The sequence below is a fragment of the Mobula hypostoma genome, chromosome 1, assembly GCF_963921235.1.
Source record: "Mobula hypostoma chromosome 1, sMobHyp1.1, whole genome shotgun sequence".
Lineage (NCBI taxonomy): Eukaryota > Metazoa > Chordata > Chondrichthyes > Myliobatiformes > Myliobatidae > Mobula > Mobula hypostoma.
The window spans coordinates 109,458,005-109,746,362 of record NC_086097.1 but is presented as its reverse complement, the minus strand read 5'-3'; the positions used below and the strand labels follow the sequence as shown (position 1 = coordinate 109,746,362).

At 43.2% G+C, this 288,358-nt stretch overlaps 1 protein-coding gene across 2 annotated transcripts; it reads left to right on the top strand.

The window, feature by feature from the left end:
- Positions 1 to 78,128: 78,128 nt before the first annotated feature.
- itprid1 (ITPR interacting domain containing 1) lies at positions 78,129 to 241,513 on the top strand. Of its 2 annotated transcripts, XM_063034430.1 has the most exons (18): positions 78,129 to 78,196; positions 87,179 to 87,242; positions 97,183 to 97,353; positions 113,947 to 113,995; positions 118,183 to 118,226; positions 133,359 to 133,412; positions 134,116 to 134,167; positions 140,663 to 140,743; positions 156,111 to 156,313; positions 157,390 to 157,832; positions 165,411 to 165,468; positions 170,324 to 170,394; positions 184,980 to 186,014; positions 214,919 to 215,043; positions 223,035 to 223,146; positions 227,903 to 228,244; positions 230,225 to 230,301; positions 241,154 to 241,513. In XM_063034430.1, the coding sequence occupies exons 3-17, from the start codon at positions 97,269 to 97,271 to the stop codon at positions 230,270 to 230,272; spliced, it is 2,802 nt and encodes a 933-aa protein (XP_062890500.1). In that variant the 5' UTR covers positions 78,129 to 78,196; positions 87,179 to 87,242; positions 97,183 to 97,268; the 3' UTR covers positions 230,273 to 230,301; positions 241,154 to 241,513. The 2 variants fall into 2 exon arrangements, with proteins under 2 accessions (XP_062890500.1, XP_062890420.1); XM_063034350.1 differs by lacking the exon at positions 87,179 to 87,242 and having other exon boundaries at positions 78,138 to 78,196.
- Positions 241,514 to 288,358: the final 46,845 nt, after the last annotated feature.

Below are 288,358 nucleotides of genomic sequence, written 5' to 3'. Positions count from 1 at the left end.
CCTAAATTAGGTGGGATTGTGAATATAGAGGGGGATTAAAGAGCTAGGAATGGATTTGAGCATGTTGGGTAGGTGGACAACAACACAAGAACATGCCAGGTGGAATGTAATGTAGAAAAATATGAGGTCATTCCCTCTGGTACATGTAATATAGAAGCAGTGCATATTATGTACTGTTGATGTCCACAGGGACTTAGATGTCCTTCTATACATGTCACTAATAAACGTTCTTTGACCTGAAACATTATCTCTGCTTTCCTTCCCTAAATGTTGTCTGACCTGCTAGTGCTTCCAGAATTATTTTTAGAAACTGTGGCAGGATCCTTTGCATGACAAGATCCCACTGTAATTTTAATTTGGCACACTGAATGGGCAGTCACAGTGCATTAGCTGATGAGCTATTGCAGGTGGGAAGTCATAAAGTAACTGTGCACAGAAACATGTCCTTTGACTCAGCTGGTCCATATCAACCAAGATTTCCACCCAAGCTAGTCCCATTTGACCATGTTTGTCTCATATCCTTCTAAGCCGTTCCTATCTATGCACCTATCAAAATACCTTCTAGATGTTGTTCATGTGGCTGCCTCAACCCGCCCCCCAGGTAGCTCATCTTGTGTACTGGCCACTCTGGGTGAAAAAGTTACCCCTCGGTTTCCAAATAAATCACTCCCCTGACACCCTAAAGCTACGTCCTGTAGTTGTTGATTCCCCAAGCTTCGTAAAAAAGTCGGTGCATATTCATCCTATACACAAACATTATTTTATACACATTTATAAGACCATCCCTCATTCTTCTACACTTCAGTGAAAAAAGTCCCAACCTGTTCAATCAATCTCCGTCACCCAGTCTCACAAGTCCTGGCAACATCCTTGTAAATTTCCTCTGCAGTCATTCCAGTTTAATAGCATCTTTCCTTTAGCAGGGTGGCCAAAACTGCACACAATAGTACAAGTGCAGTCTCCTCAGCATCTTCTACAATCACAACATAACATCCCAATTCTATACTCTATGTCCTGATCGATGAAGGCCAGCATGCCAAAAGCCTTCTTCACCACCGTTCAGGGAACTATATAATTGTGCTCCCAGGTCCCTCTGCTCTACAGCACTCCCCAGGGTAGATAGAGCTGTAGAAGCAGCTAGCTCCGTCACCGGCACAGCCCTCCCCACTACTGAGGAGATTTACAAAAGGCAGCACCTCAAGAAGGCATCGTCTGCCATTAGCCCTGTACTCTGCCTTCAAGTTTGACCATCCAAAGTGTATCACTTCACACTTTTCTGGCCTGAACTTCATTTGCCACTTCTCAGCCCAGCTCTCCATCCTATCAATGTCCCATTGTCAGACAGCCACATCCACAACACAACCAGCCTATGTCATTTGAAAACTTGCTAGCCTTCCACTTCCTCATCCAACTCAGTTATAAAAATCACAAAGAGGAGGAGCCCTAGAACAGTTGCTTGTGGGACACCACTGTCTCTGACCTCCACTGGGCTAATAACCTAGAATATGCTGTAAGATTTGAGTCATAAGCATAGAGTCAAATATTAGAATGATATGGGTGACCAGCACAGGAGAACAGCCTGCAGCCCCTATGTATCGATGTCGTCCAAGAAATACCAGTCAAGCTAATCCCAATCATATTCTACTGCTTCATGATGACTTCTTGTAGGAAATAAATAAACCCAGATTAAAATCCACCTGGCTGAGTTTCTGAAGCAAGTGAATTACTTTTGCAAAAGTGCATGAAATAAAATACATGAATCTTTTAGCATAAAAGTTTATGCAGCGATTCAGTCTTGGTATGACATTTTTCTGGATCTTTGGAGAGAAATGGTTTGAGATTTCCTGTGCAAAATGCATCACACGGCTTTTTTTTCGTTTTATAGATCTCTGATTTGCATTAATACTACTGTGATTAATTTATACTGGAGAACTCAGGATCACCCCGATGCACTGCAATAAAAAATCTGAACCATGGAAACTGAAGTTACCTCAATCATGAGAAAGTATGCAGAGGCTGGAAAATCCAATGCAACACACACAAGATACTGGAGGAACTGAGCAGGTCAGGCAGCATCTATGGAAATGAGTAGGCAGCTGATGTTTCAGGCTGAGACCCTTCTTCAGGACTGAGAGGGAAGGGGGAGGACACCAGAATAACAATGTGGGGGGTGGGGAAGGAGGCTGGCTGGAAGGTGATAGGTGAAGCCAGGTGGGTGGGAAAGGTCAAGGGCTGGAGACGAAAGAATCTGAGAGGAGAGGAGAGTGAACAATAGGAGAAAGGGAAGGAGGAGGTGGCCCAGGGGGAAATTAAAGTACCCTTCTTCTTATCAGAACTGCTTAGGCAAGGAAATCTGGGGTCCCCTAGAGGGTCCCCTTTTGGCAGCATGACTGTGCTTACAATCATTGGCTAACCTCATGAATTTTCCTTGGTTCTATAATGCCTTGGCTATCAATAACTTATTGCATATGCATATCTGGATGCATTAATCCCATAGTTATAGTTACAGTTTAACATATTTGCTGAAAATATAACAGTTAATTCTGCTGTTTCTGAAACTGATTATGTTCTGGGCAAAGACATAATGAACTAAAAGGAACAAAGGCCAACAATTGAAAGAATGAAAGAAATCATGGTTGGAGTGGTGTAATGCTCTTTGGACGGGTTTGAATCTCAGACTTCACAGTGAAACGGAGAGGAGCGTGCTGTGTAATAGCTTTCCCGATATCCTTTAAAATTTGTTTTATTTTCTGTTAATGAAATGATCATTGAACTCTGCTCCAAAATTTAGTGAAGAACTTCATCTGGTGTTATTGGAATTAAATTGCACCCAATAGTCTAGTGCTGCAGCAAAGTGAAATTGCATTAAAAGCCCTTAATGTTTATAACTAGATTAAAAGGCCCTGAATTTGCAGAGCAGTAAAATAATGGAATCACTTTGGAAAACCATTGTTTTTTTTCTTCTCCCCTGTCTGGCAATCTAATGCTAGTGGCATCTGCATTGCTTAAATAAATTTATAAATTAAAACCAGTCTGTTAATAGAAGCAGTGTGTTCTAATAGCAAGTACTAATGACCCATATGAAAATGAAGCAGGTTTTAATCGTGGAAGGGAATAGCATCTAAATTGCACCGTTTGAGGCCAGAGCTGTGCAATGACAAGCTTGAAGTTGTAAACTGCCTGGCACAGCTTCTGCAGACACCATGTGTGTCATAGAGAGACTCTCTGCATATCACCCCCTCCCCCAGCCCGAGTTCAGATTTCCTCTGCAGCTTTCAGTGTGTTGCACTAAGCCTGCTATGTTCTGCTGCTTTCCTTCCCCTTAATGTTCTGCACCGTTCCCCAAAAGAAACGCAGCCAGGTGACCTATTTCTTGGTCTGTGCCAATACTGTACTGTGACCATTTGCTAGGAGAAGTAGAGTGGATGTTGACCTATCCGCCTTCCTCTCCTGTTGAGAAATAGTGTTTGTGCTCTAGACCCCTTGCTAACAGCCTGACTTTAGAACTTCACCACGTGGACTCAAATATGCATGTGATCATTCAATGTTGTTATAGCAACACACCGAGTGTTAATGTTACACTTACTCAGACCCGATTCCAGGTTGCTTCTCTGTTATACATTTTTATCCCTACTTTCCAGCTTGGCTTACACATTCTATTTCCCTGCTGAGATTAAAGGTAAAACACTCTCTGAATGCTCTTTGGGTTTTATAGCATTCTATTATGTTAGCAACAGTGAAACTCTTTTAAGGCCTGGCACCTATCTATTCATTTGAAATTGAACAATTGAATTCCTTAGCAACACACACAAAATGCTGGAGGAACTCAGCAGGTCAGGCAACATCTATGGAAATGAATAAACAGTCGATGTTTCGGGCTGAGGCCCTTCATCAGGACTGAGAAGGAAGGGAGAAGATGCCAGAATAAAAAGGTGGGGGGAGGGGAAGGAGGTATTCCTTAACTGCTCTAGTACAGTCAGAATTGGGGTGAAATTTCTGTGTCAGTGAATCATTACACTTCAGCAAGGGTTATGAAGGCTGCTCTGCAATATTGTTTTACACGTGTCAGTGGTTTAAGAGTAATTTGATTTTAATTTGATAGTTATTTTTTGTAATTTTGTCAGACAGTGGCACTGCGGAACAGATGCGTTGCAATCCCAGCTATAACTTTGTATATGTGTACGGACTATGTGTGGTAACGCGCATGAGATTGAATGATCATCTATAGTGTGTGCTCTGTGCATGCACTGAAGTTATGGATGGCTGCCCCACTGCTTGCTTGGCTGGTCACATTTGCTCCAATACCTGTAAACTTGAGGTGATGCAGAGCTTTGTACTCAAGCTTGAGTTCTTACCAGTCCTGTTTGCCCATTATATTCTGTGGTAAATAAGGCAAATATAATATTAGCATTCATTTCGAGAGGACTAGAATATAAAAGCAAAATGTAATGCTGATGCATTATAAGGCATTGGTCAGACCACTCTCGGAGTATTTGAGCAGTTTTGGGGTTCTTTTCTAAGAAAGGATGTGCTGGCATTGGAGTGAGTACAGAGGAAATTCACAAAAGTGATCATGAGAATGAAAAGGTTAACATATGAGGAGTGTTTGATGGCTCAGAGGCTATACTCACTGGAGTTTAGAAGAATGAGGGGAAACTCATTGAAATCAACTGAAAGGCCGAGATGGAGTGGAATTTGAGAGGATGTGTCCAGTGGTGGGGGAGTCTAGATCCGTAGGGCACAGCCTCAAAATACAAGGACGTCCCCTTAGAACAGAGATGAGGAGGAATTTCTTTAGCCAGAGGGTGATGAAGCTTTGGAATTCATTGCCACAGACCACTGTGGAGGACAAGTCATTGGGTATATTTAAAGCGGAGTTTGATTGTTTTTTAATTAGTCAGGGCAATGGTTACGTGGAGAAGGTAGGGAATGGGGTTGAGAGGGATAATAGATCAGCCATGATGGAACAGCGGAGCATTTGATGAGCCAAGTGGCCCAACTCTGCTCCTACACCTTGTGGTCTTATTACCCTTCTACAAACACTGGATCCTGAGAAAGCACTGCTCGATTTTAAAATTCTGTTCCTTGCTTTCAAATGTCTCCATGAGTTTTCCCTTCCATCCCGTTGACACTTCCATCCCGTTGACACTTCCATCACCAGACCTGAAGAATTATCTTCACTAACTGCCTGGTCATTGTTAAATTTAAATACTTCAGCATTAGCAGCTGTAGCTTCATTTACCAAGGCCCTAAACTGTGGAATTCCCTCGATAAAATTCCCCTTTCATACTATGAGATACCACTTAATATACCTTTTCGTCCAAATTTGTTGAGATTTCTCCGAACAGCAGAATAGTAGGACAGTGTTAGAGGGAGATTTTACCTTTCCTAATACTGACAGGGTCACCGATAGTGCAAAGGGCTACAGGATGGAATTTGTTAAATGTCTCTAAGAAAGAGCGGTGTGGTAGTGTAGCAGTTAGTGTAATTCTATTACAGTGCAGCGGTGCAAGTTCAAATCCTGCTGCTGTCTGTAAGGAATTTGCACATTCTCCCCACAACTGCATGGGTTTTCGTGGGGAACTCCAGTTTGCTCCCACATTCCAAAGTCGTGCAGGTCATTAGGTTAGTTAGCCACATAGTAGTAATCAGTGGGGTGGGCTCAGTGGGCCAGAAGAGCCTGCTGCCATGCTGTATCTCTACGTAAAGATATGAAAAAGCTCCCTTCATCAACACAGAGAGGGCTGCACTAAAGAGGGTGTAACAGAATACTTCCTCGTAGAGAGCAAGGTAGGTTAAGTGACGGAAGTGTCAGTGGGGTCACTTTCGGACCAGTGACCATCATTCAGCTAGTTTTAAAGTTAGTGCTGTTTAACAGGTTAAAGTCTTAATTTGGGCAAGGCCACTTCTGGAGATATTAGGGTGGAATTTATAGAGGTCGATTGGATGAGACTATTTGCAAGAAATAAAGAAGTTTCTAAAAGTGTTCAAGGACATCACATTACTTTTGGGTGAAAGGCAAGGCTGATAAGGCTGGCAAGGCAGGACAAGCTATCTGTGATGTTTATTCCTTAGAACGTGAAACTCTCTGCCGTCACCGTCTCCATCGCAGCACCATACAGGGGCATGAGCTCCATCCCATTTTGTGAGATCAATGACCAGCCATTTTGATGACATTGAAGGTTAGGTTGTTGTTTGGACACCAAGCCATTAGGCTCTCTATCTCCTTTCTCAAGGAACATAGATACAAACAAGAGGAAAATTATCTCAAATATATGTATCAATAACAATACAAATCGAGATTAAGATAGAGATGATCAAAATCATATGTAGTGTTAAGCTAGTATATAATATATAATAAAAAAGAAAACAGCAATTCTCCTCTTATCAGTTCATAAAGAGGAAAGAAAAAACTTTGAATTTTAAATAAAGAAAAAAAAACCACTACATTATACAAAAAAAAGAAACAAAACAAAACAAAACAAAATTGTTATTATCGGATCTCATAGTTATTTGAGATCTGACAATAACAATATACATATTTTAAAGACACTCTGACAGGTACAATATATGGATGGGGACAAACCTAAGAAAATTGTACCTAGATCACAATGTACAAATGAGCAGTTTATATATATCCCTATGTGGAGCAGCCATTGGTTGTACAAGCTATGGGCTTTCGGCTTCCTGAAGTCTCAAAAGTACAACTAATTTTGTTCCTTCTATTTCACCAGGTCCATCACAAAAGGCCAAATCACCTTGTCACATCTGTACAGACACTTGCCTGAACAGAGTTTTTCACACTTATTTCCTTACATGAGAGAGGAAGGTCATGCATTCCCTCAATGATTGACCAGAGATGAGTCTAGAGAAAGAAAGAGGCTTACTTATGGTTTAGGAAGAAAGAATCAGACAGGACTCTAGAGAGTTACAAGGTAGCCAAGGCGGAGCTGAAGAATGGACAGGAGACCTAGGAGAAGACATGAGAAGGCTTTGGTAAGTAGGATTAAAGAAAACCCCAAGGCATTCTACATGTATGTGAAGAACAGGAGGATGACCACAGTGAGGGTAAGACCAATTTGGGATAGGATTGGAAACATAAGTATGGAGTAGTAGGAGGTAGGGGAGGACCTTAATGAATGCTTTGCTAGCATTACTAGCAAACTAGCGAGAGGGACCTTGATGTTCGTGAGGACAGTGTAAAGCAGACTGATATGCTGGAACATAAAGGAAGAGGATTTCTAGAACTTTTGAAAATCAATAGGATAGATCAGTCCAGGGATTATGGGATACACCTCAGGTTTCTAAGGAACATAAGGGAAGAGATTGCTGCACCTTTAGCAAAGACTTTTGTGCCCTATTTGCCACAGGAGCAGTACCAAATGATTGGATGTTAGCAAACATTATTCCTTTGTTCAAGAAAGGGAGTTGGAATAAGCCTGGGAATTAGACCAATGAGCCTTACTTCAGTGGTGGGATGATTGGAGAGGATTCTTAGAGACAGGATTTACAAGTATTTGGAGAAGTATCGTCTGATTAGGGATTCTCAGCATGGTTTTGTGAGGGGCAGGTCATGCTTCATGAACTTGATTAAATTATTTGACAATGTGACAAAGCAGATTGATGAAGGTAGAGCAGTGGATGTGGTGTATATGGATTCTAGTATGCGCATTTGTTAAGGTTCCTCATTCAAAAAGTCAGGAGGCATGGACCAATGGAAAGTTGGCTGTGTGGATACAAAATCGGCTTGGCCATAGAGGCAGAAAAATGGACGGTTATGTAAGAGGGTCGGGTTTGGTTGATCTTGGAGTAGGTCAAAATGTTGACACAACATCGTGGACCGAAGGACCTGTATGGTACAGTAATGTTCTATGTCCTAATCTATGTACGTGCTGAAAGTATTCCCCCCACTCCTATTCATAGAAACATAGAAACATAGAAAATAGGTGCAGGAGTAGGCCATTCAGCCCTTCGAGCCTGCACTGCCATTTATTATGATCATGGCTGATCCTCCAACTCAGAACCCCGCCCCAGCCTTCCCTCCATACCCGCTGATCCCCGTAGCCACAAGGGCCATATCTAACTCCCTCTTAAATATAGCCAATGAACTGGCCTCAACTGTTTCCTGTGGCAGAGAATTCCACAGATTCACCACTCTCTGTGTGAAGAAGTTTTTCCTAATCTCGGTCCTAAAAGGCTTCCCCTCTATCCTCAAACTGTGGCCCCTCGTTCTGGACTTCCCCAACATCGGGAACAATCTTCCTGCACCTAGTCTGTCCAATCCCTTTAGGATCTTATACGTTTCAATCAGATCCCCCCTCAATCTTCTAAATTCCAACAAGTACAAGCCCAGTTCATCCAGTCTTTCTTCATATGAAAGTCCTGCCATCCCAGGAATCAATCTGGTGAACCTTCTTTGTACTCCCTCTATGGCAAGGATGTCTTTCCTCAGATTAGGGGACCAAAACTGCACACAATACTCCAGGTGTGGTCTCACCAAGGCCTTGTACAACTGCAGTAGTACCTCCCTGCTCCTGTACTCGAATCCTCTCGCTATAAATGCCAGCATACCATTCGCCTTTTTCACCGCCTGCTGTACCTGCATGCCCACTTTCAATGACTGTGTATAATGACACCCAGGTCTCGTTGCACCTCCCCTTTTCCTAATCGGCCACCATTCAGATAATAATCTGTTCTCCTATTTTTGCCACCAAAGTGGATAACTTCACATTTATCCACATTAAATTGCATCTGCCATGAATTTGCCCACTCACCCAACCTATCCAAGTCACTCTGCATCCTCTTAGCATCCTCCTCACAGCTAACACTGCCACCCAGCTTCGTATCATCCGCAAACTTGGAGATGTTGCATTTAATTCCCTCATCCAAGTCATTAATATATATTGTAAACAACTGGGGTCCCAGCACTGAATCTTGCAGTACCCCACTAGTCACCGCCTGCCATTCTGAAAAGGTCCCGTTTATTACAACTCTTTGCTTCCTGTCTGCTAACCAATTCTCCATCCACATCAATACCTTACCCCCAATACCGTGTGCTTTAAGTTTGCACACTAATCTCCTGTGTGGGACCTTGTCAAAAGCCTTTTGAAAATCCAAATATACCACATCCAATGGTTCTCCCCTATCCACTCTACTAGTTACATCCTCAAAAAATTCTATGAGATTCGTCAGACATGATTTTCCTTTCACAAATCCATGCTGACTTTGTCCGATGATTTCACCGCTTTCCAAATGTGCTGTTATCACATCCTTGATAACTGACTCCAGCAGTTTCCCCACCACCGACGTTAGGCTAACCAGTCTATAATTCCCCGGTTTCTCTCTCCCTCCTTTTTTAAAAAGTGGAGTTACATTAGCCACTCTCCAATCCTCAGGAACTAGTCCAGAATCTAACGAGTTTTGAAAAATTATCTCTATTGCATCCACTATTTCTTGGGCTACTTCCTTAAGCACTCTGGGATGCAGACCATCTGGCCCTGGGGATTTATCTGCCTTCAATCCCTTCAATTTACCTAATACCACTTCCCTACTAACATGTATTTCGCTCAGTTCCTCCATCCCACTGGACCCTCTGTCCCCTACTATTTCTGGAAGATTATTTATGTCCTCCTTAGTGAAGACAGAACCAAAGTAATTATTCAATTGGTCTGCCATGTCCTTGCTCCCCATAATCAATTCACCTGTTTCTGTCTGTAGGGGACCTCCATTTGTCTTTACCAGTCTTTTGCTTTTTACATATCTATAAAAGCTTTTACAGTCCGTTTTTATGTTCCCTGCCAGTTTTCTCTCATAATCTTTTTTTCCCTTCCTAATTAAACCGTTTGTCCTCCTCTGCTGAACTCTGAATTTCTCCCAGTCCTCAGGTGAGCCACTTTCTCTGGCTAATTTGTATGCTTCTTCTTTGGAATTGATACTATCTATGTCACTCTCCATCTTAATGAAGAATTCCACCATATTATGGTCACTCTTACCCAAGGGGCCTCTCACGACAAGATTGCTAATTAACCCTTCCTCATTGCTCAAAACCCAGTCCAGAATAGCCTGCTCTCTAGTTGGTTTCTCGACATGTTGGTTCAAAAAACCATCCCGCATACATTCCAAGAAATCCTCTTCCTCAGCACCTTTACCAATTTGGTTCACCCAATCTACATGTAGATTGAAGTCACCCATTATAACTGCTGTTCCTTTATTGCACACATTTCTAATTTCCTGTTTAATACCATCTCCGACCTCACTACTACTGTTAGGTGGCCTGTACACAACTCCCACCAGCGTCTTCTGCCCCTTAGTGTTACGCAGCTCTACCCATATCGATTCCACATCTTCCTGGTTTATGTCCTTCCTTCCTATTGCGTTAATCTCTCTTTTAACCAGCAACGCCACCCCACCTCCCCTTCCTTCATGTCTATCCCTCCTGAATATTGAATATCCCTGAACGTTGAGCTCCCATCCCTGGTCACCCTGGAGCCATGTCTCTGTGATCCCAACTATATCATAATCATTAATAACAATCTGCACTTTCAATTCATCCACCTTATTACGAATGCTCCTTGCATTGACACACAAAGCCTTCAGGCGCTCTTTTACAACTCTCTTAGCCCTTATACAATTATGCTGAAAAGTGGCCCTTTTTAATGCTTGCCCTGGATTTGTCGGCCTGCCACTCTTACTTTATTCCTCCACTTACTTCCCTGTAATATTGTTTCAGAGTTACTCTCACATATTCACCAACTGTCCTCAAGTCTACTGTCCTACTTACCTTGCCGAGGCACAGCGACAACTCGCGGATACCTCCTCTTATTTACCGCTCGATCGTGACCCCACTAAGGAGCACCAGGCCATTGTCTCCCACACTATCAACGACTTTATCCGCTCAGGGGATCTCCCATCCACTGCTACCAACCTTATAGTTCCCACACCCCGCACTTCCCGTTTCTACCTCCTACGCAAGATCCACAAACCTGCCTGTCCTGGCTGACCTATTGTCTCAGCTTGCTCCTGCCCCACCGAACTCGTTTCTGCATACCTCGACACTGTTTTATCACCCCTTGTTCAATCCCTTCCGACCTATGTTCGTGACACTTCTCACGCTCTTAAACTTTTCGATGATTTTAAGTTCCCTGGCCCCCACCGCTTTATTTTCACCATGGATGTCCAGTTCCTATATACTTCCATCCCCCATCAGGAAGGTCTCAAAGCTCTACGCTTCTTTTTGGATTCCAGACCTAATCAGTTCCCCTCTACCACCACTCTGCTCCGTCTAGCAGAATTAGTCCTTACTCTTAATAATTTCTCCTTTTGCTCCTCCCATTTCCTCCAAACTAAAGGTGTAGCTATGGGCACCCGTATGGGTCCTAGCTATGCCTGCCTTTTTGTTGGGTTTGTGGAACAATCTATGTTCCGTGCCTATTCTGGTATCTGTCCCCCACTTTTCCTTCGCTACATCGACGACTGCATTGGCGCTGCTTCCTGCACGCATGCAGAACTCGTTGACTTTATTAACTTTGCCTCCAACTTTCACCCTGCCCTCAAGTTTACCTGGTCCATTTCCGACACCTCCCTCCCCTTTCTAGATCTTTCTGTCTCTGTCTCTGGAGACAGCTTATCCACTGATGTCTACTATAAGCCTACTGACTCTCACAGCTATCTGGACTATTCCTCTTCTCACCCTGTCTCTTGCAAAAACGCCATCCCCTTCTCGCAATTCCTCCGTCTCCACCGCATCTGCTCTCAGGATGAGGCTTTTCATTCTAGGACGAGGGAGATGTCTTCATTTTTTAAAGAAAGGGGCTTCCCTTCCTCCACTATCAACTCTGCTCTTAAACGCATCTCCCCCATTTCACGTACATCTGCTCTCACTCCATCCTCCCACCACCCCACTAGGAATAGGGTTCCCCTGGTCCTCACCTACCACCCCACCAGCCTCCGGGTCCAACATATTATTCTCCGTAACTTCCGCCACCTCCAACGGGATCCCACCACTAAGCATATCTTTCCCTCCCCCCCTCTCTCTGCATTCCGCAGGGATCGCTCCCTACACAACTCCCTTGTCCATTCGTCCCCCCCAACCCTCCCCACTGATCTCCCTCCTGGCACTTACCCGTGTAAGCGGAACAAGTGCTACACATGCCCTTACACTTCCTCCCTTACCACCATTCAGGGCCCCAAACAGTCCTTCCAGGTGAGGCATCACTTCATCTGTGAGTCGACTGGGGTGATATACTGCGTCCGGTTCTCCCGATGTGGCCTTTTATATATTGGTGAGACCCGACGCAGACTGGGAGACCGCTTTGCTGAACATCTACGCTCTGTCCGCCAGAGAAAGCAGGATCTCCCAGTGGCCACACATTTTAATTCCACATCCCATTCCCATTCTGACATGTCTATCCACGGCCTCCTCTACTGTAAAGATGAAGCCACACTCAGGTTGGAGGAACAACACCTTATATTCCGTATGGGTAGCCTCCAACCTGATGGCATGAACATTGACTTCTCTAACTTCCGCTAGGCCCCACCTCCCCCTCGTACCCCATCTGTTACTCTTTTTTTATGCACACATTCTTTCTCTCACTCTCCTTTTTCTCCCTCTGTCCCTCTGAATATACCTCTTGCCCATCCTCTGGGTCACCCCCCCCCCGTCTTTCTTCCCGGACCTCCTGTCCCATGATCCTCTCGTATCCCCTTTTGCCTATCACCTGTCCAGCTCTCGGCTCCATCCCTCCCCCTCCTGTCTTCTCCTATCATTTTGCATCTCCCCCTCCCCCTCCAGCTTTCAAATCCCTTACTCACTCTTCCTTCAGTTAGTCCTGACGAAGGGTCTCGGCCTGAAACGTCGACTGCGCCTCTTCCTACAGATGCTGCCTGGCCTGCTGCGTTCACCAGCAACTTTCATGTGTGTTGCTTGAATTTCCAGCATCTGCAGAATTCCTGTTGTTTACTGTCCTATAGTATCCATTTAACCTCCCAGGTCTTTGGGATGCAGGAGGAGTCCATAAATCCTGTAGCCATGGAGAGAACATGCAAACTCCACACAGACAGTGCCCAAGGTCAGATTGATTTGGGGCTGCTGGAGCTGTGCAGCAGCACGAGGTGCCTGTGTCTCTGAAAATGGCTTTGGGTGTCCTGGCTGCACTACTAAATCTGTGCTCTATTTTGAGGCAAAGTTAAAAATTACCACCACTAATTTAAAAATGTATCGAGCAGATTTATAGCTTGTGGCTATTTGGAAATGCAGCGGTGACTCGCATAACATTAGTAAACAACACCCTAACTTATTTAACAGCTTTAACATGGAAGGCAATTCACAGAGGGAGAAGAAAAAAATCCAATGTGCTAACATACTTCAAATACTTCCTGGCATATTATCCGGCTGGCATTTGAGATAAAATGTCCTCAAAAACCTAACTACAACATTCTTCTGTTGCTTTGATGATTCTATAAATTTGATACAATTTTGACTCATCTTTCCAGAGAATCGGTACAACACAGATGGAGGCCTTTCGGTCCATTGAGAAATGCTGGCTTTTTGGGAGCAGCATTCAAATACTTAATGAGATCCCTTCTGAATAATGGAATCTGTCTTTATCACCTTGCAAGTGGTCAAAGCAGATAATAACAACAATGCTTATGAGGCTTGTAGAGAGACTCATGTTGGAGAGAGGCTTTCTAAAGCACCGGTGAGCCCTCATTGGAATACTCTGAGCAATTTTTTGGCTCTTAATCTAATAAGGATGTGGTGACATTGGAGAGGGTTGAGATAAGGTTCACAAAATGATTCTGGGATTGAAAGTCTTGTCATTTGAGGAGCATTTGATGGCTCTGGGTCTCTAGTCACTGAAATTCAGAAGAATTCGAGATGACCTCATTGAAACATCAAATGTTGAAAGACCTTGATGAATTGGATGTGGAGAGATATTTCCAATGGTAGGGGAGTCTAAGACCAGAGAACACAGCGTCAGAATAGAGGTACATCCCTTTAGAACAGAGAGGAGGAAGAATTTCATTAGCCAGACAGTGATGAGTGTGCGGAATTTTTTGCCACAGGCAGCTGTAGTGGACAAGTCATTGGTATATTTAAGGCAGAGGTTGATACATTCTTGATTAGTCAGGGCATAAAGGGATACAGGGAGAAGGAGGAAGATTAGGTCTGAGAAGGCAATGCGTCAGCCATGATGAAACAGTGGAGCAGACTCTATAGGCCAAATGGCCTAACTCTGCTCCTTAATCTTATGATCTTATGACCTTATGGTCAAATTACATGGAAAAGCTGAACATCTTGGGTTCTTCTACTTAGAACAAAGAAGGCCGAGTTGTGATTTGATTGATCATATGATTCTGTAACTATTTAAAATCATGAAGGATGCAGACAAGCTGGATTTTAAATAAACTGTTTCTTTTGGTTGTGATGTTGAGAACCAATGAACATCAATGCAAAATGATTAGCCTTCAATATAGGTGTGGCATGAAGAAGCAATTAGGGTATGAAATTCATTGCATGAAAGGGTGAACATAAACAGTATAGCATAGGGCCCTTCATGGTTGTATTACTGTGCATTGGCCTGCTCCCTCAATTTTCTCTCTGTTCATAAGATATAGGAGCAAAATTAGGCCATTTGGCCCATCACAACTGCTCCACCACTTTATCATGGCTGATCTATTTTCCCTCTCAGCCCCAATCTCTTGCTTTCTCTCTGTAACCCTTCGTGCCCTGACAAATCAAGAATCTATCAACTTCTGCCTTTAATATACGCAATGACTTAACCTCCACAGCCGCCTGTGGCAACAAATTCCGCAGATTCACCACTCTCTGGCTCAAAAAGTTCCTCCTCACCTCCATGCTAAATCGACATCCCTTTATTTTGAACATGTGTCCTTTCATCTTAGACTCCCCCACAATAGGAAACATCCTTTCCAAATCCACTCTATCCAAGCTTTTCAACATCCGATATTATTCAGTGAGATTACACTCTGTTTCTTCTGAATTTTAGTGAGTACAGGCCCAGAGCCATCAAACACTCCTCATATGAGAAGCCTTTCAATCTCAGAATCATTTTCGTGAACCTCCTTCAAACCCTCTCCTAAGTCTGCACATCCGTCCTTAGAGGCCAAAACTGCTCACAATATTCTAAATGAGGCTTCACCAGTGCTTTATAAAGCCTCAACAATAAATCCTTGCTTTTATATTCTAGTTCTTCTCAAAATGAATGCTAATATTCCATTTGCCTTCCTCACCACTGACTCAACCTGTAAGTTAACCTTTAGGGAATGCTGCACAAGGGCTCCCTTTACACCTCAGATTTTTAAATTTTCTCTCCATTGAGAAAATAGTCTAAGTTTTTATTTCTTCTACCAAAGTCCATGATTAGACATTTTCCAACACTGTATTCCATCTGCCACTTCTTCACCCATTCTCCTTATCAAAGTCCTTCTTTAGCCTCTCTGCTTCTACAGCACTACCTACCTCTCCACTTATCTTCATATCATCTGCACACTTTTCAACAAAGCCATTAATTCCATCATCCAAATCATTGACATACAACGTAAAAAGAAACAGTCCCAACACAGACCTCTGTGGAACACCACTAGTCACCTCTTTGGAGCCAGAAAAGGCTCCCTTTGAACTTTCTCATTATTGTTCACGTTATAGTAGTTCTTTTTGGAACCAAATCTAAAACCTGCCCATCCTTTTCCCAGCTTCGAATCCAGAAGTGACTACAATACTCTGGTTGCAGTTGATTCAGTGTTTCAGAGATTCTGTGTAATCCACTTGGTTTTGTAACCTATGTATAAAATCTTACAAAAAGTCTGACTCACCCCAGATGCAGGAAACATCTAGGATGTCCAAACATCCTGGTAAATTGATATTGTCCCAAAATCAGAGAATTTAACTTATTTCAGGATGTTTTGGGAGCAACAATTTTCCATGATCTCTTTGAAGTCAGCAGAGAAAACTGAAAACACTGGATAACAAAGGTGTTGCTTCCTAAATACTTTTGGGTGTATCTTATTGATTTTGGGCTGCTGCTGATGAAGATCACCAAGTAATTTCCCTGTCATGCACCATTTTTTTTTTAAAAATTGTCGATACTTGTTATTTCAATTCATAATTCAAGTCAGAATAACTGATGCAAAGATTAAGGAAGGCGTTTTTGTTGGTCCACAAATCAAAACAGATCACCAATGACAGGCAATTCGAAGAACTTCTAGTAGGACCAGAGAAAATTTCATGGAAGGCATTCAGGATGTTTTTGAAAATTTTCTTGGCAACTACAGAGCACCAAACTATATGCAGCTGGTTGACACCATGCTTTAAGCATACAAACCCATGAAGAGCAACATGTCATTAAAGATTCATTTTCTGCAGTCCCATTTAGACTTCTTCCCTGCAAATCAGTGATGAGTATGGTGAAAGGTTTCACCAGGACGTTGCGGTCGTGGCGAAACAGTATCAGGTCAACTGGAATCCATCAGTGCTGGCTGATTATTGTTGGACACTTAAGTGAGAAATCTCAGATACTGTGTACAAATGAAAATCATCAGCAAAATATTTTTAGCTTAGTTGTACTATTACAAATTACCATATACAAAAAATATTCCTGAGGAAGCAATACTTTGAAAAAAATTGTTGCCCACTGTAGTTTGTGTAGACTTTGTAGTATCGTGTAACAAGGTGCTGAATGTTCAGTGATTCCACCAGCTGCAGCTCCAGGCATGAGTTGATAAAGTGCAAGGGTTGACTTTGGGATAAAGCAACAAGCATGTTTATGCTGAGTATGGGGCTGGGGTTGTGGTTTCTTCATTCTCCCAAGTAAGGAGGACTCCCGTGGCCATTGTGTGAGAAGAACACTGCAATCTGAGGAAAAGGTGCCTTGCTTGGTCTTTCCTCTTCCCTTGAATATTCTCTATTCTACCCACTTTTCCTCGGTAACAGCTCCTGAATGTGGCTCAGTTGTGAAAGTTCAGTGCCTCTAAAATAAAGGCCTCTTGCTGAATAATCCCCTGTCACATGTATTTTGAAAGCTGTGTAATTCAAGGTACCTGTCTCAATAATACAGTATTTACGTGACAATAGCGGAGCTTATGTAACAGCATTCAGACAAAGGTCTGTTTATAATGAATAAGCCTGTTACATGTAATCATTAATGATATCTAATATTTTTAAATGAGAGGTATTGAGTGAGTTGGCCTATAGTTCTGAGCCCACACCTTGTTGAATAGAGAAGCTAGGTTTAGCTATTTTACATTCTAATGGAACCTTTCTCAGTTAAAACCAACACATCAGTTAGCTTAGTAACCACTTCTTTTCATATCCTAGGATCAGGTACACTGACAGCTTTTAAAAGGTGGTTAAAAGAATAGGGAATATGTCCGCAAGAAAATGAATTTCAAGATTATATATGATGACATGTACATACTTTGATAATAAATTTACCTTGATCTTTGACAGGTGCATGAATATGGATCAAATGTGGGCAACTTGGACAAGCTTTGAGCTTGGATTGGCATCTTGTCATCATAGATCTGTTAGGATGTATCCTGGAGTTAGTGTAGATAGCAGCTATCAATTTCAATAGCAGCCATTCTTCAGATTTGAATGTGGATAGCAGATGGAGTTTGAAACACAGCTCTGAACAATGGGATTCCTGGAGCCGCAGGTTGGGTTCAATTGCAAGCAAAGAAACGCTGCACTTAAACCACAGATGCCTGCATATACTTGAATGTGGCCTAGAGTCAGTGGGAATTAACATTCATTTCAGGTGTCTGGAATGTGGATGTGAAGAGGGAAATGTTTAAAAACTATATGTAAATCAAAGGAAGTATTGTAGATACATTGTAACTATAGAATTGTCCTGTTTTTACCTTTCACCTTTAGCATACAAAAATGTCATGCGATATTGGGTTAGGCAGGCCTCTTCCTCCAAGTGTGTCTTGTGTTTTTGCCAAATAAACATTTCTGTATCCACTTAGCTTCAGTGTCTCTCTGGTGACTTTGTTCATGATACCTGTCCACCTGTCCTTCAGGAGCCCGCTACTTATAAATCAGAGCTCCAACAGTTTTCTCAGCAGCACTCCCATTCTTTTCTGTTTCCCATTTCCCAGTTATTCTCAGATGTTATCGGTACCATCCACAGTGAAGAATGATGGTTAACTCATTTACCATCCTTTTACCTTATTGCTTGAATTTCCCAGATCAATTTTCTGTCTGACCAACGCTCACTTTTCATGTTTGATTTCGATGGAAATGCCTGCTCTTTTTTTTTGTTTCTGCCTGTCTTATCATGTACTCCAACATTTCCTTCCTTATTAATGACTGAATAGTGTGATTTTTAACATATATTCTGTGATCTATTGTATTTATATGATTGTACTGTTTCTGCAGGTGCTTTCAGCAGAGTGCAAGTATCTTTTCATGAATTCAATGAAGCCTAACTTTGAGTGTGTCTGCAGGACAAGACCACTTACGATCAGGCCATAAAAGCTTCCTTTGCCTTTGAGTAACAAGTGGAAGAAAAATATATGCAAACTAAAAACGAAAGAGGTGTGGTTGAAGTACAACATTGTGAATGTGCAACCTTATTACTATAGGTTATGAAAGTAGATACTCTGATATGATGTTGGGGATGACAAAATCGCTGAGCCACTGATAATGAGCAATACCTTTTGCCCATTTTACAAGATTTATTCATAGAGTAAGCTGGACCTGTTTCATGTCCCTGTACAGCTGCTGTCAGAACAATGATGTCATGGTCTGGTCCGTGAAGTCCACATTCCGGTTCATGGTCCGGACCGTGGATTCCGTATTCCTGCTATTTCTTTTTTCCCCTGTTCTGTTGGGCGCCTTAATTGAGACACCTGATTCTGGTTTCGGGCTGGCAACATAAATAGCTCTGGGGTCCAGTGATTCCTTGCTGGACTGTCTTCGTCAGTAACCTTGTCAGAATCCCCCTCAAGTTAACCCGCCGGAGTGCGACTAGAGCCATTGTCCTGTCTTGGGCTGTGTCTGGGACTTGCCTACTTGGAACCTTTTTGTGTCAAGATAAAGAACAGTCTATCATTGTGTGGTTTTGTCTCTCCATGTTCTCTCCTCCGCTGGGTAGGTCCAGCCATTTGCCACTACCCTGAGGGGGAATGGTCTCAGTGTTTTGTGCCCTGTGTCTAAGAAGAGTCCCAGCTCTATGTCCTGTGTCCAAGGAGGAGCCCTGGCTCAGTGTTCTGTGTCCTGTGTCTAAGTCAAGTCTGAGCTTAGTCCAAGTTGAGAGTCAAGTTCCAAGTCCAAATCGAGGGTTAAATCCAAGCCAAGTCCAAGTCCAGTCCAAGCCAAGTCCTAGTTCTAGCCAAGAGCCAAGTCTTGACCCAGGTGCCGAGTCCCTGCCAAGACCCAAGTTCCAAGTCATGATCTGAGTTCCCTGTCAAGTTCAAGTCCCAAGTCCAAGTCCAGGTTTTTCGGTTTGTCACTCTATGTCTACCTTCATGTTATCATTTTGTCCTCGCTCCTTGGCTTCCCTAGCATTCTTAATAAACATATTCCAGTTCCTAGTACTTCAGTGTCTGTGTCTTGTGTTTGAGTCTGCTTCCATCGACCCCGTATGACAAATGAGAATTAGGAGCTGCGTATTCACTTCAAGGTGTACATAGGTTTAATTCACCTACAAATATCTTCATTGACCAAATGATGCAGTGCATCCCAAGAAGTTTGTGTAACAAAGGTGACACCTTTATTTCCACAGATACTCAACCGCAACACTTGAACCTTCTGGAGAAGGTTCTCAGAAAGTTACCAGACCTGTTCAAAATTATAATGGAAATATGGAAGAAAACCAGAAATTGCTAGAAATACCTTACAGGATCAGATGATATTGACCTGAAAATGTTAACCCTATTTATATCTCCACAGATACTTCCAACCTGCAGAATATTGACAACATTTTCTGCTTTCATTGTAAATCCACATCTTCTGGTAAGATGGCAGTGTGTTCGATTGCAGCAGCTTCTACTGGGTCAACGAAAGGTGCTATTGTCCTTTTTAAATGTATTTCTTATGATCATAAGACCCTGCTGCTCTCCAGTGTTGGCTTGGCAGAAGACAAGCTGTATTGTGGTCAGGTGGACTGCAGATTTCTGCAATGTTCATGAACTCAGTGTCTTGGACTATCTTATGTGACTGTATTTTACTGATACCGTATATGCACTTGCTATCTTAAATATACGATATGTACCTTGTGCTGTGTATGAATGTGGATTCTGTGGTTTGTTCCTTGGCCTCAGACTAGCACTGTTTCATTTGGCTGTATTCATGGATATTCATGTAAGGTTGAATGGCAATCAAACTTGAACTTGAACCATAAAACAAATCTGCATCTTAGACAGTCATAAGTTGTTTATATGGACTTCAGACTGACTATCGTTACTAGATTTGGCCATTATATTGAACCTTCTTCACAAGTTGTTAAAGATGGGGTAGTTCTGGTTCTGAGTTGAGGAGAAAGATTAAAGATCAAGGAGGTATAGCATAAAGTCTGTACGCGTGTGATACAGGGGCGCTATGGTAATGTCATGGCTAGTGCGATGCTATTACAGCTCAAGGTGTCAGAGTTCAGAGCTGCGTTCCGCTGTGCTTTTTCAGGCTGGTGGCTCTTCATCAGAGTTGGAAAAGAACTGTCCTGAACTGCAGAATGTATACCATGGCATAGATTATGCCTGAATTATATGCCACATGGCTCCAAGGGTAGTCATAGCTGAAGGGTGGTAGTGGGGACGAGCTCCCACTGCTAAACAAATGCTCTTCATGGCGTGCATCTCAAACAGCCTCTGACAACCAAGTCCAACTCCTGGCATTCCCGTATGGTATAGTTCTTATGCCCGGCAGAGCTGTTCTCACTGATAGGTGAAGGGGCAAAGGCGGGCCACTGGCGCCTCAAAACCAGTTGCTCCAGGCAGATGGGGCTCATTAACCATGGATGGTAGGTCATCTAGGAGAGGGAAAACTGATTTCAAACCTCCACTGCATTGCAGTTATACCTGCTCATGGGAAAGGCTTTGGGAGTAAACCCCGAGGAAAAATCCAAAGTTGGAGTCCAAAAGGCAGCTGACTGCTGTACCCAGCACCGGCACGACAACTCCTGTGATGCTGCTGGCACCAAACTATATTGACTTTCATCGTTCCTTTGGACCTGTCATCAGCATGGAGAGGGGGGTTCCACTGCATGGGCAACAGACGGATCTCCATATCTACTTTGCCCTGGCTTGCGCCCGGGAGAGGCACTCCCAGTGACTACTAGAGGTGCAGTACCCATTGCTGACCACGGCCGACGAAGGCCACACACATATGCCACATTCAAACTTACGATTACTCTTGCAACACTCACTTCTTACCTCTCTGCATGGTCATCATTGCTTTAGCCTCTTTGACTGTGAGAGACAGAGGCCAAAGTGTCCTGTCTAGCATAAACTGAAACCTCAATGATCTATCCTGTCGAGCACTGATAACCTGAGGTCTGTACACTCACAGTTACATAATTTTGTGCTTTAAAAATGATATCTCCTTGGGCTGCATGTCGCTATGACTGAAGCCCAGCACAAATCCCTACCTTTCCCATGACTACATGTTGCAATGCTGGAACATTAGCATGAACACCAGTCCTGTGCTGGTGCTGCCCATTGTGGTGCTGGGAACCTGGAATAAATCTACCTCCTCTGCTGCTGGTGATTTAGGAATTAGGGTGCCACAGCTCTCGTGAAGAGGTGCCCGTGAGGGCTGGTGTTGGGATGCCAAGCACTGAGGTGTGGATCTGACGAGTGCACTGACTTGTTGGATGTGATGGAAATTGTTGACACTCTGCTGTGAAGAATTGGGACAGTGGACCTAGAGTGACCTACACTCTTAGCATCCACTTAATTTCTTCTGTGTATCTATGCTTACTCATGGCATGAAAAGTCACTTACAATCAGCAACTTTATCCAGATTCTCAGTAATTTGTAGCAAAGCTTGATGTTGGTGTAAAGATACCATTTATCTCACGCTTTTTCATTTGGACTCCAGATATGAGTAACTGTTTGCCTTGTGGCCTGGTTCCACTTGAAAGCCAATCTGTTTGGGTCAGCTCCTGTGTGAAGACTGAACAAGGTGTATGAGAGCCACAGAAAGGACAGGTAGGGAGAAACTTCAGAATGGGTTTCAGGGAGAAGGTTTTACATGCAGACAGTTGTAAAATCTGAAACACTCTTTGTCGCGGGGAGGGGGAGAGGGTGCGGTGTGGCGTCCAAGCTTGGGGTCTGTGCTGCTCTCCAGTGTTGGCTTGGTAGAAGACACGCCATATTGTGTTCCTCTACAGACTGCCTCAACATTCATGGACTCAGGGGCTTGGACTGTACTTTTTTCTTGACTGTATTTTACTGATAATCTTGTATGTGCTTCCTGTCTTATCTGTGCTACATGTGCCTTATGCTGTGTGTGACTGCTGTTACTGTGTTTTGCATCTTGGCCTCAGAGTAACGCAGTTTCGTTTGGCTGTATTTATGGATATTCATGTATAGTTGAATGACAATTAAACTGGAACTTGAGGGGTGATGGAGGCAAATACTTCCACAACTTTAGCAAGTACAACAGAAATCTAATTGTTTAGCAGGCTCAGGACTTTGGTGCTGCAGGTCTGACAGATCTTCCAGGTTATTAGACATTAATTAGACTATTAATAACAATACACGTGAGCACGTGGCCAAGTGGTTAAGGCATTGGACTAGCTACCTGAAGGTCGTGAGTTCGAGCCCCAGCCGAGGGAATGTTTTGTGTCCTTGAGCAAGGCACTAAATCACTATTGCTCTGCGACGACACTGGTGCCAAGCTGTATGGGTCCTAGTGCCCTTCCCCTGGACAACATTGGTGTCGTGGAGAGGGGAGACTTGCAGCATGGGCAACTGCTGGTCTTCCATACAACCTTGCCCAGGCCTGCGCCCTGGAGAGTGATGGCTTTCCAGGCGCAGATCCATAGTCTCGCAAGACTAACGGATGCCTTATAATACCAAGACGCATTTTGAATAAAATGTCTTCAGATGTTACAAGGTATTACATTTTCCACTGACACCTGAGAGTTTCAGGAGAGTGTAAGAATCAGGGCCATGGTGAGCTTTGGGGAGCATGGACTTATCACGTGTGAGCCAGTTGCCAAACTATCAGAAATTTAAATTGCTTGATAGTAGATTAGATGGAACATAGAACATTACAACAGTACAGGCCTTTCAGCCCACAATGTTGTGCACACCTTTTAACTATTCCAGTATCAACTTAACCTTTGCCTCCTACATAGCCCTAAATTTTTCGATCATCTATGTGCCTATTTAAGAGTTTCTTAAATGTCCCTAATCTATCTGCCTCTACCGCCACCCCTGGTGGGGTGTTCCATATTGGAGTTCAGCTGGGTTTGGAGGGGCATCTGGGGCATCTTGGCATAGGAGGTTATGCACCAATACTGAGGAATGGAGTTGGTGTAGATAAGTTTTTGATGGCCGACATGGACACAGTGGGCAGAGGGTTTGTTTCTGTGTTGGAATGTTCCCTCTAATATTTTTTACAGCTGCACAGGTAAACCATTTCTCTGAGCAGGAAATTTTACATGACCTGAAAATTGTGCAGCACTTTAAATGTTTTTTTGTAATATGCATATTTAGAATGAAAATAGAAAATCACATACTTTTGATATTAGTTATTAATCAAAGAATATAATGAATTGCGGTACAAAAAAGAACATCTTCCTTGTTTTGTAAACGTCTTCTAGCTGCGCCCAATTCCAGCAGTGCGGCAACAAATGCTATGTGCGCAGGTGCATACCGGGAGGCTTAGAGGGAACATCGTTGTGCTGTATGAGTCCATGGCTCTGACTCTAGATAAAGAGCTACAGTGATCCATTCTGCATAGTGAACAACCAAAGGCCTATTCTCTCTGAAGCTGTTAACTCTAGTGTCACAGGATTGTATGATGCTTACAATTATGTCCTGGGCATTCATGGGGAAGCCTTAGAGTGGATTTCAGATTATGGCCACCACTGCCCACACATGTTAACATTTACAGCATTTACTGTAAGGCCTCCCACCTCCCAACCTCTCCCGACCAATGGCTTGTACATGAAATTTAATTCTGAGAGGATGAATATTATGACTAAGTGAGGGGAATGGACATCAGGGAAATTGGTTCCTTGTTGCTAAGGATTTGCTAATTTGCCCTGCAACACACAAAAGAACCATAATACTTTAAAGATGAAAAGATCTTTAAAGACTAATACTTGAGTCACTGGGAATAATCTGAAGACATATATGTCCAGAAATTAGCTGAGGTCCCATGGCTCTCTGAACGCACATCGAGACTTCACGTGCCTTGAGAATGACCTTTGGGTGAGTTTCATTGCAAAGCAAGCAAAGGGATGAAGGATATGCTGAGCTATTGGGTGCACAGCTGACTCTGGGTAAGGAAAAATATTGGAGTGTGTGTGAAAGTGAGTGTGACAAAGGGGGTGATGGCATGGGAACCAGGTATAGGAACAAAGCTGCTCATGTTTCTGGTGAGGGGAGAGAGTGCAGGGGAATGGGAAGTGATGAAGTGTATGTGGTGGAGGGTGAGAAGCAAGGGAAAGGTGAATAAAGCTGAATCAAAAGGCTGCAACCATCTTACTCTATTGTCTTCAGGAGCTTTTGCACTTCACATTACTTGATCGTGATTACAGGAGGTTTAGAGTACAAAAATAAGCAAAGATTGTACCTGCATTTACTCATTCCATTTGGAGTGTTGCACACTGTTCTGTTCTTAGTACGTAATGACAGCAGGTACTCAGCTTCTACCTGTGACTCCAAGTAGCTGTTTGCATGTGACAGCAGGCACGCCCCAGCACATCATTTCATCAGGTGGGCTAAACCAGGTGAGATGGGGACATGCCTGTACTAGCAGGCAAAGTCAGCTCCAGCGGACTGGGTGGACGAGGTCAGCATTGTGCTCAAATGGCCAGGAAGGCAGGTCTGAAATGTTTTGTGGAGAGTGAAGGGCATGAACAGGGCACAGATGATGTATGCATCATAGTCATTCAGTGCAACCAAGGAGGACTCAGTTTGAGTTCGGTATGATTGAGTTCAGTTTCAAATTTGTAAAGGAGAAGCTAGTATCAGGTGTATCGATATTTCAGTGGAACAGGGGAAATTACAGTGGTATGAGAGAGGAACTGGCCCAAGTCGATTGGAAAAGTAAGTTAAATGGAGGGATGGCAGAGCAGAATTGGATGAAATTCCTACAAGAAATAAGGAAAATGCAGGAAAAATATATTCCAAGAAAAAAGAAAATCATGAATGGAAAAATGGCACAAATGTGGCTAACAAGAGAGGTTAAGGCAAAAAGAGAAGCAAAAGAAACGGCGTACAAGGAAGCAAAAATTAGTGGGAAAAATGAGGACTGGAAGACTTCTAAAAAGAAGGAAACTAAGAAAGTCATTAGGAAAGAAAAGATGAATTATGAAAGGAAGTTGGCGATTAACATAAAAAAGGATACTAAGAGTTTTTTTAAATATATGAAGAGTAAAAGAGTGACAAGAGTAGATATGGAACCAATTGAAAACGATGCTGGAGAAATTATAATGGATAACAAGGAGATGGCAGAGGAACTGAATGAGTATTTTGCATCAGTCTTCACAGTGGAAGACATGAGCAATATACCTGATAGCCAGAGGTATCAGGGAATAGAATTAGGTACAGTCAAGGTTACTAGAGAGAAAGTGCTTGGGAAGCTAAGTGGACTAAGAATAGATAAGTCTTCCGGTCCAGATGAGGTGCACCCAAGGGTTCTGAAGGAGGTGGCTTTGGAGATTGTGGAAGCATTGGAAATGATCTTCCAGGAATCAATAGACTCTGGCATGGTTCTGGAGGACTGGAAGGTCGTAAATGTAGTTCCGTTATTTAAGAAAGGAAGGAGGCAGCAAAAAGAAAATTACAGACCTATTAGTCTGACATCAGTAGTTGGAAAGATATTGGAGTCAATCCTCAAGGATGAGGTTATGAAATACCTCGAGGCGCATGTCAAGATAGGCCGAAGCCAGCATGGTTTCATGAAGGGAAGATCCTGTCTCACCAACCTATTGGAATTTTTTGAGGTAATCTCGAATAAGATTGACAAGGGAGAGGCTGTGGATGTTGTGTATTTGGATTTTCAAAAGGCCTACGATAAGGTGCTGCATATAAGGCTGCTTAATAAGATGAGAGCCCATGGAATTATAGGAAAGATATTGAAATGGGTGGAGCATTGGCTGATAGGCAGAAAGCAAAGGGTGGGAGTAAAGGGATCCTATTCTGATTGGTTGCCAGTTACTAGTGGTGTTCCGCAGGGGTCGATGTTGGGGCCGCTTCTTTTTATGAAGTATATCGATGATTTGGATTATGGATTAAATGGTTTTGTGGCTAAGTTTGCGGATGACACCAAGATAGGTGGAGGAGCAGGAAATGTTGAAGAAACGGAAAGGTTGCAGAGAGACTTAGTCAGTTTAGGAGAGAGGGCAAAGAAATGGCAGATGAGATACAACGTTGACAAATGTACGGTTGTACATTTCGGAAGAAGAAATAATCGGGCAGTTTATTATTTAGATGGGGAGAAAATTCAAAAATCGGAAGTGCGAAGGGACTTGGGGGTCCTCGTGCAGGATACCCTAAAGGTTAACCACCAAGTTGGATCAGCGGTAAGGAAAGCGAATGCTACGTTGGCATTCATTTCAAGAGGAATAGTGTATAAGAGTAAGGAGGTGTTGATGAGGTTCTATGGGGCATTAGTGAGACCTCATTTGGAATACTGTGTGCAGTTTTGGGCCCCCTATCTTCGAAAGGATGTACTGATGTTGGAGAGAGTTCAGAGAAGATTTACGAGGATGATTCCTGGAATGCAGGGGCTAACATATGAGGGGTGTTTGTCGGCTCTTGGATTGTATTCATTAGAGTACAGAAGAATGAGGGGGGATCTCATAGAAACATTTTGAATGTTGAAAGGGTTGGACAGAGTAGATGTGGAAAGGTTGCTTCCCTTGGTGGGTGAGTCCAGGACAAGAGGCCATAGTCTTAGAGTTAGAGGGTACCCAATTAAAACAGAGATGAGGAGAAATTTTTTTTAGCCAGAGGGTCGTGGATTTGTGGAATTCGTTGCCACATACACCTGTGGAGGCCCGATCATTAAGGGTGTTTAAGGAGGAGATTGACAGGTATCTAATTAGTCAGGGTATCAAGGGATATGGGGAAAAAGCCAGAAATTAGAACTATATGGGTGAATAGTTCAGCTCATGGCGGAGCTGCAGAGCAGACTCGATGGGCCGAATGGCCTACTTCTGCTCCTTTGTCTTGTCTTGTGACTCCAGTGGTAACAATTACTCATACCACGATCCCTGACTTCTGAAGTCTGTCAAGAGATGGAACTGCCCTGTGCAATGGCTTTTCTACTTTAAAAACACTTCTGTAAAGTTTCCTTTGTGTAGTTCGAAAAGTAGAACTGCAAAAAATCTAACTGTCATCATCAGATATGATGAACAACCAACCACATAATGAAAAATATAGGTGATTTAGAGAAATGAAGAGATGGTGAGTAAAATTGAATTATACTCACTGGAGTTTAGAGAAATGACAATTGGACATAAGATGTTCTGAGGAACTCCATAAAGTTAATATCAAAATGTTGTTTTCTCTCTCCACCGTGAGCACAAAATCACAGGTTAAGTTGCTGAACAGAAGAAATTTCTTCATATAGAGGGTGCTAATCTCTGGACTTCCCCAGTCATGAGTGTTGAATTCATGGCTGACACTGTAGCCTTTTGGGCACTGAAAAGTAGGTGGCAGTGATCATATTGACTGATGGGACAGTCTGGCTCAGAAGTATGACCTACTCCAACATTTTTTTGTCTTAGTATTCCTATGTTCCTTGTGATTTCTTAAACATACTGCAACCTTAATTGGATGAGAAAGCTTGGTGACAAGATATTGGAGCTTGGTGGGGGTTTTGGTAGCTTTCCACAGACCCAAAAGGGAATCCTTGAACTGCCAGCATCATGGCTCCCCACAATGTCTGCCTGCCAATGAATTGGCAGGATAGCTTGGACAAACTTTCGATGATTCAGGCATATAAATAGGAACCTTGCCCATTGCTTAAGAGAATTTCAACAAGAAGTGAGAGTTTCCTGTAAATTGTATCAGAATTAGGTTTATTATCACTGACTTATGATGTTTTGTGGCAGCAGTACAGTGCATGACATAAAAATTCCAACTGAGATACAATAAGAAATAGCATAAATAAAGAGAGCAAACTAGCGAGATAGTGGACTGTGCAGAAATCTGATAGTGGAGAAGAAGCTGTTCTAAAAGATTGAATGTGCATCTTCAGGCTCCTGTCCCTCCTCACTGATGGTAATAATCAGAAGTGGGCATGCCCTGGGTGGTGAGTGTCACGATATCTGCCAGAAAACACAATAAGTAGCTCCATACCATATCCAGGGTGGTTCTCTCTCCCTGCTACCAAGAGCAATTGCCCAGTTTATTAGGCAACAGGACAGACCATCTTTAACTACCCACAAAGATAACTTAAGACTACATATGGATACACATATGATGCACCTCATAATGTAGTTACAATCATATAACAAAATAAACAGAAGTATCTATCTTAAGTACAGTACTCAAACAATATATACACATTTACACATCCCCATTACTAGAGAAATGAATATTTCACCATGTATGGTGGGAAAAGCACCGTAAAACCAACCAACCCTTTAGGATCCATTATTACAATGAACCAGGGGAAGACAATGAAGGGCATACTCCCAGTATAACAACAGCAGAAAGACAAGGCAATGGTAATGGTTGGGTATGTGTGTGTGTGTGTGTGTGTGTGTGTATGGAGTGCATTTACTGAGCACTCTCTGTCACAGTGAGGCTCCTTAATGATGGATGCTGCCTTCTTGAGGAGCCACCTTTTGAAATGTCCTTGAGGTGGGGAGGCTTCTGCCCCTGCTGGAGCTGGATATAACCCTCTGCAGCCTCTTTTGATCCTGAATTTAGAGGCTCCTACCAATGGATGCAACCAGTCGGAGTGCATCTAATCAGAATGCTCTCCATGGTATATCTGTGGAAATTTGCCAGAGTCCTTGGTGACATACCAAGTATCTCCAAACTCCTAATGAAATATAGTTGCTGCCACGCCTTCTCTGTGATTGCATCAATATGTTGGGTCCAGGATAGATGCATTCAGATGTTGATCTCAGGAGCTTATAGTTGCTCACCCTTTCCTCTGCTGACCCTTCGATGAGGAAAGATGTGTGTTCTCCCAACTTCTCCTTCCTCAAGTCCATAATCAATTCCCTGGTCTTGCTGACCTTGAGTGTAAAGTTGCTGTTGCAACACAACTCATAATACATAAGCACAGAATTAGGCCATTCAGCCCATCATGTCTGATCTGCCATTCCATCATGGCTGATCCCGGATCCCACTCAGCCCCAGACACCTGCCTTCTCACCTTATCCTTGATGCCCTGACCAATCAGGAAACTATCAACTTCCACCTTAAATATACGCATGGATTTAGCCCCCACTGCAGTCTGTGACAAAGCATTCCACAGGTTCACTATTCTCTGGCTAAAAAAATTCCTCCTTACCTCTGTTCTAAAAGGTTGCCACTTAATTTTGAGGCTGTGTCCTTTAGTTCTTGATACCCCCACCAGAGGAAATATCCTCTCCACATCCACCCTATCTAGACCTTTCAAAATTTGGTAGATTTCAATGAGATCCCCACGCATTCTTCTAAATTCCAGTGAGCACAGGCCCAAAGCTGCCAAACGCACCTCATATGTTAACCTCTTCATTCCCAGAATCATCCTTGTAAACCTCCTCTGGACTCACTCCAATGACAATACATCCTTTCTGAGATATGAGGCCCAAAACTGTTGACAATGCTCCAAGTGCGGCCTGACTACTGTCTTATTAAGGCTCAGCATTAACTCCTTGACTTGATATTCTATTCTCCTTGAAATAAATGCCAATATTGCATTTGTTTTCTTTAAGATGGACTCAATCTGTAAATTAATCTTCTGGGAGTCTTGCACAAGGACTCTGTAAGTCCCTCTGCACCTCTGTTGTTTAAACGTTCTCCCATTTAGATAATCATCCGCATTGGTGATCCTTTAACCAAAATGCATTATTGTACATTTTGAAACACTGTATTCCATCTGCCACTTTTTTGCCCATTCTTCCAATTTATCTAAGTCCTGCTGCAGTCGCATTGCTTCCTCAGCACTACCAACCCCACCACCTATCTTCATATCATCCATAAGCTTTGCATCAAAGCCAACAATTCCATGATCTAAATCATCAACAAACAATGCGAAAAGCAGAGATCCCAATACTGACCCCTGAGGAGCACTACTAGACACTGGCAGCCAACCAGAAAAAGCCCCATTTATTTCCACTTGCTGCCTCCTGCCTGTCAGCCATTCCACCATCCATGCCAGTAGCTTTCCTGTAACGTCACAGAATTTGATCTTGTTAAGCAGCTTCAAGTGTGGCACCTTATCAAATGCCTTCTGAAAACCCAAGTAAATGACATCCACTGCCTCTCCTTTGTCCACTCTGTTTGTTACTTCCTTGAAGAACTCTAACAGGTTTGTCAGACAAGATTTCGCTTTACAGAAACCATGCTGACTTTGATTTATTTTATCATTAGTCTCCAAGTACCTCAAAGCCTCATCCTTAATAATAGACTCCAACACTTTCCCAACCACTGAGGTTAGGCTAACTGGCCTATAATTTCCTTTCTTTTTCCTTCCTCCCTTCTTAAAGAGTGGATTGAGGATCCAAACACTAGCATACTCCCATATGCCTCTCGTCGCCATCTAAAAATCTGACAACAAAGTCCAGAAGTTCAAAGTGTATTCATTATCAAAGCACATATACAGCAGCATGTAAAATTCTGAGGTTCATTTTCTCGTGAGCATACTCAATAAGTCCAATAACCATTATAGAATCAATGAAAGGCTGCACCAACATTGAGAACACTGAATGTGCAAATACAAATAAAATAAGTAATAATAATAAATACAAGCAATAAGTATCAAGAATACGAGATGAATTGTCCTTGAAAGTGAGTCCTTAGATTGTGGGAACTTTTCAGTGATAGGACAATGAGATTGAATGAGACTATCCCCTTTGGTTCAAGATCCTGATGGTTCAGGGGTAATAATTGTTCCTGTATTTGGTGGTGTGAGTCCTCAGGCACTTGTACCTTCTTCCTGACGGCAACAGTGAGAAGAGAGCATGTCCTAGGTGGTGGGCGTCCCTGATGATGGATGCTGATTTCCTGCTCTGTATAGATGAGCTCAATAGCAGGGAGGGCTTTATCCATGATGGACTGGGCCATATCCACTTCTTTTTGTAGGATTTTCCATTTAAGAGTATTGGTGTTTCCATACTTGGCTGTGATGCAGCCAATCAATATACTCTCCACCACATATCTATAGAAGTTTGTCGAAGTTTTAAATGTCATGCCGAATGTTTGGAAACTCATAAGAAAGTAGAGGCACTGCCATGCTTTCTTCAAAATTGCACGTACATGCTGGCCTCAGGCCAGGTCCTCTGAAATGATAACACCAGGGAATTTAAAGCTGCTGACCCTCTCCACCTCTGATCGTCCGATTAGAACTGGCTCATGTACCTATGGTCTCCTCTTCATGAGGTCAACAATCAGCTCCCTAGTCTTGCTGACAGTGAGTAAGAGGCTGTTGTTGTGGCACCACTCAGACAGATTCTCAATCTCCCTCCTATGTGCTGATTCATCATCACCTTTGATTTGGTCTATGACAGTGGTCAGACATTGGAGTCATGCTTAGCCACATAGTCATATGTTTAAAGCGAGTAGAGCAGGGGCTAAGCACACAGCCTTGTGGTGCACCTGTGCTGATGGTGATCGTGAAGGAGTTGTTGTCGCCAATTTGAACTGACTGAAGTCTACAAATGAGGAAATCAAGGACCCAATTATGCAAAGGTGTATTGAGGCCAAGGTTTTGAAGCTTATTGATTAGTTTTGAGGGGATGATAGCATTGAATACCAAGCTGTAGTCTATGAAGAGCATCCTGATGTTTGCACCTCTGCTATCCAGATGTTCCAGGGTTGAGTGAAGAGCCAATGAAATGGCATCTGCTGTGCTGTGGGCAAATCAGAGTGGATCCAAGTCACTTCTCAGGCAGGAGTTGAAATGTTCCATCACCAACACCTTAAAATACAAAGACAACAGTGGTGACATCAGGGAATTTATAGATGGGATTTGACCTGTACCTAATCACAAAGTCATGAGTGTAGAAAGTAGATCAGTGGACTCACACGTCCTTGAGGTGTGTTGGTGTTGATTGTCAGCAAGGAGGAGATGTTATTACTGATCCATACAGACTGTGGTCTCCCGCTGAGGAAGTCAAGGATCAAGTTGCGGAGGGAGGTACAGAAGATCCGGTTTTGAAGCTTGTTGATTAGTACTGAGTGGTGATAATGTTGAATGCTGAGGTGCAATCAATGTGCAGCATCCCTACATAGGTATTGCTCCTGTCAGGGGGATCAAGTTCAAGCAGAGGGCCAGTGAGACTGCACTCAGAATCAGAATCAGGTTTATAATCACTGGCGTGTGTCGTGAAATTTGTTAACTTAGCAGCAGCAGTTCAATGCAATACATACAGTAATATAGAAGAAGAAAATAAAACAAAATAATAATAAATAAATAAGTAAATCAATTGCAGTGTACATATATTGAATAGATTAAAAATCGTGCAAAAGCATTGTAGACCTGTTGTGGCAGTAAGCAAATTGGCATGGATCCAGGTCCTTGCTCAGGCAGGATTAATTCTAGCCATGACCACCCTCTCAAAGCACTTCGCCTTGAAGGTGCAAGTGCTACCAGGTCAGAGTCATTGGGGTTATTCACCCTGCCTCAACAATTGTAGTTGTCCAAACCTTAAAGTGGTCCATGAAACAACATGTGAGGTGACACAACCAAATGCATCCTGAGCGACAATATGTCAGATGTGTCCCAGGCAGTACTGTTTATGTTTTAGTTGGCTCCATAAACCTTATTATGCTGCCTTTGTTTGTTTAGTGAAGAATAGTAACAGAGGTGAAAGCAGAAAATGTTGTGAGCATCCAGTGTCCATGGACAGAGAAGCTGTTACTTTTTCAGGTTAACATTGAAAATCACGCTGGATTAATTTAAAAATTATTTTTGGATGTTATAAATCCTTTTCAAAATCTTATCGTAAAACACACAAAATACTGGAGGAACTCAGCTGGTTAGGCAGCATCTATGGAATTGAAGAAACAGTCAACGTTTTGGGCCGAGACCCTTCTCCAGTCCCGAGGAAGCGCTCAGCCCAAATTGTCAATGTTTACTCAATTCCATAGACGCTGCCTAACCTGCTGAGTTCCTCCAGCATTTTGTGTGCTTTAGATTTCCAGCATCTGCAGAATTTCTAGTGTTCAAAATGTTATAATTGTTTTTAATGAAGTGAGCTCCACCATGGCTTTGCCTTCAGTGAAATACTGTCAGGGCATTCCAATGATATGCCCTCGACACCACCTTGCATCAGGGCAAGTCGCTGCTGAAACTTCACCATCTGGCTGTAGGGTCCAGGTGGTACATGCGATTAGCAGGTGACTAAGTAAGTATGGACAGGTGGCACCAGTCAGTGCTCTGAATGTAGCACAAGGAGTGAACACAGAGCTATATCCTCTCACATCAATGGATATTTAAATATATCTCATTAATCTAGATCTAAAATCAACTAGCAGGAATAGTGACCAACAAATCACTGGATTGTTATAAAATCTCACTTGGTTTACCAGTATACTTAAAGGAAGAGAATTTTCTATCTGAACCATGTCTGACCTCACTGAATCCACCAATGTAGTTGACTCTTAACTGCCTGCTCAATTTATTAGCCATGAGGGACAGACAATAAATGCGAGTATTGTCAGTGATGACGATATTCTGCAATTGTCTAAAAACAGCAATAATCAGCTTGCAGGATTATGCATTTTGCCTTTGCTGAGTATTTTCAAAAGCACTCCATTAGCGGAAAGAAATTCCAGTACAAAATGAGCAAGAGGAACAATACTGTCTGGTACACAAAACTATGATTGATTTAGAGATGATATATTGACCAAATCCTGAAAGAATTCCTAAGTGCTCTGAGCACTTGGTTGCTGAAACGAATACTAATAGCAGCAATTTTATATGTCACTAATAAATTGCTTAATGAAAACAGCTGTCAATGTGATTTTTTTGGGCAAATTTATTGATAAGGGAGTTTCACAGGAGGCACTCAGCAAAATGTGCCACCTGTGTTACTGATGCCTGTACAGATATTTTAAATAAAAAGAAGCATAAAAACACTGATTCTCCACAATAGGCTAATGTACGCTACTAATCATAATGATGCTCAATGAACCGATGGGATTAAAAAGAAGGAAAGCTTTCAGTAAGTATGCAGTCTTCATGACTCCTGATAATTTCATTTTCCTTTGTTACAAGTCTCCAGATGATCCTTTGTTTAATAAATATCTCAATACTGAAATGATTTAATGCTAGACAGCATGCTCTAGGCATCTTGCCCTCAAAATTAGATTTCACCCTTGTTTTGGTATGCTAAACTATCATTGCGTTCAGTGCTAATGTCCATTTGGCACACCTGTAAAATAGCAGAGCACAGTGGTGCAAGAAATTCTATGATTTCAATAGATATATCGAGCTGAGCTCCAGAACAACAGAATTCTCCTTTTTCACACTAGCACACACAAACATGCACACTTACAGCACACACAACTCCAGTACAAGCATTATCCGTGTAAGCGGAACAAGTGCGACACATGCCCTTACACTTCCTCCCTTACCACTATTCAGGGCCCCAAACAGTCCTTCCAGGTGAGGCAACACTTCACCTGTGAGTCGACTGGGGTGATATACTGCGTCCAGTGCTCCCGATGTGGCCTTTTATATATTGGCGAGACCTGACGCAGACTGGGAGACCGCTTTGCTGAACATCTACGCTCTGTCCGCCAGAGAAAGCAGGATCTCCCAGTGGCCACGCATTTTAATTCCACATCCCATTCCCATTCTGACATGTCTATCCACCGTCTCCTCTACTGTAAAGATGAAGCCACACTCAGGTTGGAGGAACAACACCTGCCCCACCTCCCTCTCGTACCCCATCTGTTACATATTTTTATACACACATTCTTTCTCTCACTCTCCTTTTTCTCCCTCTGTCCCTCTGAATACACCTGTTGCCCATCCTCTGGGTCACCCCCCCCCTTGTCTTTCTTCCCGGACCTCCTGTCCCATGATCCTCTCGTATCCCTTTTGCCTATCACCTGTCCAGCTCTTGGCTCCATCCCTCCCCCTCCTGTCTTCTCCTATCATTTTGGATCTCCCCCTCCCCCTCCAACTTTCAAATCCCTTACTCACTCTTCCTTCAGTTAGTCCTGATGAAGGGTCTCGGCCTGAAACGTCAACTGTACCTCTTCCTAGAGATGCTGCCTGGCCTGCTGCGTTCACCAGCAATTTTTATGTGTCGCTTGAATTTCCAGCATCTGCAGAATTCCTGTTGTTTCCAGTACAAGCACACTCTTCCCCTGACCGTGCAGCTAGGCACAGCTCAAACTGCATCCTTAGATTTGCCGATAACACAACTATCACTGGCAGAATTACAGATGGTGGCAAGGAGGCATACAGGAGCAAGATAGATCAGCTGGTTGAGCCCTGTTGCAAAAACAACCTTGTATTCAACGTCAGTATCACCAAGAAATTGATTGTGGATTTCAGCAAGGGCAAGTTGAGGGAACACACACCAGTCCTTTTTGAGGGGATCAGCAGCTTCAAGTTCCTGGGTGATAAAATCTCTGCAGATCTATCCTGGGCTCAACATATTGATGAAATTACAAAAAAAGGGCTTGACAAAGGCGAAATTGCATTCGGAGCTTGAGGATACTTAGAACATCACCAAAGACTCTCGCAAATTTCCACAGGTGTACTGTGGAGGCATTCTAACTGGTAGCATTACTGTCTGGTATGGAGGGACCACTGCAAGGGATCAGAAAATGCTGCAGAAAATTATGAACTCAACCAGCTCTGACATGGGCACCAGTATCTCCAGCATTGAGGGCATCTTCAAAAGGCAATGCCTCAAAAATTTGGCATCCATCATTAGGGATCACAATCACCCAAGGCAAGCCCTCTTCTCATTTCTACCATCAAGGAAGAGGTGCAGGAGTCTGAAGGTGCACACTCAATGTTTCAGGCACAGCTTTTACCCCTCTGCCATCAGATTACTGAATGGACAATGAACTCAAGAACGCTACCTTGGTATTTTCCCCCTCTATTTTTGCATTACTTATTCAATTTATTTTTATTTTTATTTATTGTAATTTATCGTTTATTTATTATGTATTGCATTGTATTGCAACATTTGCCAGTGATATTACATCTGATTCTGATTCTGATTCCAACACCACCCTGCACCCTCACCTCACATTCTACTGCCTTCAAAGGTCAAATTTCCAAAAAGATGCAAATGAAATGATTACAATATAAGTAAGAACAGAAGAGAGTCCACAAGGGAGGTGAAACCTCTTGGAAACTAGACCAGGGAACAAAGGGAAGGAGGTGGGAACCAAAGGGAGGTGATGAGCAGGTTGTAAGGGCAAAGTGTGAAAAAAGAGAAGGGGTGAGAGGGTCACCAGAATGAGGGAAAACCAAGGTGGTGGGGGTGAATATGAAAACAGAGTGGAGTGGTCACTAGAAGCTAGAGGAGGCAATATTAATGCCCTCAGGTTGGAGACTACCCAGATGGAATATGAGTTGTTGCTCCTCCACTCTGCTTGTGGCCTCATTGTGGCAGCAGGGGAAGCCGTGGATAGCCATGTCAATGTGGGAATGGAAATGCATAGCCACTGGGAGATGCTGACTTTGCAGTGGATGGAGCAAAGGTGCTCAGTGAAATGATCCCCCAGTCTGCGTGGGCTCTCACTGAAGCAGAGGAAGCAACACTGGAGCACTAGATGTAGTCAATGTTATTCTCCCATCCTCAAAATCTGCCTGTCACCCTCTTCTAATTCCCTACCTCCTCCCTTTTATTCCATGGTCCATTGTGCTTTCTTATCAGATTCTTTCTTCTTCAGCCCTTTGCCTCTTCCATCTATCATCTTCTAGCTTCTCCCTTTCATCTCACATCCCCCACCTACCTTCCCCCTCTCACCTGAACTCACCTGTTTCCTACCAAATTATACTCCTTCTCCCACAGTCTTTTTATCCTGCCTTCTGCCCTCTTCCTTCCCAGTTCTAATGATCTTGGCTTGAAACTTTGACTGTTTCTTTCACTCCATCAGTGCTGCCTGACTTGCTAAGTTCCTGCAACATTTGTGTGTGCTGCTTAAGATTTCGAGCACTAAAAGAATCTCTTGCATCTGCGATGAACCCAAAGCCACTTAAAGAGTTGCTGTGATTTTCACATTCCGGTAAGTTCACTGACATTTGGTGTCATTGCGACCTCTCCTTTGATCTGAGCATTGTTTATGATTTAGTATCACTATTAAAGTATTTTTGCAGCAGCTTACAAGTACCTTTTGCTGTGTCTTTTCAGGGAATTAGAATAAGTTACTCCGTTTCCATCTCCACAGAATGCAGGAATATATAACAAGTGAACCAAGCGGTGTCATTTGAGGGAGGGGACGAGGAGGAGGAAATTTTATTATCAAAAGTAAACTTTATTATTATGCTTTGTGTCACAGGAAGCTCCAACTTCAAATGCTGCAAAACTTGTCTTAAAGAATAGGAAGTAATGATCAAGGCTTGCTCTGTGCATCCATGTTGTGTGTTGGTTGGCTTGGATGAGTACCATGATTGGGATGTTTTGATAACAAGGCTGATGCAGATGTACAGCCTGGTGATCCTTGTGATCCAAGATGCCTTCCTTATCTCGTTCTTTTTGCCTCATATTCCTTCACATCTTGCCTTGGCATTGGAGAGGGTCCAGAGGTGGTTTACAAGAATCATCCTGGGAATGAAAGGGGTAATGTATGAGGGGCATTTGGTGGTTCTGGGCAGGTAATCATTGGAGTTCAGAAGAATGATGGAGGATGTCTTTGAAGCCTATTGAATATCGACAAGCCTAGATAGAGTGGATGTAGAGAGGATGCTTCCTGTAGTGGGAGAGTCTAGGACCAGAGGACACATTCTTAAAATACATGGAAATCCATTTGGAACAGAGATAAGGAGGAATTTTTTTTAGCCAGAGGGTGGTGAATCTATGGAAGTCATTGCCACAGACAGCTGCGGAGGCTGAGTCATCAGGTGATATTTAAAGTGGAGGTCAATAGGTTCTTGATTAGTCAGGGTGTTAATGGTTAAGGGGAGAAGGCAGGAGAATGAGGACAAGAGAGATAATAAATCAAACATGATGGAACAATGAAGCAGAATTAATGGGCTGAATGGCCTAATTCTGCTCCTATGCCCAAGGTTTTATGGTCTTATAACTCAAACATTCCAATACCAGCCTCATCCTTGTGAATCTTATCTGCACCCTCTCCACTTTAATCATGTCCTTTTAAAAGTATGACGAGCAGAACTGCACACAGTACCCGGAGTGTGGCCTAACCAATGATTTGTACAATTGCAACATGACATCCCAACTGTCATACTCAATAACTTAGCTGATGAAGGTAAGCACACCATTTCCAAGTTAAGCTCTATGTGACTTTCATTTGCCCACTGTTGATCTAGATACTGGCGAAGCCTTGGACAAGTTTGTTCACTACCCACCACACCATCTCTTTTACCGTTGTAGAATCAATGAGTCATGGAACAGCACAGCACAGAAACAAGACCTTTGCCTCATCTAGTTAGTGCCAAACTATTAATCTGCCTAGTCCCATCAGACTGCACCTGGATCATAGCACCCCCCCATACCCCTCCCATCAATGTGTCTATTCAAGTACTCTTAAATGTTGAAATAGAACACATGATCGCTGGGCACTGCAGAGAGTGGTACGGACAGCCCAGTGCATCTGTAGATATGAACCTCCCTCCATTGAGGACATTTACAGCAGCAGGTGCATAAAGAAGGCCTGGAAGATCATCAGGGACACCAGTCACCCCAACCATAAACTGTTTCAGCTGCTTCTGCCTGGAAAATGGTACCGCAGCATTAAAACCAGGACAAACAGGCTACAGGACAGCTTCTTTCTACAAGACATTACACTTATAAATTCACGTGTCTGTACATTGTGACAGAGTCATAACACGAAGATTTTTACTCTCTCACATTGTGGGATGGATGTAAGATTTAAATAAATTCAAATACAAATTCAAATAAATTCAAATTCTAATTCAATAGGAGCTTCATCTGCCACGTTCACTGGCAGCTTGTTCCATACTCTCAACACCCTCTGAATGATGTTCCTCCTCATGTTGCCCTTAACTATTTCATCTTTCACTCTTAAACCATGACCCTCTAGTTCTAGTCTCATCCAACTTTAGTGTAAAAAATCTGCTTGCATTTACCGCATCTATCCCCTTCATAATTTTGTGTATCTCTATCAAATCTCTCATTCTCTTACACTCTAGAGCAGAGATGGACAACCTTTTATATTCCCTGCCTCAATTTTTTCACACACAAGTTCAGATGCGCCATACAACTCTTGTACCCCATTCAATTCTTGTAAAAATACGTTAATATAGAACTCATGTGTGGAAAAAAATCACATCTGAACTCATGCGTGAGAAAAGTGATGCATGGAATGTAAAAGGCTGGCCACCTCTCCTCCAGAGAATAAAGTCCTAACCTATTCAGTCTTTCCCTATATCTCAGGTGCTCAACTCCTGGCAACATTCTTGTAAGTTTTCTCTGCACTCTTTCAATCTTATTTACATCTTTTCTGTAGGTAGGTGACCAAAACTGCACACAATACCCCAGAATAGGCCTCACTAACGTCTTATACAAGTTCAACATAACATACCAAGTCCTGCAATCAGTATGTTGATTTACAAAGGCCAATGTGCCAAAAGTTTTCTTTATCATGTGACACCACTTCCAAGGAATTATGGACCTGTATTTCCAGATCTCTCTGTTCTACCACACTCCACAGTGCTCTACCATTTACCACGTAAGTCTTTCCCTGGTTTGTGCTCCGAAAGTGCAACACCTCACACTAGTTTGCATTAAATTCCATCTGCTATTTTTCTGCTCATTTTCCCAGAAGGTCCAGATCCTGCTGCAAGGTTTGATAGCCTTTCTCACTGTCCACTACACCCCCAATCTTTGTTTCATCCACAAAATTGCTGATCCAGTTCACTACATTATCATCCAGATTATTAACATAGAGCAATGGATCCAGCACCAATCACTGTGGCACACCACTAGTCACAGGCCTCCAGTCAGAGAGGCAACCACCTACTACCACTCTCTGACTTCTCCTGAAGCCCAATTCTAATCCAGTTTAATACATCATCCAAGTTTAAACCAAGCGATTTAACCTTCTTGACCAACCTCTCATGCCAGACTCTGTCAAAGGTTAACTGTGTAAGGGATTTCTTCTTTTATGTTACTGCTAATAAAATGGCTTCTTTGAGATGTTAAAAATAAAAATGGCTTCTTTGTTATGTTAACTGCTGAGAAAGTGCTTCTCTCTCGCAGTTTGTTTGGGTTATAATTACTGATAAGGGAATTGTATTCAATTGCTAACCAATAGGGATAGATGTTACTCTTTCCTTTGTGTTTGAAAGCTATTGTTTTTGCGGGCTTTGAGGCAGGAGGCGCGATGGGGACAAAGAGAAGAGACGCGATGCTGTAAACTGGCTGACGGAACAGACCCCGAGCAGGAGTCCAAGGCCCAGGGCCTTCGGCAAGGAGAGGAAACGAAGACAGACTCATGTGGAGCGCCTGGTCGACCACCATGGTTGGTCCCAGGCGGCGGGTCGAGGAGGTCGGAGGGGATTGAATGGTGGAAAGAAGACTCCGTTAATTGAGCTCCAACGGTTGTGCACGAAGCGGTTGAACTTTGATAAACTTGGCACCTTTTACTTTTCCTTTTATATTTTATCTGTATTAATTACATAGTTCCAGTAAGATCTATAAAGTGTAATCATTTAATCACATATGGTGTATTGTGGGTGGGGTACATCACACAACATCCACACAAACTTGATTACCCAGTTTGGCAGGGCCGAAGGCTGTTCCCCCTAGACGAAAGTGAGCTGAGCGAGCCTGAGGCTTACCAGGGGCTACTTCTGTAAATTTTTTAATTAGGCCACCTACATTCTCATCCAAATCAATGACTATATATAATAAAAACAGAGGATGCAGCACCAATCCCTATGGCAATCCATTGGTACAATCTCTAACCTGATAAACAGTCATCTATTACCCATCCTCTGTTTCCTACCATCAGGCCAGTTTTGAATCCATTTGGCTAGCTCATCCTGGATCCCTTATGACCTAAGCTCCTTTCTAAATTCCCTCGAAAATCCTCAAATTTTTGAAGCATGACTTTCTATGCACAAAGATACAATAACTATCCCTCAGCATTCCTTACCTTTCCAAATGAAAACAAACCCTAAGCATCACACACAAAATGCTGGAGGAACTCAGCAGGTCAGGCAGTATCTATGGTAATAAATAACCGGTCACTGTTTTGGGCCGAAACCTTTCATCAGCACTGGAAAGGAAGGGGAAGATGACAGAATAAAAATGTGGTGGGGGAGGGAAGGAAGCCAGCTAGAAGGTGATAGGTGAATCCAAGTGGGTGGGAAAGATAAAGGGCTGGAGAGGAAGGAATCTGAAAAGGGAGGAGAGTGGACCATAGGAGAATGGGAAGGAGGAAGGGAAGTGATAGGCAGCTGAGAAGAGGTAAGTGGGGAATAGAAGAAGAGGGGAGGAGGAGGGAAAAAATTGCTGGAAGGAGAAATCAATATTCATACCATCAGGTTGGAGACTATCCAGAGAGAATATTAGCTGCCCTGCCCTGAGGATGGCTTCATCTTGGCACAGGAGGAGGCCGTGAAATAAACCCTGTCCCTCAGACAGAGAAGGTAGAGAAAGTAGCTGGGGCACTAAATTAGTAGTTTGCATCAGTATTTATCAAGGAACAACATTCTCTGGGATCATAACAAAGGATCTACCATTTGAGATTCAGAATACGCTGAAAAATTAACAGTAGAGAAGCTAGTTGGTTGTATTTCAAGTGGATGAATGATCTGATCTGGATAGGTGTGAGCTCCAGCCTCTCAGGTAGGACATAGAGTATGGAAGAGTAAGATGCAGGAACAGGCCTTTCAGTCCAGAATATCTGCACCCTACATAACTTGCCCTGCACGTCCCTTTGAACTTTCGCCCTCTCATCTTCATTGTATATCCTCAAGTATTTGAAATTTCTATCCTGGGAAAGAAGCTCCTAATCTATTCCTTTCATAATTAAAAACCAAATTCTATCTATTCCTTTCATAATTAAAATCAAAATTCTATCATATCTCCCCTCAGCTTCCATTGCTCCAGTGAAAACACAAGATTGTTTAGCCTCTCCTTGTAGCTCATACCCTCTAACCAGCATCCTGGTAAACCTCTTCTACACCCTTTCGAAAGCCTCTAGATTCTTCTCGTAATGGGCAACCAGAATTGTACACAGCACTCCAAATGGGGCCCAAGCAAAGTTTTATATAGATGAAATATCACATTACTCAGTGCCATAACTGATGAAGACAAGAATACCATATACTTTATACACTGTTTTTCCTTGGGTGGTCATTTTCTAGGAGCTGTGGACTCCTTATCAAAATCCTTGTGAATGTCCAAGGACACTACATTTATTAATTTCTCCACATCCTCTCAACTAGTTACACCCTCAAACTATGTTTACTTTTAATACATTGTTGCTGATTCTGACTGAGTTGCTTACTGAATTCCAAATGTTGTGAGATATAATTATGGATCATAACACTTGCTCCTATATTGATATCAGACAACATGGTGAATGGCAGACAAAAATGGCTAGTCCTGATACACAAAGAAAGAAAGTACTATCTAAAGTTGGAGAATTTGATATTACGTCTTGCAGGCTGCAATGTGCCTGATGTAATTATGCCGTGTTTTCCTTGTGCTTGCATCGGGCCTTGTTGCACCAGATCATAGAACAACTGTGTTGTGGTATATTGAATTTTTGTGAAAATATTAGATGTAAGTCTGAACAATTCTAAGTGACACTTTAACTCTTTGTGAGCCTACAACATTTAAGGTGTCTGTACAAGTTAAACACTGAAGGTTTGTTAAATGTTTGCTAATAGTGGCTGGATTCTTTCTGGTCTCTGGCACAGAGACATGAGAACAAAAGTTTAAGTAGCTTGTCTGTTTCTGTGAGTCTCACTTTGCTTGTGGATAGAACCTCTATTTATTGAGACACCTTTCACTCGGTTCTCGGGACTTTACCTGGACTGAGGAATTGTGATGGTTTGATACCTAAGACAGACGCAGGATGATTGCAAGTGTTGGAATTTGAAGTTCCCCTGACAACAGCAACAATTAAATGCAGACTACGAATTGTGAGCCCTAGAATCTCTATAGAAATCTTTGTAACAGACTATGTAGTATTTAGTGTGGTTTATTTGTGCTTTCTGTTTTATGATAATAAATGAGGCTTAAGTTACTTTGTTGTGCTTGTATGCTTATTACCACATGCCCTGGTCATGTGAATTGGTTTGGATTTTTCAGTCTAATCAGCCCAGCCCATTACAATAGCACAGTTCAGGAACAGATCCTTTGGCCCAGCATATTGTGTTGAGCTAACTAAACTAGTAATTAAATGCCTAATCAGTTCTGGCTGTAAAATGTTCAAAGCATCCCTATCTCTGTACATTCATGTGCCTTTCTAAAAGCCTTTTATATTTGCCTCCAAGTTCATTCAAGGGACCTACCACTCTCTGTGTAAAAATCTTGCCCTGCACATCTTCTTTGAGCTTATCTGTTCTCACCTTAAATGCATGCCCTCTGGTATTAGACCTTATGACCCTGGGAGAAAGATACCAACTGGCTACTGTATCTGTGGCTTTCATAACCTTGTAAACTTCCATCAGGTCTCCGCTTAGCCTCCACCACTCTAGAGAAGACTAACCTAGTTTGTCAAATCTCTCCTCATAACACATACTCTCCAATCCAGGCAATTCCTGGTAAACATCTTCTGCAACTCCCCAAAGCCTCCACATCAATCCTGTAACAGGGCAACCAAAATTTTGAATGCAATGCTCAGATTCAGAATCAGGTTTATTATCACTGGCACGTGTTGTGAAATTTGTTAATTTAGCAGCGGCAGTTCAATGCAATATATGATAATATAGAAAGAAAAAAAGTAAATAAAATTACAGTATACTATGGAGTGTACTCGGATACTATGGAGGCTAGTACCCAAGATGGAGCTGACTAATTTTACCCCCACCACCCCACCAGGCAGAGATGCAGCATGTCAGAATGCTCTCCATGGTATACCTATAGAAGTTTTTGTGTGATTTAAGTGACAACCCAAATCCTTTCAAACTCCTAATGAAATATAGTCACTATCTTGCCTTCTTTATAGCTGCATCAATATGTTGGGCCCAGATTGGACCCGCAGGAGTGAGTGCAGTTGCTATTACTAGTGAGAAGGTCCTTGGGAAAATGAAAGGTCTGAAGGTAGATAACTCACCTGAACCAGATGGACTACACCCCAGGGCTCTGAAAGAGGTAGCTGAAGAGATTGTAGAGGTGTTAGTATTCTTTCAAGAATCAATGGATTCTGGCATAGTTCCGGAGGACTGGAATATTGCAAATGTCACTCCACTCTTCAAGAAGAAAGAGAGCAGAAGAAAAGAGATTATAGGCCAGTTAGCCTTTCTTCAGGAGTTGGGAAGATATTGTCACAGGCAGCTGTGGAGGTCAGGGGATTGGGTGTAGTTAAAGTGGAGGCTGATGGGTTTTTGATTAGTCAGTGTGTGAAAGGTTATGGGGAGAAGGCATGGAAATGCATCAGTCATAATGAAATGATGGAATAAGCTTGATGGACCGAATAGCCTATTTCTGTTCCTCTGTCTTATGATTTTATGATTGTAGTCTTCTGGATGAGCCTACCATAAAGACATTGCTAAAATTCACGAAGATTACATCTACAGCTCTTACTTTATCAAGCATCTTTGTCACCTGTTGAAAACTCAATCAGGTTAGTAAAATGTGAGATGCTTCACACAAAGCCACGTTGACTGTCTCTAAGTAAACTAAGCCATGGTTTTACAATGTTTATAAATCCTATTCCTAAGAATCCAATAACTAACTTTCCCCATACCTGAGACTCATTAATGCAGAGGTTTCCAACTTAGGTTCCACAGTCCCCTTGGTTAATGGTAATGCTCCATGGCTTAAAAAAGGCTGGAAATTGCTGGTCTGTAGTTTCCAAGATTATTTCCTTTCTTGAAAAATAGAACAATATTAACTACTCACCAGTCCTCTTGGATCTCGCTTGTGCCTAGAGAGGACATATGAAGATATTAGCAGTTTCATCTCTTGCCTCTCTCAATGACCTGGAGTATATCCCATCAGGCACAGGGAACCTATTCACCTTAATGTTTATCAAGAGACGCAAAACTACTTTCTTCTTTATCTCAAAATGTCCAAGCATATTAATACACTCTATACTGATCTCACTGTCCTCCACGTTCTCCTCCTTGCTAAATCCCAACACAAAAATATTTATTTAGGACCTCCCCTGCATCCTCTGCCTCCAGGCATGGGTTTTCTCCTTTTTCCTTGAGTGATCCTACCCACTCCCTAGTTATCCTCTTGTCGTTGATGTATGTATAGAATGTTTCGGGATTCTCTTTGATCAAACTTGCTAAGGACTTTTCATGGCTTCTCCTGATTCTCCCAATTCATTTCTTGAGTTAATTTCTAACTTCTTTATAATCCTCTAGGGCTCCATTTGATTTTAGCTTCATAAACCTTACGTATGGTTTCTTTTTCTTCTTGACTAAATTCACCACCTCTCTCAATATCCAAGGTTCCCTTACATTGCTATCCTTGTCCTTCCTACTGGAACATACCTGCTCTGTCCTCTGTACAGTTGGATTTTAAACGCCCTCCATATGTCAGATGTGGACTTGCCCAGAAACAGCTGTTCCTAATTAACTTTCCCTAGTTCCTGCATAATTCTCTTGTAATTTGACCTGTTCCAGCTTAATACTCCCCTGCAAGGTCCATTTTTATCCTTATATATAAATAGCAGTCTTAAAATTTAAGGAGTTGTGGTCACTGCTCTCAAAATGTTCTCCGACGAAAATGTTGGTCACCTGGCCAGGCTCCTCTGCCAACACTGGATCCAGTAAGACCTCTCTTCTTGATGAACTGTTTACAGATTGATTTAAGAACCACACCCCCCCCACCCTGCTGAATCACCTAACAAATTCTGTCTCATCTAAACCTCTTGCACTAACAAGGTCCCAGTCCCAGTCTACATTGGGCAAGTTTATGTCACCTATGACAACAACCTTTTTGTTTTTACATCTTTCCCCAATCTGCTTGCATATCTGTTCCTCAATGTCAGAGTGGTTTTGGGGGCAGGGGGAACGTCTGCACTATTATCCAATCAGAGTGATGGTACCTTTCTTATGTTTGAGTTCTACCCGAATGCACTTAGTGGATGAGCCCTTTATTATGCAACTATGATTTTGTCCATGATTAATCATACAGCTCCACCCTCCTCTTTTACCCCCTTCTCTGTGCTTTCTAAGCCATCAAAACCCTGGGGTATTAAATATCATTCCTGTCCCACTTTCAACAAAACATCTATACAGATCACAATGTCACAGTTCAGAGTTCATTATTCTTATGTTAATACTAGAACATAGAATGGTACAGCACATTACAGGCCCTTCGGCCCACAATGTTGTGCTGACCCTCAAACCCTGCCTCCTATATAAGCCCCTACCTTAAATGCCTCCATATACCTGTCTAGTAGTCTCTTAAACTTCACTAGTGTATCTGCCTCCACCACTGACTCAGGCAGTGCATTCCACACACCAACCACTCTCTGAGTAAAAAACCTTCCTCTAATATCCCCCTTGAACTTTCCACCCCTTACCTTAAAGCCATGTCCTCTTCTATTGAGCAGTGCTGCCCTGGGGAAGAGGCGCTGGCTATCCACTCTATCTATTCCTCTTATTCTCTTGTACACCTCTATCATGTCTCCTCTCATCCTCCTTCTCTCCAAAGAGTAAAGCCCTAGCTCCCTTAATCTCTGATCATAATGCATACTCTCTAAACCAGGCAGCATCCTGGTAAATCTACCCTGTACCCTTTCCAATGCTCCCACATCCTTTCTATAGTGAGGTGACCAGAAATGGACACAGTACTCCAAGTGTGGCCTAACCAGAGTTTTATAGAGCTGCATCATTACCTTGCGACTCTTAAACTCTATCCCTCGACTTATGAAAGCTAACACACCATAAGCTTTCTTAACTACTCTATCTACCTGTGAGGCAACTTTCAGGTATCTGTGGACATGTACCCACAGATCCCTCTGCTCCTCCACACTACCAAGTATCCTGCCATTTACTTTGTACTCTGCCTTGGAGTTTGTCCTTTCAAAGTGTACCACCTCACACTTCTCTGGGTTGAACTCCACCTGCCACTTCTCAGGCCACTTCTGCATCCTATCAATGTCTCTCTGCAATCTTCAACAATCCTCTACACTATCTACAACACCACCAACCTTTGTGTCGTCTGCAAACTTGCCAACCCACCCTTCTACCCCCACATCCAGGTCGTTAATAAAAATCACAAAAAGTAGAGGTCCCAGAATAGATCCTTGTGGGACTCCACTAGCCACAATCCTCCAATCTGAATATATTCCCTCCACCACGACCCTCTGCCTTCTGCAGGCAAGCCAATTCTGAATCCACCTGGCCAAACTTCCCTGGATCCCATTCCTTCTGACTTTCTGAATAAGACTATCATGTGGAACCTTGTCAAATGCCTTACTAAAATCCATATAGATCACATCCACTGCACTACCCTCATCTATATGCCTGGTCACCTCCTCAAAGAACTCTATCAGACTTATTAGTCACGATCTTCCCTTCACAAAGCCATGCTGACTGTCCCTGATCAGACCATGATTCTCTAAATGCCCATAGATCCTATCTCTAAGAATCTTTTCCAACAGCTTTCCCACCACAGACGTAAGGCTTACTGGTCTATAATTACCCAGGCTATAATTATAATTATAATAATCTATAATTACCCCTACTACCCTTTTTGAACAAGTGGACAACATTCGCCTCCCTCCAATCCTCCAGTACCATTCCCGTGGACAATGAGGACTCTTAGTATTAAAATACACACACTTTGACCCATTATGACTATTATCTCACTCCTCCCTCTTCTTACTGGCCCTGACATCTACCTTCCTCTCAAGCCCTCCACTTCTAACCTGGTACTTTGTTTCCCAACCCCCTGCCAAACTAACTTAAACCTTCCCAATAGAACTATCAAATGTCCTGACCAGGATATTGGTTTCCCTCCAGTTCATGCACAGCCTATCCCTCTATTGTCATCTCTGCCCCCCAAAAAAGTGGTGCAATGGTCCAAGGACCTGAAACCATGGCCCCTGCACCAATTTCTTCGCTACATGTTCATCCGTTCTATCTCTATATTCCTGCCCTGATTAACACATGGCACCAGGAATAATCGACATCCTGCTTTTCTGCCTCTTCCCTAACTCCCAAACTTTAGTACTTCTTGCCCCTTTCCATCTATGTTATAGTACCAATGTGCACCATGACCCCTGTCTGCACATCTGCCCTCTTGAGAACATTCTGCAGCTGCTCTGAGACATCATCAACCCTGGCACCCAGATGGCACCACACAGTCCTGGCATCCTGTCCCTCTATTACACCTCCTATCATTTTGCTCTGCTTGACATTCCCCTTCCACGATGAGCCTCAGAGTCCTCTGACCTGAATAGTTTATTTTCCATTTTCATACGTGCAGGGAAGTTTCTTGTGCAACAGCTACAGGACCAAACAGCTCCAGCCAACTCATGTGTTACAACTCAATTTTAGCACCTCCAATTTCTCTGGATTATGGCTGCTTTGCAAATCTCATTGAAAAGCTGAGAGCGCCCTCCACTGCACAGTGTTCTTTTACAGTACTGTACATAATCTGGGTTAAAATTTGCAGCCATCCTCATTATTAGTTGACTGTTCTCAGGTAAGTTTATATTTAGGGAATATGAAGTGTTTAATGTTTCACAAACATTAGTCTGTTGTACCGTAGCTGAAGGTCAGTATCTTAATTACCCTGTAACAGTAGCTCAGATTTCATATGCCCATTAACATGAAAGCTATTTTCATGGCAACTATATGGTTGTTGCTTTTCGTTACTTATAATCATTAAAATATCATTTGCCCTTTATCATTTGGTGATGTACATCTGGTGATGTTAAATTACCTAATGAAATTTAACCTACAAGAATACAAATTGAAAACTCTTTCATCTAGAAATAATTCACTTGCCTTGCAACCTCCAAACATGAATTGCCCTTCAGCTAACAGGAGTTGCTAACACTCATGTGAGAATGACAACGGATTCACTAAAGCCAGTCAACTAACCATACTGAGGACTGTGTTCACAATAGAACCCTCTAGAAGCATGAAAGGAGGGCTGCATCAGCAGCTTCCTTACATTGAAATAGTGCCCTTGATTTTCCCTGGAATAAGTGTTTCAAGTTGCAATTTATTTGTAAAGTTTTACGTCGTGGTTCGGAGTCTACAAGTTGAGGGAACAGGACTGTCAAGTTTGCTGTTTTAGGAGCTGGCAGAGACTTGCATGGGTTGAATGGGTCCTTCTGCTCCTCAGCAACTCTCTGATTCTGTGGAATTCATGTTCAACTCCAAGAATATATATACTCTTTCCAATCCACTTTTCAGTCCAGAAGAAAATGATTTGGTAGACAGTTTTTAGCTTCGTGTCAAGCATGGAACACTCCAGACGTGATCTGTGCCTGGGAGCAGGCAGGGGAACCATGGCTCTGAAATGACATCTTCGGAGTGGGCTCCAAAATCCACAGGAATGATGTTGTGAGCATTTTGATTCATGGGAAGGGGTGAGGTTGACACCTGGCTCAGTACCTGTGATAGAGGTTGTAGATGTTGCAGTGGATGTGGCAAATGGGATGGAGAGGTGGTACCGCACCATGAGTGTCCTGAGTTCCTTTTCCATCCTCAGCTGAGACCAGGGAGGGAGGCTTAAGGGGGTGTGAATTAGTCATGTGAGATGCAAAGACGAGGAAATCTACAGATGCTGGAGTCCTGACAAAGGGTCTCGGCCCGAACATTGACTGTACCTCTTCCTACAGATGCTGCCTGGCTTGCTGCGTTGACCAGCAATTTTTATGTGTGTTGCTGGTCATGTGAGACTATAAGTTTTCACTTAAAACCTGCTCACTTTTTCTGGGACCCTGCCATTGGCCAAAATGTCATGAATTACAATTTTAATTAGTAAATGTTGCAGGGGAAAATAAGAAGCAAGAGAACTGTCCCCTTCAGAATAGCTAATATGTCGCAGGAAAGGAAAGAATGTAAGTGAGTAATTCGGCAGAGCTCGATCGATGGAGCCTATTGGACTTCAGTGGTGTGGCCCATCTACTGCATCATCTCAAAGTTCTAGTATATAATTCAGGATTCAAGTAAATCATCAATCAAAAAATATATTGATTTTCATGACGGTTTCGAGCTGCAGTCTCTGTCAAGATCATGGCTCAGACTAAACTTGTTTTTTAAGTCTGCTCTAGGTTCAGTTTTCGAAGTCCAATGAGGTGGGCGGGTGACGAAGGACATTGCAGTTCAAGACTCTGCTCTGCACTCAAAGGCCAGCCACCAGGAAGCACAAGGGCTGGTTGGTTGGTGTGCCTGGAGTTCAAACCTGGAGTTCCGGGTCAGGGATGATATGGAAGAGTGAATCCCAAAGATCAATCAGTCGTCCAGAAGTTGAAGTCATGGAGTTGGAGGACTGTTCATGCATTGGGTGGGTGGGAGGGAGGAAAGGGGCTTGTTTTGATGTTTTTGCTTTTGTTTTGCTGCTTGTTGTGTTTTGTCTTGAAGAGCTCTTTGTTCTTCTGCAAAGCACTGTGTCTCTGCTATTTTGGTGCCAGGATATGTGGTGACACTTGTGGGCTGCCCCCAGCACATCCTTGGCTGTGTTGATTGTTAACACAAATGACGCATTTCACTGTATGTTTTGATGTATATTTGATAAATAAATCTGAAGCAATATTTATATATCTAATGATAAAAAACAATTAGTGACCAGTCATTCTGATGCACTGTCTAGCAGTTACCTGCTCTCTCTGTCCTACACAGGCCTCCTCCAGCATCTACAACCACTGCAGCAAAGGAGGCTGCAAATTGATCTGATGGACGAGCCAGACCTTATCTAGCCTGAGATAGATTGACTTTAGATGGAATCGTCTCACTATGAGCAGCAGTATTCTGCATTATCTGGCAAACTGACAATGTCAAGGACATCGGTACGAGTCATTAATGTTGACTTTAATTCTGAGGGAGGAAGACTAGTTTGTCCTCCTTGGTCCAACTGTAGCACGTTCTCTCTGGACCATAGTAATACTTATAATTTCCTTTGGGGAAAAAGTTGCTGAAGTATGGTGACACCCAAAGGACTGCTTGAACACTAATATGCAGTGCAACTGTTTGATTTCAGCAAACTAAATTCTCATTCAGAGGTTAGAGCTGCCATGCAAAGATGGCAGATCCATCCACAGATGAGGTTAGTGAACCAGATGGGCACTGACAATAACTTGGTAGATTTTGTAATCGTCATTAATAAAACTCTGTGTTGTTTTGCAGATTTGGGATTAATAATGGAAATTTAAATTCAACTGTCTCCAGAGTCGGATTGAACCCTGGTCTCTAGACTGTTAACTGAGTTACTAGATTGGTAACTTAACCACTGTGTCACCATTGTACCAGTTCTGTGTCTTACTCTGTGTGACAGAGGGAAGTGCATTAAACACATCTTTAAGGTGTCCAGGTGATACAGTATGTCTCTCATTGTTGAATAACTGGAGTAGTGTGCAGACTATGAGATTTGCCCAAGAGATTCTACAGATGCTGGAAATCCAGAGTAACACACACACACATCGTGCTGGAGGATCTCAGCAGGTCAGGCAGCGTCTATGGTGAGGATTGAAATGTTGATGTTTAGTTCCGAAAGTCCTGATGAAGTTTTTGGCCTGAAATGCGGACACTTTATTCCTCTACATAGGTCCTGCCTGAGCTGCTGAGTTCCTTCAGCATCTTATGTGTGCTACTTGTGAGATTTGCACGTTGAGGTTTAGAGTGGAGGTAAATGTGTGATAGTGTGATGGCTACTATTAGTATTTGTTGGGATTTCAGAGTGGTATTTAATGAGATGTGGAGATGTAAGGCATTGGAAGAGTGCAAGGTCTCACTCTGCTGCTTTTCAATCTTGCTTCCACTGAGGTCCTAAGATAAGAGACAATGGAAACCTCCACTTAAGAAGTGTAGGCATGCTTCAGCCAGCTTCAGCTGGCACGAGACAGTCATGAAATTGCACCAGGTGGGACTGTCCTGATGCACCAAGAAACATAGTTAGTACCAGCTGGACTCTGTCATTATTATAATAGTGGAGGAGCTCAAATTCCAACTGCATTGACTCAAAGAGGTAGAGGTTAATGGTATGTCATATCTCTAGCATGTCTTTCCAGACATACCTAATTTCTTTCTCATTACAAAAAATTATGTGCTTGAGTACCATGTGCTGTGATGCCATGTGTTTGAGTGTCATTTCTTTGACCATCAACTTATGACACTTAATTTTTTTGAATACCTTCTCTTAAATATTCAGTGCCGGGGCTTCATTTTCTAGTTCTATTAATGTAATTTCCTTTATCGTGTAATTCGGTGGTCTGTTTGGAAGTGAGTTTTTGCACATTTTTGGACAACAGAGAAATTTATCTCCATTTTCCATCAGTTCTTCTAAGCCCCTTTCTGTAGTACTATATCACCTCTAATGGTATTTAACAGTACTGCAGTAAAAAAGAAAATCATCTCTGGTGAAATCTTCAACCTTACCGGGCAGAATTTCCTATTTATCCTCAGATCAGTTTTTACTACAACACACATCAAAGTTGCTGGTGAACGCAGCAGGCCAGGCAGCATCTCTAGGAAAAGGTACAGTCGACGTTTCAGGCCTGTACCTCTTCCTAGAGATGCTGCCTGGCCTGCTGCGTTCACCAGCAACTTTGAAGTGTGTTGCTTGAATTTCCAGCATCTGCAGAATTCCTGTTGTTTCAGTTTTTACTAGCTCTGTTTCCTATGAAAACATGCGACTAAAAGAAACATCACTCAAACTTTGTCCTCACTAAAATCTCTGAACTCTTTATAACGCCTAGCAAAATTACCCGTCTGGTATTTGCTGCTTTCGTAGTGGAGGTTGAGTCACAGCTGCACCAAAGTTGTTAGCACCAGTATTTTTGCAAGATGCTGCTAACGATTTCAATCACATCTCATGATCTTGTTCGCTGCCTCTTAAAGGAGATCACTCAAATCTATTCTTAAGGAAGAAGGTTATCAACTCGTCTTTCGGCCTGGAAGAGCACATGGACTGGTCTTCTCCAATGAGCAAATATTCTAAGTCTGAACTCATCACCTCACAGAGAGCTTCCAAACAACTTCCTGCTGCAACCCTAGCTGAATTCCTATGGCTCCTCCTGCGCAGCATATGTGGCACCATAGAAAATGTGGGGAAGCCACTTGGCTCATTCTCTCTGTCCTGGTCAAAGAAAGAAGTACCCAGCTTTGCAGTACCAGATTGGCAGAGCTAGAGGTCGTGATTCCTGGATGTTTTTTTCAAAAAGATAAGGAATTCTACTTCTAACCAGAGTCTTTTTCCCGAGTTGAGGATCAAAAGTTAGAGGACATATGTCTGAAATGAAAGGGGAAAGATTTAATAGGGCAATTTTTTTTTATACAGAGGGTAGTGTATGGACACGCTGCTAGAGGAAATGGTTAAGGTCCCCTCCTACTTGTGTTTGCACTTTCTGATAAATATGTGCTTGTAACCCTAAGACTCTGTTCTACAACACTCTTTTAAGTCTTCACTATTTACTCAGCAAATCTTGCCTTGGTTTAACCTCAGAGTGCAACACCTCGTGTTTGTCCAAATTCAATCAAAAGCCAAACAAAATAGCTGAACACATTCCAGAAAAGGTGAATTCCCAAGGATATACCATTACTGAACTCACTCACCAAGGGTGGCACTGTAGCATAATGGTTAGCATGACACTTTATAGTGCCAGCGACTGGGGTTCGATTCCTGCCTGTGTCTGTAAGGAGTTTGTACGTTCTCCCTGTGACTGTAGGTTTCCTCCGGCTGCTCCAGTTTGCTCCCGCATTCCCATGCATGGCCCCAGCACATCCTCGGAGCTTGTTGGTCATTGATGCAAACAATGCATTTCACTGTGAGTGTTTTGATGTTTCTGTGTATATGTGATTATTAAAGCTAATTTATTCTCGCTTATATAAAAATATTGCAAAAAGCTTATAAACTTGACTCAAAACTTATCAAGAAGAGAGTATCCATTTGTTTGGTAAAGCCCATGAGACACAATATCAAGGATAATAAAGGAGATATATATATAGAGAGAGAGAGAGAGAGAGAGTAAGAGACAGGAGAAGGTCTATTGGACAAATAATTAGAAAGAAAGTATACAGCAAGCTGATCTAGGTTATCTCTGGCAATTGGATTGTGCTGGAATAGATCTGAATAATGATAGTATATCATAGAGCCATAAGGCATGGAAACAGGCCCTTCGGCCCGACAAGTCCATGCTGACTGTGTTGCCAGGTGAGGTAGTCACATCTGCCTGCATTTGGACAATAGCCCTCATAACCTCTCCTATCCATGTACTCATAAGACCATAAGACCATAAGACAAAGGAGCAGAAGTCAGTCATTTGGCCCATCGAGTCTGCTCTGCCATTTTATCATGAGCCGATCCATTCTCCCATTTAGTCCCACTCCTCCGCCTTCTCACCATAACCTTTGATGTCCTGGCTACTCAGATACCTATCAATCTCTGCCTTAAATACTGACTTGGCCTCCACTACCGCCTGTGGCGACAAAATCCATAGATTCACCACCCTCTGGCTAAAAAAATTTCTTCGCATTTCTGTTCTGAATGGGCACCCTTCAATCCTTAAGTCATGCCCTCTCATACTAGACTCCTCCATCATGGGAAACAACTTTACCACATCCACTCTGTCCATGCCTTTCAACATTCAAAATGTTTCTATGAGGTCCCCACTTATTCTTCTAAACTCCAAGGAATACAGTCCAAGAGCGGACAAATGTTCCTCATATGTTAACCCTCTCATTCCTGGAATCATTTAGTGAATCTTCTCTGTACCCTCTCCAACGTCAGCACATCCTTTCTTAAATAAGGAGACCAAAACTGCCCACAGTACTCCAAGTGAGATCTCACCAGTGCTTTATACATAGAAAATAGGTGCAGGAGTAGGCCATTCGGCCCTTCGAGCCTGCACCACCATTCAGTATGATCATGGCTGATCATCCAACTCAGAACCCTGTACCAGCCTTCCCTCCATACCCGCTGATCCCTTTAGCCACAAGGGCCATATCTAACTCTCTCTTAAATATAGCCAATGAACTGGCCTCAACTGTTTCCTGTGGCAGAGAATTCCACAGATTCACCACTCTCTGTGTGAAGAAGTTTTTCCTAATCTCGGTCCTAAAAGGCTTCCCCTTTATCCTCAAACTGTGACCCCTCGTTCTAGACTTCCCCAACATCGGGAACAATCTTCCTGCATCTAGCCTGTCCAATCCCTTTAGGATTTTGTACGTTTCAATCAGATCCCCCCTCAATCTTCTGAATTGAAACGAGTATAAGCCTAGTTCATCCAGTCTTTCATCATATGAAAGTCCTGCCATCCCAGGAATCAATCTAGTGAACCTTCTTTGTACTCCCTCTATGGCAAGGATGTCTTTCCTCAGATTAGGGGACCAAAACTGCACTCAATACCCCAGGTGTGGTCTCACCAAGGCCTTGTACAACTGCAGTAGTACCTCCCTACTCCTGTACTCAATCCTCTTGCTATAAATGCCAGCATACCATTTGCCTTTTTCACTGCCTGCTGTACCTGCATGCCCACTTTCAATGACTGGTGTATAATGACACCCAGGTCTCATTGCACCTCCCCTTTTCCTAATCGGCCACCATTCAAATAATAATGTTTTCCTGTTTTTGCCACCAAAGTGAATAACTTCACACTTATCCACATTAAATTGCATCTGCCATGAATTTGCCCACTCACCTAACCTATCCAAGTCACCCTGCATCCTCTTAGCATCCTCCTCACAGCTAACACTGCCGCCCAGCTTCGTGTCATCCGCAAACTTGGAGATGCAGCATTTAATTCCCTCATCCAAGTCATTATTATATATTGTAAACAACTGGGGTCCCAGCACTGAGCCTTGCGGTACCCCACTAGTCACTGCCTGCCATTCTGAAAAGGTCCCGTTTATTCCCACTCTTTGCTTCCTGTCTGCCAACCAATTCTCTATCCACATCAATACCTTATCCCCAATACCATGTGCTTTAAGTTTGCACACTAATCTCCTGTGTGGGACCTTGTCAAAAGCCTTTTGAAAATCCAAATATACCACATCCACCGGTTCTCCCCTATCCACACTACTAGTTACATCCTCAAAAAATTCTATGAGATTCATCAGACATGATTTTCCTTTCACAAATCCATGGGGTGACTTTGTCCGATGATTTCACCGCTTTCCATATGTGCTGTTATCACATCTTTGATAACTGATTTTAGCAGTTTCCCCACCACCGATGTTAGGCTAACCGGTCTATAATTTCCTGGTTTCTCTCTCCCTCCTTTTTCAAAAAGTGGAGTTACATTAGCCACCCTCCAATCCTCAGGAACTAGTCCAGAATCTAAAGAGTTTTGAAAAATTATCACTAATGCATCCACTATTTCTTGGGCTACTTCCTTAAGCACTCTGGGTTGCAGACCATCTGGCCCTAGGAATTTATCTGCCTTTAATCCCTTCAATTTACCTAACATCACTTCCCTACTAACATGTATTTCCCTCAGTTTCTCCATCTCACTGAACCCTCTGTCCCCTACTATTTCCGGAAGATTATTTATGTCCTCCTTAGTGAAGACAGAACTAAAGTAATTATTCAATTGGTCTGCCATGTCCTTGCTCCCCATAATCAATTCACCTGTTTCTGTCTGTAGGGGACCTACATTTGTCTTAACCAATCTTTTTCTTTTCACATATCTATAAAAGCTTTTACAGTCAGTTTTTATGTTCCCTGCCAGTTTTCTCTCATAACCTTTTTTCCCCTTCCTAATTAAGCCCTTTGTCCTCCTCTGCTGAACTCTGAATTTCTCCCAGTCCTCAGGTGAGCCACTTTTTCTGGCTAATTTGTATGCTTCTTCTTTGGAATTGATACTATCCCTAATTTCCCTTGTCAGCCACGGGTGCACTACCTTCCTTGATTTATTCTTTTGCCAAACTGGGATGAACAATTGTTGTAGATCATCCATGCGATCTTTAAATGCTTCCCATTGCATATCCACCGTCAACCCTTTAAGTGTCATTTGCCAGTCTATCTTAGCTAATTCACGTCTCATACCTTTAAAGTTACCCTTCTTTAAGTTCAGAACCTTTGTTTCCGAATTAACTATGTCACTCTCCATCTTAATGAAGAATTCCACCATATTATGGTCACTCTTACCCAAGGGGCCTCTCACGACAAGATTGCTAATTAATCCTTCCTCATTGCTCAATACCCAGTCTAGAATAGCCTGCCCTCTAGTTGGTTCCTCGACATGTTGGTTCAAAAAACTATCCCGCATACATTCCAAGAAATCCTCTTCTTCAGCACCTTTACCAATTTGGTTCACCCAATCTACATGTAGATTGAAGTCACCCATTATAACTGCTGTTCCTTTATTGCACACATTTCTAATTTCCTGTTTAATACCATCCCCAACCTCACTACTACTGTTAGGTGGCCTGTACACAACTGCCACCAGCATTTTCTGCCCCTTAGTGTTATGCAACCATTATAGAGCCTCAACGTCACATCCCTGCTCCTATACTCTATTCCTCTAGAAATGAATGCCAACATTGCATTCGCTTTCTTCACTACCGACTCAGCCTGGAGGTTAACCTTAATCTAGGTACATTTTAAATGCTGCCAATGTGCCTTCCTCAACCACTATTTCTGGCAGTTCATTCCAAAATCGCACAACCCTTTGTGTAAAGAAGTGGTCCTTGATGTCCTTTATAAATCTGTCACCTCTGATCTTAAACTTTTGCCCCTAGTTCTTAGCACCCTCTTTCCTGGGAAATAAGATTATGTGCTTTCACCTTGTCCATAGCCCTCTATCAGATAATCCCTCAATTTCCTATGTTCCAGAGAGTAAAGTCTTGGTCTACACAACCTCATCTTGTAACTCTGCCTCCATGTCCAGACATTTTGGTGAACCTTTTCTGCACCCTTTCTAGATTAAGAACATGTAATAGGGCGTCTTAAATGTACACAATACCACAAGTGAGGCTGCACCAATGTCAGATACGGTACAATGGTAACAGAAATTCCCAACAGTGACATATATTCAGCGTCTTTACTGATGGAAGTCTCCATGCCAAATGCCTTCTTCATCACCCCATCTACCTATGATACTGCTTTCAGGAAACTATGGTTTTGCCCATCTAGGTCCTTCTATTCCATATCACTCTTCAGGGTCCTACAAGTACAAGTCATACCCTGGTTTGATCTCCCAAAATATGATAGCAATTTACTTGGGTTGCAAGTCATTTGCCAACCCTCAGCCCACACATCCAGCTGATTAAGGTCCTCCTACAATTTTTCATAACCTTCTACAAACCACCTATTTAAATATAATCCACAGACTTACAAACATGGGTTGCACATTCACGTCTAAATCATTTGTACATTCAGTGGACACTTTGTTCAGTACACCTATACACCTGTTTTTTAATGCAAATATCTAATCATGTGGCAGAAACTCATTGCATAAAAGTATCCAGATATGTTTAAGAGATTTAGTGGTTGTTCACACTAAACATCAGAATGGAGAAGAAATAAGACCTAAGTGACTTTGACCATGGAATGTTTGTTGGTACCAGAAGGGGTTTTTCGAGAAACTGCTGACCTCCTGTGATTTTCACACGTGTCAATCTCCAGAGGTTTTAGAAAATGGAGCAAAAAACAAAAAAAAAATCCAGTGAGCAACAGGTCAATGGTTCAATGGCTCCATTTAATATCAGAGCAGAAACAGTATATATATACAACCTGAAATTCTTACTCTCCACAGGTCTTCTCTGTGGATTGTCACCTTGTTGCGGTGGAGAGGCTTGTGTGGTCCTGTGATCCCGAGAGCAATGCCGTCTGGAGCTATGCTCCTGGTAGGGTCACCCATGGCAGTAAGGTCGAGGGTGAGATCCCTGACAAAGAACAATCCAACCAAGACCTCAACCGTGGAACAGGCGGACGAAGTTATTTCGAACTCAATGGCTGTGAAGGCAGATGAAGGCTGCAACAAATCCATCAGCTCCAATCGCCATGGTTTCCATGCCATTGGAATCAGTTGGTTGATTTGTGAAGTATCGTGTGCTTCTTGGAGTGCAACATCAAGTACACATTAAACAAATACATGCACAGGCGTCTTCACTCTGTGGGTCACTTCTTCAGAACGAAGACCATCATCCTCGACCTCGAGGGATAGCCACGGCGACAAGACGACTCTCCACAGGATCTATGAAACAGAAGAAAAGCCCCCAAGAATGAATGACAGAGAAATGTTAAAACCCAAAAGCCCCCTCCCCCTCCCACACACAAGCAGCAGTGAAGCATCAACCCTCCCCCACCCACCTCAGCAAAAGCATCAGCCCCACCACCCACCATGCAAGCAATAGCAAAGCCCCCAAAAAGACCATGATCCAGAGTCCATCAAAAACCAGCAGTTCCTCATCCCACAGGCTTTCTCTCTAGGAGAGAGAGGTAGCACCCCTGCCACAGCAAGGGGGGAGACCAACAGCTCACTGTTGATATTACAGTCTGCAGACTCGCTTTATTCTGTGTTTCTCTGACTCAAGAATTGGCATAAACTCACTCTTGAGGGGAGAGAGGGGAGAGAGGGGTGAGAGGAGAGAGAGAGAGAGAGAGAGAGAGAGAGAGATTGAGTGCAGAGGTCTTTGACAGCTGCACACACTGTCTCAATGTTCCAATCTCCCGCAATGCACTGGTCAGTGATACCAGCGATGATTCAGATTGTCCACAGGGCCACACCCCAAAGATGCACATCTTCCAGGCTGCTCCTGGGGATATCAAAAACGCCGCTCAACGAGCTCTCGGAGTGGGAACCCACCATCCTGAAGAACCACAGTTTGTGTGCAGCTGTAGATCACAGACTCCGACAGGACCCCAGACACTGTGAAAAGGAAAGAAGAGACAGTAAAGAGAAGAATGCTTTGTCAATGACAGGAGAATAGCTAGACTGGTTCAAGCTGACAGGAAGGTGACAATAACTCAGATAACCACACCTTACAACGGTGGAGTGCAGAAGAGCACGACATGTCAAACCTTGAAATGGATGGGCAACAGCAGCAGACCATCACAAATATACACTCAGTGGCCACTTTAGTGCAACCTGCCTCTGAGCCAATTAGGATTCCAATCTATTATCTCTTTGATAATAAATGTAGTTTGAATCCTTCAGGATCCCATGCAGTCTAACCTTCCAGACCTGCCTGACATGAGCGACTTGTCAAAGGATTTTCTGTAGACAACATTCACTGCCCTATCCTCATCTACCCTCTTGGCTACATCCTTAAAAGAACTCCAATAGGATTGTCACACGTAACTAAACATGCTTATAGCCATGCTGAGTGTCCTGAATCAGACTCTACAAGTGTTTGTTGATCCAGTTCCTCACAATCCCCCCCAGCTCTCTGCTAGAGCTTCCATCAATTCTTCTCTAGCTTCCTATAAAGCTCAAATGCTGGGGACTTCTTCCTCTCAATGCACTATATAGCCTCCAATACCGACTCCCTGCTAATTTGTATATGTGACCCAAGATATTGCCAGTGATTCCTGTCGCTTCCATTGTTCACTCCACTGTAAAAACTGAAGGAAAATATTCTTTAAAAATCTCACCCATTTCCTTTGGTTCTACACACAGGCAGTCATGCTAATCTTTAGAATGACCTAGTCTCTCCATAGCAACCCTTTATTCTAAAGGTATCTATTCAATCTCTTAGGATTTTTTTTCACTTTGCCTGCCATATCCTTCCAATAGCCTCTTTGCCCTCTTAAGTGCACTTGTACACTTCTTGTGGTCATCAACAAATTCACTAGGTCCAAATTCCTTATGCACGGTGAACTAGGTCCCTATTTTTCTTAACCAGAGCCTCAATATTGCTTGTCAGCTCCTCCTTTACAGAAAGTGATCTATTTTAGAAATAATAAGGCAAACAGGCTCATTATTATAATGGACGTTACCGTGTTTAAAAGCAGCAAACTGGAAGTACTTCAATCAGTAAGAAATTCGATTCATGCAAATTGGAGCTTTATCTTGTAACATACTGACATCTGCTGGTAAATTCAGTAAGGGAACCCAGTTCGGAAGTGTAATAAGAGATTTTAACTGTTGTATATTTATTATTGGCCTTCATAACATGCAGTTTCACTTAAAGTAACTTTAAAACTAAACTGGGAAAGGAATATAAACAATCTTATGTAAGTAGGTTTCTAATTTCCATTTATGCCAATGTACCAGAATTAAGACTTCAGAATCAGAAACATGTTTAATATGCCATGAAATTTGTTGCCTTGTGGCAGCAATACATTTCAATACATAACAATAAAAACTATAAATTACAATTAGAAATATATGTCAAAAAATAATTAAATAAATAATGCGAAAAAGAAACAAAAATAATGCAAAAAATTGAGTTAGTGTTCATGAGTTCATTGTCCATTCAGAAATTTCATGGCAGAGTGGAAGAAGCTGCTACTAAAATGTTGGGAGTGTGTCTTCAGGCTCCTGTACCTCCTCCTCGAGGTTAGCATTGAGAAGGGGGTGATGGGGGAGAATCTTTTTAAAGAATCGCCTTTTGAAGCTGTCCTGGATATTGGGGAGGCCAATGCCTTGATGGAGCTGGCTGAGTTTACAACTTTCTGCAGCATTTTCCAACCCTGGCTAGAGGCCCTCCGTATCAGACAGACATGCAACCAGTGAGAATGCTCTCCACAGTACATCTGTGAAAAATTGTGACAGTCTTTGGTAACATACCCGATTCTCCTCAAACTCCTCATGAAATATAGCTGCTGTCGTGCCTTCTTTGTGATTACATCAACATGTTGGACCCAGGGTAGATCTTCAGAAATGCTGACACCCAGGAACTTGAAACTGCTCACCCTTTTCACTTCTGATCCCTCGATGAAAACTGGTGTGTGTTCCCTTGACTTACCCTTCCTGAAGTTCACAATCAATTCCTTAGTCTTACTGACATTTAGTGCAAAGTTTGTTGCTGTGACACCACTCAACCAGCTGACCTATCTCACTCTTGTACACTTCCTCCTCACTATCTGAAATTCTACCAACAATAGTTATCATCAGCAAATGTATAGATGGCATTCGAGCTGTGCCTAGACACACAGTCATGGGTGTAGTGAGAGTAGAGTAGTGACTAAGCATGCATCTTTGAAGTATGTAGGTATTACTATTGCCCAAGAGATCCAAAGCTGAACTCAGAGCCAGTGAGACTGCATCCACCATAGACCTATTGTGGCAATTGGCAAATTGCAGCAGGTCCAAGTCCTTGCTTAGGCAGGAGTTGATCCTGGCCAAGACTAACCTCTGAAAGCACTTCACGATAGTAGACGTGAGTGCCGCTGGGTGATGATTGTTGAAGCAGCTCGCCCTGCCCTTCTTGTGCACTGGTATGATTGTCGCCCTTTTGAAGCTGGTGGGAAACTCCGACTGCAGCAGTGAGAGATTGAAGATGTCCTTGAATGCTCCCAAAATTTGGTTGGCACAGATTTTCAGAGTCCTCCCAGGAACACCATCAGGAATGTGAGGGTTCACGCTCTTGATAGATGTTCTGATGTCGGCCTCTGCGACAGAGATCACAGGGTCACCCGATGCTTCAAGGATTCACACGGGTGTCATTTTATTCTCCCTTTCAAAGCATGTATAAAAGATGTTGAGCTCATTTGGGAGTGAAGCGTCACAGCCATTCATGATGTTAGGTTTTGCATTGTAGAGGTGATGGCCTGCAAAACTTGTTGGAGCTGATGTGCATCATATTCTGTCTCTGACCTCAACTGGGATTGTTTCTTTGCAATTAAAATAACCTTCTGTTGGTCACACCTGGACTTGTTTATTGTTCTGGGAAAGCCAGTTTATTTCCATTGAACACAAGGAATTCTGCAGATGCTGGAAATTCAAGCAACACACATCAAAGTTGCTGGTGGACGCAGCAGGCCAGGCAGCATCTCTAGGAAGAGGTACAGTCGACGTTTCGGGCCGAGGCCCTTCGTCAGGACTAACTGAAAGAAGAGCTAGTGAAGAGCAAGTTGATTCCATCTTATTTATTCCCCATGGGTAGGAGCCAGCCAGCAGAATGAGTAAGGGGATTTTTTTTAGGATAGCAGGCATTGACAGCAGGAAGTGTTGGCTGCATGCACCTGACACTGCGGGCTCCACTCAAGAATCCCAAGATGTCAAAATGGTGCCTAGCTGCAGTCTCCAGTGAGACTGTGGCTCAGAAGTACTGTAATTGTTTTTTTTTTAGGTTTGTAGGGATGGTTTTGGGGAGAGAGGGAAGTCAGGGGTCAGGTTGGAGTTTAGCGACAGGAATATGTGGAAATTAGAGGTCATGGCTGGATTCTTGTCCTCCACTCCCTGCTCTGTGTTTGAAGGCCAGCAATGTGGATGTGTGGTGAAGGACATCCATGGTCTGATGTCAGGCCAGCAGATCAGTGGCAATGAGGGCTGGTGGCCTCCACAGGTACAATAGTTCAATATAATATCAGAGAATGTACACAATATACAACCTGTAGTTCTTGCTCTTCACAGACATCCACAAAAACAGAAGAGCAAGAATGTCAGTGAAAACATTAGTACCCCAAAGCCTCCTTCCCTGCCTCTCTTGCACACACAGCAGCAAAGCATCGACCCTCCTCCTCCACCACTTATGTAAGCAAAAAAGCATCTGCACCCTCCACCCACCAAGCAAGCAAAAGCAAAGCCCCCAAGAAAGACCATGATCTGCAGTACAGAAAATCCAATCGTTCACCCAACAATTCAACATACCACATGCTCTCTCTCTCCCCCTAATAAAGAGGCAGGGAGGTGTCATACAGTGAGAGGGGAGACCAACAAAAACAACTCACTGATTTACAGTGTTAAAGTCTGCTGATCGCTTTTTTGAGTTCTCCAACTCAAGAATCGGTAGGAAACTCTCCCCCACTAACGAGAGAAAGAGAGAGAACGGTTCGCCAACCACAGAGACCTCTGAAAGCAGATCTGGTGTTCCCGATATTCCGTTTACTCCTGCAACACTTCAGTTGGCAGCACCACAAAGAATCAGCTCATCCACAGGGCTGCAAAGCCTTAGAACCCCAAAGGCGTGCTTGTCTTCTAGGCTGTGCCCTTGGAATATTGAAAAATGGCCAGCCAGTGAGCCCCTGGAGTGGGAATCATTGCTGTCTGAATGCATCTGCAGGTCAAAGTTACTGACAGAACCCATCCACCTTGAAAATGAAAAAGAAGAGAAATTAAAGGTGGGCATTAAACTGTTTCTGCAGATCAGCTTGAAGAAGCTGCTCTCTAGAGCCTTTGTACCAGTGAGTTGTCAGCAGGTACTGGGATCATGCAGGAGGCATGAGGGATGCTGAACCCCTAGGTACTCCAGTCAGCAAGACCAGAGTTCGAGGCCTAGTGTTTGGGGTCCCATCATCAGCAAGTCCAGACTTTGAGGCCTGAAGATCAGGATCCTCATTCGGAGTCCTCATGCGTTGGCAATTCCTGGGGTCGATGCCAAAGACTGACTGAAGCTTCAGGGTTGATTAGAAGTCCCGAAGTTGAGGCCTCATGGTTGAAGTCTGTGAGTCCCTTGGGGAATTCCCTGTGTCTGCGAGACTATAAGTCCACTGGTGCTGGAGGCCTAGAAATGGCCTGTCCTATGTTAGATAACTGTCTGTGTGTAAACGTGGACGAGTGGGTTTTAGGTAGGTCAAGCGCTTGTTTTGCTGTGGTTTCGATACTGCTGTTCTTTTGTTATTGTGTTACCACTTGCCTGTTCTGCAAATGTAATGGGCATGCCATGATGGCGGTGGAATGTGTGGTGACACTTTCAGGCTGCCTCCAGCACATCCTTAGGCTGTGTGGGATGTTAACACAAATAATGCATTTCACCGTATGTTTCAAAGTTCAAAGTACAAATATCATTGAAGTATATATTCAGTATACAACCCTGAGATTCTTCTTCCCAGACTCAGCCACGAAACAAAGAAACACCATGAAACCCATTCAAAGAAAAACATCAAACATCTAACATGCAAAAAGAAGAAGAAATCATGCAAACGGCAAAAAACGAGTGAAAAACGCAGAATATAAAACATCAAACCACAAAGTTATTGAAGCAGTCTGGGAATATAAATGGATTTGAATCTGTATCTGAATCTTGGAACTGAAAGGGGCAGTATGCCTTCAGCTCAGCTTGTCTGTAAGGACAAGAGATAACGATAGATAAAGGACGGTACTGAGTAAGGTAAAACGTGGTTACTTGGGGACACTATAAAAGATTTTTAAAAAAGAGTAAGTAGATGAGGAAGAGGAAACTGTAACAGTTAAAGAGTAAGGAGAATGAAGTAAGGATGAAGGGAACACAGGGTATTTTCTTCTGACAGGTGTTCGGGGACAAGTCGGCAGGATTGAGTGATAAGAACGCTGAATGGAATTATTCTGCCGCTGGAATTAAAGCAGTCAGTAATTGCATACAGCAAATCCTAAACAAAGTTCCAGCTCTAGCTGATAAGCGGCAAGTAATAGTTTTGAGGTATAAGCTGCGAGGCACTGTCTTTTATAACTGGCATAAAAAAAACATGTTCAATGGTAGTGTAAGGGGTTTTTTTTATGTTACTGCTAAGGCTAATAAAATGGCTTCTTTGTTATGTTATAATAAAATGACTTCTCTGTAATGTTAACTGCTGAGTTAACGGTAGCAGCTTGTTTGGGTTATAATTACTGATTAGGAGAATTGTATTCATTTGCTAACCAGTTGGGATAGATGTTATTCTTTCTTGTGTGTCTGTAAGCTATTGCTTTCGCGGGCTTTGGGCAGAAGGCGCAATGGGGACAGAGAGAGGAGACGTGATGCGGTAAGCTGGGCGACAGAATGGACCCTGAGCGGGAGTCCGAGGCCCAGGGTCTTTGGCAAGGAGAGAAAATGAGGACAGACTCGTGTGGAGCGTTTGGTCGACCACCAAGGGTGGTCCCATTCGAGGGTCGGCGGAGATAGGAGGACATCGACCAGAGGAAAGGGAGATCTGGTTCTATAAGCACTCCAACAAATTATTTGTGCACAGAACTGATCGAGTTACTGACTTGGCGCCTTTACTGTATTTGTTTCTACTAACCCATCACCAAGAAATACATATAAAGTGTAATCATTTAATCGCATATGGTGTACTGTCTGTTATTTGGTGTGGTGGGGTACATCACACAGCATCCACACAAACTTGATTACCCAGTTTGGTGGGGCCGAAGGCTGCTCCCTCTGGAAGTAAACGAGCCGAGCGAGCCTGAGGCTTACCAGGAGGCTACAGTCGTTATTCAATAGTATTATTCACATTTGTTCCTCAAGTTGTACCTCCTGGAGATCTTTACTGACTCAAAAAGTTCTATTTTAACTTCATCAGTCCATAGGACTTGATTCCCAAATACATCAGGCTTGTTTAGATGTTCCTTTGAACCCGTTGAATAGAACATTTTGGCCGCAATGAGCAAAGGTATGTTTGGAGAAAAAAGGGTGCAGAACTTCATGAAAAGAACCCCTCTCCAACTGTTAAGCACAGGGATAGATCGATCATGCTTTGGGCTTGTGTTGCAGCCAGAGGCACGGGGAACATTTACTGGTAGAGGGAAGAATGAATTCAATTAAACACCAGCAAATTCTGGAAGCAAACATCACACCGTCTGTAAAAAAGCTGAAGATGAAAAGTGGATGGTTTCTACAACAGGATAATGATCTTAAACACACCTCAAAATCCACAATGGACTACCTCAAGAGGCACAAGCTGAAGGTTTTGCCATGGCCCTCACAGTCCCCTGACCTAAACGTCATAGAGAATCTGTGGATAGACCTCAAAAGAGCAGTGCATGCAAGACAGCCCAAGAATCTCACAGAACTAGAAGCCTTTTGCAAGGCAGAATGGGCGAAAATCCCCCAAACAAGAATTGAAAGACTATTAGCTGGCTACAAAAAGTGTTTACAAGCTGTGATACTTGCCAAAGGGGGTGTTACTAAGTACTGACCATGGAGGGTGCCCAAACTTTTGCTTCGTGCCCTTTTCCTTTTTTGTTATTTTGAAACTATAAAAGATGGAAATAAAAAAGTTTTCTTGTTTAAAATATTAAAGAAATGTGTCATCTTTAACTTTATGCCTTTTGGAAATCAGTTCATCTTTTACTCATTTGGCTATTCACAGTAACAGAAATTTTGACTGGGGTACCAAACTTTTGAATGCCACTGTATATAGCGGCAAACATTTGGTCCATGATGACAGACGAACTAACTCCATCACGTACAGATGGACAGATGGGAGAGGTGATTATTACACTTCCCCTCCCTCCACGCACCCCCCCCCCACATTCATTCGGTTTATTGTCTTAGGGTGGAGAGTTGAGGCCTGAGCTCTCTGAGGCTTCAGCGAGAGAAGGAGAAACGCTGGGAGTAGATTTTTTCCAGTTAATTTATTGTTCCCTTCTTTACAATTGCACAGTTAGGATGGTAGGGATGCCACATAAAATAGTTCAATGTTCCTCTTGAGAGATGTGGGAAGGCAAGGAGACCTCCAGTGCCCTAGATGACTTAATCTGCAAGATGTGCATCCAGCTGCAGCTTCAAATACTCTGCATTAAGGAGATGGAGCTGGAACTGGATGAAGTCTGGATTATTTGAGATGGTGAGGGGATCATAGAGAGGACATATAGAGAGGGAGTTACACCCAAGGTGAGGAGCATAGGAAACTGGGTGACAGTCAGGCGGGTGAAACAGCCAGTGCAGAGTACCTCTGTAGCCGTCCCCCTCAACAACAGGTATATCTCTTTGGATACTGTTGGGAAGGATGACCTAGCAGAGGGAAGTCACAGTGGTCCGGTCTCTGGCACTAAGTTTGGCTCTGTGGCTCAGAAGGGAAGGAAGGAGAATAGGCGATTTATTAGTTAGGGGAACAGGAAGAAGGTTTTGCGGATGAGAACAAGATTCCCTAATGATATGTTGCCTCCTGGGTGGCAGGGTCCAGGATATCTTGGAGTGAGTCCTCAGCATTTTTAAGTGAGAGAGTGAGCAACCAGAGGTCGTAGTCCATATTGGTCCAAATGACAGAGGTAATGTCTGCAAGGAAACGTATCTCAAGGTTGATAACACACGTACTTTGATAATATATGGACTTTGAACTTTGAACTTGAGGTAGGAAGAGAACAAGATTCTGCAAAACAAGTTCAGGGAGTTAGGTACTGAGTTAAAGGATAGGACCTCCAGGGTTGTGATCTCAGGATTGTTACCCATGCCACGTGCTAGTGAGGCCAGAAGTAGGAAGATTATACAGTTTAACATGTGACTAATGAGTTGGTGTAGGAGGGAGGGCATCAGATTTTTGGATCATTGGGCTCTCTTCCAGGGAAGGTGGGACCTGTATAGATGCAATGGTCTGTATCTGAATTGGAGGGGGACTAGTATCCTTGAGGGAAGGTTTGTGAGTGCTGCATGGGGAGAAGGGGGGGTGAGGTTAAATGAGTTGCAGAGCGATGGGAACCAGAGTGCCAGAGCAGATAGATAGTGGAGTGGGGTTGTGGGGAAAGATATTGTTAAGCCTACATACAAAGAAGTCAGGAATCGAAAAGTTAAGCATGGTGGGGCTAATGTTCTGAGCTGTGTATATTTCAATGCAAGAAGTATTGTAGGAAAGGTAGCTGATCTCAGGGCATGGATCAGCATATGGAATTCTGATTTTGGAGCCATTAGTGAGACTTGGTTGCAGGAGGGGCAGAAGTAGCGGGTCAATATTTCAGAGTTCTTTTGCTTTAGTGATAGAGTGGGAGGAATTGAAGGGGAAGGGGTGACGTTACTAGTCAGGGAAAATGTCACAGCAGTGCTCAGTCAGGACAGACTGGAGAACTCATCTAGTGAGGTCCTATGGGCTGAACTGAGGAATATGAAAAGGTATTAATGGGGATATATTATAACCACCCAACAGTCCAGGAAATTTTGAGGAACAAATTTGTAGAGAGATCGTAAACTGTTGCAAGAAACATAATGTTGTTATAGTAGGTGATTTTAACTTACCACGTATTGACTGGGAATCCCGTACTGTAAAAGGACTAGATGGGATAGAGTTTATAAAATGTGTTCAGGAAAGTTTTCTTAATCAGTACATAGAAGTCCCAACAAGAGAGAATGCGATACTTCAGCTGCTGTTCGGGAATGAGACAGGGAAGGTGACAGAAGTTTGTGTAGGGGAACACTTTGCATCTAGTGTTCATAATGCCATTACTTTCAAATAAATATGCAAAAAAGATAGTTCTGGTCCTCAGATTGTGTTTCAAAATTGGAGAAAGGACAATTTTGATGGTATCAGAAAGGATCTGGGACAGGCTGTTTTTTGGCAAAGGTGTACTTCTAAGTGAGAGGCCTTCATAAGTGAAATTTTGAGAGTACAAAACTTGTATGTGCCTGTCAAAATAAAAGTTAAGGATAACAGGTTTAGCAAACTTTGGTTATTGAGAGGTACATAGCAGGTATAGGCAGGTAGGAACAAATGAGATACTTGAGGAGCATAAGAAATGCAAGAGAGCACTTAAGGAAGAAATCAAGAGGGCTAAGAGAAGGCATGAAGTTGCTCTAGCAGACAAGGTGAAGGAAAATCCCAAGGGCTTCTATAGATATGTAAAGAGCAAAAGGATAACAAGGGACTAAATTGATCCTCTGGAAAATCAGAATGATAATCTATGCATGGAGCCAAAGGAGATGGGGAAATCTCGAATGGATCTTTTGCATCTGTATTTACTTGGGAGATGACACACAGTCTATAGAAGTGAGGCAACGCAGTGGCAATGTCTGGGCCCTATATAGATTACAGAGGAGGAGATGTTTGCTGTTTTGAAGCAAATTAGTGTGGTGGATGCCCCAGGGTCTGACAAGATGTTCCCTCGGACTCTGTGGGAGGCAAGTGAAGAAATTGCCCTGGCCCTGGCAGAGATATTTAAATCATCCTTAGCGACAGGTGAGGTACTGGAGAATTGGAGGATAGCTAACGTTGTTCTGAAGTTTAAGAAAAGCTCGAAGAAAAGCCAGAAAACTGTAGGTTGGTGAGCCTGACGTCTGTAGTGGGAAAGTTATTGGAAGGCATTCTAAGGGATGGGAGATATAGGTATTTGGATTGACAAGTACTGATTAAGAATAGTCAGCATAGCTTTATTGTGCATGATAGGACATTCTAAACAATCTTACAGAGTTTTTCAAGGAAGCTACCAGGAAAATTGATGAAGGCAAGGCAGTGGATGTTGTCTACATGGACTTCAGTAAGGCATTTGACAAGGTCCTGCATGGGAGGTTGGTTAAGAAGGTTCAGTTACTTGGCTTTCAAGATGAGTAAATTGTATTGGACATTGACTTTGTGGGAGAAGCCGAAGGGTGGTACAGTAGTAGATGATTGACTCTCTGACTGAAGGCCTGTTACCAGTGGACAGCCACAGGGATGCTGGGTCTATTGTTGTTTGTCCTCTACAGTATATCAATGATCTGGATGATAATGTGGTTAATTGGTTCAGCAAATTTGTGAATGACATGAAGATTGGGCATGTATTGGACAGTGTAGAAGGCTATCAAAGCTTGTAGCGGGATCTGGACCAGCTGGAAAAATGATCTGAAAATGAAGACAAATGTGATGTTTTGCCCTTTTGGGAAGACCAACCAGAGTCAGTGTTAAACAGTGAACAGCAGGTTACTGAGGAGTGCGGTAGAACAAAGGGATCTGGGAATACAGGTCCATAATTCATTGAAAGTGGTGTCACAGGTAGATAGGATCATAAAGAAAACTTCTGGCACATTGATCTTCACAAATCAAAGTGTAACCCACCAGGCTCGCCTGCTCATGTTCATCTAGGCGAACCAGCTTTTGGCCCCGCCAAACAGGGTATTCAAGTTTGGGTGGATGCTGTGTAATGTGCCCCCGTTCTCGAACCCACAATGCAAGATATCAGACAGTACACCAGATACAATCAAATGATAGACTTTATGAATCTTAATCTGAATATAGGGTTAGTATGAAAATAAACAAAACAATGAAAGGGCCCAAAGTTAAAGTCCCAGTATCAGTCGGAGCTCACTCAGCAGGTATTCCTCCACCAATGATCTCTGCCGAAACGTCGCCGACCCTCGGATCCTCGGATTCCAGTATGCACCATCCGGTGGTCTACCAGTGCTCTCCACATGCATCCTCCCTCTTCTCTTCTCCTCGACGAAAGCCCGCAAAAAATCCTGGCTCCCAGACACACAAGAAAGAATAGCATTTCTCCCATTGGGTAGCCACCCGTCATCTCTAGTTATAACCCAAACATTGCTGCTACCATTACCTCATCAATTAACATTACAGAGAAGCCATTACATAAGCCTTAGCAGTTAACCTCACAGAGAAGCCATTACAAAAGCATTGAGCACGGGAGTAGTAACATGTTATTTTCAAGTTGTATAAGACATTGGTGAGGCCTAATTTGGAGTATTGTTTGCATTCTTAGTCACCTACCTACAGGAAAGATGTAAATAAGTTTGAAATAGTTCAGAGAAAATTTACAAGAATGTTGCCAGGGCTGGAAGACCTGAGTTTTAAGGAAATATTCAATAGGTTAGAACTTTATTCCCTGGAATGTAGAACTTGGAGCGGAGATTTAATAGAGGTATACAAAATGATGAGGGGTACCAATAGAGTAAATGCATGCAGGCGTCTTCCACTGAGGTTAGGAAAGACTACATCTAGAGGTCATGCTTTAAGGGTGAAAAATGAAATGTTTAAGGGGAACATGATGGGAGACTTTTTCTCTCAGAGGGTGGTGGGAGTGTTGAATGAGCTGCCAGAGCAGGTGGTAGGTGCGAACTCGGTTTCAATGTTTAAGAGAAGTTTAGATGGGTACCTGGATAGTAGGGGAATGGAGGGCTATGGTCCTGCTTCAGGTCGATGGGACTGGGCAGTTTAAATGTTTCATCACAGACCAGATGGGCGGAAAGGTCTGTTTCTGTGGTATAGTTTTCTATGACTTTATGACTCTAAGTTGATTCCTCCCATGACAACAAACCTGTTGTTTTTAGACCTTTCCCTAACATGCCTCCATATCTGCTTCTCAATGCCCTGGTGGTTATTATGGGGTCTGTTATATAATCCCATAATTCTACCCGGGTATGCTCAGTGGATAATCCCTGCAATGTGTCCCTCAGAGTGCAGCTGGGACAGTACAGTACCCGGTTAATAGTGATACCACCCCTCTCTTTTACCCTCCTCTCTATCTTTTCTGGAACATTGAAACCATGGAATATATTCAGCCTTTCCCTCTCTTAATCAAGTCTCTGTAATAGCCATGCCATCATAATATCATGTCTGATCCATACTCTAAGTTCCTCACCGTTACCCCTAATACTGCTAGCATTAAAATACCCCACACCATAATCCATCCATAAGCAAGGCAATTATATCTTGCTTATTCTTGTTCTTCTTTACAGACGTACTGGTCATGACATCTACCATCATCTCAATCCCTCTACTTTGTGATCTGGTACACTGGTTCCCATTCCTCCTATTCAAGGTACAATCTTCTCCCCGGGTGAGATTTGTGACCTCAAATACAACCCTTGGATTTCAATCACTTAGTCTGAAGAGCATTAGATTGTTGGTGCTGATCTTAGCCATGACTCACAGTTTGTTGCTTACTGATGTGTAATGGAGGCCACCCAAACCCTATAACAAAGACGAGGAGTATCTGTCGATTCTTCCTTCAGCCCAAAGATAGAGCAAAGACAGCCTGCACTGCAATCGTCCTCAAAGTACATGCGTTCAGAGACCACATCATTTCATTTACCAGGAGTGCCTGAAGGGTCTCTGTGGCTCCTATACACAAACAGCATACTCCTATGGTCATTGTTGTTGTGCCCCCATCACTAGCAGCATTCTTCCAGCTGCTTCACCCATCTGGATGGCATCCACTCAGTAAGTAATGACCTTTAGCAGGAAGAGTGTGGTTTAGTGTTTATTGTGAATGTACCTTTAAGGGCAAATATCTTGTCTGCTGCGCTAGATGCTAACATCTGTTACAATTTGCACACACTAACAGAGAATTCCACATTTTGACAATGTCAGCACAGCATTATGCAGGGAAGCCCAACAGTACTGTAAACCTTGCAGCTAAAATCTTCTCTCTTTATACAACTTTCAACTTAACTTTAAGACAACCTAAAAAATAACTGCTTTGGTGCCACTGAAAGATGCAATTTCCAGCTCACAGTTAATGACCTTTGTTAATAACCTTCATCTGGATCTTCCACCTGCCACATTGCCTACTCTACTCCCTGGACTGTGGCGTGGTTGTTGCTAGGTTAGATACCGTGGTTGTGCAGGCTGCAGGTGGCCTTGGAACAGGATCTCAGTAGACGTAGGCAGAGTAGGCAGGCCTGGGGCTAAACAGTCTCACACAGCAGCGGTACAATAGGCTGACAAACAACTGCAAGGAGAGTAGTAAAGTGTCTCTCAGGATCATTAATGCTGTCATCCTGTGAGAGAACAGGCAAATAATACCCCACACAGACAAACTATTTTCCTCAAGCGTAATTTCAAATATTCCATAAATATGTTGAAAGGTGGATTATCAGAGTGCGGTAAGTTTTTACCCTCTTGGTGGAATTGGTTGTTTTTTATATACTCTTTATAATTTAAACTTATACCCTGTGATAAAGCATTCTTTACAAACTTGGCTCCAGTTCTGCAATTTTTTTAATCTTAAAAAAATTAAACTTTGTAGTTTAATTTATCGAAATTACTTTTTTAAGCCTTCTTTGAGTAATCCAGTTTTTTTACTTTGGAAAAATAAAGGTGTTAATTCTTTTTTTGATTTATTTAAAGAAGATAGACTGATGTCTTTTGAACAATTAGTTGATAAATATTCTCTTTCATACTCACACTTTTTATAATACCTTCAACTTAGACATTTCTTACAAAAATATTTAAGTAATTTTCCTTACATATTGGATGCTAACCTGTTAGATACTATTATGAGTATGAACCCTTTGATGAAGGGTTCCACTGGAAGAATTTATAATTTACTATTACAAATGGATAAGCGTCCTTTATTTAAGATTAAACAAGATTGGGAAAAGGAACTCAATTTGACTTTTATGATGGAGGATTGGGCGCAGATTCTGAAGCTGGTTAATTCTTCTTCGATCTGTGCTAGTCATTCACTGATTCAATTTAAAATTGTACATTGATACCATTTGACGAAGGAGAGATTGTCTAAAATATTCCCTCATGTTGATAGTTATTGTGATAGATGTAAAACTGAGGCAACTACACTGACACACATATTTTGGTCTTGTTCTATAGTGGAATAGTTCTGGAAGTCAGTTTTTTCAACAATTTCTAAAGCACTTAGAATTAATTTGCAACCAAACAAATTAACTGTGCTTTTTGGAATAATTCCTCAAAATATCCATGGTATTTCTTTGTCTGACCAACATGTTATTGCATTTGTTATATTGATTGCTAGGAGGGCCATTTTGTTGAAGTGGAAGGATACATCGGCTCCCACTTTTTCACAATGGTTCTCTCAAGTGATGCTATGTCTTAGTTTGGACAAAATTAGAAGTCGAACCTTTGAACCTATGTTTGATTTTGAGAAAAGGTGGGGTTCACTTGCTCGTTATTATCATTTGAGTTAAGTGATAGATTTCCTCCATGATTTAATTGTAAATTTTTGGTACATTTGTTTTTCTTGCTGGCAGTTTGATGTTTATCTTTAGAAGCTTTTTGTGTGAACGCATGGCTCCGGGGTTGAACACCTAAAGGGGTTTTGTTTTCTCATTTTTTCTTGCTTAGTAGGGATTTTTTTTATCACCAAAATCTTTTTCAATCTTTAAAGTAATGTTTTCTTTTCTTGAGACATTGTAAGTGTTGCTTACTTCGATGTACTCATGTTAATTTTGGATAATAATAATAAAAAGATTTGAAAAGAAAGAAAGAAAGAAAGGAAATTAGAAAAAAACAGAATTGTTAAAAGAGGAGTGATGAATTGGTTTGGGATAAAGAAAGGAGGCACAAAAATGGGGTAAGGATATGAAAAGAAGGGGTAAGTAGGTCAGAAATAAAATAGGAAGAATAGGACAGCAGAATAAAATTAGAGTCAGAAACAGCAGGGAGGACAAATAGAGGAAGGAATTTGACGGCCAAAGGCAAAAGGAGTGGTGGAGCAGTAGGATTGAAAAGAGAATGCAGGAGAGTGGAAAACAATGAGGGACATCATGGGGAAACAGGAGGGAGAACAATAAACCAAAAACAGGGCACAAGAGGAAGAGGAATGAAAATAGCAGCAGTGAAAGTTGAAACTATGGAGAGGCTGAAGGCAGAGGATGTTACAGAGGGAAACAGCAGAGGTAAAGAGGCAGGGTGGTAGGCTGGAGGTGGGCAAACAGGAAACAGAAGGAACAAAGGGAGATTAGGAGTGAGGAAACACAGACAAACTGCTGGAGGAACTCAGCAGGCCAGGCAGTATCTGTGGAAAAGAGTACAGTCGATGTTTCAGGCCGAGACCCTTCAACAGGACTGGAGAAAAAAGATGACGTCGGAGTTAAAAGGTGAGGGGAGGGGAAGGAGAAAGACAATGTGATAGGTGAAGCTGGGGGGGGAGGGGTGAAGTACAGAGCTAGGGAGTTGATTGCTAAAAGAGATACAGGGCTGGAGAAGGGAGAGTCTGATAGGAGAGAACAGAAGGCCAGGGAAGAAAAAGAAAGGGGGAGGAGCACCAGAGGAAAGTGATGTGTAGGCAAGGAGATAAGGTGAGAGAGGGAAAAGGGGATGAGGAATGGTGAAGGAGAGGGCGGGCCATTACTGGAAGTTCGAGAAAACGATGTTCATGCCATCAGATTGGAGGCTACACAGACGGAATATAAGGTGTTGCTTATAACATTCTGTTATGTCCTTCGATGGCCTCATCACCACAGTAGAGGAGGCCATGGAAGGACATAACAGAATGGGAAGTGGAATTAAAATGGGTGTCCACTGGGAGATCTTGCTTTTTCTAGCAGATGGAGTGTAGGTGTTCTCCCAATCTACGTAGGTAGTCTCCCAATCTACGTTGGGTCTCACCGATACTACAGGAGGCCACACTGGGAGCACCAGACACAATATATGACCCCAATGGACCCCAACAAGGGAGTTGACAAACTTCATCAACTTTGCCTCCAACTTCTACCCTGCCCTCAAATTTACCTGGTCCATTTCCAACATCTCCCTCCCCTTTCTTGATCTTTCTGTCTCTATCTCTGGAGACAGCTTATCCACCGATGTCTACTATAAATCCACGGACTCTCACAGATGCCTGAATTATACTTATTCCCACACTGTCACTTGTAAAAACGTCATCCCTTTCTCTCAATTCCTCTGTTTCCATTGCATCTGCTCTCAGGATGAGGCTTTTCATTCCAGAGCGAAGGAGATGTCCTCCTTCAAAGAATGGGGCTTCACTTCCTCCACCATCAACGCTGCCCTCAACCGCATCTCTTCTACTTCGCACGTGTCTGTCCTCACTCCATCCTCCCGCCATCCCACCAGGGATATGGTTCCTCTTGTCCTTACCTACCACCCGCTAGCCTCCACATCCAGCACATAATTCTCCGTAACTTCTGCCATCTCCAATGGGATCCCACCACCAAGCACATCTTTCTCTCCCCCCCCCACTTTCTGCTTTCTGCAGGGATCATTTCCTACACGACTACCTTGTCCATTCATCCCTCTCCACTGATCTCCCTCTTGACACTTACCCTGGCAAGTGGAATAAGTGCTACACTTACCCCTTCATCTCCTCCCTCACTACCATTCAGGGCCCCAAACAGTCCTTCCAGATGAGGTGACACTTCACCGGTGAGTCTGTTGGGGTCTTTTACTGCGTTTGGTGCTCATGGTGTGGTCTCCTATATAGCGGAGCATCTATGCTCCGTCGAGAGAGAGAGTGAGGGGGAGGAGGGGAGGGAGAGGGAAGGAAAGAGGAAGAAGGAGGGAGAGGGAGAGAGATACTAGTGTAGGTAGGCATCTTGGTTATCATTGTCAAGGTAGGCCAAAGGCTCCTTTGCCATACTGTTCAACTTTGTAACTGTCAATCTATAAATGAAAGCTCCCGTTGAAAGGAAGGATGAAGTGCTGAAGGTACAGTATATGAATCCTATCAGCATAACTTGATGATGTAAAATGCATTGGAAAAGTTGTCAAACACTTTGCAGCGATGCTCCTTTAAAATGAGTTTTTTGAATTTATCTCCAATCGTGGGCTGGGCTACTGTAATATCCAATAGAATTTGTGAACCCAATCAAGCTCAGGAAAAGCAGGAAGAAGCTCAGTTAATTCTTTCTAAGCCATTCACCAGCTGTGAAAGGTAGTAGGCAATCTTTTGACAGATTTGCTGCCTTACTTTACTGTACCAGGTAAGCTCAATATCACTGCATTGTTTTCAAAAAGCACTGTTGGTTGCAGCAGAGTAACTGCCTTTAGACTAAGAAATCGGATTAGTTTTAAAATTCTACTTTTATGTGTATATTTTTAAAATCCTGTTGGAGGAGGGTGTAATGATTGTTGCCGTGATAAACTGGACTTTGAAAACTTGCACTTGTTCCTCAATCACACTTTATTTACTTGATCACAAGCAGAATGTAACTTGTGCCAATTTATCAAGTAAATGGAACAAACGGCGATGCAGTTGCTGGCTTGCAAAAATTGTTGAAAACAGTAAGCAAATTTAAAAGCTGATGGGTATTTTCATAAGCTACTAATATTTTTCTTTTGATGAGTTTAAAAGGTAGTTTTTAGCTCAAGAAAGGCAACTCAAAATTAAATAAAATGCTGTAAATACTCAGCAGATCAAAGGGCATTTGTGGAGAGAGAAACATTTCAAGTAGCTGCTTCTTTGCAATTTAGTGCTGACTGAAGGTGAAAGGTTATTTATTATATCTGGCAGAATTGTATCTTAAATATTGTTTGATTCTTAACTTTTCCCAATACTAATAGAAACATAGACATAGAAACATAGAAAATAGGTGCAGGAGTAGGCCATTCAGCCCTTCGAGCCTGCACCGCCATTTATTATGATCATGGCTGATCATCCAACTCAGAACCCTGCACCAGCCTTCCCTCCATACCCCCTGATCCCCGTAGCCACAAGGGCCATATCTAACTCCCTCTTAAATATAGCCAATGAACTGGCCTCAGCTGTTTAAGAGGACACAGACCTAAAGGATTAGCTCAGTTTCCCTTTCCTCAGAGACTGCCTAATCTGCTGAGTATTTCCAATATTTTCTGCACATTTCAGATTTCTAGATCTGGAATTTTTAACATTTTTCAAAAATAAATTATAAACGATCAGAGGTCTTATGCAAAACAATGCAGAATGATTCACTATAAAGAATGTGGTATGTTTAGTCATAATTTCCATTCCCTCCATTTAAATTTGCTTCCCTATTTTGGAATATTTACATGTTGCAACTTAATGAGATAATATTTCAAGATATCTCAGAGGTTCTGGTCTCTTGCAAAACATTACACACGAAATGTTTCATGAACTGAGCAGGTCAGGTAACATCTATAGATAAACAGTCGATTTCTCGGGCTGAGATCCTACTTTTGGACACATTGATGACTTGAACAGGAAACTTATCATTCTTGAATCCATATTTCTACATAGTTGCCCACGGGTCTTCAAAGCAATAGAATGGCATAATTCAACATCACATTCTTGGCTAAACAAACAAATAATAGTGATATAATATTTCTATTAATCCCTTAACCAAGTGCAATCTTTTGAAATAAGGAATGTTACAATAGTTTACAATTTGTATCTTAAAGTAGAATTTAACAATTTATTTATAATATTTAACAGACACAAAAATATAGGAGCTAACACACTGGTTTGGATTATTTGACTGGTTTTCATTAAGTGTTACTAGTCATGAGTTAGTTACTGCTGGTTACAGCGCTGGCACTTAGGTCAACAAGAGGACCACAACCTTGTCACAGGGTTTGGAGGCTTGTGTGCCTCAATGACCCAGAGAGCTATGTTGGCTGGAGTCAGGGCCTTGCGCTTTGACTCTTGGTACGGTCACCCATGCCAAACAGGTCAAAGGAGAGAGGTCAGACTAAGAGTGGCTCATTCGGGGGTTCAGATCAGGGCCAACACCTGACTGGTCAAAAAAAAGCAGCTATGAAAACCCTTATTAGTCATTGATGCTAGTTCTACCTGTATGGTCAAACACTCTCATTTTCGATGCAATTTTATTTTCATATCTCGAAGCAAGAGGCATTCAATACACTCATTTTTTCAGGCAATTTAATTTGTACAACGTAGGGAATTCTACCAGACAAGTTGGTCTGTGACTGTAAGAAGGAAATGATTATAGTTGTCAAATTGAAAGGTATAGAATTAACAGGGGAACTAATGCAACAGCAAAAAGAGAGTTCTGTAAAATCTCCGAAGTGATCTTAAAAACCTTCCAACATTTTTGCTGCTCCAGTCCACAACAGGTAGTTTTTTACTTGCCGGATCCTTGATGTATGAACATCTTGTTGGCTTTGGGTCTGCACTCACTGATTTTAGAAGAATGAGGAGGTATCTCATTGAAATCTATCAAATATTGAATAGAGTGGATGTGGAGAGGATGTTTCCTATGATGGGGGAGTCTAAGACCAGAGGACACAGCCTCAGAATAGAGCGATGTCCTTTTAGAACGGTAGACGAGGAGGAAGCCAGGGAGTGGTGAATCTGTGGAATCTATTGCCACAGGCGGCTGTGGCAGCATTAAGGTAGAGGCTGATAGTTTCTTGATTAGTCAAGGCATGAAGGGATATAGGGAGAAGGTGGGAGATTGGAGCTGAGAGGGAAAATGGATCAGCCATGATGAAAAGGCTGAGCAGATGGAGCAAATGGCCTAATTCTGCTCCTATATCTTATGGTCTTATGGTAGTTGTTGGCCTTCAGCTGCAGGGTTTACCAAGCCCTAGAAAGTGAGCAAACAGTTATGAATTTAGACTTCTGGTAGAACTTATGGTGCACAATTTCATTATTTAACTTAGATAACTGATCCTGCTCTCAAGACTTTCTCTCAACTTAACAAAATCAAAATCAAGGTAATACTTTTAGTTGGGTTCTCATGTTAAGGTGGTTAAGGCAGTTCCTAAGAACTTTCTACAGGGGTACAATTGAGAGCATCCTGATTGGCTGCATCACTGCCTGGTATGGGAACTGTACCTCCCTTAATCGCAGGACTGCAGAGAGTGGTGTGGACAGCCCAGCGCATCTGTGGATGTGAACTTCCCACGATTCAGGACATTTACAAAGACAAGTGCATAAAAAGGACCCAAAGGATCATTGGGGGCCCGAGTCACCCCAACCACAAACTGTTCCAGCTACTACAATCCGGGAAATGGTACCATAGCATAAAAGCCAGGACCAACGGGCTCCGGGACAGTTTCTTCCACCAGACCATCGGACTGATTAATTCATGCTGACACAAGTGTATTTCTATGTTGTATTGATTGTACTGTTGTACATACCATTTATTACAAATTACTATAAATTGCACATTGCAGATTTAGCCAGAGATGTAACGTAAAGATTTTTACTCCTCATGTACATGAAGGGTGTAAGTAATAAAGTCAATTCAATTCATACTCCCTCTCTTATAACTCTGTAACCCTCCAGCTTTCAGCCCCTCTTTCACATATTTACCAAAAACAACCTTCATTTGTCCTATGTCTCCTTACAACACTTATCCTAATCCAAGTAAACATCTTACAACATCCTAGTAATTCTATGCTGCACCCTCTCCAAAGCCTTGTTGCAGTTGTATGACATAGTAGTGAAGCCTAATTTGCAGTATTGTGAGCAGCTTTGGTCAGCTGCAGAAAAGATATAAATAAGGTTGAAAGAGTACTAAGAAAATTTACAAAGATGTTGCCAGATGGGAGGGCCTGTGTTATAAGGAAATGTTGAATAGGTTAGGACTTTATTCCTTGGAACATAGAAGATTGATGGGAAATTTGATAGTGGAATACACAATTATGAAGGGTATAGATAGAGTAAATGTATGCAGGCTTTCCCACTGGGGTTGTGTGGGACTACAACTAGAGGTCTTGTGTAAGGGTGAAAGGTGAAAAGTTTAAAGGAAACATGAGGGGAATCTTCTTCACTCAGTGAGTTGTGAGAGTGTAGAAGGAGCTGCAAGTGCAAATGGTGCATCCAAACACGATGTCAATGTTTAAGAGAAGTTTGGATAGATACACGGATGGTAGGGGTATAGAGGGCTGTGGTTCCAGTGCCAGCTGACGGGAGTAAGGCATTTAAATGGTTCAGCACAGGCTGGATGAGCTGACAGGCCTGTTTCTGTGCTGTACTTCCCTATGACTCTATGAGTATATCATTCCTCCAATGGGCATTGAGAGTTGAATTCAATGCACCAGAGTTTTATAAAGCTGCAACTTAACATTTTAACTCTTGGGCTCAATGCCTTGACTTGCCACAAACTCTATGTACACCCTGCCAGCTAGTGTGGTCATTTGCAGGGAGTTATGGATTTGGGCTCCAAGATCCTTCTATAATTGTTTTTCGGTTTTGGTCACCCTGCTGTAGGAAAGATCTTATTAAACAGGAAAGAATGCAGAAAATATATTGCCAGGACTCAAGAGATTGAGTTATGGGGATAGGTTGGACATTGTGCAAATATATCTGTAACCCTGAAGTCTTCATGAATTTATAACTTTTGTAAAATGTAATGTGACAAAATAGAACCTGTCGATCCCAGAGTGCTTCGCTGGTTTGGATGGAGGATTACAAGAAATATATGTATGAGTGTTTTATTGTGTTTATGGCAGGGTTGCTTTGACAACAAAGAAAACAAGTTGTCAAGAGGGGAAGAAGCCTCAAAAGATAAATGGACTGATTAAAGACAAATGTGATGGATACAGATAAGGAAGGAATGCAATTATGGGCTGGAACGACCTCAAGGACATGAAGTTGATGAATTACTGGATTCTGTAAATGTATAAAATGAGTTTGTTTTGAGCTGCAATATTGAAGCTTCCTTCCAATGACTTAACGTATGGAAGTAGACTTCCCCTTGCACGTAATAAATGTGATTAGAGTTTGATCTACTCTGAATTTTTTGTAGTTTGTTGCTGTATATTAGAATACCTCACTGAATGGTACATGCCAACAGGCTTAGGACTTCCTTCCCTGGAGCACAGGAGATTGAGGGGCAATCTTATAGAGGTGTGTAATATCATTACTGGAATTAATAGGGTAAATGCAGTCAATGTTCTTCCCAGGGGTGGAGAATCAAGAACTAGGAGGCATAGGTTAAAGGTGAAAGGGGAAAGATTTAATAGGAACTTGAGAGGTAACATTTTCATATAGAGGGTGGTACTATAGGGAATGAGCAACCAGAAGTGCTGCCTCTATACCTACAACTGTATGGCTATGCATACTGTCGTTCAAACTCTTTGATGACACCACTGTTGTTAGCAGAGTCACGCACGGATGGTGACCAGGAAACGTAGGGGAGCGAGGTGGGTCAGCTGGTTGAGTGCTATTGTAATAACAACGTTGCATTCAAAGTCAGCAAAACCGAAGAACCGATTGTGGACTTTAGGAAGGGAATGTCAAGTGAACACACATCAGTCCTTGTTGAATGGTCTGTGGTGAAAAGTGTGAGTAGCTCAAAGTTCCTGGGTATAAACATCTCACAAGACCTACCTTGGGCCGTAAGGAATCCTTTTGAGATTTGTCGTGTGATCTAAGTTCCTGGCAATCTTCTTACAGATGCATCCAGTCCCATCATGGGTACAGCTCTCCCTACTGTTGAGGACATCTGCAAATGACAATATCCATTACTAAGGAACTCCATCGTATAACCATATAACCATATAACAATTACAGCATGGAAACAGGCTATCTCGGCCCTTCTAGTCCTTGCCGAACTCTTACTCTCACAAATCATCTGGGACAAGCCCTATGCTCATTACTACCAAAAGGCAAGAGGTACAGGAGCTTGAAGAACTACACAGCACCGTGCAACAACAGCTTCTTCTCCAGTGCCATCAGGTTTTAGAACTGATCTGAAAATCCCTAATTCTACTTCAAATAGTACTTCCCTCAACTTGCACTAATGTCTTTATGTTATTTTTGTTTCTGTAAGTGTATGTAATGTACTGTGCTTTGCTGCAAAAAGTCAAATTTCACGTCATTTATATCCTGGTTATGTATCCCCATGACAATAAACTTGAACTTATCTGAATTTAACTAAGTTTGTGACTGCATTTATTGTTGTGCAGTGTGAAGAATTTTTTTTTTGCACCTAGTAACTTTTCCTTTAAATGTCAGTACTGATAGCAGTTTGTTCCTGTTTACCACCCTCCAGCAGGTCCTTTTCACCATTAACAATTATGAAAGCATGAAGCTATGGATTTTGGAAGGAAAAATGAATGGTAATCTAGCTACTTTTAAGTGGAGCATGATGACATAAAATTTCTTCACAAAAATAGTTCGGAGTAGCAAGAGTTAATCTGAAATTGCATAAGTTCCGTGGATTTCAGAGCAAAGAATTGATAAGTGGTTTTGGAAAGCCATTATAAATAATTAGCTATCAAATAAGATTGTGTTTCCTTCTGGTCTTACTAAAAGCACAGCGAGACTTGGAAAACAAGCCCCAGAAATGTGTTTAAGTGATGGCTATTTAATTTTGTGTTGCACTAGAAAAACTGAGATACTTCAAAGTATATGTTTGAAATTAAGGTGTTTAATAGAGGAATTTCATCTTATCTGGAAGCATCTATGCAGTATCTGAGGAACTGTAACAACTTTCATATTGCTACCCAAGTAGGGAGAGTTATCAAGATGAGCAATAATTGCATTGTATTGAACATACTTGCATTTGAAATAATAAAGCTCTGTTCTGGTTTTAAAAGCTTTTTTCATATTTAATTATTCATTGTGTATTCAGAGGCACTAAAAATAGCTTTGTGCAGGGCCAGGTGAAAATAAGTGTTCCTGAATGTAAACCACAAAGAAAAACATTGAGCAAGAAGGGCTTGGAGCAGAAATGTAGCAAACTTGCAGTTGAGCATCCAGTATCTGCTAAAATAAATTTATTTATAGTACATGTGATCCCAATTTTGGCTCGTTTTTGTCTTTGAGTTTCTTGGTTCTCACCTGCCTGAGTCTGTAAGCTGTAATGTTGAGTTTTTTGAATGGAGAAAGTATGAAACAAGCAATATGCACTAGAATTTCACAAGCTGAAACCAAGCCATCTACATTTTGCATGTGTAAATATTTCAATAACATTATTGCTTGGTGTCACATTTCCTTGAGAATGAGGTCATACTAATAAAAGATAAAGTAACACTCCCAGCGAACTATTGAAGATTGGTGTTGTTGAGTGCGACATGGTGACCCTATGGATAGTGTAGGGTTTTTTGTGGCAAGATATGCAAGTAGATTGCCAGGACTTTCTTCTGTGCAGATACTGCTGCTATCCAGGTTGGAGATTACAGTACCCTTTAACCTTTTTCAAATGATTAAAACATTTTCTCAGCCTTTAATTATGTTTGCCTTTAGATTGGACTACTTCTTCTTGGCAGTCCCTCTGTTTCATTCAGATGCAGTTGAATACCTCAGATTATGGAGTCCAGAGTCATAGAAAAGTACAGAGCACAAAAAGGCTCTTCAGCTCATCTGGTCCATGCCGAACCATTTAAGCTGCCTATGCCCGTCAACCTGCACTGGGACCATAGCCCTCCAAACTTCTCTTAAACATTGAAGGCACACTTGTGCTGCCAGTTCGTTCCACTCTCCCATGACCCTTTGAGTGAAGAAGCTTCTCCTCATGTTCCCTTAAATTTTTCATCTTTTATCCTTAATCCATGACCTCTAATAGTAGTCCCACCCAACCCCAGTGGAAAAAGCCTGCTTGCATTTACCCTATCTATACCCTTCTTATGTCTTATGAAGGCCAATGCGCCAAACCTTACTTTAAGATCATATCTACCTGTGACACCACTTTCAATCCCCAAATCCCTTTGTTCTACCACACTCCTCAATGCCCTACCGTTCACTGTATAAGACTTTCCTGGTTGGTCCTATAGAAGTGCAAGATCTTGAACTTGTTGGCGTTAAATTCCATCTGCCAGTTTTCAGCTCATTTTTCCAGCTGGTCCAAATCCCTCTGCAAGCCATGATAGTCTTCTTTGCTGTCCACTACAGCCCCAGTCTTGGTGTCATCAGCAAATCTGCAGATCTAATTAACCACATTTATCATCCAGATCATTGATATAGGTGACAAACAGCAATGGACCCAGCACCAATCCCTGTGGCAGTTGACTAGTCACAGGCCTCCAGCCATTCTTCTTATGGCATTCTCAGTTCTTTTTACATTTCTGTGAGGTTACTTGTTATGTTTTGCGTGCTTTTAAAAGTGCTATATAAATACAAATTTGTGTTTTTTTAATTAATGACATGTATGTAATATCAGTTTTGGATAAACAGCACAGATTCTGAATTTCTTGTGTCTCACCTGCCCACGTCAGTACACTGTAATGTACCTAGTTAGGAAAGAATGCATGCATACATTACAATTATCCATCGGAAGCACAGAGATGTACCTAGAGATATCAGGTTCATTCTTGACGACCTCGGGTGCTGTTAGCGTGGAGTCTGCGCATTGTTCCCCTGACCCAGTCCAGAAGAAGATTCTTGACCCAAGGTATCGACTGTGCCTCACTCTTCCACCCATAGAAGCTGCCTGACCTGCTGAGTTCCTCCAGCAGTTTGTGTGTTGCTCCAGATTCCAGCATCTGCAGTCTCTTTTATCTCCCCTGTGACCATAAGGGTTTACTTCAGCTTCCGCCCCCCTCCCCACATCCCAGAGATGCGGGGGTTGCTCGGTTGATAGGCCACTGTAGGTAGGCCCTGTAGGTGAATACAGAATCCGGGGATGTGGGCAGAAGATGAAAAGGGACTGATGTAGGACTTGTGTAGATGGATGGGTGATGGTTGGTGCAGATGCAGTGTGCTGAAGGCTGTGTTTCCATGCTGAATGTCCATATTCAGGAGTTTAGCTGATGAAGTTGTTACTTCCTGTAAGATGGTGGCATGCCTGGTACTTACTCTTGCAGAAAAGTGGCTCTCTGACAGCATCAATCTTCAGGCCATGCCTCTCAGAGACTTGTGTGGATATTACTTTGTGATTGTACGTGCTATTGTAACTATATGTGCTGTGTCTGACTGTAGATACTGGGTTTTGCACATTGTAACTATACGTGCTGTGTCTGACTGTAGATACTGGGTTTTGCACATTGGCCCGGAAGGATGATGCTTCCTTTAGCTGAATGACCATAAACTTAAATATTTCACCCTTATCTTTTAGGTTCTGCATCCATTTGCATGGAGAAGAGGATATTCACATGTGGTCAAACCATTGCATGACTCAGGTGCATCTCTAGAAATTAATGTTAGCAGGATCAGTTGTCCAGGGGGTCTAATATTATAAATGTGCAAGAAATAAAGTCAGCTGATTCTCCCTATAATTGTCTAGATTGGCCTTTGAACAAACTGAATGGAAGCTGGAGAATGATGGTGGATTATTGTCAGTAAATTGAACACATCCCTCTGCTAACATGCTAGATATTGTGACTTTGATTGACAGAATTTCTCGGGAGGGAAATGATGATGTGCAGTTTTGGACTTGGCAAATGCATTTTTTTGCATTCTTACTAAATCGAATTTCACGGGTCAATTTGCTGTCATGTTGGAAGGATGTTAGGATACCTTTCAGAGGTTACCTCAAGAGCATTTATGTTGTCCTATCCTATGTCATAATTTAACAGAGTGCAATTCTGTTGTTGCAGGGATATAGTGAGAAATAGTCAGTAAAGTTTCACATGAGATTATTAAACAATTGAAGAACACGGTGTGGGAAATTAAACTAATGAAAACACAAAGGCCAATCACGAATGTAGTACTTTTGAAACCTCTAGGAGGAGAAAGGGGTACAGTTATGGGACAGCCCACAGCCAAGGTATAGGCATGAAGGTTTGTAATCCAGTTAGATTTCTGGGTATGACACATTTCCCACTTGATGATAATGCTAGAGCTGATAGTTAACAAGGAGAAAATGTCTTTAGAATGAGGATCTGAACAACAGGCCTACGAAGCTGCTGAAGAAGCATTTCTGACTACCTTTAGCCTAAAGGAAGCCTATCTATGTATTGGATCCTCAGGTAATGAACAGCATGGTGGTGTAGCAGTTAGGCTTACTGCATCAGCCATCCAGGTTCAATTCTCACCGCTGTTTGTACATTCTCTCTGCTACAGCATGGCTTTCCCCCAGATGCTCCGGTTTCACACCACATTACAAAAATGCATGGCTTATTAAGTTGTGGGCACGCTGTGTTGGCACCAGAAGCATGGTGACACCTGCAGGCTGCCCCAGTACATCCCAGCACCATAGTAGCATAGCAGTTAGTGTGATGGTATTACTGCTCGGGGCGTTCTGGAGTTCAGAGTTCAATTCTGGCGCCAATCTAAGGAGTCACTGTACGTCCTCCCCATGAAATGTGAGGGTTTTGCCCAGGTGCTCCAGTTTTCTCCCACAGTCCAAAGATGTACTGGGTAGGCTAATTGTAATTTGTCCCATGATTAGGTTAGGGTTAATTGGGGTTGAGGACTTGCTGGGGTGGCGTGGCTTGAGGGGCTCAAAGGACCCCCTCTGCACTGTATAACAAAATAAATATAACAAATCAACCAATCCTCAGACTATGTTGATCGTTGTTGAAAACAGTTACTAGCTTGTTATGGCGCATTGGTGGAGACGAAAGCTATGGTGGACCCATATATTGATCTATCTATTAAATTTGATGAGACTTGGAGACCATTTATTCAATATTTCCACATGATGCAATTTGACCCTTTCCAAATCTATTTTGTGATTTCAATATATGGGGAGAGGAGCGGAAGCGGCAAAACTATTGGTTCTATCTGAGGTATCAGAATAGCCCTTCCTTTTTCTTTTTCTTTTCCTTAGTTTTCTTTTAGTTTGGGTAGATTAGTTATTTTTTCTAATGGGATATATTTTTTTTCTCTTTTTCTGTATTTTTATGATATTTTTGTATTTTTATGTGCACTTTTTATATATTCTATTGCTAATTTGTGAGATTTTGGGAGGTTTACTAATTATGTGCTACTTGACTGTAAACTTGTATAACATAATTATTATTAATTAATACAATCCCAATCACTCTGTACTTATTTTTTGTAATGTATATGATGTTGAAATTAATAAAAAGATTGAAAAAGAAAAGAAAAGCTATGGTGGAGGAATAGTAATACTTTGCCAACTATTTCAATTATGATTTGGATACACGTGAATAGTACCAATGATAAAATTTGTCATGCTTGGCAAAGTTCTGTAATAAAATAGAAATGGTATATTGCTGCTAGAGTGATGAAAGACTGCAAAGTTGGACACTTCTGCCATGCAGAAGCACTGTGTCAAAACAATTATCCTAATCTCTGCTCTTTTCGGGACCACCATTTGGCAGAGCAGAAACATCAGAATTAGGTTTAATATCACTAGCACGTCATGAAATAGTTGTCTTTGCAGCAGCAGTACAATGCAATATATTACATAATAATAGAACAAAGGTGTGAATTACAGTAAATATATATATAATTCATTTAAATAAGTAGTGTACAAATATAAATAAAAATAAGTGAGGTAGTGCTAATGGGTTTAATATCCATTCAGAAATCGGATGGCAGAGGGGAAGAAGCTGTCCCTGAATTGTTGTGTGTGTGCTTTCAGGTTTCTGTACTTCCATTCTGATGGTAGCAAAGAGAAGCGGGCATGACCTGGGTGGTGGGGGGGCTTAATGATGGATTTCGCCTTTTTGAGCCATTGCCCCTTGAAGATGTCTTGGATACTGTGGAGGCTAGTGCCCATGATGGAGCTGACTAAGTTTACAACACTCTGCAGCTTATTTTGATCATGTGCAGTAGCTACCCCACCTCCCCCACCATAGCAGACAGTGATACAGCCAGTTAAAATGCTCTCCACAGTACGTCTGTAGAAATTTGCGAGTGTCTTTGGTGACATACCAAAACATCTCAAACTCCTAATGAAATATAGCCGCTGTCATGTCTTCTTCGTAGTTGCATCAATATGTTGGGTCCAGAATAGATCTTCAGAGATCTATCACCCAGGAACTTGAAGTTGCTCACTCTTTCCACTTCTGATCCCTCTATGAGGACTGGCGTGTGTTTCCTTGTCTTACTGTTCCTGAAGTCCGCAATCAGTTCTTTGATCTTATCGACGTCGAGTTGTTGCCATTTGATTTATGGATGGATCTGCCAGAGAGGTTAGGGAGAAACATGCTGGGAAAATCACAGCTTTCAACCCTTTGTCCAAGACTATTTTAACTGGTATTATGAATGGACATTCCAATAAAAATGCTGAACTGATTGCTGTGGCACTGGTGCATGCCAAGCTCTGAAGTGGAAAGATGTTGCAGCAAGAAATACATGAGTTTCTGGGCCAAGGCATTTGGACTAGGAATATGGACAATCCAACAGAAGGATAATAACAGTGGGATGCTTGGAAAGCTACTATAGAGACAGAATCTTGGGCAAAAGATAAGAACTGTCCCAAAAATCACAAATTGCAGTATATCTTGATGATGCTCAGGCAAAAGAAGATGATTTAACTCATTAGTGTGGCCAATGTGTTGATCAAATTGTGCAAATTTTAGAAGTAGGTAATAGAGGAAATAGATAGTGTTAATGCAAACAGACATTTTCCAGTGAGGTTGTGTGAGACTTGAACTAAATGCCATGGGTTAAGTATTTAAGGTGAAATATTTAAGGAAACCTTAGAGAAACTTCATCACTCAGAGGGTAGTGCGAATGTGGAACAAGTTGCCTAAGAAGGAGAGGGATGTGGTTTGATTTCAACATTTAAGAGAAGTTTGGATAAGTAGATGGATGGGGAGGGTTTGGAGGGCTAGAGTCTGGTTGATGGGACTAGGAAGAATAACAGCTTGATGGGCCAAAGGACCTGTTTCTGTGCTGTAATGCTCTATCAGTCTGACTCTCTCAAATGATAGAGGAATATCCTCTCTATAGAAGGCAACTATTCCTAAAGAGGCTTAGTCTTGCTCAGGTACGGCAAATGGATTATGTACATAGGCATCCGTTACTCTCATGAGACCATGGATTTGTGCCTTGGAAGTTTTCCAGGGTGCAGGCCTGGGCAAGGTTGTATGGAAGACTGGCAGTTGCCCATGCTGCAAGTCTCCCCTCTCCACGCCACCAATGTTGTCTAAGGGAAGGGCATTAGGACCCATACAGCTTGGCACCAGTGTCGTCGCAGAGCAGTGTGTGATTAAGTGCCTTGCTCAAGGACACACACACTGCCTCAGACAAGGCTCGAACTAGCGACCTTCAAATCACTAGACGAACGCCTTAACCACTTGGCCACACGCCAACAGGATTATGTATAACCTTTTTACAAAAGAGTTATCAACACCTACAAGTCCTCCCCAGATTACAAACTCGTGACTTATAGACATCCCATATATATGAATAAGCCCTTGTGACACTGACAGGATAGATGTGGATGGATTTACCAGCTATTGTGTGCATACAGGTGTCTTCCACTGGGTGGGAATGGGGTATTTCTGTGGGTCTTCTTTCCCTACCCCCACACATGGCCCACAATGGAACTGCAACAATCAAGGGCTGGGTCAAACCACGCAGAGTGGGTAGTACTAAGGAGACACAACTGCTCACTGACAGAGTCAGCGAGGCTGACTAGTGACTGCCTTTCACATGCATGGCCACTTACCCACCACAGACGTTTCTGTGATTCTGAATTTCTGAATTCTGAATCAAAGTAAATTTTATTATCAAAGTAAATATATATCACCATATACAATCCTGAGATTCATTTTCTTGTGGGCATACTCAATAATTCCATAGAATAATGACCATAATAGAATTAACGAAAGACTGAAACAAATCAACCAGTGTGCAAAGGACAACAAACTGTCCGAACGCAAAAAGAGAAAAAAAAAAGCAATAATAATAATAATAAATAAATACATAATGAATATCAAACATATGAGACAAGGAATCCTTGTTCCCCTCATGTTCCCCTTAAAAATTTTCACCCTTAACTGATGACCTCTAGTTGTAGTCCCACTCAGTGTAAAAAGACTGCTTGCATTTACCCTATCTATACCCCTCATCATTTTGTATACCTCTATCAAATCTCCTCTCAACCTTCAAGGAATGAAGTCCTAACCTATTCAGTCTTTCCATATAACGCACGTCCTCCAGACCCAGCAACATTCTTGTAAACACGAGGAATTCTGCAGATGCTGGAAATTCAAGCAACACACATCAAAGTTGCTGGTGAACGCAGCAGGCCAGGCAGCATCTCTAGGAAGAGGTACAGTTGACGTTTCGGGCCAAGACCCTTCATCAGGACTAACTGAAGGAAGAGCTAGTAAGAGATTTGAAAGTGGAAAGGGGGAAGGGGAGATCCAAAATGATAGGAGAAGACAGGAGGGGGAGGGATGGAGCCAAGAGCTGGACAGGTGATAGGCAAAAGGGATATGAGAGGATCATGGGGCAGGAGGCCCAGGGAGAAAGAAAAGGGGGAGGGGGGGAAAAACCCAGAGGATGGGCAAGGGGTATAGTCAGAGGGATAGAGGGAGAAAAAGTAGAGAGAGAGAAGGAATGTGTGTATATAAATAAATATCGGATGGGGTACAAGGGGGAAGTGGGGCATTAGCGGAAGTTAGAGAAGTCAATGTTCATGCCATCAGGTTGGAGGCTACCCAGACGGAATATAAGGTATTGTTCCTCCAACCTGAGTGTGGTTTCATCTTTACAGTAGAGGAGGCCGTGGATAGACATATCAGAATGGGAATGGGATGTGGAATTAAAATGTGTGGCCACTGGGAGATCCTGCTTTCTCTGGCGGACAGAGCATAGGTGTTCAGCAAAATGATCTCCCAGTCTGCGTCGGGTCTTGCCAATATATAGAAGGCCACATCGGGAGCACCGGACGCAGTATATCACACCAGCCGACTCACAGGTGAAGTGTTGCCTCACCTGGAAGGATTGTCTGGGACCTTGAAAGTGGTAAGGGAGGAAGTGTAAGGGCATGTGTAGCACTTGTTCCGCTTACACGGATAACTGCCAGGAGGGAGATCAGTGGGGAGGAATGGGGGGGACGAATGGACAAGGGAGTCACGTAGGGAGCGATCCCTGCGGAAAGCAGAGAGAGGGAGGGGAGGAAGATGTGCTTAGTGGTGGGATCCCGTTGGAGGTGGCGGAAGTTACGGAGAATAATATGTTGGACCCGGAGGCTGGTGGGGTGGTAGGTGAGGACCAGGGGAACCCTATTCCTGGTGGGGTGACGGGAGGATGGAGTGAGAGCAGATGTACGTGAAATGGGGGAGATGCATTTGAGAACAGAGTTGATGGTGGAGGAAGGGAAGCCCCGTTCTTTAAAAAAGGAGGACATCTCCCTCGTCCTGGAATGAAAAGCCTCATCCTGAGAGCAGATGCAATGGAGACGGAGGAATTGAGGGAAGGGGATGGCATTTTTGCAAGCGACAGGGTGAGAAGAGGAATAGTCCAGATAGCTGTGAGGGTCAGTAGGCTTATAGTAGACATCAGTAGATAAGCTGTCTCCAGAGATGGAAACAGAAAGATCTAGAAAGGGGAGGGAGGTGTCGGAAATGGACCAGGTAAGCTTGAGGGCAGGGTGAAAGTTGGAGGCAAAGTTAATGAAGTCAACGAGCTCAGCATGCGTGCAGGAAGCAGCGCCAATGCAGTTGTCAATGTAGCGAAGGAAAAGTGGGGGACAGATGCCAGAATAGGTTTGGAACATAGATTGTTTCATGAAGCCAACAAAAAGACAGGCATAGCTAGGACCCATACGGGTGCCCATAGCTACATCTTTAGTTTGGAGGAAGTGGGAGGAGCAAAAGGAGAAATTATTAAGAGTAAGGACTAATTACACTAGACGGAGCAGAGTGGTGGTAGAGGGGAACTGATTAGGTCTGGAATCCAAAAAGAAGTGGAGAGCTCTGAGACCTTCCTGATGGGGGATGGAAGTATATAGGGACTGGACATCCATGGTAAAAATAAAGCGGTGGGGACCAGGGAACTTAAAATCATTGAAAAGTTTAAGAGCGTGAGAAGTGTCACGAAAGTAGGCAAGAAGGGATTGAACAAGGGGGGATAAAACCGTGTTGAGGTATGCAGAAACGAGTTCGGTGGGGCAAGAGCAAGCTGAGACAATAGGTCGGCCAGGACAGGCAGGTTTGTGGATCTTGGGTAGGAGGTAGAAAAGGGAAGTGCCAGGTGTGGGAACTATAAGGTTGGTAGCAGTGGATGGGAGATCCTCTGAGCGGATAAAGTCGGTGATGGTATGGGAGACAATGGCCTGGTGCTCCTTAGTGGGGTCACGATTGAGGGGCAAATAAGAGGAGGTATCCGCGAGTTGTCGCTGTGCTTCGGCAAGGTAGAGGTCAGTACGCCAGACTACAACAGCACCTCCCTTATTTTCTTTGTACTCTTTCAACCTTATTTACATCCTTCCTGTAGGTAGATGATCAAATCTGTATACAATACTCCAAATTAGGCCTCATTAATGTTGTATACAACTTCAGCATAACATCTCATCTCCTGCACTTAATACATTGATTTATGAAGACCAGTGTTCCAAAACCCTTCTTTATGACCCTGTCAACCTATGATGCCATTTTCAATGATTTATGGACCTGTATTCCCAGATCCCTTTGTTCTACTGCACTCGTCAGTGCCCTACCATTCATTGTATAAGACCCACCCTGGCTGGTCCTACCAAAGTGCAACATCTCGCACTTGGCTGCATTAATTCCATCTGCCATTTTTTAGCCTATTCTTCCAGCTGGTCGAGAGGGTGCAGTCCACTGCAACTCATGATAGTAGTCCTTGCAGTGCACTGCACCCTCAATCTTGATGTCATCCACATACTTGCTGATATAGTTTACCCCATTATCATGCAGATCATTCCTGCAGAAGATAAACAATGATGGAACCAGCACTGATCCCTGCAGCACTCCACTCATCATAGGCTTCCAGTCAAAGAAGCAACCATCTACTACCATTCTCTGTCCTCTCCCACAAGACGAACATCTATTCCAACTTACTACCTCATATTGAATGCCGAATGACAACTTTCTTGAGGAACCTCCCGGGACCTTGCCTAATACATTGCTAAAGTCCATGTAGACTACATCCACTGCCTTGCCTTCATCAACGTTCCTCCTAATTTCATCAAAAAAACTCTATGGGACTGGTTAAACATGAAGCCACACTGACTATCTTTGTCTATATAAATTTTCATATATCTGGTCCCTTAGAATACCTTAGAATAACTTTCTCACTCTTGATGTCAGGCTCACCGGCCTATAATTTCCTGGTTTATTTTCTTAAACACCTGTATCTGGATTAATTGAACAGCTAAATGAATTGCTGATCAACATGTAAAACAGTTGAGACTCTGATATACTCTGTAGGAATGGTTCGCTTAACCGTTATGTGTTGTGTCATATGTTGTAGGTGATCATAGTCTAGTGGCAAATTTTTCTGCAGAAGTGGTTTGCCATTCCCTTCTTTTGGGCAGTGTCTTACAAGACAGGTGACCCCAGCCATTATCAATACTCTACAGAGATTGTCTGCCTGGTATCAGTCTGCTCCCGTGGCTTCTGATCGGGGGACTAAGCAGGTGCTTCACCTTGCCCAAGGGTCTCCCACAGGTTGGCGGAGGTAAGGTCTTACTCCACTTTTGGTAGCGATATATCTCCACCCTGCCACCCAAGAATGGTTAGGTGTTTTAAATTGGATCTAGTTTAATCTCAACAATTGACTACTAACAAAAATGTCATCCTTCCAACAAATAATGAATGCACATAGATTTTCTAAACCATCAGAGGAATGCAAAATAGTGACACCCAAAAAGCAGTTATTTGTAAAGGGGCAAAGGTGCAGGAATATTACTCAGAAAGTGTTGTCAATAATGGGGAAATTATTAATCAAGTGAATATATATTGAGTGTTACAGTGTTAACCCTCTATGTATTCAGAGTCAGAACTCTAAGTAACAAGAAAGAAGAGCCAAATCAACAATAACATCACCAAGATCAAACCAAAATTATTGCTCAATTTCATTTATCCATCCAGGAACAGGTTTAATCATACTTCGTCACAAAGGATTCTGAAACTGCTGGAAATCTTGAGCAACACACACAAAATGCTGGAGGAGTTTAGCAGGTGACGCAGCATCAGTGGAGAGGAATAAACAGTCGATGACCTTTCATCAGGGCTGGAAAGGATGGGGGCAGAAGCTAGCATAAGAAAGTGGGGAGAGAGGAAAGATTACAAGCTGGCAGGTGATAGGTGAGACCAGGTGAGGGGCAAGGTCTTAGTATTTGTACTTCTGCAGAATGAAAACATTTGTATGAGTTACATGCTCTAGGTACTAGAGTCTAGAATATGGACTATGTAGTTGTTCAGTAAAAGCATCAAGTGGTGGAGTATGTAGTGGAAGACAGCAAGAACTTCGTAATTGGTTTAGAGTAGTGATGTTGAACATTTTGTGACATGTGCAATGTACATTGTTAATCATTATCACACCAGTGTCTTTTTTAATGTCTCAGGAGTGCAGTGAATGGACTGATTAAAACTGATTGCTGTAATTTATCATGTGATAGAAGGTACCTGTCATGCAGCAAGAAGATGCTTGATCATGTGTATAAAGGAAGGAGATTTTGCCATTGATGGAGTGAACTCTTTGGACTGGATTTGTATGTAGTGCCAAGGATCATAAACTGGTGTAGTCATAGTGTCAAATCAGTATAATGAATGTGAAAGCATTGTTTTGTTCTCTCTTGAGAAATGTGTTTTTGAATTGATCAAGCATGCTTTGCTTTCAAACTGTAGTCATGACAGAGTTGTATCAAGGGCAACTGAAAGCTAATTCATTTGCTGCTATGAACAGCAGAAAGGACATGAGAAATGTGTTTACGTGAACAGTGTACACTGTTCTTATATAATAAAGTAATCTTCTTGAATATAGTGGTGGAATCAGAACCAGATTGCAATACACCCCCATTTTACAACTAATAGGGACAACTTGCAAAATGGGCTATTGTTAATTGACTCTATAGAGATACTGTTTCTTCCATAAAATACAAAAATGGGTATAATTCATTGACATGATTAATGTGATCAGAAAATAGTTCCAAAACTAGTTTTGACCCCTCTTTTGATCAGATTGACTTATGAGGAATTGAACCATATATATTATGCTTTTCAGCCAGTGGAATCAAAGGCCCGTCTATTACTGGAAGATTGAAAACCATCACCAACCTACACAAGCCTAAAGAAGTGAATTGAATATTGATGAGGAAGGCAAGAATGGTAATGGATCAAAGTACATCAGGAGAGGCAGAGAAACATCCCCTTCTCCATCGTCATGCAACAGGTGGTAAGTGCTGTGGTATAATGGAGTAAATTTAAAAATGAATACATTATAATAACAGGTTACCAATAAGGACATATTAATAACCTACACCAATAATAATGTGGAAATCAGTTAAGCTCCAGCTACTTGGCAGTGTCGTGCATTTGGCACAGCTTTCTGGAATTAACATAGAATTGAATTCTTACACATTCAAAATGAATTATCAAAGATGAGTTGTGTTTAGACAAGATTTTATGGAACTAGAGGAAAGAACTGTATTTGATAAATTTTCCATCAACTTTCCAATTCATTTGTTTAATCCTAAAAATATTCAAATTACCAGATTCATGATCTTTCAAGGTCTCCCTTCCAACTACGAAAACAAATTGAAATATGTAATTACAGGGATATTTAACAGATCACAAAAAAAAACTTACTCTTTTTTTCCTTCACTTTCAAGTACTTTTCACTATCCTAACTGGTGCATTCTGGGTAAATTTCAATGAGCATCACCCAACTTGTTGAAAATTGAGAAGAAGGCTGGTGAATACAGGACTGAAGGTGATATATTTGAATGCACACTGTATACAAAATAAGATAGATGATCTTGTAGCACAATTAGAAATTGGCAGGTATGACACTGAGTATCACAGGGTCATGGATGGAAGAAGATGGGAGCTTAACATCCAAGAATACAAAGTTCGAAGTAAAATTCATTATCAGAGTACATACATGTCATCACATACAACACTGAGATTCTTTTCTGCGGGCCTACTTAAGCAAATCTATAGAACAGTTACTGTAAACAGGATCAGCAGAAAACAAACTGTAAATGCAAAAGTAAATAAATAGCAATAAATAAAGGATATGAAGTAACAGGGTAAAGAGTCCTTAAAATGAGACCATTGATTGTGGAAACACCAGAAGTAGGATGACTGTAGTTATTCTTGTTCAAGAGCCTGATAGTTAAGGGATAGTAAATGTACTTGAACCTGGTAGTGCCAGTCCTGAGGTACTTGTACCTTCTATCTGATGGCAGTAGCGACAAAAGAGCTTTGCCTGGTTGGTGAGGATCTTTGATGATTGATGCTGCTTTCTTACAGCAATGTTTCATGTAGATGTGCTCAATGGTTGGGTGGGTTTTACCCATGATGAATGAATCCACTACCTTTTGTAGGATTTTCCACTCAAAGGCATTGGTGTTCCCATAACAGGCTGTAATGCAGCCTGTCAGCACACTTTCCACCACGTATCTGTAGAAGTTTGGCAAGGTTTTTGAGGCCATGCCAAATCTCCATAGACTCCTGAGGAAGTAGAGGTGCTGCCATACTCTCCTTACAATTATATTTACATGGTGGTCCAGGACAGATCCTCTGAGCGAGTGACACCTGGAATTTAAAGTTACTGACCCTCTCCACCTCTGATCCGCCAATGATTACTGGCTCATGGACCTCTGGCTCCCCTCTCCTGAAGTCTACAATCAGCTCCTTGGTTTTATTGACACTGAGTGAGAGGTTGTTGTTATTACACCACCTAGCCAAATTTTCAGCCTCCCTCCTGTGTGCTGATTCATCACCACCTTTGACACAGCCTACAACAGTAGTGTCATCAGCAACAGTGGTGTATATGGAGTTGAAACTGTACTTGGCCACACAATCATTGGTGTAAAGCAAGTAGAGCAGGGGGCTAAGTACACACATCTGCACTGCTCCTGCGCTGATGGAGATTGTGGAGATGTTTTTGCCAATCCAAACTGACTGGCGTCTACAAGTGAGAAAAGCCAGAATCCAATTGCACAAGGGGATATTGAGGTCTCAATCTTTGAGTTTACTGACTAGTTTTGAGGGGATGATGGTATTAAAAGCTGAGCTGCAATCGAAAAAGAACATCCTGATGTATGCATCTTTGCTGTCCAGATGTTCTAGGGTTGTGTGAAGAGCCAATGAGAAGGCATCTGCTGTAGACCTGTTGCTTCAGTAGGTGAATTGAAGTGGATCCAAGTTGCCATTCAGACATGAGCTGATATGCTTGAACACCAGCCTGAAACTACTTCACCACTGTGGACGTAGGTGCCACTGGGAATACACATCGTAACAAAAGAACAAGCAGATGGGCAGAGGAAGTCAGGTGGCTCTGTTGATAAAAAATGAAATCAAATTTCAACAGACCACCTCAACTGCTGTACTCAATATATTGATAGATGAAGGCCAATGTGCCAAAAGCTTTCTTAATAACCCTGTCTAGCTGTGATACTGCCTTCAGCGTATTACGGGTCCATATTTCCAGATCCCTCAGCCCTACTGCTCACTTTGTAAGCTCTACCTCACACTCATCCGCATTAAATTCCATCTGCAATTTTTCAATCCAAAAATTACTACCCTGAGATTCATTTTCTTGCTGGTATTCATATGAAATACAAAGAAACACGGTAGAATCAATGTAAAAACTACATAGAAACAAAAATGGACAAACAACCAATGCACAAAAGATGACAAACTGTGCAAATACAATAAGATAAAATAGTAATAGTAATAATAATAACTAAATAAGTAATAAATAATACTGAGAACATGATTTGTAGAGTCCTTGAAAGTGTGCCCATAGATTGTGGAATCAATTCAGTGTTGAGGTGAGTGAAGTTGTCCACTCTAGTTGAGGAGTCTGATGGTTGAAGGGTAATAACCTTTCCTGAACGTGGTGGTGTGGAACCTAAGGCTCCTGTATCTCCTTTGCAATGGCAGCAGTGAGAAGAGAGCATGGCCAGGATGGTGGGCGTACTGGAGAAGGATGCTGCTTCCTTACGGCAGAGCTCCTTGTACACGTGTCTCAACGGTGGGGACGGCTTTCCCGTGATGGACTGGGCTGTACGATATCCACTGCTTCTTCCAGGTTTTGCTGTTCATGGGAATTAGTGTTTCCATACCAGGCCATGATGCATCCAGTCAGGATACTCTCCACTGTGCAACTACAGAAATTCATTAAAGTTTTAGATGACATGCTGAATCTGTACAAACTTCTAAGAAAGTAAAGGCACTGCCTTATCTTCCTTGAAATGGCACTTCTGTACTTGTCCAGAACAGATCCTGTGAAATGATAATGCTGAGGAAGTTAGGTTACAGACCCTTTTCACCTCTGATCCCCTGATCAAGACTGGTTCATGGACCTCTGGTTTCCTCCTCCTGTAGTCAATAACCAGCTTCTTGGTTTTACTGACATTGAGTGAGAGGTTGTGGCACCATCTGGCTGAATGGTGTCACAGCAACAACAACATCTAACTCAACGTTGCTCAGCTGAAGAGCTGATTATTGACTACAGGAGGAGGAAACTGTGCCTACCTATTCTAACCCCATTTATACATTAATCCCAGGGGTTCCCAACCTGGAGTCCACAGACAGCTTGCTTAATGATATTGCCTCATGGCATAAAAAAGGCTGGGAACCCCTGCTCTCTGCCTTGCTCATTCAAGTCCCTGTCCAAATACCTTTTCGATATTCTAACCGTTTCTGCCTCTATCACCTCAACCTGCAGCTCATTCAATTAGTCCTAGTTTGAAAATGTACCTTTCAGACTCACTGCCATCCTCCTCCCTATCACTTCAAACCTTTGCCCTCTAGTTGCAGACAGCCATACTATTTGGAAACAAACAGTACCTACCTAGCCCATCTATGCCTCTCATTAATTTACATACAGTACCTCTAACATTGCATCTTACAGCCTCGTCTGATCCAGGCAAAACAAACCCAGTTAGATTAGATTAGATTAGATTAGATTATGAGGACACGCAGTCCTCTCTTATTGTCATTTAGTAACGCATGCATTAAGAAATGATACAATGTTCCTCCAGAATGATATCACAGAGACACAAGACAAACAAGACTGAAAAACTGACAAAGACCACATAATTATAACATATAGTTATAACAGTGCAAAGCAATACTGTGATTTAATAAGAACAGACCATGGGCAAGGTAAAAAAAAGTCTCAAAGTCTCTCGAAAGTCCCATCATCTCATGCAGACGGAGGAGGAAGGTAAACCCTCCCTGCCATGAACTTCCAGCGCCGCAAACTTGCCAATGCACCCAACCACAGCTGACTCTTGAGTCCGTCCAAAAACTTCAAGCCTCCGACCAGCCCTCCGACACCAAGCATTGAGCACCATCTCTGCCGAGCGCTTCGACCCCGGCCCCAGCAACAGGCAATAGGCAAAGCCAAGGATTTGGGGCCTTCCCCTCTGGAGATTCTCGATCGCATAGTAGCAGCGGCAGCGAAGCGGGCATTTCAGAAGTTTCTCCAGGTGTTCCTCTGTGCTTCTCACGTCTGTCTCCATCAAATCAGGATTGCGCATGGCATCCTACTTACAAATACAATATCATTTTGGACCGGCCGCGCGCGCTGCGTCGCACCGCCATCTTCTCCTCTCCTTTTTATCCGCTCTCTGTTGTAATTCAATCTAGGAAGTATTCTGAGAATATAGAACAGTACAGCAGAGGAACAAGCACTTTGCCCATAATATTGTACTGTACTCATTAAATTAATAATTAAATGCCTAACTGAACTAACCCCTTCATATTCCTCTATTTTCTGCACAGCCATTTCCTATCTAAGAGCTCCTTAAGAGTCTATTTTGTATCTGCCTCTACCACCACCCTTGGCAGTGCATTCCAGACACCTACCCTCGCTGTGTTTATAACATAAAATTAAAGATTTGCCCTGCATATCTTTTTTGAACTTTCTTCCCTCACCTTAAATACATGGCCTCTAACATTAGATATTGCAGCCCTGGGAAAAAAGGTGCTACCTGTATACTCCATCTATGTCTCTCCTAATCTTATAAATCTCTGGAAATAATTTGGAAAATGTGTAAACAGACATGTACACCCCCATCCTACTTATAAGCCAATGTGGGCAAAATTCCAGACCACAACACACAGAGCTTGCCACAAAACCAATCAGTGACGAGATGCCCTTCTTACATCACAATTGAGTTTCTATAATGACGTCCAATCAGCTAATTGATAAATATATAAAGGCCAAGCATTCGGAGGTCTCTCCACAAATGAACAGCACTGATGATGCATCTTCATATGGTGATGAAGCGTTTGCAAGTGTACTGCCAGGATTGGAAAACAACTCAACACAACCATTACAAACCTCCGTCAGATCTCACTTCACCCTATGTTGAAGCAGGAAAAACAACTCAAATTTGTCTAACCTCTTCAGAATGCACATGCCCACTAATTCAGGCAGGATCCTGTTAAACCTCTTCTGCACCCTTTCCCATCCTTGTTATAACAAGGTGACCAAAATTCAACGCGGTACTCCAGGTGCAACGCAACTAAAATTTTATAAAGCTGCGACATAACATCAAGTCTGTTGTGAATCTTTTCTGCATCCCCACTAACTTAAGCACAGCTTTCTTACAGCATCATCAGAAGAAGAGCTGGCACTGTTCCATGTATTCCACAGAAAGATCAGTGTAGTTTGGGCCTGTGCAAGTGCAGTGTGCCATTAACCACACCTTTGAACTGGAAAAGCTAAGTGAGTGACGTTAAAGGGGAATTTGTTTTATATGAGGACAAGTTTACACAGGCAAATGACTGTTGAGCTGGAAAACTGATACCAAGTGATCATCAACTGCAAAACAGGGATAAATCATTTAAGAAAACACAATTTATATGAACTAATCAGAAACAATTGTTTGTGCATACTGGTGTATGCCCAAAAGAAGCCAAAAATGCTTATATTTGTGACACTTATGCTCCCTGGCATGTAGACAGTTTCCAGTTCCTTAATCCTAACTAGTTCATTTTTACCTTGGATGTACAATCAGTTCTAGTCCAGCTGCACTGGGGTGGGGTGAGGATGACACATTGGAGTTATGCCTCATTTGCTTAAGCAAATATTCTAAAGTCTATTTCAAACCTGTGAAAACTACGTTATTGTTTTTCCTCTACTTACAATAATAGATGGAACTTTTCCAGGTGTGTACATCCTTTCCGCTATTTCGGATGTGCAGCTGATGGAACAAGTGATGCCACTTTGTTATGTTTGTGAAGACCTCAGCTATGTTCGATAGTTTTTTTTTCCTGAAGGCTTTTTTACCCTTAGGTTTTAGCCTTTTGTGCAAACCACTTCATGAATCCAGCTTCTGAATCATCTCTTTAAACCGTTTCAACCGATTGATCTCTTTCCAGTTCGGTTTAACTCCAAATGTTCCCAGCAAAATATTGAGGGTTTATGTATAGGAATTATATTGTATAATGAAATATTATGGAACTAAATTATTATGTATTCATAGGATGCGAGGTAACATTTCATGGTTAAGTAAAATCAAAATAATAATGCAAATATGAAAATCAAGAACAAAAAGGCAGTTCAGTTGTAAGCAACACACACAAAATGCTGGAGGAACTCAGCAGACTGGGCAGCATCTATGGAAATGGATAGATAGTCGATGCTTCCAACTGAGAGCCTTCTTCAGAGCTGAGAAGGAAGGGGGAAGATACCAGAATAAAAAGATTGGGGGAAGGGGAAGGAGGCTAGCTGGAAGGTGATAGGTGAAGCCAGGTGGGTGGGAAAGGTCAAGCGCTGGAGAAGGAATCCAATAGGAGAGGAGAGTGGACCATAGGAGAAAAGGAAGGAGGAGGGGACCCAGGGGAAAGTGATAGGCAGGTGAAAAGTAGTCAAAGGTCAACGCGTGGAGAAGAGGAAGAGGGGAGGGAAGGAAGGAATTTTTTTTTAACAGAAGGAGAATTTGATATTCATGCCATCAGGATGGCAGCCATCCATACAGAATACAAGATGTTGTGCCTCCACGCTGAGGGTGGCCTCAGTGTGACGCAAGTGGAGGCCATGGTGCAATATGTCAGAATGGGAATAGGAATCAGAATAATTTATTTATTTCAGGCAACATACATCAAAGTTGCTGGTGAACGCAGCAGGCCAGGCAGCATCTATAGGAAGAGGCGCAGTCGACGTTTCAGGCCGAGACCCTTCGTCAGGACTAACTGAAGGAAGAGTGAGTAAGGGATTTGAAAGCTGGAGGGGGAGGGGGAGATGCAAAATGATAGGAGAAGACAGGAGGGGGAGGGATGGAGCCGAGAGCTGGACAGGTGATAGGCAGAAGGGGATACGAGAGGATCATGGGACAGGAGGTCCGGGAAGAAAGACGGGGGGGGGTGACCCAGAGGATGGGCAAGAGGTATATTCAGAGGGACAGAGGGAGAAAAAGGAGAGTGAGAGAAAGAATGTGTGCATTAAAAAGAGTAACAGATGGGGTACGAGGGGGAGGTGGGGCCTAGCGGAAGTTAGAGAAGTCAATGTTCATGCCATCAGGTTGGAGGCTACCCAGACGGAATATAAGGTGTTGTTCCTCCAACCTGAGTGTGGCTTCATCTTTACAGTAGAGGAGGCCGTGGATAGACATGTCAGAATGGGAATAGACATTCTGACATTCTGACATGTCTATCCACGGCCTCCTCTACTGTAAAGATGAAGCCACACTCAGGTTGGAGGAACAACACCTTATATTCCGTCTGGGTAGCCTCCAACCTGATGGCATGAACATTGACTTCTCTAACTTCCGCTAGGCCCCACCTCCCCCTCGTACCCCATCTGTTACTCTTTTTAATGCACACATTCTTTCTCTCACTCTCCTTTTTCTCCCTCTGTCCCTCTGAATATACCTCTTGCCCATCCTCTGGGTCACCCCCCCCCCGTCTTTCTTCCCGGACCTCCTGTCCCATGATCCTCTCGTATCCCCTTCTGCCTATCACCTGTCCAGCTCTCGGCTCCATCCCTCCCCCTCCTGTCTTCTCCTATCATTTTGCATCTCCCCCTCCCCCTCCAGCTTTCAAATCCCTTACTCACTCTTCCTTCAGTTAGTCCTGACGAAGGGTCTCGGCCTGAAACGTCGACTGCGCCTCTTCCTATAGATGCTGCCTGGCCTGCTGCGTTCACCAGCAACTTTGATGTATGTTGCTTGAATTTCCAGCATCTGCAGAATTCCTGTTGTTTGAATTTATTTATTTCATTTACTTGCTAATTTTGCATGCAAAGGCAAAGTTAATCTTTGAAATTTAATGAAAGACGATGTAAGGACTGCTATGATAAAGTTCATCATACAAAGGATGACAAATATATTAAGGATTCTGCCAGAGTCCTGATGAATTCTATTTACAATATCTGTTGAAGGACAGGGCAATGTTAAAGAAGGAGTTCATTCTAATTCATTGGTTAGAACACATTTAGAGTACAGTATTGTATACAGGATGGATATGGTAGCAATGGAGAAACAGCCAGTGAAATTACCGGCTGGTTGACAGAAATTGAGGGCAGTCATTATAAGGAGAGAGGAAATAGGCTGGGTTTATTCTCATTGAAAGGTGGCAGGCTGATGGCAACCTTATAGATATTTTCAAATTATGAAAGGCAAAGATGGGATAGACGGTCAGAAACTTCCCTCAGGACAGAGGACACTAGGACTAAAAGGCACAGACTTAAGGCAAGAGTGGAGAAATTTAAAGCATATCTGAGGGATAAATTTTTCCACACAGAGGGTGAAATGAGAGAGAGTAGTGGAGACAAATGTTATTACATTTAATAGTCCTGAAGCAACTGGAAACATCCACTGTTAATTCATTTCCATAGATGCCATCTGACCTGCTAAGTTCCTCCAGCATTTTGTTGTTACATTAAAAACACATCGGATAAGAAAGCAATAGAGGGCTAAAATAGGTAAGTTAGGTTAGAGTAGATAAGCATGTGGTTTTGTGAAAGACAAAGGTACAAGAAACGTGGTATTGATGTTAAGGATACTACCAGAATGAGCAATTGGAGTGCAAAAAGATTTGTTTGTTTGTTTTATCGACTACACAAAAACATTTGATAAAGTGAAGCACAATAAGTTATTTGAAATATTACAGGAAACTCTAGACCTAGATTCAAAAGACCTCCGCCTAATCAGATATCTGTACTGGGAACAAACTACCGCTGTAAGAATAGATGGAGAAGTGAGTCAAGTTATGAAAATCAAGAGAGGTGTTAGACAAGTGTATGTTTTCTCCCCTGACTTGTTTAATGCGTACAGTGAGACAATATTACAAAGAATAAGACATCTTGGGAATCAAAGTTGGCGGTGAAAACATCAATAATTTAAGATATGCGGATGACACTGTGTTAATTGCAAGTATGGAGGAAGAACTACAAAACTTAATTGATATAGTTGTTGAAGAAAGTTCAAAAATGGGTCTATCTGTCAATTGCAAAAAAGACAGAATGTATGGTGATATCCAAAAAGAAGGAGAACCCTATCTGCAGGCTGAAACTAAATGGGGAAGACATAAAACAAGTACAGGTACAGAACTTTTGCTGCTTAGGAAGCTGGGTGACATCAGATGGCAGATGCGACATGGACATCAAAAGAACAATAGGGATGGCAAAAGACACCTTTACGAGAATAAAGTGTATACTGACCAACACTAAACTAGGCATGACAATCTGCCTCAGAGTACTGAAACGTTACGTTTATCCAGTTATGTTATATGGCTCAAAATGTTGGACAATATCCAGTAACATGAGGAAAAGAATTGAAGCAGCAGAGATGTGGTTTTTGAGGAGGATGCAAAGAATATCATGGACGAAATAAATATCTAATGAGGATGTCATGAACAGAACAAACACAAAAAGAGAAATAATGAATGACATCATGAAAAGGCAACGTAACTTCATTGGACATGTGATTAGGAAAGAGGAGTTAGAATGCACGGTAATTATGGAAAAGGTGGAAGGGAAGAAAGCAAGAGGAAGGCAAAGACAAAAGATGATGGAGACAACAGCCAGAGAACTGGAAATGAATACAAATGAATTGATCCACGACACGAAACCGGAGTGTGTGGGCCATGGCAGTCAAAGCTCAAACTGGGCACAGCACCTGATGATGATGAGATAAGCATCGTGATTGGTGTGGATGAGATGCACAATAAAGTACATTCTATGCTCTGTATTTGTGCTGTACATTTCTATAACCAATTGGCTTACTTAAATTTGTAAATACATAAAAACTCTGTACTGCTTTCCCATTAGACACAGGAGCAGAATAAGGCCACTCAGCCCACTAAGTCTGCCCTGCTAGTCCGTCATGGCTGACTTATTATCCCTCTCAACTCCATTCTCCTGCCTTCTCCCTATAGTCTTTGATGCCTTTACTAATCAAGAACCTATCGCACTCCACTTTAAATATGCCCAATGACATAGCTTCCATTTCTGCCTGGGGCAAAGAATTCTACAGATCCACCATCCTCAGGCTAGGAAAAATTCCTCCTCATCTGTTCTAAAGGATTATCCTTTGATTCTGAAACGGTACCCTTTGGTCTTGGACTCCCCCACCATAGGAACCAAGCTCTCTACTTCCACTCGATGTCGGCCTTTCAATATTCAACAGGTTTCAACGAAATCCCCTCTCATTCTTCTAAACTCAAGCGAGTACAGGCCCACCGGACCATTCAACATTTCACATTCCCAGGATCATTCTTGACCCTCTCTACCATACCAGCACATCCTTTGTTAGATAAGAGGCCCAAAACTGCTCACAATATTCCAAGTGCTTATAATGTTTCAGCATTACGTGCTTTTATATTCTAGTCCTCTTGAAATTTTGCCTTCCTTACCACCAACTCAACCTGCAAGTTAATCTTTATTTCCCCATTTGGAGAAATAGCTAATACTGTGGCCGGCATTTGGGCCATAATGACAGACGAGAAAGCTTGTTAAACACACCAACTGCTTTATTGTGATAAATACTAAAAGGACCAGGCACCATGACCCAGAGAGAGAACCTAACCAGTCTCATACACGTTGTTCCCCACTGCGATGCGCAGCCTCCTCTTCCCTTGCATAGCTGCACAGTCACCGGTGACCGTAGCCAACCGGACCAGTGTCGTTGTCCACCCAGGTGGGGATGGCTGGTCCGTGCTGGGGAGAACACCGGGACAGATGGTAGTGATGGTTGACCCCGTGTCCACCAACATACGGCACCTGATGTTCTTCACCACGCAGGCAGTCCACGTGTAAGCCTTGCTCTTCACCCAAACGGCCCACCCGGAGGGGTTCTGCTGCTCCTGGGCTGTGGCGTGATGCCAGGGCGGGGTAGTCCTGGGCCAAATGCAGACATCCCACCTCTCCCGGGAGTTCCGGGAGTCTCCTGCATTCGATAGCGGCTCCCTGATGCCCGCAAATCGTATACAATATCCCGGAAATCAATTTTTTAGAGAGGGAGAGAGAGGGAAAGAAAGAAAGAAAGAAAATGAATGAATCCTGCTTGATCTCTCTTTGTGCTAAGTAGACCTATCAGTTTTTCTCTGTAGGCGGGTTTTACAGTCGACCTCTCTCTCTCTTCCATAGTCCATCAGTTCAGTTACTGCCGTCCGTAATGACGCTGAAATGATCCGAACAACTGTCGGTGAAGTACCCTGGTGAAGACATTCCCAAGGCTGGCAGTGACAACCGGACTACGCGAGGCTGTCCTATACGGACAGGGCGCGTTGGCGTCTTAAAGGGGGTTAGAGCAGGATTTAAATTGGAGAGAAATTCCAAAGTCATCCGCTAAGACATCTTTGAAAACACGCTCGCAGTAAGCAAATTCTTCGGGATTTTTGTCCTGAAACACTTTCACTTACTGGTACATCGAAGCCCGTGATGGGCTGGGTTTAAGCGCAGCCGTTTTCAGAAGAAAAAACGATTTTAATGAATACCCGGCCCCCACTAAGGTCTTGTCATTAGGACAGCGAACTCTTTACCTGTGCTGCGCACTTTATATGCATTTTGAATTACACTTTATTAAATAATATGGTAATATATTGTTTTATGTGGTGTGCGTGATGTATGTATTGTGGCTACACCGTGGTCCGGACAGAGATTGTTTCGTTTGTGGGCAATCAGCCAGATGACAATAAACTTGAACTTGAAGATACGGAACTTCTAAATCACTCATTTAAAATCCCCCATTTCGATGTAAGAAAATAAGTTCTGATCCCGACTATTGCAGGCAATGTGTGTGTGTGTGACTACTGATGTATATACGATCAGTCGTTAAGTGGCGCACACCTGTAATAAGGATACACCTTATGCTTTTATTTCTTCAAGGGACCACAACATATTAAGGAGGCTAAGCGCAGGGAAGGCTGCTCAAGTATTTCACAGTTTTTTTCAGCAGAAAACCAAAGTCTGACAGAGAAGGTCACTAGAGCTGCGGTGTACTTTACATCTTCCATCGTTGAGCATAAGCTGCCATTCCAGCTGTGTAAGCACACAGGAAAGCTATTCAGGAAAATGTTTTCTGATTCAGAAATAGCTAAAAACTATGCCTGCTCATCAACCAAGGCAGCTGTGAACATGGCACATTAAGACAGAATTCAGAAGTGAGCTGTCTCACAGAACACTTGTGAATCTGATGTCTTGCAAAATTAACAAATTCATTGACACAGACTGCTATGAGGTTGAGGCTTCTGGTTGAGACCTCCCTGAAATGAAGTTGAGATCTCCCTAAAATGAGTTTTTGCAGAGTGGGATGTCTGCAAATGACCTGCCTCACCGCACCGGTAGCAGAGATCGTTTCATGGCCTGTGGCGCTAGTCGGACTTGTCTCACGGGCTCCTCCTCGTCACTTTCCTCCTCAGCCTCGGTGACACAAGCCCGGGCTCGCTGGTGGGGGGCGACGCTGAAACACCTTGAGAGGCTAAAATTGCTTCTGCCCTCCCTCTCCGCCTCGTCCAGTGATGATGGTGACGTCAGGCGAACATGCTGCCGAAGGCGCTTTGGCGTCAGCGCCTTTACAAAGGCGTGGAGGGAAAGTTCTTCCTGGGCCGCGGGAGGGAACTGGGGGTAGCCATGCCGAGCACAGTGGCGGAGATCAGCTGCTAGTGCCCCCAGGCTTCCTCCCATACGGCGCCGTCTGCTCCACAGTTCTTCCCTCATTGCTTCCGACATCGGCCTCTGCTCGAAACGCCGCTCCAGCATCACTACGAGGGCCCGTAGTCACGCAGCTCCGCCGGCGTTAGGTCGAGGAGGGCCCACAGGGCATCTCGTTCCAGTGCCGGGGCACGGTGCACCGCTGTCTCGGTGGTCCACCCGTTGTGCCATGCGCCAGGTGAGGTTCCGCTCTGTCCCCCGGGTTGAGGAGCCTGGGTACACTCACTCCGTCGGGGCTCCCTGGGAAGGCACAATGCTTGGTTCCCAGGGCATCTCGTTCCAGTGCCGGGGCACGGTGCACTGCTGTCTCGGTGGGGCTCCACCCGTTGTGCCATGCGGCAAGATTGACTTCCGCCAGGTGAGACTCCAGGTGGCTGGTACCGTTGTATCTGGGGAGCTTCAGGGTGGACACTGAGGTGCTAATCGTCGAGGCCCTTTGATCCTTCTCTTGCACTGGTGGCGTCTGCCATGGTCCCCATCCTCCTATAGCTATGGTGTCTTGGTGCAGGTCACGATGGAGACGAGTGATGCACTCTGCTCTGTCCCCAGGTTGGGGAGCCTGGATACACTCGCTCCGTCGGGGCTCCCTGGGAAGGCACAATGCTCGGATCCCAGGTCCTCCCTCCGGATCTCGTCTGCTTGAGCCCTGCTCGTGGGTACGGGGGGAGGTAGACTGCTCAGTCCCTCGTCTTATTCCCCAGGTTTAAAACACTGTCCGATGTTGTAGCTCTTCAATCTCCCGCATTCCATTCCTGACACCAATGTGGCGAGCATTTGGTCCAGTATGTCAGACAAGGAAACTCGAACCGTTTTATTGTGATAAACACAGAACAGACGGGCACCATGACTGGGAGAGTGAACCCAACCAGTCTCTCCAGACAGGGGAGATGACCATCACACACCCCGGTTACTGTCAGGGTGACCCACAAATACACAAGCGAATAACTGTATAACCCAAGTTAAAATGTAACAATAAATGAAGTGGAACTTCCCATCATGATCCTACAAAAGCATTTTAACACAAGAGCAATAAACAGTGCTGGTTATTAGAGATGCAGCCCCTCCCCCCAAGAGTGGTACAATACTAATTCAAAACACAATCTGCTGCCCAGCAGATGCTGGAAAACTACTTGATTCTATTTAGTAAGTGGGTTAGTTGAAATGATAAAATTCAGTGTTCTGCTGATCATTCCCAACTTCCCCTGATTCTATCATCACACACCCATCTCTCACCTATTCCTCTTATCTCTTCATACTGGCTATCTGCTCTCTACACTCTCAGTCCTAATGCATCCCTTTTAACCTCCGCAGATGCTGCTTAACCCAATAAACTCTCCTGGCAGTTTGTTGTTGTGACAATGCTGATGCAGTGTGCTGGTTGACTTCCTTGGTTGGTTTTCCTCCTCCTCTGGTGTGTTAGTCATGGAGTCATACAGAGCAGAAAAAGGCTCTCGAGTCCAAGTCATCCAGGCCAACTAAGATTCCCATCCAAGCTAGTCCAATTTGTCCATGTTTGACTCATATGCCTCTAAATCTTTCAGATTCTAACCACCCTCTGGGCGAAAGTTTCGGGGTCCTCAGGTTCCTATTAAATCTCTTCCCTCCCAACTTAAACCTATTGATTGCCAACCATGGGAAAAAGAATGTGCGTATTGACCTCATCTATGCCCCTCGTGATCTTATACACTTTTGTAAGTTCACCCTTCGTTCTCGTACGTTCTGATGAGAAAGTCTCAACTGGCCAATTTTCTTCCATAGCTCAGTCCATCGAGCCCAGGAGGTACTTGCGCTTCCCATAAGCGTACTCTGCATTTAATGGCACCTTTCCTATAGCAGTGTGACTAAAACTGAACAGAATATTCCAAATGCATCCACACCAACATTGTACATCTGCAACATAGTATGTTAAATTCTGTACTCAATACCCTGACTGATAAAGGCCAGCATCTCAGAAGCCTTCTTCATCACCCTGTCTACCTCTGGCACCGACTTCCAGGCAACCATGTCTTTGTACTTCTTTGTACTTCTGTTCCAAAACTTTCCCAGAGCCCTACTGTTCACTCTGAAAGTCCTACCTACCCTCATTTGTCTTGCCTGAAATGCAAACAACACAAATTAAACTCCTCTGTTTGCCTTTCTTGGGCTCACTTACCCAGCTGATCGAGATCCTTCTGCAGATCCTGATAACCATCATCACTGTCTATGACATTACTGACTATTGTGTCATCGGCAAACTTACTAACTGGGTTCTTGGTACTAAGGAAAATGCAAATTCTTTAGCTGCTGTTCTTAAATAGTTGTTGATCCTGTTTTGATGTCATCACCATGCATTGCATCAGTGTAGCTATGTTTCCTACTGTGAGAATTCAGCCATTATAAATCACAGATTTGGACCACTTCACTAGAATGTAGGAAAATGAGGGGAGAGGTCTACAAAATTATGAGGGGTGTAGATAGGTTAAATGCAAGCGGGCTTTTTCCACTGAAGTTGGGTGAGACCAGAACTAGAGGTCACAGATTAAAGGTGAAAAGTGAAATACTTAAGGGTAACTGTATCACTCAGTGGGTAGTGAAAGTGAGGAATAAGCTGCCAGAGAAAGTGGTGGATGCTGGTTCATTTTCAGATTTTAAGAGAAGTTTAAGAGGCATCATTGACGCTGCGAGGGATTGTTCAATGTGGAGAGCCATGATCGCCCAAGTGTGTAAAGCACAAGGCACATGAAGAAGAGAAGTTTGAGTAAGTGAGTGAATGTGAGGGGTATGGAGGGCTATGGTCCAGGTGTGAGTGATGGGACCAGGCTGAACAACGGATTCGATGTGACAAACAGCCTGTTGCTGTGCCCTAGTGCTCTGTGACTCTGTGACTGAGATCCCATCGTTAAACCCTGGAGTGTCTAGACAGATTTGGTTATGGCAAACATGAGAAAGTCTGCAGATTCTGGAAACCCAGAGAAACACACACAAGATGCTGGAGGAACGCAGCGGCTCGGCCAGCATCTATGGAAATGAATTGATAGTCGATGTTTCAGGCCAAGATCCTTCTTCAGGACTGAGAAGGAAGGGAGAAGATGCCACAATAAAAAGATTGGGGGAGGGGAAGGAGGCTGGCTGGAAGATTTTTCCCAATAGCATTCCTTCCTCTCTAGGGTGACAGCAAGTTCGCATACTGCCTTGTGGCTCGACTGAGCAGGCTTCATGTCCTCGTCCTGAAGATTCGCAAGGTTAACCCCAGTGTGAGGACAAGTGGATGGTAACTTGGGCTGAATGAAGCAGGTGCTTGATGATTAGCATAGACTCAGTGGACCATAAGGCTATTTTTTGTGTTGTGTGATTCTGTTGCTCCAGGTAAGATGTCATTATTTCACAAGCTTTATTTTCTCCCCCTTAGACATTTTGTATTTTAATTTTTTTCTAAAGCTCGGTAGTTATGTTTTAATAATGGCCGCTGCTACTTCACAGTCAAATACATGTGGCTGGAGTTCTCCTTATCTCCCTTTGATCGGACTGCTAATAAATTAGGTTGGGGCAATGCTGGAGGAAGCTCTCAAATTATTATTCATGTAGTTAAATGTAGCCATAGAAGACTGGATGAGATCAGAAGAATTGAATTGAACGGTATTTTCAATCTGTACCTATCGTGTGCTCCCATAGGGGACTACAAGCAACAGAGTATTCAAGATTGGCTCAACAGTAATTACACGTGAGTAATCATTTCCTACCACTAAAAATCTCTTTATGCAAAAATACCAGTGAGAACCATCTTCTACTTGTTCTTTCCAAACCTTCCCATGATGATAATGGGGAAGCTGCTCCTGAAACCCCACTGAGGCACAGCTAGAGTCCAGGGTATTAGGGTGGACCATGCTTCATGGCGGCTGGCGGTTCCAAGTGGATCCACACTGCTGTTTGATGTAGCTCAGCTTTCCTGTGTAGAAGGAAATAATGGAACATACAGAAGATCAGGTTCTGGCCCATCTCATATTTGCTCTGTCTCCGGGATTGGGTTAGATTAAGTATAAGTGGTTTCTTTTATCTTTACTTTAGTTATCTTGCATTGAGTTAAATATGCTGTTCAATGGATGCATTTTTATTCTCACTTTTTCTTTCTGAATAATTAAAATGTGCTTCAACTTTTGTTCAACAAATCTAATCAGAAACATTCAGAAATGGTCTTTGAGGAAAAGGCCTTTGACAGCATGCATTACCAACAACGATCGGGTTGTCTGGGGCATAGCATCAGGATCCAGTAACTCAGGATCCATCATTACTCATACACCATTCTTCTTTGTGGGACGGACATAATAACAAGCCCTTGGTAGACCTGGTAAAGGAGAAAAAGTTATGCTAGGGTGGGGTCTAGCACATTTAGCTTAACACTGTTTTCAGCCTGTATAATACAGGGTTACAGAATTGAACATACATGAATTGCTATTTGGTGCCCTCTACTTCCTTTCTATTGTACTGTAATGCTGCCACAAGCAAACGCATTTCATGACTTATGTCAGTGACAATAAACCTGATTCTGATTCTGTGCGCAATAACTGTAAACAAAATATCTTTCTTACACTTCCCAACACAGTACCCATTTCATTATGCATCAAAGTCTGTCCTTTCAACAGAATTCCTATATGACCTCTTTCTCTGCAGAACTAGGAACTGTGCTGTCTTTGATCTTTGCATTTTAAGCATGAGACTGGAATTAGAAGGAAGTGTGATTGGATGAGGAGCACACTGTGTATCGAGGGCTCATCAGTAATAGCATCTCTTCCATCAATGCAGGTGCACTTCAGGAATGCCTAGTGCTACCATCTCTATACTCATGGATGTATGGCTAGGCACAACTCCTTCTATAAATTTGCCAGTGTCAGCACTGCTGCACACAAAATCTCAGAAGGCAACAGGGGTTAGATATATCAGCTGGTTGAGTGGTGTCACGACAACAACCTTGCACTCAGTCAGCAAGATGAGGGAATTGATTGTGGACTTCAGGAAGGAGAAGGTGGGAAAACACACACCCGTCCTCCTTGAGGAGTCAGCGGTGGAAAAAGTGAGCTGTTTCGAGTCCCTAGTTGTCAACATCTCAAAGGATCAACCCTAGGCCCGGAACATTAACGCAGTCATGAAGAAGGCATGCCAGTCTGAGGATAGTTGGTATGTCAGCAAAGACTAGCAAATTTCTACAGATGTATCATGGAGAGCATTCTGACCAGTTGCATCACGGCGAGGGTGTGGATGCAGCAATGTGCGAGGGGATGGAGGGGGTCGTAGACTCTGCTATTACGGGCAGAACTCTCCCCACTGTCAAGGATAGCTTCAAAAGGTGGTGCTCCAAGATGTTCTGCATCCACCATCAGGGATTCTAACCATCCAGGGCATGTCCTCTTCTCATTATTGCCATCGGGGAGGAGGTAGGGGAGGGGAAGGTCCAGACTCAGTGTTTTAAGAAGAACAACTTTCTCTTCACCATCATATTTCTGAATTGTTCGTGAACCCAAGAATACCTCACTCCCTCACTATTCCTCTTTTGGTTTAAGACGGAGCTGATGAAGCTCAGTGCTGACTTGCTGGCAGCAAACACAACCATTAACTACTTTATTGATCACACTTTTTCTCAAACATGATCACTGCAATCAATAGCCTGTAACTTCCTTTTTGGAGTCGAGCTTTTGAACAGTCTGTATCACCTGGCATTTTTGTAGAGTGAACTGAACCCTCGAAGGTGCAGCGTGGTGGGTATGGGCCAAATCAAGGTGGTGAGACCTGGGCCAAGAGTGGGGAATGAGCCAATGCTTGGCCATTGCTGGAGCGGACTTGGAGGCAATTCGAAGCAGTCAAACCGAGACAAAGTAGAGTCGAGATGGCGGGGCCTGGTTTTGAGAGTGAGGAACGACCCACTGTTTGGCCAATTAAAGCACCAGGCCCGACTGGAAAGGTTAGGTACAGGCTGAATCAAGACAACAGGGCCAGCACCAAAAGCATATCAAGGCAGCAGGGCCCACAACTAAGAGTGAGGAATTATCGGAGGTTTAGACAGTTTAAGCACTGGACCTTATTGAAAAGGTCACGTTGTTGGGGCTGGAGGCGAGGGACGGGTTGGTGTTCAGCTCGCTGCTCAGCAAGGTTTACTCATCTCTGCACTGAACTGAGGCTGTGGCCTGCGACTATTGGGCTCTTGGATCGGCCATAATTGTCCTTGTGGCTGTGAACTCACTTTCATGAACATCAGTTCTGAATGTTATTTGCTTGCTTTTTATTATTGGTATGATTTGTTCTTCTTTCTGCACTTTGGGTCTTTGGGTCTTTCTTTTTTTCAATGGATTAAACTGGTTTTCTTTGTTTTGTTGAGCCCTGTAAGGAGATGAATCTCAAGGTTGTATATAGTATAGACACGTTGATAATAAATGTACTTTGAACTTTTTATTTCCTTTTTTATTTATTTGTAACTTATAGTAACTTTCAAGGTTCAAGTTCAAACTAAATTTATTATCAAAAACACGTACATGTCACCATATATGAGATTCATTTTCTTGTGGGCTTTCACAGCAGAACAAAGAAATACAATATAATCAATGAAAAACTACATACAAACACTGACAAACAGCCAATGTGCAAAAGAGTATAAGCTGTGCAAATATAAATTAATAATAAATAAATAATACTGTGGCCATGAGTTGCAGGATGCTTGGAAGTGAGTCCATCGGTCATGGAATCAGTTTGGATATTGATGCTGGTTTAGGAGTGTGATGGCTGAGGAGTAAGAACTGTGGTGTGAGTCCTGAGGCTCCTGTACCTCCTTCCCGATGGCAGCAGCGAGAAGAGAGCTTGTTCTGGATGATGGGTGGGAGTGGGTTAGGTCCATGATTACGGACACAGCTTTCCTGTGGCAGTCACACCTTGTTAATATGCTCAATGATGTGGAGGGCTTCGCCTGCGATGGACTGGACTGTATCCACCACATTTGTAGGATTTTTTTGTTCTTAGGCGTTGGTGTTTCCATACCAGGCTATTATACAATCGGTCAGGACACTCTCCCCTGTAATCTGTAGATGACATGCCTAATCTACGCAAAGTAGGGGCACTGCCTCACATTTATTGGTATTAAGCAAGTAGAGCAGGATGATAAGCACACAGCTTTGTAGTGTACATGCACTGATGATGATTATGGAGGAAAGGCTGTCGTCAATCCATACTGACTGGGGTCTGCAAATGAGGAAGTCAAGGATCCAGTTGCATAAGGAGATATCGAGGCCTAGGTCTTGGAGCTTAGTGAATAGTTTCTAGGAGATGATAGCGTTGAATGCGGAGCTGTAATCTATGAAGAGCATCCTGATAAATGCATCTTCACTTTCCAGATTTCCAGAGCTGAGTCAAGAGGAATGAAATGGCATGTGCTGTTGACCTGTTGTGACTGTAGGCATACTGGAGCAATCCAAGTGCTGCACTCTATTGCTGTCACAAACAGCAAATTTCATGGCATATGTCAGTGATAATGTACCTGATTCTGATTTTAAGCTTATGATATGATTTCTTAATTTTTCCAAATGTCCCCTACTTTATGTGGGAGTTTGCATTCCTAGAAAATGGCCTATGTCATGGCTTTTTATAATGTGAAGCCATGTCATCTGTGTTACGGCAAGAAACTGGAGTCAAAAATAAAATTTATTTATGTTTCCTCACTTGCTTTTTTACCTCTTCTCACATAAATTCCATGAAAATCAATCTTGTGGATCTTTTGAGTGGTGATTCTATAAGGGGTGAACTTCTGTACCCCGAATATCCATAACTCAGTGGCTGCCTGCAAAATGTATTGTGTGTGGTTGTGGTTTTGGGTTTCCTGGTTAGGTGTGGGAGCATTTTGTAAGTATAAAATGTGCTTTTTTTTTACAGATCTCTTGTATATGAAGACAGGCCTCCGAGCCCACAGGAAGAAGGTAATGACAGTAAACCTTAGAATTACCATTGAGGGTGTTTCATTGTTAGTGCTGTTGTTACATAATTTTAATCACATTTGTAAAACACAGTTCTTCATACCAGCCTCCTTTATTGCAAGTCAAATTTGCCTTTCATAGCAAGACTAACATAAAACAGATACTCTCTTGAGATAAAATGTAAGTTTCCTATAGCATTGTATTTGAAGTATCAGGAATGGAGAAAACCAGAAAGTAGGGAAGTCCTCATTGTACTCGTGTACGGTATTGCTAAAATGATCTTTTCCTGTCTTGAGACAGTTATTGGCAAATTATTTGATCCTTGGAAAGAACGCTTCAGACCAAGTCTGGTCTTCCTTCAACATGCAGAATGAATAACAACCAGGAGCAGTAATCACAGACTTACTTGTTCAACTTTTGACTGGAGTTGGAACCAATAAAGACAACTGATTGAAATAAAACACATGCACGACAAGATAAACACAATGCAAGCAAGTGTTCATATAGCAGCCCTGTGGAAACGTAGCTAAAAAGATCCATTTTGAATAGAAAAGAAAAGCTTTTTCACTGCATGAAGGAGGTGCCACAGTAGCATAGCTGTTAGAGCGATGCTATTGCAGCTCAGGGCGTTCCGGAGTTTGGAATTTAACTCCAGCACCATCTGTAAAGAGTTTGTACATTCTTCCCATGACTGCATGGGTTTCCAACAGGTGACCAGTTTCATCCCGCAGTCCAAAGACGTACTGGTTCGTAGGTTAATTGGTCAATGTAAATTGTCCTGTGGTTAGGCTGGTATTAAATGGATGGATAGCTGGTCAGCATGGCTTGTTGAGCCAGAAGGGCCTACTCCATGCTGTATCTCAAAAGAAAGTAAAATAAAATAAAAACTACATAGCAATGCTTCATTTATGAAGCACTACCGATTTGTAATGCAATGCACTATTACTGCATGCATTGGCTAACAATGTGTTTTAGAAGTAGATCATAAATTTGGAGTAACTAGAATCCCTGTCTATAGCTGCATTCTGCCCTTTTTCTCCCAATATCTCAGAGCTCTGTTGTGGGAGTTCAACTGGTCACATGGGTACTTTTAGCAACTCAGTGAATTTTTCAGTTTCAAAACCAAGATCTGCATTCCACCCAGCAAATATAAAAACCTCTGAGCTTGACATTTGTAATATAGTGAATACAGTGACATTGCAAAACAATTGCTTATAGAGTGAAAATGTTTTGTCAGCCAGTTTCTAAAAAAATATCTTGAGATAGATAAGTGAAAGTTTAGTCAAAACAGATGCATTAAGTACCCTGAAGGATGAGAAAGGAAGAGAGTCAGAGCGAGAATTCCATGAGGTAAGGATTCAGCAGCATTAGGTGAAACTATTAAAATCAGGGTTGTGTAGTTGGTCAGGATTGGAAGGAAAGGTTTCTGGGTGCTGTAAGGAATTATAAAGACCATGAAAGTATCTGGAAATGTTCCTCTGAAGCACGTTGGTAAACATTCCCACTTCCCATCTGAGATGTACCCATCATGTACATGCAGAGTCGCTTTCTGAGATTGTCCCATTTCTTTAAGAGTTATGCAATGGAACTTCTGAAAGCAGCACATCTCCTGCTCACTCACAGGAGAAAGGCCATGAACTCCCTTCCCTGTGAGGCCAAGATACTTAAACTGTAGATAAAAATATGAGCTGTAATTTTCTGACATCTATACTCGTGAAATATGTTCTCACAGTGAAAACTGATTGACATACAAGCTCGTACACTGCCTATTTATTCAAAATGCAGTTAAATGTCAGTCATACCTGTGGATCTGGAGTTATCTACAGGTCAGACAGGCTAAGGATGGCAGATTTCTACCCTAATTTTTTTTTAATGAAAATCCAGTCATGTTGTGATTATTTATCTGAGTGCCTTATTTACGTACTTGAATTTAACTTCTCCAGCAGCCATCAGGAGATTTATGTCTCTAGAGCAATTGAACTCTGGCAAGACCAGCATATTAACCATTATGTTATCTGTGCTGATGAGTGTGTACATTTATATTAATCAAGGATGATTACTTCCTGTACCATATCACTATGTTCTCTAGTACAGAGTAAAAACATTTCCTTTTCTTCAAAATTGCTGGTGAACGCAGCAGGCCAAGCAGCATCTCTAGGAAGAGGTACAGTCGACGTTTCAGGCCGAGACCCTTCGTCAGGACTAACTGAAGGAAGAGTGAGTAAGGGATTTGAAAGCTGGAGGGGGAGGGGGAGATGCAAAATGATAGGAGAAGACAGGAGGGGGAGGGATGGAGCCGAGAGTTGGACCGGTGATAGGCAGAAGGGGATACGAGAGGATCATGGGACAGGAGGTCCGGGAAGAAAGACGGGGAGGGGGGGGTGACCCAGAGGATGGGCAAGAGGTATATTCAGAGAGACAGAGGGAGAAAAAGGAGAGTGAGAGAAAGAATGTGTGCATAAAAATGAGTACAGATGGGGTACGAGGGAGAGGTGGGGCCTAGCGGAAGTTAGAGAAGTCAATGTTCATGCCATCAGGTTGGAGGCTACCCAGACGGAATACAAGGCGCTGTTCCTCCAACAGGTGAAGTGATGCCTCACCTGGAAGGACTGTTTGGGGCTCTTGCCCATCCTCTGGGTCACCCCCCCCCCCGTCTTTCTTCCCGGACCTCCTGTCCCATGATCCTCTCGTATCCCCTTTTGCCTATCACCTGTCCAGCTCTCGGCTCTATCCCTCCCTCTCCTGTCTTCTCCTATCATTTTGCATCTCCCCCTCCCCCTCCAGCTTTCAAATCCCTTACTCACTCTTCCTTCAGTTAGTCTTGACGAAGGGTCTCGGCCTGAAACGTTGACTGTACCTCTTCCTAGAGATGCTGCTTGGCCTGCTGCATTCACCAGCAACTTTGATGTGTGTTGCTTGAATTTCCAGCATCTGCAGAATTCCTGTTGTTTTCCTTTTCTTCTGTTTTTTCTCTTTAATTCCATTAAAGCATATAGCTTAATAAGGAAGCAAAAGTACTCAGCAAATGGAGTAGCAATGGATGAAAAGAATGTGAGTAGGGAAGGATGGTGGTCAGCATGTTTTGGTTACTTCAGGCTGAGAAACAATAGAGCCAGGGAGGATAACTAGGAGCACATTACAATGGTCAAGTCCTAAGGTAGCAAAAGGTAGAGCAACAACGAAAGTTAAAACAAGAGGTGAACTTCTGCAGGTGCTGATGCTGTGGAAGAAGAAAAGGGCAGAGCAGAAATGGCACTGATAAATTGTTCTGAACTTTTAAAGTTCAGGACTGTGAAGAGTAGAGGTCTTTTCAGATAATTGCCTGGAAAATGGATGTGGTTGCCAACTGCAGAGCAGAATTTTAAATAATGCTGATGTTAGTCTTGAAGTAAGTTTCTGCTTGCTGATATTAGACAGGCAGATCGACTAATTAAAACTGTTAGGGAGTCAAAAGGGAAATTGCTACGGGTGTTGTCTACATACCATATGTGAAGAAACTGACATTCTACTCTGTGATTATATCAACAAACATTGGCCTGTGGATGAGGAATCTCAGGGCAGGGATTGAGCCCTTGAGGACAACCAGAGGTAATTCTCTAGCAACTTGATCGTTTGGAATGGAATAAGATGAGTGCAGTCCCACACACCCTGCAGTCAATAGACATTGTAGTGTTGTCAAACATGTGCGACGGTCTCAATGGATTTCATTTATGCCTTTGAATTGTTTTTGAATGGGATGAAACCTCAACTAGAGAAATTCGGATGGTTTTCCAGGGAAATTTTGAGGCTGCAGTATGTTCAAAGGCTTTGGAGAGGAATTGGAAGTGGTAAATGGAACAGTTTTTGCAAAGGAAGAAGGATCAGTTCTTGATTTTTCCTGTGAAGGATCATTGTGGCAAATTGGAGCCGACAATGAGTGAGAGTTGCTAAAAGTATTAGCTAGTTCTGTAATCTTAAACCAAAATAAAGCTGCTAGCGCTGAAAATCTGAAATAGAAACTGATCTGGCAGTATCTATGGTGAGTAATGGAAGTAATGTTTCAAAGTACAAAGTTCAAAGTAAACTTATTATCAAAATGCATTATGTCACCATGGACAACCATGAGGTTTGTTTTCTTGCGAGTATACACAGTAAATCCAAGAAATACAATAGAATCAATGAAACGACCACATCCAACAGAGCAAACAAGCAATCAATGTGCAAAATACAACAACCTGTGCAAATACAAAAAGAAAGAAAAAAATGAATAAATAAGCAATAAATATTGACAACATGAGATGATGAATCCTTGAAGGTGAGTCCATTGGTTGTGGGAATTGTTCAGTATTGGGTAAGTGAAGTTGTGTTTTGGATGTCATGTTGAATCTTCAAAAACTTTAAGGAAATAGAGATACTGCCATGCTTTCTTCGTAATTGCACTTACATCCTGGGCCAAGGATGGATCCTCTGAAATGATAACACTAAGGAATTTGCCAACCCTCTCTATCTCTTATCCGCTGATGAGGACAGGCTCATGGACCTTCGGTTTCCTCCTCCTGAACTCAATAGTCAGCTCCTTTGTCTTGCTGACATTGAGTGAGAGGTTGTTGCTGTGCGTCACTCAGCCAGGTTTTCAGTCTTCCTCCTGTATGCTGATTTGTCACCAACTTTGATTCGACCCAACAACAATGGTGTTGACAGCAAACTTAAAGATGGTATTGAAGCTGTGCTTAGCATCACAGTCGTAAGTACAGAGCAGGCAGCTCAGCACACAGCTTTGTGGTGCATCTGTGCTGATGGAAATTGTGGAGGAGATGTTGTTGCCAATCCGAACTGTCTGGGTTCTGCAAGTGAGGAAATCGAGAATCTAATTGCACAAGGAGGTATTGAGGCCAAGTCCTGAAGCTTACTGATTAGTTTTGTGGGAAAGATGGTATTTAATGCTGAGCTGTAATCGATAAAGAACATCCTGATGTTTGCTGGACAACATCTTTGCTGTCCAGATGTTCCAGGGTTGAATGAAGAGCCAATGAGATGGCATCTTCTCTGGCCCTGTTGTGCCTGTGGACAAATTGGAGTGGATCCAAGGGGCTTCTTGGACAGGAATTGATATGTTTCATCACCAACCTCTCAAAGCACTCATCTCAGTGGATCAGTGGATTGACGCAAGTTGTCACATCCTTCTTTGCCACCAGTATAACTGAAGCCTGCTTGAAGCAGGTGGGTACCTCAGACTGCCAAAGTAAGAGGTTAAGGATATCGGTGAACACTCCAGCGAGTTGATCAGCACAGATCTTTACTACTCGGCCAAGTACCCCATCTGGGCCAGTGGCACAATCACGCACTCTGTGCGCCCTCGTGGGTGAGCTGCCAAACAGGTTCAGCAATCACACTCGTGAGTATTCACATTCCAGGCAGTTAGTGTTTCATTGTCGTGGTATTTAACTCTCTTCCTCACTTTCCAGTCTTGTTGAGACTTGACCAAAAACAGAGCAACATCTACATGCTATACTTACCATCATTCTGCTTCCAGGAAAGATGACTACTGTTTAGCCTAATGCTGTTCAGGTGCAATATTCATTTAGCATTAAGCTATTACATCTGAGCTGCTGTATCAGCATTAGCCTGACAGTTCTAGTTAACAGCCCTGTTGGCCTAGCATTATTATGTTATTTTCTGCACAGTTTTCATTAAAGTCAGTGAATTGTTGATCTGGTTCAGTGTCCTCCGCTCTCTTTCTCTCTGCACTTTGGCCTTAACCGAACAACCTGTTAGACCATAAGCGTATCCTCTTGAAGGATGCCCCCACATCGGCCTTGGAGACTAAAATCACAAGGTAATTGGTGGCTGTAGCTACATACAGTATTTTCATAGACTCCCACAGGAGTGTTAAACTGTATGATCTTCTTAATTCTGGCCTCACTAGCACGTGGCATTCTAGCTACATACAGTATATGTGCCTAAGACTTTTGCACAGTACTGTATTATGTTCAATGTTAAATCTAGAAGGCTGAAGCATACTAAGTTAGAAGATGAGATCTTGTTGCTCAAGGAGAGTTGGGTTTTGTTGGAACCCAAAGACAAAATGATCAGGATGAGAGACAGATATAGAAATAAAGAAGTGAGTAGAAGTGCAAAGTAAACACATTTCAGAACTTTAATAATCAGTATAGAAAGGAAACCATGTTTGAGGAAAAATGGAAAGTTTTGGGTGGAAACTATCTTCATCTGAACAGCTGTGGTGGAACAAAGATACTGAAAGAATAAGGACCACGGCCGACTGGAAGATAGAGTCAAGATAATGTAGTGGTTCATGGATTTGTGATAAATATATATTGCCAATCGATCCTCTGAGATGGTGAGTGCTAGAGAAGCACAGCAGAGAAACAGGCCCTTCAGCCGAACCATAAATCTGCCTAGTCCCATCGACCTGCACCCAGACCCTAGCACTCTGTACACCAGCCCTCCATACCCCTCCCATCCATGTACCTATCCAAATTACTCTTCAATATTGAAATCAACCTCGTATCCACCTCTTGAACTGGGAGCCAGATCCACACTCTCACCATCCTGTGAGTGATTAAATTCCCCCTCATGTTTCCCTAAAACATTTCACCTTTCACCCTTAACCCATGACCTCCAGTTGTAGTCTCACCCAAACTCAGTGGAAAATGTCTGCTTTCATTTACCTTATCTACAGTATATCCATCATAATTTTGTATACCTGTATCAAAACATCCCTGAATCTTCAACGTTTTATGGACTGAATTCCTACCCTATGTAACCTTTCCATATATCTCAGGTCCTCAACACCTGGCAACATCCTCATAAACTTTCTCTGTACTCTTTTGATCCTATTTACATATTTCTTGTAGGTAAGTGACCAAAACTGCACACAATACTCCAAATTAGGTCTCAGCAAAGTCTTGAAACATCAACATAGCATCCCATCTCTGGTACTCAGTTCATTGATTTCTGAAGACTGATGCACCAAAAGCTTTCCTTATCATCCTATCTACCCGTGATACCACTTTCCATGAGTTATGTATCTGTATTACCAAATCCTTCTGTTCTACTGCACTCCTCAGTACCCTACTGCTCATGGTGTAAGACCTACCACTATCCAGGAACATTCTAGGAACATTCCACTATCCAGCCTGGCATTCCAACTGTTCTATATATGCAATAAGAAAGAAAGAATGAATAAAAAATGAAAAATATCAACCTACGGCCTACACCTCTCCTCACTAAAGCCTCAATTCCCCACTCTAACACTGGCCCACTCACACAATGACCACTCCACTTAAACCTGACAATTTTTTATTGGTCCTTGCCAAGTAGCTCATTATGCACAATCCAATCCTTGAGAATTGAGGTGTATAATGTGTGCCAACTGCCCCGCTCACTTCTTTTAAGCTCTCTCCCTCTATGCAGTCCAATGTTTCCTTGTGAACTGTAGCACGCAAGATGTGCTGACTGATTGAAAAAGGAAGAGACAGAAATTAACCATTTGAAAATGCCAGCAGGATGAAACAGACCTACGTGGTGAAACTTACACATTCTGTACAAAAGAAGGAAGCATCAACAGTTTGACCACAAATGGAATTTAAAAAGGAATGAAGGTAGGAGCCTGAATCTGATTAAAGTTTGGGCAAGTCTCCTCTGATTGCAACTCTGGTAACATCTGACTCCTCTGGCAAAAATTGGCCAACGAACACTAGGAAAAGAGGTTGAATATGTTTGCAGGAGTGAAGATTTCAAGGTAACACTAATAAGAGATGTCTCTTTGTGTGCGGCTCTGATGGGAATCATCAAATATTCCCATTTAGGACCACTACAGCTGAAATCCACAGTCATAGTCATGGGTACAATGTTTTAAGACTTATAAAAAATATATCAATACTCAAAATCAGCGGATCCTGTACTGCAGACTCAGCTGGCAAGTGCAGTTCCTCTTTAAAAAAATGGAAGCAGAGAAGGCATGCTTGTCTATTGGTACTATTGAAACACAGAAGATTTAGACCCCATTCCTGCCAATCCTTTTGGCAAGTGTACAGTCTCTAGAAGGTAAAACTGAAGACCACAGAGCAAGGTAGAGATATCAAGGAATGCTATGTACTTTGCTTCAAGGAAACATGGCTATCCTCTGCCTTTTTGGACACTGCGCTGCAGCTTGATGACTTCACTATTCTCAACAAAGACAGGACAGCTCAGTTTTTAAAGGCGGAAGAGGTGGAGTATACTTTATGATTAACTCTTCGTGCTGCACAGACATGACAATTCTATCTCGGTCTTGCTCACCTGACCTGGAACATCCAGCAGTCAAATGTCATCCGTTTCATCTATCGAGGGAGTTTTCCACCATCATCTTGATAGCGGTGTACATTCCACCCCGAACTAGCATCAGGCAGGCAGTGGAGGATCTGAGCACCATAATAAGCAGGCACAAAACAGTGTATGCTGATGCACTGTGGGAGATTTCAACCAGATCAACCTGAAGAATTCGCTACATAACTACCACAACATATCACCCATGGAACACCTGACCACTGTTAGCCCAACATCGAGTACATTTACTGTGCCATCCCACACCCACACTTTGCAAAGTCGAGGGAGGAAAAGGAGCACTTGCAGGATTGCTTTGAGTGAGTGGATGCATGCTTAGCCCACTGCTGTTCTTTTTCTACACCAACAGCCGTGTGGCAAGGCACAGCTCAAATGCCATCTATAAATTTTCTGATGACACAATTATTATTGGCAGAAATTTAGCTAGTGGTGGTGAAGCATACATGAGTGAGATAAATCAGCAGGTTGAGTGGTGTCACAACAACAACCTTACACTGAACATCAGTAAGACCAGAATTGATTGTAGACTTCAGGAAGGGGAAGTCAAGGGAACACACATCAGTCCTTGTTAAGGGATCAGGAGTGGAATACTGATCAGTTTCAAGCTCCTGGTGGCAACTTCTCTGAAGATCTATCCTGGGCTCAACACATTGATGTAATTACAAAGAAAGCATGATGTGTCTATATGTCATGAGGAGACTGCATAAAGATGTAAACTCAGCTCCATCATGGGCACTTGCCTCCTCAGCATCGAGGACACCTCCAAAGGGCAATGCCTCGAAGGTGGCATCCATCATTATGGACCCCCATAACCCAGGACATGCCCTTCTCTCGTTGCTACCATCCAGTAGGAGGCAAAGGGTCCTAAAGACATGCACTCAAACTTTCAGGAACAGCTTCTTCCCTCCACCATCCAATTTCTGAATGGACAATGAATCCATGAACAATACTTCACTATTTCTTCCTCTTTTTTGTACTACTTACTTAATTTAACTTTTTTGTATGTACTTAATTTATAGTTTTTTAATTACTATGTTTGCAGCGTACGGCTGCTGCAAAATAACAAATTGTACAATAAATGCCGGTGACTCTGGCATATTCCCATGAACGTGATTATCTCACAGGACAATTCTTCTGCGAATATGAAATGTAATAATAAAAGATACAGTGACGACATTATGTCAGCTCCAATTACTGGGAGGTCCTTGCTGTCTGAGTTTGAATAAACAACCTTGTTTAAAGCTCCTGCATCCTTCTATAGCTAACTTATATAAAAATTATCAAAACTGTAGCAATATCCAAAGTCGACATAAAAATACACAAACACGAGGAATTCTGCAGATGCTGGAAGTTCAAGCAACACACATCAAAGTTGCTGGTGAACGCAGCAGGCCAGGCAGCATCTCTAGGAAGAGGCGCAGTCGACGTTCCAGGCCAAGATGAAGAGATTGAAGTCTACAATCAAGTCCTGACGAAGGGGCTCAGCCCGAAACGTCGACTGTACCTCTTCCTAGAGATGCTGCGGCCTGCTGCGTTCACCAGCAATTTTGATAAAAATACACTAAATGTTTATTTGAAAATAACTTGAGAAAGTTGCTAATATGTCTTAAGCAGATGTACTAGCTCTGTAGGAGAGAGGGTAATGATATTTGATCCTCAGTAACAGGACTTCATCATAGAAATGTTGGTCAGGAAGGAGGCAGCATACCCAGCTGAATGGCTGAGGGCACGAAGACTAGCAAAAGAGAACATGGAGGATTTGAGGATTATGATCAAAAAGAAAGCAAAAAGTATCTCCGAAGAACATCTGGAGGCTGGAGTGTAGAACAGATTTATTGCATTGTATTTAACAGCTCAGCTTGAAGTTCAAAACCCAGCAATGTCATTAGTCTCTAATGCACTTGCGCCATATTTCATTCAAACAGCATTTGTGATGAAATTTTTATGCATGATCTCCCTTCAATCTTAATGATCACTTTCAATTTTTAATTTTAATAAAGGTTCCCAACTATATGGCATTGTCCCAGCAACTCTTCTTTCAAAGTAACTTCCTTTGACTTTTTTATGTTCTGTTTCAAGAGACAGATTTGCAGTCTGAAGAGTAGGTTGGAATAGGACCTTCTAATGAGCAACCAGTCTGGATCAGCTCTGTCCATCTCCTGGGTTCAGTTGAGACAGACAGTACTGGTACTGAATCAGAAGAACAAAATTTAAATGGAAGCTGAAGGTTAAAAACAACCTTTAGCCAGTCTAAAACAAGAGTAACTCTGCAGATGCGAGAACTCTGAGCAACACACAATATGCTGGAGGAACTCAGCAAGCCAGGCAGCATCTATGGAAACAAGTACCGTTGATATTTCCGGCCAACACCCTTTGGCAGGACTGGAGAATAAAAGATGAGGAGTAGATTTAAAAGGTGGGAGGAGGGAAGGGAAAAACACAAGGTGGTAGGTGAAACCAGGAGGGGGAGGGATGAAGTAAAGAGCTGGGAAGTTGATAGGTGAAAGGGCTGAAGAAGGGGGATTCTAATAGGAGAAGACAGAAGGCCATGGAAGAAAGAAAAGAGTGGAGGAGCACCAGAGGGAGGCGATGGACAGGCAAGAAGATGAGGTGAGAGAGGGAAAAGGGGGTGGGGAATGGTGAAGGGGGGGGGAATTATTGTAAGTTCAAGAAATCAATGTTCATTGCATCAGGTTGGAGGCTACCCAGAGGGGATATAAGGTGTTGTTCCTCGAACCTGAGTGTGGCCTCATCATGACAGTAGAGGAGTCCATGGATTGACAAATTTTAACCAGTCGATTCATTCCCACAACTTCCTCAACAAAATTATTGTTGAATAATTCATTTGACATAGTGTTCTGATTCCCACAGTTCTTTTAAACTGGGAGGTAATATTTCAGGCTTGCTCAAGAGGACTGACGGAACATAGAACAGAAAGATCCCCTTCAGCCCGCGATAATGTGCTGAATAAATTAATAATCAAATGTCCAACTAATCACTTCTGCGTCCAATATCCATATCCTTCCATTTCCTGCATATTCATCTGCCTAACCAAGAGCCTCTTGAATGCCTTTATCATATCTGCCTCCACTACCACCCTTGGCGATACATTCCAGGCACCCTCCACGCTGTTTAAAAATAGCTTGCTCCGTACATCTCCTTTGAACTTGCCTGCTTTCACCTCAGATACATGCTCTCTGGTATTAGACATGTCATCCCTGGGAGAAAGTTTGTGGCTACTTTCTCTATCTATGCTTCTCATAATCTTATAAACCTCAGCCTCTGCCGTCATTTGTTCAGCCTCTCCTTATAGCACATGCGCACTCATCCAGGCAGCATCCTGGTAAACTTCCTCAGCACCATCGACAAGCTTCCTATAATGGAGCAACCAGAACTGAATGCACTACTCTAATACAGAATAGTGAGAGTTTTACTAAAGCTGTAATGCAGCTTGCTGACTCCTGAACTCAGTTCCTTGATTAATTAAGGCAAGCATGCCACATGCATTCTTTATCACTTGATCAACTGTGTAGCCATTGTGCAGCTATGGAGTTGGTTCTCAAGATTCCTCTGCACATCAATTCCATTAAGATTCCTGCTATTACCAATGTACTGTCCCTTTACATCTCATCTCCCAAAGTGCAACATCTCAAATTTGGCTGGGTTAAACGCCATCTGCCATTTCTCAGCCAGTACCTACAACTGATCTATATCTTGTTGTATCCATCAGCAATGGCCTACGCTATCCACAACACCACAAATCTTTGTATTGTCTGCACACTTACTAACCCACCAATCTATATTTTCATGCAGTTGATATATACATATCAAAGCAGAGGTCCCAGTATGCATCCCTGCAGAACACTACTAGTCACATACCTCAAACCAGAATAAATCCCATCAACCACTATCCTCTGCCTTCTATGGACAGCTAATTCTGAACCTAAATGGCTAACTCACCATGGATCCCATGCAACTTAATCTTTGGGCTAATCCTCTCATGAGGGACCTTTACAAATGTCTTATTAAAGTCCAGGTAGACAACATCTACTACTCTACTTCCATCGATCAGCTTTGACACCTAATCAAAAAAACTCAAATTAAGATGGTAGGACTCAATTTGTCTCACCATGCTAACTGTTCCTAATGAAGTAATGTTTTCCCAATTGTTCATAGGTCTTATCCCTCATAATCCTCTCCAGTAACTTCCCTCAAATGATGTGAGACTACAGTGATGTCTCTATTTGCTTTCTCAAATAATAGAACAACATTAACTGCTTGCCAGCCCTCTGTGATATTGCCTGTGGCTAGAGAGGACACAAAAGTATTGGTGAAGCTCTAGCAATCTCAACTTTTGCTTCTCTCAGTAACTTTGGATATATACCATCAGACCCTGAAGACTAAACCCACCTTAATGTTCTTCAAGAGAACCAATACTACCTCCTTTATCCCAAAATAGCAAAGTGTATTTGCATGCTTCACATATTTCTCCTTATCCTTTGCTGTATACTCTCCTTGGTAAATATTGATGCATAGTATTCATTTAGGACCTCATCCTCTGCCTCCAAGTGCATCTTCCCATCTTTAGCCTTGAATGTTCCTAACCACTCCTAATTATCCTCCTGCTCTTGATGTACTTTATGTACAGAGTGTATTGGAATTCTCTTTAATCTTACTTGCTAAGGACTCTTCTCCTGTCTTTCTTAATGCTGTTCTTGAGTTCTTTTCTTTCCTTATAATCTTCAATGACTGTGGAAATTGCAGCAAAGTAAAGGGTAAAGTGGTGTGCTGACAGATGAGAGCAGACACTTTGTACAGCTTTTGTACGTGTTGAAGTTCACTGAGACCACAGTCAAGATGATAAGTTGACAGAGACAGTGTGCAGACATAGTGCAGTCACCCAGGCTGAACGTGGCCCCTGAACACTGAACTCCTGTACATCCTTTCTGTTCATGCGTGGCAACCAAGGACACTGAGCATATTAAGATAAAGATCAAGATGCAAACAAAGGTTTCTAGTGAAACACTTATTATTGGGCAGTTATTTTACTAATTCTCAAATATTTTTGGCCTTTATCATGTAGTTTTAATTGGGTAATAACATCTGAAGTATGTATTATGATTGGTATTTAAATATGCAAATGATGGGATTCAGAAGTGCACAAAATTTCTATTGGATTAATATTTGTTTACAACTGGTCAATTTCTGTATTAAAATGTTATTTTTTCTCCTCAAACGTCAGAGCAGTTTGATACATGGTTTTCTTTGATACACAAGTGGAAGTTGTCAGAAGTCCAGTTAATCAGTAACATCTGGGTTCCGTTTGATTTCAACTTCTTAAGCCTTATATACACTTCCTTTATCTTCTTGATTAAGTTTACCACCTCTGCCAACTTTCAATGTTCCCTGATCTTGCCATCCTTGTCCTTTATTCCTAACTAAGCTACAGTAGCTGTCATATACTCTGTAAAAGTGGACTTGAATGAGTCTCCACATGTCAGATGTATACTTGCCCACAAATAGCTGTCCCCAATGAACTCTCCCTAGTTTTTGCCTAAAACTCTCATAACTTGTAATACTCCAACTTGATGCTCTGCCATAGGATTCAAACTTAGTCTTATCTTAAACCTTAAGGGGTTGTGCTCACTGATCCATAACTGTACTCCGACTGAAAGGTCAATCACCAGGCCAGGCTCATTGTCCAGCTCCAGTTCCAGTATGGTCTCTCTTCTTGGTAAACTATCTACATATTCATTTAAAAGACCCTCCTGGATGCACATAACAAATCCTGCTCCATCTAAGCATCTTGTACTAAGGAGGTACCAGTTTAGACTAGGGAAGTAGAAGTCACCCACAACTATAACCCTTCTATTTTTACACCTTTCCCTAATCTGCCTGCATATCTGTCCTTCAGTGTCTTGGTGGCTATAATGGGGTCTGTAGTGTATTCCCATCAGAGTGATTGCACCTATCTTATTTTTTGAGTTCTACCCATATGGAGTCAATGGATGATCCCACTATTATGGACGCTCTCTGACATTGACTTTGATTAAGAGTGATACTCCCCCCTCTTGTTTATCTCCCTCTCCTTCGTTTCTAAAGCTTTGAAACCCTGGAAAAATAAAACATCCATTCCTTTCCTTCTCTCAGTCAAGTCTCTGTAATGGCTACTACATCATAGTTCCATGTCCTGATCCATGCTCTAAGTTCATCCTACTCACAATGCTGCCTGCATTAAAACAAACCTGCTCCAAGCCTTCCATCCAATTGTGTCTATTAGTTTGATCCCCTTTGTTCTGACTGGTCACGATATCTACCTTCTTCTTGATCACTTGATTTTCTGGCATGTTTCTCTTGTTCCCAACGCCCTGCCAAACAACTTTAAACCCTCCGCAAATATTTCACCCAGGATATTGGTTTGCCTCCAGTAACGCTGCAACCCATTCCCTCTTGGACAGATCACCCTGTCCCAGAAGAGGCTCAATGATTCAAGAACCTGAAGCCCTGCTCCCTGAACCAGTTCCTGAGCCTCTCATTCATCAATTCTGACTCTCTATCCCTGCCTTAACTAGCATGTAGCACTGGGAGTAACCCAAAGATCCTCAAGGTCCTACTTTTCAGCCTGCTTCTTAAGATCCTAATGGAAGTACCGCAGACAGAAGTGTGAAATTAATCTGCACACGCTCCCCTTGCCCTGAGGTGATCACGAGACTGGGTAAAATTCTCTTTTGCAGTTTGTCATTTAAACAACTGCTGCTTCTGAGAATAAAATAGGTAAAGACTGATAAACTCTCATCTCTGGCCCATCAGAGATCATGCAGAGGATGAACAGCACAGAAGATGACTTAATGCTGGGAGTAGAAGGTAAGCAGTATTTATTTTTCTTTCTCCTTTGTGTTCCTGTGTTCCCTACCAGCTCAGTTCTAATCCTGTTCTGTTCATTGTTTCAGTGATTCAGGGACAGGAACTGTGAGAAATAACTTGAATTAATTTGCAATAGTCTCATTTCCCACTGACTTTTACAGGCTGGTCCTATGGAGAACTAGGGGGAGGACCATGGTGAAGATAGGACAGAGAGCTCCCAAGACAAAAATAAAAGGAGTTTTTTTTTGAAAATTTTAGTGATACTATGCTCATGTCACTTCAATTTGATGACAAATTAATTAAATGTTTTTGGGAGATGGACCAGCTTCAACTCCAAATGCATCAACTCCATTTGCACATTCAAACTTAGCTTCCTAGAAGAACAACTAACCGTTTATCATTTCCCAGAAAACAAATCCACGTAGGAAAGTGGAGACACTTTGAGGTGTTGATCTGTGCCAAGACTCACTTGTGACAAATCACAGAAGTGTGAGTTTTCCTGGATCAAACCATAACCTAGATTCATCAGCTGGAATATGGGTGTGTGATTAAAAGTTGACTCACTATGGATTGTCTACCAACCAAAATGGAGGAAATGTCACGTAATACTTGCAATGTATTTAAATACAGTCATGTCTGACAATTTGGTGAAATCTATTTCTCGGTTTAATACACTGACAAATATTTCTTTTTAATCTTGCAGCTATGATATATCCAAGTTCAATTCAAAACATGTCTTTCAAAGAGTTTGTGAGGTTAGTTCATTTTTTTATAACTGAATTTAAGATGAAAATGAAATATTGAATGTGGCACAGTATATTGGAGATTCATCATGGGTTATGTTTTATGGAGTGGAGCAACTTCATCCAAATAATTTCTTGATTATGTCTGCTTTCAGAAGATGATTCTGAAAGCCAGTTGTGAAGGATAGAGGTACTTGCTGAACGAGTCCTCTGTCGCCCATGCTTACATCTCTTCTGAAGGATAGAGGTACTTGCTGAACGAGTCCTCTGTCGCCCATGCTTACATCTCTTCTGTAGGATAGAGGTACTTGCTGAACGAGTCCTCTGTCGCCCATGCTTACATCTCTTCTGAAGGATAGAGGTACTTGCTGAACGAGTCCTCTGTCGCCCATGCTTACATCTCTTCTGTAGGATAGAGGTACTTGCTGAACGAGTCCTCTGTCGCCCATGCTTACATCTCTTCTGAAGGATAGAGGTACTTGCTGAACGAGTCCCTCTGTCGCCCATGCTTACATCTCTTCTGAAGGATAGAGGTACTTGCTGAACGAGTCCTCTGTCGCCCATGCTTACATCTCTTCTGAAGGATAGAGGTACTTGCTGAACGAGTCCTCTGTCGCCCATGCTTACATCTCTTCTGTAGGATAGAGGTACTTGCTGAACGAGTCCTCTGTCGCCCATGCTTACATCTCTTCTGTAGGATAGAGGTACTTGCTGAACGAGTCCTCTGTCGCCCATGCTTACATCTCTTCTGTAGGATAGAGGTACTTGCTGAACGAGTCCCTCTGTCGCCCATGCTTACATCTCTTCTGAAGGATAGAGGTACTTGCTGAACGAGTCCTCTGTCGCCCATGCTTACATCTCTTCTGTAGGATAGAGGTACTTGCTGAACGAGTCCCTCTGTCGCCCATGCTTACATCTCTTCTGTAGGATAGAGGTACTTGCTGAACGAGTCCTCTGTCGCCCATGCTTACATCTCTTCTGTAGGATAGAGGTGCTTGCTGAACGAGTCCTCTGTCGCCCATGCTTACATCTCTTCTGTAGGATAGAGGTACTTGCTGAACGAGTCCTCTGTCGCCCATGCTTACATCTCTTCTGTAGGATAGAGGTGCTTGCTGAACGAGTCCTCTGTCGCCCATGCTTACATCTCTTCTGTAGGATAGAGGTACTTGCTGAACGAGTCCTCTGTCGCCCATGCTTACATCTCTTCTGTAGGATAGAGGTACTTGCTGAACGAGTCCCTCTGTCGCCCATGCTTACATCTCTTCTGTCAAAGGGTAGGAGGGAGTTGAGAGTACCAGAGGCAAACTAGGAAACAATGTTGACTTGAAGGTGTACGTTCACAGAGCTTCACAAGTCTGGACAAATATGTTGGGGGCACAATTGCAATATAATTTCTATACCTACTAGGTCCAGGTCCAAAATCAGTGCTACGATATAAATGATGGTAGTGGGCTGGAATGTGCACTGCACAATGTTGGTTCCAGCACTACTGAGCTGGCACAGTGTGGTTTCTGTGCCTACATCAGGACCCTTTGGTTAAGTTGGATGATAAAGCACAGAACATAGAAAAAAACAGAACAAGAACTAGCTCTTTGGTCCACACTGTGGTGTCGAACCAATCAAATTAGAAATCAAATGGCTAACTAAACTGTTCTCCTCTATCTACACAATGCCCATATCCTTCCATATTCCTGATATTCATGTGTCTATATAATCATTCCTTAAAAGTCTCCAATGTTTCTGCTCTGCCACCACCCCAGACAGCACATTCCAGGCACCCGCCACTCTGCATAAAAAAACAAGCTCCTCATACCTCCTTGGGAAAAGATATTGCCTGTCTACTATATCTATGCCTCTCATAAGCTTATAAATATCCATTCGATCCCCCTGAGCCTCCACCACTCCAGAGAAGACAATCCATGTTTGTCCACTTCTTGTTACAGCATATGCCCTTTGAAACCAGGCAACATTCTGGTAAGCTTTTCTGCACCCTCTCCAAAGCCTCACATTCTTCCTGTAATAGGGTGACCAAAACTGTATGCAAAATTTCAGATGCAGCCTAACTAGAGTTTTATAAAGCTGCAGTATAATGTCCTGAATTTTGATCTCAATGCCTCGACTAATAAAGGCAAACATGTCATATGCCTTCCGAACCACCCTATCAATCTGTATAGCCACTTTCAGGAAGTTATCAACTTGGACCGCAAAATCCCTCTGCTCACTTTTGATCTACCAAGATGCAGCACTTCACATTTGGCCAGGTTAAATCATCTGCCATTTCTCTGTCCTCATTTGCAATTAATCTATATCCCCATGTATTCTTTGCCAGTCTTCTACACTATCCACAACATGAACAGTCTTCATGTCATCTGTAAACTTCCTAACCCGCTCATCTACATTTTCATCCAAGTCATTTATATATATCATTAACAGCAGAGGTCCCAGTACAGATCCTTATGAACACCACTAATGACAGACCTCCAGCTAGACTAAGTCCCTTCAACCATTACAGTCTGTCTTCTATGGGCAAGCCAGTTCTGAATCCGAATGGCCAAATCACTATGTATCGCTTGTCAAACGCCTTGCTAAAACCCTGTAAACAACATCCACAGCTCTACCTTCATCAATCACACTCATCACCTCATCAAAAAAAGTCCATCAAATTAGTAGGACAGAACTTGCCCCGCACAAATCTATGCTGGCTCTCCCGAATTAGTTCATGGTTTTACAAATGCTCATAAATCTTATCCCTAAGAATTTTCTCCATTAGCTTCCCTTCTACTGACGTAAGACTCGCCAGTCTTTAGTTCCCAGAATTATCCCTGTTTCCCTTCTTGAATAATGGGACAACATTAGCAACTCACCAGATCTCTGGGACCTCACCTGTGGCTAGCAGAGGGCACAAGTCAAGGCCCCAGTCTCATCTCTTGCCGCTCTCAATAACCTGGAGCATTTCCTATCAAGTCCTGGGTACATCACTTTAATGCTCTTTAAGAGGTTCAACACTACCTCTTCCTTTACCTTGAAATGCCCTAGACTATCAATACGCTCCTTACTGATCTCCTTATCCTCCATGTCCTTCTCCTTGGTAAATACTGATGTACAGCATTCATGAAGGACCTCGCTCACATCCTCCACTTCCAAACAGATGTTCTCCCCTTTATCCTTGAGTCGTCCTACCCTCTCCCTAGTTACCTTCTTGCTCTTGATGTATGTGTAGAATGCCTTGGGATTCTCGTTAATCCTACTTGCCATGGACCTTTCTTGGCCTCTGCTGGCTTTCCTAATTACCTTCTTCAGTTCATTTCTTGCTTCTTTTTTAATCCTCAAGGGCTGTGCCTGATTCTAGCTCTGTATGATGATTGGAGGTAACATCCTTTTACTCTTCAGAAAATTATTTGGCATGTAGCTTCTGTAAACATTATTTAAAGAAAACCTCTCCTTCATTAAGATAAACTTCAGGCTGCCAGCATGGTTTCAACATTCTTTAAAACCTAGTTTTTTTTAGTTATTTTGCATAATCTTTCGCTTATAATGAGATCAACATATCCTCCTCCTTTGAACTATCCCACTCTGTCATGTGCAAAACAACAAAACCCCAGAATATTGAGCTGCCAGTTCTGCCCCTCCTACAAGCAAGTCTCACTAACGGCTACAATGTCATTATTCCAGGTGTTGATCCATGCCTGAGCACATCTGCCTTTCCTACGATACTTCTTACATTGAAATTCATGCTGTTCAGGACTCTAGGTGCACCGTACTCAACCTTATGATTCCTGACTTTGCCTGAGCTCTTACCAACATCTGTCTCCACAACCTCTCTACTATCTGTTCTGCCACTCTGGTTCCCGTCTCCCTGCAACTCTAGTTTAAACCCCACTGTACAGCATTAACAAAGTACACCTCCCTTATCATTGAAAGCCAATCTGATATGTGTAGGTTTGTAGTTGTAATGTGTCAGTAGGCTTGATGTTGGAAGGGTTCATGGTCTCAATCAGTTTTAAATCTTGCAGAGTGGAGCTGATGAAAGGAGTTGTACAAATTGATCGCACAATTCAAGGGAAAGTATGTTTTTTTCAGAAGTCATTGTTGGCAACTAAGGTGTCATTCATGAAGAAGTAAAGATTTTGTTTAGAATAGGAAAACCATTTATTCATTGATTCAGTGTAGATGATACTGCAAAACAGAACGTGAGGATAATTTATACATCATTTGGATTGTCACAGGTGATTATTGGTGTACCACATTGGTGTAAGGATTGTGTTGTGGATAAGGTCACTTGTTTTGCATTGGTGACTGATTTTGTAGATCCCCTATGAAAGTAATTTCTTACTTGGGTGTCCCATATGGCCACTCTCCACATCTTCCACTCAGCTGGGAGAAAGGGGCTATAGTTGCTGAGCAGGGATATCAACTTCCTCTGGCCCTTCTTCAACTTGCTGCTCTCCAGACAAAACCTCATTTCCCAAAAGCCTCTTGGACTCCTTGCAATTCTTTCTCCAGGATTGGCTGCTCTCTTTGATTGGCCAAGTTCTGCAGATCATAATAAAGCTTTCACAACTGCTTTGCAAGTACTGCAAGGTGCCCATGGGCAGATGTACTGGAAACCTACTGTGATCCTCATACGTTAGGATATGTCTCCTTAGCATCCGCATTCAGCTGCAGTATTTGGAGAGCAAGCTGATGTGAGAAGCCATGGAAGTGGAGGGTAGCCTTTCTTCCTCAGGATCTATCCATCAAGTAGTGCCAGCAGCTGTAAACTTCCAGCAGTACTGACTCCTTCAGGATTTATGAACATGATGAATGTCTGGAATTCTCAACCCCAAAAATCTGTGATTGCTACACAATTATGTGCATTCAGGGGGAAAATAGATTTAAGTCCCTATCCCTCTATCTTCCCTATATTCAGGTGCATATCTAAACATCTCTTAAACGTCTCTGATGTATTTGTCTCTACAACCATACAAGGCTGCACATTCCAGATGTCCACTACTCTCTGAGTAATAAACATACCCCCACATCCCCTTTGAACCAAACCCCTCTCACCTTCAATGCATGCCCTCTACCACTAGACATTTCAAGCCTTGGAAAAAGATGCTGCCTGTCTACTCTATCTATGCCTCTCCTAATCTTATGAACATCTATTAGGTCTCCCCTCAGCCTCTGCCAGTCTAGAGAAACCAACCCAAGTTTGTCCAGCCTTCCATGATAGCAGAAAGGTGAAGCTGAGCATCAGATCTGCCATCTTGTGAAATGGCAGAACAGGTTTAAAGGAACTTTAATGAAAACTTCACTTTAAATTATACTAAAAAATCTGGATATAGTGGATGGGGAAAAATAGTTTCCATTGGCAGAAAATCCTTAATAAGAGACACAGACTGAAAACTTACAAAAAGCCAGCAATGAGATGAGGAATCAATTCCATAAGTTGTTAGTCAGAACATGTGTAGAAAGGGTAATAGAATCAAATAATAAGTTTCAAAATTCCTTTAAAGGAAAAAAATGCAAGGTAATGGTCTACATAAGAGCATAAGAAATAGGAGCAGGAGTAGGCCATCTGGCTCGTCGAACCTGCTCCACCATTTAATAAGATCATGGTTGATCTGGCCATGGATTCATCTCCACCTACCTGCCTTTTCCCCATAACCCTTAATTCCCCTACTATGCAAAAATTTATCCAACCTTGTCTTAGATATATTTACTGAGGTAGCCTCCACTGTTTCATTGGGCAGAGAATTCCACAAATTCACCAGGGAAAAGCAGTTCCTCCTCATGTCCATCCTAAATTTACTCCCCTGAACTTTGAGGCTATGTCCCCTAGTTATAGTCTCTATCCAGTGGAAACAACTTTCCTGCCTCTATCTTAGCTATCCCTTTCATAATTGCATATGTTTCTATAAGATCTTCTCTCATTCTTCTGAATTCCAGGTGACTCAATCTCTTCTCATAGTCTAACCCCTCATCTCTGGAATCAACCTGATGAACCTTCTCTGCACTGCCTCCAAAGCCAGTATATCATTCCTTAAGAAAAGAGACCAGAACTGCACGCAGTACTCCAGGCGCCAGTACTCTGTACACTTGCAGTACAACCTCCCTGCCCTTAAATTCAATCACTCTAGCAGTGAAGGACAACATTCAATTTGCCTTCTTGATAGCCGACTGCACCTGCAAACCAACCTTTTGCGATTCATGCACAAGCACTCCTAAGTCCTTCTGTACAGCAGCATGCTGTAATTTTTACCATTTAAATAATTTTTACCATTCTATTTTTCCTTCCAAATTGGATGACCTCTCATTTACCAACATTATACTTCATCTGCCAGACCCTTGCCCACTCTCTTAACCTATCTATATCTCTCTGTAGACGCTATGTACCCTCTGCACAATTTGCTTTTCCACTCAATCTAGACCCGTTCTTTCAAAAGGAACACAGGGATGCTGAATCTTTTTGGACTCTAGAATTCTGTAATCCTTTAAAAAAAATAACTAGTTTGTGTTAACCAATAGTGCCTTCCACTCTGAAAAACATCCACCGACAAGAATGAACAGTCTAGCTTCAATGACCTCCTTGAACATTGGACCCAAAAGGTGAGTTATTCTAAGGCAGCACAGTGCTAAGATAATACAAATTTGGTATCACCAGTCATGAAATGAAATGTAACATCTTTATTGTCATTGCATAGTGCAATTTGTCATGCACCAATACAGCGAAAATGAGTTTGCAACTCTCATACTCATGAAGATTGCCATATAAGTATTTTAAATAGCGGGGAGTTGTGGGGGGGTGATTTTGATCTAAAATATATTAGTTCACTTTAATATAACTGCCGGGGGCTAGGTTAGCCAGCAACAAAGAAACCTATGATTTCAGTGGTGAAGTTCGGTTTACAAATGAGTGGTGAAGGGTGTGCTTTGGGGTCTGGAAACTACCTGCTTTCTTGTTTACTAAGCTGCAGTAGTATAGTCCCAGTCCTCTGAAGGTAGCCATGGAACAGCTCACAGGTTCTAACCTGAAATGGCAATTGTGCTCCTTTCTTAGAGTCTAACACACAACTTTCCAAAGGGGCTCATTTCTCGAAACCGACCAGTGTTCCGGGCCCTCAGTACTAAGGCACCTACAGGCTGAGCTTGGTTGCAAATGATTCAGGCATATCTCTGGAATTCAAAGGCACAGCACGATAACTGTAGAGGATGGAGATGCACTTGCAGCATCTCCCATTTGCTGCTGAATTGCCATCTGGGTGTGGCTCACTATAGAGTTTTGACCTAATATGCTGGTTGTGGGATCTCATTCCCCGTATATTTCAAGCTGCTTCTGCAAGTAGTTCCACCTTTCAGCTTCACCAGAATCAGGTTTAATATCACTGCCATACTGTATGTCGTGAAATTTGTTGTTTTCTGGTAGCAGTACACTGCAATATATAATAAAAATATAAATTACAGTAAGACATATATCTAAAACAAATTAAATTTAAAAAGTAGTGAAAAAAGTGAGCAGAAAAAGTAAAAACAAAACAGTGAAGTATTGTACATTCAGAAATTTGATAGTAGAGGAAGGCAACCAATGTGAGAGGTCATTCATTGGTGACCATAGTATGAGGTTTAAAAAGAGCTTAGTTACTTTTCAGCAGGCAGCAATCAGTACGGGACCAATAAAAAGAAAGGGGGTGTAAACCGAGCGGCCATTGTTGGAGTGGGGTATTGTTAGAGTGTTTCAAATTTCTGGTTCATTAGGATCTCTTCTGGGGAAGGTATGACCCATACAAAAATGACAAGTTACACATCTGAGCAACACACATCAAAGTTGCTGGTGAACGCAGCAGGCCAGGCAGCATCTCTAGGAAGAGGTGCAGTCGACGTTTCAGGCCGAGACCCTTCGTCAGGACTAACTGAAGGAAGAGTTAGTAAGAGATTTGAAAGTTGGAGGGGGAGGGGGAGATCCAAAATGATAGGAGAAGACAGGAGGGGGAGGGATGGAGCCAAGAGCTGGACAGGTGATAGGCAAAAGGGATACCAGAGGATCATGGGACAGGAGGTCCGGGAAGAAAGACAAGGGGGGGGGGAACCCAGAGGGTGGGCAAGGGGTATATTCAGAGGGACAGAGGGAGAAAAAGGAGAGTGAAAGAAAGAATGTGTGTATAAAAATAAGTAACAGATGGGGTATGAGGGAGAGGTGGGGCATTAGCGGAAGTTAGAGAAGTCGATGTTCATGCCATCAGGTTGGAGGCTACCCGGACGGAATATAAGGTGTTGTTCCTCCAACCTGAGTGTGGCTTCACCTTTACAGTTAAGGAGGCCGTGGATAGACATGTCAGAATGGGAATGGGATGTGGAATTAAAATGTGTGGCCACTGGGAGATCCTGCTTTCTCTGGCGGACAGAGCGTAGGTGTTCAGCAAAACAGTCCCCCAGTCTGCGTCGGGTCTCACCAATATATAAAAGGCCACATCGGGAGTACCGGACGCAGTATATCACCCCAGCCAACTCACAAGTGAAGTGTCGCCTCACCTGGAAGGACTGTTTGGGGTCCTGAATGGTGGTAAGGGAGGAAGTGTAAGGGCATGTGTAGCACTTGTTCCGCTTACATGGATAAGTGCCAGGAGGGAGATCAGTGGGGAGGGATTGGGGGGGACGAATGGACAAGTTACACATCTGTGTGGCTAAGTATGCAAGTTTTCTAACGACACCACTGTTGTGGGTTGCATCAAAGGGGGAGGGGGATGAATCAGCGTACAAGAGGGAGATTAAAACTTGGCTGAGTGGTGTAATAACAACAACCTTTCACTCAATGTCAATAAGACCAAGGAACTGATTGTAGACTTCAGGAGAGGGTAACCAGAGGTCCATAAGCCAGTGATAGTCATAGTCATACTTTATTGATACAGGGGGAAATTGGTTTTCGCTACAGTTGCACCATAAATAATAAATAGTAATAGAACCATAAATAGTTAAATAGTAATATGTAAATTATGCCAGTAAATTATGAAATAAGTCCAGGACCAGCCTATTGGCTCAGGGTGTCTGACCCTCCAAGGGAGGAGTTGTAAAGTTTGATGGCCACAGGCAGGAATGACTTCCTATGACACTCTGTGTTGCATCTCGGTGGAATGAGTCTCTGGCTGAATGTACTCCTGTGCCCACCCAGTACATTATGTAGTGGATGGGAGACATTGACCAAGATGGCATGCAACTTAGACAGCATCCTCTTTTCAGACACCACCGTGAGAGAGTCCAGTTCCATCCCCACAACATCACTGGCCTTACGAATGAGTTTGTTGATTCTGTTGGTGTCTGCCACCCTCAGCCTGCTGCCCCAGCACACAACAGCAAACATGATAGCACTGGCCACCACAGACTCGTAAAACATCCTCAGCATCGTCATCAGAGGATCAGAGATGGAGAGGGTCAGTAACTTTAAATTCCTGTCATATAACCATTATTGGTTACAAACACCCATCATATAAATATTATTGTGACAAAAGCACGGCAGTGCCTCTACTTCCTCAGGAGTTTGTGGAGGTTCGGCATTTCATTGAAAACTTTAGCTAACTTAGAAACATAGAAACATAGAAAATAGGTGCAGGAGTAGGCCATTCGGCCCTTCGAGCCTGCACCGCCATTTATTATGATCATGGCTGATCATCCAACTCAGAACCCAGCCTTCCCTCCATACCCCCTGACCCCTGTAGCCACAAGGGCCATATCTAACTTCCTTTTAAACATAGCTAATGAACTGGCCTCAACAGTTTGCTGTGGCAGAGAATTCCACAGATTCACCACTCTCTGTGTGAAGAAGTTTTTCCTAACCTCGGTCCTAAAAGGCTTCCCCTCTATCCTCAAACTGTGACCCCTCGTTCTAGACCTCCCCAACATCGGGAACAATCTTCCTGCATCTAGCCTGTCCAATCCCTTTAGGATCTTATACGTTTCAATCAGATCCCCCCTCAATCTTCTAAATTCCAACGAGTACAAGCCCAGTTCATCCAGTCTTTCTTCATATGAAAGACCTGCCATCCCAGGAATCAATCTGGTGAACCTTCTTTGTACTCCCTCTATGGCAAAGATGTCTTTCCTCAGATTAGGGGACCAAAACTGCACACAATACTCCAGGTGTGGTCTCACCAAGGCCTTGTACAACTGCAGTAGTACCTCCCTGCTCCTGTACTCGAATCCTCTCGCTATAAATGCCAGCATACCGTTCGCCTTTTTCACCGCCTGCTGTACCTGCATGCCCACTTTCAATGACTGGTGTATAATGACACCCAGGTCTCGTTGCACCTCCCCTTTTCCTAATCGGCCACCATTCAGATAATAATCTGTTTTCCTATTTTTGCCACCAAAGTGGATAACTTCACATTTATCCACATTAAATTGCATCTGCCATGAGTTTGCCCACTCACCCAACCTATCCAAGTCACCCTGCATCCTCTTAGCATCCTCCTCACTGCTAACACTGCCACCCAGCTTCGTGTCATCCGCAAACTTGGAGATGCTGCATTTAATTCCCTCATCCAAGTCATTAATATATATTGTAAACAACTGGGGTCCCAGCACTGAGCCTTGCGGTACCCCACTAGTCACCGCCTGCCATTCTGAAAAGGTCCCGTTTATTCCCACTCTTTGCTTCCTGTCTGCTAACCAATTCTCCACCCACACCAATACCTTACCCCCAATACCGTGTGCTTTAAGTTTGCACACTAATCTCCTATGTGGGACCTTGTCAAAAGCCTTTTGAAAATCCAAATATACCACATCCACTGGTTCTCCCCTATCCACTCTACTAGTTACATCCTCAAAAAATTCTATGAGATTCGTCAGACATGATTTTCCTTTCACAAATCCATGCTGACTTTGTCCGATCATTTCACCGCTTTCCAAATGTGCTGTTATCACATCCTTGATAACTGACTCCAGCAGTTTCCCCACCACCGACGTTAGGCTAACCGGCCTATAATTCCCCGGTTTCTCTCTCCCTCCTTTTTTAAAAAGTGGGGTTACATTAGCCACCCTCCAATCCTCAGGAACTAGTCCAGAATCTAACGAGTTTTGAAAAATTATCACTAATGCATCCACTATTTCTTGGGCCACTTCCTTAAGCACTCTGGGATGCAGACCATCTGGCCCTGGGGATTTATCTGCCTTCAATCCCTTCAATTTACCTAACACCACTTCCCTACTAACATGTATTTCGCTCAGTTCCTCCATCTCACTGGACCCTCTGTCCCTTACTATTTCTGGAAGATTATTTATGTCCTCCTTAGTGAAGACAGAACCAAAGTAATTATTCAATTGGTCTGCCATGTCCTTGCTCCCCATAATCAATTCACCTGTTTCTGTTTGCAGGGGACCTGCATTTGTCTTTATCAGTCTTTTCCTTTTTACATATCTATAAAAGCTTTTACAGTCCGTTTTTATGTTCTCTGCCAGTTTTCTCTCATAATCTTTTTTCCCCTTCCTAATTAAGCCCTTTGTCCTCCTCTGCTGAACTCTGAATTTCTCCCAGTCCTCAGGTGAGCCACTTTCTCTGGCTAATTTGTATGCTACTTCTTTGGAATTGATACTATCCCTAATTTCTCTTGTCAGCCACGGGTGCACTACCTTCCTTGATTTATTCTTTTGCCAAACTGGGATGAACAATTGTTGTAGTTCATCCATGCAACCTTTAAATGCCTGCCATTGCATATCCACCGTCAATCCTTGAAGTGTCATTTGCCAGTCTATCTTAGCTAATTCATGTCTCATACCTTCAAAGTTACCCCTCTTTAAGTTCAGAACCTTTGTTTCTGAATTAACTACGTCACTCTCCATGTTAATGAAGAATTCCACCATATTATGGTCACTCTTACCCAAGGGGCCTCTCACGACAAGATCGCTAATTAACCCTTCCTCATTGCTCAAAACCCAGTCCAGAATAGCCTGCTCTCTAGTCGGTTCCTCGACATGTTGGTTCAAAAAACCATCCCGCATACATTCCAAGAAATCCTCTTCCTCAGCACCTTTACCAATTTGGTTCACCCAGTCTACATGTAGATTGAAGTCACCCATTATAACTGCTGTTCCTTTATTGCACACATTTCTAATTTCCTGTTTAATACCATCTCCGACCTCACTACTACTGTTAGGTGGCCTGTACACAACTCCCACCAGCGTCTTCTGCCCCTTAGTGTTACGCAGCTCTACCCATATCGATTCCACATCTTCCCGGCTTATGTCCTTCCTTTCTATTGCGTTAATCTCTTTTTTAACCAGCAACGCCACCCCACCTCCCCTTCCTTCGTGTCTATCCCTCCTGAATATTGAATATCCCTGAACGTTGAGCTCCCATCCCTGGTCACCCTGGAGCCATGTCTCTGTGATCCCAACTATATCATAATCATTAATAACAATCTGCACTTTCAATTCATCCACCTTATTACGAATGCTCCTTCTACAGATACGTGGTGGAAAGTGTGCTGATTGGCTGCATTACAGACTGGTATGGGAACACCAATGCCTTTGAGCAGCAAATCCTTCAAAAGGTCGTGGATTCGGCCACTACGGGTAAAGCCCTCCAACCATTGAGCACATCTACATGTAATGTTTGCCGTAGAAAAGCAGCATCCATCACCAAAGAGCCTCACCACCCAGGCCAGGCTCTTTCTCGCTGCTGCCATCAGGTAGAAGGTACAAGAGCCTCAGGACTCGCACCACCAGGTTCAAGAACAATAACTACCCCTCAGCCATCGGGCTCTTGAACAAAAATGGGGTAGCTACACTCATTTAAGGATTCTATTATATTGTTATTTCATGCTGGTTATTTATTGATGTCTGCATTTCCACAGTTTGTTTACAGTTAACAGTTTCTGATGTTTACAGTTTAGTTACTGTTCTATATACTTGCTAAGTATACCCACAGAAAATGAATCTCAGGGTCATATATGGTGACATGTATGTACTCTGATAATAATGAACATGAACCCAAGGGGGTCCAATATCCTTGCAGGCACACTTGCCAGAGCTGCTGAGGAGGGCTTAAACTAATCTAGTGGAGGGATGGGAATCAGAGTGATGGGACAGTTGGTGTACAAGCAGATTCAGTGAGGGCAGGCAGATGATAGGGAAAAATAGCAGTCAGTGGTATGAGTTGAAGTGTAACACCCCATTCTGCTGCCTTCTCCCCATAACCTTTCATGATCTGGCTTAAGAAGAATCTATCAACCTCCGCCTTAACTATACTCAATAACCTGGCCTCCATAGCCACCTGTGGTAATGAATTCCACAGATTCACCACCATCTGGCTAAAGAAATTCCTCCTCATCTCCATTCTAAATGGATGTTCCTCTATTCTGAGGGAGTGACCTCTGGTCTGAGACTCCTTCACTATAGAGGGCATCCTTTCCACATCCACACTATTGAGGCCTTTCAACATTCCATAGGTATCAATGAGATCCCCCCCTCATTCTTCTAAATTCCAGCGACTATAAATAGGGCCCAGAGCTGTCAAATGCTCCTCATATGATAAACCACTCCAGCAATCAGTTTCGTGAACCTTCTTTGAACCCTCTCCAGTGTCAGCACATCCTTTCTTAGATAATGGGCCCAAAACTGCTCACAATACTCCAAGTGTGGTTTAACCAGTGCCTTACAAATCCTCAGCATTACATCTTTGCTTTTATATTTTAGTCCTCTTGAATTGAATGCTGACATTACATTTGCCTTCCTCACCACCAGCACAACCTGCTAATTAATATTAGAGAATCCCTGCATGAGTTCCTCATGATTTTTAAATTTTCTGCCCATTTACAAAATAGTCCACTTCTTTATTCCTTCTGCCACTTCCCTACGTTATATCTAGCTGCCAATTCTTTGCCCATTTCCCCAACCTGTCTAAGTCTTTCTGCCGTCACTGTAAAAAGAAGTGGTCCCAATATCGACTATTGGGGCACAACTTTAGTCACTGGCAGCCAACTATTAAAGACCTCTATTATCCCATTTTTTTCTTGCTACCAGTCAGCCAATATTCTATCCATTGTAGTACCTTTCCTAGTGACTTATGGTATTCCACAATCTCAGAATTAGGACCGATTCCTTTTACGTTATATGTCAATGATTCGGATGACAGAATCAATGGCGTTGTGGTCAAATGTGCAGATGATATGATGATCGGTAGAGGGGCAGGTTGTGTTTAGGAAGCAGGGAAGCTGTAGAAGGACTTAGACAGATTAGGAGAATGGGCAAAGAAGTGGCAGATGGAATAGAGTGTTGGGAAGTGAGTGGTGATGCACTTTGAAGAAGGAATAAAAGGGGAGACTATTTTCTAAACAGAGAGAAAATTTTAAAAAACTGAGGTGCAAAGGTATTTCCTAAAGGTTAACTTGCAAGTTGAGTCGATGATGAGGAATGCAAATACAATGTTAACATTCATTTTGAGAGGACCAGAATATAAAAACAAGGATGTAATGCTGAGGCTTTATAAAGCACTGGTGAGGCCTCACTTGGAGTAATGTGAATAGTTTTGAGCCCCTTAACTTAGAAAGGATGAGCTGACATTGGAGAGAGTCCAAAAGATGTTCACAAGAGTGATCCCAGGAATGAAAGGTTTAACATATGAGGAGCATTTGATGGCTCTAGACCTCTACTCGCTGGAGTTTTGAAGAATGAGGGGGGTTTTATTGAAACCTTATCAAATGATGAAAGATTTGGATAGAGTAGATGTGGAGAAGATGCTTCCAATAGTTGGGAGTCTAGGACCAGAGGGAACAGGCTCAGAACTGAGGGACACAAATTTAGAACAGAGATGGGGAAAGATTTCTTTGGCCAAAGAGTGGTGAATATCTGGAATTCGTCACCACAGATAGCTGTTCAGCCCAAGTCATTGCGAGTTTGATAGGTTCTTGATTAATCAGGGTGCCTGATGTTACAGGCAGCAGATGAAAGAAGGGTGTTAAGAAGGATAATAAATCAGCTATGATGGAATGGTGGAGCCTACTGGATGGGCCAAGTGACCTAATTCTGCTCCTGGTCTTATGATCTTAAAGACTAAGAAGCTGTTCCTAAAACAGTGAGTGTGTTTTCTGTCTCCTGTACCTCCTCCTTGATGATAGCAATGAGAAGAGGGTATGTCCTGGGTGATGGGGGTCCTTAATAGAAACGTAGATGGATGCTGCCTTTTTGAGGCATTGCTTTTTGAAGATGCCCTCGATGCTGGTGAGCTGGCTGAGTTTACAACTTTCTGCAGGTTCTTCTGCTTCTGTTCTGTGGCCCTTCCATACCAGGTGGTCATGCAACCAGTTAGAATGCTCTCCATGGTGCACTTGTAGAAATTTGGTGATATACCAAGCCTCCTGAAACTCCTAATGAAATATAGCTGTGTCATGCCTTCTTTGCAATTGCATCAATATGTTGGGCCCAGGATAGATCTTCAGAGACGTTGACACCCAGGAGCTTGAAACTGCTCACCTTTTCCACTGCTGATCCCTCGATGAGGACTGTTGTGCGTTCACTCGACTTCCCCTTCCTGAAGTCCACAGTCAGTTCCTTGGTCTTACAGATGTTGAGTGAAAGGTTATTGTTGCGGTCCCAACTAGCTGATCTAGTTCACTCCTGTGCACCTCCTCACCAGGATTTGAAATTCTGCCAACAATAGTTGTGTTACTGGCAAACTTACAGATAGAGTTTGAGCAATGCATAGTCACACAGTCATGGGTGTAGAGAGAGTAGAACAGTGGGCTAAGCACACATTCTCGAGGTGCTCCAGTGTCGATTGCCAGCAAGAAGGAAATGTTATTTGTGACCTGCAATGACTGTTGTCTCCCGATGAGGAAAACAAGAATACAGTTACAGAGGGAGGTACAGATGATCAAGTTTTGGAGCTTGTTGATTCGTACTGAAGGTATGAATGCTGAGCTGTAATCAATAAACAACAGGTATTGCTATTGTCCAGGAGATCCAAATCCAGGTGGAGAGCCAGTGAGATATTGTGGCAACAGGGCAGATTGTAGAAGGTGCAGGTCCTTGCTTGGGCAGGGGCCAGTTCTGGCCAGGACCAATTTTTCAAAGCACTTCATCATCAAATTAGCACCTTATTTTTAATGTGCCTGATACTATCCCAGCATGCCTTTCTGCATTCTTCATTGAACCAGGATGATTCAATTCAAAATATACATGATTAAACTGGCGGAGTGAGAAATATATCAGGCCATGAATTTACAGATTGTGCTGATGATTATGTTGATGATTCAAGGTACTTCATGAATGTCCAAGTTTAAATTTCCAGTTGTTTTCTGAGTCTATCTCATTAAGCGCAATTGCAATGCCACACAACATGTTAGGGATCACTATTAGTATGAAGATGAGACTTGGTCTTCACAAGGGCTGTGCAGAGGTAGCATAATGGTTAGCACAATGCTCTACGATATAGGTGACCCAGGTTCAATTCCCGCCACTGTCTGTAAGTAGTTGGTACATTCTCCCTGTGTCTGTGTGGGTTCCCTCCAGATGCTCCTGTTTTGTCCCACAATCCAGAGATGTACCAGTTTGTAGGTTAGTTGGTCATTGTAAGTTGTCCCGTGATTAGGCTGGGGTTAAATTGGGGGTTGCTGAGTGGCGTGGCTCAAAGGGTCTATTCCGTGCAGTATCTCAATACATGAAAAATATACAATGTAATCATGTACAGAGGCATCTGCCATTTGTGAGGATGGATTCATTGTAAGGATGGTTCACACAGACTCATTGCTCATAAGGCTTCCCTCATTACCTGCTCTTCTTCCAGCTTGGTAGTTATATTCTTCAGGATTTATCCAGTTCAATCAGCGCTGATGCCTACCAAGTCAGTCTTGGTGATAAACATAGGAGATCCCACCCAGAATACATCCTGTGCTCATACTAAATGCTGTTCAGTTTGAAGGAGGACATGTTCCTCAGCAGACTGAGGATGAAGAGGATTTTTTCCTCATGTTTTATCTTTACAAGCTCTGGATTCAATATTGACAAATCGTGAACTGTTCCTTGCATGTGTATAAAACTGTATCAGCACTACCTTTAGTGAATCCAGCTTACGAGTAGGACAGAGTGTATCCAGGAGCTGTGAAGGAGAAATCTGAATCACTGTCTGGAGTGTATGATTCAATGGGTGTTTTTTTCATTTATACGAGGGACTGTTTTCCCAATTGGATACCAAATGTTTTTGAAGATGACTTTGCAAGTCAAATGGGAGAGGGAAGTACTTTGCATATGTGAATTCAGTGTTTAGGTTGGTGCTGGGTGAACTGTCTCAGTTTATCATTCATCTGTTTTTATCTAATGGTTATTAAGCAATAGCATTTTCTAAGGAAAATTAAGTCACCTGCATTGCTGTGAGTCAGAAGACCTGTAGCGACCAGTGCGAGTAATGACAATAGGCCTCTCAAGTCAAGTCAGTCAAATTTGTCATTTAACTACGTATATACATGTCTATGACATATATGACCATATAAAGTATATAGAAATGAGACAATGTTTCTTTGAACCAGGGTGTAAAACACAGTGTACACATAACACACACAACACACAATAACTAATGAAGGTAAGGATAAACTTTATAAACCATAACACCATCAGACTTAGGAGCAGAATTAGGCTATTTGGCCCATCAGGTCTACTCTGCCATTCAATCATGTCTAATCCTTTTTCTCTCCTCCTCAACCTTTCCCCATAACCTTTGATGTCATGGCCAATCAAGAACCTATCAATCTCCGCCTTAAAAGCACACAACAACCTGGCCTCCACAGCAGCCTGTAGTAACAAATTCCACAAATTCACCACCCTCCTGCTAACGAAGTTTCTCTGCATCTCAGTTTTAAATGCATGTCCCTCCATCTTGAGGCTGTGCCCTCTTCTCCTAGACTCCCCCAACATGGGAAACATCCTTTCCATATCTACTGTGTCTAGGCTTTTCAACATTCGAAAGGTTTCAATGAGGTTCCCCCGATCCTTCTAAATTTCAGCGTCAACACCTCCGTTAGCTGGGCTGTGCAGTCTTTCAGAACCAGACCTGGTATATTATCAGGCCCGGGTATTCCTCACCTCAGTTTCAGCCAGACAGAGTGTCTGCTCCTCTAGATGGAGGGGTGCCTTCCTCACCAGCACTTTGTTCTGTGCATCAAACAGGGTGTAAAAGACATTCAGCCTGTCGGGTGGTGAAGCATCCTGGTCACTGACGCACAGGGTAGACTTGTAGTCTGTAATCCTCTGAATTCCCTGCCACATGCGCCTCCTATCCCCTAGTATCACAGAAGTGGCTGTAAATCCTCTGAGAGGGCTCCTGTTCCACCATCCTGATGGAGTGGGAAAGCACAAGTTCTTGCTTCCCTGAGAGCCATCGCATCCCTCAATCTGAAGGCAGCATCACTATCCCTCAGCCATGCACAGACCTCTGCAGTAAGCCGTGGCTTCAGAGTTGCCCTCATCTGGATGTCTTTCATGACGGTAACATCCTCAGTTCACATCCCTTCATAGCTGGTCACAGGGTCCACATATTCCTTGACATTAACATGGTAGCCATAGGTAACAGCCTCCCTGAGTATTCTCCAGTTCGTATCTGGCCGAGTGGTCTCATAACAACCTCGCAATCCATGTCAGCATGACCAAGGAGCTGACTGTAGACTTCCGGAGAGGAAACCAGAGGTCCATGAGCCAGTCCTCATTGAAGGATCAGAGGTGGAGAGGGTCAGCAACTTTAAATTCCTGATAGTCACTATTTCAGAGAACCTGTCCTGGACCCAGCACGTAAGTGAAACTGTGAAGAAAGCACGGCAGCGCCTCTACTTCCTTTGGAGTCTGTAGAGATTTAGCATGACATCTAAAACATCAAGAAACTTCTGTAGTGGAGAGTGTAGTGGCTGTTGCATCACAGCCTGGTATGGAAACACCAATGCCTTTGAATGGAAGATCCTACAAAAGATAGTGGATTTGGCCCAGTACATCACGGGTAAACCCCTCCCAACCATTGGGCACATCTACTTGAAACACTGTCATGGGTAGGCAGCTTTAACATCAGAGATCCTCATTACCCAGGTCATCCTCTCTTCTCACCGCTGCCATCAGCTAGCAGGCACAAGAGCTTGCACCTTCAGGTCTTAAATAACAGCAGATAACTACACTCATTTGCCCCATCATTGATATGTTCCCAGAGCCAATGATCTCACTTTTAAGGATTCTATATCTCAATATCTCATGTTCTCGTTATTTATAGCCATTTAACCATGCAATGCAAATACCCATGTCAGGATGTTTGTTATTGACTATAGGTCAGTGTTTAACACCTTCATTCCTACAGCCCTGATTGAAAAGTTACAGAACCTGGGTCTCCACACCTCCCTCTGCAACTGGATCCTCAACTTCCTAACTGGAAGATCACAATCTGTGCAGATTGGAAATAACATCTCCACCTCACTGATAATCAACACTGGCTTGGCTCACTGCTCTACTTTCTCTACACACGTGACTCTGCGGCTAGGCATAGCTCAAATACCATCTATAAATTTGTTGATGATACAACTATTGTTGGCAGAATTTCAGATAGTGTCGAAAGGGCGTACAGGAGCGAGCTACACCAGTTAGTTGGGTGATGTTGAGGCAATAAACTTGCACTCATTACCAACAAGGCCAAAGAGCTGATTGTGGACTTCAGGACGGGTAAGATGAAGGAACACATACCAATCATCATAGAGGGATCAGAAATGGAGAGAGTGAGCAGTTTCAAGCTCCTGGGTGTCAGTATCTCTGAGGACCTAACCTGGACACAACATATTGATATAGCTATAAAGAAGGCAAGACAGCGGCTATATTTCATTAAGAACTTGAGGAGATTTGGTTTGCTAACAAAAACTTCTACAAATGTACCATGAAGAGCATTTTGACTGGCTGCATATCACTGTCTGGTATGGGGGAGGGGTTGTGGGGCTACTGCACAAGATTGAAGTAATTTGCAGAAACTTGTAAAATTAGTCGGCTCCATCATGGGTACTAACTGCTGTAGTATCCAAGACATCTGTAGGGAGTGGTGCCTTAGAAAGGCGGCGTCCATCATTAAGGATCCCCACCACCCAGGACATGCCCTCTTCTCACTGTTATCATCAGGTAGGAGATACAGAAGCCTGAAGGGACATACTCAGTGATTCAGGAACAGCGGCCATAAAGTTAACAAATTTCATGACATATACTGGTGATATTAAACCTGATTCTGATTCTAATTTTTATTATTTATATTTGCATTTGCGCAGATTGTTGTCTTCTGTTCTCTGGTTGATGTTTCACTGATCCTCATAGAGATTGTTCTATAGGCTTGCTGAGTTTGTCCACAAGAAAATGAATCTCAGGGTTGTTTATAATGACGTATGTATGTTTTTATAATAATATTTATTTTGAACTTTGAACTTTGATTTTTTTTTCAGTTGTCATCGAGTTGTCATCTAGCCTAGCAGAAAAACTGCACCACATAGTACATAGTGAAATCAAGCCAAGGACACTTGAGCCTAAATTGATGAGATCTTCAAAGTGTTTCATCTAGTGGCTGTTGTGTTTGATAAGCTGTCATCTACTGTCTTTTAGGTGGTAGAGTAACCATGTATATCTTAGCTTCAGCTTGTTGCTGGGCCTTCTGTGGTTTTGAATGAGTTTTGCCATCTTATGCCTACGAACCTTGATGAAATTATCAATCCAAGAATGCTTGCATTTCTGATTAATCAACTGATACATCCCTTGGTCATTCTCAGCAAACCATTCCCCACCTTTACTCGTGGAGAACCCATGAGTCTCTTCACAGGTACAAATTATAGCAGATGTCACACAGTCCAGGCATCACATTACAAGTCCAATCAAAGCAGAGTCAGACAGTCCAGACATCGCATCACAGGTCCAATCAAATCAGTCAGACAGTCCAGACATTGCATCACAGATCCAATCAAATCAGTCAGACAGTCCAGACATTGCATCACAGATCCAATCAAATCAGTCAGACAGTCCAGACATTGCATCACATGTCCAATCAAATCAGAGTCAGACAGTCCAGACATTGCATCACAGATCCAATCAAATCAGTCAGACAGTCCAGACATTGCATCACATGTCCAATCAAATCAGAGTCAGATAGTCCAGGCATCGCATCACAGATCCAATCAAATCAGCCAGACAGTCCAGACATTGCATCACATGTCCAATCAAATCAGAGTCACCAGGTACTTGGGAGAGGAAGTTTCATTGAGGGGCCTTGAGCCATTTGAGGTGAATTTTATTGGAATAGCCTTACCATTACCGGTATTGTTTGGGGGGCTAGGCTGATGAACATAACAGAGTGACTAAGGTGGTGGGCAGTGAGCTGCATCCTGACATCCATAAGGCATCCATTGTAGCTTGTGAAGCCTCAGCAGTGACTGAGTCTTCTGCATCATAATCCATGATCCTCAAGCATCTTTACAGTCTTTGGTTGAGGATAAAGCGGGATAGAGAGCCTGCCTTTCTGTGGAATCTTTTTCACCATCTTGTATCTCCTGATTCTTCAGTGGTATTTAATTGCTGATTACAGTAAATAATTAAAAATATCCATTTTATTATTTTGAGAAAACATATCATAAAGAAATAACAAATATAATAAATTAAAACAGGTAGAAAGAAAATTACTTCCCTTAATTGCCAGGATGTGAATACCTATTCAATAAATGCCATTTATTTACCAGGTTTAGCTGATATAAGATCACTAAAATAAAGCCATTTTCAGATCCAAGCCTATGTTCTTGGTCTTTTAAAATAATCTTTCATTTTTTTGTTAGTGTGAGTTTTGAAAGGGAAGATATAAACTTGTGTTTCCTGGATAACTGGACCTCTTAATTACTAACCCAGTAGTATAACATCACTCCACCACAACTTAAACAAGTTAACACTTCTTGATTTCTGACATTGTACAATATACTTTTAACACCCTAATTTGCCTAATTTTCAGTGTTTTTGAATTTCTGAATCGCTGGCACAGTGACCCTGAGGAACTTCTACTTGACCTTGGGTTTGGCAAAGAGGAGCCTGACATCTCAACCAAAATACCAGCTCGTTTCATCAACAGCTGCTCTGTTGCAACTGGAATAAACATAGGAGTCTTTCTGGAAGCTCAGAAGTCACGAATGGAGATGGAAATTCTTGATATATGCAGTAAGGAGATTTCCACATACCCAAGCTTCATGAAATGTCCCTGGAATTACATGAGATTCCACACTGTTAGTTCAAAAGGAACTTGCATTTGATCATGAGAATTTCTTCTCCAAAGTAACACTAGCTATTTTTTTACAATTCAGGGTTTGCTTTTCTTTCTAATTTAAATCACTTCCACTAATTTGAAGTTAGAAAAGTGACAGAAGTACTTTCTGCTTCGTCGAGCACCTCTGCTCCATCCGCCTACCACAATTGGGGCTTCCCAGTGGCCAAACATTTTACTTCCTATTAAGAGATTTTGAAAGGGTAGGGGCAGTGATAAAAGGAAAGAACAAGTATGAGTAAAAAGTAATCACTTGGAATAGTTTGGAAATGTTGACTTTTTATTGCCCTTCATAGATGCTGCCTGACTCAGCATTTTGTGTGTGTCCTCGAGATTTCCAGCATCTGCGGAATTTCTTTTATTTATCGTTTGGAATGTCATCCAACACAAGCACCATTATTGGCAGTAGTAATGTTTTCAATGAAACCTGATGATTTCCCAGTGGCCAGCTATTTAAATTCCAATTCCCATTCCCATTTCGACATGTCAGTCCATAGTCCCCTCTTGTGCCAAGATAAGGTCACACTCAGGGTGGAGAAGCAACACCTTATATTCTGTCTGGGTACTCTCCAACCTGATGGTATGAATATTGATTTCTCCTTCCGGTAAACAGGTTCCCCCACCCTACTCTATTGCCCACTCTGGCCTTTTACTCCTTCTCACCTGCAGGTCCCTTCCTCCTTCCCTTTCTCCATTGGCCGACTCTCCTCTCCTATCAGATTCCTTCTTCTCTAGTCCTGGCTGCTTCTCTCCCACTGGGCCTCACTTGTCACCTTCCAGCTAGCTTCCTTCTAGCCTCCTTCCCCTCCCCACACCTTTTTATCCTGGCATCTCCCCTCTTCCTTCTCAGTCCTGAAGAAGGGTCTTGGCTCGCAACATTGACTGGTTATTCATTTCCGTAGATGCTGCCTGACCTGCCGAGCTCCTTCAGCATATTGTGTGTGTTGTAATGTACTTTTGTCCTTGTTCACAGAAATAACGACCCAAAATGTTTCGTCTGAGCTCAACAATGTGCAAATGCAACCGGTGGACACAAAAACTGAACCTACAGCACTGCTGAGAAGCATTTCACAGAGAAACCCTTCTATAGACATTCAGGATTCTCAAAAACCTGAAGAAAACTGTGGAAATAACGAGAATACTTTGAGCACTTTAGGAAGGGAAAGAAAATATGCTTTCCTCTGTGCTCATACAGTTACTCCTCAAGATGACAGCATCATGTCACAATGGAAAGTAGAACAGAATGAAGATCAGAGAAAGGCACCTGGTTTGTCTCTTGATTTGAAAACAGCCCAAGATTATCCCCTGCCGGAAGCATCTGCTAAAGACAAAGACTTTCAGTTTCAAATGCTCCATGCAAAGAAGCTGAAGCACAGCATGTGTGACCAGTTACCAGAATCCTTTGAAATAGAAGAGGTAAGCAAAGCCAGGCATCATACTTCAGTGTGAATGGCTCTCAGGGTTTGCCAACTGGAGGTTAGATTATTGAAGTATGGAACTTAGGGATGGATGGAGGTGGTGCTGGTGGTTTCTGCAAAGTTGAGAGAGTATAAGAATAATTGAAAGTAACTAAGGGACTTAGCCTGATGGTGGAACCAATCCAGCAATGTGTTGGGAAGACCTAGTTGTTGAGAAAGTGCCCAATAAATGTCATTTCCAGCACAATAGAACCCACAAGGGCTCCACAGAGATCAACAGTATTCCACGCGTCTCCGATGCAGAAGTCATGGGTAAGGTGCCCAGAAGTACAAAATCAAATTTCTGAACTGGAAATATTGTTATCATATTTCACTGGAGAATGTTAGACTGCATTCCAGTGTATTAAATGGCAGTCCAATGATTGAATTACAAGCTAATCCCTTTTCTGAAAATTAAAAAAAAACTTTTGATGTTGGTGAAAAGTACAAATGGTGTGAATATTCAGCAGGCCAGACAGCTTTTGTGGAAAGAGAAACAGTCAATGTTTTGTCTAAACTCGGAAATGTTTCCCTACTCCTTGATGTTTCCCGTTATCTGCATTTTCTGTATCAAATCTTTTGTCGACTCTATCTAGTAAACTGATTAACTTTGTAGCATTTATCCTTCATCAGCTACCTTCTCTTTCCTTACTCTTTGTGTCTCTCCATATTTCACTTTCCTACTGACCTTTGTGAATAGTTAATTTGGATGTTTTACACTCCCTGTGCATAAATTGAAACTATTGGAGCCCAGGACAAATATCTATGATAAGTTATTAGGAACTGTCTGCAAAACTGAATGTTCCTAGTTGATTATCCCACTGTGATTTCTGTCCATTGAACAATGCTCCATCCATGTGGATATACTATCCCAGCCTTAAAAAAAAGTTACTCAAAAATTGATAGGAATCTGGAGATTACAGCCTGAAAGACTAGTCAATGCTGTTCATAATGTTTAGTTAAGGTGAAATTAGTGTGAGTAGCTCTTTATTGATCAACGATAGGATTTTGGCCTGAAACGTTGACTGCATTCTTTTCCTAGATGCTGGCTGGCTTGCTGAGTTCCTCCAGCATTTTGTGCATGTTGCTCAGATTTCTAGCATCTCCAGATTTTCTCTTGTTTAGACCCCTTACTTTGTTTACTTAACTTATTCTGCAGTGAACTTTGAAAGAGTGCCACTAGTCTGTTCACCTTCGTTGTATCCCACCAGGGATTTAGCTCCGATTTGTCCAGTGGTGCTCCCTTAACATCTCTCATATTTTGATGATATTTGTTCGTTTAGGCTCCTTGGATCATTGAATTCTCCCATTTCTGCTGGGCAGAGAAATAGCAGATGGAATTTAAACCATACAAATGTGAGGTGTTGCACCTTGGCTGGGCAAATGCAAGGAGACAGTACACTGTTAGGGGCATGACTCTTAACAGTGTTATTGAGCAGAAAGTTCTTGGGATCCAAGTTCATAGATCCATAGACACAGGATTTTAGGATGGTTAAGAAAGATAATGGAATTCTTGCTTTAACAGTTAAGTTTCCTCTCATTTAATGTTCTCATTAAAGATCTTTTTGTATGGGCACGTTGGAGTACTGTCTCATTAGTTATCCTACCTTTATATGATATTTTCAGCATTCTTCTAAGAAACCACATTTCTGTTGCTTCTAAGTTTCTTTGGAGTTCTGGTGTTATAGTCCATGTTTCGGAAGCATACAGCAAGATTGACCAGATGTAACATTTTAGTAGCCTAAGCCTTGTTGTCATAGAAATGTGTCTGTTGGTAAAAATAGGTTTCATTTTTTTGGAAGTTGGTCTTGGCAATGGCAATTCTTCTTTTTGTTTCTACTTTACTTCTAGCATCCTGTGATATAAAGCTACCAAGGTAACTAAAGCTGGTCTTTTGTTCAGTCTCTTGGTTGCTGATGTACATTTGGTAGTTTTCCAGGGTAGTAATGTTTAATACCGGAGGGCATGCATTGAAGGTGAGGGGGGACGTGAAGGGTAAGTTTTTTACTCAGAGAGTGGTGGATGCCTGGAATGTTCTAATGTTCTGTCTGGTATGGTGGTGGTAGAGGCAAATATACTGGAGGCCTTTCAGAGATGTTTAGATAGGCACCTGGATTATGGGGCAGATGGAGGGATATGGACATGGGGTAGGTTAGAGGGATTTGTTTTTTGGGGGGTTTGATTTACTTTTTAGCTGGTTTGGCTTTTGCTGGGCTGTGCTGTTCTACTGTACCTCCAGAAGTGAAAACAAAATTGGAAACAAACTAGAATCACAAAAGACTGCAAGTGTTGAAAATCTGGAACTGAGTCAGCTAGGCAGCGTGGAGGAACATGAGGGAAAACAGACTGTCGATGTTTCGGGTCGAGGTCCTTCAACAGATCTGGAAAGGAGGAGGGCAGATGGCCAGTGGGAAAAGGTGGAGGGCTGCTAAGAGAGGACAGTGGACCATGAAATAAAGGGAAGGAGTTGAGGAGGGGAACCGACTGCAGGAGGGTGATTGGGAGATGGAGAGAACAAAACAGGGGAAAGATGGGGTGATGGAGGCAGAGGGATAAGGGAAAACGAAGGAAGGTCAGAGATCTGTTGCTACCAGAAGTTAGTGAAATTGACATTTATGCTATCAGTTTGAAGACTACCAAGGCAGAGTATGAGGCACAGAATAGTTGTTAAATGTTTCAGCCATTTCTTTGTTGCCCACCGCAATTTATCCACACAGTGTCTAATATACATTTAACATTTTCTGCTCTTTCTTTGAATAAGTCACGGAATTGTACAGCATAGAAAAATGCCCTATAGCCCACCAGCAATTACTTAGTATCGCCACGTTCGTATATAGGGAGACCTTGTAGTAGCCACCAGAATAACGTCGGAATTTGGGAAGAAATCAGAGCACCATATGGTTATAAACAAAACATATCTGCCTGACACAGACAGCTCCCAACGTTAGGAAGGAACGCAAAGTTTTAAAGCTGCAATCCTGTCATGCTAACTGCTGCTTCACTGTGTTACTACTTGGTTATGGAAACATTAATTTATTTCATTTTGTTAAACAGCTCGTGTATATCTTTCTCTTTCTTTGATAGTTCATTGGTCATTTTTTGTTGCTTCTCGAACTTCTCAAACTGCAGGCTTTCTAATCTTCTTCACAACATCATAGTTTTCATCATAGAAATCATAATTTTCTTCACTGTACAATCGGTGGCCACTTTATTCAGTAGCTACTGTAACTAATGAAGTGATCACTGAATGCTTACTCATGGTCTTCTGCTGCTGTAGCCCATCCACCTCAAGGTTCAATGTGTTGTGCATTTTTCTAAAAATTATTTATTGAGATAGAGTGTAGAGTAGGTCCCCTCGCCCCTTCGAGCCACACTGCCCAACAATCCCCCAATTTAATCTGAGTGAAATCCTGGGATTGGTGATCATGGAACAATGTACAATGACCAATTAATGTACCAACTGATATGTCTTTGGACTGTAGGAGAAAACAGGAGGAAACCCACACAGTCACAGGGAGAACGTACAAATTTCTTTCAGGCAGCAGCGGGAATTGAACCTGGGTCACCTGTACTGTTAAGTATTGTGCTAACCGCTACGCTACCATGCCGCCCATTCAAAGAACATTTAAAGATGCTCTTCTACAAAACATGTGGCTTTTTGAGTTACTGTCAGCTTCCTCTCTCAGCTTGAACTAGCCTGGCCTTTCTCCTCTAACCTCCCTCATTGACAATGCATTTTCTCCCACAGAACTTCTGCTCACTGGGTGTTCTTTTTGTTTATCACATCATTCTCTGTAAACTCTAGAAACTATTGCGTGTGAAAATCTCAGGAGATCAGTTTTTGAAATACTCAAACCACCCCATCTGGCACCAACAATCATTCCATGGTCAAAGTCACTTAAATCACTTTTATCCCCCATTCTGATGTTGGGTCTGAATAATAACTGAACCTTTTGACCATGTCTGTATGTTTTTATGTACGGAGTTGCTGCCACACGATTGGTTGATTATATATTTGCATGAACAAACAGGTGTACAGGTGCACCTCATAAAGTGAGCCGCTGAGTCTATATTAATTGAAGATTCCGAGCATTTCTTTATCCATTGGAAAATTTTGTAAATTAATTTCCCAATTAACTGATGCATTCCTTTAACTTGTACAAAGAGTTTTATTTAACATTAAAACTACTTTTCCAAATAATTTGTTACTCCAGAAGTACGTATTCAAAATTCTGCCCTATTTTGCATGAAAGATAAAAGTTTTTAATGCAGAAAGCATTTGAATCTTTAATTGTTGCCTCATATTTCATGCCCTCCTGACCTGAGACCTGGCTAAACGATGCTTGTCTCTGGGAGCTGAACGTCCAAGGATACACGGTGTATCGGAAGGATAGGAAGGTAGGCAGAGGGAGCGGCGTGGCTTTATTGGTAAGAAATGATATTAAATCATTAGAAAAAGGTGATATAGGATCGGAAGGTGCAGAATCTTTATGGGTTGAGCTAAGAAATAGCAGGGGTAAAAGGACCCTGATGGCAGTTATTTATAGGCCTCCAAACAGCTGAAGGGATATGGACTACAAATTACAACTAGAAATAGAAAAGGCTTGTCAGAAGGGCAGTGTTATGATAATTGTGGGGGATTTTAACATGCGAGTGGATTGGGAAAATCAGGTCAGCACTGGATCTCAAGAGAGAGAATTTGTAGAATGTCTGCGAGATGGCTTTTTAGAACAGCTTGTTGTTGAGCCCACTAGGGGATCGGCTGTACTGGATTGGGTATTGTGTAATGAACCAGAGGTGATTAAAGAGATTGAGGTGAAGGAACCCTTAGGAGACAGTGATCATAACATGATTGAGTTCACTGTGAAATTAAAAAAAGAAAAGCCGAAATCTGATGTGTCGGTATTTCAGTGGAGTAAAGGAAATTACAGTGACATGAGAGAGGAACTGGCCAAAGTTGACTGGAAAGGGAAACTGGCGGGAAAGACAGCAGAGCAGCAGTGGCTGGAGTTTATGCGAGAAATGAGGAAGGTGCAAGACAGGTATATTCCAAAAAAGAAGAAATTTTCGAGTGGAAAAAGGATGCAACCGTGGTTGACAAGAGAAGTCAAAGCCAAAGTTAAAGCAAAGGAGAGGGCATACAAGGAAGCAAAAATTAGTGGGAGGACAGAGGATTGGGAAATTTTTAAAACCTTACAAAAGGAAACCAAGAAGGTCATTAAGAGAGAAAAGATTAACTATGAAAGGAAGCTAGCAAATAATATCAAAGAGGATACTAAAAGCTTTTTCAAGTATATAAAGAGTAAAAGACAGGTGAGAGTAGATATAGGAACGATAGAAAATGATGCTGGAGAAATCGTAATGGGAGATAAGGAGATAGCAGAGGAACTGAACGAGTATTTTGCATCAGTCTTCACTGAGGAAGACATCAACAGTATACTGGACACTCAAGGGTGGCAGGGAAGAGAAGTTTGCGCAGTCACAATTATGACATAGAAAGTACTCAGGAAGCTGAATAGTCTAAAGGTAGATAAATCTCCCGGACCAGGTGGAATGCACCCTCATGTTCTGAAGGTAGTAGCTGTGGAGATTGCGGAGGCATTAGCGATGATCTTTCAAAAGTCGATAGATCCTGGCATGATTCCGGAAGACTGGAAGATTGCAAATGTCACTCCGCTATTTAAGAAGGGGGCAAGGAAGCAAAAAGGAAATGATAGACCTGTTAGCTTGACATCGGTGGTTGGGAAGTTGTTGGAGTCAATTGTCAAGGATGAGGTTACAGAGTACCTGGAGGCATATGACAAGATAGGCAGAACTCAGCATGGATTCCTTAAAGGAAAATCCTGCCTGACAAACCTATTACAATTTTTGAGGAAATTACCAGTAGGCTAGACAAGGGAGATGCAGTGGATTTTGTTTATTTGGATTTTCAGAAGGCCTTTGACAAGGTGCCACACATGAGGCTACTTAACAAGATAAGAGCCCTTGGAATTACGGGAAGTTACATACGTGGATAGAGCGTTGGCTGATTGGCAGGAAACAGAGAGTGGGAATAAAGGGATCCTATTCTGGTTGGCTGCCGGTTACCAGTGGTGTTCCACAGGGATCAGTGTTGGGGCCGCTTCTTTTTACATTGTACATCAATGATTTGGATTATGGAATAGATGGCTTTGTGGCTAAGTTTGCTGACAATACGAAGATAGGTGGAGGGGACGGTAGTGCTGAGGAAACGGAGAGTCTGCAGAGAGACTTAGATAGATTGGAAGAATGGGCAGAGAAGTGGCAAATGAAGTACAATGTTGGAAAGTGTATGGTTATGCACTTTGGCAGAAAAAATAAACGGGCAGACTATTATTTAAACGGGGAAAGAATTCAAAGTTCTGAGATGCAACGGGACTTGGGAGTCCTCGTACAGGATACCCTTAAAGTTAACCTCCAGGTTGAGTCAGTAGTGAAGAAGGCGAATGCAATGTTGACATTCATTTCTAGAGGAATAGAGTGTAGGAGCAGGGATGTGATGTTGAGGCTCTATAAGGCACTGGTGAGACCTCACTTGGAGTACTGTGGGCAGTTTTGGTCTCCTTATTTAAGAAAGGATATGCTGACGTTGGAGAGGGTACAGAGAAGATTCACTAGAATGATTTCAGGAATGAGAGGGTTAACATATGAGGAACGTTTGTCCGCTCTTGGACTGTATTCCTTGGAGTTTAGAAGAATGAGGGGAGACCTCATAGAAACATTTTGAATGTTGAAAGGCATGGACAGAGTGGATGTGGCAAAGTTGTTTCCCATGATGGGGGAGTCTAGTACGAGAGGGCATGACTTAAGGATTGAAGGGCGCCCATTCAGAACAGAAATGCGAAGAAGTTTTTTTAGTCAGAGGGTGGTGAATCTATGGAATTTGTTGCCACGGGCAGCAGTGGAGGCCAAGTCATTGGGTGTATTTAAGGCAGAGATTGATAGGTATTTAAGTAGCCAGGGCATCAAAGGTTATGGTGAGAAGACGGAGGAGTGAGACTAAATAGGAGAATGGATCAGCTCATGATAAAATGGTAGAGCGGACTCGATAGGCCGAATGGCCTACTTCTGCTCCTTTGTCTTATGGTCTTATGGTCTTATGGAAAAGCAAAATAAGTACAGATGCTAGAAATCTAAAATAAAAAGAGAAACTATTAAAAATACTCAACATGTCAGAGAGTATCTGTGGAGAGAGAAGCAGAGTTAACGTTTCATGTATTGATGTTTCCAAACATACTTTTTTCTCTCTCTGCAGATGCTGCCATATCTACTGAATATTTCTAGTAATTTCTGTTTTAACTTATGTTTAACATTTCACCTGAAAAGATTAATCGCTGCTTGGATACTTCCTCAGTACAATATTGGAAAGAGCATTCTGCATGGTTTTTGTAACATTTTGTGATAAACCGACATGGATATAGCCGTTGAAGATCCAAGGGGAATAAACTGACATGGGTATAGTTGTTGAAAATCCAAGGGGATAATCAAACTAAATTAAGTGATTTGTTTTGTGTCTTAGGTGAAGAGTTTTGATGAAGATAGTTCTCCAGGAATTGCTGCTAACAAAAATTGTTCAGGTAAATATATATTTTAATCATAGAATATTGAACATGGGAAGTAAATGTGTCATAGTTACAATGAAGAAACAAATTATCAATAGTTTTCTTAGCAATATATTTAATCTCAGACATTTAATACTTTTCAATTTTTCCATGTGTGGCTGTCAGTACTTATTACCTATCTTTGTAATTAGGTGGTGGGGTGGAGATACTGTATGTCTCTGCCCAAGGTGGTGTAAGGCACTCCTTTCCTCTGCTAGTCTGCAGGTCACCCTTGGGCGAGGTGTAGCACCTGCTTAGCTCCCCACACCCACCCAGATCAGGGTCACGTGAAGCCATCGAAGCAGGTTGGTGGGTGGTCTTGTGAGCAGCTGGTGCATATCACAAGTCCTGGTTATGTGACCACTGACACTAGGCAGACAATCTCTGGAGAGTATTGATAATAGCTGGGGTCACCCATTTTGTAAAGACACTGCCCAGAAGAAGGCAATGGTAAACCACTTCCGTAGAAACATTTGCCAAGAACAGTCATTGTTGTGAGAGCATGATCGTCCATGTCATACGACACGGCACATAATGATGATGTCATATGACATAGCACATAATGATGATGTCATACAACACGGCAAATGATGATGATGACGACTCCTTTGAGCCCTACAGTTGTTCCTTTGAAAAGGTGAAAATGTGCATAACCATTGTCTTTTCATCCCTTCCTTTTGTCATTCTTGCCTACTGACTGCAGAATCAGGTTTATTATCACTGACAGACGTCATGAAATTTGTTGCTTTGTGGCAGCAGCACAATGCAATACATAAAAGTGACTAACTTCATCATCGTTATGTGCTGTGTTGTATGATATGGGTGATCATGGTTTATGACCATGAATATTCTTGTCAAAGTTTTCTACAGAAGTGTTTCACCATTCCCTTCTTCTGGGCAGTGTCTTTACAAGCTGGTTGACCCCAGCCATTATCAATACTCTTCAGAGATTGTCTGCCTGGTGTCAGTGGTCACATAACCAGGACTTGTGATATGCACCAGCTGATCATACGATCATCCACCACCCTGACCCCATGGCTTCACATGACCCTGATCGGAAGGGCGAGGCTAAGCAGGTGCTACACCTTGCCCAGAGGTGTCCTGCAGTCTAGTGGAGGGAAAAAGTACCTTACACCTCCTTTGGTAGAGATATATTTCCACCCCGCCAACCAAAATTAAAATTACTGTAAGTTACAAAATAAATACATCATACAAAAGATGAATAGTGAGGTAGTGTTCATGGACTGATTCACCAAACTCAGAAGGGTAGGAATATGTGAAAGAATCAGTATCCAATAATCTTCCTTTATCAAAATAATTCTTACTCCTCTCCAGGAGTATTGCCCTTTCTTTGGCCTTTACTAAAACGTGTCTATTGCCTTCATCTTAAAAATGTCTCAATAATATGCAAAAAAAGGAAACAACAGAAAATGGAAGTGAGGATAAGATGTAATATAAGGATTCAATATGAACCTATATTAAGACAGGTTACCGCTAAGAATTTTTTAAATTAAAAAAAATCGTAGTCTAAGACAGTTTCAGCCAATATGTGTGATATATGTATCCCTGCAGAGCACTGAAATTACAGAGAGCTGTAGCTATTCATACACATATCACAACAGCATACACATAATCAAGTATATCATAAAGGGATATTTGTTCAAAAAGCGGGTGGCACCTGTATAGCTGCAATATTACCTCTTGGCTCCTAAATTCAATTCCACGATTGATGAAGGCCAATACACCATATGCCTTCTTAACCACAGTGTCAACCTGCACAGCTGCTTTGAGCGTCGTATGGACTCGGACCCCAAGATCCCTCTGATCCTCCACACTGCCAAGAGTCTTACCATTAATACTATATTCTGCCATCATATTTGACCTACCAAAATGAACCACTTCACATTTATCTGTGTTGAACTCCATCTGCCACTTCTCAGCCCAGTTTTGCATCCTATCAATGTCCCATTATAATTTCTGACAGCCCTCCACACTATCCACAACACCTCCAACTTTTGCATCATTAGCAAACTTACTAACCCATCCCTCCCCTTCCTCATCCAGGTTATTTATATAAATCATGAAGAGTAAGAGTCCCAGAACAGATCCCTGAGGCACACCTCTGGTCACCGACCTCCATGCAGAATATGCCTTTCCTTTAGGAAGGCTGATCAGGGGCATAAAGAATCAATGGTGAAAACAGAAATCTACTTGTGGTCCTAATCCTGCTTTACATTGATTGGCTGAGATAAAAACTAGAGTTGTTCTTCTTGGGAGAATTTAGTTTAATTTTCTCCTTAGTGCTGCAAGGTCTCCACAAGTCTTGCTGTTTCCATAAACTGTGAATTCAAGTTAGTTTCCAATCATTCAGCAATAAAATCTAGAAGATGTAAATGAATCAAATTTATCAATATACAGCCAGGAAGAATGAAGGTGGAGAAGTAGAAATAGAAAAGGTTGTATTAGGAATAATATAAAATTAATTTGATAAGTGAAGTTGGCTAATAATGAAGGCAAACAAAACTGTCAATGACAGAATCTGGGACAAGGATACAAAATTATGGAAGAGCTCAGTAGGTCAGGCAGTATATGAGGAGATAAGAAATGCAAGTTGACATTTCAGGTTGCAAATCTGCCTTTGGATCAATGCGGGGGATTGACTCAAGATGTTTATTTGAATCTTTTGCCCACACACATGTTGCTTCACCCACTGGGTTCTTCCTGCATTCTGTTTTTTTTTGGGCTAATAATGAGCATGGTGTAAAGCCAAAACTGACAACCAGCTTCTTAATCCAGTCTAGTGAACCTATCCAGCCCTATCTGTAGATGATGTCCATGTAATTCAATGTGGTTGGTACTTTGGTTATAATATTCATTATTACTTATGAGAAAAATTTGACTATCTTGCAGTGCAGTAATATGTTTCTAATCTAGTCTCTGATATCTCCTTGTATATCTTCAGATTTATCTCATTTCTTAGTTACTCATTTGCATTGCAAATTTAATAGGGGCGGTATTACTGAGAAGCCCAAGGATCATTTGAGTGGTTGCTATGTGTGTGACAATATAGGAACTTAATACGTACTGCCCCTTACACCGCTGGCACTTTGGGCAACAATGAAAGTCCTCCATCGCTGTCTGCCCTCAGCCATCTTCTCCATTGTGCCCCAGTTGTGGTTCAGGGTCCTCATTTCTGCTTCTACCATATGGCGCCAACACACATAAAAGTTGCTGGTGAACGCAGCAGGCCAGGCAGCATCTCTAGGAAGAGGTGCAGTCGACGTTTCAGGCTGAGACCCTTCGTTAGGACTAACTGAAGGAAGAGTGAGTAAGGGATTTGAAAGTTGGAGGGGGAGGGGGAGATCCAAAATGATAGGAGAAGACAGGAGGGGGAGGGATGGAGCCAAGAGCTGGACAGGTCATAGGCAAAAGGGATACGAGAGGATCATGGGACAGGAGGTCCAGGAAGAAAGACAAGAGGGTGGGGTGGGACCCAGAGGATGGGCAAGGGGTATATTCAGAGGGACAGTCCTGACGAAGGGTCTCGGCCTGAAACGTCGACTGTACCTCTTCCTAGAGATGCTGCCTGGCCTGCTGCGTTCACCAGCAACTTTTATGTGTGTTGCTTGAATTTCCAGCATCTGCAGAATTCCTGTTGTTATATGGCGCCAAGTTGTCTTTAGTATCTGGCATTTCCCCCACCCTTCAGGAATACAGTAAAGAAATGTGTTGATGATGGACAATAAACTGGACTGGTCAAAGAACACTGAGGGTGTCTACAAGAAGAGTCAGAGCCGTCTCTATTTCCTGAGGAGACTGAGGTCCGAGATATTTCGGAAGCTGGCACTGTGGGTTGCGTATCATAACAGCTAGGTTCTGAAAATCCACAAGCTCTAGTTACATAAGGCAAGAAAATAATGAATCAGTGGTTCTAATGTTATTAGATGTTATAGTGAAGTGTTTTCTCGTACATTTCCTTTAAATTCTCTCAGTTTGTGAATGGGTGTAAAGCAAGCAAACTTGAAAAGCACAAGTCCTGATGAAGGGGCTGGCCTGCAAAGTCGAACCACACCACCCCAACAATCCTTGACAAATCCAATTAGCCCTAGCCTAATCACAAGACAATTTACAATGACCAACTAGTCTATCCAGTACATCTTTGAACTGTGGGGGGAAACCCACATATTCCACAGGGAGGACACAGAGACTCCTTACAGACCTGCTTTCAATAGCGGCAGCAGAGGACAATTTCCTATTGGATCACTTCCCTGCAAACTATTTAATGAATCCTGCAGGACACTGGTTACCCACAACACTTCCTCTCTCAGAGACAAGCAGTCTCTCACCATTTAAATAAAATGCTTCATTGCTGGCAATGTGGACAATTTTCATGTTTTCCTACATTATGCTCCACCTGGCAGATCTATATCCATTATGGTTTAGTAATAGTTGGTGTGGACTCCAGTTGTACAAAGGACCTGTTTCCTTTCTGAATCTCTCTACAACTGCACAACACTTTATTTCCTGATGTCCTTTCACAGCCCACATTCTTATCATTGTTTTTGTTGAAGGTGTCAGGTGATCTAAGTATCACTAGAGTTTTCCCTTGTACCCTCACAATTGTCACCCTCACTACAAGAAACTGGGTGAAAATTGACCATCATGGTTTTCAAGTTGACAACAGTGACTCCATATACAAAAATAATGTTTCAAGGTACATCTGGGGGAAATGAATGATAGACGATGTTTATGAAGACTCACTTTTATGGTCACAATGTTTTTGGTTGATTACCATGCTATGTTGAATTATGTATGTATCTTTTCCTTGCAGATATAAAGAGAGAAAATAGTTGTCAGTCGGAGAGTAGTGGATTTCTGGAGGAGCCATTCATTCCACCACAGGTAGATAACTCCATGTCACAATAAACCATCTTTCATGTAGAGGGAAGCCTGCATCTGTTACTAACCTTGCCTCTACTACTTCAGTTGAGATCACAAGAAAATAAATAAATATTTTTACCGAAAAAAAAAACACAAGGGAGAAAGCAAGATTTTTCTCACTTGATAATATTGTACATTTTTTTGCTGGAAATTGCTGAGACTTATGGGTTCTTTATTCTGATGCCAATGTTCAGTTCCTCAAGAGTCACAAAACCTTAAAAGCAGTTATGATAAAGTGTTTTTGGTTGATTAATCAGTGCCACTGTGAGCAGTAAATTAACTTGAAGTCAGTGAAAATCAGAGTTGAGATAGATATAAGATTTACCAGCTATATGTACAGTTAAAATCCTAGAAATTCAATTGTTGAGTACAATGTTTATAATAGAATGTTAGAATTGTTTAGCACAGAAATGGCCCCTTCCATTCCACCTTGTTCGTGATTCCTACTCCTACATACACTAATCACATTTGCCTGTATTAGACCCTTATTTCTCTATGCCTTCCCCATCTATGTGCTTGCCCAAATACATTTTAAATGCTGTAATTGCATCTGCCTCCACACACCTGCTCTGTTCCTGATTCCCACCACTTTCTAGAAAACTTGCCTCTCACATCTCCCTTAAATTTCTCCCCTCTGTGTCTCCAGTTCCAGACTCCTCTTTCCAAAGAAATGAGATTTTTACTACCAATAATTTCATAAGTTCATAAATCTCCTGTTCCAGTAAGAATAAACCCTACCTACCACCCTCTCTTTATAGCTGCAGCCATTCACCAGAGCCAATGACCTCGTGAATCTCTGCTGCACTTGCTCTACTGCTACCATATCCTTCCTGTAGTCTGATGACAGAAATATATTCCATACTCCAAATGTGGCCCAGCTTATGTTTTGTACAGCTGCACCATGATATCACAACTCCTATACTCAATGCCTCAAACTATGAAGGCACATGTGCCAGATACCTATCCACCTCTGTAGTCGCTTTTGGGGAATTTACGACTTAAACCCTGAAGTGCCTCTGTGCGTCAATGCCCTTAAGGTACCTGCCAGGTACTGTAAATGCCCTACTCGAATTTGACTTTGCAAAGTGCATTTGCGATTAAGTTCCAACTACCAGCAATCTACCAAAATTTCCAGATGATCCATGCCCCCAGTATCCTTTGTCGTGGTTTCTCGTTTCTTACAAACAACAAGGAGACGTAGAAACTCCTTCAAGAAGTTTTAAACTTTAATTTGCAAATCAAAGCTGAGACAATCAGAAAGCTAGTAGCTGACTGCCCATCGAGGCTTGTACACAGCATTTTTTATAGCAATCTCCTATCTTAGCTACATTATTATATCCAGTCGGCCTGTGATCACATATCATCAATACATCCGCTCTCGACCTTCCACTATTGTTTTACTCCCCAATTTAATTATGTCCTAGCTTACTTTTTAGTCCAGGTGTCCCCTCATCCCTAACCACAGTTATTTCTTAATTGGTCTTGTTTTGACATACTGCCACATAGTTCATTACCCTACTCGCCACCGTTATCTTCCTACTTGGTTTCATTCTAGTTCTCTTCATGAATTAATAGTGATTAGGTCAAAAGTCATGGCTACATAGTGAATACCTTCCACTGAGCTAGTAGCAGTTACATAGTAAATATAGAAAATATAATGTGTGCATTTGAGTGAATACTGAAATACTGTTGAGTAAATATTGTAAGTACTGTAATACATAGAAAATACAATGTATGCGTTTACATTTTCCAATATAATCCGCCCTTTGAGACCCACAGGGTCTCATACAGAGAGAGAGAGGACTGAGAGTCTATGCACAAAAGCTCAAATAAAGCCACGCATTTACTCCCAAATTTGGGTTAAACTATAGTTTCCTGCGCTTAAGACTCAAAGTTTTCTCTCCCTAACTCCCTAGGCCGCTGAGCCAAAACCCATCCCTTCGTATCTGAGACAGGGAAAAAGACTCAGGAGCCTTCACAGCCTAATCCCCACAAATTTCATCTCTCTCCTGTTCGTCTTGCGTGTCTCGTAGACTGTACGAATACATCATCAGTGTCTCCTTCTCCATAGGGCTCAACCCAACAATTTCCAGGAGCATCGGAAACCACTTCATTGCAGCACGCACTACAAGCGACTTGAGGCATGGAAGAAAATAGCACAGAATGACCGCACAGCTTAGCAATACAATACCAATGGTTACTGCAATCTTGGTCAGCCATGCTCCCCATCCTCCTAGTTTACTATCTAACCAGTCAAAGAACTGATGTCCAAACCCTGCATTTTGTTTAACTTCCTTTCTTAAATTTTTCAGTTTATTCATTGCTCTGGTAAACGATCCCTCCGGACTAGTGTTATTCGGTATAAAAGTACAGCACTGTTCCCCAAACATTACACAAACTCCTCCTTTCTCTGCCAATAGCCAGTCTAGTACCTGTCTATTCTGCCACGCCACTCTACTGGTTGCATCTAGCTGCTGCCCCAAGGCCTCTAGTGCATCATCAGTGTAGTTAATGAATCTCTGTTGATTATAATATATATAATTTATCCATTCAACATTTTTACTAACCCCTATTATAGGTGTAAGTGCTTCCCTGCCCGCAGCAATCTCATTTCTTGTCTTAAATTCATTAGGTATACCTCTCGGCTGTTCTATATTGTCGATTTGGATTGCTGGATCAGGTTCATATTTTCTCTTCCTTCGTCGCAGTATCTGCTGCTTCAGAGCGTCAAATTGTACTTCAGGGGATACTACAACTTCTTGAATCAGCATAACTCGTGTACATGTACCTGTCCAACCGAGGGGGAGCGTGGATCTCAGACCTCCCTCCTTCCCACAGAGCCACCAGGTATCTGCTAACGGGATGGTCAGGGCATCCAGTGCACCATCGGGCAGAGGGGTACCTGTCTTGTATCTCTGGCCTGGGGTTACATCCCAAGTCTCAGCACAGTTACCACTGAAATGTCCAACCAAGAGATCACCCGTCCGTGTGAAACATTCATAACTCAAATGCTCCTGCACTTTGAGCTTTTCAAATGTGGATGTCTGGCTTCTTTTATTCATAGCCCACGGTCTGCTGTAATTACAGTTAGAGGCAAGCTTGTTTTGATCATACTGCGAGGAAACCTGGTATAACATACACCAATAAGGGCACATTGGTGTGTTATCAATACATTTCTGATAACAAGGATCTATCCCGCTACAAATTCCCATACTGCAGATCTTGACTATACTTGGACACTGCTGCGCACACTGCCCCCTCCGCTCCTTTCGCCATTGCGTGCAGGTGGAAGAGTTGTATAGCATGGGGACTACATATTGCACTGGACTTGCCCTTCAGCACAGATAACAATTCTGTCTCTTCATCATCCCTGCTGTATAATTTGCCCATTGGTACCACACGTCTGGTACCATGGTACGGAGGTAACCATTGCGCTCCTCTTACTCCTTTCTCTCAGATTTGGTGGGATCCTAACAGTCCCATGCCACATCTGCCAAATTAATGGTCTCCAAATCTGCACAAGAGTATCTGAGTGTATCCTCCCGGGGAACGGGACTGGTCGCCCCCCAAGTCGTCCCCATTATCTGAAAGAGTACTACCATCCATAACCCCATCCTTAGGATCTTCAGGCCTGTCCTCAGGACCAAAAATTTCCCTTATTACTTGGTCAAGTTCCTGCGGTTCAGTGTCAGCTTCTTGTTGCTCTTGTCTGTCCCCTACTGTTTGTTCCTCTTCACCACTTACCTTGGACGACCCACCTGACTGTACCTGCGGGATTGCTCTAGTGCAGTGATTGAGATGATACCAGGTGGAGCGTCCTTCCACTTGAACTGCGGTGGGTGATGCTTTGGTTACTGTAAAGGGCCCTTTCCTTCTGGGTTCGTTCCACTTTCTTCGAAACGCTCGCACGTAGACCTGATCGCCTGGCTTGATAGGTCCTTCCCCTTGATCAATCTCTGGCTCTTTCTGTTTATCCTGTACATAAATAGACTTATGCATCATAGTTAATTGCCGCATGTATTGTTTTAATTCCAATTCCAGTTGTTCTAAACTAGGCCCTTTATATGGTCCTCTCCACTGGGGCACTGGAATGGGCCTTCCAGTTAGCATTTCATGCGGTGTTAGACATGTCATCCGATTAGTCTGCATGCGGTAACTCATTAATACTAATGGTAGTGCATCGACCCAATTAAGTTTAGTATCTACACAGATTTTGTTTAGTTTGGTTTTTAAGGTCCCGTTAATTCTTTCCACCATACCCTGCGACTGAGGGTGATACACACATCCAAATCTTTGCTTTATTCTCAGTGCTCGCAGAACTAACTTGACCACTTTTTGAATGAAAGCTGAACCATTGTCTGAGCTAATTTCTGTCGGTATCCCAAACCTTGAGATCACTTCGTTTGTCAGGAATTTCACCACTGTTCCTGCCCCTTGATCTTTTGAGGATACTACCTCTACCCATCTGCTGAATCTGTCGATTACCATCAACATGTATCTTTTCCCTCTTATTGTTTTTATCATGTCTACATAGTCAATCACTAGGTGTTTAAATGGCCCTTCAGGTACGGGTATATGACCTATTGGGGTTGTAATTCCTTTCCGATTATTATTCTGCACACATACCTCGCACTGTGACAACACATGGTCTACTGAAGCCTGTAAATAAGGCGACCAAAATCCATCCTTTTTATTTTTCTTATTACTTCCCCCCTTGCACAATGATCCATCCCATGTGCTTCTGAGATCAGGATAGTCAGTAAAGGGGTGGGAGCTACCAGTAGGCCATCTTCCGTGGTCCATAGGCCTTCTGGGATTTGCTTGCCCCCCCCCCCTTTGTCTCCACAGAGTTTGTTCTGCCAAAGTTGCCTTTCCCTGTATTTCAATTAGGTCCTCTACTATAGGTTCCGGCTCTGGACTTACCTGGGGTGCGCTGACAACGGATGTACACCCTGACGCTTTCCTGGCTGCTTCATCTGCAGCTTGATTTCCCTTTGTTACTGTATCGTTTCCTTTTTTATGTGCCTGGCATTTTACTATAGCCAGTGCTTTAGGTTTCATCAGCGCTTTTATTAGATCTAAAATCTGCTGACAGTGCTGTATGGGATCTCCATTGCTCTTTTTAAAACCTCTCTGTTTCCACACTGTAGATTACTCCCCAAGCTTGTATGTCCTGCTTCCTTCATTATTTTCCTTAGTGGCGTTACAATTTCAGCATATTCCCCAATCCAATCTGAACTATATCCTGTCAGTCCCAGAAACGTCATCATCTGTCTCACTGGCTGGGGCTTGGGAGCTTTAGTTATAGCCTCAATATGATCCGGCGCTATCGCCTTCGCTCCCTTGGATATCACTCTACCTAGGTATTCTACCTGTTGCTTGCAAAATTGCAGCTTCTTTCTAGATACTTTATGCCCTCCATGCGCCAGTCTCTCTAAAAGGGTTATGGTATCCTATTCACACTGTCCCTCACTTTCGGAGCAAATCAACAAATCATCCACATACTGTATCAATGTACTTTCCAACGATATGCCCTCTAGGTCCGCCTTTAACACTTGATTAAATACGTGTGGTGAATGTTTAAATCCTTAAGGCATTCTAGTGTAGGTATACTGGTTGTTTCTGTATGTAAATGCAAATAGGTACTGACACTGATCTGCCAGGGGAACGCTGAAAAAAGCCGAACACAAATCAATCACCGAAAAATAGTCTGCCTCTGGTGGAACATTAGTCAAGAGCGTGCGTGGGTTGGGAACTACCGCTGGCCAGTCCTCCATTACCTCATTCACCGCTCGCAAGTCATGCACCAGTCTCCATTTAGATTTATACGCTCTAAGGACAGGTAACAGTGGGGTATTACATGGGCTGTCTGTCCTTTTGAGTACTCCTGCCTTCAGTAGCCCCTGTATCGTTGGCGCTATTCCCTCTTCTGCCTCTGGTTTCAGGGGATATTGTGGTCTCCTGGGTGGAACTGCTCCCTTTTTCAGCTTTATTTCTACCGGACTAGCTGTTCTTATTTTCCCTACATCCGTGTCATGTTGTGACCACAGAATAGATGGTAACCTATCCAGCTTATTATCTCTCTGCTGACCTTCCTCCTTACCCAATAACGTCAGGTGTGGTTGGGGAGTTACTTCGACCTCCTTTGCTGTTCCTACCATATCTATATCTACCTCTATTTTAAAGTAGTCGTTGTCTCCCGATACCCACACCCGTGGCATAATTTTCCTCCACACTGCCACGATTCCAGCGTGCTTTACTAAGGGTCCTAGGTCTTTAGACTGATGTCCCTCATTTACCAGCGGCGTTATGTGGGGCTCAGCTTCCGGTATCCTGTACCATTTCTCCAAGAAAGTATTCCACCTGACTTGCAGGGCTGCCCCTTGTCTCCCAATTATTATAGCTTCTCCTCTTAGGTGCTGCCGGTTACCTGCCTCCCTGTACCATCTCTCCTCTAACTCTCTGTTCTGAGTTTTGTCAAAAATCACTGTGCAATGTAACTCGGATTTGGGCGCTACAGTCTGGGGCAATATAGCCTGCACGCCCTTTTTCCATTTTTCCCAGGTTTCCCAGATCTGATCTTCTATGTCTCCTATCCAAAAGACATTAGTTTTCTTAACTTCCCGCACTAGTAATTGAGCATTTACTCTTTCCACACTCAACCCACTTCTGGTACATTCTAATTTTAATTCTAGTTTTAATAGGGCATCTCTGCCTAGCAAATTCACCGGAGTTCCTTTGGACGCTAATATCGGCAAAACTATTCCTTTGCTGCCCATCCTTAATCTCACTGGAGCTGTACATTGTGTCAACTGTGTTTTTCCCGAGAACCCTACAGTCTTAATGAATTTTCCTGAAATGGGAAGGTGAAGGGCAGACTGCGGCTGTACACAAGTATACGTGGCTCCAGTATCTATCATCATTGGTGTCAGCTGCCCTTCTAACACAACCTGAACAATGGGCCCCTCTTGCGCCTCCCTTGTTATCACTGGGCAGTGTCCCTTCCCACCTGGGTTCTCTGGGCACCCCTAATGTCTTGCATAGGGGTTCACGGGTCCATTCGGCCCTGCAGGGTCTGGTCCTTGGCTAGACTGTGGTTCCCCTCTCATTGGTTCCCGCTGGTATGTGACGGCCCATGGCCTAAGTGGGCAGTCCCTTCTTATGTGTCCTGGCTGGTTACATCCCCAGCACCGTCTCTGCATCTCTCTTCCCCCCTGTTTCCTTACTGGTCCTTCCTGCCCATAACCTCTCTGCCCTCCTCCTTGGGATTTCCAGTCCTGTCTGGGCTGCTGTTTAAATTTATCCTGTCCCTGATAGGGCATTTGTGGAAAAGCACCCCCAAAGACGTTTATTATTGGCATGGGGTTTTCTGGGCTCTGTCTTACCGGTCCCTCCATCTAATGGCATTTCATTCATTTCAACGGCTGTGCTTAAATCGGTCACTGCTGGCAGCATCTTCTTGCCTTTTTCTTTTTCCTTCTTTTTAAGTTCTTCAAGCTGCATTTGTATCAGCTTTCTTTGCTTCTTGCTGCTCAGTCAACTTTCGTTTGTCTTTTCGATATTTTTCGACCGTATGGGCTACGTGGTCCCTGAATTCCTGTGGGGTCATTGACATCAGTCCGGCAACTTCCTCAAGTTTAGACTTAACTTGGGAAGGCATCGCATCCAAAAAAGCACTTCGGAACATCCAGGTCATAAACGGGTTGCCTTCCACCTCTTGTTCAATTTCCAGTCTCCACCTTTTCAACTGATTTTCTATGTAGGCTACTGGATTTTCAGTGTCTCCCAGTGGATCCCCTTTCATGGCTTTGGGGTCCATTTTGGGTGGATAGAACTCCCTGAGGGCCCCCCATACCCTCTGCCTCACTGTGTCAAATCTGGCCCCGTCAATCAGTGTGCTGTCCGCATTCTGTATGCCAGCCGCTTCCATCAACTCTTGTATTTTGGAGGTTCCCATCAGCCTTATCAGTAGCGCCTTTAAATCTCCCATAGCCAATATTCGTCCCGTGGTTTCTTCCTCAAAGGCCCTAATCCACTTCCCTGCACCCTCATGTAGGCTGGGCAGGGTGTTTTTCAGCCCTTCCAGGTCCTGGGATCCCCAAGGAATATACTGCACTTGTCCCAATCCTTTTACTAACAACGGCATCATTCTCCCTTTCCTTTCCCACATCTCCTGACTCTCCTCCTCGCCTGACTCCCCAACTGTTTCTGAGCATGTTTTCACTGGCTGCCACATGATTCTTTCCGGGGTTTCCTTTCTCCCTTGGCCTCCTCGTGGAGTTCTTTCTTTCTGCCTTGAGCTTGAGCTTGGGCCCATGCGAAATCCTCAAACTCTCGTTGGAAATTCAGTCTGCGCTGTAATTCCCTAATCTCTCCCTCTGTTTCTAATATCTGCCTCTTCACTCTCTCGTTTTCCCCTTCAAGGCTCCTGTCTCCTATCCTCTGCCTACATTCTCCGGCACCCTCTCTTTCGCTACTTAACTCTTGCTGTCCCGACAAGTTACCTTCTGCTCTGGCCTGTTCAGTTCCGTGCCCATATAACAAAGATTTCTCTTCATCCCTTTTCGCTTTTAATTCCTGTAACCCTTTGATCTCTTCTACTATTTCCCGTTTCTCCTGCTCTATCTTTGCCCTGTCTTCCTCTATTACCTTCCGTAGTTCCTCCCGCTCCTTTTCGTGATTCTTTCTTTACTCCTCGGTATCCCAGACTTTAATTTCTCCATTTAGATCCACTCTTCCTGTTATCATCGAACACTGCTTAAGGGTTTTTCTCTCGTAATAGGGAGGAGGTTTTTCTACGTCTTTTAGGTCTGGGTATAGAGCCGAAGCCGACTCCCTGTTATGCTTTTCCTTTTCCTTATCAGCCTGCTCGTTTCGTTTCTCAGTGTCTTTTTTACTTACTATTAATATACCTCCTGTCTTTCTTAACCTTTCTCCCTCCATCCTAAAGAGTTTTAACACTTCCATTTCTTGTTCCCTTTTTTCCTCTCTTTTCTTAGATTTATCTTTGGGTTTGTGATTTTTAATTAGCGCTTCCATTTCCTCACATAAGCTTACATCAAATGTTCCTTCTCTTGGCCATTTCGTGACCAGTTCTTTAGTTCTTTTTTCCCATTTTTCTGAAATTTCCACGATCTTACCTTGACACACCGGGAATTGAAAGGAAAATCATGTCTGACGAATCTCATAGAATTTTTTGAGGATGTAACTAGTAGAGTGGATAGGGGAGAACCAGTGGATGTGGTATATTTGGATTTTCAAAAGGCTTTTGACAAGGTCCCACATAGGAGATTAGTGTGCAAACTTAAAGCACACGGTATTGGGGGTAAGGTATTGGTGTGGGTGGAGAATTGGTTAGCAGACAGGAAGCAAAGAGTGGGAATAAACGGGACCTTTTCAGAATGGCAGGCGGTGACTAGTGGGGTACCGCAAGGCTCAGTGCTGGGACCCCAGTTGTTTACAATATATATTAATGACTTGGATGAGGGAATTAAATGCAGCATCTCCAAGTTTGCGGATGACACGAAGCTGGGTGGCAGTGTTAGCAGTGAGGAGGATGCTAAGAGGATGCAGGGTGACTTGGATAGGTTGGGTGAGTGGGCAAACTCATGGCAGATGCAATTTAATGTGGATAAATGTGAAGTTATCCACTTTGGTGGCAAAAATAGGAAAACAGATTATTATCTGAATGGTGGCCGATTAGGAAAAGGGGAGGTGCAACGTGACCTGGGTGTCATTATACACCAGTCATTGAAAGTGGGCATGCAGGTACAGCAGGCGGTGAAAAAGGCGAACGGTATGCTGGCATTTATAGCGAGAGGATTCGAGTACAGGAGCAGGGAGGTACTACTGCAGTTGTACAAGGCCTTGGTGAGACCACACCTGGAGTATTGTGTGCAGTTTTGGTCCCCTAATCTGAGGAAAGACATCTTTGCCATAGAGGGAGTACAAAGAAGGTTCACCAGATTGATTCCTGGGATGGCAGGTCTTTCATATGAAGAAAGACTGGATGAACTGGGCTTGTACTCGTTGGAATTTAGAAGATTGAGGGGGGATCTGATTGAAACGTATAAGATCCTAAAGGGATTGGACAGGCTAGATGCGGGAAGATTGTTCCCGATGTTGGGGAGGTCTAGAACGAGGGGTCACAGTTTGAGGATAGAGGGGAAGCCTTTTAGGACCGAGGTTAGGAAAAACTTCTTCACACAGAGAGTGGTGAATCTGTGGAATTCTCTGCCACAGCAAACTGTTGAGGCCAGTTCATTAGCTATGTTTAAAAGGAAGTTAGATATGGCCCTTGTGGCTACAGGGGTCAGGGGGTATGGAGGGAAGGCTGGGTTCTGAGTTGGATGATCAGCCATGATCATAATAAATGGCGGTGCAGGCTCGAAGGGCCGAATGGCCTACTCCTGCACCTATTTTCTATGTTTCTATGTTTCTATGTTGCTCTCTTTTTCCTTTTTCTATTATGGTATTTTTAGAATCTCACTACTTGTCTATTTAATCGCACTATTTTTCTAACTCTATTTCTATGCCTAGCCTTATGGTTTATCTCACCAGCGTCTGAATTCTCTATCAAACTATCTTTGTCTCTTACTACGTTCTGCCCGTGCAGACCCCTACTTAGGGCGGTAGCCACAGAACCTTTTACACCTCGCCTATGCAGACCCTTACACTTCTTAAGGCGGTATTCACGAGGATTTTTAATTCTCCTTCCCTGCCTGTTCAGACCTTCGTTTCGTGCGAAGCGGTATCCACAGGGATTTACCAACACCACGTGGAATTTTCTTACTTAACTTATTACTTTATTCGTACTTACCCCCACTGCAGTGTTCTTGATTAATCCTCTGAGCCTCCTTTTATCCCCGATTCTGCCAGATTCTTTGGATCGGAGAGACCTTTCGGCAGTTGCTTCACACTTCTGAGTCCCCGAGACCCCCCAAAACCAACAGAATTCTTAGTCCGAATTATCGCAAAAAGCGCTCACTTTTTTCTTTGGGTGCACCCTTAATTCTGTTAGCCTCGTGAGGGTCCCCGAGGGACCGGGAAGCGTCCCAATCTGCCGTTCCCTTCCTCGCGGGTCTCTATCCGAATCCTGTTTGTGACGCCAATTTTGTCGTGGTTTCTCGTTTCTTACAAACAACAAGGAGACGTAGAAAATACTTCAAGAAGTTTTAAACTTTAATTTGCAAATCAAAGCTGAGACAATCAGAAAGCTAGTAGCTGACTGCCCATCGAGGCTTGTACACAGCATTTTTTATAGCAATTTCCTATCTTAGCTACATTATCATATCCAGACAGCCTGTGATCACATATCATCAATACATCCGCTCTCGACCTTCCACTATTGTTTTACTCCCCAATTTAATTATGTCCTAGCTTACTTTTTAGACCAGGTGTCCCCTCATCCCTAACCACAGTTATTTCTTAATTGGTCTTGTTTTGACATACTGCCACATATTTCATTACCCTACTCGCCACCGTTATCTTCCCACTTGGTTTCATTCTAGTTCTCTTCATGAATTAATAGTGATTAGGTCAAAAGTCATGGCTACATAGTGAATACCTTCCACTGAGCTAGTAGCAGTTACATAGTAAATATAGAAAATATAATGTGTGCATTTGAGTGAATACTGAAATACTGTCGAGTAAATATTGTAAATACTGTAATACATAGAAAATACAATGTACGCGTTTACATTTCCCAATACCTTCAACCACTTTTTCATTATCTATATTGCCAGATATTTTCTATTTATTTGCAAACTTAGTAATCATTGCACCTCCATTCTCATCCGAGTTATTTACAAACAACAAAAATGTAGGCCCTGATCTTGCAGTACACACCTTGCCACAGGCTTTCATTTAGCGGAATATTCATTCACCACTACTGTCCACTCCTTATCACCAAATCAATTCTGCAAATCAAATCAATTTTGCTAGCACACCTCGGCCTCTTTGTGCCTTAACCTTATGGAGCAGCCTCACATACAGAACCTTGTCAAAAGTCTTACTGAAGTTCACGTAAAGTGCATCAACTATGCTGCTTTCATCAATTTTCTTAGTTACCTCCTCAATACAGATTCAATCAGCTTTATAAGATATGACCTCCCCACACTGACTCCTCTCAAATCAGTTCCTGCCTTTTCAAGTGACTTTAAGTTTTGTCCCTCTGAAGCTGCTCCTCTGATTTCCCTACCATTGGTCTAGAGTTTCCTGACTCATCCTTGCTGCTCTCTTGAATAACAGAACATTACTTATCCTCCAATCTTCTGGTAGCTCACCCATGTCCATTGAAGATGGTCAAAATCCTCTATCTTCCCACTAATCTTTGTTATATTATATATTGCCTCCCTTTTGCTTTGGTGCTGTCTTTGATTTCCCTTGTAACCACAGTTACCTCATCCTCCCTTTAGTATACCACTTCATCTTTGCGATGTATCCTTCCTAACTCGGTCAGATCCTGAGTCACTCTGTTGAAATTCCCCATTCATGCAAACGCAATTGTCGCTGGCCTCATTTTATCTTAACATTTCACAATTTTGCTTCCAAGTCCTTTGTGCACATAACGTGTTCAGAGATGCACGGCATAACACAAATGCAGGATGAACGTAGAAACAAACAATTGTTTGCAAGGCACATCTAATATCACTTCTACAAAAAACCATTTGCACATAGAATGGACTGTCCACTAATGCAAGTGTGTGACTTTTGCAGTGAAATTGTTTCTTTTCCATTGCTATTTAAAGGCATGGCATCTAAAACTTGACAAACTTCTACAGATGTGCAAAAAAACAGTGTATTGACTGGCTGCATCACAGCCTGGTATGCGAACATCAATGCCTTTAAACTGAAAATCCTACAAAAGGTAGTGGATTCAGCCCAGTACATCATGGGTAAAGCCCTCCCAACCATTGAGCACATCTACATGAAATGCTTTCATAGGAAGGCAGCATCCATTATCAGTGATCCCCACCACCCAGGTCATGCTCTCTTCTCACTGCTGCAATCAAGTAGAAGGTACAGGTTCTTCAGGACTCACACCACCTGGTTCAAGAACACTTACTACCTCACAACCATCGGGCTCTTGAATAAAAGTGGATAAGTACACTGACTTACCCATCCTTGAGACATTCCCACAACCAATGATTTCTCTTTAAAGACTCTTTATCTTGTTGTCTCATGTTGTCGCTACTTATTGTTATTTATTTATATTTTCATTTGCATAGTTTGTTGTCTCCTGCACACTGGTTGGTCTTTCATTGATCCTGTTGTAGTTACTGTTCTATAAATTTGCTGAATATACTCAAAGAAAAGTGAATCTCAGGGTTGCATATGGTGGCATATATGTACTTTGATAATAAAATGTAGTTTGATTTACTTTGACTTTTGAAGGAAAACTAGTTAAGTAGTGGCAGCATCTGCAGTCTTATATTGAGAATAGGGTGAAGGTAGGTGACCACGATTACACTTCTGTATTGGTTCCACTATGGGGTCCTAAGATGCACATCCACAAAATCTTGGCTACCAATGGTTATCAATTCCTTGCCCTGATGCAATTACCCGTCTCTCCCACTGTTTCCCCTCTTCTTGTTCCAGCCCATGAGGTTAAATGACCCAACACACAACTGATTTCTTTCCTCAACTTGTTCTGCCTTTTGAAAGAGTAGAGATCCTGCAAGATATTACAAAGTTGCTGTGGCATACTCTCTTGCACACTGCATGTCTAATTTGTCACTTCTGGTACCATTGAACCTTTATGCAAAAATCTGGCCTTGCATGTAACCAAGTTTTATAAGACAAAGATATAGGATATGTCTAGAATTTTTGAATTGCTGTTTAAGACATTAAGTGAAATATGTGAAAGACAGGAAGCTTGCTTTTTCACCCCTTTGTCACTGCCTGTGTAAGAAATACTATAATGGCTTCATTTTAGCAACAGAGATTCAAAGTCAATTATAATAAAACTTACAATTTTCAATCACTGCTCCCAGATTGCTATGCATATATTTTAACCTATTGATTAGGTGAGAGATGTTATTTGGAAATGCCTCCAGAATGCATGACCGTACCCACTTCACCTAAAGGCTACATCTGATCTTGACTTAAAGAAAACAGAAAATAGGGGAGACAGTCAGCAGCTCAGGCATTGCCTGTGAAGAAAAAACTTATAATTACGATATATGACTCTGACCTTGACCTCAGTTATATGTGAATTTTGTATGAATGTTCTGCTGCACTCATGCATTCAGTTAATTCTCCGATATGACACAGCTTTGGACAGTTGGAGCTAAAGACCACTCCTTTTTAACTGGTAGAAAAATCTCCAGATACCTTTGAACTGTGCTTATTAAGTGATCATACTGACACAGTTAGACTGTTGAAAATAATAAAAACTGCAGGTTTTGGATATCAAAAACATAACAAAAAAATGCCAGGCTCAGTTCAATCTGCTGGGGGGGGGGGGGATTCTGTTGTAAGATTTTCACTCTATTATAGTAAAAATAGACACTTGATTTCTCAATTTTCTGTTTGAACATTTTCAGATTCCGAATGCATTCAAAAGTGTTGGCTGTGACAGGATTAATAGCCAAGACCCCTTCCAAGAAAAGAAACAATGGCCCACCCTGATCAAGGATCTGGGACAAGCAACATGTAACATTACTGAGCAAACCTGGGCCCCTGTGTCTGATGACTGTGATCAAGCAAAGTTTTCAGAAGCAGCCACAGAATTACAAGTTTCACAAGAAGAGAACAGCATCAACATGGAAACAATTGATGTCCTTCCTCACACCTTTGGGGATCAGCTGGGGATAGCGGTTCCATGTGTTGATAAAGTCACAGGGGAGAAAAGTGAATTGAACGACAACCAAAACGATCTTCCCATGCAAGCTTTAAAAGATGATTTTACTGTTGATGAAAGATTCTGGGAAAATAACCAAATCCATAAGGAAAATAGTGATGTACATAATCAAAATAATGACCCTGTATGCAGTAAAGCAGTAAATGTGAACTATAGTAAAACTCAGCAAGAATCCAGCCTTCATGTACAACACCCTGCTGCTCTAAGCAAAGTAGTGACCACTCAAAGTCCTCAAGAGAAATTGCAACAAAGGAGTGTCACAGAAGTTTGCTCTTTAGAACCAGTTCCACTTTTATTTCAATCTGATGAAGACTCTTCCGAAAACTCTGAAATTAAAGAATGCAGCAAGATGAGGGAAGCTTCAGTGCAGACTGAAGATAACACTGAGGAGTTCACTATTGAACCAAATAAATATGACCAAGTTAGGAATCCATCTCTACTTGTGCCTGACTTTCAGACTGGCAGACAATTTAGAAGATCAGTTTCAGTGGACACTGGACTACATATTATTGAGCAGAATGCACAGAAGCTAACTGCCATCACTCCAACTCATTGCTGCCGCCAATGTTACTGTTACCAACATCATTGTTCAGCAGCATGGTTGAAAGGTGACAACGTGAAATGCCCGCCAAAGACTTCAATCTCACCCTCAGAGGCACAGCTGATCAAGACCTTACAGCAGTTACAAGAAACTACAAAGGTGATCTCTGGATCTCCGGTGAGTGTTAGAAATGCAACAATTAAAAGAAAACTATCCTATAATTTTCATAAGATTCTGTCTTTTTCTTTTATTTACTGAACTTGTGAGTGAGATGTCTCAGCTACACTTTGGTGACGATTAAGGGAAATATTCAGAAGTGAACTGATCCCGCCATGCATTCTCTGATGCAACGTCTTTGCAACAGGTTTAAGTGGTATTGGCTTCTCCATTGCACATTAGATTTTGTGAAAATAAATATTAGTTTTTGTTCATTTTGCAGGCATTAATAACTCTTCATCCTTCAACATTTAAAAAAATTAGTACCCTTTTCCCAGGGTCAAAATGTCCAATACAAGAGGATATGCATTTAAGCTGAATGGGGTAAAGTTCAAAGGAGATGTTCAGGGCACACTTTTGCACAGGAGAGTGGTGGATGCCTGGAATGGCCACTTTATTAGCTCTCTACTGTACCTAATGAGTGCATGTTGCTCGTCTTCTGTGCTGTAGCCCATCCACTTCTAGCTTCTGTGTGTTGTCCATTCAGAGATGCTTTTCTGCACAACACTGTTGTAATACGTGGTTACTTGAGTAACTTGCCTTCCTGTCAGCTTGAATCAGTCCAGCTGTTCTCCCCTGACCTCTCTCGTTAACAAGGTGTTTTCACCCACAGAACTGCTGCTCTCTGGGTATATTTTGCTGATTGCACCATTCTCTGTAAACTCCAGAGACTGTTGCATTTGAATATCCCACAAGGTGATACTCCGACCATCCCATCCTGCATCCACAATCATTCCACCGTCCAAGTCACTTAGATCTCATTTCTTCCTCATTCTGATATTTGATCTGAACAACAACTGAACCTTGTGACCATGTCTGCCAGTCTGAAATTAGAATTGCTGCAGCTAGCTGTCTATCTTCAGTTGTTTTCAGTCCAGTTAAGGGGCCTGAACTGTTGACCGTCCATTTCTTTTTACGGATGCTACCCGATCTATTGTATTCCTCATCAGCTTGTTTCTTTGCTCCATTTTGTATATTACATTATTATCGTTATGTGCCATGTTGTATTGACATGCGATCGTGATCTTATCTACCTATTTATTTATTGAGATGCAGCGGAGCAACCTGTGATTTAACCCTTGCCTAACCACAGGACAATTTACAATGACCAATTAACCTACCAACCGGTAAGACGTTGGACTGTGGGAGGAAACCGGAGCACCCAGAGGAAGTCCACGCGGTCATGGGAAGAATGTACAAACTCTTTGCAGGCAGCAGCAGGAATTGAACCCAGGTTGCTAGTACCGTAAAGCATCGGGCTAACTACTACACTACTTGCTTATCTGTGACCATAATTGTACATGGCTAAGTTTTCTACAGCAGTGGTTTTCCATTGCCTTCTTCTGAGCAATGTCTTTACAAGACTGGTGACCCCCACCATTATCAATACTCTCAGAGACTGGGGGAAATCATGGGTTAGGAAAGAGTGTGGTTGCTGCAGCATCTGTGATGGGGAAAGGAAATACACTATGGGTATGAAGGAAGAATATGGAACTTATCTGAGAGGATTATTAAAGGATCATAATGCTATTCAGTCCTCAATGTCTTTGCAATGACCAATGATGGCGGTGGCCAAGATAATTTTCTAACTTTCTCCATTATGACTCAAAAAAAAATGGCACTTTGGTACAAGTGTATTCATTGCCTGAAGTCCCTGTTCATATTTCAACTTATTCAAAATGGTACTTCCGGTTTCAGTCAGTCAGTCAGTGGGTGCAGTCCCGAATCCGGGGTTGGTGGCTATGCACCTCCATCTTCTTCGATCTTGCGACAGCACCGAGTACAGCCTCTCCTTCAGTTTGTTCTCACTGGTCTCCTTGGCACCGCCTGCCGCTGCCCTGCCAAACTTGAGCCGGAGGCTGTGTCGGCCTCCAGCCACAGCCGCTTCTTTGAGCTCGGCCCTTCCTTAGGCAGAGGCCTTGGGCATGTCCAGGCACACGGTGCAGCGCCCAAGTTCATCATATCTCTTCTAACTAAGTGCATAGCATACGATTCGTAGATACGTGGCGAGGCGTTAATCTCTTCCACAGAAGATGGTCATTGGCTCACAAGGAGCTCATCCGACCTTTATCAGGTCTTGTTTTTTCAGTCCTGCTGGGTGTCCTCACACCCTCCTCACCAGACTTAGTCCGGTGGGGGAGCTGGCCCAAGTCGCCGACCACTCAACCACAGCCGGGCACCCACCCCCCCCCCTCCACATCTCTCCGAGCGTCCGGCACCTGACTGAAAACCATGGCAGTTTAAGATGGTGCTACTGAAGACATATGACAGCTTAGTAGTGGTTTGAAAGCAAAGGAATTTGATTAAGAACATTATTAACAACACCTTTTTTGAAGTAAATTGTGGTAAACTATCACCACAAACAATGAAGAGGCAAGTGAGGCCAAAGCGCATCTCAACATGTGCCCTGCTGCTGCACTGCAAAATCAACACACTTGAAGTTGGGGCTGTGCTGGTTGGAGTGGACAATTTGGGGGGGAGAAGACAGGACGGAGGGACTCTGATGCCCATCCAACTAACCCGGGTGAATCATTCTAAGCACCGAGCTGATTAGGAGAAGTCATAAACAGCTTCACCGGCACTGAAATCCAGGCCTCTAGGCCGAGAACTATTCATCATGGCGGGGACCGGTTTCTAGTGTAAGTTTTGGACAACTTGAAAGCCAGCCCAGATACTTGGGGGCTCCTCTCGCGCGTCGCCAAGGCTATGAGATTGCTCCCGGCTGCTGTGCTTCGTGTCGGTGAACTTTGCGGCAACTTTCCCTGCTACTATGATGAACTGCATACTGAGGCTTCGGGCCTACTCTGGGCTGCTCCAGCGATTTGGATCTAGGGACTCAATTTGGTTCAGAGTGCTGTTGTTGTTCGGTACTTTTGTTTGCATGATTTGTTTTGTTTCTTTTCTCTTTCTCTGTGGGCACTGGAGGTTTTATTATTTTTAGTTAGGTTGTTTTGGGTTCTTTGCTTGGTGACTGTGTGTTAAGCAAACAAATCTCAAGGTTATATAATTTATGCATTCTTTGATATTTGAATCTTTGAAATGCTGTGAACATGGTCACTTTTGATGGTTTACTATGAAAAAAGTATTTTTAATTGCATAGCCCTGAGAGAAAAATAGAATTATGAATGAATTTCTGAGCAGATCTTCCCATGACAGATGGAATGGGCAAAGCAATTTGAACATTTCCAAGTCTAGCTTTCAGTAAGTATAACCTGGCTAGATGAAGTGATGCTGTAAATCAGGTAAAACTGATGATCATAAAGTCAACATTACTTATTCTCTAGTTCCTTAACTCCAGACTCTGGCGTTGCATGGTAACAAACACTCTGGCTGTTCTACCTGTGAAGACACAAACCAATGAATGGAGACTTCATACTAATTCATTGTATGTCTGTTCCCAGGTTTGTCAGATTTGTAATGCCCACACTGGAGGGACAGATTTTCCCCGAGTGTGTTGGCGCTCAGATATGAAGCCTGTACGATTTAATGCAGGGCGGCATGGTAGTGTAGTCTGGCATTACTGTACAGGTACAATGCTTTACTGTACAGGTGACCTGGGTTCAATTTCCACTGCTGCCAGTAAGGAGGTTGTGCCTTCTCCCCACGATCATGTGGGTTTCCTCTGGGTGCTCTGATTTCCTCCCACAGTCCAAAGACGTACCGATTAGTAGGTTAATTGGTCACTGTAAATTGTCCTGTGATTAGGCAAGGGTTAATTAGGGGATTGCTGGACCGTGTGGCTCGACAGGCCAGGGAGGCCCATTTCCTTGCTGTATGTGAATAAATAAATAGATCAATGGAATGACAGAGAAAGATATACAAAGGCTAATCTTTAAGTGTGTGCCAGTTACATCTTCCCGTGCCCAATCTTTCATTCAGTTCTTCTAAAATTAAATGGCAGTAGAAATGAATGGATTTTTCTCAGACTACCTGCTCCATTTCCAGGAACTTTCTTTTCTTACTTTAAATTGCATATTCTGTCCTTTATTGTCAATCATTTGCAAATTGATTGTCATTTTGTATTGAACTGATGTTGCTTGATGACAAGGTGCTTACATTCCAAGCAGATGCCAGATGTTCCCTAAGTCTTATCTATCCTTTAAATTCATTTCTGTTACACTTCCAAAATTACTAAGGGGATAATGATACTTTAATACAAGTTCTTTCGTTGTTGAAAATGAACTTGAATTTCATTGCAATGAATACATTTCTTCCTGGCTTCTTCGACAGTCTGGAGTAGAGGACTTTCATGAATTTGGTATAGTTGGTATGAAATCCTTCCCTCTACATTTCTGTCCACTGCTGTGCTGGCAACCTAACTCAAATCCTTGCCTTCTGCTGGCGCTCTGTATTTACCTCATGACTCAGTGCAGGGAGGCTGCTTGTGATGGCTGGACAAGTGCAGCTGCCACACCACATGGAGACGCTCCTGACCAGCACAGTGCATGCTGCTCTTTGCAGGTGTCCAGCAGTAACATACATACATGGACCAGATAGCCCTTTCGGTTTCTATCATCACCATTTGTTGAATGTTATGGAAGCTGCTATCAACCCTTGTTGAGCTTGTTACCTTTCATTGGACTGAGGGAAATGTGTGGCTAGCTAAAGAGTAGACTACAGCTTCTTTCAGGTTCGGCAGGAGGCAATAAAGGGAGATCACAGAATCTGAGTAATATATGCCAGATGATGTTTAATACAGCCCTTAAGAACCAAATTTGTAGAAAGGAGGATAGCAAAGAAATAAAAGAGGGCAGCAGGTAGCATAGCAGATAGTTAACGTTATTGCGACACCAGTGACCCAGATCAAATCCGCCGCTGTTTGTACATTCTCCACTTGACCGCATGGGTTTCCTCTGGGTGTTCCAGTTCCCTCCCACATTCTAAAGATGTTTGCGTTAGTTGGTTAGTTGGTTAATTGGTCTTATGGGTGACACGGGCTCATTGGGCTGGAATGGCCTGTAACCGTGCTATATATCTCAATAAATAAAATAAATTGCACAGAAAAAGAAGAAAAGCTCTCTATTTTTTATTTTATTTTTTAATTACTTTTGAAAGAACAAAAGGAATTTCCTTCCACTCTCAGGAAACAGAGCCTTCTACAATAATGAACATTATGAGCATAATATAGACCATTGTACATCATAATGGCTCTCCATATAAAAACAATCATTCCCCAGTTGTTTTTCTGCATAGGGTTATAGAGTTGTATGAACAGATAAAGGCCCTTTGGTCCATCACATCTATGCTGACTATCATGCTTGTAAACACTAACCCTACATGCCAACATTAATTCGATATCTCTCCACGTCTTGCTTGTTCAAGCACCCATCCAGATTCCTCTTTGTTGTTCTTACTGTCCTTGCCTCTACAACTCCCTCTGGCTGCTAGGTCCAGAGACCAGCTTTGCTTTATGTAAAAGCTTTGCCCCTCAGAAACCCTTCAAATGTCCTCATTTTCACCTTAACTATATGGATTCCAGTTTTAGACATCCCTACCTTGGGAGACAACTTTGTGTGTTTTACCTTATTCAGTCCTCTCAGAATTGTATATTCATGTCACTTCCCAGCTGAATCACATCTTTCTTGTTGCGTGGCGATCAAAACTGCATAAAATATCACAACACACAAAAAATGCTGATGAACGCAGCAGAGCAGGCAGCATCTATAGGAAGAGGTACAGTTGACGTTTTGGGCCAGGACCCTTCGTCAGGATTCAATATCACAAGTCAGCCTAACCAATGTTCTGTGCAGCTCTTCAGTGACTCAGTCGAAAGAGGCAAGCATGGTATATGCTTTTTTCTCACCACCCTGTCTACCTGTTGCCACCTTCGGGGAACTGTGGAGGTCTCCTTGTTCCACAACATTCACTGTCTATGTCCTGTCCTTATTTAAATTCTCAAAGAGCATAGTGAAATCTAGAGGTGGCCAAGCTAGTGCTGAGGGTTTCAATTGTCCGCATACACATTTGCCATATTCTTGCAACCAATTTGATACAGTTCATCCTTCAAATAGTTGGTCCAAAGAGACGAGTAGTTCTGATTCACTTCTTTCATTTGCCAGCCTGCACAATTAAAGGATCCTCAATCTAAGGAAAGTCAGAGATTTTATTGTTTAACCTTTATCCTTAGATCCCATATGTTTTGATCCCATATTGTCTGGTCTTTGGCTGCATGTGCTAATCTTAAAACTCCCAAAAATCTCTGAAAGTACTACATTAAAATAATGCTACAGAACTTTGTAGAACTTCCATGTTCATGGCATTTGTAAATACACCAGTGTTCATGTTTCAGGGTGCATTGGAAACAATATATCACCTTCATTCTTCTGTATAAAGCCATCTTTTTCTGTTCTCTGTCCTGTCCCAATAACTTGACAATATTATTAATTCTCAGGAAGATCTCCTTTTATTTCTTGTCCATATATAATGACTGAGAACTCTTGTATTCATCGAGCTCACTAATATGTCTACCTGCCTGCATCATTAATGCTTTACCTGGAGACCCCATTCTCTATTCACACTCTATACTCATCTGCTTTTCCTTAAAGCAGCAAAGTCCTATTCTTGTCACCTGCAACCTGTCCATAAGCTCTTACATGCTTGTGTTCATTAAGGCAAGTAACAAGAAGAGAGCTGTTAACCAAACATCATTCATTTAAGGCCATCTATATTCAGTAAGGGCAGGGGGTGATACAATAACGTATTTACATGTACTTCAGAAGATATGGCAGGAGATGTTTTATTGTTTTATTTTTGCCTGGAGGTGATCTGTCAAAAAACTCTACCAGATGGTAAATACATGCCTGAGGGGATTTGCAATGTAATGATTGTTTGAAATTCCTTTTTTTTTGCCCCTGATATTCCATTGTTATTGGGATACATTTTATATCTTCTACTGAGAAATCAAATAAAAATATTTTTTCAAAGTTCCTGCTGTTCACTTATTTTCCTTTATTAATTCCCCTGTGACATTCTCAGAGCGTACGTGTCTCTTTTTTTTGTGTGTTAAATTTAAAATGGCTTCTTTGCTATTTTAATCTTTTAAACTGCTGCGTATATGGATTAAAATGGCTTCTATGTTATGTTAAATGCTGAGAAAGTCTCTAGTTAGACAGTTGCTTGGGTTAGTACAGATAGCAGGATGCTATTAGCCAGTGGGTGTTCATGTATCGTTTTGCTTTCGGATGATAATGCTGTATCATATGACTGGGGATGGGGTTTTGGCGGGGAGTCGGAGGAGAGATGGGGAGGACGGTAGATGGGGAGGACGGTGGATGGGGTTTTGGCGGGGAGTCGGAGGAGAGACGAGGAAGACGACGGACGTGCGGAAAGGCTCTGGTCGATCACTTCGGGTGGTCCCAAGCTGTGAGTCGACAGGATTCGGGTGGTCGTCAGGAATCGAATGAGCTCCAACAGTTGCACGCAAAGAACTTGGACTTTGATAAGTCTGGCGCCTTTTTTTTTCCATTACTTCCTTTTCTGTGTCGAACTGATATTAATTTCACAGACTTAGTAATACCTATAAAGTGTACTTGGTAAAACGTACTGTTGATTGAATTTGGGATTGATTTGCGTGACAGTGGTACAGCAACCGACCCAGTGGGAAGCGTTCAGGCCGGTGCCGGGCAGAATTTCCCCTAGACGTATACCAGCCAATATAGCTGAGCGTTACAGGAGCAACACACATTTATACAGCTTGCATCTTCCTTTTAGTAATGTATAAAAATACATGCAAGTTTGTTTTTATATACTTATTTTTTATTCATTTTCTTTTAGCCAACTTTTGCCAGACCACAGACCTTCACAAGCTGGTATTCAATATAATACTAAACTTCTTTTGCTTTCTATGTAGCCATGGAGCTTTGTAGGAACCCACAGCCTGCGTCCATCTGTAGTTGCATGAACCCATGGCCTGGAGCCATCTGTAGTTGTAGGAACTGATGGCCTGGATCCATCTGCAATTGTAGGAACCCATGGCTTGGGCCAATCTGTAGTTGTAGGAACCCATGGCCTGGATCCATCTGTAGTTGTAGGAACCCATGGCCTGGGTCCACCTGTATTTGTAGGAACCCATGGCCTAGGCCCATCTGTAGTTCTAGGAACCCATGGCCTGGGTACATCTGTAGTTCTAGGAAACCACGGCCTGCATCCATATGTAGTTCTAGGAACCCATGGCCTAGGTCTTCTGTACTTGTTGTTACCCATGGCCTGGGCACATCTGTAGTTGTAGGAAACCATGGCCTGGATCCATCTGTAGTTCTAGGAAAACACGGCCTGCGTCCATTTGTAGTTGTAGGAACCCATGGCGTGGGTCCATCTGTAATTGAAGGAACCCATGGCATGGGCCCATCTGTAGTTACAGGTATTCATGGCCTGGGTACCCCTGTTTAGTTGTTGGAGCCCATTGCCTGGGTCCATCTGTTGTTCTAGGAACCCATGGCCTAGGTCCATCTGTAGTTGTTGGAACACATGGCCTGGGCCCAACTGTAGTTGTCGTAACCCATGGCCTGGACCCTTCTGCAGTTGTAGGAACCCATGGCCTGGGTCCATCTGTAGTTCCAGGAACCCATGGCCTGGGCCCATTTGTAATTGGAGAAATCCATGGCCTGGATCCACCTGTATTTGTAGGAAACCATGGCCTGGATCCATCTGTAGTTCTAGGAACCCACGGCCTGCATCCATCTGTAGTTCTAGGAAACCATGGCCTGGCCTCCTCTGTAGTTCTAGGAAACCATGGCCTAGGTCCATCTGTAATTGTAGGAACCCATGGCCTGGGTCCACCTGTACTTGTTGGAGCCCATTGCCTGGGCCGACCTGTAGTTCTAGGAACCCATCGCCTAGGTCTTCTGTACTTGTTGGAACCCATTGCCTGGGTCCATCTGTAGTTCCAGGAACCCATGACCTAGGTCCATCTGTAGTTGTTGGAACCCATGGCCTGCATCCATATGTAGTTGTAGGAACCCATGGCCTGAATCCATCTGTAATTGCAGAAACCCATGGCCTGGGTCCATTTGTAGTTCTAGGAACCCATGGCCTAGGTCCATCTGTAGTTGTTGGAACCCATGGCCTTGGTCCATCTGTAATTGTAGGAACCTATGGCTTGGATCCATCTGTAATTGTACCAACCATGGCCTAGGTCCATCTGTAGTTGTTGGAACCCATTGCCTGGGTCCATCTGTAGTTCCAGGAACCCATGACCTAGGTCCATCTGTAGTTGTAGGAACCTATGGCATGGATCCATCTGTAGTTGTTGGAACCCATGGCCTGGGCCCATCTGTAGTTCCAGGAACCCATGGCCTAGGTCCACCTGTAGTTGTTGGAACCCATGGTCTTGGCCCATCTATAGTTGTAGGAACCTACGGCATGCGTCCATCTGTAGTTGTAGGAACCCATGGCGTGGGTCCATCTGTAATTGAACGATCCCATGGCCTGAGCCCATCTGTAGTTGTAGGAACACATGGCCTGGGCCGATCTGTAGTTGTAGGAACCCATAGCCTGGGCCCATCTGTAGTTGTAGGAACCCATGGCCTGGGTTCACCTGTAGTTGTTGGAGCCCATTGCCTGGGTCCATCTGTAGTTCTGGGAACCCATGGACTGGGCCCATCTGTAATTCTAGGAACCCATGGCCTAGGTCCATCTGTAGTTGTTCGAACCCAAGGCATGGGTTCACCTGTAGTTGTAGGAATCTATGGCCTAGATCCATCTGTAGTTCTCCGAAAACATAGACTGCATCCATTTGTAGTTGTAGGAACCCATGGCCTGGGCCCATCTGTAGTTGTAGGAATCCATGGCCAGGGTCCATCTGTAGTTCTAGGAACCCATGGCCTGGGCCCATCCGTAGCTCTAGGAACCTATGGCCTAGGTCAATCTGTAGTTGTAGGAATCCATGGCCTAGATCCATCTGTAGTTCTCGGAAAACATAGACTGCATCCATTTGTAGTTGTAGGAACCCATGGCCTGGGCCCATCTGTAGTTGTAGGAATCCATGGCCAGGGTCCATCTGTAGTTCTAGGAACCCATGGCCTGGGCCCATCTGTAGCTCTAGGAACCTATGGCCTAGATCAATCTGTAGTTGTAGGAACCCACGGCCTGCGTCCATCAGTAGCTGTAGGAACCCATGGCCTAGGTCCATCTGTAGTTCCCTAAACCCACAGCCTGGGTCCATCTGTAATTGTAGGAACCCATAGCATGGGCCCATCTGTAGTTATAGGTATCCATGGCCTGGGTCCACCTATAGCTGTTGGAGCCCATTGCCTGGGTCCATCTGTAGTTCTAGGAACCCACGGCCTGGACCCATTTGTAGTTCTAGGAACCCATGGCTAGGTAAATCTGTAGTTGTTGGAACCCATGGCCTGGGCCCATCTGTAGTTGTAGGATCCCATGGCCAGGGTCCATCTGTAGTTCTAGGAACACATGGCCTGGGCCCATTGTAACTCTAGGAACCTATGGCCTAGGTCAATCTGTAGTTGTAGGAATCCATGGCCTAGATCCATCTGTAGTTCTATGAAAACATAGACTGCATCCATTTGTAGTTGTAGGAACCCATGGCCTGGGCCCATCTGTAGTTGTAGGAACCCAGGGCCTGGGCCCATCTGTAGTTGTAGGATCCCATGACCTGGATCCATCTGTAGTTGTAGGAACCCATGGCCTGGGCCCATCTGTAGTTGTAGGAACCCATGTCTGGATCCACCTGTATTTGTAGGAACCCATGGCCTTGGTCCACCTGTAGTTGTTGGAGCCCATGACGTAGGTCATCTGTAGTTCTAGGAACCCATGGCCTGGGCCCATCTATAGTTGTCAGAACCCATGGCCTGTATCCATCTGTAGTTGTTGGAACCCATGGCCTGGGTTCATCTGTAATTGTATGAACTCATGGCCTGGGCCCATCTGTAGTTGTAGGAACCCATGGCCTGCACCCATCTGTAGTTGTTGGAACCCATGGCCTGGACCAATCTGTAGTTGTAGGAACCCACGGCCTGCATCTATCTGTAGTTCTAGGAAACCATGGCCTGGGCTCCTCTGTAGTTCTAGGAAACCATGGCCTAGGTCCATCTGTAATTGTAGGAACCCATGGCCTGGGTCCACCTGTACTTGTTGGAGCCCATTGCCTGGGCAGACCTGTAGTTCTAGGAACCCATCGCCTAGGTCTTCTGTACTTGTTGGAACCCATTGCCTGGGTCCATCTGTAGTTCCAGGAACCCATGACCTAGGTCCATCTGTAGTTGTAGGAACCCATGGCCTGAATCCATCTGTAATTGCAGAAACCCATGGCCTTGGTACATCTGTAGTTCAATGAACCCACGGCCTGCGTCCATCTGTAATTGAAGGAACCCATGGCCTGGGCCCATCTATAGTTGTAGGAACACATGGCCTTGGTACATCTGTAGTTCAATGAACCCACGGCCTGCGTCCTTCTCTAGTTGTTGGAACACATGGCCTGGGCCCATCTGTAGTTGTGGGAACCCATGTCTGGATCCACCCGTAGCTGTTTGAACCCATTGCCTGGGCCCATCTGTCGTTCTAGGAACCCATGGCCTGGGTTCACCTGTAGTTGTTGGAGCCCATTGCCTGGGTCCATCTGTAGTTCTGGGAACCCATGGACTGGGCCCGTCTGTAATTCTAGGAACCCATGGCCTAGGTCCATCTGTAGTTGTTGGAACCCATGGCATGGGTTCACCTGTAGTTGTAGGAATCCGTGGCCTAGATCCATCTGTAGTTCTAGGAAAACATAGACAGCACCCATTTGTAGTTGTAGGAACCCATGGCCTGGGCCCATCTGTAGTTGTAGGAACCCATGGCCTGGGCCCATCTGTAGTTGTAGGAATCCATGGCCAGGGTCCATCTGTAGTTCTAGGAACCCATGGCCTGGGCCCATCTGTAGCTCTAGGAACCTATGGCCTAGGTCAATCTGTAGTTGTAGGAACCCACAGCCTGCGTCCATCAGTAGTTGTAGGAACCCATGGCCTAGGTCCATCTGTAGTTCCCTAAACCCATAGCCTGGGTCCATCTGTAATTGTAGGAACCCATAGCATGGCCCCATCTGTAGTTATAGGTATCCATGGCCTGGGTCCACCTGTAGTTGTTGGAGCCAATTGCCTGGGTCCATCTGTAGTTCTAGGAACCTACGGCCTGGACCCATTTGTAGTTCTAGGAACCCATGGCTAGGTAAATCTGTAGTTGTTGGAACCCATGGCCTGGGCCCATCTGTAGTTGTAGGAACCCATGTCTGGATCCACCTGTATTTGTAGGAACCCATGGCCTTGGTCCACCTGTAGTTGTTGGAGCCCATGGCGTAGGTCATCTGTAGTTCTAGGAACCCATGGCCTGGGCCCATCTATAGTTGTCAGAACCCATGGCCTGTATCCATCTGTAGTTGTAGGAACCCAAGGCCTGCATCCATCTGTAGTTGTTGGAACCCATGGCCTGGGCCCATCTGTAGTTGTAGTAGCCCAAGGCCTAGGTCCATCTGTATTTGTAGGAACCCATGGCTTTGATACATCTGTAGTTGTTGGAACCCATGACCTTGGTCCATCTGTAATTGTAAGAACCCATGTCCTGGGCCCATCTGCAGTTGTAGGAAACCATGACCTGGATCCATCTGTAGTTCTAGAAACCCACGGCCTGCATCCATCTGTAGTTCTAGGAAACCATGGCCTGGGCTCCTCTGTAGTTCTAGGAAACCATGGCCTAGGTCCATCTGTAATTGTAGGAACCCATGACCTGGGTCCACCTGTACTTGTTGGAGCCCATTGCCTGGGCCGACCTGTAGTTCTAGGAACCCATCGCCTAGGTCTTCTGTACTTGTTGGAACCCATTGCCTGGGTCCATCTGTAGTTCCAGGAACCCATGACCTAGGTCCATCTGTATTTGTAGGAACCCATGGCTTTGATACATCTGTAGTTGTTAGAACCCATGACCTTGGTCCATCTGTAATTGTAAGAACCCATGTCCTGGGCCCATCTGCAGTTGTAGGAAACCATGACCTGGATCCATCTGTAGTTCTAGGAACCCACGGCCTGTATCCATCTGTAGTTCTAGGAAACCATGGCCTGGGCTCCTCTGTAGTTCTAGGAAACATTGGCCTAGGTCCATCTGTAATTGTAGGAACCCATGGCCTGGGTCCACCTGTACTTGTTGGAGCCCATTGCCTGGGCCGACCTGTAGCTCTAGGAACCCATCGCCTAGGTCTTCTGTACTTGTTGGAACCCATTGCCTGGGTCCATCTGTAGTTCCAGGAACCCATGACCTAGGTCCATCTGTATTTGTAGGAACCCATGGCTTTGATACATCTGTAGTTGTTGGAACCCATGACCTTGGTCCATCTGTAATTGTAAGAACCCATGTCCTGGGCCCATCTGCAGTTGTAGGAAACCATGACCTGGATCCATCTGTAGTTCTAGGAACCCACGACCTGCATCCATCTGTAGTTCTAGGAAACCATGGCCTGGGCTCCTCTGTAGTTCTAGGAAACCATTGCCTAGGTCCATCTGTAATTGTTGGAACCCATGACCTTGGTCCATCTGTAGTTCAAGGAACCCATGGCCTGGATCCATCTGTAATTGTACGAACCATGGCCTAGGTCCATCTGTAGTTGTTGGAACCCATTGCCTGGGCCCATCTGTCGTTCTAGGAACCCATGGCCTGGGTTCACCTGTAGTTGTTGGAGCCCATTGCCTGGGTCCAGCTGTAGTTCTGGGAACCCATGGACTGGGCCCGTCTGTAATTCTAGGAACCCATGGCCTAGGTCCATCTGTAGTTGTAGGAACCTATGGCCTGGGCCCATCTGTAGTAGTAGGAACCCATGGCCTTGGTACATCTGTAGTTCAATGAACCCACGGCCTGCGTCCATCTGTAATTGAAGGAACCCATGGCCTGGGCCCATCTGTAGTTGTTGGAACCCATGGCCTTGGTCCATCTGTAATTGTAGGAACCTATGGCTTGGATCCATCTGTAATTGTACGAACCATGGCCTAGGTCCATCTGTAGTTGTTGGAACCCATTGCCTGGGTCCATCTGTAGTTCCAGGATCCCATTACCTAGGTCCATCTGTAGTTGTAGGAACCCATGGCCTGGGCCCATCTGTAGTTCCAGGAACCCATGGCCTAGGTCCACCTGTAGTTGTTGGAACCCATGGCCTTGGCCCATCTATAGTTGTAGGAACCTACGGCATACGTCCATCTGTAGTTGTAGGAACCCATGGCGTGGGTCCATCTGTAATTGAACGATCTCATGGCCTGAACCCATCTGTAGTTGTAGGAACCCATGTCTGGATCCACCCGTAGCTGTTTGAACCCATTGCCTGGGCCCATCTGTCGTTCTAGGAACCCATGGCCTGGGTTCACCTGTAGTTGTTGGAGCCCATTGCCTGGATCCATCTGTAGTTCTGGGAACCCATGGACTGGGCCCATCTGTAATTCTAGGAACCCATGGCCTGTATCCATCTGTAGTTGTAGGAACCCATGGGCTGCATCTATCTGTAGTTGTTGGAACCCATGGCCTGGGCCCATCTGTAGTTGTAGTAGCCCAAGGCCTAGGTCCATCTGTATTTGTAGGAACCCATGACTTTGATACATCTGTAGTTGTTGGAACCCATGACCTTGGTCCATCTGTAATTGTAAGAACCCATGTCCTGGGCCCATCTGCAGTTGTAGGAAACCATGACCTGGATCCATCTGTAGTTCTAGAAACCCACGGCCTGCATCCATCTGTAGTTCTAGGAAACCATGGCCTGGGCTCCTCTGTAGTTCTAGGAAACCATGGCCTAGGTCCATCTGTAATTGTAGGAACTCATGGCCTGGGTCCACCTGTACTTGTTGGAGCCCATTGCCTGGGCCGACCTGTAGTTCTAGGAACCCATCGCCTAGGTCTTCTGTACTTGTTGGAACCCATTGCCTGGGTCCATCTGTAGTTCCAGGAACCCATGACCTAGGTCCATCTGTATTTGTAGGAACCCATGGCTTTGATACATCTGTAGTTGTTGGAACCCATGACCTTGGTCCATCTGTAATTGTAAGAACCCATGTCCTGGGCCCATCTGCAGTTGTAGGAAACCATGACCTGGATCCATCTGTAGTTCTAGGAACCCACGGCCTGTATCCATCTGTAGTTCTAGGAAACCATGGCCTGGGCTCCTCTGTAGTTCTAGGAAACATTGGCCTAGGTCCATCTGTAATTGTAGGAACCCATGGCCTGGGTCCACCTGTACTTGTTGGAGCCCATTGCCTGGGCCGACCTGTAGCTCTAGGAACCCATCGCCTAGGTCTTCTGTACTTGTTGGAACCCATTGCCTGGGTCCATCTGTAGTTCCAGGAACCCATGACCTAGGTCCATCTGTATTTGTAGGAACCCATGGCTTTGATACATCTGTAGTTGTTGGAACCCATGACCTTGGTCCATCTGTAATTGTAAGAACCCATGTCCTGGGCCCATCTGCAGTTGTAGGAAACCATGACCTGGATCCATCTGTAGTTCTAGGAACCCACGACCTGCATCCATCTGTAGTTCTAGGAAACCATGGCCTGGGCTCCTCTGTAGTTCTAGGAAACCATTGCCTAGGTCCATCTGTAATTGTTGGAACCCATGACCTTGGTCCATCTGTAGTTCAAGGAACCCATGGCCTGGATCCATCTGTAATTGTACGAACCATGGCCTAGGTCCATCTGTAGTTGTTGGAACCCATTGCCTGGGCCCATCTGTCGTTCTAGGAACCCATGGCCTGGGTTCACCTGTAGTTGTTGGAGCCCATTGCCTGGGTCCAGCTGTAGTTCTGGGAACCCATGGACTGGGCCCGTCTGTAATTCTAGGAACCCATGGCCTAGGTCCATCTGTAGTTGTAGGAACCTATGGCCTGGGCCCATCTGTAGTAGTAGGAACCCATGGCCTTGGTACATCTGTAGTTCAATGAACCCACGGCCTGCGTCCATCTGTAATTGAAGGAACCCATGGCCTGGGCCCATCTGTAGTTGTTGGAACCCATGGCCTTGGTCCATCTGTAATTGTAGGAACCTATGGCTTGGATCCATCTGTAATTGTACGAACCATGGCCTAGGTCCATCTGTAGTTGTTGGAACCCATTGCCTGGGTCCATCTGTAGTTCCAGGATCCCATTACCTAGGTCCATCTGTAGTTGTAGGAACCCATGGCCTGGGCCCATCTGTAGTTCCAGGAACCCATGGCCTAGGTCCACCTGTAGTTGTTGGAACCCATGGCCTTGGCCCATCTATAGTTGTAGGAACCTACGGCATACGTCCATCTGTAGTTGTAGGAACCCATGGCGTGGGTCCATCTGTAATTGAACGATCTCATGGCCTGAACCCATCTGTAGTTGTAGGAACCCATGTCTGGATCCACCCGTAGCTGTTTGAACCCATTGCCTGGGCCCATCTGTCGTTCTAGGAACCCATGGCCTGGGTTCACCTGTAGTTGTTGGAGCCCATTGCCTGGATCCATCTGTAGTTCTGGGAACCCATGGACTGGGCCCATCTGTAATTCTAGGAACCCATGGCCTGTATCCATCTGTAGTTGTAGGAACCCATGGACTGGGCCCGTCTGTAATTCTAGGAACCCATGGCCTGTATCCATCTGTAGTTGTAGGAACCCATGGCCTGCATCTATCTGTAGTTGTTGGAACCCATGGCCTGGGCCCATCTATAGTTGTAGTAGCCCAAGGCCTAGGTCCATCTGTATTTGTAGGAACCCATGACTTTGATACATCTGTAGTTGTTGGAACCCATGACCTTGTTCCATCTGTAATTGTAAGAACCCATGTCCTGGGCCCATCTGCAGTTGTAGGAAACCATGACCTGGATCCATCTGTAGTTCTAGAAACCCACGGCCTGCATCCATCTGTAGTTCTAGGAAACCATGGCCTGGGCTCCTCTGTAGTTCTAGGAAACCATGGCCTAGGTCCATCTGTAATTGTAGGAACTCATGGCCTGGGTCCACCTGTACTTGTTGGAGCCCATTGCCTGGGCCAACCTGTAGTTCTAGGAACCCATGGACTGGGCCCGTCTGTAATTCTAGGAACCCATGGCCTAGGTCCATCTGTAGTTGTAGGAACCTATGGCCTGGGCCCATCTGTAGTAGTAGGAACCCATGGCCTTGGTACATCTATAGTTCAATGAACCCACAGCCTGCGTCCATCTGTAATTGAAGGAACCCATGGCCTGGGCCCATCTGTACTTGTAGGAACACATGGCCTTGGTACATCTGTAGTTCAATGAACCCACGGCCTGCATCCATCTCTAGTTGTTGGAACACATGGCCTGGGCCCATCTGTAGTTGTAGGAACCCATGTCTGGATCCACCCGTAGTTGTTGGAACCCATTGCCTGGGCCCATCTGTCGTTCTAGGAACCCATGGCCTGGGTTCACCTGTAGTTGTTGGAGCCCATTGCCTGGGTCCATCTGTAGTTCCAGGAACCCATGACCTAGGTCCATCTGTAGTTGTAGGAACCCATGGCATGGATCCATCTGTAGTTGTTGGAACCCATGGCCTGGGCCCATCTGTAGTTCCAGGAACCCATGGCCTAGGTCCACCTGTAGTTGTTGGAACCCATGGCCTTGGACCATCTATAGTTGTAGGAACCTACGGCATGCATCCATCTGTAGTTGTAGGAACCCATGGCGTGGGTCCATCTGTAATTGAACGATCTCATGGCCTGAGCCCATCTGTAGTTGTAGGAACACATGGCCTGGGCCCATCTGTAGTTGTAGGAACCCATAGCCTGGGCCCATCTGTAGTTGTAGGAACCCATGGCCTAGGTCCATCTGTAGTTGTTGGAATCCATGGCCTGCATCCATCTGTAGTTGTAGGAACCCATAGCATGGATCCATCTGTAGTTGTTGGAACCCATGGCCTTGGCCCATCTATAGTTGTAGGAACCTATGGCCTGGATCCATCTGTAATTGTACGAACCATGGCCTAGGTCCATCTGTAGTTGTTGGAACCTATTGCCTGGGTCCATCTGTAGTTCCAGGAACCCCTGGCCTAGGTCCACCTGTAGTTGTTGGAACCCATGGCCTTGGCCCATCTATAGTTGTAGGAACCTACGGCATGCATCCATCTGTAGTTGTAGGAACCCACGGCCTGCGTCCATCTGTAATTGAAGGAACCCATGGCCTGGGCCCATCTGTAGTTGTAGGAACACATGGCCTTGGTACATCTGTAGTTCAATGAACCCACCCCCTGCGTCCATCTGTAGTTGTAGAAACTCATGGTCTAGGTCCATCTGTAGTTGTTGGAATCCATGGCCTGCATCCATCTGTAGTTGTAGGAACCCATGGCATGGATCCATCTGTAGTTGTTGGAACCCATGGCCGTGGTCCATCTGTAATTGTAGGAACCTATGGCCTGGATCCATCTGTAATTGTATGAACCATGGCTTAGGTCCATCTGTAGTTGTTGGAACCCATGGCCTGGGACCATCTGTAGTTCCAGGAACCCCTGGCCTAGGTCCCCCTATAGTTGTTGGAACCCATGGCCTTGCCCCATCTATAGTTGTAGGAACCTACGGCATTCGTCCATCTGTAGTTGTAGGAACACATGGCCTGGGCCCATCTGTAGTTGTAGGAACCCATGGCCTGGGTCCACCTATACTTGTTGGAGCCCATTACCTGTGCCCACCTGTCGTTCTAGGAACCCATGGCCTAGGTCTTCTGTACTTGTTGGAACCCATGGCCTGGGTCCATCTGTAGTTCCAGGAACCCATGACCTAGGTCCATCTGTAGTTGTTGGAACCCATGGCCTGCATCCATATGTAGTTGTAGGAACCCATGGCCTGAATCCATCTGTAATTGTAGAAACCCATGGCCTGGGTCCATCTGTAGTTCTAGGAACCCATGGCCTAGGTCCATCTGTAGTTGTTGGAATCCATGGCCTGCATCCATCTGTAGTTGTTGGAACCCATGGCCTTGGACCATCTGTAATTGTAGGAACCTATGGCCTGGATCCATCTGTAATTGTACGAACCATGGCCTAGGTCCATCTGTAGTTGTTGGAACCCATTGCCTGGGTCCATCTGTAGTTCCAGGAACCCATGACCTAGGTCCATCTGTAGTTGTAGGAACCAATGACATGGATCCATCTGTAGTTGTTGGAACCCATGGCCTGGGCCCATCTGTAGTTCCAGGAACCCATGGCCTAGGTCCACCTGTAGTTGTTGGATCCCATGGCCTTGGCCCATCTATAGTTGTAGGAACCTACGGCATGCATCCATCTGTAGTTGTAGGAACCCATGGCGTGGGTCCATCTGTAATTGAACGATCCCATGGCCTGAGCCCATCTGTAGTTGTAGGAACCCATAGCCTGGGCCCATCTGTAGTTGTAGGAACCCATGGCCTAGGTCCATCTGTAGTTGTTGGAATCCATGGCCTGCATCCATCTGTAGTTGTAGGAACCCATGGCATGGATCCATCTGTAGTTGTTGGAACCCATGGCCTGGGCCCATCTGTAGTTCCAGGAACCCATGGCCTAGGTCCACCTGTAGTTGTTGGAACCCATGGCCTTGGCCCATCTATAGTTGTAGGAACCTACGGCATACGTCCATCTGTAGTTGTAGGAACCCATGGCGTGGGTCCATCTGTAATTGAACGATCTCATGGCCTGAACCCATCTGTAGTTGTAGGAACCCATGTCTGGATCCACCCGTAGCTGTTTGAACCCATTGCCTGGGCCCATCTGTCGTTCTAGGAACCCATGGCCTGGGTTCACCTGTAGTTGTTGGAGCCCATTGCCTGGATCCATCTGTAGTTCTGGGAACCCATGGACTGGGCCCGTCTGTAATTCTAGGAACCCATGGCCTGTATCCATCTGTAGTTGTAGGAACCCATGGACTGGGCCCGTCTGTAATTCTAGGAACCCATGGCCTGTATCCATCTGTAGTTGTAGGAACCCATGGGCTGCATCTATCTGTAGTTGTTGGAACCCATGGCCTGGGCCCATCTGTAGTTGTAGTAGCCCAAGGCCTAGGTCCATCTGTATTTGTAGGAACCCATGACTTTGATACATCTGTAGTTGTTGGAACCCATGACCTTGGTCCATCTGTAATTGTAAGAACCCATGTCCTGGGCCCATCTGCAGTTGTAGGAAACCATGACCTGGATCCATCTGTAGTTCTAGAAACCCACGGCCTGCATCCATCTGTAGTTCTAGGAAACCATGGCCTGGGCTCCTCTGTAGTTCTAGGAAACCATGGCCTAGGTCCATCTGTAATTGTAGGAACTCATGGCCTGGGTCCACCTGTACTTGTTGGAGCCCATTGCCTGGGCCGACCTGTAGTTCTAGGAACCCATCGCCTAGGTCTTCTGTACTTGTTGGAACCCATTGCCTGGGTCCATCTGTAGTTCCAGGAACCCATGACCTAGGTCCATCTGTATTTGTAGGAACCCATGGCTTTGATACATCTGTAGTTGTTGGAACCCATGACCTTGGTCCATCTGTAATTGTAAGAACCCATGTCCTGGGCCCATCTGCAGTTGTAGGAAACCATGACCTTGATCCATCTGTATTTGTAGGAACCCATGACCTGGATCCATCTGTAGTTCTAGGAACCCACAGCCTGCATCCATCTGTAGTTCTAGGAAACCATGGCCTAGGTCCATCTGTAATTGTAGGAACCCATGGCCTGGGTCCACCTGTACTTGTTGGAGCCCATTGCCTGGGCCGACCTGTAGTTCTAGGAACCCATCGCCAAGGTCTTCGGTACTTGTTGGAACCCATTGCCTGGGTCCATCTGTAGTTCCAGGAACCCATGACCTAGGTCCATCTGTATTTGTAGGAACCCATGGCTTTGATATATCTGTAGTTGTTGGAACCCATGACCTTGGTCCATCTGTAGTTCTAGGAACCCATGGCCTGGATCCATCTGTAATTGTACGAACCATGGCCTAGGTCCATCTGTAGTTGTTGGAACCCATTGCCTGGGTCCATCTGTAGTTCCAGGAACCCATGACCTAGGTCCATCTGTAGTTGTAGGAACCAATGACATGGATCCATCTGTAGTTGTTGGAACCCATGGCCTGGGCCCATCTGTAGTTCCAGGAACCCATGGCCTAGGTCCACCTGTAGTTGTTGGATCCCATGGCCTTGGCCCATCTATAGTTGTAGGAACCTACGGCATGCATCCATCTGTAGTTGTAGGAACCCATGGCGTGGGTCCATCTGTAATTGAACGATCCCATGGCCTGAGCCCATCTGTAGTTGTAGGAACCCATAGCCTGGGCCCATCTGTAGTTGTAGGAACCCATGGCCTAGGTCCATCTGTAGTTGTTGGAATCCATGGCCTGCATCCATCTGTAGTTGTAGGAACCCATGGCATGGATCCATCTGTAGTTGTTGGAACCCATGGCCTGGGCCCATCTGTAGTTCCAGGAACCCATGGCCTAGGTCCACCTGTAGTTGTTGGAACCCATGGCCTTGGCCCATCTATAGTTGTAGGAACCTACGGCATACGTCCATCTGTAGTTGTAGGAACCCATGGCGTGGGTCCATCTGTAATTGAACGATCTCATGGCCTGAACCCATCTGTAGTTGTAGGAACCCATGTCTGGATCCACCCGTAGCTGTTTGAACCCATTGCCTGGGCCCATCTGTCGTTCTAGGAACCCATGGCCTGGGTTCACCTGTAGTTGTTGGAGCCCATTGCCTGGATCCATCTGTAGTTCTGGGAACCCATGGACTGGGCCCGTCTGTAATTCTAGGAACCCATGGCCTGTATCCATCTGTAGTTGTAGGAACCCATGGACTGGGCCCGTCTGTAATTCTAGGAACCCATGGCCTGTATCCATCTGTAGTTGTAGGAACCCATGGGCTGCATCTATCTGTAGTTGTTGGAACCCATGGCCTGGGCCCATCTGTAGTTGTAGTAGCCCAAGGCCTAGGTCCATCTGTATTTGTAGGAACCCATGACTTTGATACATCTGTAGTTGTTGGAACCCATGACCTTGGTCCATCTGTAATTGTAAGAACCCATGTCCTGGGCCCATCTGCAGTTGTAGGAAACCATGACCTGGATCCATCTGTAGTTCTAGAAACCCACGGCCTGCATCCATCTGTAGTTCTAGGAAACCATGGCCTGGGCTCCTCTGTAGTTCTAGGAAACCATGGCCTAGGTCCATCTGTAATTGTAGGAACTCATGGCCTGGGTCCACCTGTACTTGTTGGAGCCCATTGCCTGGGCCGACCTGTAGTTCTAGGAACCCATCGCCAAGGTCTTCTGTACTTGTTGGAACCCATTGCCTGGGTCCATCTGTAGTTCCAGGAACCCATGACCTAGGTCCATCTGTATTTGTAGGAACCCATGGCTTTGATATATCTGTAGTTGTTGGAACCCATGACCTTGGTCCATCTGTAGTTCTAGGAACCCATGGCCTGGATCCATCTGTAATTGTACGAACCATGGCCTAGGTCCATCTGTAGTTGTTGGAACCCATTGCCTGGGTTCACCTGTAGTTGTTGGAGCCCATTGCCAGGGTCCATCTGTAGTTCTGGGAACCCATGGACTGGGCCCGTCTGTAATTCTAGGAACCCATGGCCTAGGTCCATCTGTAGTTGTAGGAACCTATGGCCTGGGCCCATCTGTAGTAGTAGGAACCCATGGCCTTGGTACATCTATAGTTCAATGAACCCACAGCCTGCGTCCATCTGTAATTGAAGGAACCCATGGCCTGGGCCCATCTGTACTTGTAGGAACACATGGCCTTGGTACATCTGTAGTTCAATGAACCCACGGCCTGCATCCATCTCTAGTTGTTGGAACACATGGCCTGGGCCCATCTGTAGTTGTAGGAACCCATGTCTGGATCCACCCGTAGTTGTTGGAACCCATTGCCTGGGCCCATCTGTCGTTCTAGGAACCCATGGCCTGGGTTCACCTGTAGTTGTTGGAGCCCATTGCCTGGGTCCATCTGTAGTTCCAGGAACCCATGACCTAGGTCCATCTGTAGTTGTAGGAACCCATGGCATGGATCCATCTGTAGTTGTTGGAACCCTTGGCCTGGGCCCATCTGTAGTTCCAGGAACCCATGGCCTAGGTCCACCTGTAGTTGTTGGAACCCATGGCCTTGGCCCATCTATAGTTGTAGGAACCTACGGCATGCATCCATCTGTAGTTGTAGGAACCCATGGCGTGGGTCCATCTGTAATTGAACGATCTCATGGCCTGAGCTCATCTGTAGTTGTAGGAACACATGGCCTGGGCCCATCTGTAGTTGTAGGAACCCATAGCCTGGGCCCATCTGTAGTTGTAGGAACCCATGGCCTAGGTCCATCTGTAGTTGTTGGAATCCATGGCCTGCATCCATCTGTAGTTGTAGGAACCCATGGCATGGATCCATCTGTAGTTGTTGGAACCCATGGCCTTGGCCCATCTATAGTTGTAGGAACCTATGGCCTGGATCCATCTGTAATTGTACGAACCATGGCCTAGGTCCACCTGTAGTTGTTGGAACCCATGGCCTTGGCCCATCTATAGTTGTAGGAACCTACGGCATGCATCCATCTGTAGTTGTAGGAACCCACGGCCTGCGTCCATCTGTAATTGAAGGAACCCATGGCCTGGGCCCATCTGTAGTTGTAGGAACACATGGCCTTGGTACATCTGTAGTTCAATGAACCCACGGCCTGCGTCCATCTGTAGTTGTAGAAACTCATGGTCTAGGTCCATCTGTAGTTGTTGGAATCCATGGCCTGCATCCATCTGTAGTTGTAGGAACCCATGGCATGGATCCATCTGTAGTTGTTGGAACCCATGGCCGTGGTCCATCTGTAATTGTAGGAACCTATGGCCTGGATCCATCTGTAATTGTATGAACCATGGCTTAGGTCCATCTGTAGTTGTTGGAACCCATGGCCTGGGACCATCTGTAGTTCCAGGAACCCCTGGCCTAGGTCCCCCTATAGTTGTTGGAACCCATGGCCTTGCTCCATCTATAGTTGTAGGAACCTACGGCATTCGTCCATCTGTAGTTGTAGGAACACATGGCCTGGGCCCATCTGTAGTTGTTGGAACCCATTGCCTGGGTCCATCTGTAGTTCCAGGAACCCATGACCTAGGTCCATCTGTAGTTGTAGGAACCAATGACATGGATCCATCTGTAGTTGTTGGAACCCATGGCCTGGGCCCATCTGTAGTTCCAGGAACCCATGGCCTAGGTCCACCTGTAGTTGTTGGATCCCATGGCCTTGGCCCATCTATAGTTGTAGGAACCTACGGCATGCATCCATCTGTAGTTGTAGGAACCCATGGCGTGGGTCCATCTGTAATTGAACGATCCCATGGCCTGAGCCCATCTGTAGTTGTAGGAACCCATAGCCTGGGCCCATCTGTAGTTGTAGGAACCCATGGCCTAGGTCCATCTGTAGTTGTTGGAATCCATGGCCTGCATCCATCTGTAGTTGTAGGAACCCATGGCATGGATCCATCTGTAGTTGTTGGAACCCATGGCCGTGGTCCATCTGTAATTGTAGGAACCTATGGCCTGGATCCTTCTGTAATTGTATGAACCATGGCCTAGGTCCATCTGTAGTTGTTGGAACCCATGGCCTTTCCCCATCTATAGTTGTAGGAACCTACGGCATTCGTCCATCTGTAGTTGTAGGAACCCATGGCGTGGGTCCATCTGTAATTGAACGATCCCATGGCCTGAGCCCATCTGTAGTTGTAGGAACACATGGCCTGGGCCCATCTGTAGCTGTAGGAACCCATAGCCTGGGCCCATCTGTAGTTGTAGGAACCCATGGCTTGGGTCCACCTTACTTGTTGGAGCCCATTACCTGGGCCCACCTGTCGTTCTAGGAACCCATGGCCTAGGTCTTCTGTACTTGTTGGAACCCATTGCCTGGGTCCATCTGTAGTTCCAGGAGCCCATGGCCTAGGTCCATCTGTAGTTGTAGGAACCCATGGCCTGGGCCCATCTGTAGTTGTAGGAACCCATGGCCTGGGTCCATCTGTAGTTCTAGGAACCCATGGCCTAGGTCCATCTGTAGTTCTAGGAACCCATGGCCTAGGTCCATCAGTAGTTCTAGCATCCCATGGTTAGGTCCATCTGTAGTTGTTGGAACCCATGGCCTGGGCCCATCTGTAGTTGTAGGGACCTAATATTGATTCCTTAATATTGATTGGCACCTGATTAGTTCCAAGGGTTTGGATGGGGCAGAGTTTGTTAAGTGTGTCCAGGACGGATTCCTGTCACATTATGTGGACAGGCCAACTAGGGGGAATGCCATACTAGATCTAGTGCTAGGTAATGAACTGGGTCAGGTCACAGATCTCTCAGTGGGTGAGCATCTGGGGGACAGTGACCACCGCTCCCTGGCCTTTAGCATTATCATTGAAAAGGATAGAATCAGAGAGGGCAGGAAAATTTTTAATTGGGGAAGTGCAAGTTATGAGGCTATAAGGCTAGAACTTGCGGGTGTGAATTAGGATGATGTTTTTGCAGGGAAATGTACTATGGACATGTGGTCGATGTTTAGAGATTTCTTGCAGGATGTTAGGGATAAATTTGTCCCAGTGAGGAAGATAAAGAATGGTAGGGTGAAGGAATCATGGGTGACAAGTGAGGTGGAAAATCTCGTCAGGTGGAAGAAGGCAGCATACATGAGGTTTAGGAAGTAGGGATCAGATGGGTCTATTGAGGAATATAGGGAAGCAAGAAAGAAGCTTAAGAAGGGGCTGAGAAGAGCAAGAAGGGGGCATGAGAAGGCCTTGGCGAGTAGGGTAAAGGAAAACCTCAAGGTATTCTTCAATTATCTGAAGAAAAAAAGGATGATGGGAGTGAAGGTAGGACTGATTAGAGATAAAGGTGGGAAGATGTGCCTGGAGGCTGTGCAAGTGAGCGAGGTCCTCAATGAATACTTCTCTTCGGTATTCACCAATGAGAGGGAACTTGATGATGGTGAGGACAATATGAGTGAGGTTGATGTTCTGGAACATGTTGATATTAAGCGAGAGGAGGTGTTGGAGTTGTTAAAATACATTAGGACGGATAAATCCCCGGGGCCTGACGGAATATTCCCCAGGCTGCTCCACGAGGCGAGGGAAGAGATTGCTGAGCCTCTGGCTAGGATCTTTATGTTCTCGTCCATGGGAATGGTACCGGAGGATTGGAGGGAGGCGAATGTTGTCCCCTTGTTCAAAAAAGGTAGTAGGGATAGTCCGGGTAATTATAGACCAGTGAACCTTACGTCTGTGCTGGGAAAGCTGTTGGAAAAGATTCTTAGAGATAGGATCTATGGGCATTTAGAGAATCATGGTCTGATCAGGAACAGTCAGCATGGCTTTGTGAAGGGCAGATCGTGTCGAACAAGCCTGATAGAGTTCTTTGAGGAGGTGACCAGGCATATAGATGAGAGTAGTGCAGTGGATGTGATCTATATGGATTTTAGTAAGGCATTTGACAAGGTTCCACGCAGTAGGCTTATTCAGAAAGTCAGAAGACATGGGATCCAGGGAAATTTGGCCAGGTGGATTCAGAATTGTCTTGCCTGCAGAAGGCAGAGGGTCAAGGTGGAGGGAGTACATTCAAATTGGAGGATTGTGACTGGTGGTGTCCCACAAGGAACTGTTCTGGGACCTCTACTTTTCGTGATTTTTATTAACGAAATGGATGTGGGGGTAGAAGGTGGGTTGGCAAGTTTGCAGACGACACAAAGTTGCTGGTATTGTAGGTAGTGTAGAGGATTGTCAAAGATTGCAGAGAGACATTGATAGGATGCAGAAATGGGCTGAGAAGTGGCAGATGGAGTTTAACCCAGAGAAGTCTGAGGTGGTACACTTTGGAAGGACAAACTCCAAGGCAGAGGACAAAGTAAATGGCAGGATTCTTGGTAGTGTGGAGGAGCAGAGGGATCTGGGGTTACATGTCCACAGATCCCTGAAAGTTGCCTCACAGGTGGTTAGGGTAGTTAAGAAAGCTTATGGGGTGTTAGCTTTCATAAGTCGAGGGATAGAGTTTAAGAGTCGCAATGTAATGATGCAGCTCTATAAAACTCTGGTCAGGCCACACTTGGAGTACTGTGTCCAGTTCTGGTCGCCTCACTATAGGAAGGGTGTGGAAGCATTGGAAAGGGTACAGAGTAGATTTACCAGGATGCTGCCCGGTTTAGACAGTATGCATTATGATCAGAGATTAAGGGAGCTAAGGCTTTACTCTTTGGAGAGAAGGAGTCTGAGAGGAGACATGATAGAGGTGTACAAGATAATAAGAGGAATAGATAGAGTGGATAGCCAGCGCCTCTTCCCCAGGGCACCACTTCTCAATACAAGAGGACATGGCTTTAAGGTAAGGGGTGGGAAGTTCAAGGGGGATATTAGAGGAAGGTTTTTTACTCAGAGAGTGGTTGGTGCGTGGAATGCACTGCCTGAGTCAGTGGTGGAGGCAGATACACTAGTGAAGTTTAAGAGACTGCTAGACAGGTATATGGAGGAATTTAAGGTAGGGGCTTATATGGGAGGCAGGGTTTGCGAGGCGGCGCAACATTGTGGGCCGAAAGGTCTGTACTGTGCTGTACTATTCTATGTTCTATGTTCTATGTTCTATGAACCCATGGCCTGGGCCCATCTGTAGTTGTAGGAACCCATGGCCTGGGTCCATCTGTAGTTGTAGGAACTAATGGCCTAAGTCCATCTGTAGTTGTTGGAACCCATGGCCTGGGCCCTTCTGTAGTTGTAGGAACCCATGCCTGGGCCCATCTGTAGTTGTAGGAACTCATGGCCTGGGTCCATCTGTAGTTGCAGGAACCAATGGCCTGGGTCCATCTGTAGTTCTAGGAACCCATAGCCTGGGTCCATCTGTAGTTGTAGGAACCCACGGCCTGGGTCCACCTGTAGTTGTAGGAACCCACAGCCTGGGTCCACTTGTAGTTGTAGGAACCCATGGCCTGGGTCCATCTGTAGTTGTAGGAACCCCCGGCCTGGGCCCATCTATAGTTGTAGGAACTGATGGTCTGGGTCCATCGCTGGTTGTTGGAACCAATGGTCTGGGTCTGTCACTGGTTGTTGAAACCCATGGTCTGTCTCCACCAGTGCTGGATAATGAGGGGTGACCTTATTAGAGGTTTATAAAATCATGAGGGGCAGAGATAAGGTGGATGGTAACAATCTTTTCCTCAAGATAGGTAAGTCCAACACTGGAAAGCACAAATTTAGGGTGAGAGGGGAAAGAATTAAAAGTAACTTTTTCATGCAGTGATAGTTAAGTATATGGAATGAGCTACCAGAAAAAGTGATTGAGGCCAGTACGGTAGCGTAACTTAAGAAGCACTTGCAAAGGTACATGGAAAATTGGTTCTTAGAGGGCTATAGGCTAAACACAGGAAATTGGGACAAAATGGGTGAAATTGTTGGGCCAAAGGGTCTTATCTGTGTTCCATTAATCTGTGAGTTCCCAACATATAAAGATCAGCCTGGCTAATGCTGATGTGTTGAATTCAACCCCGTAAAGACAACCTCACACTGAACTGAATGTAATTTCGCTTTTAAGTGTTGTACCTGATGCTATACTATATCAGATTTGGTGGGGTCCTGACTAGTAGAAGAAAAGAAAACATAACCAAGTAAAATTGTGCTTGCCACAGGAGTGAGCCGGTGTGCTGCCACTGAGGGATGATATTCCTCACCTTTCTGAAGGTTACTTCAGTTCCAAGGATCAAGGATCCAAATTGTACATTCACCATTCATTGATTCTGAGGCATGGCTAAGTACAACAGAATGTTTGGACGTGAAATAGAAACTCTTTTTCTCTGCACAGATCCTGCCAAGTTTTTGCAGTACTTTCTTGTTTTTATTTTAGTCCTCAACATCTGCAGTTTTATTTCTTTTCAATCACAGTTCATAAAACTAATTGAATGCCTTGTGAAATTCCCCGCAGGCCATACAGGAAATTGATAGCATGAAGCAATGTCTGCAGAGTTTTCAGAATACATTGGTGGACATAGAACAAGACATCATTGAAGACCAGGGTTCAGTCGACATTGCTTTAACTGAAGAAGAAAGGTATGAGCAGGTTAACAGAGGAAGAGTTGGATTATTAAAGATATCGCAATTGTTTGGTAAAATATTTAATTGTGAAGTAAGAACAATAGTATTGTGTATAAATCTGACAGTGATGTAATGCAATTACATATCTATTTGCTTGTTTATTTATTGAGATACAACGCAGAATAGAGCCGCACCGCCGAGCAATCCCTGATTTCATCCGAGCCTAATCGTGGGAAAGTTTACAATGACCAATTAACCTCCCAACCAGTACACCTTTGGACTGTGGGAGGAAACCAGAGCACCTGAAGGAAACCCACCCAGTCACGGGGGAGAATGTACAAACTCCTTACAGGCAGCAGTCTGAATTGAATACAGGGCACCCATACTGTGGTAGCCACTACGCTACCGTGCCGCCCCATTCAAAGCTGATCTTCTACATGCCGCTGTTGTAACGCATGTTTTGTTGAGTTACTCTCACCTTCTTGGCAGCTTGAACCAGTCTGGCCTTTCTCCTCTGATCTCTCTCATTAACAAGGCACTTTCTTCCACAGAACTGCTGCTCACTGTTTTTTTTTGTTTCTTGCACTGTTCTCTGTAAAATCTAGAGACTGTTGTGCATGAAAATCCCAGGAGATCAGCGGTTTCTAAAATATTCAAACCACCCTGTCTGGCACCACAATCATTTCACGGTCAGAGTTACCTACATTGGCCATCATAAATTACAGTACTGAATTATGTTATGTTGAAATTGTATAAGACATTGTTGAAGCTTAATTTGAAGTATTGTGTGCAGTTTAGGTCTTCTATCTACAGAAAAGATGTTAATCAAATTGAAAGAGTGCAGAGAAAGTTTACAAGGATGTTACCAGAACTTTGGGATGTGAGTTATATGGAAAAATTGAAAAGGTTAGAACTTTATTCCCCGGAGTGCAGAAGAATGAGGGGAGATTTGATAGAGGTGTACAAAATTATGAGGAGTCTAGATAGAGTAAATGCAAGTAGACTTTTTCCACTGAGGTTGAGTGAGACTAGAACTAAGAGTCATGGGTTAAGTGTGAAAGGTGAAATATTTAAGGGGAGCATGAGGGTGAATTTTTTTCACTCAGAGTGTGGTGACAGTGTTTAACCAGCTGCCAGTAGTAGTGTAAATGGGTTTGATTTCAACATTTAAGATAAATTGGATAAATACATGGATGGGTGGCTATGATCTGGGTGTTGATTGATGGGACTAGGCATATTAATAATTTGGCATGGTCTAGTTGAACTGAAGGGCCTATTTCTGTGCGGTAGTGTTCTATGACATTGAGAAAGAGATTATTTGCCTAGTATTAGTCCTCAAGCTGTCTCTGTAGGCTGTCTCATCGTTGTAGATGATGAGACCCCTTATTTGAGGAGAGGGGAAAGTTTGAGTGTGAGGGCAGCTTGTTGTTCTCCGTGCTGGATGTGGGTGGTCCTGGAGTCTCTCAGCCTCCCGGACGTCCACATCTGCACCAGGTGCGTCGAGGTGCAGTGCCTAAGAGACCGCATTAGGGAACTGGAGCTACAGCTCAATGACCTTCGTCTTGTCAGGGAGAGTGAGGAGTTGATAGAGAGGATTTGCAGGCAGGTGGTCACACCGGAACCATGGGAGGCAGACAAGTGGGTCGAGGTTAGGAGGGGGAATAGGAAGAATCAGGTAATAGAGAGTACCCCTGTGGCTGTGCCCCTTGACAATAAGTACTCCTGTTTGAGTAATGTTGGGGGGAACAGCATACCTGGGGGAAGCAACAATGGCGTGCCTCCAGCACAGAGTCCGGCCCTGTAACTAAGAAGGGTAGGGAAAGGAAGAGGAGGGCAGTAGTAATAGGGGACTTGATAGTTAGGGGGTCAGATAGACAATTCTGTGGATGTAGTCCGGAGACCCAGATGGTAGTTTGCTTCCCTGGTGCCAGGGTCTGGGATGTTTCTGATCGCATCCACGAGGTCCTGAAGTGGGAGGGAGAGGAGCCAGAGGTCGTGGTACATATAGGTACCAATGACATAGGTAGGAAAAGAGGAGAGGTCCTGAAAGAAGAATATAGGGAGCTAGGAAGGGAGTTGAAAAAAAGGACTGTAAAGGTAGTAATCTTGGGATTATTGCCTGTGCCATGCAACAGTGAGAGTAGGAATGCAATGAGGTGGAGGATAAATGCGTGGCTGAGGGATTGGAGCAGGGGGCAGGGATTCAAGTTTTCGGATCATTGGGACCCTTTTTTGGCGCAGGTGTGGCCTGTACAAAAAGGAAGGATTACACTTGAATGCTAGGGGGACCAATATCCTGGCGGGGAGATTTGCAAGGGCTACTGAGGTGATTTTAAACTAGAATGGTTTGGAGGAGGGAATCAAGTTAAAGAGACTAGGAGAGAGGAGATAGGGCAGGTGACGGAGGTATGTCAACAACAGGAATTCTGCAGGTGCTGGAAATTCAAGCAACACACATCAAAGTTGCTGGTGAACGCAGCAGGCCAGACAGCAACTCTAGGGAGAGGTACGGTTGACGTTTCAGGCTGAGACCCTTCGTCAGGACTAACTGAAGGAAGAGTTAGTAAGAGATTTGAAAGAATTCCTGTTGTTGACATACCTGCGTCACCTGCCCTATCTCATTCCGTAACAGGAGATCCAACACTGCCCCTTCTCAAGTTGGTACCTCAATGTATTGCTGCAAAAAACTATCTTGCACATATTTGACAAACTCCAAACTATCCAGCCCTTTGACAGAATGGGCTTCCCAGTCTATGTGTGGAAAATTAAAATCTCCCACAATCACAACCTCTTTCAAATCTCTTACTAACTCTTCCTTCAGTTAGTCCTGATGAAGGGTCTCAGCCTGAAACGTCGACTGCACCTCTCCCTAGAGATGCTGCCTGGCCTGCTGCGTTCACCAGCAACTTTGATGTGTGTTGACGGAGGTATGTGTTGGGGAGCACTTCGGGTCCGGTGATCACAATACCATTAGTTTCAATATAATAATGGAGAAGGATAGGACTGGACCTACGATTGAGAATTTTGATTGGAGAAAGGCTAACTTTGAGGAGATGCAAAAGGATTTAGAAGGAGTGGATTGGAACAATCTGTTTTATGGGAAGGATGTAATAGAGAAATGGAGGTCATTTAAAGGTGAAATTTTGAAGGTTAAAAACCTGTTAGGTTGAAAAGATAGGTTAAAAGTTTGAGAGAGCCATGGTTTTCAAGCGATATTGGAAACTTGGTTCAGAAAAAGAGAGGGATCTTCAATAAATATAGGCAGCTTGAAGGTAATGAGGTGCTTGAGGAATATAAAGAATGTAAAAAGAATCTTAAAAAAGAAATTAGAAAAGCTGAAAGAAGATACAAGGCTGCTTTGACCAGCAAGGTGAAAATAAATCCAAAGGGTTTCTACAGTTATGTTAATAGCAAAAGGATAGGGAGGGATAAAATTGGTCCCTTAGAGAATCAGTGTGGACAGCTATGTGCAGAAGGGGAGATTTTGAACAATCTCTTTTCTTCAGTATTCACTAAGGAGAAGGATATTGAATTGTGTAAGGTAAAGGGAACAAAAAGGGTAGTTATGGAAAGTATGATGATTAAAGAAGAGGAAGTACTGGCACTTTTAAGGAATATAAAAGTGGATAAGTCTCCGGGTCTGAACAAGATATTCCCTAGGACCTGGAGGGAAGTTAGTGTGGAAATAGCAGAGGCTCTGACAGAAATATTTCAAACGTCATTAGAAACGGGGATGGTGCCGCAGGATTGGCGTGTTGCTCATGTGGTTCCATTGTTTAAAAGAGTAAACCTAGCAATTATCGACCTGTGAGTTTGATGTCAGTGGTGGGTAAATTGATGGAAAGTATTCTTAGAGATGGTATATATAATTATCTGGATTATATACCATCGTCTATCATGGTCTGATTAGGAACAGTCAACATGGATTTGTGTGTGGAAGGTCATGTTTGACAAATCTTATTGAATTTTTTGATGAGGTTACTAAGAAAATTGATGGGGGTAAAGCGGTGGATGTTGTCTATATGGACTTCAGTAAGGCCTTTGACAAGGTTCCACACGGTAGGTCAGTTAGGAAGGTTCAATCGTTAGGCATTGATATCAAAGTAGTAAAATGGATTCAGCAGTGACTAGATGGGAGATGCCAGAGAGTAGTATGTGTCAGATTAGAGGACGGTTTGTAGCGGCGTGCCTCAGGGATCTGTACTGTGTCCAATGTTGTCTGTCATATATATTAAAGATCTAATGATGGGGTGGTAAATTGGATTAGTAAGTATGCAGATGATACTAAGATAGGTGGCGTTGTGGATAATGAAATAGGTTTTCAAAGCTTGCAGAGAGATTTAGGCCAGTTAGAAGAGTGGGCTGAAAGATGACAGATGGAGTTTAATGCTGAAAAATGTGAAGTGCTACATTTTGGTAGGACTAATCAAAATAGGACATACATGGTGAATGGTAGGACATTGAAGAATGCTGTAGAACAGAGGGATCTAGGAATAGTGGTGCATAGTTCCCTGAAGGTAGAATATCATGTGGATAGGGTGGTGAAGAAAGCTTTTGGTATGCTGGCCTTTATTAATCTGAGCATTGAGTATAGGAGTTGGGATGTAATGTTGAAATTGTATAAGGCATTGGTAAGGCCAAATTTGGAGTATTGTGTACAGTTCTGGTCACCGAATTATAGGAAAAATGTCAATAAAGTTGAGAGAGTACAGAGGAGGTTTACTAAAATGTTGCCTGAGTTTCATCTCGTAAGTTACAGAGAAAGGTTGAACAAGTTAGGACTTTATTCTTTAGAGCGTAGAAGTTTGAGGGGAGACTTGCTAGAGGTGTTTAAAATTATGAGGGGGATTGATAGAGTTGACGTGGATAGGTTTTTTCTATTGAGAATGAGGGAGATTCAAACAAGAGGACATGAGTTGAGAGTTAAAGGACAAAAGTTTAGAGGTGACATGACGGGGAACTTCTTTACTCAGAGAGTGGTAGCTGTGTGGAATGAGCTTCCAGTAGAAGTGGTTGAGGCATGTTTGATATTACCATTTAAAGAAAAATTGGATAGGTATATGGACAGGAAAGGAATGGAGGGTTATGGGCTGAGTGCAGGTCAGTGGGACTAGGTGAGAGTAAGAGTTCGGCACGGACTAGAAGGGCCAAGATGGCCTGTGTCCGTGCTGTAATTGTTATATGGTTACTGCTGTGTTATCAGCAAAATTGATTACTCAAGGGTTTGGCCTTGTCTGTACTTCATTGCCTAGTTGATGTAACATACATAGGGAATAGATTTTAGGCCATATTGCTGTTGTTGTAGGTTCCTTGCAATAGATATTAGAAAAATGAAAACAGGAAAAAAAGTCGGGGAAATAATTGGTAGTGAATAATAAACACACATATATGTTTAACAAAAGCACAAGGAAGTTAAGCTTATAGCAACACACAACATTCTGGAGGAACTCAACATGTCAGGCAGCATCTGTGGAGGGGAATAAATGGTTGACATTTAGGGACAAGACCCTTTATTAATCCTGATGAAGCATCTCAGCATGAAATGTCAACTGTATATTCCATTCAATGGATGCTGCCTGACTTGCTGAGCTCCTCTAGCATTTTGTGTGTGTTGCTCTGAGTTTAACAAGCTTCTTTTGTCTCATTCCCAGGTCTGACAATCTGCAGTGTCAGCTCGGTTTCTCTTTCCACAGAAGCGACCTGACCTCCTGAGCATTTACAGCGTTTTGTGTTTTTACAGCACATGAATATTGTAGATGATTTTAATAGCCCCAGGCTATGCAATATCAATCAGAGGACAATCAACTGACAGGATTCAGATTTGAAGTAGTGGTGTGGTATTTTATTTCCACCTGTAAGTTATCAACGTTGTCTCATTCAGAGTTGGGATTTAAAAAATATTGTAGCACCCTCTGAATGCTGGACTCAGATGCAAACCTGGATTCCAACACAGTGCCTCCAGTCCATGTTTAATGGGAGTCTATTAGAACAACAACAGGTTTCCCATTTACTGAGACAGACAACTTCATGAAATCTGGTCATTGATATGAACTACCCTACTGCCATGGTTTGAAATGGATTTGTACTGTTAGAGTGTATCTCCATGAATTAAAAACGCCATTTCATTGCTAGCTATCACAACAAGAAGCAAGAAAATTTGTCTGGGAAGTCCTGAATCCTGAGCAAAAATTCATGGAGAGACAGAGACAGGGAGAGGAAGAGAGGAAGGGGGAGGGAGAGAGAGAGCAAGAGAAAACAACACATTCTGGAGGGCAGGAGAAAGGATCAGAAACTGGGGGGAAGGGAATACATGAGAGCAACACAGACCTGAAAGATTGTCTCTCGTGTGGACGGCTGTAAAACGTATTACTCCATTCATCAAGCAGTTTCTCTCTGAGAAATGAGCCGTACTTCCCAAAAGAATCTTCAATTGTCTTCAGTGAAAGCATGTGTGATGTGGTGACATGGTTTAGGGTTCGGTGTTAATTATTACTTTAATAACCTGATAAATATTGTAATAAGCCTAGAAATAGTACGACTTTAACTAACATTACCGTGTTGTTGTTGAATTAATGAAATTTATGGGCTGGTTTACCTGTGGTTGGCATGGTAGAAATTTTTACAGTGTTATCATAACCATTGACAGATCGGGAGTTGACGTGATGAAAAGTTTCAGAGCACAGTTACGTAATACTTCAAAGATGTCTTCACACATCACATGGCATCTCATAAATTGTTCATGGGTCAGAAAATGGCAGCTGGGAGCCAATATGGCCCACAATCAACATTTCTGGTGTCCCAGTATACAGTACCTCTTTATCTATGCGTTCTGATGCAAAAGGATTAATTGATCTCCTGGGAAACATAATTCTGCTCATTAATTTGTGTGAATATAAAACTGGCCCAGATTGAGGCAGAAACATGTCCATAGTTGCTTTTGTCCTCAGTTGCTTATGTCTTATATGAGACTTAATAGGACATGTACATTGTACATCTCTTCTGAAGGAAATGGAAGGAGATCTCAATACAGTAGTGGACTATCACATATATAAACCACCACATCACACATTTAGCACTTGGATAAAATTAAAGAACTCTCCATTTCACAACTATGCTGTTAAATCAAATTCAGAATCAAAATTATTGTCACTGACATATGTCATGAAATTTGTAGTTTTGTGGCAGCAGTACAGTGCAAAACATTAAAAATATGCTATAAGTTGCAATAAGTAAATAAGTTACAAATAGATAAAGCAAAAGAGGAATAGTAAGTGTTTATGGGTTCATGGACCATTCAGAAATCTGATGGCAGAGGGGAAGAAGCTGTTATTAAATTACTGACTGTGGGTCTTTCAGGATCCTGTTCCTCCTTCCTGATGGTAGTAATGAGAAGAGGGCATGCCCTGAATGGTGATGGTCCTTAATGTTGGATGGCACCTTATTGAGACATCAAGATGTCCTCGATGGTGGGGAGGATTGTGCCCGTGGTGAAGTCAATAACACTCTGCAGCCTCTTTCCATCCTGCAGCTGTACTCCATCCCAGGCAGAGGTGCAGCCAGTCTGAATGCTCTCCACGGTACACCTGTAGAAGTTTGCTTGAGTCTTTGATAACATACTAAGTTTCCGGTATTGGAGGTATACACATCTAGAAGTTCATCTGATAGATATTTTTACTCGTGAAGTTTTGTTTTACTGAGTTTGCAGCCCAGAGAAGCAAAACCAAATCCAATTACAGTAAAACTAAATGCTATTAGCTACCATCCTCTTTACAAACTTCAAGGGCTGAAACCCAATTAATTCACTCATAATCTTCAAGTGAACTTGATGTTCTTGATTATATGATTGACCCAAAGCTGTCTGAAGTTCACCAGCCCTTTGAGGATATCCAGATATCTATTCATTGTCAGGATGAATATTGATAGTTCATTTGATACATTCTTTTCCAATAAATGTTGTGCTTGAGTATCAGTCAAGGGTTATTTAATTAATCACTGTCTTCTGACAGAGAGGATGTGAGATGGCTACAGAAGTTACACCAGGCAGTGCGTGAAGAGGTCAAAGAATTAGAGGTTCTTCTTGAGGATCGGGCTCGACAATTTAGAGAAGCAATGAAAACAGTAAGTAGGATGTTAGGTAAAACTATTTGCACTATCTTTCTTTAAATTACAGGACTTACTAATCGTGTTCTTACTAGTTCTGTTGCTCTCCTTTGGGCCGTGTATTTGAACGTAACTGCCTAATTTCTTAAAAGCAATTTGTGTTGCAAGTAGTGTAGATTCCCAAAGGTATGTTATATGGCACAGTGGCATAGCAGTTAGCATAACACTGTTTCAGAACTAGCGACCTGGTTTCAGCTCCACAGCTGTCTGCAAAGAGTTTGTATGTTCTCCGGGTTTCCTCCGGGTACTCCAGTTTCCTCCCACAGTCCAAAGATGTACGGGTAAGTGGGATAATTAAACACACAGGTGTAATTGGGCAGCGCGGACTCATTGACTGGAAGGGCCAGTTACCGTGCACTATCCCAAAATAAATAAATCTGATATGTTTCATCCTTCATTACAATCACAGTATTCCTTGTCCCACCAGCAAAACAGCAAGTTAGTGACAGTCTTATTCAGAACATTAACTATGGACTTCATGAAGTCTCACAGCAGAAGCACTTTTTTTCATTGCACCAGGAAAATACAAACACAAAAATACTTACTTTACCCTCACCACACTACCTGTTACAGGTGCCTCAGCACCAGATAATAAGACGAGACAGCAAATTTTTTCGAATGTGTTGCTTCCTCATACATCTTTGCTGGTTACAATACAATGCTTGAAGCTGAACACAAATATAATTCCAGGTGATACTTGTAGTCTGGAATTATACTTGTGTTCAGCTTCAAGCATTGTATTGTAACCACCAAAGATGTATGAGGAAGCAACACATTCGAAAAAATTCAACTCAGAGTAACTGATGTCAAGATTAAGGAAGTTCATTGAATTGTCTGCCATTAGTGACCTGATTGATATGTTAACCAACAAAAATGTCTTCCTTAATCTTGACATCAGTTACTCTGAGTTGAATTATGAATTAAAATAACAAATATCATTGATTTTTTAAAAAATATTGTGTGATAGGGAAATTTCATGGTGATTTTCATTATCAACAGCCCAAAACCTGTAAGATACACCCAAAAGTATCCAGGAAGCAAAATCTTTGTTCTCCAGTGTAATGGAAGGAGAGCCCAGCACCACACATTCTGAAATATCGGAAAATAATTGTAACTTGAGACGAGGCTTTAATTTTGAGTTGCAGTTCAGAAATGTTAAATCAAGATGCAACTGATTTTCATTCAGAATCAGAATCAGGTTTATTATTGCCATCATGTGTCGTGAAATTTGTTAACTTAGCAGCAGCAGTTCAATGCAATACATGATAACATTGAAAGAAAAAAATCAATTACAGTAAGTATATATATATATTAAATTGTTAATTAAAAATAGTACAAAAGCAGAAATAATTTAAAAAAAATGTGAGATAGTGTTCGTGGGTTCAATGTCCATTTAGAAATCTCATGGCAAAGGGGAAGAAGCTGTTCCTGAATCACTGAGTGTGTGCCTTCAGGCTTCTGTACCTCCTTCCTGATGGTAACAATGGGAAGAGGGTGATGGGGGTTGTTAATAATGGGCATCGCCTTTCTGAGGCACGGCTCCTTGAAGATGTCTTGGATATTACGGAGGCCAGTACCCAAGTTGGAGCTGGCTAATTTTATAACTTTCTGTAGCTTCTTTCAGTCCTGTGCTGTAGTCCCCTCATACCAGACAGTAATGCAGCTTGTCAGAATGCTCTTCATGGTACATCTATAGAAGTTTTCGAGTGTTTCAGCTGACAAAACAAATCTCTTCAAACTCCTAATGAAATATAACCACCATCCTGCCTTCTTAATAGCTGTGTCAATATGTTGGGACCAAGTTAGATCCTCAGAGATCTTGACACCCAGAAACTTGAACCTGCTCACTCTCTCTACTTCTGATCCCTCTATGAGGATTGGTTTGTGTTCTCTCATCTTACCCCTCCTGAAGTCAACAATCAGCTCTTTCGTCGAAGTTGCTGGTGAACGCAGCAGGCCAGGCAGCATCTCTAGGAAGAGGTACCGTCGACGTTTCAAGCCGAGACCCTTCATCAGGACTAACTGAAGGAAGAGTTAGTAAGAGATTTGAAAGTGGGAGGGGGAGGGGGAGATCCAAAATGATGGGAGAAGACAGGAGGGTGATTAGCAAAGGGAATTGAGCTCGTTGACTGCATTGGCACTGCTTCCTGCTCGCATGCTGAGCTCGTTGACTTTATTAACCTTGCCTCCAACTTTCACCCTGCCCTCAAGTTTACCTGGTCCATTTCCGACACCTCCCTCCCCTTTCTAGATCTTTCTGTCTCTGTTTCTGGAGACAGCTTATCCACTGATGTCTACTATAAGCCTACTGACTCTCACAGCTATCTGGACTATTCCTCTTCTCACCCTGTCTCTTGCAAAAATGCCATCCCCTTCCCTCAATTCCTCCGTCTCCGCCGCATCTGCTCTCAGGATGAGGCTTTTCATTCCAGGACGAGGGAGATGTCCTCCTTTTTTAAAGAAAGTGGCTTCCCTTCCTCCACTATCAACTCTGCTCTCAAACGCATCTCCCCCATTTCACGTACATCTGCTCTCACTCCATCCTCCTGCCACCCCACTAGGAATAGGGTTCCCCTGGTCCTCACCTACCACCCCACCAGCCTCCGGGTCCAACATATTATTCTCTGTAACTTCCGCCACCTCCAACGGGATCCCACTACTAAGCACATCTTTCCCTCCCCCCCCACCTCTCTGCTTTCCGCAGGGATCACTCCCTACGTGACTCCCTTGTCCATTCGTCCCCCCCATCCCACCCCCACTGATCTCCCTCCTGGCACTTATCCTTGTAAGCGGAACAAGTGCTACACATGCCCTTACACTTCCTCCCTTACCACCATTCAGGGCCCCAAACAGTCCTTCCAGGTGAGGCAACACTTCACCTGTGAGTCCGCTGGGGTGATATACTGCGTACGGTGCTCCCGATGTGGCCTTCTATATATTGGCGTGACCCGACGCAGACTGGGAGACCGCTTTGCTGAACACCTACGCTCTGTCCACCAGAGAAAGCAGGATCTCCCAGTGGCCACACATTTTAATTCCACATCCCATTCCCATTCTGACATGTCTATCCACGGCCTCCTCTACTGTAAAGATGAAGCCACACTCAGGTTGGAGGAACAACACCTTATATTCCGTCTGGATAGCCTCCAACCTCATGGCATGAACATCGACTTCTCTAACTTCCACTAATACCCCACCTCCCCCTCGTACCCCATCTGTTATTTATTTTTATACACACATTCTTTCTCTCATTCTCCTTTTTCTCCCTCTGTCCTCTGACTATACCCCTTGCCCATCCTCTGGGTTTTCCAACCCCCCCCCCCGCTTTTCCTTCTCCCTGAGCCTCCTGTCCCATGATCCTCTCATATCCCTTTTGCCAATCACCTGTCCAGCTCTCGGCTCTATCCCTCCCCCTCCTGTCTTCTCCTATCATTCTGGATCTCCCCCTCCCCCTCCCACTTTCAAATCTCTTACCAACTCTTCCTTCAGTTAGTCCTGACGAAGGGTCTCGGCCTGAAACGTCGACTGCACCTCTTCCTACAGATGCTGCTTGGCCTGCTGCGTTCACCAGCAACTTTGATGTGTGTTGCTTGAATTTCCAGCAACTGCAGAATTCCTGTTGTTTGCTCTTTCGTCTTGCTGACACTGAGTGCCAGGTTGTTGCTGTGACACCACTCAACTAACTGATATATCTTGCTCCTGTACACCCTCTTGTCATCATCTGAAACTTTGCTAACAATGAGTATTGTTCAATTACTTGTACCTATTCTGTGTTGGTAAGATATTGTTTTCATCAGATCTTTATTGAATTTCAATAACCATTGAAGTATTTGTATTTAATTGCTTTGTGGTCATTTCTGACTCTGATAACTTGAGGAAAGCAGTGATGATAGGAAAACAGATTATTATCTGAATGGTGGCCGATTAGGAAAAGGGGAGGTGCAACGAGACCTGGGTGTCATTATACACCAGTCATTGAAAGTGGGCATGCAGGTACAGCAGGCGGTGAAAAAGGCGAACGGTATGCTGGCATTTATAGCGAGAGGATTCGAGTACAGGAGCAGGGAGGTACTACTGCAGTTGTACAAGGCCTTGGTGAGACCACACCTGGAGTATTGTGTGCAGTTTTGGTCCCCTAATCTGAGGAAAGACATCCTTGCCATAGAGGGAGTACAAAGAAGGTTCACCAGATTGATTCCTGGGATGGCAGGTCTTTCATATGAAGAAAGACTGGATGAACTGGGCTTGTACTCGTTGGAATTTAGAAGATTGAGGGGGGATCTGATTGAAACGTATAAGATCCTAAAGGGATTGGACAGGCTAGATGCGGGAAGATTGTTCCCGATGTTGGGGAGGTCTAGAACGAGGGGTCACAGTTTGAGGATAGAGGGGAAGCCTTTTAGGACCGACGTTAGGAAAAACTTCTTCACACAGAGAGTGGTGAATCTGTGGAATTCTCTGCCACAGCAAACTGTTGAGGCCAGTTCATTAGCTATGTTTAAAAGGAAGTTAGATATGGCCCTTGTGGCTACAGGGGTCACGGGGTATGGAGGGAAGGCTGGGTTCTGAGTTGGATGATCAGCCATGATCATAATAAATGGCGGTGCAGGCTCGAAGGGCCGAATGGCCTACTCCTGCACCTATTTTCTATGTTTCTATGTTTCTATGTTTCTATGATACGGTCTGGAACAGTGAAACCTGGTCCTTCTTTCAGCGGTTGCTAAGCTTATTGGATGAACAGTCTTCAGTCAACCCATACCAGGAAGTGCTGAAGCAAACGGGGGATGTGGTATCAGATAGCCAGCTTTGTCCTTCATCCGTCTGTACGACATCAGCGCCAGCAGCCGTCACCAACTTCGATCAGCTGGAATCAAATCCAGGCACAAGTCTCTCAATGTATTCCATGTTACGACATAGTCTGGTCAGTTCAGCAGCTACTTCAACTTCAAATCAAACTGATCCTGAAGCCCGTTCAGAAGCTGTCAAAGATACAGAATTAATCAAAAATAAACACCATCAAAAAGAAACTCTGGAATTCAGAACCATTCTACGACAGGTAAAAACTCTTTAGATCTTTCTATGATTTATTTGATTGCTATATGTCCTTTGTAATGACTAAATATAAATTACCTTCAAATTTTTCACTATTTGCAAGCACTCCAATGCCCTCTCAAAAGCTGTACATCAGAACCAGGTTTATTATCATTGCCATATGGCATGAAATTTGTTGTTTTGAGACAGCAGTTCAATACATAAAATCCTGCTATGAGACAATAAGCAATATAGCAAAAAAAGTAAGCAAGAAGTACAAGAAGAGAGCAAAATGGTGATGGAGCATTCACAAATCTGATGGTGGAGAGAAAGAAGCGTTATTATATGTTACATTGTTCTGTAACATACACCCAGTAGCTACTTCGTTAGTTACAAAGTAAATGGCAGGATACTTGGTAGTGTGGAGGAGCAGAGCGATCTGGGGGTACATGTCCACAGATCCCTGAAAGTTGCCTGACAGGTAGATAGGGTAGTTAAGAAAGCTTATGGGGTGTTAGCTTTCCTAAGTCGAGGGATAGAGTTTAAGAGTCGCGATGTAATGATGCAGCTCTATAAAACTCTGGTTAGGCCACACTTGGAGTACTGTGTCCAGTTCTGGTCACCTCACTATAGGAAGGATGTGGAAGCATTGGAAAGGGTACAGAGGAGATTTACCAGGATGCTGCCTGGTTTAGAGAGTATGCATTCTGATCAGAGATTAAGGAAGCCTAAGGCTTTACTCTTTGGAGAGAAGGAGGATGAGAGGAGATATGATAGAGGTGTACAAGATAATAAGAGGAATAGATAGAGTGGATAGCCAGCGCCTCTTCCCCAGGGCAGCACTGCTCAATACAAGAGGACATGGCTTTAAGGTAAGGGGTGGGAAGTTCAAGGGGGATATTAGAGGAAGGTTTTTTACTCAGAGAGTAGTTGGTGCGTGGAATGCACTGCCTGAGTCAGTGGTGGAGGCAGGTACGCTAGTGAAATTTAAGAGACTACTAGACAAGTATATGGAGGAATTTAAGGTGGGGGCTTATATGGGAGGCAGGGTTTGAGAGGTGGCATAACATTGTGGGCCAAAAGGCCTGTAGTGTGCTGTACTATTCTATGTTCTATGTTACCTCCTATACCTAATAAAGTGTCCACTGACTGTGTGTTCATGGTCTTCTGCTGCTGTAGCCCATCCACTTCAAGGCTGAACATAGTGTGTGTTCAGGGTTGCTCTTCTGAACAGCACTGTTGTTATGTGTGGTAACACCTTCTTGTCAGCTTGAACCAGTCTGGCCTATCTGGCCATTCTCCCTCACTAACACAGCAATTTCCCCCACAAAGCTGGACGTTTTTTTTTGTTTCTTGCACCATTCTCTGTAAACTCTAGAGTTTGTTGAATGTAAAATTCCCGGAGATCAGATACTCAAAACCACCCCATCTGGCACCAACAATCATTCCACGGTCAAAGTCACATTGGTAGCTCTGATGCAGCATAGGCTTTTTTCCATTAGCATCTTCTTGAAAAGTTTTCTCACACACTAAAAGCTGTTGTAGTAGTTATAGTGTTATTCCTACGACACTCAGTTAGCCATTCCAACAAGGGAGGAGTTCACATGCTGTACAAGCCGTGTAATCAACAAAGTTGAGTTGAGCACCCTGCATGCTGGCGACCTGTTGTGCTCTGCACCATCCCTCAATAACAAACGCAACAAAAGCTGTGGAAAAAATAGCATGAAATACCACATGGAATATAAAAGGGAGGAAGTTATACTTAGAGCCTCTTCACGGAAACAATTTAAAATGATACAATGGACACGATGCAGAGCGATATAACAAACAGCTCAGGTGCTTAAAGTGAAATGACTAGCAATGCATTGCAAAGCCAAAGTTCAAAATGAGCAATGCAGTTTATAAAACAATTTCACAAATGCACATGCTAAAATGAATTTTCTGGTTAAATTTTCTCAGAAATGTTAAATATTTCTGCTTAATAATAGCAAAATATCCATTTCAGATTAAACAATCATTTCAACAGTTCAGATTGGTGCGTGACCATGACTGAAAATGCTAACTAAAGATGTTTCACAGATGGTAAGTTGCAATTTATTCCTGTTCTCTTGTAAAATTTAAGTTGTAAATGATTCGGAGCGAGAAGGCTGCGAGTGAATGGCTGATATTTTGGAGCGAAGGGAGTTTTTTACTACTCGGGGTAAAAGAAGGGCGAGACTGCGCGGGCGCGTGACGTAAGCCAGTAGAGCATGAAAGGTTTAAAAAGACCACCATATTTAGTGGGCTGCATTTAGAGCGGGCAGCGGCGTGAGAGGCAGCAGAGTGAAAGGGCTTTGGCTCAATGGGCTTAGGCAGTAACAGGATGAAGCAAGGTAGGTTTACCTGTGTTAATTGCGGAAAGAAAGTAGTATGAGAGTGAGGCCAATTTTCTGTGCTCAGTGTCAGATGTGGGAGGTCCTGAAGTCTCCCAGCCACCCTGATGGCCATATCTGAACCAGGTGTGTCGAGCTGCAGCTCCTGAGGGAACGAGTTAGGGAACTGCAGATGCAGCTTGATGACCTTCGCTTGGTCAGGGAGAGCGAGGAGGTGATAGAGAGGAGTTAAAACCAGGTGGTCACACCGGGGCCACAGGGGACAGACAAGTGGGTCACAGTCAGGAGGGGGAAGGGGAAGAGTCAGATACTAGAGAGTACCCCTATGGCTGTACCCCTTAACAATAAGTACTTCTGTTTGAGTACTGTTGGGGGGGTGGTGGCCTACCTGGGAGAAGCGACAGTGGCCATGCCTCTGGCACAGAGTCTGGCCCTGTGGCTCAGAAGGGTAGGGAAAGGAAGAGAATGGCAGCAGTGATAGGGGACTCTATAGTTAGGGGGTCAGACAGGCGATTCTGTAGACGCAGGAAAGAAACTCGGATGGTAGTTTGCCTCCCAGGTGCCAGGGTCCGGGATGTTTCAGATCGCATCCAAGATATCCTGCAGTGGGAGGGAGAATAGCCAGAGGTTGTGATACATATTGGTACCAATGACATAGGTAGGAAAAGGGAAGATGTCCTGAAAAAAAACTACAGGGAGTTAGGAAGGAAGTTGAGAAACAGGACTGCAAAGGTAATAATCTTACCTGTGCCACGTGACAGTGAGAATAGGAATAGAATGAGGTGGGGGATAAATGTGTGGCTGAGGGATGGACAGGGGGGCAGGGATTCAGATTTCTGGATCATTGGGACCTCTTTTGGATCAGGGGTGACCTGTACAAAAGGACGGGTTGCATTTGAATCCCAGGGGGACCAATATCCTGGCGGGGAGGTTTGCTAAGGCTACTGGGGAGAGTTTAAACTAGAACTGTTGGGGAGTGGGAACCAAACTGAAGAGACTGGGGAAGAAGAGGTTGACTCACAAATAGAGAAGGCTTGTAGACAGTGTGAGAGGGAGGATAGGCAGGTGATAGAGAAGGGACGCACTCAGACCGAAGGTTTGAGATGTGTCTATTTTAACACAAGGAATGTTGTAAACAAAGTGGATGAGCTTAGAGCGTGGATCAGCACTTGGAGCTATGATGTGGGGCCATTACAGAGACTTGGATGGCTCAGGGACAGGAATAGTTACTTCAAGGTTTTAGATGTTTCAGAAAGGACAGGGAGGGAGGCAAAAGAGGTGAGGGCATGACACTGTTGATCAGAGATGACTGCAGAAAAGGTGGATGCCATAGAGGGATTGTCTGCAGAGTCTCTGTGGGTGGAGGTTAGGAACAAGAAGGGATCAGTAACTTTACTGGGTGTTTTTTATAGGCCGCCCAATAGTAACAGGGATATTGAGGAGCAGATAGGGAAACAGATCCTGGAAAGGTGTAATAATAATAGAGTTGTCGTGATGGGAGATTTTAATTTCCCAAATATCGATTGGCATCTCCCTAGAGTAAGGGGTTTAGATGGGGTGGAGTTTGTTAGGTGTGTTCAGGAAGGTTTCTTGACACAGTATGTAGATAAGCCTACAAAGAGGAGAGGCTGTACTTGATTTGGTATTGGGAATTGAACCTGGTGAGGTGTCAGATCTCTCAGCGGGAGAGCATTTTGGAGACAGTGATCATAATTCTATCTCCTTTACAATAGCATTGGAGAGGGATAGGGACAGACAAGTTAGAAAAGCGTTTAAGGGAATTATGAGGCTATCAGGCAGGAAACTGGAGGCTTAAATTGGAAACAGATGTTCTCAGGAAAGGTATGGAAGAAATGTGGCAAATATTCAGGGGATATTTGTGTGGAGTTCTGCATAGGTATGTTCCAATGAGACAGGGAAGTTATGATAGAGTACAGGAACTGTGGTGTACAAAGGCTGTAATAAATCTAGTCAAGAAGAAAAGAAAAGCTTACAAAAGGTTTAGAGAGCTAGGTAATATTAGAGATCTAGAAGATTATAAGGCTAATAGGAAGGAGCTTAAGAAGGAAATTAGGAGAGTCAGAAGGGGCCATGAGAAGGCCTTGGCGGGCAGGATTAAGGAAAACCCCAAGGCATTTTACAAGTATGTGAAGAGCAAGAGGATAAGACATGAAAGAATAGGACCTATCAAGTGTGACAGTGGGAAAGTATGTATGGAACCAGAGGAAATAGCAGAGGTACTTAATGAATACCATACTTCAGTATTCACCGTGGAAAAGGATCTTGGTGATTGTAGTGATGACTTGCAGCAGACTGAAAAGCTTGAGCATGTAGATATTAAGAAAGAGGATGTGCTGGACCTTTTGGAAAGCATCAACTTGGATAAATCGCCAGGACCAGATGAGATGTACCCCAGGCTACTGTCGGAGGTGAGGTAGGAGATTGCTGAGCATCTGGCGATGATCCTTGCATCATCAGTGGGGGTGGGAGAGGTTCCGGAGGATTGGAGGGTTGTGGATGTTGTTCCTTTATTCAAGAAAGGGAGTAGAGATAGCCCAGGAAATTACAGAACAGTGAGTCTTACCTCAGTGGTTGGTAAGTTGATGGAGAAGATCCTGAGAGGCAGGATTTATGACCATTTGGAGAGGCATAGTATGATTAGGAATAGTCAGCATGGCTTTGTCAAGGGCAGGTCATGCCTTACGAGCCTGATTGAATTTTTTGAGGATGTGACTAAACACATTGATGAAGGAAGAGCAGTAGATGTAGTGTATATGGATTTCAGCAAGGCATTTGATAACGCACACGATGCAAGGCTTATTGAGAAAGTAAGGAGGCATGGGATCCAAGGGGACATTGCTTTGTGGATCCAGAACTGGCTTGCCCACAGAAGGCAAAGAGTGGTTGTAAACGGCTCAAATTGTGCATGGAGGCCGGTGACCAGTGGTGTGCCTCAGGGATCTGGTCTGGGACCCCCACTCTTAGTGATTTTTATAAATGATCTGGATGAGGAAGTGGAGGATGGGTTAGTAAATTTGCTGATGAAACAAAGGTTGGAGGTGTTGTGGATAGTGTGGAGGGCTGTCAGAGGTTACAGCAGGACATTGATAGGCTGCAAAACTGGGCTGAGAAGTGGCAGATGGAGTTCAACCCAGATAAGTGTGAAGTGGTTCATTTTGGTAGGTCAAATATGATGGCAGAATATATTATTAATGGTAAGACTCTTGGCAGTGTGGAGGGTCAGAGGGATCTTGGGGTCCGAGTGCATAGGACACTCAAAGCAGCTGTGCAGGTTGATTCTGTGGTTAAGAAAGTGTACAGTGTATTGGCCTTCATCAATCGTGAAATTGAATTTAGGAGCCGAGAGTTAATGTTGCAGCTATATAGGACCCTGTTCAGACCACAGTTGGAGTACTGTTTCTAGTTCTGCTCGCCTCACTACGGGAAGGATGTGGAAGCCATAGAAAGGGTGCAGAGGAGATTTACAAGGATGTTGCCTGGATTGGGGAGCATGCCTTATGAGAATTGTTACGTACCCCGTAACTGGGTTGCCAAACCAGCAGAAATGGATCACTCAGTTGGAGTCTGGATTACTGGAACTAAGAAAGTTTTATTAAAGAAATAAGCAACACAGTGCTCTAATAGTAAGGATATTAATGCAACAGGTTAGCACTGAATGAACACACATGTACACAGAACTAGGATAATAGGATCAATCAAGCTCTATCGCAGTCTAGGGGTAAAATGTTCAATCACAAGTGACAGAGTTCAGTTTAGTTTAGTTCGCAGCAATCGTTGTATGTCTGTTGAAGAGAGAGAGAGAGAGAGAAAGAGCGAATGCTGATATTCAAAATCGAATTCAACAGACCTTTGATATTTCTCGCAGTTAGATTTCAGGCGAGCCCTTTGTAATGTCTTCTGAGGTCACCGACTGTGACCCCTCCGTTTTCAGATACGATCGTTCTTCTGCGGTGAACCCGGCACCCAGGCAAGGGTGGACACACACACCAGGTTCCTGCCGACCGAATCTTTCCACTCTGTGCGTCTATGGCTGGTCTCGTGAACAGCCCTCCAAAACTCCCACTGACTTGTGGGGGCGCACCGCTTCCAGGGTCTCGATACCTCGTGGTGTCATGAGTGATGTCTCGGGTGGTGTCTCTTGCCTTAGCGAACCCGTCCCTTTTTATCCTCCTGTTGGGGTATCGCCTGTCCATCACTTCAAACAGTTCAGGTTCAAAGCAAACCAGTCTTGACAATACCCAGACCGGTGTCTCCTTCCGTTAATCTCTCTCGTCTCTTCATTAACATTTCCAAATGCTGCTCCATTGTCTTACTTATCTCTCTCCTGAAGACAGATGGCAGATCAACTGTTGATCCCACTGATGATAGCACAGGACAGTCAACATCTTAGTCCATGTGTACTTTCGTCACAGAATAGGTTGAGTGAACTCAGCCTTTTCTCCTTGGAGTGACAGAGGATGAGAGGTGACCTGACAGAGGTGTTTTTTAATGAGAGGCATTGATCGTGTGGATAGTCAGAGGCTTTTTCCCAGGGCTGAAATGGTTGTCACAAGAGGGCACAGGTTTAAGGTGCTGGAGAGTAGGTACAGAGGAGATGTCAGGGGTAAGTTTGGTGCATGGAATGGGCTGCCGGCAATGGTGGTGGAGGCGGATACGATAGGGTCTTTTAAGAGACTTTTAGATAGGTACAGGGAGCTTAGTTAAATAGAGGGCTATAGGTAAGCCTAGTAATTTCTAAGGTAGGGACATGATCAGCACAACTCTGTGGGCCGAAGGGCCTGTATAGTGCTGTAGGTTTTGTATGTTTCTATGAATGAGAATCAAGGAATCAAAGAATCACTTCTTCATTTACAAAGTTTGTAGACTACTTTCCCATTCAATTTCCTAATTCAGGCTAGAAAGTTGAAGAGCACTGAAAGTGTGCAGTGGATTTGCAAAGCACAGACTAACCTGCATTCATGATGCATTTAAAATTCTTGCTCTCACAGTAAATTCTTGTGGAATTTATCAAGTAGCTTTTCTATAGAAGATGCAATTTCAAAAACCGGGTGACACTTGCTGAAGTCATGGCTGTATCTCTTAAAGGGGGAGTGCTTGTTGTTTCCAAATATTGGTAGGAAGCTTTCTTGAAGCTTGTGCAGTTTAGCTTGAAAGTAGCTCTGAACACCTTGTAAACAATGTGAGAAGGTGGAAGGAGGGCTTCAGTTTACCGGGGCTGGGGTGCCACTCAAATCAACAATGATGAGTTGATTAATGGAGGAGGAGTTTGCTCTGCATCAATGCCAGCAGTGAGCTATTCAGGATGTAAATAACATGCTATAAAAATTACTTAACAGTGATGTAAGTCAGTAAAATCATTAGTGAATCCCACAGGGTGACTATGTTATTGGACCAAAAACTCAAAGGCTTCAGTTCTAACAATCCTGGGACCTGAAATCAGTTTGCAACTCTGCAATTAATATTTGGGTTCCAATCGTCAGTATTTCAGTGGGATGTTCACAAAACTATCAGATTGTCATGAAAGATATATCAGGTTTATGGATGAGTTTCGTGGGAGGAAGTCTGTCATACTTACTGGTCTGACTTGTGTGCGAGTCTGGCATCACAGCAGTCTGTCTGTTTCTTAAAATGGTCATGGAAATACTCCAGTAAGCCATTCAGCTCAGGGCAATGGGAGTTATGTCATAAATACCGGCCTGATTAGCAATGCTCTCATTCAAAATATATTTTTCATAAAAATAACCTGACAAGCCAAGCCTTAGTATGCAAAAACAATAGGCATCTAACAATATCATCTACTATCCTGAATGCCTCCTAACAATTATACTGTATTGATTTGCACCCTACGCCAACCTTTTCACCCTATCTCACAATTGACACGTATTCACAGCTGCTCAGTCCTGGCATGCATGAGATTGAGGTACATTTAGAGTCACTAATGCACATTTCTCCCTCACAGAAAGAAAAAGTGGGCATAACTGGCATAAGCTGCAGCAGACTGTTGCCAAACAAGATCTTGTCTATTTGCACAAAGCCTGGGGGAGAGAGAGTCCTGCCAATTATTAGAACAGGAGCCACAGAATCCACAATTGATGGTAGTGTAGAGAGTCCTGAAGCCGATTTTACGTAGATATTTGGCCATATTTGTTGTGTAGGAGTAAGTGATCGTGCACACAGACACTAATAGTATGCACAAATATAATTAGTACACAATTGTAAGGTGTTGCTGTTGAATGGTTATTTGAATAGAGCCTGGAATAACAAAGTACTCAGTCTTGCCTTCACGATTCTTGATGAAGCATGAGCTCTGATAATCAGCCACAGAGAGAATATAATATGGTTGTTTGAGAGTTTTTCAGTCACTCACAGAATGTCAGTGTTGCAGGCTGATCAACAGTTAAAGTTAAATGCTCTTGGGATGGTGGTAGGGATCAGCCTTCTTGACCCTGACTGTGCTTATCATAAAGATATTGTCATTGTGCAGTCATGGAAAGTTGCAGCTGCACGAAATATCAGCCACCAGAAAAATGCAAACGTATATTCCAAAGCTAGGGTGATGTGTGGGTTGAAGGCAAACTTGCACGTGATCTTCAACTTGAAGCATTGACATTTCTTTCTCTGCTCAGGTACCGCCTGACCTGCCAGTTTTCCCAGCATTATTGGTTTCAATTATTGGTGTGTTAGTTTGCTTCTTGAAGTTTGTCTAGCATACCTCAACTGCTCTCAAAATTGGAACGCCCTCAATTCCAGAAACTTTGCTACAGGATTTTTGCAGGCTGCCATATGTAACACGTAATTGTTTACTGCTACTTTGGAGAAGTCAGAGCAAAGGTCAACCGGCAAAGTGGGGAACCTTTGATTTTAGACCATAAGACATAGGAGCAGAATTAGGCCATCTGGCGCCATTCAATCATGGCTGATCTTTTTTTCTCTCCCCCTCAACCCCAGTTCCCAGCCTTCTCCCCGTAACCTTTGATGCCATGTCCAATCAAGAACCTATCAATCTCTGCCTTAAATACACCCACCAACTTGGCCTCCACAGCTGCCTGTGGCAACAAATTCACCACCCTTTGGCTAATGAAATTTCTCAGATTTTTGGGTTAATGCAGCTTTTGGTTTTATGGCTGAAAGTTGTCAAGGTTTATAACTCCAAAACTAATTGAAGGAAAAATACGGGAGCCCAGGAAAATATGTCTGCTTCGTTTTTACTTTCGTGAGGCATGCAAATATGATGTGATGGTATAATGACGAATGCCATTCACACACATATTACATACTGTCTAACCCATAATGAATTATGTCAACAAACAAAAAAAACTTAATCAAACAATATATTTATATTACTCAGACATTACTGAAATATTAAAAACACAACACTCCTCCCTGCTTAGCTAACTTACTATAGAATGCTTTTCAACACAGGTATGTAACATATTGCTCTCTAGTCATCTATACTGCATATATAATCACCGTGGAAGATTTCTTAATCTTGAGGGAAAATGTCTTTCCTGACAATGGGGTTCAATCTGAGAGACTTGTGGCTGTGAAACAATCTCACGTTCTGGAGCTTCCTCCATGGTGGTTGTAGGAGTTGACTCTGGACATTTTTCTTCTGTAACGATTGACTCCGCTCTCTTCAGCTGCTCAGTGTGTCACCTCCACTGGGTAGGTCCAGTTCTGTCCTTAATCTATCCAAGTACCCACTTTTGATCACCTCTGTACTCACTCTTTGCCAGGACTGCTGGTCCAGAGTGAAACATCAAACCTCCATGTTTGAGGAGCCCTCAATTTCTCTCAACTGCCTGTCCTGCACACTCCTTCTGAGATTGGGTTTGAGGAGATTCGAAAGTGTGAGGGCAAGGGACAACCCAGGAACAGCATAGCTGGTTGTGGGGTGTGCTGCATTGCAAAATGCAGGAAGTAAATTAGCAAGCTTGTGATTCAGTATCAGTGTAGTATGTTCTGCTGACATTGCTCACAGTGCTTTCTTTAGACTCTGGACAAACCTTTCCACCAAGCCACTTATAGCTGGGTGATATAGGACATATGTAATATGTCTTATTCCATTCATTTTCAGGAATGACTGAAACTGTTCCACAAAAATTGGGGTCCATTTTTACCAACTAGGTGTCCTGGAAAACCAGTCCTTGAGAAGAGGTTTCTCAACACATCAACAGTGTGTCAGGCTGTAGTGGAAGATATTAGGAGCAATTCTGGCCACTTTGTAGCTGCATGCACTACTATCAAAAAAATCGTGCCCAAAATGACAAAATCCGCATGAATCCTTTGCCAGGGCAATTCAGGCCATTCCCAGGGATGGAGAGGTGCTGCTTTTAGCATATTCTGGATGTGTTGGCATCCCAAACAGTGCATGGCAAGCTGCTTGATCTGCTGATCTATCCCAGGCCACCAGTCAAAGCTTTGAGCCAACACTTTCATTTTGATTACTCCAGATGACCAGCATGTAGCTCCTCCAACGCTTTAGCTCTCATCTTGGATGGTACAACAACTCTCAATCCCCACATAAGGCAACCCCCATCAAGGGCAAGTTAATTCCGGCGCTGATAAAAGTGGGGGAACTGGAATTTCTGCTTTATATTCCAACCTGAGACAGTGTGGGATATTTTTTCCTATCTCCCTTTGGAATATCTCTGTTACAATAGGGAGACTTTTGATTTGCATTTGGGAGAATATGTCAAGTGGAGTGTCCTCTTTTGTAAAATTTTCGAGTATTTATTTTTCCAAGTGTAAACAGGAAAACACATTAGAATTTCTATGATTAATTCTCCTCTTGAATTCAATCTTGCAATTGTATCATTGAAGAAAAGGAGCCCAAATCTGCATTAGTGCTCTAGCTGCTCATGGAACACCCTTCTGTGGATTGAAAATGGACACTACTGGTTGATAATCAGTAATGAGGGTAAACTCTCTCTCATACAAGTACTACTTGAAATGTTTTACACCCCAAACCAGAATCAAGGCCTGCGTAATTTTTCTCTGCAGTGATAAGGGAATGTGATGGAAAGGCTAAGGGGCATTTACATCCATCACTCATAACATGTGACATGACTGCACCTATGCCTTAAGGCAAGGCATCACAGACAAACATCAGTGGGTAATGCGGATTATAATGTATGAATACAGTGGCTGATGTCACCATTTCCTTTGCCTTTTGGAAAGCCACTTCACACTGCTTCATCCATTGCCATTTTTCCTGAACTGTAGTAGTGAATTCAAGGGGTGGAGCACAGCAGCCAGGTTTGACAAGAATCTGTTATAGTAATTGACAAATTCTAAAAGACCCACAACTGTGACACGTCCTTGGCCTTGGGGCATCCACCACTGCGTGAATTTTCTCAGTACACTTGTGTAAATGCTTCTGCAGTAAGTGATGCTTGGTTTGAAGAATTCACACTTGTGTCGTGCTCTGAACCCATAATCATTTGAACTCTGTCCGAGAGTTTGGAGGTGGTCCTTGTCATCCTCACTGGTAACAATGGTGTCATCCAAGTATCACTGAGTTCCTAGGCAGCCTCGCAGCACTGGTCCGTAGCTTCCTGCCAGCGTGCAGGTGCAGATGACATTCCAAACAAAAGCTTATTATATTGCTAAACTCCTTTGCGAGCGTTTATGGTGAGAAACACTTTGGACTCTTCTTCCATCTCTATCTGTAGGTAGGCCTCAGCTAATTCCATTTTGCTGAAGTGTTTCCCCTCTGAAAGGTTTGCAAAGATATCCTCTATCCTGGGCAGAGGGTATTGATCTACTTTCAGTACTAGGTTGAAGGTGAGTTTAAAATCACCACAGATCCTGACAGACCCATCCCTCTGACCTGTCAAGCTCTTTGTATATGTCCTACTTTGTTACATTTTCTTTGAAATGGCGCCGCAAAGTCAATGGGCCAAATGACTTTCTGTTCCTATATCTTATGGTCTTATAGTCTCAGTGACTTTCTGGCCCCAGTTTTCCCGTGCACAAAAAACAAGTGGCATTCGCTTGAAAATAGTAATGGAGGAAGATAGACGTCACCCCAAGCATGGTAAAACATGACTCAGCACATTATTTAATTTGCCTAGGAGTACGTAATGCTATAAATGTACACCTGTATTCACAACTGATACTGGAGGCAAATTGATACTTGTTGTATAATAATACAAGCCTGTTGGAGAAGTATCTATTAAACAAATTTACTTTCATGGGAACTAGTTGGACTTACTGAGTCCTTTGAAAGGGAGAATATTGGATCAGCTGTATTGGTTACCATTTAAATCCAGTCTGGGACCTGAAGTTTGGCTGCAGGAAATGAACCTTACACTTTCCTCCTGTATCTCTACATTCAAGTGGAGATCTTTTTCTTTATTTACAGCTCCATTTCCTTATTTTCCCTGATCGTGCTACCATAGTGACTCATGTCATCAACGTCTTCTTTCTGTGCACCATCTGATTGTATGAAATAATATCTTCTACATGGACTTTGTGGGTGTAAATTATGTTTTATTTACTAATAGAATATTTCTAAATTATTAATATCTTCATTGCAGATTCAAACACAAAATCTTGAAAATTTCTATTAAATGAAGCAACTCATTAAAGCAATGCAACAGGAATCTGAAGAGAACATTGCACAGGAAAAAAGAATCTTTTTTACTGAGACTGCACTTTTCTCATATTTTCTCATGTTTTGTGAGCTACTTTGAACCCAATTTCTGAATCAAGCTCTTCCACCAATCGCAATTCTGCATTGCTTTATTAAAACATGTAAACTGATGAAATATTTTAAAAATGCCAACTTTAATCATTTATTATGGCAAGCTTCACGTGGAATTTACTGCAGTTTGCTCCCATTTGTTGGAGTTGTACTCTGCTGCTATTGTTGCTGTTACTCAGAATTAAACACTGTAAACCACGCTTGGATGTATATCTTTATCATATAAAATACAATTAAAGGACCTGGATAATTTAAAACGGGACACTTAGAAGTAATTCAGTTTTCATTTTAATAAAATATTTCCTTTAGCAAATACAATGTTCACATGTAGAGACCAGTGGGATCATACAGCACAGAAACATTGAATACATGTCAATATTACTGCCATTTACAAACACTTCGCCCTTAGCCTCCTTTGCCATGTTGGTGTGAGAGTGTTTCTAGATATTTCTTAAATGTTGTGAGTACCTTCCCCATCCCCACTCCAGCTGGTGTTCCAGACTAAAACCACCCTTTATGAATCAAAAAAATGCTTTCACAGATCCCCTCTATACTGTACTTCTTACCCACTTATCCTAAACCTATGCCCTTTCATTCCAAGTTCCTCTGCTGTAGAAAATTTCCCTCCTATCTGTCCTATCTATACCCCTATCAATTTGGTACATCTCTATCATTTCTCCCCTCAGCCTTCTCCACGCCATGAAAACCAAACTGTAAGACCATAATACAGACGAGGAGAACTCAGCCACTCCCTCCAGCGGGTCTGTTCTGCCATTCTATCATAGCTGATTTGTTATGCTTCTGAACTCCATTCTCCCGCCTTCTTCCCATAATCTTTGACACCACTACTAATCAGGAACCTATCAACCCCTGCTTTAAATATGCCCAATGATTTGGCCTCCACAGCCATATGTAGCAAAGAATTCCACAGAATCATCACCCTTTGGCCAAAGAAATTCTTCCTCATCTCTGTTCTGAAGGGATATCCTTGTATTTTAATGCTGTTTCTGGTTCTAGTCTCCCCCACTATAGGGAATATCCTCTCCACATCTACTCTATATAGGCCTCTCAATATTCGACAGGTTTTAATGGATCCTCTGCCATTCTTCTAAGCTCCAGCAAGTAGAAGACTCATACGGCCAGATTTGGGAACAGCTTCTTTCCAGCTGTGATAAGACTGCTGAATGGATCCTGACCCGGACCTGGGCCATACCCTCTAAATATCTGGACCTGCCTCTTGGTTTTTTTGCACTACCTTACTTTCCATTTTTCTATTTATGATTTATAATTTAACTTTTTACTATTTACTATTGATTTTTAATCCAGGGAGCGGGAAGCGCAGAATCAAATATCGCTGATGATTGTACGTTCTAGTATCAATTGTTTGGCGACAATAAAGTATAAAGTATAAAGTATAAGTACAGACCCAGAGGTATAAAGTGTTCCTCATATGTTAACCCATTCATTCCAGAATCATTCCCAAGAACCTCCTCTGGACCTGCTGCAATGACAACTCATCTTTTCTGAGATAAGGGCACTAAAATGCTCACAGTGCTATCTGACCAATGCCTTATAAAGCCTCAGCATTACACCCTTGCTCTTATATTAAGACTAAGCCTGCACTACTCCCTGTTACTATCAATGGTGAGAACATGGATGTGGTGAGGATCTACAAGTACCTGGGGGTGCACCTGGATGACAGACTTGAGTGTAGCACCAACAGAGGGTATGTACAAGAAGGGCCAGAGTCGCCTCTACTTCCTGGTGAGATTAGATAATTAGATTATGAGGACACACAGTCCTCTTTTATTGTCATATAGTAATGCATGCATTAAGAAATGATACAATGTTTTTCCAGAATGATGTCACAGAAACACATGACAAACCAAGACTGAAAATCTGACAAAAACCACATTATTATAACGTATAGTTACAACAGTGCAAAGCAATACCATAATTTAAGAACAGACCATGGGCACGGTAAAAGTCTCAAAGTCTCTCGAAAGTCGCATCATCTCATGCAGATGGTAAACCTCCAGCAACGCAACTTGCCCATGCAGCATCCCGGAAGCATCCGACCACAGTCCGACTCTGATTCTGTCCGAAAACTCCGAGCCTCCGACCAGCTCTCCGACACCGAGCACCATCTCTGCCGAGTGCTTCGACCCCGGCCCTGGCAACAGGCAGTAGGCAAAGCCGAGGATTTGGGGTCTTCCCCTCCAGAAATTCTCGATCACACAGTAGCAGCAGCAGCAAAGCAGGCATTTCAGAAGTTTCTCCAGATGTTCCCCCGGTCCTTTGGAGTGTGCAGGCCTCTCCTTCACATGTTCTACCAGTCTGTTGTCACTAGTACAATCTTCTATGCGGTGGTTATCATTATTGAAGCACTCCATTCCAGGCAACATCCTGATGAATCCCCAATGGACCCTTTCCAGCACACAATTACTCTCCCTGCTCTTATACAGTGTGCCCCACCAAATGAATGCCAATTTGCTGAATGCTACTATCACAATCTTGTCTGTTGTGCTGCCACCATCAGGAATTTTGGATTTGGAGTCATAGGCAAAACAGCGTGGAATGTAACTCTTCGGCCCAGTTCTGCATGCCAACCAAGTTGTCCACCTAAACTGATCCTATTTGGCCACATATGGCCAATATCTCTTTAAACTTTCCCTATTCAAGTGTTATTTAAATATTGGACATCAAATACCAAGCTCTCAAGGCTGTTAATCTGAAATACCTTCCCAAAATGTTTCTGCTCACTCTTAAGACTAAATTAGAGTCACGGAGTCATAGAACACTACCACACAGAAACAGGCCCTTCGGCCCATCAAGACCATGCCGATCTGCCTAGTCCCATCGACATGCCCTCCATCCACATACTAACTAAACTTCTCTTCAACACTGAAATCAAGCTCACATGCACCATCTTTGCCAGCAGTTCGTACCACGCTCTCATCACTCTCAGAGTGAAGAAGTTCCCATCATTTTCCCCTTAAATATTTCACCTTTCACTCTTAAACCATGACATAGAAACATAGAAAACCTACAGCACAATACAGGCCCTTTGGCCCACAAAGCTGTGCCGAACATGTCCTTACCTTGGAAATTACCTAGGGTTACCCATAACCCTCTATTTTTCTAAGCTCCATCTACCTATCCAGGAGTCTCTTAAAAGACCCTATCGTATCTGCCTCCACCACTGTTGCCAGCAGCCTATTCCATGCACTCACCACTCTTTGCGTAAAAAAACTTACCCCTGACATTTCCTGTGTACCTATTTCCAAGCACTTTAAAACTGTGCCCTTTCATGCTAGCCATTTCAGCCCTGGGAAAAAGTCTCTAACTATCCACACGATCAATGCCTCTCATCATCTTGTACATCTCTTTCAGGTCACCTCTCATCCTTCGTTCTCCAAGGAGAAAAGGCTGAGTTCACTCAACCTATTCTCATAAGGCATGCTCCCCAATCCAGGCAACATCCTTGTAAATCTCCTCTGAACCCTTCCTATGGTTTCCACGTCCTTCCTGTAGTGAGGGGACCAGAATGGAACACAGTACTCCAAGTGGGATCTGACCAGGGTCCTATATAGCTGCATCATTACCTTTCGGCTCTTAAACTCAATCCCATGATTGATGAAGGCCAATACACCGTATGCCTCCTTAACCACAGAGTCAACCTGCATAGCAGCTTTAAGTGTCCTATGGACTTGGACCCCAAGATCCCTCTGATCCTCCACACTGCCAAGAGCCTGACCATTAATACTATATTCTGCCATCATTTTTGACCTACCAAAAATAACCACCTCACACTTATCTGGGTTGAACTCCATCTGCCACTTCTCAGCCCAGTTTTGCATCCTATCAATGTCCCGTTGTAACCTCTGATAGCCTCCCACACTATCCACAACACACCCAACCTTTATGTCAACAGCAAATTTACTAACCCATCCCTCCACTTCCTCATCTAGATCATTTATAAAAATCACTAAGAGTGGGGGTCCCAGAACAGATCCCTGAGGCACACCACTGGTCACCGGCCTCCATGCAGAATATGACCCGTCTACAACCACTCTTTGCCTTCTGTGGGCAAGTCAGTTCTAGATCCATAAAGCAATGTCCCCTTGGATCCCATGCCTCCTTACTTTCTCAATAAGCCTTGCATGGGGTACCTTGCTAAAATTCATATACACTACATCTATGGCTCTACCTTCATCAATGTGTTTAGTCACATCCTCAAAAATTTTAATCAGGCTCGTAAGGCATGACCTGCCTTTGACAAAGCCATGCTGACTATTCCTAATCATATTATGCCTCACCAAGTTTTCATAAATTCTGCCTCTCAGATCTTCTCCATCAACTTACCAACCACTGAAGTAAGACTCACTGGCCTATAATTTCCTGGGCTATCCCTACTCCCTTTCTTGAATAAGGGAACAATATCTGCAACCCTCCAATCCTCCAGAACCTCTCACGTCCTCATTGATGATGCAAAGATCATTGTCAGAGGCTCAGTAATCTCCTCCATCGCTTCCCACAGTAGCCTAAGGTACATCTCATCCGATCCCAGTGACTTATCCAACTTGATGCTTTCCAAAAGCTCCAGCACATCCTCTTCCTTAATATCTACATTCTCAAGCTTTTCAGTCCACTGAAAGACATCCCTACAATAGCCAAGATCCTTTTCCATAGTGAAGACTGAAGCAAGGTATTCATTAAGTACCTCCGCTATTTCCTCCGGTTCCATACACACTTTTCCACGGTCACACTTGATTGGTCCTATTCTCTTACTTCTTCTCCTCTTGCTCTTCACATACTTGTAGAATGCCTTGGGATTTTCCTTAATCCTGTCCGCCAATGCCTTCTCATGGCCCCTTCCTTCATTCTTAAGCTCCTCCTGCTAGCCTTATAATCTTCTAGATTCCTATCATTACCTTGTTTTTTGAACCTCTTATAAGCTCTTCTTTTCTTCTTGACTAGATTTACAACAGCCTTTGCACACCATGGATCTTGTATCCTACCATCCTTCCCATGTCTCATTGGAACGTACCTACTCAGAACCCCAAGCAAATATTCCCTGAACATTTGCCACATTTCTTACGTACGTTTCCCTGAGAACATCTGTTTCCAATTTATGCTTCCAAGTTCCTGCCTGATAGCATCATAGCTCCCCTTACTTTTCCCTAAACATTTCCCTAACATGTCTGTTCCTATCCCTCTCCAATGCTATGGTAAAGGAGATAGAATTGTGATCACTATCTCCAAAATGCTCTCCCACTGAGAGACCTGACACCTGACCAGGTTCATTTCCCAATACCAGATCAAATACAGCCTCTCCTCTTGCAGGCTTTTCTACACATAGTGTCAAGTAACCTTCCTGAACACACCTAATAAACTCCATCGAATCGAACCCCCTCACTCTAGGGAGATGCCAATCAATATTTAGGAAATTAAAATCTCCCACCACAACAACCCTGTTATTATTACTCCTTTCCAGAATCTGTCTCCCTATCTGCTCCTCAATGTCCCTGTTACTATTGGGTGGTCTATAAAAAACACCCAAGTAGAGTTATTGACCTCTTCCTGTTCCTAATTTCCACCCACAGAGCCTCCGTAGACAACCCCTCCATGACTTCCTCCTTTTCTGCAGCCATGACAAAATCTCTGATCAACAGTGCCACACCCCCACCTCTTTTGCCTCCCTCCCTATCCTTTCTGAAACATCTATAGCCTGGCACTTGAAGTAGCCATTCCTGCCCCTGCACCATCTAAGACTCTGTAATAGCCACAACATCATAGCTCCATGCTCTAAGCGCATCCTCTTTATTCACAATACTCCTTGCATTAAAATAGACAAATCTCAAACCATCGGACTGAGCACGTCCCTTCTCTATCACCTGCCTATCCCCTCTTTCACACTGTCTCCAAACTTTCTCTATTTGTGAGCCAATTTCCCTTTCCTCCATCATTTTAGTTCAGTTCCCACCGCCCTGTAATTCTAGTTTAAACTCTCGCCAGTAGCAAACCTTTCCGCCAGGATATTGGCCCCCCTCGGATTCAAGTGCAACCCGTCCTTTTTCTACAGGTCACACCTGCCCTAGAAGAGGTCCCAATGATCCAGGAATCTGAATCCCTGGCCCCTGCTCCAATCCCTCAGCTACACATTTATCCTGCACCTCACTGTATTCCTATACTCACTGTCACGTGGCAGTAATCCCGAGATTACTATCTTTGAAGTCCTGCTTCTCAACTTCCTTCCTAACTCCCTGTAGTTTGTTTTCAAGACCTCCTCCCTTTTCCTACCTATGTCATTGGTACCAATATGTACCACGACCTCTGGCTGTTCTCCTTCCCACTTCAAGATATCATGGACTCGATCAGAAACTTCCTGGACCCTGGCACCTGGGAGGCAAACTACCATCCGTGTTTCTTTCCTGCATTTAGATAAGCACATGAATATGAGGAAGATTGAGGGATATAGAAATTGTGTAGATAGGAGGAATTAGATTTTGGGTTTTTTAAAATTTACTTTTTAGCTGGCTTGGCATAGCATTGTGGACTGAGGGGCCTGTTGCCATGTTGTATGTAAAATGTTCTACATTCTATGCCCTTCTGAACCAGCGTAGTGTACTCAATGTGCCCACGTAAACTTCAGGAAGGTTTTCTATCTGGACACTCTGCAACCTTTGGACTTGGCACTGAACCCACAACTAATAACTTGCTTTCTCTGTCTGCAACAAAGCTGAACATCTCAGTTGTGATATTGACTCACTTTTTCTCTCTACATTTGCATGGTCTGATCTGCCAGGTACTTCCGTGAGTCCTGCATTTTTCAACTTTTACTTCTCTTTGTTAATATTCTTACTCTCAAAATGACCTCATTTCATAGCTTTAGAATCATAGGACAGCACAGAAAAAGGCCCATTTGGCCCGTTACGTTGATGCCAACTTTTTTACTAATCTATACCAATCCTGTTTACTCACATTAGCACAGTATCCTTCCATGCTCTGCACATTTAAGTACTATTTAAATGTTTCTTGAATGTAGTAATTGTACCCAATTCCACTGCCTCCTATAGCCTCCCTCTGTGTGAAAAAACTTTCTCCTGAGAAACCCTTATAAGTGACATTTTCTTTAATTTATCCCTCTCTCTCCAAACTTCTAAGAAACTTAAAATCAGCTTGATTTCCCTCTCTCCCAGGTCTTCCATGGAAATATTAACTCTGTTTTTCTATCCACAGGTGATTTGCTGAGTGTTTTTAACATTTTCTATTTTTATTTAAGAAGTGCCTCACATGGGCCTGTTAATTTATCCATTTTCCATGATGGCAAATCCCTCAAAGCTTCCTCTTCTATATTTATTCTCTTCAATATTCCACGTTGATTAATGTTAATTACAAAAGCAGCTTTAGCCATCCACGTTCAGGTCCTAACTCAAGTCTCAAGCTTGTTTATTGCCATTCTTTAGTACAGGAGAGCAAAATGATTGCTACCCGGAATCTGACGCAGCATAAAAAAAACAAATTAAGTATAAAGAACACTCTAAAAAAATCAAAGAAAAACACAATAAATGTACAAACAAGAAGAAGTTTGCAGATGCTGGAAATCCAGAGCAACACATACACACAAAATGCTGCAGGAACTCAGCAGATTGGGCAGCATGCTTTGCACTGAGACCCTTCTTCAGGACGGAGAAGGAAAAGGGGAAGATGCCAGAATAAAAAGGCTGAAGGAGGGGAAGGAGGCTAACTGGAAGGTGAAAGGTCAGTGTGGGAATGGGGGGGGGGGGGTTGGATTTGTTTACCAGAAGGAAAAATTGATATTCATGCCATCATGTTTGCAGTACAATAAATGTACTGTAAGTATAAAAGCAATCCTATAAAGCACAATGTACAAGTAACGGTTATATACATAGACTGATTGTATGTATATACAGTGACACTAGGTGATTTGTATATGTCATGATGGTGGGGGGTGGTGTGTGGGTTGATGGATGGAGGTGTGGATCACCCTCGGCTTGCAGGAAGTAACTGCTTTTAAGCCTGGTGCTCCTGGCATGGTTGCTGCATAACCTCTTCTCTGATGGAAATGGGACAAACAGTCCATGAGCAGGGTGGGAGGAAGGCTTCATGATATTACTGGCTTTTTTCCAGCACCTTGCTGCATATATTGGTACATCAGATTATATACCTTTCTGTACATATTTCTGTATACATTGGTGCATCAGGTAAATAATGCAGCTACATCAGTCACATGCTTGTACTCAGAAAATATCTTTGGATTTTCTTCAGTTTTACTATTTGTACATTTTCATATCTTGCCGTTGATCTCCTAATTTCTATTCTAGCTCAATGTTTGAAACTCCTCCAGACTTTGTTATATTGAACCCTAGGTGTATGACATTGTCTTCCAAAGTTCAATTTTATTGTTATTTGACTGTACGTATATACAACCAAACAAAACTACATTCCTCCAGACCACAATGCACCCACAAAACATATCACACACAGCACATAAAGCAAAATATTAGCACAAATAAATTAATAAAATGTAATTCAAAGTTCATGTCGTGGGCAGCACAGGTAAGCTTACTCACTTGTTTGCTGTCCATTACACCACTGATGGTCAGAACAGCGTTGAAGGTCCTCCATCTCTGGTGGAATTCAGGGCTTCCTTCATTGTGTCAGTAGCTTCCTTTTGGCTTTCACTACTGTTATTCACACAAATCCCGGGTGGAGACTCTGGAATAGAGTTGCACTCAGATGTAGAAGGATTCTTCATTGCTCTTTCCATAACAGTTTTGTTTTACCAGTCAGAGTTGTTATCCCTGAGCTGAACCCCTGAACCTGGAGGACCAGTGGACCACTCTTAGTCTGACCTCTAGCCTTTGACCTTTTAGGCATGGGTGACCCTACCAAGAGCCAAAGCGTAAAGCCCTGACTCCAGCCAACATAGCTCTCCAGGTCATTGAGGCACGCAAGCCTCCAAACCCAACAAGGAGGTTGTGGTCCTCTTGGAGGAGTACAGGTAAACATTAAACAGTATTCCGCTTTCTGCCCTGTCCTATCCTGTAGGTACTCTAGATCTGCCAGCCATACTTTTTTTTCCTTTGTGGGAATATACACAGTGTTCCTTTTGAATCCCCTTCTCCAGAAAATTGTTTTATCTTCAAGTCATTGCTTCCAGTCTACTTTATTGAAATTCAGTTTGATTCAAGTTGAATTGTCACTCAACTGTACATGAATACTCATGAATACAACCAAACAAAACAGCATTACCATGGGGCCAATGTGCTAAAACACAGTAACAACAGTCACATGCAAGAACACATGCACAGAATAAAAGAGTCTTGACCACCCCTCCCTGCAAATTGATGCCCAGTCTTTGCACATACATAGAATATCAGTAAAATACGGTGCAGAATATGTCCCTCCCGCCCAGCCCGTCAATATCATCTGATGACCTGCCCCAAACCTACTAGGTAATACCATGGCTTAGAGGCCCAGTCCACACATATACAAGCACATATAGAATATTAGTAAAAACACAACCAGACAAATGTAACATATATTTATGTATAAATATGTAAATAAGCTGCCGATGGATTAATAAAGTGCTATGGAATACTGTAAACCACTGGCATCAACCAGTGCGAAGTTCCTTTGCACCATTCAGATGATGGATTGCTGGAAATCCCAACATCAGTTTTCAGATGCTGAATGCTGGCCATATGTATATGTGGCTGAAGGGGTTTAGCCACACTTACACTGTTCAAAGCCCTTTGGTAGGCAGCTATTAATCTCGCCCACACTCCAACATATTGAATGTAAGTTTTCTGTTAGTTATGAGGTTAAGTTTTGCTGTGATTCCTGAATCCATTTTTAGGAAGTGCCCAGTGGCACTTGTTAAATGTTGAACATCTGCCACTTGGTGGAGCCATTGAGTTTCTTGGAGCATAAATTGTGCACAATAATAATAAACACAAAAGCTGCTGAAGTGTTCGAAAGCTCAGCTTTACAATTGTAAGTAACTCTCAGGTTATGAGACGTTACACTATTATGATGGCCTGAGCTTGTCTGGGAAATGATGGCAGCTCCATGTGAACTTGCTAATACTGTATTCATAGTTGTTAAGAGCCAAGTCCACTACTTTTTGTAGGATTTCCCATTCAAGGGCATTGGTGATTCCGTAGCAGGCTGTGATGCAGCCAGTGTAAGAAGGAACTTCACCTCAGATACCTTTAAAACTTCCTCCTCTCACCTTACACCTCTTCCCTCTTGTTGTTGAGAGCACTGCCAATGGGAGTAAGATGAGAGGTTTACTGTGTACAGTGTTCTGTAACAACCCATATGACATTAGGCCATGTGTACTCAATGGCTCCAGCTCTGAGCCAGAAGTCCAGTTGTCAAGACTGCCTGTAAGGAGTTTGTACGTTCTCCCCATGACCTTGTAGGTTTCCTTTGGGTGCTCCAGTTTCCTCCCACAGTTCAAAGTCATACCGGTTGGTAGGTTAAGTGGTCATTGTAAATAATGCTGTGATTGGGCTAGGGTTAGATCAGGGGCTGCTGGGTAGTGTGGCTCGAGGAGCCAGAAGGGCCTATTCCATGCTGTATCTCAATAAATAAAAAAGCATGGGAGTTAAAACTTGCTCCCACCAATGCCTATGCTCCAGACGTAGACTCCTCAGTGTGAGCTGGGAGCTCTCCATTGCATTCTGCAGTTATGATGGGGAGATTCGCTCACGGAGGGTTAATCCTGGAGTACTTTCAGGGTTCACATTCATCAGTTAATCCTGGCATACATCCAGTGGCCTCTCTCCTTTCAATGGAAAGGAACTGTTGTGAGGGAAGCATAAGAAATTGGTTTCAGGTATTTTTTTCTGAATTATTTATAATCTGAGAATCTGGCCTGGTTAGGATACTAGTGGACTAGGCGGGCAGAGTTTTCTGGACTATTGTTCTGGCAGTGAATATTTTCAATAGAAACATAGAAAACCTCCAGCACAATACAGGCCCTTCAGCCCACAAAGTTGTGCTGAACATGTCCCTACCTTAGAAATTACTAGGCTTACACATAGCCCTCTATTTTTCTAAGCTCCATGCACCTATCTAAAAGTCTCTTAAAAGACCCTACCGTATCCACCTCCACCACCGTTGCCGGCAGCCCATTCCATGCACTCACCACTCTCTGAGTAAAAAACTTACCCCTGACATCTCCTCTGTACCTACTCCCCAGCACCTTAAACCTGTGCCCTCATGTGGCAACCATTTCAGCCCTGGGAAAAGCCTCTGACTACCCACATGATCAATGCCTCTCATCATCTTACACACTTCTATCAGGTCACCTCTCATCTTCCATCGCTCCAAAGAGAAAAGGCCAAGTTCACTCAACCTATTCTCATAAGGCATGCTCCCCAATCCTGGCAATATCCTTGTAAATTTCCTTTGCACCCTTTCTATGGCTTCTGCATCCTTCCAGTAGTGAGGCGACCAGAACTGAGCACAGTACTCCAAGTGGGGTCTGACCAGGGTCCTATATAGCTGCAACATTAACTCTCGGCTCCTAATTTCAGTTTCACGATTGATGAAGGCCAATACACCGTATGCCTTCTTAACCACAGAGTCAACCTGCACAGCTGCTTTGAGCGTCCTATGGACTCGGACCCCAAGATCCCTCTGATCCTCCACACTGCCAAGAGTCTTACCATTAATACTATATTCTGCCGTCATATTTGGCCTGCCAAAATGAACCACTTCACACTTATCTGGGTTGAACTCCATCTGCCAATTCTCAGCCCAGTTTTGCATCCTATCAATGTCCCGCTGTAACCTGTGTCAGCCCTCCACACTATCCACAACACCTCCAACCTTTGTGTCATCAGCAAACTTACTAACCCATCCCTCCACTTCCTCATCCAGCTCATTTATAAAATTCACGAAGCATAAGGGTCCCAGAACAGATCCCTGAGGCACACCTCTGGTGACCAACCTCTACAACCATTCTTTGTCTTCTGTGGGCAAGCCAGTTCTGGATCCACAAAGCAATATCCCCTTGGATCCCATGCCTCCTTACTTTCTCAATAAGCCTTGCATGGGGTAACTTATCAAATGCCTTGCTGAAATCCATATATACTACATCTACTGCTCTTCCTTCATCAATGCGTTTGATCACATCCTCAAAAAATTCAATCAGGCTTGTAAGGCACAACCTGTCATTGACAAAGCCATGCTGACTATTCCTAATCATATTATACCTCTCCAAATGTTCATAAATCCTCCTCTCAGGATCTTCTCCATCAACTTACCAACCACTGAGGTAAGACTTACTGGTCTATAATTTCCTGGGCTATCTCTACTCCCTTTCTTGAATAAAGGAACAACATTCGCAACCCTCCAATCCTCTGGAACCTCTCCCTTCCCCATTGATGATGCAAAGAACATCACCAGAGGCTCAACAATCTTCTCCATCGCCTCCCACAGTAGCCTGGGGTACATCTCATCTGGTCCCGGATTCAATTTTTGTTAGATATTACACACATAGTAATTAATTATGCAATGAACCTGGCAGAGGAAACAGTATCCGGTCAATTTACAAGGGGAGTGGGAAATAGGCCTTGGTGAATTTAAGGTGAGTGCAGACAACAGGGCCCTGATGAGTTTAACGAGACTGCATGAATTGGGGCTGAGATATGATCGAAAGGGAGTGCAGCAAATGTGCCTAAGTGTGCTTAAAATGAACATGGGAAGCAGAATTGGCAAGTCAAAGGGGAGTGAGACATCAACTGTTGAAGTACTGTACTTCGATAGACAAAATCTGTTTGGACACCATCTGGTGATACTATTGTGATCAGAAGGTCTTGCACAATGCAATGACTCATTGACATGGTCAGATGTGATTGTTTCTGAAAGATCTGCAAACAATGATTGCAGATGTGTTAGCAGGGCAGTGACAGGTTGGACAGTGTATCATTACCAGGAAATTCTAGGCCATTCTAGGTTATTTCTTCAGCAATTTAAACAGGGCACGACTGCGCAAGCGCATGGAGGTCAGCCAGTGAGAACAGCGGGAAGAGTTTAAAAGGAAGACAGATTTACAGAGCGGGCATCGGAGGAGCGGGTGTCAGAGCAGTGGGAGACAGAGTAGGAAGGCTTTGGCTCGACAGGGCTTCTGCAATAAAGGGTCGAGGCCAGGTAGGTTATCTGTTTAAAATAAAGACAGAGAATATGTGTGTGAGGCCGGTTTTCTGTGCTCGGTGTCAGATGTGGGAGGTCCTAGAAAGCCCCCAGCCTCCCAGATGACCACATCTGCACCAGGTGCGTCAAGCTGCAGCTCCTTAGAGACCGTGTTAGGAGCAGATAGGGAGACAGATTCTGGAAAGGAGTAATAATAACAGGGTTGTTGTGGTGGGAGATTTATATTTCCCAAATATTGATTGGCATCTCCCTAGAGTGAGGGGTTTAGATTGGGTGGAGTTTATTAGTAGTCATAATCATAGTCATAGTAATACTTTATTGATCCCGGGGGAAATTGGTTTTCGTTACAGTTGCACCATAAATAATAAGTAGTAATAGAACCATAAATAGTTAAATAGTAATATGTAAATTATGAAATAAGTCCAGGACCAGCCTATCGGCTCAGGGTGTTTGACCCTCCAAGGGAGGAGTTGTAAAGTTTGATGGCCACAGGCAGGAATGACTTCCTATGACGCTCTGTGTTGCATCTCGGTGGAATGAGTCTCTGGCTGAATGTACTCCTGTGCCCACCCAGTACATTATGTAGTGGATGGGAGACATTGACCAAGATGGCATGCAACTTGGACAGCATCCTCTTTTCAGACACCACCGTGAGAGAGTCCAGTTCCATCCCTACAACATCACTGGCCTTACGAATGAGTTTGTTGGTTCTGTTGGTGTCTGCTACCCTCAGCCTGCTGCCCCAGCACACAACAGCAAACATGTTCAGGAAGGTTACTTAACACTATGTGTAGAAAAGCCTGCAAGAGGAGAGGCTGTATTTGATCTGGTATTGGGAAATGAACCTGGTCAGGTGTCAGGTCTCTCAGTGGGAGAGCATTTTGGAGATAGCGATCACAATTCTATCTCCTTTACCATAGCATTGGAGAGGGATAGGAACAGACATGTTAGGGAAAAGTTTAATTTAAGTAAGGGGAGCTATGATGGTATCAGACAGGAACTTGGAAGCATAAATTGGGAACAGATGTTCTCAGGGAAACGTACCAACGAAATGTGGCAAATGTTCAGGGGATTTTGCGTGGTGTTCTGAGCAGGTACGTTCCAATAAGACATGGAAAGGATGGTAGGGTACAAGATCCATGGTGCACAAAGGCTATTGTAAATCTAGTCAAGAGGAAAAGAAGAGCTTACGATAGGTTCAAAAAACTAGGTATTGATATGAATCTAGAAGATTATAGGCTAGCAGAAAGGAGCTTAAGAATGAAATTAGGAGAGCCAGAAGGGGCTACGAGAAGGCCTTGGTGGACAGGATTAAGGAAAACTCCAAGGCATTCTACAAGTATGTGAAGAGCAAGAAGATAAGACGTGAGAGAATAGGACCAATCAATTGTGACACTGGAAAAGTGTGTATGGAACCAGAAGAAATAGCAGAGGTAATTAATGAATACTTTGCTTCAGTATTCACTATGGAAAAGGATCTTGGCTATTGTAGGGATGTCTTTCAGTGGACTGAAAAGCTTGAGAATGTAGATATTAAGAAAGAGGATGTGCTGGAGCTTTTGGAAAGCATCCAGTTGGTTAAGTCATCGGGACCGGACAGGATATACCCCAGGCTACTGTAGGAAGCGAGGGAGGAGATTGCTGAGCCTCTAGCAATGATCTTTGCACCATCAGTGAGAGGTTTGAAAAGATTGGAGGTTTGCAAATGTTGTTCCTTTATTGAAGAAAGGGAGTAGAGATAGCCCAGGAAATTATAGGCCAGTGAGTCTTACTTCAGTGGTTGGTAAATTGGTGGAGAAGGTCCTGAGAGGCAGAATTTATGAACATTTGGAGAGGCATAATATGATTAGGAATAGTCAGCATAGCTTTGGTGAAAGACAGGTTGTGCCTTACGAGCCTGATTGAATTTTTTGAGGATATGACTAAGCACATTGATGCAGATGTAGTGTATATGGATTTCTAAGAACAGTAGATGTAGTGTATATGGATTTCTAAGAACAGTAGATGTAGTGTATATGTATTTCAGCAAGACATTTGATAAGGTAACTGATGCAAGGCTTATTGAGAAAGTAAGGAGACATAGGATGCAAGGGGATATTGCTTTGTGGATCCAGAACTGGCTTGTCCACAGAAGGCAAAGAGTGGTTGTAGATGGGTCGTATTCTGCATGGAAGTCGGTCACCAGTGGTGTGCCTCAGGGAGTGCCTCAGGGATCTGTTCTGGGACCCCTACTCTTCATGATTTTTATAAATGACCTGGATGAGGAAGTGGAGGGATGAGTTAGTAAATTTGCTGATGACACAAAGGTTGGGGTGTTGTGGATAGTGTGGTGGGCTGTCAGAGGTTACAATGGGATATTGATAGTATGATGTTGTGGGAATAATAGAGACATGGCTTCAAGTGGACAGGGCCTGGGAAATGAATATTCAAGGGTATATGTCCTATCGAAAGGACAGACTGATGGGCAGAGGAGGTGGGGTGGCTCTGTTGGTGAGGAATGACATTCAGTCCCTTGCGAGGGGGGACATAGAATCAGGAGACGTAGAGTCAGTAGGGATAGAACTGAGAAATTCTAAAGGTAGAAAGACCCCAATGGAAGTTATCCACAGGCCCCCAAACAGTAGTCTGGATGTAGGGTGTAAGTTGAATCAAGAGTTAAAATTGGCATGTCGCAAGGGTAATGCTACAGTTGTTATGGGGGACTTCAACATGCAGGTAGACTGTAGAAATCAGGTTGGTCCCTTTCCCCAAGAAAGGGAGTTTGTGGAGTCCCTCCGAGATGGATTCTTAGAACAGCTTGTACTGGAGCCTACCAGAGAGAATGCAATTCTAGATTTAGTGTTGTGCAATGAATCGGATTTGATCAGGGACCTTGAGGTAAAGGAGCCATTAGGAGGTAGTGACCATAATATGATAAGTTTTACTCTACAATTTGAGAGGGAGAAGGGAAACTCGGAAGTGTCAATATTACAGTTGAACAAAGGGAACTATGGTGCTATGAGGGAGGAGCTGGCCAAAGTTCAATGGAACAATACCCTAGCAGGGATGACAGTGGAACAGCAATGGCAAGTGTTTCTGGGAATAATGCGGAAGGTGCAGGATCAGTTCGTTCCAAAGAGGAAGAAAGATCCTAAGGGGGGTAAGGGGAGGCCATGGCTGACAAGGGAAGTAACGGACAGTATAAAAATAAAAGAGAAGAAGTATAACATAGCAAAGACGAGTGGGAAGCTGGAGGATTGGGAAACTTTTAAAGAGCAACAGAAGGTAACTAAAAGGGCAATACGCGGAGAAAAAATGAGGTACGAAGGTAAACTAGCCAAGAATATAAAGGAAGATAGTAAAAACTTCTTTAGGTATGTGAAGAGGGAAAAAATAGTTAAGACCAAAACTGGGCCCTTGAAGATAGAAGTGGGTGAACTTATTATGGGCGACAAGGAAATGGCAGATGAGTTGAACAGGTACTTCGGATCTGTCCTCACTAGGGAAGACACAAACAATCTCCAAGATGTAACAGTGGCCAAAGGACCGAGGGTAATGGATGAATTGAAGGAAATTTATATTGGGCAGGAAATGATGTTGGATAGGCTGTTGGGTCTGAAGGCTGATAAGTCCCCGGGACCTGATGGTCTGCATCCCAGGGTACTTAAGGAGGTGGCTTTAGAAATCGTGGACGCATTGGTAATCATTTTCCAATGTTCTATAGATTCACGACCAGTTCCTGTGGATTGGAGGGTGGCTAATGTTGTCCCTCTCTTTAAGAAAGGAGGAAGAGAGAAAACAGGGAATTATAGACCAGTTAGCCTGACGTCGGTAGTGGGAAAGATGCTGGAGTCAATTATAAAAGATGAAATTACAACACATCTGGATAGCAGTAACATAATTGGTCCAAGTCAGCATGGATTTACGAAGGGGAAATCGTGCTTGACTAATCTTCTGGAATTTTTTGAGGATGTAACTACGAAAATGGACAAGGGAGAGCCAGTGGATGTAGTGTACCTGGTCTTTCAGAAAGCCTTTGATAAAGTCCCACATAGGAGATTAGTGGGCAAAATTAGGGCACATGGTATTGGGGGCAGAGTACTGACATGGATTGAAAATTGGCTGGCTGACAGAAAACAAAGAGTAGCGACTAACAGGTCCCTTTTGGAATTGCAGGCGGTGACCAGTGGGGTACCGCAGGGTTCAGTGCTAGGACCACAGCTGTTTACAATATATATTAATGATTTAGATGAGGGAATTAAAAGTAACATTAGCAAATACACAAAGCTGGGTGGCAGTGTGAAATGTGAGGAGGATGTTATGAGAATACAGGGTGACTTGGACAGGCTGAGTGATTGGGCAGATGCATGGCAGATGCAGTTTAAGGTGGATAAATGTGAGGTTATCCACTTTGGTGGTAAGAACGGGAAGGCAGATTATTATCTAAATGAAGTCAAGTTAGGAAAAGGGGAAGCACAACAAGATCTTGGTGTGCTTGTACATCAGTCAGTGAAAACAAGCGTGCAAGTACAGCAGGCAGTGAAGAAAGCTAATGGCATGCTGGCCTTCATAACAAGGGGAATTGAGTATAAGAGCAAAGAGGTCCTTCTGCAGCTGTACAGGGCCCTGGTGAGACCACACCTGGAGTACTGTGTGCAGTTTTGGTCTGCAAATTTGAGGAAGGACATTCTTGCTATTGAGGGAGTGCAGCTTAGGTTCACAAGTTTAATTCCTGGGATGGAGGGACTGTCATATGTTGAAAGCTTAGAGCGACTGGGCTTGTATACTCTGGAATTTAGAAGGCTGAGAGGGGATCTTATTGAAACATATAAGATTATTAAGGGATTGGACACGCTGGAGGCAGGAAGCATACTCCCGCTGATGGGTGAGTCCAGAACCAGAGGCCACAGTTTAAGAATAAGGGAAACAACAGGAATAAGGGGTAGGCCATTTAGAACGAAGTTGAGGAAAAACTTTTTCACCCAGAGAATGGTGGATATATGGAATGCTCTGCCCCAGAAGGCTGTGGAGGCCAAGTCTCTGGATGCTTTCAAGAAAGAGATGGATAGAGCTCTTAAAGATAGTGGAATCAAAAGTTATGGGGATAAGGCAGGAACTGGATACTGATTGTGGATGATCAGCCATGATCACAGTGAATGGCGTTGCTGGCTCGAAGGGCCGAATGGCCTACTCCTGCACCTATTGTCTATTGTCTATTGATAGGATGCAAAACTGCGCAGAGAAGTGGCAGATGGAGTTCAACCCAGATAAGTGTGAGGTGGTTCATTTTGGTAGGTCAAATATGATGGCAGAATATAAAATTAATGATAAGACTCTTAGCAGTGTGGAGGATCAGAGGGATCTTGGGGTCCGAATCCATAGACGCTCAAAGTTGCTACACAGGTGACTCTGTGGTTAAGAAGGCATAAGGTGCATCGGCCTTCATCAATCGTGGAATTGAGTTTAAGAGCCAAGAGGTAATGTTGCAGCTATATAGGACCCTGGTCAGACCCCACTTGGAGTACTGTGCTCAATTCTGGTCGCCTCACTACAGGAAGGACATGGACACTATAGAAAGGGTGCAGAGGAGATTTCCAAGGATGTTGCCTGGATTGGGGAGCATACCTTATGAGAACAGGTTAAGTGAACTCGGCCTTTTTTCCTTGGAGCAACGGTGGATGAGAGGTGACCTGATAATATGATAATGAAAGGCATTGATCGTGTGGATAGTCAGAGGCTTCTTCCCAGGGTTGAAATGGCTAGCACGAGAGGGCATAGTTTTAAGGTGCTTGGAAGTAGGTACAGAAGAGATGTCAGGGTAATTTTTTTTATATACGCAGAGAGTGGTGAGTGCGTGGAATGGGCTGCCAGCGGCGGTGGTCGAGGCGGAAACGTTAGGGTCTTTTAAGAGACTCCTGGATGGCTACGTGGAGCTTAGAAAAATAGAGGGCTATGGGTAAGCCTAGGTAGTTCTAGGGTAAGGACATGTTCGGCACAGCTTTGTGGGCCGAAGGGCCTGTATTGTGCTGTAGGTTTTCTATGTTTCTATTTTATACATGATAGTTCCTATAGGTTTTGAATTTTCTCAAAAAGACTCCAAAAAGTTTACATGGAAAGTTGTGGTTTTATATTTCTATCATCAGTGAAATTCTGTGACAATAATCAGCAATCCATGTATAACCCAGACTACTGAAGTTCACATATAGTTAACTGACTGATGCTATTTGAGTGAGGGATGCTCTAACTGGTGGTATTAACAATTACAGAAGAGTAATGATTCAGGCAGAAGTGGAAAGTATATTTTAAAAATGTCTCTGTTAAGAAGAGAAAATGAAGATTTTGTTAAAATAAAAGCCCTCTATTTTTCTAAGCTCCATGTACCTAGAACCATAGAACATTACAGCACAGAAACAGGCCTTTTGTCCCTCCTTTGCCATGCCGAACCATTTTACTGCCTAGTCCCACTGACCATATCACTCCATACACCTCTCATCCATGTACCTGTCCAAGTTTTTCTTAAATGTTAAAAGTGAGCCCGCATTTACCACTTCATCTGGCAGCTCATTCCACACTCTCACCACTCTCTGCGTGAAGAAGCCCCTGAGAGTCTCTTAAGAGACCCTATTGTATCCGCCTCTACCACCTTCGCTGGCAGTGCATTCCACGCACCCACCGCTCTCTGTGTCAAAAACTTACCTCTGACATCCCCCTTGAACCTGCTTCCAAGTACCTTAAAACCATACCCCTTCATGTTAGCCATCTCAACCCTGGAAAATAGCCTCTGGCTATCCACACAAACAATGCCTTTCATCATTTTATACACCATTTTGCTGAACACAGATTAGAAAATATCTCCAAGCTGAACCAGACAATAAAACATTCAAGTTCATGCTACGTGCCTTGTTGCAAACATCAGTGAGTGTTATTCCAGCTCTAAATTGTTGCTGGCTTTAACAAATTTGAGACTTCACAAGCATAATGCAATAGAGTAAACTCTAATCATCCAGCAAGCTCAGGACTTTAATGGTACTGGGCTAGGATCATTTCCACACTATTGGATGTTATATTAATATGCCAACACACATAATTCACTTCATTTCAGAATCAGAATTAATATCACCGGCAAATGTTGTGGAATTTGATGTCATTGCAGCACCAGTACAATACAAAATAATAGAGCAAAAATTATGAATTACTATATATATAGTTAAATTAAATAAGTAAATAATTGGTAGAAAAATTAAAAAAAGTAGTGTAGTAGTGTTCATGGGTTCAATGTCCATTCAGAAATCGAATGGTAGAGGGGAAGAAGCTGTTACTGAATTGCTGAGTTGTACCTCCTTCCTGATGGTAACAATGAGAAGCGGTCATGTCCTGAGTGACAGGGGTCCTTAATGATGGATTCCGCCTTCTTGAGGCATCGCTCCTTGAAGATTGTCCTAGGTACTACAGAGATTAGGTATGCCACCAAAGGCACTCGGAAATTTCTAAGGACATACGACACAAAGGTTGGGGGTGTTGTGGATAGTACGGAGGGCTGTCAGAGGTTACAGCGGGACATTGATAGGATGATAAAATGGGCGGGAAGTGGCAGATGGAGTTCAACCTAGACAAGTGTGAGGTGGTTCATTTTGGTCAGTCAAATATGATGGCAGAATATAACATTAATGGTAAGACTCTTGGCAGTGTGAAGGATCAGAGGGATCTTGGGGTCCAAGTCCAAAGGACACTCAAAGCAGCTGCGCAGGTTGACTCTGTGGTTAAGGCGGCATACAGTACATTGGCCTTCATCAATCATGGGATTAAGTTTAGGAGCAGAGTCCTACAGCTATGTAGGACCCTGGTCAGACCACACTTGGAGTACTGTGCTCAGTTCTGGTCGCCTCACTAGAAGGATGTGGAAACTATACGAAGGGTGCAGAGGAGATTTACAAGGATGTTGCCTGGACTGGGGAGCATGCCTTATGAGAATAGGTTGAGTTAACTCAGCCTTTTCTCCTTGGAGCAGCGGAGGATCAGAGGTGACCTGATTGAGGTGTATAAGATGATGAGAGGCATTGATCGTGTGGATAGTCAGAGGCTTTTTCCCAGGGCTGAAATGGCCAGCACGAGAGGGCATAGTTTTAACGTGCTTGGAAGTAGGTATAGAGGAGATGTCAGGGATAAGTTGTTGTTTTTTTTTAATGGAGAGAGTGGTGAGTGCGTGGAATGGGCTGCCAGCGATGGTGGTGGAGGCGGATACGATAGGGTCTTTTAAGAGACTCCTGGATAGGTACATTAAGCTTAGAAGGGTAATCCTGGGTAATTTCTAAAGTAAGTACATGTTCGGCACAGCATTGTGGGCCAAAGGGCCTGTACTGTGCTGTAGGTTTTCTATGTTCTATACCTTGGAGAGCATTCTAACTGGCCACATCACCAACTGGTATGGGAGTGGTGGAGGATCAAAATAAGCTGCAGAGAGCTGTAAACTTAGTTAGCTCCATCATGGGCACTGACCTTAATATTGCAATGTATTTCCCAGTGAACACAATGAGTTTAAAAGGAACAAACAAAATGGGATTATGGATAGTTTAGAGGGAAGGTGGAACACAGGCTATAGTGAGTTTTAAGGGAATGCAAGAAAATGGAACCACCTGTGAGCTGAAAGGGGACCACAAGAATGCGTCTTTCTGAGTTGAAAAAGATGATGCACTACATGTCAAACCATTGGGATTTCCAAATAGAGAGCAGACTGTTGAATCTTTACTTTAGTCAGTTAGGATCAGTGAATTGTCATTTAATTTTCATTGGAGGATTAGAATATAAAAGCAAGAATTTAATGCTGAGGCTTTATAAGGCACTGGTGAGGCCTCACTTAGAGTAATGTGGGCAGTTTTGGGTCCCTTATTTAAGAAAGGATGTGTTGACATTGGAGAAGTTTCAGAGGAGGTTCACAAGAATGATTCTAGGAATAAAAGGCTTATCATATGAGGAGTGTTTGATGGCTCTGGGCCTGCACTCACTAGAATTTAGAAGAATGACGGGGGATCTCATTGAAACCTATCGAATCTTGAAAAGCCTAGATGGAGTGGTTGTGGAAAGGGTGCAGAATTCATTGCCACAGGTGGTTGTGGAGGCCAGGTCATTGGGTGTACTTAAGGCAGAGGTTGATAGGTTCTTGATTGGTTAGGATGTTAAAGGTTATGGAGAAAAGGCAGGAGAGTGAGGTTGAGAGATCAGGCATGATTAAATGGCAAAGCAGACTCAATGGGCTGAATGGCCTAATTCCGCTCCTATGTCTCATGGTTTAACTGGCTTCACTTGCAGCATTTGAAGATGTCACTAACAATAGTGGTTATTATTCATTCTCATCATTTGTCATTGGACAAAGGCTGAGCTTTAAAATTAATTTAACCTCTAATGAATAAGAATGTCCACTCTTTCAAGAAGGTTAGCTCATTAAAGAAAATTAATCCTAGTTTCAGATACAGCAAAAGGAAGAGAACTATGTTTACTTTTGATGAATCTGCTCTGCTAAACAATAGCACTACATATAACATTTTGTCATCAGAAATGACAGGTACCTATAAATATCCTGACCTTAAAGAGCGAACTTGAATCTGTACCAAAAAGGTATTTGCCTTGCTGAGTCTATCAGCGGAGATCTTTTCAAATTCTATCAAATATTCAAATTCAATATAAAGGTGGTACAGGCTCAAACATATTGTTTTGTTTTAAAAACGCAAACATGAGGAAATCTGCAGAGGCTGGAATTTCAAGCAACACACATAAAAGTTGCTGGTGAACGTAGCAGGCCAGGCAGCATCTCTAGGAAGAGGAGGTTCATGAGAATGATTCTAGGAATAAAAGGCTTATCATATGAGGAGTGTTTGATGGCTCTGGGTCTGCACCTCTTCCCAGAGATGCTGCCTGGCCTGCTGCGTTCACCAGCAACTTTTATATGTCAAACATATTATGTTTTTTGGTCAATAGCGTTGTTATATTCACAGAATTGTATGTTTTTGTTAATATCCCACACTCTTCTGTCAAAACACCCATAGTAATTGCTGGTGTGATTCCAGTTAACTGGCCATCTATTGATAGGGGCAGCTGCTTACTTGGAACAACTCTGAAAGAACAAAAACTAAATCATTAAAATAGCTGAGATTCCCTTTGTTTACTGGGGATACCATGCCACTTAACTGGGGCAAGGAACTGTCGCCAAACAATTTCTAACTAGCATGAGTTGCATGCACTTGCATAGCCGTTAGACATCACATTATGCTTAGAGCAATCAGTTTTTAAAATAGCATCAGTTGTGTGTATTTGTGTTCAAAAAGCAGTGATTTTTGCCACTAGTAGTTGACAAGAAATAATTCAGAATTCGGAACTGTTTTGCCACTGCGGTTTCAAGCATTCAGGCTTGGAGATGTCAGGAACAGCCCAGAGTGAAAAAGAATAAGTTCACTATTTCAAGTTAGGAACTACGAGGAATTTGAAAATATCAACAGTCACCTTGAATGTTACAATGAAAGTGTTGATTTGGAAGACGCAGTCATTTAAAGCATTGTATGAAAGTAATCCATTAGCTGCAAATTTACTGGATCATATCAAAACTCTGTGCTCCTGCTGCATTCTATTGCACAGATGGCAGATACATAGCCAAAATATTCTCCAAGGATATTCTGATTCTCCATAAAGGCAGAGCCCAATGGATAATAGCAAAAAATACAATTGAAATGATTGTATCCACCTCCAGGTGAAGGAAATGAATGATCCATTTCAGTCTCATGTTTCTATCACCACTTTCTTCAGCTACTTTGATTGAGGATGCAGTGTGGCAAAAAGATGATCATTTTGTATACAATGAATATTGCTGTTGTTCAGTCGCGAAGTCGAGTCGGACTCCTCGTGACCTCATGGACCATAGGGTCCATGGTGTTTTCATGGCGAGATAGGTTGCCCAGGACTTTCTTCTGCACACATACTGCTGCTGGCCATGTTGGGACCCAGCTGGGTTCGAACTCACGATCAACTTCCTTGAAGTCCGGTGCCGATTGGCTGGTCCAATGAACATGATCGTCCCTCATAATGATCCAGTTATAATGCATAGCCTGGCATGAAGCATATGAACAAATCTACTCTAAACAATTATTTATCCCAAAAGGAAACACAAGAAAGTCTGCAGATGCTGGAAATCAAAATCAACACACACAAAATGCTGCAGGAATTGAGCAGGTGAGGCAGCATCTATGGAAATGAATAAACAGCTGACATTTTGGGCTGTGATTCTTCATCAGGACTGAAAAGTAAGGGGGAAGATGCCAGAATAAAAAGGTGAGGGGAGGGGAAGGATACTAGCTAGGCGATAGGTGAAGCCAGGTGGGTGGGAAAGGTCAAGGGCTGGAGAAGAAGGAATCTGATAGGAGAGGAGACTGGACCATTGGAGAACGGGAAGAGCGGGGGACCCAGGGGGAAGAGATAGGTAGATAAGAAGAGATGAAACGGCAGAGTGGGAAATAGGAGAAGAGGGAAGGAGGAGGAGAAAAAAAGCTACTGGAAGGAGAAATCAATATTTATGCCATTGGGTTGGAGGATACCCAAACAGATTATAAGGTGTTGCTCCTCCACCCTGAAGGTGGCCTCATCTTGGCACAAAAGTGTCTTCCCTATCATTAGCAAAGTGAAAAAAGATGTCATTGCTATCAGGTAAAACATTTTCACCAATAATCTGCTCACAGTTGCATAGTTTGGACTCTTTCACACCAACTTAACTCTGGACTTCCCTACAGCTTTGGACAAAAAAGTTGAATTGTGGAGCTGAGGTGAAAGATACAGCTATTCTTTCATCAAAGCAGTATTTGACTATCAAAAAGCCCAAGTAAAATGAAAACCTATAGCAGGTAAGTTAAGAAATCACCACTGGCTGGATTTATACCTAAAACAGAGGAAGTTTGTGTTTCTTATAACGCTGTTTATCTTAGATCTGAGTAAATTTGGGGCAATATTTTTAAAAAGAAAGAAAAGAGGCTAGTCTAGGTGGAATAGAGGAACAGAAGGACCTCAGACCTCAAAACTGTCAAAGGTTACAAAACAGATCAGCAAAGCTATGAAAAGGCAATCTAAGTCCTTGAGTTTATTTCCAGAGGAATAGAACAGAAAAGTAGAAAAAAGATAGCAAACCTCATTGCAAACTTAGTTCACAGTGGGCTATGTACCATTCAGGTGGACATTTAATTAAATAAGGATATGGGGCGGTGAGAAGGTGCATTTGAGATTTACAGTAAAACCATAATATGAGCATGCTCAACTCAAGAAGCAATGAACAGACTGAGTTTCTTTTCTCTTCAGAAGAGGTTGAAGGGTTGGGTAGGGGCAGTGACTTAACAAAGATCTTTATTATTCTGAAAGGTTTTGATAAAAGGGGTACAAAGAAAATTTTGCTTACAGGGAAGAGAATAATTGGAGAACATCAATAGTCACTAACAGACCCCAGGACTCACTGCTGAAAAGGGGAAGGACTCTAAGCTCCAGGCCTTGAACAATGGACTCACCAATGATTGGACCACGAACTCTAAACTTGAACTTCGTCCTCACCAACTCATACCTAGGGGTCAGTGGCCCTCGTGCCTCTTGTCCACATGAAACTCTGATTCTGGAACTTGCTAACAACTTGTTGACCTGGGAGTGCCACCAGTCTGCCAGCCCAACATTCTGATTACAAACGTTCTTTATCCCATGTCCTCGTCAATGGTGTTTCAGCACGGAGGGATGCCCATAGTTCAGCCTAATCTCTAATTCCCCCACATCCCTCTCCATAAATCCTAACCCTAACCCGGTCTTCCAGTCAAGATGATACCTGCATACAACCCCTCCTTCAGTCGACATCTTCTGGATAGATCATTGATATATGTACAGTATCTGAAATACATCTTATGGAAAGTTTTGTTTGCTGATGAACTTCAATAAAAAATAAATTACAAAAAAGCATATTTCACTTCTTTCATATCTTTTACATTTGTTTTCTTTTTGTCTTGAAAGTGATTCTGAAACTGTTGGAGCCTGTAATTGGCAGTTTGGAGATCATTTGGGTGTTTCAGTGCTCTGTAGTCTCCAAGAGAATTCCAGGAGGCAGAGGTAGTGTGCATGAATCTTGTAGAGAAAAGGCTGCGGGATGGGGCATGAACCAATGTTCGACTCTATTTCGCTGTTTAAAGCAACGAGGGAAATTGAGACATTGAGGTGAATGCGGGAGGTGAGTGCCAGCGGCCTGTCTGCTAGCGAGATTGCTCTGCTACCGGACAAGGGAGACTGCCTTTTCATCGCTGGCAGATCACTCTGCTGCCAGAGGGGGAAAGATCTGCCACTGTGCCTAAAGAATGTTGCCCAGGTTTTAGAAACATAGAAAACCTACAGCATAATATAGGCCCTTCGGCCCACAAAGTTGTGCTGAACCATGTCCCTACCTTAGCAATGACTAGGCTTACCCATAGCCCTCAATTTTTCTAAGCTCCATGTACCTATCCAAAAGTCTCTTAAAAGACCCTATTGTATCCGCCTCCACCACCGTCGCTGACAACCCATTCCACACACTCACCACTCTCTGAGTAAAAAACTTACCCCTGACGTCTCCTCTGTACCTACTCCCCAGCACCTTAAAACTGTGCCCTCTTGTTTTCTGCATTTTGGATATGGACTTGGACTATAGACTTTTTTACCAGTCTTATTCCAGTCCGAAGACAAGAAAATAATTCTGGTTGAGCTGACTGTGCCATGGGAGGAGGGATGGGAAGAGGCCCATGAAAGAAAGGCCTTGAAGTACCAGCCCTTAGTGCAGGAGTATAAAGACAAGGGATGGTTGTTCCCTGTGGAGATCAGCTGCAGAGGTTTCCCAGCCAAATCAGCATGGCGGTTGTTGTCAGATCTGGGCCTGGACAAAAGGAGCAAAAAAACAAGCAGCTCGTATGATGGGGGAAGAGGCAGAACGAGCCTCTTGTTGGATTTGGAGTAGGCAAAAGGAGGGAAGCTGGAAGCCAGGAGCAGATTGGCAGTGATTTCGCCACCACCACTGCCAGCCCACCAACTGGAGAGTGTCGTGGTTAAGGGTCTAAACACTCGGTGAAGGTAGGGAACCACCCGATGACATCTGCTCCTGGCTGAAGGACACGGTTACCTTATAAGGTAACTGGAGAATGCACCCTAACAGGTGTATGTAACAAGTTACATTCTTGATTTTTGCTTGATCTTTCTTGTTTTTTCATGTGCAGCAGACAGGGATTTGGAGGTCGATGTGCCCGTTCCATTTTTTTTTTGTGCGGGGATGGAGGGATTTGGGAGTTGATGATCATGTTGCCGTTCTTTTCTTTCTTGATTTCATGGCTATCTGGACAAGAAAAACTTCAGAGTTGTATACTTTGATAATGAACCTTTGAACCTGATCCCTAACTCCCCTCTCTGTCCCCAAATCCATCCCTACAAACCTAAAAAGCAACCAAATCTGAGCCATGACTGGACAGAGACTGCAGTTCAGTGCTATCTTGACTGGAAGTACATGAGAATTGCAATAGCAGTGTACACTTCAGCAAGCTGGTGGAAAAACAATTTGATGTACAGGGTGAATTTCTGACCTGCTCACAGCCTGAAAGAGGTGCCAGGGATAATGGGGAATTCTTTTCTAGCCGCTCACAGAATTCCTACAGAATTAGGAACATTTCTTTCCAGTTGAGAATTGGTCACCTCAATGCCAGTGATTCTGGTAGAGTCTCGTTACGTCCCATGTGTCAAGATAGTTTTAATTCAATCCCATCAAACTCTCCTTTGTCGCCAATTGGAGTCATAGGGCTATACCCTAGAAACAAAGAGACACAAGAACATAAGAAATAGGAGCAGGAGTCAGCCATCTGGCCCGTTGAGCCTGCTCCATCATTCAATAAGATCATGGCTGATCTGGCTATGGACTCATCCCCACCTACCTGCCTTTTCCTCATAACCATTAATTCCCCTACTGTGCAAAAATCTATCTAACCTTGTCTTAAATATATTTACTGAGGTACCCTCCACTGCTTCATTGGTCAGAGAATTCCACCAATTCACCACTCTTCGTGAAAAGCAGTTCCTCATCTCCATCCTAAATTTACTCCCCTGAATCCTGAGGCCAATGGAAACAACTTTCCTGTCTCTATCTTATCTATCCCTTTCATAATTTTATGTTTCTTTAAGATTTCCTCTCATCCTTCCGAATTCCAGTGAGTACAGTCCCAGGTGACTCAATCTCTCCTCATAGTCTAACCCCCTCATCTCTGGAATCAACCTGGTGAACCTCCTCTGCACCACCTCCAAAGCTAGTATATCCTTCCTCAAGTAAGGAGACCAGAACTGCCTGCATTACTCCAGATACTGCCTCACCAGTACCCTGTACAGTTGCAGCATAACCCCCTGCTCTAAAATTCAATCCCTCTAGCAATGAAGGCCAACATTCCATTTGCCTTCTTGATGCCTGCTGCAGCTACAAACCAACCTTTTGCAATTCATGCACAAGCACTCCCAAGTCCTTCTGCACAGCTGCAAGCTGCAATCTTTTACTATTTAAATAATAATCTGATCTTCCATTTTCCCTTACAAACAGGATGACCTAGCATTTACCAACATTGAATTCCATCTCCAGACCCTTGCCCTCTCACTTAACCTATCTATGTCTCTCTGCAGACTCTCTATAAGCTCTGCACAATTTGCATTTCCACTGAATTTAGTGTCATCAGCAAACTTCGATACACTTGTCCCCTCTTCCAGATTGTTAATGACTATTAACAGAGCGTCATAGGAAGTCATCAAACTTTACAACTCCTCCCTTGGAGGATCAGACACCCTAAGCCAATAGGCTGGTCCTGGACTTATTTCATAATTTACTGGCATAATTTACATATTACTATTTAACTATTTATGGTTCTATTACTATTTGTTATTTATGGTGAAACTGTAATGAAAACTAATTTCCCCCGGGATCAATAAAGTATGACTATGACTATTGTGAACAGTTGCAGGTTGAGCACCGACCCCTGCAGCACTTTGCTCACCACTGATTGCCAACCAGAAAAACAACACATGTATCCCAACTCTTTGCTTTCTAATGGCTAACCAATTCTCTATCCATGCTAATACATATCCCCCAACTCTATGCATCCATATCTTATGTGGCACCTTATCGAACGCCTTCTGGAAATCCAAGTAAATAACATCCATCTGTTCCTCTCTATTCACTGCACTCATTATATCCTCAAAGAACTTCAGAAAGTTTGTTAAACAAACAAACAAACAGCCTTTGCTGAATCCATGCTGTGTCTGCCTGATGGATCCGTTTCTTTCCAGATGCCTCACTATTGCTTCTTTAATGATAGTTTCAAGCATTTTCCCAACTGTAGATGTTGAACTAACTGGTCTATAGTTACCTGCATTTTGCCTACATCCTTTTTTGAACAGTGGTGTGACATTTGCCTTCTTCCAATCCGCTGGGACTTGCTCAGAGTCCAGAGAATTTTGGTAAATTATCACCAAAACCAAAACTAAATGGGTAGATCAGTCACCAGCAATGGGAAAACAAGATGAAAAAGTTTGTGTGTTTCTTTACAAAGGATGTTTGCTGTCAATGTATCCAATGTATTTGCAGCAGTGACTGCATTGTATAACCTTCCAGTTCCAGTTCCTCAAATCGCTGCCAAAGTGCAGTACTTTAGGGTGTGTAAAGTGGCTGTATGGTCCATTTGAAGATGAATGGAGTGAATAGAATGCCATGAAAATCTGATTTCTCTCCACTGTTTCACAATACTTCCAAAGCAAAATGTGACTGCTAATGCCCCATATAAGTATTCCATAACAAGTGATGGGGTTTGATGTTATTGTCACTGATTTTTTGCAAGGGAGGGTGTTGGGGTTTTGGGGTTTGCCTATTTTGTTTTGTTTTCCTTTTCATGTTGGGGGGGGTTAATGTTTTTTTCTTTCAATGACTCCCATGTTTTTTCTGTATTTCATGGCTATCTGGAGAAGACAAATATCACAGTTGTATTGTACATGCACACTTTGACAATAAAATGAACCCTTTGAACCTTTGAGTTTACTCTGTCATCTGAAACACATATTCTACATGATCAAAGTGTATCAAGCACGTAAATGGAATTTTGCAGACATTGCAAATTGCACACAATGGCCACCATTCTACAATTGGCATATATAAATATCAAGATGCACTTGAGTCACACACAACAATGTTGTCTGCTGCAGATAAATTATTAGACCTCCATCTCTTTCTACCTCATATACCCAGAGAATTCAATGCTATTGAATGCATGCAGTGAAGCAGAACACAATTTGCATAATTTGAAAATAAAAATCCTTGCGATTTTAGGATCTAGAAAGCTTTGATGTCTTCATAAATTCACCCTGAAACATGATTACAGGTACGAAAAAAAGGAACAATGGGAAGACAGAGAGCATTTGCAAATGGAAAGATGAGAGGAAAGAGCACATTGGTTGTAAACATCAATCAACCGTCCACCTGTGTTTTATACACGTAGTCAGATGCTAATTTGTATATTCATTTATTTTAATGAAGTGCTGTTTATGAAAACATCTTGAGTTGTCACGTTCAAATGTAGGTCTTCATACTATTCACCTAACTGGAACACTTAGTGTTTTCTTGATGTTTCTACCCTATTGCTCAAGTTAAGTCCAACTGAGTTATGGTGGTCTGGATGCTAATAGAAATAAGAACTTCAACTGTAGCTGCAAGCAGAAAGAAAAATATTTTTAAAATTGCAGAACTTTCAGAAAGTAAGTAAAAGACTCAGATAAAATGTTATGCTTTTAAAGAAACATAAAGAAATAATTTCATTGTTAAGGGATGTTCAAGCAACTATTTATGAAATCTTATTTAATCCAACCCATTTACAGACTTTGCTTTAAAATCTATATGTCACAATATATTTAATTTGGTTTTAGCAGTTCTCTGATTCTAAGAGATCAAACTTTCTCCAACCTAGTCTATTGCATTCTGTGCTCTCAACATGATCTTCTTTGCATCTGTGAGACCAAGCAGAGACTAGCCAACTGCTTTGTCAAGTACCCACATATCCTCCATGGCTATCTGGAACTCCTGGTTGCAAGCCATTTTAATTCCCTTCCCCAATCCTATACTGACCTGCCTGTCCTCGACCTCCTCCACTGCAAAGATAAGGCCAAATGCAGGCTAGAAGAACAACAGGTCATATTCTGCCTGGATAGTCTATAACCCAACGTCATGAACATTGAACTTGCAGAAACTTTTTCCTCTTCTTTTTTTTCTGCTCTCTTTCTGATTATCCAACTTTTCTCACAGATACCTTTCTTTTCAAGTCACCCTCACACCCTGCAGCCCCCCATCTCCCAGTTTCTTTTCCCTTACCCCGCCTACACTATCTGCCCATCACATGTACATTCCTGCCACCAGGTCCTCTCCCCTACTGTTGCCAGCTGTCCATCATACCTCTTTTATTTGATTCCTCTTCACCTTTCCTTCTCATCATATTCTACAATTTGCAGCCCTTATTACCTCCTCCTGTCGCCAACCTACACTCCCTCACCTGGCTGTTCTTCTCCCACCCCTCCCACACACCTCTTTATACTGGCTACCTCCCTTCTCCTCTTTCAGTTCCAATCAAGGGTCATGATCCAAAATGTTGACTGCCCATTTCATTCAACAGATGCTGTCTGACTACTTGAGTTTCTCCAGCAACTCCTTTCTTGCTCCAGATTCTAGCATCTGCAGTCTTCTGTGATCCTCTTCTCTATGATTTATTTGCATATTCCAACCTTGTGTCACACCTCAAACTGGCCACCAGTGGGAGGCAGAGATAACAAGGCCAACCCCTTCCTGCTCATCTGTCTCTTAGGCTAATTATTAGTTACTTGTTATCACCTGTGCTTTGTTTATAGCCCTATCTAAGTCCTTTCTCCTTTACTTCTTTGCTCAGCCTCGGAATTGCCTTTGGGCTGGAACCGCTCGGCTGGGTCTGGTTGGATACTCAGTAGCTCAGGTCACAAGACCACCGGCAGGATGAGTAAGGTGGCGTGGAGAGTTTTGGTCGGAGGTGAACCAGTTAGTGGAAGTGAGTTAGAGATGGAGTTTGGAGGGAAAGAGGAATGGAGTGGAAAGAGTAAGAAAAGAAAACAGAGGTATGAGATGTCAAACCCTGAGGAGTCAGGTGATGATCAAAATAGGATAGCAAAACAATGGAAAGAAGATGAGATTAAAGCAATTATAAAACCGAGCGAATCTTTTGGTGATTGAAACTCGATTCATTTGACGAACATGATCAACAAACTTATAGGTGAGGTCAAAAGAGCAAAGATTTTACGAAATGGTTTGCTATTAGTGATTTGTCGGGACAGTGCTCAACAAGGCAAAGTGATAAGATTAAATAAAATAGATGGCAAAAAAGTACAATGCTCAATACCCAACAATAGAAAGTGGACTAGAGGAGATGTTTCAGGGATACCAACAAAAGTTACTATGGATGAAATTAAACAGAACATAAAAGGAGCAAAAATTATTGAGGCCAAACGTTTGAAAGTTACAAGAAACGGAAAAGAGCGTGATAGTTTATTGGTTATGATTAAATTTGATGAAGAGAGATTGCCGACTAAAGTTTATTCAGGGCATATGTGTTATGAGGTCAGAATATATATACCATCGTCTTTAAGATGCTTTAAATGTCAGAAATTCGGGCGCATTGCAGCGGTTTGCAGGGGGAGACAAAGATGTGGGAGATGGGCTGGAGAACATGAATATGGGAAATGTAAGGCGGGAGCAATTGTGGCGAGGAACACAGTGCAGTTTACCGAGGGTGCATTAATACCAAGAAGGCAGCTGAGTTACAATATGTAAAAGTAACTCAAGGGATCAGTTACGCAGAGGCAGTGAAAGGATTTGCTGAAAAGGAGAAGGCTATCAAGTAAACAAATACAGGGAATAATAAACTGGTGAATTGTGATGGCTGTAATATGATAAATAAGGATACACTAATAATGATTAGAAAGGATTTCGTACTGTTTATGGTAAATGCAATTAACTACTCAGCGCAAACAAACAAAAGAACTGAAAAATTAAAATTATAGTCAAGTCTGCAGAAAAATATCTTGGTATTACAGGGCTTAGGTTGGAAGTAGTCAAAGAAACGCTGAATGGAAGATCAAACAGTTCACAGGCAGGGAGGTGGGATATTAATGGCAGTATATATTTTACAATGAATGCAAGGGGTCTTATTGCAAATGGTCAAGAATTTAAGAAATATGTATCAGAACTTAAGGAAAAACCTCAGATTTTATGTATACAAGAAACCCAGGGTAACTGTGCAGAGCTCCAACAACAAATAGAAGTTCTCAATAAGAACAACTGTGAGTTGGAACAGAGATTGGAAAAATGGAGGAACTTATTACGAAGTTACAAATGGAAAAGGAATTGTTGCAAAGTGAATTATCTACATTCAGATTACTGTATAAAATGAAAATATGGAAGCAAATGAAAAAGAACTTCGAGATCTCAGTAAACAACTACAGGCTATGATTCAAGAAAAGGAAAACTTGGAAATAGCAGATGGACTTGAAAAACAGCAATTTTAAAAGTTAAGCATGCGATAATTAATATTCTTAAACAAGAAGATTTTAGTCTTACAAATGATACAGATGAAGTCAATGTAATTGAGGTAATGCAATTACTTGCAAACCATGTGACAAAAATTAGGGAAGAAAAGCAGTTTGTGGCACTGCTATTTAATGAGCGTATACAGCATTCGCGAGAGGAATTGCAATTACAGAGTGATGCAAATAGAGATCTGCAGGCTGAACTAGGTTGCCTAAAGTAGAGTATTTGGTTGAAATCGGAACACCACAAGTCTAGCAAGTGGCGGTAATGCACCTTAAAGCTGGTTTGACAACCGCCATAAAACAACACAAGAAGAAGAAGAAGGGAAGTGTCTTTGTTTGTAGGAATCTCTAGTTAATGTGTTTTTTAATATTTTGACTTTGCTTGTGAGTTTTTTGGACCTTCTGCCTGTACCTTGCTTGTTAAGGAATCCAGTACAGCCTTATTGGATTTTACTCTCTCTAATTATTTATAACTTTTGGCTGACATTTTGTTCGCCACTATTCAGTGTGAGGGAAGTTAAAACTGAGGAGGTTACCTAGTCAGCTGTGACACCCTGAATCTACTATCTCTGTTACTCAGACATGGAAAGTAATCATGACAATTTTTAAAATCCTTTGCCTTTGCATGGACATGTTTATCCCATGATGCAAGTGAGTAGGTCTTGAGTTTAATGCATTATTTGAAACAAAATTGGGGAGAACTTTGGATGGTACTGGGAAAAAGGTAATGGAACTGTGATCCTTTGTTAACAAGCAACTGTTTGACTGATATAAATTGTAATTCTAACTCCTCTGTGATGCTGACTGTAGGTTCCAGCCAGATGCATAAACACTGTGAACTGCATTACCACAAGTCCACAAAAGCCAACTTCCTGACCTCTCAGCATGAATCAAAGTTAGCCAGTGCTAATTGAAATTGTGTGGCTTGAACTATTGGTGGATGTCCTTCCAAATGTGTGGAAAACATGATGGAATCCATTTTGGAGGTCAGATGAAGTCAGGCAATTTGAATCAGTCTCCAACAAATCTGGAAGTAGCTCTTTTAAATAAAGTTAGTTTTCTTCCTGTGGCTAACTAAATACTAGTGTGTATGTGATGGTAACTACATTGGTGCAGGGCTAGTGTGGAATCAAAACTATGAAGGTGGGGTTCACTAATTGTCCACTCTTCAGGTTCACACGCTGCTTGCATGACCCTGCTCTACAATTTGCCAAGCATCACAAGATGTTAAAATTTGCAGTTGTGATTTTTCTATTGAATTTGGAAGCAAAATTTTTCCTACATTTTCACTGCCAGTGCCTCTATACTGCACATGTGATCTTCATTTAACCCTGTGTATAATGCTCAGTAATTTGTATCAGTTTTACATGAAGATTTTGCAAATGGTAATTATTCTTTTGTAAAGATGTGCACAAATAGAACAGGAGATTGTGCAAGAATCAAATTGAAATGTACTCACAATGTTCAATTACCTTCACATCTCACCAAATGATGCAGTATATTTAATATTTCAGAAATATTTGAGTAATATTGCTTGATTAAGCCATGTTTACATCATGGGTTATACGTAAGAAGTACATGCATGGCATATGTTATTACGCCACCAAGTCATATGCAAATGTCTCACTAAAAGTAAACAACTAAGTAGGCAATTATCCTGAGTGTTGTGTTTTTCTTTTGATTAGTTTCTAGAGTTACCAAAACAGCATCACCAGTGATTCAGCTTCTGACATCACAAAGCCTTTACACCAACTGCAAGGTGCAAACTATGAGCATTATAGAATAATCCATAAGACACAGGAACAGAATTAGGCCATTCCATTTTGGCTGACTTATTATTCCTCTTAACTCCTTTCTCCTGCCTTCTCCTTGTAATATTGGATGCCTTTATGAACAAAGATCAATCAGCCTCTGCCGTAAATATACCCAATCACATGGCCTGCACAACTGTCTATGGCAATGAATTCCACAGATTCACCACCCTCTGCCTAAAGAAATTCCTCCTCATCTTCATTCTAAAGGGATATTCCTCGATTCGGAGGGTGTGACCTCTAGTCTTAGACACCCCTCCCCCAGCTATAGGAAATATTCATTCCATATCCACTCTGTTCTAGAGCTTTCAATATTTGATATTGTTACTGGGTTGTCAAACCAGCAGAAATGGAACAGTTGTTGGAGTCTGTGATTACTAGCAACTAATAAAGTTTTATTAAAGAAATAAGTAATACAGTACACTAACCGCAAGGATATAAATGTAACAGGTTAGCAATGATAGTATACACATATACACAGAAATAGAGTAATAGGAATCAACCGAGCTCTATCGCAGTCTAGGGGTAAAATGATCAGTCTTAAGGTGAAGCAGAGTTCAGTTCAGTCTAGTGTAGTTCGAAGTAATCGCTGTTGTACCGTTGGAGAGAGAGAGAGAGATACAGTTGGTTTCAGGCAAACCTTTCAATGCCTTCTGATCCCGCTGTGATCACCGACTGTGACCCCTCCGTTCCGGATGCGATCATTCTTCCATGGTGAACCCGCACCCAGGCAAGGGCGGACACACACCAGGTTCCCACCGATTGTACCTTTACACCCTATGAGCCTCTGACCGATTCCCGCGAATCAGTCCTCCAAACTCACACCAACTTGTGGGGCACAATGCTCTTTCCAGGGTCTCGTGGCATGTGTCATACCTTAGCAAACCCGTTATTTTTATCCCCCTGATGGGGTATCACCTGTCCATCAAACCTCACACTTCCTATTGTCTCAGCAGGATTTGTTAGTGAAGAGTTCAGGTTCAAAGCAAACTGTTTGTGGCAGACGCCACATACTGAATTATATGTCGCTCTCTTGTTAATCTCTCTCTTCTCTCTTATTAGCATTTTGAATGGTTCTCCATTGTCTCTCGTTATCTTTCTCATTAGCATCATCCATTCTGCAGCTCTGCTTGGCTTCACAGATTTGCCCCTCATTCCAAACTCAAGTAATTACAACTCCAAGACTCCTCATACATCACCATTTCATTCCTGGAATCATTCTCGTGAACCTTCTCTGGATCTTCTCCAAAGGCTTTACATCTTTTCTTAGATAATGGGCCCAACTCTGCTCTCAATACTCCAAAGAGCAGTGTGACCAATGCCTTCTAAAGTGTCAGCATTACCTCCTTGCTTTTATATTCTAGTCCTCTCAAAATGAATGCTAACATTGCATTTGCCTTCCTCAACACTGACTCAACCTGCAAGTTAACCAGCATGAGGACTCCCAAGTCTCTTCTCACCTCTAATTTTTGAATTTTCTCCCCATTTAGAAAATAGTACCTTTATTCCCTCTACCAACGTGCATGACCATACACTTCTCTGCACTATATTCCATCTTCGTCTGTTCTCCTAATCCATCTAAGTCCTTTTGCAGACCCCATGTTTCCTAAACACGGCCTGTCCCTCTGCCTATCTTCCTATCTACCACAAATTTGGCCACAAAGTCACCAATTCCATCATCCAAATCATTAACACATTACGTGAAAGGCATGGTTCCAACATAGACCCCCGCAGAAGAGAACTAGTCACCAGCAGCCAACCAGAAAAGGACTCTATTATTCCAACTCTTTGCCTCCTGCCAGTCAGCCAATCTTAGACCATAAGACATAGGAGCAGAGTTAGGCCATTGGGTCCATTGAGTCTGTTCTGCTATTCAATCATAGCTGATCCTTTTTTTCTGTCTCCTCCTTAATCCCAGTTCCTGGCCTTCTCCCCGTAACCTTTGATGCCATGACCAGTCAAGAACCTATCAATCTCTGCCTTAAATATACCCAAAAACCTGGCCTCCACAGCTGCATGTGGCAACAAATTGCACAAGTTCACCACCCTTTGGCAAAAGAAATTTCTCTACATCTCTGTTTTGCAAGGGCGCCCCTCTGTTCTGTGGCTGTGCCCTCTTGTCCTAAACTCTTCCACCACGGGAAACATCCTTTCCACATCTATTCTGTCTAGGCCTTTCAACATTCGAAAAGTTTCAATGAGGTCCCCCCTCATCCTTCTGATTTCCAGCAAGTACAGACAGAGAGCCGTTAAATGTTCCTCGTATGAAAACTCTTTCATTCCTGGAATCATCCTTGTGAACCTCCTCTGGACCCTCTCCAATGTCAGCACATCTTTTCTAAGATGAGGAGCCCAAAACTGTTCACAATACTCAAGGTGAGTCTTCACCTGTGCCTTATAAAGCCTCAGCATTACATCCTTGCTCTTGTATTCGAGACCTATTGAAATGAATGCTAACATGGCATTTGCCTTCCTCACCACCAACTCAACCTGCAAGTTAATCTTCTGGGTATTCTGCACAAGATCTCCCAAGTCCCTCTGCATCTCTGATTCCTGGATTTTTCCCCCATTTACAAAATAGTGCACACTTTTATTTCTACTACCAAAGTGTATGACCATGCATTTTCCAACATTATACTTCATTTGCCACTTTCTTGTCCATTCTCCTAATCTGTCTAAGTCCTTCTGCATCCTACCAGTTTCCTCAAATTAAAGAGGCTAGACGAGAGGAGGTTAGTTCACAACAGGGGGATGGGAACCAGTGCAGAGAGACAGAGGGGTGTAAAGTGAGGGTAGAAGCAAAAAATAGTATGGAGAAAAGTAAAAGTGGCAGGCCGACAAATCCAGGGCAAGCATCAAAAAGGGCCACTTTTCAACATAATTGTATAAGGGCTAAGAGAGTTGTAAAAGAGCGCCTGAAGGCTTTGTGTGTCAATGCAAGGAGCATTCGTAACAAGGTGGATGAATTGAAAGTGCAGATTGTTATTAATGATTATGACATAGTTGGGATCACAGAGACATGGCTCCAGGGTGACCAAGGATGGGAGCTCAACGTTCAGGGATATTCAATATTCAGGAGGGATAGACATGAAAGAAAAGGAGGTGGGATGGCGTTGCTGGTTAAAGATGAGATTAACGCAATAGAAAGGAAGGACATAAGCCGGGAAGATGTGGAATCGATATGGGTAGAGCTGCATAACACTAAGGGGCAGAAAACGCTGGTGGGAGTTGTGTACAGGCCACATAACAGTAGTAGTGAGGTCGGAGATGGTATTAAACAGGAAATTAGAAATGTGTGCAATAAAGGAACAGCAGTTATAATGGGTGACTTCAATCTACATGTAGATTGGGTGAACCAAATTGGTAAAGATGCTGAGGAAGAGGATTTCTTGGAATGTATGCGGAATGGTTTTTTGAACCAACATGTCGAGGAACCAACTAGAGAGCAGGCTATTCTGGACTGGGTTTTGAGCAATGAGGAAGGGTTAATTAGCAATCTTGTCGTGAGAGGCCCCTTGGGTAAGAGTGACCATAATATGGTGGAATTCTTCATTAAGATGGAGAGTGACATAGTTAATTCAGAAACAAAGGTTCTGAACTTAAAGAGGGGTAACTTTGAAGGTATGAGTCGTGAATTAGCCAAGATAGACTGGCAAATGACACTTAAAGGATTGACGGTGGATATGCAATGGCAAGCATTTAAAGATTGCATGGATGAACTACAACAATTGTTCATCCCAGTTTGGCAAAAGAATAAATCAAGGAAGGTAGTGCACCCGTGGCTGACAAGAGAAATTAGGGATACGATCAATTCCAAAGAAGCATACAAATTAGCCAGAAAAAGTGGCTCACCTGAGGACTGGGAGAAATTCAGAGTTCAGCAGAGGACGACAAAGGGCTTAATTAGGAAGGGGAAAAAAGATTATGAGAGAAAACTGGCAGGGAACATAAAAACTGACTGTAAAAGCTTTTATAGATATGTAAAAAGGAAAAGACTGGTAAAGACAAATGTAGGTCCCCTACAGACAGAAACAGGTGAATTGATTATGGGGAGCAAGGACATGGCAGACCAATTGAATAATTACTTTGGTTCTGTCTTCACTAAGGAGGACATAAATAATCTTCCAGAAATAGTAGGGGACAGAGGGTCCAGTGAGATGGAGGAACTGAGTGAAATACATGTTAGTAGGGAAGTGGTGTTAGGTAAATTGAAGGGATTAAAGGCAGATAAATCCCCAGGGCCAGATGGTCTGCATCCCAGAGTGCTTAAGGAAGTAGCCCAAGAAATAGTGGATGCATTAGTGATAATTTTTCAAAACTCGTTAGATTCTGGACTAGTTCCTGAGGATTGGAGGGTGGCTAATGTAACCCCACTTTTTAAAAAAGGAGGGAGAGAGAAACCGGGGAATTATAGACCGGTTAGCCTAACGTCGGTGGTGGGGAAACTGCTGGAGTCAGTTATCAAAGATGTGATAACAGCACATTTGGAAAGCAGTGAAATGATCGGACAAAGTCAGCATGGATTTGTGAAAGGAAAATCATGTCTGACGAATCTCATAGAATTTTTTGAGGATGTAACTAGTAGAGTGGATAGGGGAGAACCAGTGGATGTGGTATATTTGGATTTTCAAAAGGCTTTTGACAAGGTCCCACACAGGAGATTAGTGTGCAAACTTAAAGCACACGGTTTTGGGGGTAAGGTATTGATGTGGATAGAGAATTGGTTAGCAGACAGGAAGCAAAGAGTGGGAATAAACGGGACCTTTTCAGAATGGCAGGCAGTGACTAGTGGGGTACCGCAAGGCTCAGTGCTGGGACCCCAGTTGTTTACAATATATATTAATGACTTGGATGAGGGAATTAAATGCAGCATCTCCAAGTTTGCGGATGACATGAAGCTGGGCGGCAGTGTTAGCTGTGAGGAGGATGCTAAGAGGATGCAGGGTGACTTGGATAGGTTGGGTGAGTGGGCAAATTCATGGCAGATGCAATTTAATGTGGATAAATGTGAAGTTATCCACTTTGGTGGCAAAAATAGGAAAACAGATTATTATCTGAATGGTGGCCGATTAGGAAAAGGGGAGGTGCAACGAGACCTGGGTGTCATTATACACCAGTCATTGAAAGTGGGCGTGCAGGTACAGCAGGCAGTGAAAAAGGCAAATGGTATGCTGGCATTTATAGCGAGAGGATTCGAGTACAGGAGCAGGGAGGTACTACTGCAGTTGTACAAGGCCTTGGTGAGACCACACCTGGAATATTGTGTGCAGTTTTGGTCCCCTAATCTGAGGAAAGACATCCTTGCCATAGAGGGAGTACAAAAAAGGTTCACCAGATTGATTCCTGGGATGGCAGGACTTTCATATGAAGAAAGACTGGATGAACTGGGCTTGTACTCGTTGGAATTTAGAAGATTGAGGGGGGATCTGATTGAAACGTATAAACTCCTAAAGGGATTGGACAGGCTAGATGCAGGAAGATTGTTCCCGAAATTGGGGAAGTCCAGAACGAGGGGTCACAGTTTGAGGATAAAGGGGAAGCCTTTTAGGACTGAGATTAGGAAAAACTTCTTCACACAGAGAGTGGTGAATCTGTGGAGTTCTCTGCCACAGGAAACAGTTGAGGCCAGTTCATTGGCTATATTTAAGAGGGAGTTAGATATGGCCCATCTGGCTATGGGGATCAGGGGGTATGGAGGGAAGGCTGGGGTTGGGTTCTGAGTTGGATGATCAGCCAGGATCATAATAAATGGCGGTGCAGGCTCGAAGGGCTGAATGGCCTACTCCTGCACCTATTTTCTATGTTTCTATGTTTCTATGTTTCAACACTACCTGCCCCTCCACCAATCTTCTACCAATGCTAGTATCTTTCCTGGACTACCATGCACTCTTATATTATTTAGCAACCTGGTGTGGCGCCTTGTCAAAGGCCTTCTGAAAATCCAAGCTTAAAAAAAAACGTCCACTGAGTCGACTTTATCTATTGTCCACTTGGCAGCTCCAAAAGCCGTCAAGAAGTTCAGTACCATCCAGGAATAAACATCCCACTTAGTTAGCACTACTTTAAACATAGATCATTCTGCCAGTGACTGACAGTGAGTGTTCACAAAATGTATTTTAGTCATATTGAGCACGTAGCACAGCCCAAGCACGTATTTGTAACAACCAAGAGCATTAGAAACACTGCAACCTACCAGGTCTCCTCCAGGTAGCAGGGAGAGGACAGATATTGCCCAAAGAGTAGGTCAAGTGATCGAGGTTGTCATGGGGAGGCACTTTGGGACTGTTAAGGAATATTCAGGAGTTATGAAATTATCTGAATATAGCAGATATTAATTCAGATGAGACGCTCTTTACTTAATGGAAATTGCTGATTTTGATGGAGTTTTTGAGAGGTGATGGAGAAAGCTAATGAGGTTGGTGTGGTTTATATAGATTTCAGTAAGGCCTTTGATAATGTACCGCGTGTAGATTACTCTGGAAGTTTAGATCACTTGGAATCCAGGTAGGGCTGGCTAACTGCATATACAATTGACCTGATGGTAGGAAGTAGAGTGTGATGGTGGATGGTTGTTTCTCATACGCGAGGCCCATGACAAATGGTGTGCTTCAGAGGTCAGCGATTGGCCCATTTTTGTTTGGCATCTATATCAACAATTTGGACAAGAATGTACGAGGCTCAGCTAGAAAGTCTGCAGATGACACTGAAATAGATGATGATACAGCACAGAAATTGACTATTTCAGCCCTTCAAACAGCAATCCTGATTTAAGCCAAGCCTAATCATGGGAAAATATACAATGACAAATTAACCTACTAAACGACACGTCTTTGGACTATGGAAGGAAAACGGAGAAAACCCACACATTCCCTGGGGATAAGGAACAGACTCCTTAGAGATTATATCAGAATTGAATTCTGAACTCCGGTGCCCCGAGCTGTAATAGCATCGCACTAACTGTCTAGCTACTTTGGCGCCCAATCTCCGTTGCATTTCGGAAAGTCGAATTAAGGTAGGACTTTCACAGTGGCCCTGGGGAGTGTTATAGAACAGAGGGACTTTGGAGTACAAGTACATGGTTCACTGAAAGTGGAGTCACAGGTAGATAGGGTGGTGAAGAAGGCTTCTGGCACATTGGCCTTTATCGATCTGGGCACTGAGCATAGATGTTGAGGGTTTATATTTTGATTTTACAAGATGATGATGAGGCCACACTTGGGATCATGTTGCCATAGCAAAGAAGTATTTAAACTGGAAAGAGTGCAGTGGAGACTTACAAGGTTGTTGGCAGGACTTGGGGAACTGAGTTATAGGAGGATGCTGGACAGGCTAGAAATTTACTCCTTGGAGCGTAGGAGACTGAGAGGCGATCTTATAGATCTGTATGAAGTCAAGAGGGGCATTCAGACATTTTCTCAAGGTCGAGAATCAAGAATTAGGTTTAAAAATGAGAGAGGAAAGATTTAATAAGGATAAGGACTTGAGGGACAACTTTTTTTTTACACAGTATGTATATGGAATGGGATGCTAAAGGATGTAGTTGAGGCAATAACAACTTTTAAAATACAGTTGACAAGTAGAGTACGTGGCTAGGATCAGTTTCAAAGATTACAAACCAAACTCAGGTAAATGAGACTTGCTGGATGAACCAAAGGGCCTGTTCCCATGGTATATAACTCTATCACCTGCCAAAAGTTAAGCAGGATAATTAAAGGTGCCTAATTATGTAATTTCAATTCGAATCAAAATTAATAACTACCAATGAATGGAAAAATAATGCAGATTCATAATTTGAGAATTTTAATTTTTAGAGTTATTTTAAATGATTGTTTAATATTATTTCCAGTACACAAGTATAAAGGAGAACAAAATATTTGTTACTCTGGATCTGATGCAGCACAAAAAACGCAATAAAATAAAGAACACAGCAATAAAAAAAGCACAATGAATATAAATACATAAGCTATCTTATATATACAGGAAATGATAAAGTGGTATTGGTTAGGAGTGTGGGGGGGGGTGCAGAATGGTGATCAGCCCTACTGCTTGGGGAGGGTGACTGTTTTTGAGTTTGGTGATCCTATTGTGGATACTACATGGGATCAACAGTCCATGAACAAGATGGGTGGGATCTTTCATGAAATCAATGCCCTTTTCCAGCACCTTTCTGTATAACCATATAACCATATAACAATTACAGCACGGTAACAGGCCATCTTGGCCCTTCTAGTCCGTGCCGAACTCTTACTCTCACTCTCATCTAGTCCCACCGACCTGCACTCAGCCCATAACCCTCCATTCCTTTCCTGTCCATATATCTATCCAATGTAACTTTAAACGACAACATCGAACCTGCCTCAACCACTTCTGCTGGAAGCTCGTTCCACACAGCTACCACTCTCTGAGTAAAGAAGTTCCCCCTCATGTTACCCCTGAACTTTTGCCCTTTAACTCTCAACTCATGAGAGTATACATGTTGTAGATTGTGGGTGAGCTGATGCCCGTGATATGCTGGGCAGTTTTGACTACTGTATTTGTTGTCCACTGCAGTGCAGTTTCTGTACCTTGCAGTGATGCAGCATGTTAGTAGGCCCTCTACAGGGCATCTGTAAAAGGACCCAGGTGCCAAGGCCAGGGGCACCTCAGATTGGGTCCACGGCATTCTAAGCGGGAAGGGTGAGCAGTTAGAAGCCTTGGTGCATATTGGCAGCAATGACATAGGTAGGAATGGAGAGGAGAGGATTTAGGGAGCTAGGTAGAAAGCTGAAAAGCCAGACCTCCAGGGTAGTAATCTCTGGATTGCTGCCTGTGCCAAGCACTGGTGAGGTTAAGAATAGAATGATTTGGTAGATAAATGTGTGGCTGAAGAACTGGTGCAGGAGGCAGAGTTTAAGATTTCTTGACTATCGGGATCTCTTCTGGGAAAGATATGATCTGTACGAGGATATTGGTCCTCCCTCGGGTTTGGGTGCACTTGAACCCAAGTGGGACCAATATTCTTGCAGGCAGAATTACTAGAACTGTTGGGGAGGGTTTCAACTAATTTGACATGGGGATGATAAACTCTGTGATAGGGCTGAGGATAGGCTGTTCGTTTACAAGCAGAGGAAGTGTGTAGTGAGACTGTGAGGAAGGACAGGCAGATGACATGGCAAAATTACAGTCAGTGGGATGAGTTGCAGGGACAAAGTCGAAAAGGGTGATGAAGGCAGGACTGACGGAATATGGTAGTTGATTTTGTAGCGCAGTTAGAGATTGGCAGGTATGACATTTTGGGCATCACTGAGTCATGGCTGAAAGAAGATTATGGTTGTAAGTAGTATCCATTGTATTGAAAGAACAAGCAGGAAGGCAGAGATAGTGGCATGGCTCTGTTGGTTAAAAAATAAAATTAAATCCTTAGAAAGAGGTATCATTGATCAGAAGTCGTAGAATTGTTATAGATAGAGTTAAGGAAATTCAAAGGTATAAAGACCCTGATGCGAATTACAACAGCCCTCAAAACAGTAGCCAGGACATGGTCTGCAAGTTTCAACAGGATATAGAAAATACATGTCAAAAGGGTAATGTTCGGATAATCATGGGGGATTTCAATATGCAAGTAAATTGGGGAAATCAGGTTGGTGCTGATTCTGGATCCCAAGAGAGAAGTTGTAGAATGCCTAAGGTGATGGCTTTTCAGAGCAGCTTGTGGCGATAAACTGTTCTGGATTGGGTCGTAAATAACGAACTGCATTTGATTAGGGAGCTTAAGGTAAAGGAACCCTTAGCAAGCTGTGATCATAATGTTATAGAATTCACCCTGCAGTTTGAGAGGGAGAAGAGAAAGTCAAATGTATCAGTATTAGAATGGGATCAAGGGAATTACAGAGTCTGGCCAAAGCTTATTGGAAGGGAATACTAGCAGGAATGATGGCAGAGCAGAAATGACTGGAGCTTCTGGGATAAATTCAGAAGGTGCAGGAAAATACATCCCAAAGAAGAAGTATTCTAAAGGCAGGGTGGCACAACCGTGGCTGTCAAGGGAAGTCATAGCCAACATAAAAGCAAAAGAGAGGGTATATAATAGAGCAAAAAATTAATGGGAAGCTGGAGGATTAGGAAGCTTTCAAAAACCAACAGAAGACAACTAAAAAAACCATAAGCAGGGAAAAGATGAAATATGAAGGTAAGCTAGCTAATAATATCAAAGAGGATACCAAAAGTTCTTTTTCAGATATATAAAGAGTAAAAGAGAGGCAAGTATTGATATTGGACTGCTGGAAAATGACACTGGAGAGATAGTAATGGGGAACAAGGAAATGGAAGGTGAGCTGAATAAGTATTTTTGGTCAGTTGTCGCTGTGGAGGACACTAACAGTATGCCAGAAGTTTGAGAGTGTCAGGGGGTAGAAGTGAGTGTAGCTGCTATTACTAGGAAGAAGGTGCTTAGAAAGCTGAAAGGTCTAAAGGTAGAAAAGTTATCTGGACCAGATGGAGTACACCCCAGAGCTCTGAAAGAAGTAGCTGAAGAGACTGTGGAGGCACTAGTAATGGTCTTTCAAGAATCACTAGATTTTGGCATGTTTCTGGAGGACTGGGAAATTGCAAATGTTTCACCTAATTCTGTTGGAATTCTTTGAGGAAATAAGATGTAGGATAGGCAAAGGTGAATTGGTGGATGTTGGATGTACTTGGATTTTCAGAAGGTCTTGGACAAGGTGCTGCACATAAGGCTGCTTAGTAAGATAAACAGCAGCATGGATAGAGTATTGGCTGATTGGCAGGAGACAGAGAGTAGGAATAAAAGGAGCCTTTACTGAATTGACTGCTGGTGACTGGTGGTGTTCTGCAGGGGTCAGTGTTGGGACTGGTTCTATTTATTTATTGAGATACAGCACAGAATAGGCCCTTTCAGCCCTTCGAGCCACAAGGCCTAGCAATCCCCCGATTTAATCCTAGCCTAATCACAGGACAATTTACAATGACCAATTAACCTACCAACTGGTACATCTTTGGACTGTGGGATGAAAGGGAGAATCCAGAGGAAACCCACACAGTCATGGGGAGAACATACAAACTCCTTTCGGGCAGCGGTGAGAATTGAACTCGGATTGCCTGTACTGCAAAGCATTGTGCTAACCACAACAGTACCATGCCAACCGTTCTACGTTGTATGTCGATGATTTGGATGATGGAATTAATGGCTTTGTGGCCTTGTTTGTGGACGATGTGGTTAGGTGAAGGGGAGGTCGTGTTCAGGAAGCAGGGAAGCTACAGAAGGACTTAGACATATTAGGAGAATGGGAAAGTAAGTGAAAGATGGAATACAGTGTTGAGAAGTGTATGTCATGTACTTTGGTTGAAAGGCTAAAAGTGTAGACTACTTTCTAAAGGGTGGGGAATTTAAAAATCTGAGGTGC

Coding starts and splice junctions, on each gene's coding strand:
- itprid1 (XM_063034430.1), top strand. CDS start 97,269: ATGAGGAAGGCAAGAATGGTAATGGATCAAAGTACATCAGGAGAGGCA. Junction 134,168..140,662: donor TCTTTCAAAGAGTTTGTGAG/GTTAGTTCATTT, acceptor GTTAACCAATAG/TGCCTTCCACTCTGAAAAAC. Junction 170,395..184,979: donor AGCCATTCATTCCACCACAG/GTAGATAACTCC, acceptor GAACATTTTCAG/ATTCCGAATGCATTCAAAAG.